Source organism: Saimiri boliviensis, chromosome 12 (genome assembly GCF_048565385.1).
Source record: "Saimiri boliviensis isolate mSaiBol1 chromosome 12, mSaiBol1.pri, whole genome shotgun sequence".
Classification (NCBI taxonomy): Eukaryota; Metazoa; Chordata; class Mammalia; order Primates; family Cebidae; genus Saimiri; species Saimiri boliviensis.
This window is the reverse complement of record NC_133460.1, coordinates 58932711-59218340: the sequence shown is the minus strand read 5'-3', so window position 1 is coordinate 59218340 and position 285630 is coordinate 58932711. Positions and strand designations below refer to the sequence as shown.

General features: G+C 43.7%; 6 protein-coding genes, 1 long non-coding RNA gene and 1 pseudogene across 17 annotated transcripts in view; 4 read left to right on the top strand and 4 right to left on the bottom strand.

Moving 5' to 3' along the window:
- Positions 1-16732, bottom strand: part of PRXL2A (peroxiredoxin like 2A) — a 22377-nt gene extending 5645 nt beyond the window's left edge. Inside the window, exons 1-4 of one of the 4 annotated variants that reach the window (XM_039478429.2) lie at positions 16590-16732; positions 6087-6249; positions 3920-4011; positions 445-585 (exon numbers count right to left, since the gene is read on the bottom strand). In XM_039478429.2, the coding sequence (XP_039334363.1) occupies positions 445-585; positions 3920-4011; positions 6087-6231 (378 nt within the window). In that variant the 5' untranslated portion in view covers positions 6232-6249; positions 16590-16732. Of the gene's footprint in view, positions 1-444; positions 586-3919; positions 4012-6086; positions 6267-12219; positions 15669-16589 lie in introns of those variants that run through there. The other 3 variants (XM_039478428.2, XM_003942551.4, XM_003942553.4) reach the window with 3 other exon arrangements.
- Positions 16733-56551: 39819 nt separating this feature from the next.
- Positions 56552-67603, bottom strand: DYDC2 (DPY30 domain containing 2). 2 transcript variants are annotated; one of them, XM_074382483.1, is made up of 4 exons: positions 67550-67603; positions 62187-62342; positions 61705-61827; positions 56552-58088 (listed from the first exon to the last, which is right to left on the bottom strand). In XM_074382483.1, exons 2-4 carry the CDS (start codon positions 62331-62333, stop codon positions 57825-57827), a joined length of 534 nt encoding a protein of 177 aa, XP_074238584.1. In that variant the 5' UTR covers positions 62334-62342; positions 67550-67603; the 3' UTR covers positions 56552-57824. The 2 variants fall into 2 exon arrangements, with proteins under 2 accessions (XP_074238584.1, XP_003942598.1); XM_003942549.3 differs by lacking the exon at positions 67550-67603 and adding an exon at positions 67329-67413.
- Positions 66664-128912, top strand: DYDC1 (DPY30 domain containing 1). 2 transcript variants are annotated; one of them, XM_010330387.2, is made up of 8 exons: positions 66664-66769; positions 71669-71824; positions 72267-72368; positions 75150-75242; positions 78139-78195; positions 78675-78779; positions 81085-81382; positions 128723-128912. In XM_010330387.2, exons 1-7 carry the CDS (start codon positions 66677-66679, stop codon positions 81112-81114), a joined length of 636 nt encoding a protein of 211 aa, XP_010328689.1. In that variant the 5' UTR covers positions 66664-66676; the 3' UTR covers positions 81115-81382; positions 128723-128912. The 2 variants fall into 2 exon arrangements, with proteins under 2 accessions (XP_010328689.1, XP_003942597.1); XM_003942548.4 differs by lacking the exon at positions 66664-66769 and adding an exon at positions 67339-67736.
- MAT1A (methionine adenosyltransferase 1A) lies at positions 128731-148026 on the top strand. Of its 2 annotated transcripts, XM_003942547.4 has the most exons (9): positions 128733-129071; positions 133093-133170; positions 134652-134774; positions 137811-137923; positions 138286-138429; positions 143243-143461; positions 144657-144839; positions 145202-145335; positions 145971-148026. In XM_003942547.4, the coding sequence occupies exons 1-9, from the start codon at positions 128978-128980 to the stop codon at positions 146071-146073; spliced, it is 1191 nt and encodes a 396-aa protein (XP_003942596.1). In that variant the 5' UTR covers positions 128733-128977; the 3' UTR covers positions 146074-148026. The 2 variants fall into 2 exon arrangements, with proteins under 2 accessions (XP_010328688.1, XP_003942596.1); XM_010330386.3 differs by lacking the exon at positions 134652-134774 and having other exon boundaries at positions 128731-129071.
- Positions 148027-165083: 17057 nt separating this feature from the next.
- Positions 165084-210458, bottom strand: LOC104650013 (cyclin-Y-like protein 2). Of its 3 annotated transcripts, XR_012512867.1 has the most exons (11): positions 209272-210458; positions 206973-207032; positions 204981-205015; positions 198297-198397; positions 194551-194586; positions 191589-191640; positions 190687-190806; positions 189614-189780; positions 179353-179515; positions 172613-178188; positions 165084-165309 (listed from the first exon to the last, which is right to left on the bottom strand). XR_012512867.1 is itself a non-coding variant. In XM_074382481.1 (10 exons), the coding sequence occupies exons 1-10, from the start codon at positions 210065-210067 to the stop codon at positions 178078-178080; spliced, it is 1641 nt and encodes a 546-aa protein (XP_074238582.1). In that variant the 5' UTR covers positions 210068-210458; the 3' UTR covers positions 171973-178077. The 3 variants fall into 3 exon arrangements, 2 of the variants coding, with proteins under 2 accessions (XP_074238582.1, XP_074238583.1); XM_074382481.1 differs by lacking the exon at positions 165084-165309 and having other exon boundaries at positions 171973-178188; XM_074382482.1 differs by lacking the exons at positions 165084-165309; positions 190687-190806 and having other exon boundaries at positions 171973-178188.
- Positions 210459-210478: 20 nt separating this feature from the next.
- Positions 210479-226453, bottom strand: LOC141580604 (uncharacterized). The gene is made up of 3 exons (XR_012512868.1): positions 226365-226453; positions 216798-225467; positions 210479-215621 (listed from the first exon to the last, which is right to left on the bottom strand). It is a non-coding gene; the product is annotated as an uncharacterized LOC141580604 (long non-coding RNA).
- A 13773-nt stretch (positions 226454-240226) lies between these two features.
- On the top strand, positions 240227-240633 carry LOC141580720 (large ribosomal subunit protein eL22 pseudogene; annotated as a pseudogene).
- A 6071-nt stretch (positions 240634-246704) lies between these two features.
- Positions 246705-259430, top strand: LOC141580603 (placenta-specific protein 9). Of its 3 annotated transcripts, XM_074382478.1 has the most exons (5): positions 246705-247043; positions 254701-254820; positions 256717-256814; positions 258663-258786; positions 259293-259430. In XM_074382478.1, the coding sequence occupies exons 1-5, from the start codon at positions 246980-246982 to the stop codon at positions 259301-259303; spliced, it is 417 nt and encodes a 138-aa protein (XP_074238579.1). In that variant the 5' UTR covers positions 246705-246979; the 3' UTR covers positions 259304-259430. The 3 variants fall into 3 exon arrangements, with proteins under 3 accessions (XP_074238579.1, XP_074238580.1, XP_074238581.1); XM_074382480.1 differs by lacking the exon at positions 254701-254820 and having other exon boundaries at positions 246707-247043; XM_074382479.1 differs by lacking the exons at positions 254701-254820; positions 258663-258786; positions 259293-259430 and adding an exon at positions 257846-258323.
- Positions 259431-285630: the final 26200 nt, after the last annotated feature.

Below are 285630 nucleotides of genomic sequence, written 5' to 3'. Positions count from 1 at the left end.
GCTTAGCCTAGACTACCTTAAACATGCTCAGAACATTCTCATTAATTTATAGTTGAGTAAAATCATTTAACACAAGCCTATTTTATAATGAAGTGGTGAATAACTCATGTAGTTTACTGAATATTGAATGTGAAAAACAAAATGGCTATATGGGTTCTTGAAGAAATGTAGGAATTAAATGCCTACCACTTCCACACCATTATAAAGTTGAAAGACCGTAAGTCAAACCATCAGAGGGTCAGGGACTGTCTGTAATTGAGAGGACAGCTTTAAAATGTCTGATCATGCCCTGCTCCGGAGGTTGAAAAATGCCTTGCAAGTTGAGGGCAGCTGAAGGGGAAGCCAGCCTCCAGCTCCAGGCCAGACATACCTGGGCCGCCTGACTCTCCACAGCTGAGCACAATCCCCAGCCGTCTGTGTCTAAAAGGTGCCCAGCACACGCACCTTTTCATCCAGGAAGATTTCTCCTTTGAAATAAGGCTGGAAATCCTTCACTTCAGTCTTGATGTGCTCCTTTACCACTGCATAGAGAGGGACGCCAAGCTCATCCAACTTGGGTTTCAGGGAGGACAGATCCGCAGCTTCCTGTGGATGACATAGGGGTTCAGGGACGTCTGTCCCAGTTGCCTCTGGGCCTCCACACAGAGTGCTGGGTTCCCTCTGCAGCCCAGGCTTCTTGTCTTCTCCAGTGGGAAGCAGAGATGAGCCTCCTGTTATAGCTGTCCTGACCAGAGCTTGGGAGCAGCCATACCCAAACACTCCTGCCCACAATGCTTCCCTCCTACCTCATCTCCCAACCCCTTCCATGCACTAGACCAAACTAACACAAGGGCCCAGCAGACACACGCTCCTTTCGCCATAACCTTCCTTTCTCTCTTCAGCTCAGCCCTACACTCTGGAAAGGTATCCCTGTTCTAGAAAGATATCCCTGGCTAGTCCACCCTGGAGAAAAGCCCTGCTTCTCTGTGCATATCCTTTCTTCCCTGTTCGGTGACATTTTCTGTACTGAGTCTGCCTGTTATCACTAAGTTGAGTGTTGTCTCTTAGATTCCCAAATGTTTCTAATAGTTAGAAACTATGTCTTCCATTTCCTGGAACCCTCAGTGCCTAGAACATGGCTGGATATAAAATAGGTGCTAACTACCAGGTGGGAAGATTTGAAGGGGGACAATGGGGCGAATGCAGCTGAGCTGAGAGACACCCTTGACCCTCAGAAACTGTATGCTAGATGAATGAAGGAAACTGCATGAGTCACGGTGAAGCTCAACATGAAGAACTCAATCCTTTCTTCACATTTGGTGTCAGAATTAAAGAATCAGCAGGAAATCCTTTTAAATGCAGTCTACTCATCTCCAATACAAATAAGGTGTTGCAACTACATTTAATTTTTCATTTATTTTCTAGAGTAAGAAAAAGGACAACTAATGAGGCAGAATTGATTACATTTATCAAGAACTTCAGTGAATGGCAAATTTTGCCCTAGAACAGAAGACTACAGTGTATGATATAATCGAAAACCACCTGCTTGTGACATGAAAGGTCATTTGTCTGTTTTTGAGATGGAGTCTCGCTCTGTTGCCCATGCTGTTCCCCCATGCTAGAGTGCAGTGGCACAATCTCAGCTCACTGCAGCCTCTAACTCCTGGGTTCAAGTGATTCTCATGCCTCAGCCTCCTGAGTAACTGGGATTACAGGTGCATGCCACCATGCCTGGCTAATTTTTTTTTTATTTTCAGTAGAGACAGGGTTTCACCAGGCTGGTCTTGAACTCCTAACCTCAAGTGATCTACCTGCCTTGGCCTCCCAAGGTGCTGGGAATACAGGTGCAAGCCACCGCACCTGGCCTTTTTTTTCTTTTTGAGAGTCTTGCTCTGTCGCCCAGCTACAGTGGCACAATCATAGTTCATTGTAGCCCTAACCTCCTGGGCTCAAGCAATCTTCCTGCCTCAGCCTCCCAAGAAGCTGGGACTATAGGTGCACACCACTATGCCTGGCTTTTTTTTTTTTTTTGTGGAGACAGGGTCTTGCTATGTTGCCTACGATCATCTCAAACTCCTGGACTCAAGTGATCTTCCCACCTCAGCCTCCCAAAGTGCTGGGATTATAGGTGTGAGCCACAGCACCTGGCTGAGATGAAAGGCCCTACGTACTTTTCCCGGCTCTTTATTCCTGGTATGGCACTACACAAAGTCATGACATGTAAACTGAGTCACTGCCTACTATTTGGGCCACTCAAAATAACTCAAGACTATACCATCCACCCATCTTTTTGGAAATGTAAGTTTCCACTAAATGTTCTATGAGAGCACAGACCAGTACAGAGGGAAACAGGTTATAATTAGGGAGAGCTGTTGCTCTTGGAAACTTCTGGGTTTTAATGGACCTGAAAAATCCAGTCAAAACAGGCTTCCATGCTGCTGCTGACTTACCAGCCATTGCTGACTTAAAAACAGAGGAAGGGGCCATAAGCCAATGTACATAGGTGGCCTCTAGCAGCTGAAAAAGGCAAAAGAAATGGATTCTCCCCCACAGCCTTCAGAAGGAATGCAACCAGATTCCGCTTTGGAATTCTGACCTTCAGAACTACAAGACAAATTTGTGCCGGTTAAAGCCATTCAGTTTGAGGTAATTTGTGATGGCAATAGGAAATTAATTAATACATCTCCCCGATCAGTGTGGCTTTGTTACAACCTCTGTACCTGTTCCCTCCTCTGTAGTGAAAATAATAAAATGAAAGTGATACAACAAGCTCTATTTCCGAGGGCTGTGGTGAGGACCCACTGAGATAGCAGCCACACAGTGCCCCGGGGGCAGGGTACTGCAGGCATCACATGCATCCAGCAGCGCAAGAGGGTTCCTCACCAGCCCAACCACACAAGCACAGACCAAGCATGCAGAGATCAGCAAGGCTGAAAGGCAATGCCTCAGGGTCAGGGAGGGGAACCAGGGGAATGAGGATGACAATTTGTACAGGGCCACAGCCACTGCTTGAGATGCAAAGTTGTCTCAAGAGCAGGAGGACTGTCATTCCCAGTTTTCTCCCAGGCAGGGCAGTAATTTCAGAATCTGGGTCTTCTGCCTCTGACTGACTTTGTGACTACAAACAGGCCACTAACCACTCTGGTCCTCAGTTTTCCCACCTACAAAGGGGCAAGGCTAGACCCAAGTATTTGCAATGTTTCTTCTGACACTAGCATTTTGTGTTTCAACAATCACAGATCCTGCCTTCCACGGATAAGCTCCCTCACTTACAAACAGAGGATGATGTCTTCCCTTCGAGAGGCCAACCTGGAGACTACCCAGTCAGTGAGGTCTAACTTTCAACAAACTCTCATGCCAAATGCACTACTAGCATGACTGAAATCTCACTAAGCTACAGATTCAATGCCGAGAACATACAGCAAGGAGGGTCGAGCTAACATTTGTGTGGCTCTCCGCTGTCCACGATGGACTCTAGGGGCTCCCCAAGAAGAGGGAGACAGGCAAGTCTGCTCTAACAGGCAACCTTGAAGTGCTTCCTCAGACATTGCAGCTTTATCACAGGGAGGGGCTGACCACAGCTGAATCAGGTTCAATCCAGGCACCTCCCATGTCTGTGCTGAGCATCAGGAGCAAGGAATTGGACCTGGTTGTTGCCCTTGATTAAATGGGAAGATGGTCCAGGACTCAGAAGGTACAGCACAGGGTGAAAGGCCTGGGAATACTAAGGGAAAGTCAGATGTGTTGCTAACCCCAGTAGGAGACTCTGAGTTGGTTAAAAAAAACAGAAATGGAGCACAAATCAAAAAATACCTAGAGCAAACAGCAGAACAGAACAGTGTGGGTAAAAGGCTAAAGCTGGCCCTTGGATCTGGCTGGAAAGCACTGGCCCCTACTTGCCAGGATCTTTTTCTCTGAATAGATCCTCATCGGCACTCACCTCTCGACAGAGGAAACAGCCTGGCCTCCGCACAGCCATAATCACAGCTCCATTTTTTTCCCATAGTTCCTTTGCTTTCAAAGTCCTTGGTTCTAAGGCAGAAAAAAATGAAATTCAGTATCTCCTCCCAGCCCACTCCTCATCACTAAGCAGCTCATGAACCACACAAAGTCCAGCCGAGGTCAAAAACCAGAGCTAACAGAGGCCCTGGGCAGGCATTTCACATGTGGGAAAAGATACACACAAAACACAGACAAACGGAACAGTCACCTTCCTAAGTTAATCAAGCTTAACAATCCTATTCTATGCCCAGCCGGTCCCTCCCACCATAAACATCCTTTTTCCAACCTGAACATTCAAAAGTGGGACATTTCTGGGAAAAATGGCTATTTCGTCTATTGTCGATGTCATCAGATACTGTAAAATAATCCTTTAGGGCAGAAACATGGCCCGAGCTGAAAAGGTCTCAAATTTTTAACCTAAATATGTTAATATTATGAACAGAGGAGGATAGAAGATGCTTAGCAGTAAAACGCTTTGGGGTAGTACAATACTGTAGTTCAAACCCAGCTCTAAGGTCCGAGTAAGTTTGAATCTAGCTGCGTAACCCTGGGCAAGTTATTTTTGCTCTTTGAATCTCAGCTTCCTCATTTGTAAAATGCAAATATCTCGAAGCTCCACTTTAGGCTACCGGGCATATTGAAAGATGACTATGAAAGTGCTCACCACAGTGTTTGGTAATAGAGTTAGTAAGGGCTCAATAAATATGAGCCCTTAGGCCGGGCGCGGTGGTTCAAGCCTGTAATCCCAGCACTTTGGGAGGCCGAGGCGGGTGGATCACGAGGTCAAGAGATTGAGACCATCCTGGTCAACATGGTGAAACCCCGTCTCTACTAAAAATACAAAAAATTAGCTGGGCATAGTGGTGCGTGCCTGTAATCCCAGCTACTCAGGAGGCTGAGGCAGGAGAATTGCCTGAGCCCGGGAGGCGGAGGTTGCAGTGAGCCGAGATCGCGCCATTGCACTCCAGCCTGGGTAACAAGAGTGAAACTCCGTCTCAAAAAAAAAAAAAAAAAAATGAGCCCTTATTATTTTAGTATTTCCCAGAGGGATCCATGTTCCTGTGGAATGTTATGTGGAAAAAAAAGGTGGGGTCAGGTGGGTGAGAGGGTGGGGAGAAGAGTCTATAATCAAGTAAGACTGGAAAACTGTGAGTTGAACAAAGCTTAACAGAGCTCTCTTAGTATCTTACTAAGGTGACCTACTATGAATCTGCACAATCTCCTGCCTTCCTTTGGCAAGCTGCCTTACTTACTGAACAGATGATGAGGACTTCCACCTAGGGGGGCTGACACAGTGACCACGCCATCAATAAGACCTTCACCACTCAGACTCTCTTGCCACACCACTGGCATGACTGAAATCCCACCAAGCTACAGCTCTAACACTGAGAGCACAGAGCAAGGAAGCAGAACTAACACATGTAAGTGTGTGGCTCTCGGCTGTCTCTGATGCACTCTTGGGGTCCCCCAGCAGAGGGGGACAGGCAGGTCTGCTCTAACAGGTGACCCTGAAGTCCTTGAAGTGCTTCTTCAGACACCCTGGCTTCATCACAGGGAGGGGCCGACCATGCCCAAATCAGCAGCAATCCAGACGCCTCATTCTAATAAGCATCTATCTGTGCCCAGCATCAGGAGAGTGGAATTGGATAAATGGTGTCTCTCACACTTATTCACTCAGGAACTGCTTTTAGTTTGATAATCCCACAAGCCTGAAATTCCTCAGAATATACTCTGGTAGGGCTGGTTCAGCAAAAGATTGTAATTACTACTAAATACTATGGAGCAATTTCTCATTATAGTTATAGAGACAACAACAGAGAATGAAAACTGCTTTTGATAAGAAAAACTAAAATGTAAAATAGCACCTACGCCAAGCACAACTATGTACTAATATGTACCATGGAAAGGAACATGCCAAAATAAAAATAATTACTGTGTTAGGGTAATAGAATTACTGCCAGTTTAAAAAGAGTTATTAAATTTTTCCTAATGTTGTTATATTATCTTTTCAATTAAAAAAGGAGAGAGTTCAGAAAGAAAACAGTAAGTACGCCTGTATCCCAGCTCCTCGAGAAAATACTGAGACCTGAAGGGTCACCACTTACCCTTCTCCAGTGTGTTCAGGTCAATGTCCTCCAGGTACTCCAGTGCCGCTTTCTGGGGCTTGGACAGAAACATGTCTGTGTTGGCCAGCAGCAGTGCCAAGGCAGCAGCCCCCAGGGCTCCCGCACCAATGGACCACATCCCCATGGTGAAGAAACTTGGGTCCTGGAGGAAAGACATTTCTGGAGATTGAGAGGAAGGAAGAAGGCGTTACTGCTCCCACAGGGTAGCTGGAATTTCATCTCCCAGGCAAGGCTCTGGCAGGACAGCCAACCAGGGGTCAGGACAGGGGAGGGGAGCAGCAGCGTCAGAGGCGAGACTGACTGGACAAGGGCTGCTAAGCACCTGCTGCCACCAGAACTTGGGGCTGCAGCACACACATGGAGGTTTCTGCACCACGGAGCTCACCAGGGCTTCAGGAGTGAGGACAAAGGACAGCCTTCGCAAACGCTTCCCTTGCTGCTCTCTCTCCTCATGCTCCAGGTTGCAGCCCCCAGCTCTACAGAGCTGTGCCGGGCTACATTCCCTGTGGGCAGACTACTTCCTCGTTCCCCTTCTCATCAATGCCCGATTCTCCCTCACAATCCAGGTGGCTCAGCTATCGCCTCCCTGGGTAGGGGCGGCTTTCTCTTCTGTGATCAGAGGATACTTAGGACACCAATCACACTGTTCTGTTCCCCTGTCTTCTTTCCTCTTTAGTTTGAGGACCCTCCAGAAATAGGGACCATATCCTACTCATCAAGGCCCCAGCCAGTGCCTAGCAGGGCCTCATTAATGGTAGGCAGGCAGTAATTCCTCCCAACTGAGAAGAGCTTTAGAAACAAAACAGGTTTATAGTAAAAACAAACAAACAAAACACAAATACAGAGAATACATGAAACCACTGTCGATAAGAAAGCAAACATTCTCTGAAGTACCACCTACTGAAGGCCACTGTTAAACACTGGTATGTAATCTGATGTTTTTCTCCCGCGAACAGAACTACACAGATGTCTGCCAGACAAATGCAGGCACTGTATCAGAAAGAGGAGGTCCTATGGCATCTGCCTCAGAGGAGGCTGGGCAAAAGATGGCTGCATAAGGTCCCTGCAACTGAAATGGAGCTCCAGGCAGGTTCTGTCAGAATTCAGCCTTGTTCCCAGCTTCTGTCTGCATGCCTCACTGAGGATCCCTCCAGCTAGGAAGACTTGGGCCTCTGGGTGGGAGCTCCTGGAAGCAGCCCACAAGGTAACCCCTCTAGCCTTCCTTCTCCCACAACCACTTACAGTATATATTTTTCCATTTGGTCCTCACACCATCCTGAGCTCTGGCATATACTGGTGCCTTCCTCCATAAGTACTAGCCTGCTTCTGCATGCTTAGATCACTGGGGATAAGCCAGGCAGTGGGGGAGGTAATTGTGTGGCCCACCACACCCCACTCCATCGAACCTCTGACTCGACTCTCCCCTGTAGGACTTGTGGCCGGGAGAGGATGTCGCCAAAGGATCAGGAAAGGCCCCGGAAATCCGAATGTCACTGCCAAGGGTGGGGGCTGTGAGGGGTGCACTGCATGAGATGGGAATGGGAGTGACCCGGTGGTGACTTTGGGAGGAAAAGGTAGTCCAAACTAGCATTGAAGCCACCTGAAATTCATATTTAAGACATAAAAGAGGCATTCATAAAAAAGAATGAAATCATAGCCTTTGCAGCAACAAGGATGGAGATGGAGACCATTATCCTAAGTGAATTAACCCAGAAACAGAAAATCAGATACCACATGTTCTACTTACAAGTGGGAGCTAATCAATGAGTACAGATGGACATAAAGATGGAAATAACAGACACTGGGGACTCCCGAAGAGGGGAAGGTGGAAGGCAGGGAGGGGAGGGGTGAAAATTACCTATCAGGTATAAGGTTCACTATTTGGATAACGGGTACACCAGAAGCCCAGTCTCCATCACTACACGGTATACCCATGTAACAAATATGAAGATGTACCCCATGAACCTAAAATGTGTTGTTGTTTTTTTTTTAAAGGAGTAAGAGAGAACCTTGGTTGAATGTGGTGGCTCATGCCTGTAATCCGAGCATTATGGGAGGTTGAGGCAGGAGGGCTGCTGGAGCTCAGGAGTTTGAAACAAGCTTGTACAACATGGCACAACCCTGTCTATAAAAAATTACCAGCCAGGCGTGGTGGCTCACTCCTGTAATACCAGCACTTTGGGAGGCTGAGGCAGGTGGATCATCAGGTCAGGAATTCAACACCAACCTGGCCAATACGGTGAAACCCTGTCTCTACTAAAAATACAAAAATTAGCTGGGTGTGGTGGTGGGTGCCCGTAGTCCCAGCTACTCAGGAGGCTGAGGCAGAAGAATGGCTTGAACCCAGGAGGCAGAGGTTGCAGTGAGCCGAGATTGCACCACTGCACTCCAGCATGGATGACAGAGTGAGACTCCATCTCAAAAAAAAAAAAAAAAAAAAATTAGCCAGACATGGTGATACATGCCTGTGGGTCCAGCTACCTGGGAGGCTGAGGTAGGAGGATCACTTTAGCCCAGGACTCCAGCCTAGGTGACAGAGTGAGACCTTGTCTTTTTTTTTTTTTTTTTTAAAGAAGAAGAGAAGTTCCAGGTAAGGGGGGGTAACCAAATAAAAACAACATCTAAGAAAGAGGAATTTGGCATCTTTATACTTGGGAAGGGGAAAATCGGTATGTGTGTGTTGGGGAAGGAGGTGCTGCTACGGTGTGTCTGACATGAGAGAACTGCGCTGAGAGAGAAGTTTCTTATTACCCACTCCTCAAAACGTAACCCATAAAGGGCACCATCTAGAAATGCAGAATCTCAACCCCCACCTTAGAATTAAGGAATCTTACACTGCCTTTTAGTCAGACCGGCAGGCAATTTCATAAGCACATTAAAATGTGAGCAGCATTGTCTTAGAGCAAAGAATTTAGGACTTCCTGCTTGGTCGCCAATCAGCTGCCAGAATAAAGTCAAGTCACGAGGGCAGTCTCGCTTTGGGCAGCTGGGCCCCCCTGCCATGACCCTGAGAACAGCCACATTACAGAAAGGCACACATCTCTACCCCTCTGCCGGCAATATCCTACTTCATTTTGTGCTTCATGACTCAGAGGCAGCTTCCCTGATGTTCTGCCAGCCCCCTACTTCCAGCCTCTCACTTCCACCCCCAAGAGGTGTTGATTCACCCCCTCCTCAGTCCCGCGCCCAAACATCACCCACGATCCTTTTGATGTGCCTGACATACTGGTTTGGACCTGTCAGATTTCTCTCTTTTGGCGACATCCCGAAGTGTATCTCTGAATCTCTCATGCCTAGCTCAATGCACATCTGGTATACAGCAGGCTCACCACCAGTGTATGATGGAATGAATTCAATAAAACTGAATGTCAAAGACAATGGCTTATGGACAGCCAAAGTTCTTGGGACAAGCAGGAAAGAACCTGTCACAGGCCTGCTTCCAATTCTTTAATGTGGCAAAGTTGTGCATTACTGGATTATAGTTCGCAGCACAATTAGGAGGAAAACCACAGCTCTTGTTTGCTTGCCATAAACGAGAGATTCCCCAGAGCCTGGAACAATTTCTGTACCTTAATGTACTTCCAAAATGTTCCTGGATTTATGACTCGTATGACTCAGGAGCACACGGAATGGCCTCTGATCACAGATTTGATGGCATTTCTGCGTCAGGATACAAAAACCAGCTTACATCTACCCCACAAATGGACTCTGGCTCCTGGGACACATCAGTGCATTCAGAAAGTCCAGGGCCCCTCACAGTCAGCTCCACATTCTTCCAACACACCCCTGCTACACTCAGAGGCAAACAGCCTCTACCTTCCCACTGCCCAGTGATGGGTGTTTGACATGTCTGCTCCTGAGCACAACTCAACTAGACTCAACATTTATTTCCAAATATTTATTCAGCACTGACCCGTTCAATAAATGGCGATTTGGGAGGACATGAAATGATACATAGTCCTCAAGAAAATATGAGCCTGGTATACAAATCACAAAAAATCAAGTGAAAAGGTGAGGCAGCCTGGGGAAGGTATGGGCATGAGGCTATGGTGGTGCAGGAATGAGAGCCAATCTGGGTAGCCACAAAAATACCCAGAAAGAAGTGGCTTTGGAGCCAGTGTAGGACACAGGAGGCAGCAAGGACAGGTTAGGCTGGGACGGAGCCAGCTAAGCTGGGAGACAGCAGGCTGACTAGGGCAGGTGTCAGTGTTGAAGTCACCCTGAGAACTCAAACTTCTGGGTTCCAAAGACCCCCATCTCTGTATCTCAAGTTCAAAGGCTGGGTATAAGATCTTGACCTCAAAACCCCCAGAACTGCTGTTCTCTAGCCTCACACTGTGATCCTGAAAGTGTGAGCAGAGAATCAGCCCTCTGGGGCAGTGGACCACATCCTCAGGCACTGAAGCACCATGCTGAGAGTGTTATCAGGACCAGTGGTGAGCGTCAGGCCTCTCCATGGACAGACTGCAGCCAGTGGGCCTGTAGCAGCCCACTCTTGTGCCATAGAAAAATAGAGAAAATTCAGTTCCGGGAGTATCTGGAGAGGACACAGGCCTAGCCTCTTATCCAAGTCCCCTGGGCTACAAAGCAACTCCCATCCTGGCATGTCTTGAAGCTTATGCTACTGTGAGTTGCTGCACTGTGAGCAGACCCTGAATTCTGAAATCACAATTACTCTCACCCACAAAAAAGGACAAAGGAACTTCAACTTCTAAACAGAACAATGCACCTTTTTTTTTTTTTTAAGAGATGTAGTCTCGCTCTGTCGCCCAGGCTAGAGTGCAGTGGCGCCATCTTGACTCACTGTAATCTCCGCCTCCTGGGTTCTAGCAATTCTCCTGCCTCAGCCTCCTGAGTAGCTGGGACTATAGGTGCACACTGCTGTCCCTAGCTAATTTTTTGTATTTTAGTAGAGATAGGGTTTCACCATGTTGCCCAGACTGGTCTTGAACTCCTGAGCTCAGGCAATCCACCTGCCTAGGCCTCCCAAGTGCTAGGATTACAAGCATGAACCACTGCACCCAGCCAGAACAATGCATTTTCACGTGGGCCTCTAAGATTGCAGGGGTATGGAGGCCAGCAATCGTCCATACTTATGCAGTCAGTGGTCTTAGAAGCCAGTCAGTAACGGCCTAATTTTATTCACTGAACAGTTTTGTGATGCAGAGATTTTCCCGTTTAGCCGCTAACACAGGTTCAGAGAAGTTCAGTAACTTCCCCTGTGTCACAGAGCCAGCAGGCAGTGGTATTACAACCCGGATCCGAGTCAACAGGGATAGGACTCCAAAGCTTGAAAGACCAACTTTCCTCCCGACACATTCAGAAGTGGGTTTACATCTGCTGTAATTGTTGATTCACACACACACACACACGCACACACACAGAGAGAGAGAGAGAGAGAGAGAGAGAGAGAGAGAGAGAGAGAGAGAAAGAAGTGGGTCCTGGAGATCCAAGAGTATGATTCCCTTTGTCTGAAAAAGAATGCTTTTTTAATCACCTTATTTTTTTTAGTCATCGTGTACCGTCAAACCATATTTACGCTAAAGGAAATTTACCATACACCAGATGTTCCTTCTCTTTCCTCCCCCTTTCTATCCCCCCACTTCCATTCAGGAAAGGGTCAGTTTTTCTGAAACAGAATAGCAGGGTTGTTTACAGAAGAGCCAGCCCCACCTGACACAGCTACAGCATTCAGTTCCCCACTGCTGGGCTTATCTGATCCACCCTCTCCTACAGAAGGTGAAGCAGGATAAGGCCACAAACAAACAACAGCTGTGGCAGCTCAGAGTGGCAGCTCTGATCTGAACACGAGGGCAAGAGGAAGACCCAGTGGGGGTCCCTAGGCTAAGCTGAGTCAGCTCCTCCCCAGGCCCCATTTTTCTCAACTCCATGAGGAGGTTCCTAATGATCCCCAGTGACATCCGATAAGTCTAACAAAAAGAGGTCACTTTGGAGTCAGAACATTCTAGGTTCCTCAACATTGCCCCCCGCTTCCCCAGTTTCAGTATCCAGCTTTGAGACCCTGCCTCTTCCCTACACAAGGCACCTCCCCTCCTCACATGATCTCTAACCCTAACCTTGGACAGCTCAAACCTGGAAACGAGGCACTCACCATCCACGGTGTCCACACCTCTGCTTCTCCTGACAAAGCAGCATACCCAGGGGCGGGCAGGCGGGCCTGGGCGGGCAGCAGGGGGAGGGCTGGAGGCGGGACTAGGCCCCTAAGTTCAGTCACTCCACAGGCAGGACCAGGCCACCCAGAAACCCTGGGGCTCCTTCAGCTGCCAACAGTCTCCAGAAAACATCTAAATGGAAGGCTGCCAAGGCCCCCTAGCCCTCCAAAAAGTTGAGCAAAGCTTTGAGTCATTTGCAGTCATGCAGATTATAACGTTTCCCAAGTGCCGACAGACTCCTTCTCTGCTATCCAGTGCGGGCTAAAGAAGCAAAGCCCGTAACACAGCCCACATGTCACGTTAGTGGAAATAAAAGAAGACATCCCGTTCCCTGTGGCTCCTTATGCAGCCTGTTCCCTTGACCCATTCCTCGCCCCAGCCCTGGAAAGTCAGCTGGCGCCTGAGGCCCCTCACCTGCTTTCCCTCCCTTTTCTGCCACGTCAGTGGCTTCCCTCAACCCACACTCCCTTCCTGGGTGACTTCTCCTACTTCAGCACTTCACCCACCACTTTGGTAATGACTTCCAAGTCCCTATTGCTGTTCCTGACCCAAAGTTTCCACTTGGGGTTTTTGTAGTATCTCTGTTGTACCATGTCCAAAACTAAAGTTGATTTCTCTGCTGGAGTTCCCTGGCTCAGTGGATGACACAAGCATCCAGTTAACTGCTCAAGCCAGAAACTGGGGGGATGGGGATGTCACATTTGACCCTTCATTTGCCTGGATCTCATCTGTATAGACAAAGGAAGGATCTTGAAATTCTATGAGGTTGTCTCAGCTCTGACATCCAAAGATTCTAAAGAACCATGTGATGGCAACTACAGGGATCTGATGTCCAGAAAGCCATGGGGACCCCTGCCACCACCGTTCTCCTGCTGGGTGCGCACATTCACACAGCCTCCTTCCCAGGGCCTAACTCCCAACTGTTCCAGGAGCTGCCACTGGGCAGGAACTGATGAAGTCTTAATGAAACAAAAGTATCAGCACTGGGTGGGTTAATTCATGTCTGAAACAAGTAGAGACAGCATCATATTCTAACATCAAGGGTACACCTGCCTAGGCCAGCCCCACCCAGGGAATCCTCCCTCTTCTGAATGAGCTGGCCTAAGGCAGAGACAGGCGAGAAGCAAGAAAGGATGCTGAGGGAGACAAAAAACAGTGCACATGAGCTTCCTTGCCTCAGGCCCTCAGTGAACAGGCTTGAACGGAGGCTTCATCTTTCTCCTCTGGTCTCCTCTCCTTCCCTCAAAGCTTTAATTCAGCTCCTCTTTTACTGTGCAAATGAAGAAACTAAGGCTCAGAGAAGAGGCTGGCTAGTCCAAGGTCACATGGGCAGGGCAGGTTGTCAGGGGCTGCACTGGGACTCAGGTCTGGGTCTCCCAACTTCCACTCCATGACTGTCTATCCTGCCTTGGACACTCTGGGTCCTGGGCAGCCAGCCACAGGCCAGTGGCCTCTGATGCTGGAACAGCATGGGAGTCTGGGCTTAGGAAGTACGCCCCTGCAGGTCTTGAAGCCTGTTCACTAGCCTCAGGCAAGCTAGGAGCAAGACTGCGCCTAAACAAGACTGGGAAATCTGCTGCCCGGAGAGAACATCAGCCTCTCCCAAGCCCAATCCTTGGTAAGCAGTTTATAATCTGAAGCCAAATGTCTTCTTAAGAGTCTCATTGCCTAGTCTCAGATGAAAAGCCATTCTGCTCCTCTCCTCCCCATAGTAACAAGACTGTCCATTCTTGTCTAGCAGACTGATGATGCAGGCACACAGGGCCTTATGAGCAACAGATATCCTTCCACCTATCCTTGTCTTCAAACACCGCAAGACTAGTCACTTTCAATGAGCTCTCACCTATCTGCCTCAGTCTCCAACACTCAGCTCTGCTCCTTGGGGTGTGTGTCTGCCTGGTTCTGGCCCAGCCCTATTCTCAAATGCCAGATTCAGAAACCTCTGAATAGATGGTGAAAGCAGAACAAGAGGACACAATCAGCTACTGTGAAACCCTGAGATACAGCCAAGAGTGAGGAATGCGGGGGCTGGAAAGGATCTTTTCCTCTAAGTCATGCTCAAGCTGCAGGGCCTCCCCAAAACACAAGCCATTCTACTCTCATTTGCACAGTCTCCTGTCTGGGCTCAGAACAGCAGCTCCATCAAGTTATACGGGTGTGTGGATAGGAAGACAAGGGCAACACCACAGAAAACCATGGGCTAAAAGCCAAAAGATGCTGTTTTTTTCTCTCTTTGAGAATTCATCTCATCCCTCTGAATCTCAGTGTCTTCTTAAAAACAAGGGCACTTTAAAGAGTTGTCATAAAGAATATACAAGAGCAGCAATGTGCAATGCAGCAACGCACTAGAGAACTGCAAAGCAGCATTACCTATCTCTTCTTTGCAGGGCTCAGATTCACTCACACCCCTATGAAGACAGGCCTTCTGAAGTAGGACGGACACGAATTCTGAACTTCTGCAGCTGTGTCACTGCAGGCCTGCTTTCTGGTGAACGCTTGAGATCTGTTGGGAACACGCTTGTCTCAGCCCCTCTGGCCAGCACTCTACTCCTGCAGCAACCAGCGCTGCCTCCTGCACTAGCAGCACCACAGAAGGCAAAGGTCCAGCTGTAATTTCCCTGTGCCAGAGGTCACTGAGCTCAGAGGTGAGGCTGGCTCCCTGCACAGCACCTCGGGATGGTTCTTGCCACACAAGCCTCAGCAGAAGACGACTTGGAGCTTCTGCTCAACATTTCACAAAGAGGCAAGAACCCAACTAGCAGGATAGATGCCTTATTTCTTAGGAACAGAGCCTGGGGCTTGAGCCACAGAGTTCCAGTCCTATCCAAAGTTTCTGAGCAGCATTTAAATGACACAAAATGATGAGACGATTATCAGAAATGTCTTTTGTACCCCTTCAGGAGTAACATAGAAGGTCTCAACTAAATGGTATGCCCTTATAAAAGAGAGGGACATAGGAAAGACCGCACCAAGAATACCTAAGATGTAACTTTACTTCTTGCAAGCCTTATAAACCTGGACGAGGAACTGTTTCACATCAGTAAAATGGCAATGATTCCTTTATTACCTTCTACAGAGTTGCAAGAATCAAAGGATTAAATGTACAGGAGGTGCCCTGTGAAGTACGGTACAAAAAGTGCAATAAATACAACGTATAATTTTTCCTCATTTCTAGAACAACGATTGCCCTCAAAACGTTATTTGTACACAAAATGGAGAGTTTTCTGATGAATGAGTATGGTAAGGAGTCGGGGTCTGCTGTCGGAATCTCAATTCTCATTCTTCAAAGCTGGGCCCACCACGCAGGAGCACTGGAGACTATTCAAGCTGACTCCTTCACAATGCTTTTCATAACAAATCCTGATTATTTTCTTTTTAAAAAAATCACCTGCCGGGTTCAAAGGAAAATACATTAAAATAAAACGAAAAAACCGAAGCTGAGTTCTGGGTTGTTGGGCTGTAGAGACAGCATGGCGTAGTAAGGAAAAGAGGCGCAAGAGCAGCTGTGAATCCTGGTCCGGCCATGGACTCCCGGGTGCTCCCTTCCCACAGCCCTGGCCCTCCTGAGCGTCAAGTTCCCTTCCTTGGCCTCTAACGATCTCCACCTGCGCCTTCACCGCCCGCTCCAGCAACAACCTTGGGGGCAGCCTGTTCAATGGGTACCTTGCTCATTTCCAGAACTGAGCAGGGCTGTGAAATTTACAACTGGGCTCCACCCAATTTAAAGACGGGCCGTTGTGACCCCTGGGAAAGAGGGGGAACAGGTGCCACCGAGACGCCGAACAAAGCTAGAAAACGCGCCCTCTTAAAAGACACGACCCTAAACGGACACAGGGGCGAGGACGGCCAGGTCCGCACCTCCGGCTAGCCGCTACGCCCCCGGGGCCACGCTCCAGGGCAGAGCCCTCTTCTCCGTTCTTCGTCCCAACAATTCGCGAAGGTTGGAGCCACCTGCGTTACTCAGGCTTGGGGGCGGGGACGAAGAGGACCCTAGCCTGCCGCAGCAGCGCCCCGCCCCGCCCCGCCCCGCCCCCGCCCCCGCCCCCGCCTCGGGTCTCCGAAGTCCGTGCGCGGGGTTTTTCCACCCGCAGCCGCGCGGGGCGGGGGGGCGTCGTCCCCCGAGAGAGCGCCGGCGCCGTGGCGGCTCCTAGGGGACCTGGCGCGGACCCGAGGGGCGCGCCTCACCAGCCCGGCACCCATCCTACCGCGCGCCGCCGGTTCTGCCCTGCCTCAGTTTCCCCACCTACGCCGCAGCAAGCCCCGCCTACGGACATCACGTGCTTCGCGGAGCCGGTAGCGCAGCACCTACCCGCAGTGCCGCCCTCCTGCCGGCCTTCTCCCGCCCCGACGCCCGGGCGCTGAGGGCCAAACCGCTGGGCCCCGAGGGTCCCAGGGGCGGGCGCCGCGCCTGCGCAGCTTCGCGCCTGCGCTTCCTCGCGCGCCGCCACGTGACCTCCCCCCCCCCCGCCTCCGTGGGAGGAGCTCCGGACCGTCCCCGCCTCGCCGACCTCGGGGCCGCGGTCTCCCAGCCTGGGTGGCGCTCGAACGTGTCCCCCACCGACCGTTCTGCGCACAGCGCTCGGTCGGTTCACTCCTCGAGTCCGCGAACCGAGGTCCCGACGCGTTCTTTAAGGCGCTGCGTGGGGCAAAAGAAGGCGCTGGACTCCACTCTTGGAGTCTGGAAGCACCTGCCCTGCCGCCGAGGCGGGCCAGCTTCCCTCCACTCTTCGGACCCACGCACTCCGAAGAGCCCCTTCATGCTGTGTGTACCGATTCAGAATTGCCAGCCTCTATCCTACACCCACGTCCCCTTTCAGAGCCACAAAAATTCTGGCTCTGGGGCAGAGAACGACGAGAGCAGCCTGCGGACTCCGAGCGACGCTGGAGCGAGTTTGTCACACGTCCGCCCGTTCACTTACTGCTCGTTTTGGAAGTGCCCACACTTTCAGGAAAGTAGGAGGTTGGGCCTGGCTTATGCTGTAATCTCAGCACTTTGGGAGGATCGCTTGAGCGTAGGAGTTCAAGACCAGCCTGGGCACCATAGTAAGACTCCATCTCTACAAAAAACAAAAAATAGCCAGGCGTGTTTGCGCACGCCTGTGCTTCCAGCTACTCCGGTGCTGAGGTGGGAGGATCGCTTAAACCCGGGAGGCGGAGGTTGCAGTGAGCGGAGATCGCGCCATTGCACTCAGCCTGGTCGCGCCAAAACAAAACAGAGAGAGGCCCTGTCTCCAAAACAAACAAAAAGTAGGAGGTTGGGAAAACATCCTTTCAGAGACAGCAGAGCTGACTCACAAGACCAATCAGTGGTTCGACGGGTGCGGCGGCTAACACCTGTAATCCCAACACTTTGGGAAGCCAAGGCGGGCTGATCACTTGAAGTCAGGAGTTCGAGACCAGCCTGACTAACGTGGCAAAACCTTATCTCTACTAAAAATACAAAAATTAGCTGGATGTGGTGGTGTGCATCTGTAGTCCCAGCTACTCAAGAGGCTGAGGCAGGAGAATCGCTTCAACCCAGGAGGCAGAGGCTGTAGTAGCCAAAGTGGTGCCACTACACGCCAGCCGATCGTGCCACTACACTCCAGCCTGGGCAATACAGTGAGACTCTGTCTCAAAAAAAAAAAAAATGACATTAGTAGTAACAGTGCAAAGACCAGTCACAGGGCAGCGTAGGGTGAAGTGGCAAAGCAGGCCAACACCTGCTGATCAGAGGTGGCCATTCGCCTGCAAAGCCTTTCCGTCTTCACTTGGAAGCGGCCCACGGGTGTACAAAGTCCAAAGGCTTCCGTGATTTACTTCCCGGACTTACTACTCAGACTCCATGTTCCATGTAAACTTACAGCAACACTTGGAAAGCTTGAGCTACTCAAGGGAGTCTCTCCTTAACCAGACTGAGTTCCTCCACTTGACCTCTGGGACTCCAGAGTCTGGTCCAGGGACAGCGCAGAGATGGACTTAGAAAATGTGAGAAAAAGGGTGGATGTTAAGTTGTGGGGTAAGGGAGATCAGCCTGAGGGCCCATGCAGCTTTCCTGCAGGAGTTAGGCATATGATTTGAAGGCCAGAAAATATTTGGTATACTTTGGTACAGTGTGGGTGTAGTCAAACAAAACAAACAAACAAACAAAGTCAGTTTGTCTCCAGAGGACCTTTATTACTTTGCCTTATTTCTCCTTAGCTTGTGAAGAGGAGGGGGAGAAGGGTCACGCTTTCCATTCCAAAATAGGAAGTTCAAAGGTGAGGAGGGTTAGCAGGGAAGGCCACTTAGAACAAAACAGGAAGTCATTTCCTTGGGACCTGTGCCCTCCCAAACTGACCATTAATGACAGAGCCATTCAGGGGTTTGGGATAGCAGAATTCTGGTGTGGAAGGTCTCCGGAGGCTTTACTGTGATGCAATTACAACCATGTGCAGAAGTCATGATTATATTTACACTTCGGTAACCTCCCAAAGCTCCGGACTTCAAAAGCCGGGCTAAATCTGATAGCTAATTAATAGGCTCCTCACATTCCCACGTTTCTTTTTCTACAAGAAAGCACAGGCTGAACTCATTAAAAAACAGCCGTTATACCAGAAAGATAAGTTACAGGCAAGCAGGCACGGGAAAACGTATTTACAAAGCTCAAGGACGAAAAACCAAAACCAAACCAAACCAAAATCAAAAACCTCAAGAATAAACCAAAAAAAAAACCCACCATCATGCCCAGTTTTTAAGGGAAAAATGATTCAAATGTAAAGATTGTAGAATAGCCTTCGATTTTGAATTTCAGGTGGCAGAAATTAAGCTTGACTAGAAGCTTTGTGACAACTTTGATAACTTTAGATAATGTTATCATCTTGACAGGGGCTGGGAAACTCTTCTGCCCCTCACAAGTCCCATAGCAGAAAACATTGCTGGCAGGAGGCAGATCTGGTGAAGACTAGTGACTCTTTCAGCATCGTAGCACCTCTAGATTTGGCTGGCTTCAGCTTCGTCTGCTACTCAGCAGTGACTCAAGAGTCAGCAGTATAACATGATTAAGCTGATGGCCGTGTGGTGTCTGGGCTCACTGGGAACAGTTCAGGAAGCAACTAGCATCAAGATGAAAACAGAGCAAAAACTGGTGTTTGACTTCAGTATGTGAAGCACAGATTCCCATTCTGTGGATGGGTAAAGGTGAAATCAAGAAAAAGACTTGTATATGAGTCACAAAAATAGATGTGTATAGATGAGCTCCAGATATTTTCTCTACATGCCAATATCCCTGAATTCAGCTTTCTTATTTTTGAAAGGATACAAATCCTGTACTTCTACAGTGTGTCTCAGAGCAAAGCAAAGTCTCTAGGGACCTCTTTCTGAAACCTCCCATAGATGTGGCCAATGGTTTACCAGGTGAACTAATGGCAGGCCAAGGGCTACATGGTGGGATTATTTTGCTCCCAGGTTGAGAAAGCAGGAGTGTCTCAAGTATCCACAACCATCATCACATGCACTACCAACTAACATTAACTGAGCCTTTATTCAGTTACAAAGCTTTGATTTGCAAGTTAACAGAAAACTCAATTCAAATTGCCTTGAGGTAATCTTATGGTTCCATGATGTCATCAACAGTGGAGATTCTCTTGCTTCTCTGCTGTTATCCCTGTGTTGGCTTCATATTAAGGATGATTCTCCCTATGGTCATAGAATGACTTCTAGGATCCAGCATGGGGAAAGGGCAGTTAGACTAAAAAGTGAACAAAGCCCAGAGCCTCATACTGATTGGCCAGTCATTGTGGCCAGGGTACTACTGCACTCTGGTCTACGTCTGAGTTCATTCCCATCTCATATATCGTTGTGTGTACACTTAGAAAGAAAAATATAAGTGAAATGAACATGATAAGGCGTTCCTTAGATATCTTCACATTCAAAGCCTAACTTTTTTCTGATTTCTGAATTTGTCACACAATATTATCCTTGGATCACCAGAAACACTGGCGATACAACATTTCTTTAAAGGTGCTCCGTAGAGTCTTCTGCTCAACATCAGCAGAAGTTTTTGACAAAAAGATGTTTGACGTCTTAATGATAGTCCTTCAAAACAAATGAATTGATGACAATAACCTTTCATTGCTTTGGGATTTCTTTTCTCCATTTCAAGAGATTTGGCAATTTTTCCAGTGCATTGCAATTCTTTTGTGTGTTTCTCAATAGCAAAACATAATAGACTTCATTTGTATGTGTATGTACAGCTTTCCTAGGTTCCAGAAATGTATCTGTTGTTGCTTTGCAAATGAAGTAATTCCTCTAACAAAAGTTGTTTTACTAATATCAAATTTATGTTCCACTGCTTTGATTTTAAGAATTTATACATTTGCAATAACTTTTTCATTTCAGTGTCAAGTCATGGTGTAATATTTTAGAAGATTTTACTTTTTAAAAAAATAGAGATGGAGTCTTGCCATGTTGCCCAGGCTGGTCCCAAACTTCTGGACTCACGTGACCCTCTACTTTTAGCTTCCCAGTATATTGGGATTACAGGCGTGAGCCACTGCACCTGGCCCTAGATGATTTCATAGAGCATTTAAAGTCAACTCATGGCATATAAGCAAAGTCCATAACTCAACTGAAGGGTCAACAGTCTAAGCAGCTATGAGGACATTGACATGTGTAGGCAATCACAACCGTCACATCTGTTACCTACAATAGGAATCACGGGACACCACTAAGTGTAATGCATGACCCAATTTCATACATGATAAAATGTGAAAAAAAAATGTACAACTCAGAAATTATAACGTTGCTATTCTATAATCTCGTAGAATTTTGCCCAGGAATATAAGTGGGTGTCAACATCAGATCTATTAGTCCATATGAACAAAAAACAGGAATAAAACTGCTTATCATATTAATAGATGCTAAAAAGGAATTCAGTAAAAATTTTAGACTTTCCTAATAATAGCCCTAAGTAAAATAGGAATAAAAGCAAATTACTTAAACATGATAAAAATTCTTCATCAAACACTGAAAGCAAATTTCTTACATGGCAAAATGTTAATTTCGATTAAACAAGGAACTAGCCCTTTATCTCCATAGGATTGAAGTATTAAAAATGCAATAAAAATGAAATAAAATAAACATTGATAAAGAAGACTATCACTTTTTGCTAATCATATGATTTATCTTTATTATGATTTTTTGAGACAGGGTTTTGTTCCGCCGCCCAGGCTGGAGTGCAGTGGCACAGTAAGAGCTCATAGCTTACTGCAGCCTTGAACTCCTGGGCTCAAGCAATCCTCCCACCTCAGCCTCCTGAATAGCTGGGACTGTAGACACATGACACTATGCCCCGCTAATTTTTATTTTATTTTCTTGTAGAGACAGGATCTCACTATGTTGCTCAGGGTGATCTCAAACTCCTGGGTTCAAACCACCTTTTTGCCTCAGCCTCCTAAAGTGTTGGGATTAAAGGCATGAGCCACTGAACCTGGCTTTGTTTGTTTTTGTAGAGATGGGGCCTTGCTATGTTGACCAGGCTTGTCTTAAACTCCTGGGCTCAAGCAGTCCTCCCACTTTAGCTTCCCAAAGTGTTGGGGATTATAGGCATAAGCCACCTTCTGGCTAGCTAACCTCAGATATGCTATTAAAATGACTAGAATTAATAATATATTAATATGGAATTAAATGACTGGAATTAATAATATAATAATATATGCCAGAGATTGTTCTAAATCTTCATATATGTTAGTTTATTTAATCATTGTAACAACCTTTAAAAGGGTTATTCTTACACATTTTATGGATGAGGAAACTGAGCACAGAGAGTAACTTGCACAAGTCACACAGCTAGAACATAGTGGAGATGGGATTAAGTCTCTGGCAGTTTGACTCCATATTAAGTACCATGCTGTGTTGTCTCTCATGAGATAATTTAGAAAGATGGCAGGATGCAAGGGATATGTGCAAATACCAGTAGCACCTATAAATGGACACTGGAAAAATGTTCCATTCACAATTGTGACAAATACTCTAAAATACTTGGGCCTTTGGTGAACCAGAGTTGCAGGACTTACATGAAGGAAACTAGAAATGTTATTTAAGTTCTTAAGATGAAAACAAATCGAAAAAAAAATCATGTTCTTGATAAAAATGACCTTGATTGTCATAAAATTATCATGTATCTAAATATATATCTAAATATATATATATATATATATATTTTTTTTTTTTTGAGACAGAGTCTCACTGTTGCTGAGGCTGGAATGCAGTGGCGTGAACTCAGATCACTGCAACCTCCGCCTCCTGGGTTCAAGTGATTCTCGTGCCTCAGCTTCCTGAATAGCTGGGATTACAGGCAATATATAAATTTAATTACACTCAAACCAGAACTCTCAAAGTATTCATTTTGAAAAAACAAAAACAAAAACAAAAACCCTGATGCAGTATTTTTAATGTTAAGGTATGGCAGACCCAATTGTCATTTGCTTCAGACAGACCTGCCATTGGGTTTAGGCATAGGACCGACTTTCTCTGAGAATAGACCTCAGTTGGTCCCTCCCTCAGACAAATGAATTGGTCTCAACCAGTAATTGTAATTCATTTCTATCCCATTTTGCCAGTGATTGGTCCAAGAGGATAGAAACTGATGAACCTGTGACTTAGTTCTGGCCAATGAGATACGAGCAGTCTATTGATGCTTTTTTACTGTTTTTTATACACAGAAAAAAAAGAGAGTCTCATAAGCATAGAGTTTCTGCCTCCTGCCTTTGGATGTGGTTGCTGTGCTCAGTTCTGTGCAGCGTGTCTTGACCATGAGGCACAAAGCAGAACATACTGTCAACAAGCTGAGGTTGGTGAAGCAGAAGGAGGCAGAGTCAGTTTCATGGCTGACACTGTTGCAGGATTGCTCTGATGCCGTCCAGTCTCCCTCTAAGCATCTTGTTAGATGAATAGTAAAAGTTTGTATTGCTTAAAACAGCATTAGTCGATTTTCCTGGCCACATCACAAAATACATAAAGTCATTGTAATTCAAATCACTATGGTATTGGTATAGTCAGATAGCAACTGCATGATTTTGGGTGGACATAAAGCAGTATTAAATTGACCTCCAGAGAAGCCAGAGATGAGGTGGGCCACATAGCAGCCAACCAAGGTTATATGATTGAGCCCTAGTGAAGACTCTAGACACCAAGGTCGGGGTGAGCTTCTCTGGGTGTCAGTGATGTGTGTATTCCCACACACTGATGCCAGGAAAGCAAAACTGTCCAGGGCTCTCCAGAGAGAACACAGGAAGTTCCATGTTTGGAACTTTCCTAGAATCTGCCCTATGCGCCTCTTCCTTTGGATGATTTCAATCTGTATCCTTTCCCTGTAATAAACTATAATCATGAACATAACAGCTGTCAGAGAGTTCTGAATTCCTCTAGTACATTATCAAACCCACGGATCTTAAGTACCCCCAAACTCACAATTGGTGTCAGAAGTGAGGGTCGTGTGGGACCGTGCTGCTTTTAGCTTATTGCTGTCTTTGATCAGTTTGGGGGCATCTGGGTTAAGCTAGCATAGTAAAACTAGTTAAGAACTTTTCTATAGATTCGGTTTATTCAATTGTATTTTTCTGAAACATGGTCCATTTCCACTAAGTTTAAAATGTATTTATTTAAAGTTGTTCCCCAATGATTTTCTAAAAGCTACTTCCCCTGCCATTTGCCACAATACAGATGGACCTGGAGGACATTTTTAAAGTGATATAAACCAGACTCAGGAACATATTGCATTATCTCCCTTTCATGTGGACTCTAAGAAGAAAGGAGTCAAATATACAGAGTTAGAGAATAAACAATAATCCCCAGGGGTGGTGCGGGGACCAAGAGAGAAAATGGGGAGACATAGGTGAGAGGATACAAAGTAGTGGATATGTGGGATGAGTAAGGCTCCCGGTCTAATGCACAACATGAGGATTATAGGAAATAAAATTGTACTATATTTGGGAATCCTGATAAATGAGTGGATTTTAGCTGTTCTTTTTTTTTTGTTTTGTTTTGTTTTGTTTTTTGAGACAGGGTCTTGCTTTGTCACCCAGGCTGGAGTGTGGTGGCATGACCTCAGCTCACTACAACCTCCGATTCCTAAGTTCAAGCAATTCTTGTTCCTCAGCCTCCTGAGTAGCTGGGATTACAGGTGCACGCCACCATGCCTGGCTAATTTTTGTATTTTTAGTAGAGATGAGGATTCGCCATGTTGCCCAGGCTGGTCTGGAACTCCTGGCCTCAAGTGATCTGCCCGCCTTGGCCTCCCTAAGTGCTGGAATTACAGGCGTGAGCCACTGTACCAGGCCTCATTTTAGCGATTCTTGCCACAAAAGCAAACAAATAAAAATAGGTACCCGTGAGATGACGAATGTGTTCATTTGCTTGACTATGGTAACCATTTTACTATATGCATCCCATAGCGTTGTATGGTATACCTTAAATACACACACGAAGTTTTATTTTAAAAATTTAAAACATCTGCCTGTAGTTATCTCCCATTTCTTATCCTAAGATCAATCTCTTTCTCGCTTTTTTGACTTGAATTTGAAACTTTTTTTGTCAGCTTTAGTAAAGTATAATTTTAAAATTTAGGTCTAGTTGAGGTAAAATTTGCCAATTTTAAGTGTATGATTTGAAGACTCGTGACAGATGTACACAGTCATACACCATAAGCACCCTCATCATCACACAGAACATTTCTGTTACCCTCAATAGTTCTCTCATACCTCTTTGTGGTCAATCCCTTCCCTCAGCCTCCTGGCTCCAGGAAACTGCCCATCTGTTTCCTGTCTGCTTCCTAGTCTTGCTTTTTGTAGAATTTCATACAAATGGCATCATGCAGTATGTAGTATATGTAGTATTTTGTATTTGGGTTTGGGTTTATTTTTTATTTTATTTATTTATTTATTTATTTTGAGGCAGAGTCTCACTCTGTTGCCCAGGCTGGAGTGCAGTGGTGTGATCTCGGCTCACTGCAACCTCTGCCTCCCAGGTTCAAGCGATTCTCCGGTCTCAGCCTCCTGAGTAGCTGGGATTACAGGAGCCCACCACCACCCCCAGCTAATTTTTTTGTACTTTTAGTAGAAATGGGGTTTTGCCATGTCGGCCAGGCTGGCCTTGAACTCCTGACTGCAAGTGATCTGTCCATTTCAGCCTCCCAAAATGCAGGATTAGAGGCATGAGCTACTGCAATGGTGTATTTGGCTTTTTTTTTTTTTTAACTTAGAATAATGCTTTTGAGATTCCTTCATATTGTCATGTGCATTAGAACTTCATTTCTTTTTCCTTGTTCATAGATATTCCATTGTATAGATGTGGTCAAATTTGTTTATCCATTCACCTGTTGATGGATATATATGATATAATCAGGTTGTTTCTAGGTTTTGGCAGTTATGAATAAAGCAGCTGGAAACATCTGATTATTACCTTTGTTTGGACATACATTGGATTAATATTTATGAGTGGTCATGTGGTAAGTGTATGTTTAACTTTGTAAAATATAGTTTAACTCTTTTCCAAAGTGACTGTATTATTTTCATTCCCACCAGCAACACACATGCAAGTTGCTACTTGCAGATGGTTTTTTTAGGGAGCGGGGCGGAGACAACAGAAAAAAATAGTCCCAGGCCAGGCACGGTGGCTCACACCTGTAATCCTAGCACTTTGGGAGGTCAAGGTGGGTGGATCACCTGAAGTCAGGGGTTTGAGAGCATCCTGGCCAACATGACAAAAGCCCATCTCTACTAAAAATACAAAAATTAGCCAGACATGGTGGTGCACACCTGTAATCCTAGCTACTCGGGAGGCTGAGGCAGAAGAATTGCAGGAACCCAGGAGGTGGAGGTTGCAGTGTGCCAAGATTGCGCCACTGCACTCCAGTTTGGGTGACAGAGCCAGACTTCATCTCAACAAACAAACAAACAGAAAAAGAGTTCCAGGCTGGGCGCGGTGGCTCATGCCTGTAATCCCAGCACTTTGGGAGGCCGAGGCGGGTGGATCACAAGGTCAAGAGATCGAGACCATCCTGGTCAACATGGTGAAACCCCGTCTCTACTAAAAATACAAAAAATTAGCTGGGCATGGTGGCGTGTGCCTGTAATCCCAGCTACTCGGGAGGCTGAGGCAGGAGAATTGCCTGAACCCAGGAGGCGGAGGTTGCGGTGAGCCGAGATCGTGCCATTGCACTCCAGCCTGGGTAACAAGAGCGAAACTCTGTCTCAAAAAAAAAAAAAAAAAAAAAAAAAAAAGGGTTCCAGTACATCCTTGTTGATACTAAGTGTTGTCAATTGCCCCTGGTGTTTCCTTCACTGGCAGCATCCTAGCTACTAGACCTTTGAAGCCACTCTCAATGCTTTAGTGAATATTTTCCAGTTCCTGCAAAAAGGCTGCAGTGATCCAGGGACAGAGAAGACTCAGACCCTACATCATGTTTGGTACCTCTGATCCCATCTCTTAGTCTTAGAAATCTCAACATCTCCATGAACCCAGCTCTCCAGCCTCTCCTGGTTTCCAAGCATTGCATCGTTTCTTCTTCCCTGTAGGGATGCTCCACGGTGACCCCCCTCAGCTATATGGAAATAGGGAACTTTTACGCCTCACTCCCTTTCCCAAGAGCTTCACTCTTAGCTCCTCAGATCGCCTGTTCAGGGAAGGAACAGAAGGGAACAGCTGACATCAAATGCATCCCTATCCCAGCTCTGAGCCTGTCTTTCTTCTGGCTGTTTCTATGTCTGACTATGAGCTTCCTATTGCATGTGCATAAAACAAGCTCTAGAAGGAAGCTGCAAATCGGTAACAGTGGGTAGGTTCCGGAGAGGGGCCAGTTCACTTTTCAGTTTATAGACTTGTGTGTTGGCATTTTTTAAGCAAAATAATTTTTAAATAGCTACAATATTAATAAATAAAAATTCTTATAGCCCACATCTTGTGTACCCCTGCTCTGTATAGTCCTGCCTAAATTGGCCTATCTCCCATTTAATTATTAATTACTATTAAACCATCTGCATTTTAAATGAGGCTGGAGAGGCATTCAGAGCTCCCAGATGAACAGAAGCCTGTCTGGTGAGACAGCCTGCTCCACTCACTAGAGGGTCTCCCAAGAGATTCTCAGTTTCAGCCTAAAAGTGTTTAGAGGAAAAAAGCATTGTAAAGAGAGTCCAGGTTTGTCTAACATAGTTCAAATTTTTGTCTCTTTTCCTGATGTCTCATTCAGGATAGCATGTGTCCCAGATAGAGTTGGTTAGGACAATGAAAAGCATTGTTTCCCAAACCATTGATAACCTGTTTTGGACCACAGCCTGCTGCCACCAGCCAGTTCTGAGAGAAGACAAACGGCTCTGACTTGCCTCCAGGCACATTACCTGCTGTTCTCTTGCTGATTTCAGAAATGATCAACAGCATCCCCTTATAGGCACATTGTTACGACACCCAGAGAGCTGTGTGGAGCAAGAAGATGCTGCTTCTGCCTAGGTATGTTGGTGAGCCTCACTCAGGTCAGCGGCTGGGACGGCCAGGGCTCCTGCAGGAAGGAGCTGAGAGGTGGACATTCTCCACACTCACCTCAGCCTCAGCAGAGGGGACATCATCTCCAAGCTTTTACCTTGCAGGGTGTCTCTTTTGTGATTTAGAGTCCCTGTCCCCCTGATAGTTGCCATGAAAGTGGCACTTGCGTAGCCTGCAAAGCAATGCCTACTTGCCATCGTTGGCCCCGTGGCTTCTCTCTGATCAGACACTGCGCATACTCAGGGTGGCTAGGAATGGGGACGAATCCACCCAGGGCTGTTAATGAGGATTCTTGCGGGGTACTGTCGCTCTGTTCTAGAGTACTCACATTTCATTAAGAGACCTTCACAAGTCTCGACCTCACATGCCCTCTGCTATTCAGCCACAGTGCCCTTCTGACATGTTTCCAAACACCTAGATGCCTTTGCACACATGCTGTTCTCCCAGCCTCGACTGCCCTTCCTTATGCTTTTCTGCCTATGAAACTCCTCCTCATTCTTCAGTGCCATGTCAAATACTATCTTTGCGAAGCCTTTCTTCTCTTTCTGCCTGCGTTAGTTCCCTTCTTCTGGGCTCCCACAGTTTGGTCCTACTCCTATTAGCACACTCCCTACCTCTCTCTGCCTCCTCCCTGCTCGAGGATCTCAAGGGCAGAGACTGTGCTGTTCATATCCATACTCTCAGGTGAGGATTTGGTGATTGGTGTTGAGAAGAATGGTTTGGCTGTCCTCATCCTGCTCTGGGATGGACATTCAGATTTTGGAAATGAACCCAGAGAGGAAAGTTTTGATGATTCAGCCCAAGTTTTCACTACATTTTTCTCTAAAAAGGATTCTGTGATTAACTGCACCCCAATTAGCAGGCACACCTATCCTAAAATACTAATCCTTTAACCATCACTGAGTCACTATGCTGGGAGGGGCAAGTGGCAGTGATTCCAAACATGTCTGCAAGTCGGATCCTCAGCCAGACCTTTCAACTCTACTACGCAGGAGAGAAAACCAAATGTTTCTTTCAAAGGAGAATGTGTGGATTCTAAATGTTTTCCCTCAGGGGGGTGGTATGCAGGACTGAATACGAAGGATTTTTTTCTGCACACCTGGCATGTAATCTCTGATACTTTCCAACAAGTCAAGGCATGGCTTATCCAGCAGATTACTTACGTTAATAGACACATTATCTCTATCAAAAAGATTTCCTAGATAATGTTGTGACTGAAGTTTATAGTTAGACTGCAGAATGCCAGACCTCTCTGTGCAGGGCCCAAGTCTAGCACTGTTCTAGCTCCTGGTGGTACAGCTTTCGGACTTTACTGAGTGCCAAAAATCATAGCTTGGAGTGTCTAAACTTCCTAAAACGAATGTCTCCTTGCAGCACCTGAAGTGTTAATTTTAATTTGTTCATTCTTTAAAAGGATGGGTGATGTTGTTGTTATTTTTTAGTTTTTATTATTTTTTTTGAGACAGACTCTCACTCTGTCACCCAGGCTGGGGTGCAGTGGCGTGATCTCGGCTTACTGTAACCTCTGCCTCCCGAGTTCAAGCGATTCTCCTGTCTCAGCCTCCCTAGTAGCTTTTTTAGTAGAGGTGGGGTTTTGTTATGTTGGCCAGGCTGGTCTTGAATTCCTGACCTCAGGTGATCTGCACACAAGTGTTGAGAGATTATAGGCATGAGCCACCTCGAGGGGCCCTGTTGTTTTTAACAAGTAGTAGTAAAATATGTAACCAAATTCATTACATCTTATACCTGAAGGGCCAAGTCAGATCTTGGATAGATATTTGCATACCCATGTTCATAGCAGCATTGTTCACAAGAGCCAAGAGGTGACAGCGACTCAAGTGTCCATTAACAGATGAATGGATAAGCAAAATACTACACACACACACACACACACACGCACACACACACACACACACAAAATGGAACATCATTCAGCCTTAAAAAAGAAGGAAATTCTGACACACACTACAATATAGATGAATCATAAGAAACTTATGCTAAATGAAATAAGTCCATCAAAAAAGGGCAAACACGGTATGCTTCCACCTATGGTGGGATCTTATGAGGCACCTGGAGTAGTCAAAATCAGGCCAGGTCTGGTGGCTCACACTTGCAATCCCAGTCCTTTGGGAGGCCAAGGCAGGAGGATTGCTCAAGGCCAGGAAGTTGAGACGAGTCTGGGCAACATAATAAAACCCTATTTCTAAAAAATATTATTTTAATTAGCTGGGTGTTGTGGTGCATGCCTGTAGTCCTAATCACTCAGAGGGCTGAAGCAGGAGATGGCTCGAGCCGAGGAGTTTGAGGCTGCAGTGAACCATGATTGTACCACAGCCCTCCAGCCTGGGTGACAGAGTGAGACCCTGTCTCAAAAAAAAAAAAAAAAAAATAGAGACAGAAAATAGAATGGTGGTTGCCAGGGCTGGGAGGAGGGGAGAAATGGGGAATTGCTGTTTAATGAGTACAGAGTTTCGCTTTTGCAACGTGAAAGACTTAGAGATCTGTTGCACAACAATGAGAACATACCTAACACCACTGAACTGTAACCATTTAAATATGATTAGGAACAATTCTATGTGTTTTCCTTTGTTTTTTTTGAGACAGGATCTCGCTCTGTTACCCAGGCTGAATGAGGGCAGTGGCATGATCATAGTTCAATGCCACCTCGACCTGCTAGGCTCAAGCTCTCCTTTCACCTCTGCCTCTCTGGGTAGCTGGGACTTCAGGAATGTGCCACCATGCCTGGCTACTTGTTAAAGTTTTTGCATGGACAGGGTCTTACTGTGTTATTCAGGCTGGTCTCAAACTTCTGGGCTCAAGTAATCCTTCTGCCTTGCCCTCCCGGAATGTGGGGATTACAGGTGTGAGCCACTGTGCCCAGTCATCATGTGTTTTTTTAACCACAAGAAAACATTTAAACAAACAAACAAACAAAATGCTGAGGGGCCTTCAGGATCACCTGGTTCATCCTTTTATTTTATAGATACCACAGAGACTATAATCTCTAATCTAAAAGGAGATTAGGGTCAGGACAGGTCACCTAATCTATCAAACATCACAACTTAGCCTACACTACCTTAAGCATGTTCAGAATACTTACACTATGGATGATGTCCAAGGTCACCATCCATTTCCTCAAGGTGACTTGACTTATAGCCAAACACTCATCGTGCTCCAGCCGCTGTGGTGAGCTCCCTCACCTCTTCTGCAGGAGAAAGGAGGCACCCAAGGCCCTGGGGTGCTCCCGAACAAAGCCAGGTCAGTGGGAAGAGGCTCCACGAGGCTCTAGATTCTCATCAGTTTCTCTGCCCTCTTTTCCATATCCTCATTTGCCTGCTAAGTTGCTCATTTTTACTGGACACAGATTTTTAAATTTTATTTTATTTTGAGACAAAGTATCGCTCTGCTGCCCAGGCTAGATTGTGGTGGTACGATCTGGGATCACTGCAGCCTCTGTTTCCTAAGCTCAAACAATTCACCTGCCTCAGCCTCTGGAGTAGCTGGGGCTACAGACATGCGCCACCATGCCCAGCTATTTTTTTTGTATTTTTGGTAGAGAGTCTAAGGAGAATGACATTCAATGGAAAAATTCAATGTTTTCATGCTACTCAAAACTTCCTGTTAAAAATAATGACACAAAAACAACCTGCTGTGATTTGTCTGTGATTTCTTATTTTATGGATGAAAAAAATAAGACCCAGGGAGAGCAAGTGACTTCCCCAAAGTCACCAGAAAGCTCCTGCTAGAGCCAGGTTACTGCTCAGGTCTCCTGGCTCCCTGCCCAGAGCTCTAGCCACCGTATCACAGTTGTTTACCTTTAACTCAGTTTGCTTATTTGAGGCAAAGCTAACAGAAGATACCATTTTTCTCCCGCCCCCTTTTCCTTTTTTTCTTTTTCTTTTCTTTCTTTCTTTCTTTCTTTCTTTTTTTTTTTTTGAGATAGCCTTGCTCTGTTGCCAAGGCTGGAGTGCAATGGTGTGATTGCGGCTCACTGCAACCTCACTACTGGGTTCAAGCAATTCTCCTGACTCAGTTTCCCGAATAGCTGGGATTACAGGCAGGCACCACCACGCCCAGCTAATTTTTTTGGATTTTTAGTAGAGACGGGGTTTCACCATGGTGGCCATGATGATCTCGATCTCTTGACCTCGTGATCCACCTGCCTTGGCCTCCCAAAGTGCTGGGATTACAGGCATGAGCCACCACGCCTGGCCAGAAGACACAATTTAAAAGTCTCTGGATATATTTGAGCATTTCCATAGACAGATGGCTCCTCCAGCTTCTCCCTTTGTGTCACAAGTTTGAGGCTGCTTGGGGAAATGAAGACATGAGTGGCTTTGAAGCCATCTGGGCCCTGGTTTAAAGACTTGGTCTTTGACTCTTGGAAAAATCACTTTCTCTCTCTATCCCTAGGACTGTTGTCTATAAAATGGGAACATTACCTGCCTGGCAGGGCTGTTGTGTTCCTGCTTATTTTTGGAGCTCAACTCTAATGTCACTTTCAGTGTTCCCTGACCTTCTACCTAAAGTAGTCTCTCTGGAGGACTTCTGATTTCAGTTCTGACATGTAAAGAGGGTAGAAGTAATCACTTTCATACTTACGAGAAAAATAGGGGAAAATGGGAACTCAATGACCTTTTCTGAATTTATCAGCAAACTGAGTTTGCAGGGCAAATCCCCTTCTGGGTTCTGGAGAGACAGGCTCTTCCAAGAAGTCCAGCTAAGATCTGCTTCCCTGGAGCAGAAGCCAGCTAAGTAACGTCTCAAAATGGATGGTCCCAACTTACAATGGTTCAACTTAAAATTTTTGATTTTATAACGGTGTGAAATGACACACATTGAGTAGAAACCATACGTCGAATATTTATCTTTTCCAGGGCTAGTGATATGTGGTACAATGCTTTCCTGCAGTGCTGGGCTGATGTAAGTGTTTTGAACATGCTTAAGGTAGTGTAGGCTAAATTGTGATGTTTGGTAGATTAGGTGTATAAAGTACATTTTCAGCTTATGATATTTTCAACTGATGATGGGTTTATTGGGATTTAGCAGCATCATAAATAAGTCCAGGAGCATCTGTAGTAATTCTGATAAATTACTGCAGGTAGTGTGTGGATTAGTGTGAGAAGGAGAAACGTCTATGGCTGCAGTCTTAGTGGTGCTCCCACACTTTCATGGACTTTACCTTCAAGAAACACACAGGGTACCCCTGGTGAAGACTTGAGGGATTTCCCCTTATGGTTTAGTTGTTTTTGAAGTGAACAAGAGCAGTAACCCCCATGAAATATGCCCAGAATATTTTGCATAACAGAGATCTAATCTTCAGAGGAAAAGACTATGGCAGAAGCTAATCTCAGTTGGGAAAAGAACATTCATTTCACTCTAGTTTCCTCTAGCCTTTCTGTCTCACTAAAGGGGGAAAACCATAGTCACCAGGAATCAAGGCTTCAGGAAAATAAGCTAGGAATGTTGCAGCCAGGGAAGGGAGTATGGAGAAACACTTGAGAAGGTCATGTCTCAAGACTCACGAGCCCAGTAAAACCTGAGATTTAATTAAAAGATTATAGAATACTCCCTTTCCCCGACTTTATCCTTTCACCAACAGATCTCCAGTGTAATAACAGTGGCTTACAGATGAAAGTCACAGACTCTCTCCAAGAAGAAGTATGTAGGGAAGCCCAAAATCTAGAGGAAAGACAGAAACACTAGATGAATTTGAAGTCTCTGACACCTATAGCTACAGCAAACATTACACGCACATAACTCCTACTGAAATTAATGTAAATCATCATATTAAAGAACTGTTTACCTAAATTCCTGTTATTTGATACATGTTCAGCTTTACACACACACACACACACACACACACACACAAATTACAAGGCCTGCCAAAAAACAAACAAACAATCAAACAAACAAGAAAAAACAAGGACTCAAATGACAAAGCAAGCATCAGGACCAGATTTAGATGTGACACAGATATTAGAATTATCAAACAGGAAATTTAATTTGTGGTTCATATATTAAGAACTCATAATTTAAGGACTCTAATGGAAAAAGCAGATGGCATGCAAGACCTGATGGGTAATAGAAGCAGAGAGAGGTGGAAATTCTAGAGTCACATGAAAATGCTACAAACACAAAAGCCTATAACAGAAATGAAGAATATCTTCAATAATTGAGAACGTTTTAAAATTAATGACAGACAGAAAACCACAGATTCAGGAAGCTCCGAGAATACCATTAGGACGAATACCAACTGATAGAAGTGAAAAGAGAACTAGCCAAATCTATAGTGGAAACGTCATTGTCTCTCTGTCAGTGTGTATACATCAAGTAGGCAGAAAATCAGTAAGGATAGAATGACCTAAGCAGCACTATCAATGAACTGGATTTCACTCACATGTATGGAATACTCTACCCAAAGACTGCAGAATACACATTTCTTTTGAAGCTCACATGGAACATTCACTAAGGTAGGTCACATTCTGGGCTGTAAAACACATCATATCAAGTTTAAAAGAATGGAAATCATTCCAAGTGTGTTCTCATGTGACAGAATTAAACAAGAAATCAACAACAGAAAGTTACCTGGAAAATCCCCAAATATCTGGAAACTCAATAACATACTTCTAAATAACCTATGAGACAAAGAACATTTTAAAATAAATTTTAAAATATTTTGAATTAAATATAAATGAAAATATACCAAATTTTGTGGGATGCAGCCAAAACAGTGCATACAGGAAAATGTATAGCTCTAAAATTCATATATAATACAAAAGAAAGATCTAGATTAAAAAATCCAAGTTTCTACATTAAGAAGCTACAGAAAGAAGAGCAATTTAAGCCCAAATGCAAGCAGAAAAAAGAAATAATTAAAATTAGAGAGGTGATCGAGAAAATTGGAAACAGAAATATTATAGTGAATACCTATCATCTGTCTATCTATTATCTATCTACCTATCTATCAGGCTGATTGTTTGAAAAGAACAACATAATTGATAAACCTAGAGCCAGGCTAATCAAGAAAAAAAGAGAGAAGACACAAATTACCAATATCAGAAATGAAGAAGGAGTAACCACCACTGATCTATCCCATGGATATTCAAAGGATAATAAAGGAATACTATGATCAACTTTATGCCCATACATGTGATAACTTAGATGAAATGGACCAATTCCTTGAAAGGCACAAACTACAGAAATTCATATAGGGAAGCAATAGATAGCCTGAATAATCCCACATATATTAAAGAAATGGCATCAATAATTAATAACCTTTCAAAACACAAAGCACCAATGCTAGATGGTTTCATTGGTGAACTCTAAAAGAAAAACATTTGAGGAAAATATAATACTAAGTATCCAGAGTTTCTTCCAGAAAATAAAAGGAAGACTTCCTAACCCATTCAATAAGACCAAGATTATCTTAATACCCAAACTACATAAATACTTTACAAGAAAGTAAAACTACAGCCCAATATCTCTTATGAACATAGACACAAAAATCCTCAATAAAAAAAGTAACAAATAGAATGAATGCTTTCCCTCTAGTATCTGGATCAAGGCAAGGATGTCCTTCTCATCAATCCTATTCAACATTATACTGAAAGTCCTAGCTACTGCAATAAGAAAGAAAAAGAAAAGAAAATGAATACATATTTAAACTGAAGAGACAAAACTGTCTTTAGGTGCAGATGACATGATTGTCTACAAAAAAAATCTCAAAGAATCTGCCAAAAGCAAAAACAAAAAAATTCCCTGAACTAATAAAGGAGTACAGTAAGGCAAATATACAAAAGATTGCTTTTATATATACCAGCCATGTACAAATGGAATTTGAAATTAAAAATACTATTTATAATTGCACCAAAAATACTTAAGTATAAAAATCTACCAAAATATGTATAGGGTCTACATGTGGAAAAGTACAAAATACTGATGAACTAAGTCAAAGATGGTTTAAATAAATGGAGACCTATTCCCCACTCATGGATTAAAACAATAACAAGCCAGGCACTGTGGCTTATGCCTGCAATCCCAGCACCTCAGGAGTCTGAAGTGGGAGGAATTCTTGAGGCCAGGAGTTTGACACCAGCCTGGGTAATATAGTGAGACCCCATATCTAAGAAATTGAAAAATTAGCTGCGCATGGTGGCTTATGCCTGAAGTCCCAACTATCCATTGAACCTAGGAGTTTGAGGCTGCGGTGAGCTATGATCATACCACAGCACTCCAGCTAGGGCAGCAGAACAAGACCCTGTCTCTAAACCAAGAAAGAAGGCCTGGTGCAATGGCTCATGCCTATAATCCCAACACTTTGGGATGCCAAAGTGGGAGGATTGCTTGAAACCGGGAGTTGGAAACCAAACTGTGAAACAATGTGAGACTCCATCTCTAAAATTTGAAAAATTAGCCAAATATAGTTCCACCTATTCAGAAGGCTGAGGTGGGAGGGTCACTTGAAGTCAAGAGTTCAAGATTTCAGTGAACTATGGTTGCACCACTGCACTCCAGGCTGGACCTTGTATCTAAAGGAAAGAAAGACTCAGTATTACTAAAACATTAATTCTTCCCAACTTGAACTATAGATTCAAAGAAATCCCAATCAGAATCCCAGCAAGCTATTTTGTAGATATCAACAAATAGATTCTAAAGTTTATATGAAAGGCAAAAGACTTCAAATAACCAACACAACACTGAAGAAGAATAAAGTTGAAGTAGTACTACTACCAATTTCAAGACTTACTATGAAGCTACAGTAATCAAGACAGTGTGATATTGGTTAAATAGACATATAGGTCACACAAATATGGTCAACTGATCTTTGACAAATGCACAAAGGCCATTCATTGGAGAAAGGATGAGCTTTTCAACAAATAGTGGTAAACAATTTGATGCACAGATGTAAAAAATGAAACTAGATATACACCTTGCACCTTTCACAAAAATTAACTCAAAATGAATCATAGACCTAATTGTGAAACAATCTGGCTTCTCCCTGTGGCCCTTTATTTTCTTCATAATACTTACCACACTCTGGACTTATTTTCATACAGTACTTCAAATTTATTTGCTCTATTGCTTATTATTTCTCTTTCCAGTGGCTCTGTAAGCTCCAGAGGGATGGCTGTGTCTGGTAAGTGCTCAATAAATAACCATTATTATTTTCAAGTTGCCCCTTGGCTTACTTAGACCTTACTTAGACCTTCTTTGCATAATTATTAAGAAATATGGAGGTTGGGCCGGGTGGGGTGGCTCACGCCTGTAATCCCAGCACTTTGGGAGGCCGAGGCGGGTGGATCACGAGGTCAAGAGATCGAGACCATCCCGGTCAACATGGTGCAACCCTGTCTCTACTAAAAATACAAAAAATTAGCTGGGCATGGTGGTGCGTGCCTGTAATCCCAGCTACTCAGGAGGCTGAGGCAGGAGAATTGCCTGAACCCAGGAGGCGGAGGTCGCAGTGAGCCGAGATCGCGCCATTGCACTCCAGCCTGGGTAACAAGAGCGAAACTCCATCTCAAAAAAAAAAAAAAAAAAAAAAAAAGAAATATGGAGGTCAAAGGAGGGGTGATTTATACAAGATTAAGTGCTAAGTAAACCCCCATAAAAAACACAAAAAGCAAAAATTTCTGCAGGTTATGGAAGATCTGATTGTCTAGGCTGACTCTGTATAAGCAGAAACATGGACCTGACCTCAGAATCCCTGCTGTAAGTTCTGCTGCAATTAATATCTATCCATTTCAAATGGTAGTTACCAGGGGTTGGGATGGGAGTGGAAGTTGGGAAAATGTTGGTCAACAGATAGAAAATTTCAGTTAGATTGGGGGAATAAGTTCAGAGATCTGTTGTACAACATGGTGACTACAGTTAAAAACAATGTATTGTATACTTTAAAATGGTTAACATTTTTCATGTGCATGCCACAAAAAATAAGTATGTTAGGTAATGCATATGTTGATTAAACATGTTGTTTTATATATATATGTGTATATATATATACACATATTCTTTTTATTTTATATGTATATATGTGTAGATATATTTTATATGTGCATATGTTTTTTAAGTAAAATAATATATATATTCTTTTTATTTTATATGGGATTCATAATCTTTATAAAAAACTTTGTGATACAGAAAAGCATGACAAAATACAAATTCAATAGTAATCCTATCACTCAAATGACCATACACACACACACACACACACACACACACACACAGAGTTTTTGGCCGGGGCGATGTCTCATGCCTGTAATCCCAGAACTTTGGGAAGCTGAGGCGAGTGGATCATCTGAGGTCAGGAGTTCGAGACCAACCTGGCCAACGCAGTGAAACCCTCATCTCTACTAAAAATACAGAAATTAGCCAGGCATGGTGGTGGCAGGCACCTGCTACTCAGGAGGTTGAGGCAGGAGAATGGCTTGAACCCAAGAGGTGGAGATTGCGGTAAGCCAAGATCGCGCCATTGTAGTGCAGCCTGGGTGAAAAGAACGAAACTCCAAAACTGCCTTAAAACTAAAACAACAAAACAAAACAAAACGAAACAAAGTGAAAGACCTAGCTATTTCAGATGAAAGTTTGTGAAGTGCTGGTGCCACCACATGGCTGTGGGAGGAAAACCAGCTGGGGCTTTTGTTAATGCAGAGAAAAAAACAGTAGAGGTGGCAGGAAATTGTCCCTTAGCAGCAACAACTACAACATTAAAATTACACAGGACTAGCACAGCAACAATTATGACAGCAGCAGCAGCAACCATTGGGGGTTCCTGTGTCCCAGGCACATTAATTCTATGTGCTCTATGTGAATTTTCTCATTTAAGTGTCACAGGGAGTAGTGGAAGTTGGGGGTGGATGTTGATGGGTGGGATAACCAGAGACTAACTTCATGAGTTTAAGATGCGTGAAGGTCTATTCCTGGAAGGAAAGTCAGAAACTTTTAGCTAATGACAATGGCAATTACAATACTGATCCAGAGGGCAATTTTGTGACAAGAGAACAGTTTCAGTGGGTTCTCCTTGCATTTGAACAGAGTAATAGTTTATTAGGATTATATTCAGATAGATAATCATATAAACTGAAGAATATAGTGGTGTCTCTCATTTTCTTCCAGGAGACTGACTTCCTCACCAAATTGTAGATAGAGAAGTGGCAAATGTGAGCCTCACAAAATACAAGCAGGTTTAAGAGACCAAAGGGAGGGGGAAAAAAAAACCAAAAGTGTAACATATAATACATTTAGTGTGCCCAGCATATGAATGCAACCCCAAGACAAGCAGTCACCTAACAATCTCAACAGAGTGGTCAATTTTCCTCCTAGAGGGAGGACAGGTGGAGAAAACAGCCAGAGTTCCCTCCACTACTCTTCCATCCTGGAGGCTGGCGAGAAAGAATCCCGTTGAAACAAAAACTATTAGATGGGAGTCTAGCACACCATGTAACCGTCACGATGAAAGACAGAGTGACAAATGTACAATTCCTACTTTTAAAAATGAAGAAGTTGAGCTGCCCAGATTCATATTGATAAGTTTTGCCTAAAAAATAATTTTTCCCAAATGAAAAACATCTTTATTTCTTTTTATTTTATATGTGATTCATGATCTTTATTACAAAAACTGTGATACAGAAAAGCATGACAAAATGCAAATTCAATGGTAACCCTATCACTCAAATGACCATCTTTCCAGATAGTTCTAGGTGGATAGACCCACCCATACACACATAAACATACTTACCCTGATGTTATACATTTGTATCTTTCTACATTATTGCTTTTAATGGATACATAATGGCCACAGTGGAACATATCCGTGATGAATCCCAGTAATGTCTTTTGTTCCATCTACCTACCTATCTGATTTGTATAAGAAATTTAATACAGACATATCTCATTTTATTGTGTTTTATAGATATTGCATTTTGTTTAAATATTAAAGATCTGGCTGGGCACGGTGGCTCATGGCTGTAATCCTAGCACTTTGGGAGACTTAGGCAGGCAGATTGCCTGAGCTCAGAAGTTCGAGACCAGCCTGGGCAACATGGCAAAACCCCATCTCTACTAAAAATACAAAAAATTAGCTGGGTGTAGTGGTGCACACCTGTAATCTCAGCTACTCCCCCGGCTGAGGCAGAAGAATCTCTTGAACTTGGGAGGCGGAGACTGCAGTGAGCCGAGATCGTGCCACTGCACTCCAGCCTGGGCGACACAGAGAGACTCTGTCTAAAAAAAAAAAAAAGTAGCCGGTGTGGTGATGCACACGCTTGTAACCCCAGCTACTTGTAGGAGGCTGAGGCACAAGAATCGCTTGAACCTGTGAGGCAGAGGTTGCAGTGAGCCGAGATGGTGCCACTGCATTCAAGCCTGGGTGACAGAGTGAGACTCCACCTCAAATAAATAAATAAATAAATAAATAAATAAATAAATAAATAAATAAATGTATGTTAAAGATCTGTGGCAACCCTGTGCTGTGCAAGTCTATTGATGCCATTTTTTTCCAACAGCGTGTGCTTACTTTGTGTCTCTGTGTCATATTTTGGTAATTCTCACAATATTTCAGACTCGTTCACTATTATTATATCTGTTATAGTGATCTGCAATCAGTGATCTCTGATGTTACTTTGTAGTTATCTACAATTACACCCACTTAAGACAGTGAACTCAATAAATACTGTGTGTGTGATGGTGAACTCAATCAATAAATACTGGGTGTGTTCTCACTGCTCCACCAACACACCATTCCCTCATCTCTCCCTGTCCTCATGCCTTGCTATTCCCCAAGACACACAGTATTGAAATTAGGCCAATTAATAACTGTACAATGGCCTCTAAATGTTCAAGTGAAAAGACAAGTCACATGTCTCTCACTTTAAATCAAGAACTAGTAAGGGGCTGGGCACAGTGGTTCATGCTTGCAATCCTAGCACTTTGAGAGGCTGAGCGGGACAGACCCCTTGAGGCCAGAAGTTTGAGACTAGCCTGACCAACATGGTGAAACCCTGTCACTACTAAACATACAAAAATTAGCTGGACATGGTGGTGTTTGCCTGTAGTCCCAGCTACTCTGAAGGCTGAGGCACAGAATTGCTCAAACCTGGGAGGCAGAGGTTGTAGGGAGTTGAGTTCACACCACTGCATTCTAGCCTGGGCCACAGAGAGAAACTCTGTCTCAAAAAAAAAAAAAAAGTAATGTTTAGGCTTACTGAGGAAGGCATGTCAAAAGCCAAGAGAGGCTGAAAGCTAAGCATCTTGTGCTAAACAGACAAGTTGTGAATGCAAAGGAAAGGTTCTTGAAGTAAATTAAAAGTGTTGCTCCAGTGAACACGCAAATGATAAGAAAGCAAAATAACCTTATTGCTGATATGGAGAAAGTTTTAGTGGTCTGGATAGAAGATCAAATCATTCCCTTAAACCAAAGCCTAATCCAAAGCAAGGCTCTACCTCTCTTCAATTCTATAAAGGCCGAGAGAGATGAAGAAGCTGCAGAAGAAAAGTTTGAAGCTAGCAGAGTCTGGTTTACAGAAAGAGGCCATCTCATAACATAAAAGTGCAGGGTGAAGCAGCAAGTGCTGGGGTAGAAGCTGCAGTCAATCATCCAGAAAATAATTGAAAAGAATTATCCTAGGATACGTGATGATGGTGGCTACACTAAACAGGTTTCCAACGTAGATGAAATAACCTTCTATTGGAAGAATATGCCATCCAAGACTTTCATAGCTCAAGAGGAGAAGTCAATGCCTGGCTTCAAAGCTTCAAAGTACAGGCTGACTCTCTTGTGCATCTCTCTAACGCATCTGGTGACTTTAAGTTGAAGCCAACACTCATTTATTATTCTGAAAATTCTAGAGGCCTTAAGAATTATGCTAGATCTACTCTGCCTGTGCACTATGGAGCAACAAAGCCTGGATGACAGCACATCTGTTTACAGCATGGTTTGCTGAAGATTTTAAGCCCACTGTTTTTTTTTGTTTTTTTTTTTGAAACGGAGTTTCACTCTTGTTACCCAGGCTGGAGTGCAATGGCACAATCTCAGCTCACCACAACCTCCGCCCCCTGGGTTCAAGCAATTCTCCTGCCTCAGCCTCCCGAGTAGCTGGGACTACAGACACGCACCGCCACGCCCAGCTAATTTTTGTATTTTTAGTAGAGACGGGGTGTCACCATGTTGACCAGGGTGGTCTCGATCTCTTGACCTCATGATCCACCGCGCCGGCCTCCCAAAGAAGCCCACTGTTAAAACATACTGCTCAGACAAAAAGATTTCTTTCTTTCTTTTTTTTTTTCTTTTGAAGCGGAGTTTTGCTCTTGTCGCCCAGGCTGGAGTGCAATGGCGCAGTGTTGGCTCATTGCAACCTCTGCCTCCCTGGTTCAAGCGATTCTTCTGCCTCAGCCTCCCAAGTAGCTGGGATTATAGGCATGTGCCACCACGCCAGGCTAATTTTTTTGTATTTTTATTAGAGACGTGGTTTCACCATGTTGGTCAGGCTGGTCTCGAACTCCCAACCTCAGGTGATCCACCCACTTCGGCCTCCCAAAGTGCTGGGATTACAGGCATGAGCCACTGCGCCCAGCCAAAAAGATTTCTTTCAAAATATTACTACTCCTTGACAATGCCTCTCGTCACCAGAGCACTCTGGTGAAAATGTACAAGGAGGTAAATGTTGCTATTATGCTTATTAACACAGTGTCCATTATGTAGCCTGTGGATCAAGGAGTAATTTTGACTTTCAAGTCTTATTGTTTAAGAAATACATATTGTAAGTCTATAGCTTCCATAGATAAGGATTCCTCTAATAGAGCCAAAGTAAATGGAAAACCTCTAAAGCTTTCACTATTCCACGTGCCATCCAGAACATTCACGATTCATGAACCTTGTGAGCATTGTTGAAATGACAACAAAGATTTACACTATTCCACAAACTTAGTCGATAAAGCAGTGGCAGTGTGAAAGGATGGACTCCAGTTCTGAAAGAAGTTCTACTGTGGATGAAATGTGGCAAACTTCACTGTTGTCTTATTTAAGAAATTGCAACAGCCACCCAGCCTTTAGCAACTACTACCATGATCAGTTAGCAATCATCAGCTTTAAGGCAAGACCCACCACCAGCAAAGAGTTATAATTCGGTGAAGGCTCACATGATCGTTAGCATTTTTAGCAAAAAAAGTACTTTAAAATTACATATGCACATTGTTTTTTTTTAAAGACATAAAGCTATTGCACACTTAATAGACTGCAATATAGTATACACGTAATTTTTACATGTACCAGGAAACCAAAAACTGTGTGACTGGCTTTATTGCCGTATTCGCTTCATTGTGGTGAAATTGCAGTACCTCCGAGGTGTGGCTGCACCAAATCAAAATACACTTTTTGTAGTCAGCCCTCAAAATTGTCAGTCCATGTTTGTGTCTTTCTGCTTTTGTTCTGTGAGGTTGTTTTAGGAAATACTCAGATCTTTGTTTTAAGAAAAGGTCAGATGCTAAGCAGATTGGAACCTGGAGTAGAAAACCACACATTCTGCTAGGGATATAAAAGGAAACCCTTAGAGGCAATGTCAGCAGGCAGGGCTTAGGAAAGTTCACTGAACCTGGAGCTCCTCCCCTGCACATCTGCCCCTCCTCTCTCTGATACTCCTCCCTGGCGGTGAGCAACGGTGGTTGAGATTGGTCCCAGCAACCTTCTGGTATGTCAATGTTTTCCTTCTCCCTTAGGTACTTAAAGGGTACTTTAGGCAGGGGCAAATATATCTTTAAAAAGAGAAGCTTGCTTTCTAGTCATGTAGTTGCTGAGTCTAATAAAATAGTTTTTTTTTTTTTTTTTTTTTTTTGAGACAGAGTTTTGCTCTTGTTACCCAGGCTGGAGTGCAATGGCGCGATCTCGGCTCACCGCAACCTCCGCCTCCTGGGTTCAGGCAATTCTCCTGCCTCAGCCTCCCGAGTAGCTGGGATTACAGGCACGTGCCACTATGCCCAGCTAATTTTTTGTATTTTTAGTAGAGACGGGGTTTCACTATGTTGACCGGGATGGTCTCGATCTCTCGACCTCGTGATCCACCCGCCTCGGCCTCCCAAAGTGCTGGGATTACAGGCTTGAGCCACCACGCCCGGCAGTTTTGTTTTTTAACTTTGAATTTTTTTACTTTTTTGAGACAGTCTCGCTCTGTCACTGGGCTGGAGTGCAGTGGCACGATTTTGGCTCACTGCAACCCCTGCTTCCCAGGTTGAAGTGATTCTCCTGCCTCAGCCTCCCGAGTAGCTGGGACTACAGGTGTGCGCCACCACACCCAGCTAATTGTTGTATTTTTTGTAGAGATGGGGTTTCACCATGTTGGCCAGGCTGGTTTCAAACTCCTGGCCTCAGGTGATTCTCCTGCCTTGGCTTCTGAAAGTGCTGGGATTACAAGCGTGAGCCGCTGCACCCAGCGCATCAGTTTTGTGATTCTTGTTTTGTCTCCATTTTTCACGGAGTGAAGGGGCTACACCCTCTCGTTTATCCCGTAGATAGCCTTGTTGTCATCTGCTGTTTTGTCTGGAGTTTCTCAAGTATTTGATGCATATTTAGACCTGACAATTTGTTATATTTTTGAATGACAATCTGTTGAAAAACTGCTCCTTAGATAGTTTTGCCATCATTTTCATGTCTAAAGGATATTATTAGTTAGGTGTGGTGGTGTGCACTTGCAGTCCTCAGCTACTTGGGGGTCTGAGGTGGGAAGATCACTTGAGCCTAAAAGGTCGAGGCTGAAGTAAGCCTTGACCACCCACTGCACTCCAGCCCGTCTCTAAAAAAAATTAAATCTATCAAGAATATCACTTCCCTATAGTGAAAAAATTACAGTTACCTATAGAATAACCACTTTCAGGAAGGATTTTGGTTTAAATTCCAGACAGAGCAACTAAATTTTTATTAACAGCCTCCAGGGCACTTGTTTCTTGTGATGGAACTTGTGAAGTGTGGCCAGATTATTTGATTCCTTCTCCTTGGTACCTGTTCACTGGCTTCAACTCCGACATCTACCTCTCAGAAACACAATTTGGTAAACTTTTTCTCTCAGCTGCCATCTTGTCTCTTAAGGCAGAAATGCTTTGGTAACTTCATTCCTTTTTAAAGGAAAGTCTTTGGGATCAGCCTTGGCTCATCCTGACTGACCTCATTCTTTGATGCTATGGTTTTCATTTTTGTTTGCTGAGATATATCATTTTTGCTAATCTTATTCTGGGGTTATTTTTGTGAAAACTTCTGAAGAGATAATTTTTGAAGCACTAAAGATAAGCAAATTAAACTTGAAGTGGAGGGATGTTGGAGACTTCCTTCAAAAGCTTTAGCTTGGGTGACACTGACTGGAGTTCAAACTTCCAGATGACATCTGTGGGGATACTTGGCCTGGATTTACTTTACCTTGGTTATCTGTTTTTCCCGAAAAGAGATTAATTGCAATAATATAGCTTGCCTCAGGAGAGGTCGTTTCTGTCAGAGAGAAAATGCAGCACTGGTCTTCCTGATGGGCTGCAGGCATGTGGCATTATGAAGTCAGTGTCCGCTCAGCCTTGCTCCAAACTGCCCCTGATTCCAAAGACATTTTGTCTTGGCTGTCTTTCTCTAAAGATTTTCTTCGTTTGGATAGGGTCTGCCAGAGAACTTCACTGAGTTGCATCCTCTGCATAGATTTTCTGACAGCATTTGCTGGGGAGAATTGCCCTGGCTCAAAGTGTTCATTACTTCTTCCTCTCCTAAATGATTGCTTGGAAGATTTTTATACTGATCAATCTTAAACTTGAAACTTTGCATCTCCAGATGGCATTATTTGACTAGATATAGATACTATTATTTTTGGTGACATATGCTGAGAATTTTGTTCTTTATTTAGGAGCTTTACCCATGGCAATGAAGATTCTTTGGACATTTTATTTTGAAGGGATCTGGCAACGGATACCAACATGACTGGAGGCATGTTCTTCGGAATATTATCCTATGGAATCTCTCTGGTAGGCTTGGCTATTCCTGAAGAGTAATCCTAAACTATGCCCTGGGGCTTGCCCTTACACAGTGGTTTAATTCCTACTCATTTCAAGATTTGCTTAGTTTTATCGCTTCTCCTTGAGCCAACATCCTTCAGAATTTGCTTCATTTGAGGTTTTGTTCTGAACATCTTGATCTTTGGGCATTATTTTTCTGCATGAACATCTGCTCTGGCCAATCCAATTCGTAGAAGTTTCTCTTTCTAAGGCCATTTTCTCAGTAACTACGTTCTAAATGTGACAATGGAGATGTTTCTTCCAGACCAGAGTTTTTGCGACTTTTCTCTCTGGATTTCTGTCAATTTGACTCAAATGTTCCGGAAGAGACTAGTAGGGAACCATGTCTTGTTCAACCCCTCCTTTCTACATAGTAATCCCCTGAAGGGGCTGCTTGGGAAATTGGGTCCCAGTCACATTTGGCTATTGATAGGAAATTCACTGATGTCACCTAGGGAAATGTGCCCCAATCATCTTTTTAAAAATGAGCTTTAAGGCCAGGCATGGTGGCTCATGTGTGTAATCTCAGCACTTTGGGAGGCTTAGGTGGGCGGATCCTTTGAGGTCAGGAGGTCAAGACCACCCTGACTAACATAGTGAAACCCTGTCTCTACTACAAATACAAAAAAATAAGCTGGGCATGGTGGCGAATGTCTGTAGTCCAAGCTACTCGGGAGGCTGAGGCAGGAGAATCGCTTCAACCTGGGAGGCAGAGGTTGCAGTGAGCTGAGATCGTGCCATTGTACTCCAGCCTGGGCAACGGGTAGAGACTCCATCTCAAAAGAAATAAATAAAATAAAAATGCTATGTAAAAAAAGCATTTCTTTTTTTTTTTTTTTTTTTTTTTTTGAGACGGAGTTTCGCTCTTGTTGCCCAGACTGGAGTGCAATGGCGCGATCTCGGCTCACCGCAACCTCCGCCTCCTGGGTTCAGGCAATTCTCCTGCCTCAGCCTCCTGAGTAGCTGGGATTACAGGCACACGCCACCATGCCCAGCTAATTTTTAGTATTTTTAATAGAGACGGGGTTTCACCATGTTGACCAGGATGGTCTCGATCTCTCGACCTCGTGATCCACCCGCCTCGGCCTCCCAAAGTGCTGGGATTACAGGCTTGAGCCACCGCGCCCGGCCAAAAAAGCATTTCTTTTTAAAGAGCCTTGTCTTCAATAGCTTTATCCAAGGATTTTAGACTTCCAAGAGACCCTCCTGGGCTAATTATTTTGTGGCCAATTTTATTCATGGAATCTCTTTCTTCAGCAATTTATTTATTTATATTTGGAGACAGAGTCTGGCTCTGTTGGGTGTGATCTCGGCTCACTGCAACCTCCACCTCCTGGGTTCAAGCGATTCTTGTGCCTCAGCCTCAGAGTAGCTGGGATTACAGGTGTGCACCACCATGCCCAGCTAATTTTTGTATTTTAGTAGAGATAGGCTTTTACCATGTTGCCCAGGTTGGTCTCTTGAGCTCAGGCAATCTGCCCACCTTGGTTTCCCGAAGTGCTAGGATTACAGGCATGAGCCACCACTCCCAGCCAGCAATTTATTTTTGAAGGGTTTCATGAACGATAATTTTATGCACTGATTGTGACACTTATCAACACAGAGAAATTTTTCCCTGGCTAACATTTCTTATGAAATTGATTTCAATTCTCTAATAAGAAGTAACTTGGCAAATTAAAAAGAAACGAAAACAAATCTTAATTTTGTTTTTTAAGACAGAGTCTTGCTCTGTTGCCTAGGCTGGAGTACAGTGGCATAATGTCAGCTCACTGAAACCTCTGCCTCCTGGATTCAAGCAGTTCTCTGCCTCAGCCTCCAAAGTAGCTGGAACTATAGGGGCATGCCATCATGCCTGGCTAATTTTTGCATTTTTTGTAGAGACAGGGTTTTGCTATGTTGGCCAGGCTGGTCTCAAACTTTTGACCTCAGGTGATCCACCCACCTCAGCCTTCCAAAGTGCTGGATTACAGGTGTGAGCCACCATGCCTAGCCAAATATCTTAATTTCTATTGGCCATTGCTACGGTCCCCTAAAAATTCATGTGTTGAAACTCAATCCCCAGGGCAATAGTATTAAGAAGTGGGGCCTTTGGGAGGGGATTTAGGCAGGAGGGTTCTGCCTCATGAATGAGATTAGTGCCCCAATTAAAGAGGGTTGAAGGAGGCTGTTTGTCTCTTTCACCATGTGAGAACACACTGAAGACACCATCTGTGAGGAAGGCCCTCATCAGACCCTGAATCTGCTAGCACTTTGATCTTAGACCTCTCAGTCTCCAGAACTGTGAGAAATAAATTTCTGTTTAAAAATTACCCACTCTAAGGTATTCTGTTAGAGCGATCTGAATTGACTGGGATAGCACTCATTATGAGGTTTTTATCTTGGCCAGGCTCACCTACAGAATTTATGTCTTCCGGGATAACATTTGCAAAGTCTCTCTTCAGCTAGTTGTGTCCATGTAGTTAGCTTCTTCAGACACGTGATCTGAAAGTGTTTCATCCTGAACCACTGAGGTCCTGGAATGTGTCCCCATAGTGACTCACTGTTGTTATTGGAATAATCACAGTCTGGATGATAGTAGCCATGGGTTGCCTCATTAGTGGCCATGACTCCTCATCAATTTATCCCTTCTTGGCATTAGAAGTGAACACTTTCTTTCCTGGTACTTCTTGTGGAACGATTTTTTTTTTTGTGCCTCAACAACCCTTGTCTGTCAACTATTTTTCTGCTGATACGTTTTATTGTTTTATTTCACGTTGGATAGATTAACTTATCTACAAGTGAGCCTTTTTTAGACAATGCTACCTCTGCATCCTGTCATTTTATTCCTGGAGTTTTTTTTTTGACAGTGGTGACTGAGAAATGTTTTCCTTTCTAATGATACTTTGGAATCAATATCTTCTGACCATGAGTCTAAAGGACAGCAGACCTAAGACATCTATGAAGTGCCAGCCTGACTTCTGACCACAGCTCCCAGAGTTCTGCTTTCTGGGACCCTTACTGGAACTCTCTTCCCTCTGTGACATTTGGACTTGCCTTTTGTTGAAAGACACGAAGGCAGTTTCTTCTTGACAATTGAAACTCAAACGTGAAAGCAGAAAGACCCAGAGAGCATTGCCTTCACCATTGTGACATGCAGTATGCCTCAGCAGTAAGCCACCCTGAAAAACTGTCAGCCGAGCATCCAACTGTCTTCATACAAATCACAAATTTTAATCCTTCCAGGAAAATTCACCATCAGTTTTTCTCTCCTGACAAACTTCTTATAACCACATTTTTAGTTGATTTAATCTATTTCATTATCTTTTATATTCTGAGAATATCAATTTGTAATATCACAGCTTTTGTATTTGTTCCCCCAAAGTTGTTCTTTTTATTCCTTTTCTTTCTTCTTTCTTTCTTTCTTTTTTTTTTTTTTTTTTTTTTTTTGAGACAGAGTCTTGTTCTGTCACCAGGTGCCAGCAGGCTGGAGTACAGTGGCGCAATCTTGGCTCACTGCAATCTCTGCCTCCCAGGTTCAAGAAATTCTCCTTCCTTAGCCTCCCTAGTAGCTGGGACTATAGGTGCACGCCACCACACCCAGCTAATTTTTGTATTTTTTAGTAGAGACAGGGTTTCACCATGTTGGCCAGGATGGTCTCGATCTCTTGACCTTGTGATCCGCCCGCCTTGGCCTCCCAAAGTGCTGGGATTACAGGCGTAAGCCAGCCCTGGTCTCTTTTTATTCATTTTCTAAAGGTAGAAAGGGGTATTCATTTTTCTCATAGCATATTATTCAACCATTTGAAAATAGATTTGTAATCTGCATAAAAATATAACATGATATCATTCAGTACTAAATAGTCAAAAGGATCTTGTCACAGGGAGATAGTATTCTATCACTGGGAAGAACTTTATGAACTTTATCACATATATTGCTATAACAGTGTGCCTAAAGTATCTAATACAAATTTTTGAAGTTTCTTGTTTGGGACCGTAAATGCTTAGAGAGTTGGTTAATTCTGGCTGGTAATCAAGACAAATACAATATGCATGAGAAAGCCTAAATGCTTCTGGATAACAATGATTATTTGAAAGCTCTGTGAATATTTCGTTTCATCTAAGAGGTAAGAAAAAGGCTGAAATCAACATGCAGCAAAATGCCCCCGAACAGGAAAGACTTCCTTTGTTAGAGTGTGTTAATCAGGACAGCCCAGCAGCCAAGTGTGTGGGCCCCTAACAGGCAGACGTCAGTACCACCTGCTGTTGTCTGCCCTTGGCCCAGCCTTTAATCTCTCTGAACCTTAACTGTTTCCTTATCCATAGCATGAGAATGATAAAAGTGTCCAACTCATGGACTGCTGTGAGAATTAAAGGAGATAATGCAATTAAGCACTTAGCATAGTGCTTGGTACACATTAAACAGCAAATACGTCAGCTACCATTATAGAAAACTAAGATAATCTTTTTCTTTTGAGAGACAGAGTCTTCCTCTGTTGCCCAGACTGGAGCAGTGGTGCAATCACGGCTCACTGCAGCCTCGACCTCCTGGGCTTAAGCCATCCTCTCACTTCAGCCTCCTAAGTAGCTGGGACCACAGGTGCCTGTCACCATGCCCATCTAATTTTTAAATTTTTTATAGAGACAGGATTTCACTATGTTGCCAAGGCTGGTCTTGAACTCCTGGCCTCAAGTGATCCTCTCGCATTGGCTTTTCAGAGTGTTGGGATTACAGGCATGAGCCACCTTCTGGCTTAAAATAATCCTTTTAAATAATGTCTTTTCTTTTCATTTCTTTTCTTTTTGAGACAGAGTCTCTCCCTGTCTTCCAGCCTGGAGTGCAGCAGCACCATCTCAGCTCACTGCAACCTCTGCCTCCCAGGTTCAAGAGATTCTCCTGCCCCAGCCTCCCCAGTAGCTGGGACTACAGGCATACACCACCACACCCAGCTAAGTCTTGTATTTTTAGTGATGGGGTTTCACCATGTTGGCCAGGCTGGTCTCAAACTCTTGACCTTAGATGATCTGCCCACCTTGGCCTTGAAAAGTGCTGGGATTACAGGCACTGCGCCCGGCTAATGTCTGTCTCTTTTCTAAAACACATGCAGAGGAATCAGCTTGTGTGGCAAGAAGGGGAATTTTCACAATCCCTTTAGAAAAGTATGGAACGTCTGATGAACATGCACCCTTTGGGGGAAGATACATTCCACCCAAGACCCTAGCTCTTTGAGAATAGCCTTGATGTTAAACTCATTTCAAAAGCAGCCATTATTTGAGGGCTAGATTTACTTGCTTCTTCAATTTGCCCCTAAACAAATGGAAGCTAGGAGGCATTCTAGACTTCTTCCTCCCCTCACTATGGATTCTGTGTCTCCAGTACCTCTCAAATCCAGCCCTCCCCCTGCACCTGGAGCCTCTGGGGCAGTTTCTCCACACACACCCTGCTTACCCTGCAGTGGAACTTGCTCCTGCTTCCACGCGTCTGCGCACTCTCCTCCCCACGCTGAAATATTCTTTGTGGTGTGTCACCTGCCTTCTTTTAGGTCATCTCTCCCTGCACAGGGCTCTTTCATGGCCACCGAGGGTCTCCCACATGCTCAGCGTTGGGTCTCTTACTTCTCCTGCCCATCACAGCTGCCCTGAAAGGTAGACAGGATTGATGAAGAGGGCTGCCCACCCACAGGAATGAATGGGTGAGGAAGGTAAGATAGTGTCTTTTCAGTTTACCTGGGAGAGCAGTGTAAGCCACGCCAGAGCAGAGGCTCATAATGACACCTTACCAGGAGAGGTGAGAAAGGCTATCGTGGGCATTCATTTCCCTTTAGAAAGAATGTGTCCATCAGAATGGGGCAGTACAAGCATTGCCAGTGACCTCTAAGCACTTCCCAGAGGGGATAGGGGAACTGGGCCATTTTTCTTTGCGCTTTTCAGTCCTCTGGGCAACACTATCCTTTAGTAGAGTTCTTCTGTTACCATCTTGAAATTCTTTATAGGTTTTGAACAAAGGGGCTCTGTATTTTCATACTACACTGGGCCCTACAAATTATTCAACTATCCTTCTTAGGACACAATGCTCAAAAAATGGTTGCTAACAAAAATGATAGCATATGTCCAACAGAACCGAAGGAAGGAGGGCCGGGTGTGGTGGCTCACGCCTGTAATCCCAGCACTTTGGGAGGCTGAGGCAGGCAGATCACCTGAGGTCAGGAGTTTGAGACCAGCCTGGCCAACATGGTGAAGCCCTGCTTCTACTAAAAATACAAAAATTAGTTGGACGTGGTGGTGCACACCTGTAATCCCAGCTACTCGGGAGGCTGAGGCAGAAGAATCACTTGAAACCAGGAGGCTGAGGTTGCAGTGAGCTGAGATCCTGCCATTGCACTGCAGCCTGGGTGACAGAATGAGGCTCTGTCTAAACAAGAACTGAAGGAGGTTATAAGAAGCTAAGGAATATAAGTCCTTGGCTTCTGGCCTTGAGTTGAGAGACATTGAGACAGCTACAAGACTCAACCTTTTGATGTCTGTAAGTGGAAACATTCTAAAATCCAGTCTTTACGGAAGGTACGCTTTTTAAAAAATTTCTTACACAAGTAATTCATGCTCATTGCAAAGATTGAATTAGCAGAAAAATACATGACCGAAAGTCATTGTCTCCCATAATTCCTGCTACTGAGACAGCACTATATATATATGAACTTTTAAGGTCAGGGATGTATGTGCAGGATACGCAGGTTTGTTGTGTAGGTACACCTGTGTCATGGGTACAGATTATTTCATCACCCATGTATTAAGCCTAGTATCCACTAGTTATTTTTCCCGATCCTCTCCCCGCTCCTACCCACCACCCTCCAATGGCCCCTGTGTGTGTTGTTCCCCACCATGAGTCCATGTGTTCTCATCATTTAGCTCTCATTTGTAAGTGAGAACATGTGGTATTTGGTTTTCTGTTCCTACATTAGTTTGCTAAGGATAATGGCCTCCAGCTCCATCCACGTCCCTGTAAAGGACATGATCTAATTCTTTTTTCTGGCTGCATAGTATTCCATGGTATATGTGTACCACATTTTCTTTATCCAGTCTATCATTGTTGAGCATTTAGGTTGATTCCATGACTTTAGTATTGTGAATAGTGCTGCACTGAACATATGCCTGCATGTGTCTTTATGGTAGAAAAATGTATATTCCTTTTGATATATACCTAGTAATGGAATTGCTGGGTCTAATGGTATAATATTACTGTCTTTAAGTCTTTTAGGAATCACGATAGTGTCTTCTACAATGGTTGAACTAATTTACACTCCCATCAACAGTATATAAGTGTTCCTTTTCCTCCACAACCTCACCAGCATCTGTTATTTTTTGACTTTTTAACAATACCCATTTTGGCTAGTGTGAGATGGTATTGCACTGTGGTTTATATTTGCATTTTTCACATGACTGTTGGCGCATGTATGTCTTCTTTTGAGAAGTGTCTATTAATGTCCTTTGTTCCACTTCTTTTGAGAAGTGTCTGTTAATGTCCCACTAATCTATTCTCCATCTCTATAATGGAGACTTTACTTTTTAATGGGGTCGTTTGAGTTTCTTCTTGTAAATTTGTTTAAGTTCCTTATAGATACTGGATATTAAACCTTTGTCAGATGCATAGACAGGAAGCCTGTCCTGCTCTTCCACAAAAGCCTATTGAATAATAAACCTCTTTGTGTGTGGCCCTAAAGTACTCCCTAATAAGTTAATGCCTGAGGCCCACTGAGATTTATTCCTGTAACTCATTCCTGACCTAAAATTTAACACATTTTTACTAGAAACCCAGCAGGTCTAATTTTTTTTGAAATGTGCTTGCATCTTAGGCAGAAAATAAAACAAATTGCTCTTCTATTATCATAATCACACCTGAAGTGAGTTAAAATTTAACCTGAAAGACTGGTTCAGGCCATGAACCAGTTGGGGCCTGAGTTGGGGGAGAAGGGGGAGCGTGTCAGACCTGCCTCGTGATACTTCTCTCGTTAACATCAACACAGACTTTAAGTCGGATAAAAAACTTTTTTTTCTCCATTTAAGAACCACTGTGCTAGAGGAAAGTCAAACCTTCTAACATGGGTTAATTAGAAATCATTTCTTAAATGGAGTCAATTTGTCATCAAAGTAGTGTGACTAACCGTCATGGTCTGCCCAGGACCCTCCTGGTTTTAAAACTGTAAGGTCTTTTAGGCTGACTGATGGCACCATAGATGCTATGACGACCCCCGTGACCCGAACGTACACCTCTGGAGGGCCATCCAGAATTAGAAAACCTGAAGTAGGTGAAAGATCATGAAAAACAGAGCGATCGACCCCTGCAGCACCTAACCTGAGACATTCTTCTATTGTTTCTCATTCCAGCCTCAATTGACAAGGCCATTGAACTTTGTAACCAACCTCAGTCAACCTCATGACTCCAGACCCTGTGAGCCCCTCCCTACTTGCAAACCTACGACCCCCTCCCAGCTTGCAAAAAAATCACCCTAAACTGTAACTTCTGTAACTTACCATTCCTGGTATTAGGTTTCCAGGACAGTCCATTGCAGCCTGTTCAGTCTATAATGTTTGTGAATGATGGTTGGGACTCCTTTAGATCTCTGAGGCTCTGAGGTGAGCTCGTTCCAGTCCCTGACCATGTAGTCTGTGATGGGGTAGCCATCTATACCTATGAGACAAAGAGGGGACACCACAGTAGCAGTGAGTTCCAAAGTTTTGAGTGTTTTCCTTCAGCGTGGCTCATGTCGGGCCCTGCATGTGCCAGCCTTGGATGAATTTCTGTATGAGTGTATCCTGGGGAAGACCAGTGGAAGATGTGGCCTATCTTAGAAAGCACTGGGGTATGAACTTTAATGTACTTAAGTTCTAATGAACTGCCCATCCTAAGGCCTGACTTTATAGTTAGGAAGACTTGCCCTATCACAGATCCTGCAGACGGGAAGCAGTTCTGATTGGAGCAGGGTAGATGTCATGAGTCTGTGACTTGCAGAGTCCCACAGGGCCCATATGAGGAAGGGCAACATTTTAGTCCATTTTCGCTGCTGAAAGGGAATAACTGAGATGGGGTAATTTACAAAGAGAAAAAGTGTATTGGGCTCACAATTCTGCTGACTGGAAGACTGGGCATTTGGTGAAAATCTGAGGCTGACCCACTTACAGCAGAAGGTGAAGGGGGGCTGGTAGGGTGAGAGAGGGAGCAAGAGAGATGGGAGGGAGGCTAGGCTCTTTTTATCAACCAGCTCTTGGCAAACTCTCATGGGAACTAATAGAGTGAGAACTCACTCCCTCCTCTTCCTCCCCCGGGGACAGGACATCGTTAATCTGTTAATGAGGATTCTGCTCCTATGACCCAAATACTTCCATCAGGCTCCACCTTTAACGTTGGTATCAAATTTCAACAAGAGGCTTGGGAGAGACAGACATCCAACTATAGAAGGGGGCGCATTTGGTTTAATGTTCTGCTGTCACCATCTTGAAATACCTAATCATTTTTGAATAAGTCAGGCAGCATTTTCATTTTGCAGTGTTATGTAGCTGGTCTTGGACTGGAGGGAGGGGTGAGCAAGCTAGAATTGCAAACCAATCCTGTGCCAATCAAAACTGGCTAGCTTGCCATTTTTACACCTGTTATGACTTGACAGCCTTGGTATAGGTTCAACTGATTTATTTATTCATTTGGCAAATATTTATTTGGTATCTCCTGTGTACCAGGCACTGTTTTAGGTGCTGGGATTATACATTCCTGCCCTTGTGGAGCTCCCGTTTTAATGAAGGAGAATGACTGGGAAGAGGGCAGGAAAGTTTGTGGATGGCAGTGTCAAGCCTAGATACTGTGACCAAAAAAGGCCTCACTGGAAAGGCAACTTTTGAGTAAAGACCTGAAGGAAGAAAGAATCTGCAGAAATAGGGGAATGTGGGGAGGTGATTTCTGATATGGAACCATGCCTGGTGTGTTTCAAGAACATCAGCATGGCTGGAGTGCAGAGAACAACATGGAGAGTAAAGGTGAGGGGATCAGATCCTAGAGTCTGGTAGGTCATAGCAAGGGCCTTGGCTGTTTCTGCAACAGAGTGGGGAGCCACTTATCACAACTGATCTGGCTTATGTCTTACCAAGACACCCTGGCCTTAGTACTGAGAACAGATAAGAGAAAGTCAAAGATAGGAGAAGACTAGTTAACAGGCTACTGCTATCACCTAAAGAAAGGTGAGCGTGGTTTGGGCATTCAAGTGGTTGAATTCTGGCTTTATTTAAATAGAAAGTCAACAAACCCGATGTAGGGTGATAAAAAAGGGTGGAGTCAAAGGGGACACCAAGAGTTTTGGCCTGAGTACGTGGAAGGATGGAGAGAAACTGCTTCAGAGAAGCTGTCATGGAAAGTCCACTGGGGCAAGTTAAGTCTAAGTGTACATTGGTCCTCCAAGTGGAGACGTCAAGCAGTCAAGCTCAGGGAATTTTGATCAAAGACATAAATCTGAAGTCCTTAGCATACAGATGATATTTGAATGAATGTAGATAGAAAGTAATTTAAAACATTTTTTTCCAAACCTTTAAGGCTTACTGCTATTTAACCTGTTTCAAAATGCCTGTCATCCTTATCAACACAGTGAAAAGGCAACATTTCATTTGTTCACAGCATGGGAGAAAATATTTGCAAATCATATATTTGATAGAGGACTAACATCCAGAATATATGTAAAACTTCTAAAACTCAACAGCAAAAAAACCCCAAAAAGTACAATCAAAACATGGGCAAAGGACTTGAATAGACATTTTTGCAAAAAAAGATATACAAATGGCCAATTAAGTACATACCCAACATCACTAATTATAAGGGAAATGCAAATCAAAACTACAATGAGATACCACCTCACAACCATTAGGATGGTTACTATCAAAACAACAACAAAATAACAAGTGTTGGTGAGGATGTGAAGAAATTGGAACCCTATGCACTGCTGATGGGAGTGCAACATTGTACAGCTGCTGTGGAAAACAGAATGGTGGCTTCCCAAAAAATTAAAAACAGAATTTCCATATGATCCAGCAATTCTACTTCTGGGCATATACTCAAAAGAATTGAAAGCAGCGTCTTCAAGAGATATTTGCAGAGTCATGTTCACAGTAGCATTATTCACAATCACTAAAATGTGAAAGTGTCCATTGATGAATGAATGCCCATTTATGGACAATGAATGAATGGATATGCTAAACGTGGTATAAGCATACAGAAAAATATTATTTTACCTTATAAAGGAAGGAAATTCTGACACATGCTACAATATGAATGAATCTTGAGGACATGACACTAAGTGAAATAAGCCAGTCACAGAAAAGACAAATATTGTATGAATCTATTAATATGACATAATTACGGAGTACTCTAAATCACAGGCACAGAAAGTAGAATGGTGTTTGCCAGGGGCTGGGGAGAGGGAGAAATGGCAAGTTATTGTTTAATGGGTTTAGAGTTTCAGTTCTGCAAGATGAAAGAGTTTTGGATGGCGGTGATGGTGGCACACGAATATGAATCTACTTAATACCACTGACCTGTACACTTAAAAATGGTAAAGATGGTAAGTCTTATGTGTTTTACCACAATTGACATAAATCGGAAAAAAGTACTTTAAAAATTCATAATATATGTTGAAGGAAAATACCTGCTATCAGTGACATAGGTAGACTCTAGGATATGTGTAGAAAATACTCTGAGAGGCTGACTGTGAAGTGAAGCAAAAGCTAAGACATGAACATATGAGATAGATGTGTTTTCACTGTGTAGTCTCCAAGACATTGATAAAACAAGAGGAAAAGTCACACCCATTTAGTTACTGATTTTAAATCATTATTCTGAGTTTATTTTATCCTATAACTAGTTCAAATCCTCACATGATTAAGGGTTTTCAGAACAGCAGTAGGCTGGAGAGTCCCTGTAGAACTCTTCTTTTACAGCTCCTTAAATCTTGGTTCTAGCTGGCCATTTCCTTGGCTTCCAGCTTTGAGAGAAGTAAATCAGAAGCATCTACTTTCTGATAACCTAATAAGGAGATTTGGAGCCAGAAGGCATTTCATGAGCAACTTCATGCTGAAAAGCCTCCTGGTAATTTATGTCTTGTGACATTTTGAAGTTCCAGTCAATCTGGCCAGCAGACTCTGAAGGAGGAACCTGTTGAGGCATTCCTGGAATCATACTGGAAGGCCTTGTATGGAATTCCTGCTTCAAGGCCGCCTTCTCAAGGGAATCTCTGTCCTCCTGCATGAATATGTTCTTCTTCGTGGAAACGGTTTCAGAAGTCAGTTCCTAAACAGAAAACAAAAAAGCAGAAAAGTTATTATTAGAGACCGAAGCACACAAGATGTATGGCAAGAACACAGCATTGCTATTTTCATGCCAGAGACTAAGACCCAAACTGAAATAGAACTGCTTTAACAAAGCATAAAACCAAACCTATAGGATAAGTTGATTCACCAATAATTTAACTGCCTGCCTGAACAAAATCCAACACCTTTTAATGGGAAACAACACAGTCTAGACTCCCTATAAAATGTCCTCTACAATGTCCCGAACACAAGTAATAATTACTAGGCATGTAAAAAAAGTAGAAAAATATGAACTGTAATCTAGAGGAAAAGTATTCAATAGAAAAAGGCCCCAAAATGACACAGATGATGGAATTAACAAACAAGGACTGAAAACAGCCATTATAAATATTTTCACAAATTGAAGGTGGAAAATGGACATAATGTGAAAGTTAAGATGTATCAGCAGAGAAAGTGGAAATTATATTTAAAAAACTAAATAGAAATTCTAGAACTGCAAAGTACGATATCTGAAGTGAAAAATTTCACCGAATTCCCAGATAGGATATTGGGCATTGCAGAAGAAATGGTCAGTAAACATGAAGGTAGATCAGTAGAAATTATCCACACTGAAGCACACAGGGAAAAAACAATGAGAGCCTCAGTGACCCATGAGACAATATCGAGCAGTTTAACATCCATGTCTCTGGCTGAGGTAGGAATCCTTGAAGCTTACTACTGACCCCAATCTTTGCCTGGAAGTTGCACAGGTCCATTTTACGATGAACCCTATGGGGCTCTGCAGGGAGGTTTGTGAAATCCTTGTCCACATGGTCTCTGAGATCCTTCTAAACTTCAAAGTATTGGGTCTATGCAGCAAATATCTGTTGATTCTATAAACATGTATTTCTAAAACATCTGTATAGTTTAGATCTTTATAAACAATAGGAGTTTTCTTCTTACTCAGAAACAAAATTATGGTTTACCTAAAGCTGTGTCTGCTTAATTAAGAGATATCTGTACAAGGATAACCTTTGCCTGATTCAAATTCTATCTCCTCTGTGGATTTTTTTTTATTCTGATAATTGCATATGATCCCTACCATATATAATATTCTGTTTCTATTCCTCTTTTGGCACATCTACTAGATAAGCAGTATTCAATCTGGGGGTACTCAAAGACTTACTAAGGTTTATCCAAGTCAAAAATGTTTTTTTGTTTTTTTTTTAAAGCAATTAAGGAAAAAACTGCAAAACTTCAAGTGTATGCGTATCAGTTCATCAGGTAAACTAGCAGGCCTGCTGAAGTTTTATGCAACCTATCCTGGGTCAGTTTGAAACTGGGTTTCCCAGCACTAGTCACACAAAATGTGAAGGTGGCCAATAGCAAGGAACAGTTTGTAATCCACCTGAGTCAATCAGAAGCCAGGACTTGGAATCTTGTCTTTTTGATATACCTCTGCCTCTCTGCCCTTTATTTAGCCTTGTCAAAGTTTGCTTGGAGAGTAACTCACACCTTAATGTTGTTGCTCTCCCTTGCCAGGTAAACTATTTTTTTTTTTTTTTGAGATGGAGTTTTCGCTCTTGTTACCCAGGCTGGAGTGCAATGGCGCGATCTCGGCTCACCGCAACCTCCGCCTCCTGGGTTCAGGCAATTCTCCTGCCTCAGCCTCCTGAGTAGCTGGGATTACAGGCACGTGCCACCATGCCCAGCTAATTTTTTGTATTTTTAGTAGAGACGGGGTTTCACCATGTTGACCAGGATGGTCTCGATCTCTCGACCTCGTGATCCACCCGCCTCGGCCTCCCAAAGTGCTGGGATTACAGGCTTGAGCCACCGCGCCCGGCTTGCCAGGTAAACTATTAATTTGGCTTCATCTTAGATCACTTTTGGATTCTCTTTATTTCCTTCTGACATAGGGAATCCATTTCCATAACCACAACCTACACATGAACTCTTTCTTAAGACTGAGAACTTGCACATAGTCTAGGCATTGTACTGGCTGTCATTTCCCATCTTCCCTTACAATTGCCTACATCACACACTTGGCAAAAGAATGACATACCATTTGCTAATGTAAATCTTGTTAAGGAATATTGCTGCTGGATGCAAAACCTCCTCAGTGAAACACAAAAGGACAATTCAGAATATTGATGTGAGCAAAGTTTTCCTTAATAAAGATACCATAAAACTAGGGTGGAGTTTTGGGAGTCTTCCTTATATATTTCTTACTGCCTTATATAGTTCTGTTTCTATTAACAGTAAAGCATGGGCTGGGCGCGGTGGCTCAAGCCTGTAATTCCAGCACTTTGGGAGGCCGAGGCGGGTGGATCACGAGGTCGAGAGATCGAGACCAACCTGGTCAACATGGTGAAACCCCGTCTCTACTAAAAATACAAAAAATTAGCTGGGCATGGTGGTGCGTGCCTATAATCCCAGCTACTCAGGAGGCTGAGGCAGGAGAATTGCCTGAACCCAGGAGGCGGAGGTTGCGGTGAGCCGAGATCGCGCCATTGCACTCCAGCCTGGGTAACAAGAGCGAAACTCCGTCTCAAAAAAAAAAAAAAACAAACAAAAAAAAAACAGTAAAGCATGGAGTTACAAATAGATTAGAGGTGGGCAGCAAGGTGATGACACATTTTGCTGAATGATCCTCACCTCTCCCATCTCCAAACAATTGCTTAAAGAATGAATCCTTCCTGAGGGAGAGTTCCCTTAGACTATTGCCAAGCAATAGAATGAAACTATCTTTTGATTTAATTTATTTACAAGACATCCGGCCTTTAAGAAGCAAATATATTGTTTATGAGGATGTTGAGTATATTAGTGTAAGTGTAAGTAAGCTTAATATTTTCATGTCTTCCAAGTCGGCTTTGGAAGCTAGCAAAAGCCAGTGAATTGTAACGGACTGCATTAAAGACTTTAATGCACAGGGTACAGTGACAGTCAAAAAGATGTCAGATACCAAACCCAACACTGCCATTGAGACAACTGTCTATCCAGGTATCTACCACTTTGTAGAAAGCATGGAATGGCATAAGGCATTTTTCAGGAGACGGTGAAAAGAGCTGTGGGAGGTAAGAGATATGCTTGTCAGACTAATGAATGCAGAGTTGTCTCCAACTATTCCAAGTTAACAACTTTCATCTAATATTATACCATCACACAGGAGGCATCTGAGGTTTCATGTAAAAGCAAATAGAATACAATAAACCAAATCCTAAATACTAAGTTTAATATCTGAAGTATGCACTGATAACAACCATATTTGGTTTCTGAAAAATATTGACTACTACTTAAAAAGGGCTCAAAGGAGCTTATATTAAAAAAATTTGCTCCAAGTGAATAGATTTTCTTAAAAGTCAGATTTTTTAAAACCAGTAACACCAGAGTATTTCCTCAAATCTAGACAAATTTGTCTTTTAACATCTCCTTTTTTCCATTAACAAAGGTTGTCAATAACATAGGTTTATATACAAATATGGGAATATGGAGTGAAAAGCAGGCTACAGGGACCCTTACTGTGCCTTACATTGGGGTTGGGCTAACTTGTGGCCTTCCTGGATTCCATCTTTGGGATGTCTGTGGCTACGCAAAGCTGAGTCCCTTCTCCCTACCTTGTGACACTTTTCACACTTCTGTTGAATCTGATACTCCTCTTGTTTCAGCCTTTCTGTCATTTCCATTTCCTTGAGGCTACTGTCATATTCTTCCTGCAGCTGGATCTTCTCTTGCCTATTCTGGGGTGAGGTGACAGGGTCAAATCAGGTCAGCACCTGGAGAAGCCTTATAAATGCCCCCGGCCCACTGGGGACTGACTTGGGTCATGGGCCCCTTGGGTCAGTTGAGTTTCCTCCTGTAACTAGCTTTAGCCTGCTAATAGCTACAAACCCTTCAACCCCACAGCTCCTCTGAGTTGAAGCCCCACTTCTCTGAGTTAGCTTCCAGGATCCCCACATTTAAGGGATATCTGGCCCTAAGAGCAAGTCAAATAAACCAAGGAACTCCCCAGGCCAGCTCCAGAATCCTGCCTTGTGTCTGGTTTTCAAAGTACTCTGGGAAAGCTGGGCCCTCCCTAAATCCCACTGCATATACGCACCTCTTCTTTTGCTTTCACTGTTTTCCCATAATGATAAAGCCAGTGAGCCAGGTATTCTATTGGGTCACTGGGCCGGACCTTTGCCACCTCTGCCAGTGCCTGGGCCAGGCAATTTCCAAAGCACCTCTTTAGGTAGTTAGTTTCCATCCTGGGAGCCTGGAAAACATCAAAACAAAGTCACATTATTTTGCAAACTTAATCTAACATTAAAAATAGATACATTCTAACCAATTCAGATTTATTTCAGGACAAATATGAGATGTTTCTGGATCACATCATTCCCAAAAGAACCAACAAACACTTACTTATCAATAGCTCTTATATTCAAATGGACTTTTTTTCTAAAGCTCACCAGCTGCACTAGGTCAGACAGTGTAGCTTGGGAGGAGTTTGGTACCTTGGTGGTAAGGGTGGCTAAGGCCTCCCCTGACCCACAAATTTCTGCCCTTGAATAGAGAGAAAATAAATGAGCAGGCAGGAGGTCCGGGGGAGGGGCCCTGAGCACCCAGCAAACAGTGCTATTATGAGGCTGGAGGCTATAGTCATCTATGACATAGGTAAGACAGGCTCATTTATTTCACAGGAGACCATGGAAATGCCCTGGGGAGAAGAGGGAGGGAAAATGTTGGCCCTGCAGCTACTGCTTGTCAGGAGCTCTGCCAGCACCTGACATGATATTCCATTCTCTATTACTTAAGGATTTGCTATTCATCATATTTCAAGAGCTGGAGGCAAGGTAGCCCAACTTGGGAGCAGCAGGGAATTGTGGCAGTAGGAATGCACATTAAGATAGACCTAGTTCCAGTCCTGATTCTGCCAGTTATTAGCTGTGTGTTCTTCAGCGAGTCACTCATTCTCCCTCAGCCTTAGTTTCCTCAACTGTAAAACAGAAGTAACAAAAGTATGTAGCTCACAATAATTAGATTAGAGGAGATAATAAACGCACATCAGGCACTTAGCCACGCACAGAGTAAGTGCTTATTACGTTATTCTGTGGAGGATTGTGCCATCAAATGACCTAGCGCCTGGCCTCCTCCTGAGGGATCCCATCTTCCTGAAGTTGATACATTTTAATTCCAAAAGATTCCAGCCAGTAATAAAAGCTCAGATCTAGCATTAACATTTTCTGGAGGCATTTTTCAATTTGCCTCCTCTAATCCCCATTTCGTAGCTTAAGGAAGAAAAAACATGTAGACAGATATCCATATCGATCTTACCTGTTCATATCTATCTTATGGTTATAATAGATAAAATATTTCCTGGCTCTCTCCGCTGCTAGGGCCTAGAAACCAAAACACTTCAGTAGCAATGAGCACACTGAGCACATAAACCTTGCTTGTAAATAGTCTTGGACTCCTCTTAAGAGGAATCAGGGCTCCTTGGAGGAATGTCTGATTCCAAAGGCTGATTCCGAGGAATGGCAGGACAAGCCTAATGAGCCAGGAACATTTTGTTGTGCCAGAAAGTTAGAACATTCTAAAAAAATATAATGGTTGGGGACAGAAGAACTAGCTTAAAGGGGCTCCTATAGTCAAATCTGGGGCAGTTTGACCATTAAAATAAATAGTGACTGTAATGGATTATAACTTATGGAAAAAATAAGAATCCATAAGTCCATATGAGAATATATAAGTAGAATAAGAAGGGAGAAGGCACAGTTCTTTGCTAAAGTAAAATGCCAACTAACAAATGTGGGGAAAATAATGGAGTTTTAAAAAACTGCCATTTCCTCATCACCACAGTATAATTGAATCAAGGCGTGAGTCAATGAGTGCTAAGCTTGGGTGAATATTTGACAAGGAATAAGATACATGTATAGTCTCAAAGTTTCTTCTCACAAATTAAGTATTTATTCCAAAGGAAATACAGAAATTTTACAGTGGCAAAACCTGGCCAACACAACCTGAAACAAGTAATCCAAGTATCACCAATAAAGGGACAAAGTGACATCAAGTGCCTCCTGATGTGATGCACTTCTTACGGTACATAAAACATTTCTGTGGATTTCTGCCTAAAATGCAGTATTTGAATATAATTGAGGAAACATCAAATAAATCCAAAGCAAGAGACAGTCTACAACTACCTTGTACTCTTAAAAATGTTGAGGTTATGAAAAAAAGAGTTAACTGATACAGATCAAAGGAGAGTGAAGAGCTATAATAACTACATGTAACACATGATCCTAAATTGTATCTTGACAAGAAAAAAGAATTTGGCTGGGCATGGTGGTGCATACATGTAATCCCAGCACTTTGGGAGGCTGAGGCAGGAGGATCACTTGAGCTCAGGGTTTGAGACCAGCCTGGGCAACATGGCAAAACCCTGTCTCCACAAAAAATACAAAAATTAGCCAGGCATAACGGCACACACTTGTAGTACTTAGTGGGGCTGTACTTAGCAGGGCTGAGGTGAGAGGATCACTTGAGCTCAGGAGGCTGAGGCTGCAGCGAGTCAAGAACTCACCACTGCACTCCAACCTGGGTGACGGAGTGAGGCACTGTCTGAAAAAAAAAAAAAAAAAAAAAGAAAGAAAGAAGGAAAGAAAAGAAAAAAGAATTCTATAAAGGTCATTGTTAGGAAAATTACATGAATTGACTGTGAATTGTAGATTATGTGATATAATTTATCCAAGTTAAATTTCTTGATTTTGAATAACGGAAATATCAACAAGAGAATGTCCTTGTTCTAGGGCTGAATAATGGCTCCCAAATGTGTCCATGTCTGAATACCTGGAACCTATGAATATTTCACTTTTAATGGTAAAAGGGACTTGTAAATGTGATTAAATTAAGGATCTTGAGGTAGGGGGATTATCTGAGTAGGAACAATGTAATCACAGGTGTCACTATAAGAGGGACACAGTATGGTCAGATAGGGAAGGTGATGACAGAGCCGAGGGAGAAAAGGCGATGTGATTCAGGACCTTGAGCCAAGGATATCCTCTAGAAGCTGGAAAAGGCAAGAAAATAGATTCTCCCCAGAGCCTCCTGAGGAACCAGCTCTGCTGACACTTTGGTTTTAGGCTAGTAAGATTCACTTTGGACTTCTGACTCCAAGATCTCTAAGGGAATAAAACAAAAAAGCTGAGCGGGATAGTGAATGAGGGTGGGGACAGAGGTGGGTGGTGTCTCCTGCCAATCTATGCAGCCCACTTGAACCAATGAACTTGGATAAAAAACCTTCTACGCCCCTCCTCTTATGCAAACCTGGTCTGATGAGATGACCAGCAGCATTCCATCACCTGGGGACTTGTGGAGAGGCAGAATCTCAGGTCCCACCCCACCCCACAGATTCAGAGCCTGCATGTTAATAAAATCCCCAAGTGACTTGTAGTTACCGATCTACTTTGCCTGGATCACTGTAGAACTGTCCTTCCCAGAAGGCAGAATCACCAGCTCTGCATTCTCTGGTCATTGGGTGGCTGCCACACTGCTTACATGCGGCAAGCCATATTGGCATACCCCCACCTACTCTAAATTGCCCATTTTCAACAATGATCTGAATGAAATGTGTTGGTCCAACAGTTACTAAGATGTGGTGCAAAGACAGTAGAGCAAGGATACAATGTGAGGCCTGGTGGGGAAGAAGTCAAGAGAATGCCTTTTATTTATTTATTTATTTATTTTAAATTTTTGAGACAGAGCCTTGCTCTGTCGCCCAGGTTGGTGTGCAGTGGCGCAATCTCTGCTCACTGCATCCTGGGTTCAAGCAATTCCATTGTCTTAGCCTCCGAAGGAGCTGCGATTACAGGTGTGTGCTACTACACCCAGCTAATTTTTGTATTTTTAGTAGAGAAGGGGTTTTGCCACGCTGGCCAGGCTGGTCTCGTCTTCCCGACCTCAGGTGATCCACTCGCCTCGGCCTGCCAAAGTGCTAGGGTAGGGATAAGCCTCCGCGCCTGGAAGCCCACTCAGACCAACTTAGGGTACATTCACCAATAGGGGGAGAGGTTATTTTTCTGTGTTTCCCAGAGCTCCCCTGAGGGTGTGCTTACACTGTTCCTGACCTTGCACTCAGTAGGTAAGGTAATAAGGATAGGGGTTGTCTTTGTTCACTCTATACCGCTGGTGCTTGGCACAGTAGAAGCTCAGTAAATACTTCTTGGCTTATTCATTAGGGTTCTGACGCCTGCGCTCACGCTTCCCTTTGATTTTTCAGCGTCCACTCTGGCACTTACTATCTCAACTAACGTGTAAGACCTCTCTTGCCTGGCACTGCCCCGCCCATAAGCTGAAGGAGAGCACAGGAAAGGCTAGTACATGCACAGACCACTAGGCCAGGGAAGACTGCAAGGGCTTGGACCTGGTGAAGGTTGGACGGCATCCCGGAGGTAGGGGACCCGAGCTGGTTCTGAAAGGAACCCAGCAGAGGCGTCACCAGCAGGAGCAAAGGTGCGCAGTTGTGAAACTGTCAGGCTATTAGCAGCTTGTAGTGACGGTTTTCCGGCAACTCTGGAAGGTCCCCCGCCCTTCTCGGATTGGCTGCCCTTCATGGCACCTCCTCAAAGCCTCCCCACCCCTTCGTCTCTCCCGGAGCTTGCCGACCAGGGTTCCTTGCTCTTTTCTGCACCCCAACTCCTCCAGGTAGATTCTGTGTTGCAAGTCTCCTCGGCTCACCGACCCGCGCGTCGCCACAAACGCCTTTCCTGGACCCTCGCCCGCGCACCCCCCCTCCAGCGTGCCCACTCCTTTCTCCTATGCGCCCAGCTCCTACGAGCCCCCTCCTCCCTGGCCCCCGCCCCCTCGAGCGTGCCGCTTCTGCCGCGCTCCCTTCCTGCATTCCCCCTCCTCTCTGCCTGCTGCCCCGTCGTGGGCGCCCTCTCTCCTGCACACCCACTCTTCTCTGCCGCAGGCCAGTCTCCTGCACGGCCCCTCCTCTCTGCTGCGCGCCCCTCTCCTGAATCATCCTCCTCTCCGGCTCCACCCCCTCGCGCGCGCTCCTGCTTCGCGACCCCTTCTCTCTGCCGCGCGCCCCCACTCCTGCATACCCGCTTCACTCTGCCTCGCCCCCCCGCACGCCTAGTCCACTCTGCCGCGCGCCCCGACTCCTGTTCGCCCCCTCCTCTCTGCAGCGCGACCCCGCAAACCCCCTTCTCTCTGCAGTGCGTGCTCCCTTCTCCGCCCACGCGCGCCCTCCGCTCACCGGTCCGCGCGCCCCTCTCGCTTTGCGGCGCCTGCGAGGGTTCCTGCCGCGCGCGCTCTCGTTGCCTGGCAACGGGACGCGGCTGCCGGGTGGCAAGCAGGCGCGTGCGTCCGGTGCGCAAAAGCACCAACCATTTTTGAGATTTGTTCCTCTGGCTTCGCTGGGTCCGGCGGGCAGAGGCGGTTCTGACTGTTGGGACTTGGGCGTCGAGCAGGACTCACCTGAGGCGGAGAGAGGCAGCTTCGCGCCTGGAGCTCCCGAAAGCGGCCGGCTCTCCTGCTCCTGCTCCTGAGCAGGAAGGGCTGCGGCGCCTGCGGGCTGCGGAAGACCCTTCCACACTCCAGGGTGGGAAAACCGCACTGAGCGCCCCGGGAGGTTCCCAGATACAGTACTGTACTGCGTGCCCAGGTAACTGAATTTCAGATAAACGAACTACTTTTCAGTCCAAATATAGTATCATGCAAAGTTATTCGTTGTTTATCTGAAATTCAGAGTTTCCTGGGCGAGCTGGGTTTTGAGTTGAGAAGTCTAGCATCCCTGCCCAGGTGCCCCTGCCCAGTCAGCTGGCTGGCTCTCTCCTAGGTGTGGATAAGGTAACTCCTTACATTTCTGTGGCACTTTCTTCAGGCTGGAGGCAGCTGTTTCTTTGGGAAAGCGTTTTCTTACGTTGAGCCAAGATGCCTGTTAGTGTGTATGAAAAATAACACTGCTTACAACAGGAGAGATGGGTATTATCTTCGTTTCACAGACAGGAACCATGCGAAACGAGTTGACAGGCCTTGCCTGGGTCCCACTGATATGCCCAGAAATCCGAGACAGAGCCTTCCCTGACTTGGCCTGACTGTTAGGCCAGAAGTTTTCTCTTTAGGGATAATGGTGCCGTTCCCACTTTCCCACATTTTATTTTTCTAGAGCAGCAACAAAAGTCTGTTTCCTTTTTTTTTTTTTTTTTTTTTTTGGAGATAGAGTTTAGTTGTTGTTACCCAGGCTGGAGTGCAATGGTACAATCTCGGCTCACTGCAACCTCCGCCTCCTGGGTTCAAGCAATTCTCCTGCCTCAGCCTCCCAAGCAGCTGGGACTACAGGCGTGCACCACCACGCCCGGCTAATTTTTGTATTTTTAGTAGAGACGGGGTTTCACCTTGTTGACCAAGATGGTCTCGATCTCTTGACCTCGTGATCCACCCGCCTCCCAAAGTGCTGGGATTATAGGCGTGAGCCACCGCGCCCTGCTATTCACTTCAAATGACTTTGAGATGTCTATATAGCATTTTGGTCTTACAAGTCCATTTTACTGAAAAAATACTGTGCAACTGTGTATCAAAGTCATTTGCAGTAATTCTTTTTTCTGTGTGGTTAGGAAACCAATATCAACCTGATTTGGAATTAGGTTCATTTGTGCCAGTTTTCAGTTTTTTGAGTTTTTATGACCATATTTATGTATACACATGTACACATTCCTTTCCCCACTGCTGTTGCTAATACAAAAGATGACAGACCAGATACAATTTCTGTACCTCATTTTCTTTATTCTATGTCTTAGAGATCACTCTCCAGTTTCTTCTTTCTCTTGTACATCTGCATAATAACCCATTGTGTTGCTCTTTCTCATTAATCCCCAATTTGATGAACATTTAGGTGGTGCTTCAGTGTGACTGTTGTAAACAATGCTGCAAATAATCCCTATGCCATTTCATATTTTTTCTTTGAGATAGGATCCAAGAAGCAAGACTGATGAGTCACAGGGTGAATGCATATGTGATTTTCTAGATTTTGCCAAATTCTCCTCCATAGGAGTTATGCCATTTTGCTCTCCTGTCACTGTCATGTGGCATATGCACATGGTTATGTGTACAATTTCAGAGACACTGACATCTTGGGGTCTATCCATGAATAAAGATTGGGGTTATGGATGAGCCCAGGATGTCAGTGCCTCTGAAATTTTATGCAAAATGCTAGGTGCATTTGTCTAGGGAAAACTTTAGACACAGTGGCATTTTATCCCCTGTAATTTGTTCATTCCTATATCAGGGCCTTTCCTCATACCTAGAAGACTCTTCCTTCTCTTCTTTGCCATGTTAATTTTACTGGTTTTTTTTTTTTTTTTTTTTCTGGTTATAAGCTTAGCTCAAATGTCAACCCTCAGAGAAGGTTTTTTTGACTTTCCTGACTTGATCAAACTCTTCAAACTCTTCATCCTGTCTGGTCTTTATATTACTTATTTTAACTTCAATTTCATATTTATTGATTTAAATATGTGGTTAATATTTTTCTTCCCTACTCATCTATAGGCTCCATGAAGGCAGAGACTGTTTTTGCTTTAGTTTGGGCTGCTGTAGCAAATTACCAAGACTGCGTGGCTTAAAAACAATACATATTTATTTCTCACCATTCTGGAGGCTGGAGCATTGGCATTTCTGGTATATGGTGAGGACCCTCTGCCTGGTTTACAGGTGACTGTCTTCTAGTTTTATTCTCAGATGGCAGACAGCAGAGAGTTAAAGCAAGCTCTCTTTTTATAAGGGCAGTAATCCCATGCATGAGGGCTCCACACTCATAATCTAATCACTTCCCAAAGGCTCTGCCTCCTAATACCATCAGATTGGGAGTTAGAATTTCAACATAGGGATTTTTGGGGGACCCAGACATTCAATCCACAATAGTTTTGTATTCCCAGTACTTGTCATGGTGGTATATAAGAGGTATTCTTTTTTTTGGGGGGGGGGGGATGAAGTTTCACTCTTGTTGCCCAGGCTGGAGTGCAATGGCACAATCTCCGCTCACGGCAAACTGCACATCCCGGGTTCAAGTGATTCTCCTGCTTCAGCCTCCCAAGTAGCTGGGATTACAGGTATGTGCCACCATGCCCAGCTAATTTTGTATTTTTAGTAAAGACAGCATTTCACTATTATGGCCAGGCTGGTCTCGAACTCCTGACCTCAGGTTATATACCCGTCTTGGCCTTCCAAAGTGCTACGATTACAGGTATGAGCCATTGTGCCCAACCAATACTCATTACATACCTGTTCAACAAATGATTACATTTCATCAGATCCTTAGAAAAGTCTGATTTCTTAAAATATTAAGAGTAATCTGAGGATGATCATTTTTTCCAAAGCACTGAAAGAGATTGGTTGCTGCATTTTTCCTTTTCTGTTTTAAAAACAATCCAGTCTATGATTATTCCTGTTTATTTTCATAACTGGAAAGAGTAGGACATAATTGGGAGAATGGAGCAATTCATTCCCTTGTTACCATGGAGAGACAGCTGTGTCAGCCCTGTGATTAAAACACTCTTCAAGCAGCTGGAGGAGTTTGTCTTCTCGTGGGAGGACAGAAACACACACACGGAGATACTGTAATTCTCAGGTAGTGTGGCAAATGCTGTGCAAGCTGCTTGGAGCAAGAGGAACTTCTTTGGGTTGCCTGGGAAGCTTAGGGAATGAGAAATGATTCTCTGCCTTGCAGGAGAGGAGATCTTTTCTGAGAGAGAAAGAGTGACAGAGAGTAAAAGGAGAAAAGAGACTGGAGAGAGAGAGAGAGGGAGGGAGGAGAAAGAGAGGAGAGAGAGTGAGGGATCATCATGTACAAGAGTCATGGAGATGGAAATGTGCAAGGCGTGATCATCAGAATGGCAGGATGTCCACGGAGTTAGAGAGAGGCCAGGGTGTGCTGGGACCAGGAGAGATGATGTCTGGAGTTGAACCTCAAAAGAAAATTGGGGCCAAATTGTGAGGCGCTTCATATGTTATTATTTGGAGGTTGAGTTTTTCTTGTTTGGCCTTGGAAAATTTATGGATTTTTTTTTCAAAAGGTGGACTATGTGATGCTTTGTAAAAGTGGCTCTCATGGCTTAGAAGGAACATTTTAGTATAGTCTTTAGGGTTAGGGTTTTGGAATCAAGAGGTGGGTACAAACCCTATCTCCTTCATCTGCCAGCTGTGTGATCCTGAACTGCTCTGACGCTCTTTGTGCATGGGCTTGCTCATCTTCCCAGTGAGATCATGATACCCACTTTTCAGGTATTTTGTGAGGATTAAATGAGACTCACATTACTTGGCATCAAGTAATCCTGAAATCAATAGTAATAATATCTGTTTTCTGACTCTTGGACTTGAGTGTCTTTCAGGATTTTGAAACCATTTTAGTTGTAGTGACTTCTGTGGAGCCCTTTTGGAAACTGTTAGAGGTTTCCTGGGACTAGTTTGCTTTTGGCACCCCCAGTGGGAGGTGTCCATGACTGAGGGCAGGGTGTCATGCTTTGTTCACCTCACTGAACTTTAGTCATATAGTGACTTTATTGAAGATACTGTGGTAATGCAAAAACTCTTAATTTTTAGGAGTTAGAAATGGAGTCAATATATCTTCAAAAGCACCTTGGGACGTGTTTAACTCAAGGTCTTGCAGAAGTGGCAAAAGTTCGCCCAGTGGATCCAATAGAATATTTGGCATTGTGGATTTACAAGTTTAAGGAAAATGTGACCATGGAACAACTGGTAAGCAGGAACCTCTTTCTAGGAAATTAGAAGCGAAAAATAACTGGTCCAACTTGTCTGCTTTTTAAAAAGTTTAATATTTTAATTTTTCTGTTATAAAAATAATGTTTATTGGATGAAAACTTGAACAACATGAAAAGTAGGAAGGAGAAAACAGTACCCAAAGAAGACTTCTATCTAGATTTTTGGGTAATTTCTTTCATGGGAAGTCTTTTTTCTATAGATTTATAGATTTATGTTTATGTACTTGTGATAATAAACAATGTGTAACTTTAATATTGTGCTCATTATTCAGATAAAATATCTCCCCAAATTATTATTTAGTTTTGAAAGGGATGGGCTATAATTTGCTTAACCCTTTCCCTAATTGTCCCTATTAAGTGCTTTCAAGATTGCTTTTCTCTCTAAGAAGTCACTTGCTGTTGTTTTTATACAATGCTAGAGACGAAAGGAAATGGCTGAGCTGGAGCGTGAAAGAGAATTAGCTCTGATGGAGCGGGAAATGGTGGAGAGGCTCAAAGCAGAGGAGCTCTTATTTCAGCAGGTGAGGCAAGTAGGAGAGTTCAGAGGGGACTGGAATTACGATGCCAGCCTCAGCATGTCACAACCCAAATCAATCACTTCAAACTCAACATTGACCCTTTCCATAAACAACAACTGAGCAGTGTCGGGAACATCTGTCTACTTATCAGGAGCCAAGGAAAGCCACTCAGAATCATGTGCCTTGTTTTTAGTTGACTATTGATGTTGCTCCCAGTGTCAACTCTGAGCAGCTGTTCTCACCAAAAGGCTAAAATCTTAGAGAAATTTATTTTTTCCTGGACACATTTTTTTGGCCACTGAAAAACATGTTTTGATTCACTCACCATTGGTGAATATCTTTCCTCATTTGCATAAAAAATGAGCTACTTGGAACCTTTTGTTGCAAACTTATTTTCATTTTTAATTTTTGTAAAGAAACTCTGCTATGATAATTCTGTTTATTTATTTATTTATTTTGTGACAGAGTCTCGCTCTGTCACCCAGGCTGGAGTGCAGTGGCATGATCTTGGCTCACTGCAACTTCTGCTTCCCAGGTTCAAGCAATTCTCTTGCCTCAGCCTCCCAAGTGGCTGAGACTACAGGTATCTGCCACCAAGCCCAGCTAATTTTTCTTTTTTATTTTGTGGAGACGGGGTTTCACCATGTTGGCCAGGCTGGTCTTGAACTCCTGACCTCAGTTGATCCACCTGCCTAGGCCTCCTCCCAACATGCTAGGATTACAGACATGAGCCACCATGCTTGGCCAATTCTGTTTTAAATTTTCTAATTTTTCTGATCTTTGTGCTCACTGAGCTGGGACTATTGTGATGAGTGCTTAGTCTAGTAATGTTGATGTTTATTATTCTTTTAGCACAGTGACACTGTATAGCAAGAAACATATTTTGCCATGTAAAATAATACACACTCTAGTGTGCCTTAAAAGTGAAGCATTCAAAGTTCACTTGTGTTCTTTTTCTTTCTCAAAATTTTGTTTAGAAATGGGAGTCTCGCTATGTTGCCCAGGCTGGTCTTGAACTCCTGGCTTCAAAATCCTCCTGCTTCACTCCTGAGTAGAAGGATTACAGGAATGAGCCCTCCATGCCTGGCTTTCCTGTTTTGACATAATGGATATAATTTTTTAATATGTCACAGTATAGTGATACCATGGCACTCCAAACACTATTATTACAATGATGTTACTGCAGTTTGTAGTGTGCTGAGCAGCCAGGCACAGTGGTGAGTGAACCACATGTGGTCTCTGTTACAATTACTGCACTCTGCTGTGGCAGCACAAAAGCACTAATAGACAATATGTAAGCAAATGAGCATGGCTATGTTTCAATAAAGCTTTCTTTAAGGATGCTGAAATTTAAATTTCATACAATTTTCTTATGTCATGAAATATTATTTCTTTTAAAGTTTTTCCGTTTAAAAGTGTAAAAGCTGGCCGGGCGCGGTGGCTCAAGCCTGTAATCCCAGCACTTTGGGAGGCCGAGGCGGGTGGATCACGAGGTCGAGAGATCGAGACCATCCTGGTCAACATGGTGAAACCCCGTCTCTACTAAAAATACAAAAAATTAGCTGGGCATGGTGGCACGTGCCTGTAATCCCAGCTACTCAGGAGGCTGAGGCAGGAGAATTGCCTGAACCCAGGAGGCGGAGGTTGCGGTGAGCCGAGATCGCGCCGTTGCACTCCAGCCTGGGTAACGAGAGCGAAACTCCGTCTCAAAAAAAAAAAAAAAAAAAAGTGTAAAAGCTATTCATAGTTTGTAGGCTTTAAAAAACAGGAATTGGGCTGGCTTTGTCCCAGAGGCTTTATTGCTGAACTCTATTCTAGTGTCAAAGATATGCTGAGTTGGGACCAAATGTATTGTTGTTTATTTATGATTTGCTAATACTTCTGGGCTGGACTACAATGGCACAATCTTGGCTCACTGCAACCTCCACCTCCTGGGTTCAAGTGATTCTCCTTCCTCAGCCTCTGCAGTAGCTGAGGTTACAGGCATACGAAGCCTGCTTGGCTACTTTTTGTATCTTTTATTTTCTTTTTTGAGACGAAGCCTTTCTCTGTTGCCAGGATGGAACGCAGTGGTGCAGTCTCGGCTCACTGCAACCTCTGTCTCCCGGGTTCAAGCGATTCTTCCGCCTCAGCCTCCCAAGTAGCTGGGACTACAGGCGCATGTCAAACACCCGGCTAATTTTTGTAGTTTTAGTAGAGACGGGGTTTCACCATGTTGGCCAGGATGGTCTCGATCTCTTGACGTCATGATCCACCGGGCTCAGCCTATCAAAGTGCTGGGATAACAGGCGTGAGCCACCGTGCCCGGTCTACTTTTTGTATTTTTAGTAGAGATGAGGTTTCACCATGTTGGCCAGGCTGGTCTCAAACTCCTGACCTCAAGTGATCCGCCCACCTCAGCCTTCCGAAGTTTTGGGATTACAGGCGTGAGCCATCAAATGATATTCTTAAGAGTTTCTCACCCACTCTTCCACAACCGATGTGCGGCTATTTGAAGACCCATCTATCCTTAAAGAATTTATCTGGAAAATGATTGCAATCTCATTTGTTACTTTAAGAAGAAATGAGAAAATGATTTTGTACAAATTGTACTTTCTATAATTTGCAATTAAGGAAGATTAAAATCTTTTTAAAATTTTTTATGCTTCAGAAAACATTTGTAGAAGCTAAAGTGTTCATTGGATATTACCATTTATTATAAGTTTCTGAAATGAAGGTGGGTATAAACTTAATTATCTTGCAATTAATCTAACTGTAATATGACATATATTTTTGAATATTCAGCAACAGCTGGCATTGCAGCTGGAGTTGGAAATGCAAGAAAAAGAGAGGCAGAGGATAGAAGAACTACAGAGAGCTCAAGAACAATTAGACAAGGTAATTTGAAGTTTTACAAATGTCAGTTTTAAATAAAACCCTTTAGAATCTTCAGACTGTTTCTTTCAGAAGGACCATGGGATTTGTAGTCTGAAGACATGCCACATACTAGCTATGTAAGCTAAACAAGTCTCATAACCTTTTTCAGTCTCTTTACCTGTTTAAAAACTAGATCCAGCAGTATAATGCTATTAGCAATATCTCACTGGATTCCTGTACAATCAAACACAATTATTGTGAAACTTCTCTGTGAGCAGTAGAGTTCTCTAGTAGCGATAAACTCAATATTTTAGTCAAGAGCTAGCTATTCCTAGTTATAGTAGCTGATGTTGAATATTGAGGGTATTCTGATCTTGGAGGCAGTAGTGTATGTCTTTACGTTAATGTATTAAAAGCAAGAATTTGCATTTTAAAATATGTTCATACATGGACTTTCATGCCTTCCATTAAAATAAACTATGCAGTAACTTTCTCTCTCTCTTTCTCTCTCTCTCTCTTTCTCTCTTTCTTTTTTTTTTGACACAGTCTCTCTCTGTTGCCCAGGCTGGAGTGTAGTGGCACAGTCTCACTGCAACCTCCACCTCCCAGATTCAAGTGATTCACGTGCCTCAGCCTCCCAAGTAGCTGGGATTATAGGCATGGACCACCACGCCTGGCCTGGCTAAGATTTTGTATTTTTCATAGAGACAGAGTTTTGCCACATCCAGGTTGATCTCGAACTCCTGAGCTCAGGCAATCTGCCTGCCTTGTCCTCCCAAAGTGCTAGGATTACGGACATAAGCCACTGCACCCAACCTGCAGTAACTTATTTCAGAAAAGCCCGTTATTCATTGGTTGTGTGTGCATCATGTTAGGTCTCTAGTTTGACCCATATTTCCTGCATCCCAAAGATATTTGTCATATAGATCAATATTTTAGATGACCAAGTTTATAGCTACTATCTCTTAATCAAATATTGCTCCCCCTTTTTATTTCATAATTAAAATTGAAAAAAGAAGCAGACTTTATAGAATATGTTCATTGTTTATTAATGCTTAGATGAATCATTTATTAAAGCTATATTTAAAAAATATGAATAGTAAGTTAAATTAAAAAGTGAGATTTTTTAAAAAGATTAAAGTCCTATACATAGTTTTAAAAAGTACAGATGCTGATGGTATCTTAGTCTGAGTGTAGTATGAGCACAGGGATATGCCTGTATGCATGCATACACAAGCATCCCGTTTCTCTTTAAGATTCAGAAAGAAATAATGTTTAAGCTGATGGATATCTCAATTACCCTGATTTAATCATTACACATTGTTTGTTTGTATCAAAATATCATGTATACATCATAAACATGTACAACTATTATATATTGGTAAAAATTTAAAGAATTTTTTAAAAAGATTCACAGATCTAAACTGAAAGAGAAAATCCAGGAACATATCAAGAAGACAGTGAGCAAAATAACGGAATTTAAAGTATTTTTTAAATCAAAGTAACCTGATAGCTACATTAAGGTGCTTGAAAGTCTGTAATAAGGACTGGTCTCTGTTTTGTGGCTCCAGAGGGTCACACTCATGTTATTTTACTATCTCCAGGCATCATCAGCTTGCGTGACCAGAGCCACAATAACTTTAATAATTCATATTCCTACTGGCTTATCATCTCTTACCATAGCATAGGTACTCCCCTGCAAAGTACTGTTCCCTTGCCCATTGCTCAGAAATTAATCCATTCATGTCCTTCCCCTGGCCGCCTTCTGGCTGCAGACTCGCAATGTAAACTGTCATGTGCAGAGGGAAATTTGCTGGAAGGATTCTTGGTTTAAGGGTTTAGCACCTAAACTGTGAAGGACTTTGATGTCACTGGGCCTTTCAGACTTTGGGAGCAAGAGAGTCAGATGCTACCAGGTCTCTCACTTCTGCTGTTTCCTGGTTAGTTTCATTCTTTCCCTATGGGCTGCTTTGCTGCACATGGGTGGGGAATATGGCCCTTAATGGCTTCTGAGTCTTAGAATGTTGTGGCTTCTACCATCTAAGAGGAATGGATTCCTTCTTTTGGTTTCAGTTAAGAAAAGAATCTTGGAGAAGGATTCTGACTGGCTTAATTTGTGTCAAATATCCATCCTTGTGGCGGGGGAACATGGTCCTATAAGAATATGAATGTTCCTAGTATAGCCTTGTGGATGCTGGATAAGAAGTTACCAGGAAAATAGTGCCATTTATGTCCCTCTCATTAGGGTAACCATAAAGAAATCACTCATCTTCTAGCAGCCAAAATGAATCAGCACAGGGGCAGTTAGGCCACCCTGCTGCTTTAGAATGAAAAGATGGGTGCCATAGCAAGGTTTGGCAGGCTAGAAGAATGTTTTCACATTCAGAAAGAGGCCTCCCATGTTGGGCAGTACATTCCTACTACAGTGCTACATATTAAAGAGGGCATGACTTAGCTGTTGTGGCAGGACTTGTGCATTGGGCCAGATAATTCCTTTAGAAGATTTACTTCTTTCTCATTGTGTGCAAAACTCTACTTAAGTGTAGTTTCTCTTTAAGATCTCTTGTTCTAAGATTTTATTAGTATTTTTATTTTGTCACTTTTCATATTAGCAGATAATTTGGCTTCAGTTTGAATGTTTCAGTCCATTTCATTTTTTAAAAAGTTTTATTTAATTATGTATAAAACATAGTGGCCTTCTGTTACTATAGAGTATTAAATAAGATTGTGATCTGCAGTTTTGTAACGTGCAATCAGATCAGTCTCTTTCAGAGTGACAGCATTTTTGCTTTAAATTGATTAAAAGCATTGTGTAAATTGATTAAAAGCATTGTGTAAAAATAAAAATGCCAAAAATTAAACATGAAATCAAAATGAAGTATATTCAAAGTATTTTCTTAATTTTTATATATTATAGGAAATGAGAATGAATATGGAAAATTTAGTTAGGAGTGAAGATACTCTACCTTCAGAGGTGAGAAGAAAAAATCATTCTGTGTTATGTGAAATGAACTGAGTATCCTAGAATGTAAAGCTTAATTTTGATACACAAGTAGCTAAATTTTTACCAAGTGTATACGATGATAGACCATATATATTTTCCAGTAATAGCAAGTCACAAATAATGTGCTTTGAAGCAAAATCTCACTGTGGGTAAAAATTGGACATTTGGTTTGTGTTTGCGGCTTAAAAAACTAGACTATCCTGAGATATTGAAGCTACTGATGACATAATTACTTACAATTATTTTAAATTTCTGCCAATATTTTTTAAAATAAGTTTTAGCATTTATTACCAGAATTCTCTTGTCATTAACAGAAATTGGTTAATTCCATTAATTAATAATGTTGAATTTTGATGTTTTAATCAGAAATTTAAAAATCATAATTGAAAGAAAAGTAATGTATTAATTTTGAAATCATTTAAATGTAAAAATGAATTTTATGATTGTAGGAAGCAACACTAGACTCAGGCAAAACACTAGCTGAAATCAGCGATCGTTATGGAGCGCCTAACTTGAGCAGAGTGGAAGAACTGGATGAACCAATGTTTTCTGATGTCAGTATCAGCGTGTTTTTTAAAAAATTATTTTTTGTTCTTTTAGTTTTTTTTACTTAGGCAAAGCCTAGGGAAAATGAGGCTAGGCCAGGATTGGTTGGCAAATGGTCCTTTCTCTGAAGCAAAAGCTTCAGAGAAAGCAAACCAGTTCCCTGGTTGCCAATTATATTCCTAACTGGCATTCTGCCCTTTTGTGAAGTGTGTCAATGGTTTGTCTGTATCTCTGTATTTGTAGCCGTGACCTCAAAACCTCTTCAAAATATTTTAAAAAATCATTTTGTGAAATACATAATCTTTAAACTTGGTGTGGGGGGGCACCATTTTGGTTCTCAGTAGCAAACCCTGGAACCAAATGAGTGTCCTAATGAGAGTGCATGTTTCTCCAGGATGTAAATACATTTGTTTATTTAACAAACATACCACATCTTCCATATGTCAGGCACTGGGGCCGATGCTGTGGTGAATAAGGCAGATGGCTTTGACCTTGTGGAGTTTACTGTCAGGGGAGAAACAGTCAATTAGATGAGCATTTAATAGTCATCGTCACAGGGACCACATAATTTATTGTCCAAACCAGTATGCTTTTGAGAATGACAGTTGTATCAGCACATGTAAGCCAGGACTGTCCTGGCAGAAGGGTACATTTGGTCACTTTAATTGGTGTACACTGAGAATGGGGGGACAGCCAGCACAGTTGAGGAACCTCAGTCAGGGAAGGAAGCTAATGATTTGCTATTCGGTGGTGGCGTGGGAAGCTGAGGATACTGCTCCGGGCAGAGAACACAGAAAGTGTGAAGAAGACCCAGCTAGGAGACAGTGTAGAGAGAGTGAGCAGGAAAGGGTGAGAGATGAGGCCAGGGAGAAAGCAGGGGCCAGACCATGAAAGCACTTGTCATTTCTGCTCGGAGGCTTAGATTTTATCCTGAAGGCAGTGAAGGCTCATATAATGAGAACTGCATTTTGCAAAGACCATCTGGCAACAATATGGGGAAGAAAATGGAGAAGTAGGTGTCAGGAGACGGCTTAGGATGTAGTAATCTAGGGGACAAAATGTCAATGGCCTGAAATAAATGTTATTTTCGAGAGCTGTTCAGAAAGTGGAGATGCACAGACTCAGTGCTAATTGTTTAAAGTTTTATTAAGTGTCAGCTATGATTTGGCACTACGTAGGGAGCTGGAAAATGCCTATGAACAAAATGGATCGGGCTTCTGCCCTTTGGGGACCATGGGTCAATGGGGAAGGTTCTTTGAGGGACAGAGTAGGAAGAGACCTGACCTGGGCTGGACAAGTCTTCCTGAGGAGGAGAAGTTCAAGAAATTAGCCTGAGATGAGCCCAGAAGAAAGAGACAGCAAGATGCTTTCAAGGGACTGAAGTCGTCCAGCTAAGGTGCGTGGAGCTGGGAAAATGGTGTGATTTTAAGCTGGAGAGGTGGATAAAGGCCAGAGCACACAGGGTCCTGTAAGTTCTCTTAGGGATTTTGGACTTAGGTGCAGTGGGAGTCATTGAAAAGACTTAAAGCTTCAATCTGTGTTTTTATAAGGTGGAGAGAGGATTGGAGTAGAGCAGGAGTGGAAAAAGGGAGACCACTTAGGAAGTTGTTGCACTGATCCAGATGTAAGATGACTAGGGTTAGACAGCAGAGATGGAGGGAACTGAGTGAATTTGAGATTGGCTCACAGGATCAGTGTGGAGGGTGGGGCGGGGTCAGGATGAAGCCTAAATGTCTTCCTTGAGCAACTGCGTTAAGAGTGTTACCACTTGATGAGTTGATGAACATAAGAGAAATCAGGTTTTTAAAAAATGATGGCTTTGGTTGCAGAGATGTTGACTTTCAGGTGGCTCTGAGATATGCAGGCGAAAATAGCCAAAGAACAGTTGATGTTAGGAAAGGGGCCCAGGCCGGAGATATCAATTCAGCAGTCATGGGCATATGTGCTGAACGAAGCAAGGGGAGTGAGGAAGGTACTAGGAGAGCGTGCAGTGTGTGAAGGCCTGGGGACTCAGGGAGGGACCATTAGCAATTCCAGCACTTAAGGGATGACCACAGGAAGTGGACCCTACAAGAAGGATGAGAACGCATATTAAGAAGTAGAAGAAATGATGGGACAGTAACTACCCTGAGAACATAATCTATGGTTATATTCTATTTGAATATCATTTGAAATCATCTGAAACTCCCCAAAAGCTTCATTCATGTGACTGCATAGTCACATATAAGTTACCTAAACTTTATTTCTTTGGCTTGTGCCTTTTCACAGTTCTAATTGTATTGAAGCATACTTACTTTTTTGTTTTGCTTTCAGGTTGCATTAAACATGGATCAAGATTTGTAGGATCAACCAACCTAAGAGCAATAAATGTTTTTGTTGGTTTCAAATTTCAAATCATGAGATTCCGAATTTTTTTTTTTTTTTGTATTTCTTTTTCCTTCAAACTTGAACTCTACTTTTTTTTTTTTTCCTTTAAGGACAGCTTATGAATGAGTTTCAAGAGTAGCCTCAAAGTGCTATTTTTGGATCTGTCAATTCAACTGGTTATTTATATGATTCCATTGGGAAAATAGGAGAGTTTGCTGAAGCAACCAAAAGAGGCAAATGTGAGGTAAGCTGAAACATGTGCATCTGTGCAAAAGCAAGACTGCCTGAAAAGAAAGTTGCTGTCTCGGCGTGGTGGCTCATGCCTGTAATCCCTCTCAGCCCTTTGGGAGGCCCAGGCAGGTGGATCACTTGAGGTCAGGAGTTTGAGACTAGCCTGGCCAACATGGTGAAGCCCCATCTCTACTAAAAATACAAAAGAAAATTAGTCAGGTGTGGTGGTGGGCATCTGTAATCCCACCTACTCAGGAGGCTGATGCAGGAGAATTGCTTGAACCTAGGAGGCAGAGGTTGCAGTGAGCTGAGATCATACCACTGCACTACAGCCTGGGCAGCAGAGTGAGACTCCAATCTCAAGAAAAAAAAAAAAAAAAAAGAAAGTTGCTGGTCTGGGAGAAGTGAGCGAGGCTGCCACCGTGCAGGGCTCAGGCAGGTGTGCAACATGCTCTAGATATGACGTCTCCTCCTGGGAGTGAACCGCAGAGCTCTCCCCAGTTTGCCGGGAGCTGATGTTTCATAGAACCACTTATAAGCCACACTTCTATGATGGGTTTGGAATGGGGGAAGGAGTGTTTCATTACTGTCCTGGTGGGGAGTTTCCTCCAGCTTAGCCTGTTCCTCCATACCCGGGAATAGATATGAGGGACTTCCTCTTTCTCACCTCTCTGCCCAGCTTGGTGTCCAGATTCCTGTCTTTCTCTTTGGGATTTATAAAGTCCAGGGATATTGCAGGATGTGTTCACATACAGTGAATTGAATGGGATGAACCAAAGTTCTGGGGTGCAAAGAAGTATTATGTCTGCTGGCTCAGTCAGTGAGCTCAAATATCGGGGCAACTGTTGGTGAGATCTGACTGTATACAGGCCACAAACTCCTGGCCCCTTTGATGTTTCACGTCTATTCTTAGACTCTGGAGAGAACCTTATTTCCTTTACAAAATTCTTGCAAATCTATGATGTGAGTCCTTTCTGTTCTTAAGGACATAGGTGTAAAAACACAAATGCCAAGAGAGACTCCTTTTTGTAAAAAAAATTCTATTTTGGCTTATAATGTACTTTTCCTGAGGTAATGAGTACAGAATGCTCTGTTTGCTTAAATGATGCTGTGGTTTGAATGTGTCCCCCTCCCTTCCAAAATACAACTGTGTTGAGAGGTGAGACCTTTAAGAGGTGATTAGGTCGTGAAGGCTCTGCCACCATAAATGGATGAATGCCATTGCCACATAAGTCGGTTAGTTACGGTAAGAGTGGGCGTGTTATAGTTTGGCCCCCTCTTGCTTTCTTGTATTCTCTTGCCCTTCCACCTTCAGCTATCGGGTGACACAGCAAGAAGGCCCTCACTAGCTGCAGGCCCCTTGACTTGGACTTCCCAACCTCCAAAACTGTAAGAAATCAGTGTATTGCCTTTATTACCATTCTGTTATAGAAATACAAAATGGACTAAGACAAATAGGTAGAGATAAAAAGATACATTATGGGAAAAATATTAGTTTCATTAAATATGTTATTCTATCATACCAGTTCTGTACATTTTTGAGAAAAAAACTTCCAGGTCCCCTGGATAGATGACTTCTGTGTGAATTCAGTTGCCAGACACCATGCCCCCAGCATGGATGCCTGCATTCACATCTACCCAGGCAAGAGTGTCCAAGGGAAACAAGGAGCAGAGTGTCCTTCCAGGCCCTGGTTCATCCCAAAGGGCATCATCATGGAGGCCTGTGAGTAAAAGACAGGCTCAAGGAGTTTTGGGCTCAGCACAGCCTATGACAGTTTCCAGGGGGTGTGGCTTGGAGGTGGATTTGGCAGCAAAAGTCTCTGTGTGTCAGCTAGTCACAGCGTGAAACGCTGTGGTTCTAGGAAGGGTATAGTCTTGTTAAGTACCCCTATCCAGAGCTAGGCACAAGAGGGAGGAGGTAGGAGAGGCTTCTGTCCTTGCAGGGAGATGACTCTCAAATAGAGCTGCTACCCTGAGCTATATCTCAGTCTTAGATGGTCTTGCTGATAGCAGCAGTACTCATTTTAGACCCACCCAGTGGTAGGGATGGAAATGGTTCCTATTTTGACAAACTTTCTGTTGCCGGATGACATCCTAGGCTCAATTGACATTCTAGATTTTACTGCTGAACTGGTCTTGAGGAAGGCAAAGATTCCAAAAGAGGGAATGGATGGAAGCTTGGGGAGATATCAAGCTTGTCAACATAGGTAATTAAGTTTTCTACTCATAAAAGATGAGACCATTAAAATATGTGTGCATCAAACACACATTTTCCTTCAATCTTTTTTTAAATTAATTTTTAATTTTTGAGGATACAAAGTAGGTGTATGTATTTGTGGGTTACATAAGACGTTTTGATACAAGCATGCAATGCATAATAATCACATCAAGGTAAATGAGATATTCATCAGCTCCAGCATTTAACCTTTGTGTTACAAACAATCCAGTTATAATCTTTTAGTTCTTTTAAAATGTATAATGAAATTAATTTTTACTATAGTCACTGTGTTGTGCTATCAAATACTAGGTCTTATTCATTCTTTCTATTTTTTGTACCCATCAACCACTCCCACTTTCCCACCCCCCACTATCCATCCGAGCCTCCAGTAAACATCCATCCTCCCACTCTGTAGTTCCGTAAGTTTATTTTCAATTTTAACTCCCATAAGTAAGTGAGAACATGTGAAGTTTTGTCTTTCTGTGTTTGGATTATTTCATTTAACATATTGACCTCCAGTTCCATCTATGTCGTTGCAAATGACAGAATCTTATTTTTTTATGGCTGAATAGTACTCCATTGTGTATATGTACCACATTTTCTTCATCCATTCATCTGTTGATGGACATTTAGGTTGCTTCCAAATCTTGGCTATTGTGAATAGTGCTCCAGTAAACATGGCAGTGCAGATATTTCCTCAACATACTGATTTCTTTCCTTTTACGTATATATGTAAGGAGTGGGATTCCTGGATTGTATGGTAGCTCTCTTTTTAGTTTTTTGAGGAACCTCCAAATTGTTCTCCGTAGTGGTTGTACTAATTTACATTCCCACCAACAGTATATTGGGGTTCCCTTTTCTCCACATCTTCTCTAGCATTTGTTATTGCCTGTCTTTTGGATAAAAGCCATTTTAACTAGGGTGAGATATCTCATTTAACTAGGGTGAGTTTTGATTTGCATTTCTGTGATGATCAATAATGTTGAACACCTTTTTATATACATGTTTGCCATTTGTATGGCTTCTCTTGAGAAATGACTATTCAGATCTTTATCCAGTTTTTAATTGAATAATTAGTTTCTCCTGTAGAATTGTTTGGGCTCTTTATATATTGTGCTTATTCATCCTTTGTCAAATGAGCAGTTTGCAAATATTTTCTCCCATTCTGTGGGTTGTCTCTTCACTTTGTTAATTGTTTCCTTTGCTGTACAGAAGCTTTTTAACTTTATTTGATCCCATTTGTCCATTTTTGCTTTAGTGCCTCTGCTTGTGGGGTATTACTCAATAAATCTTTGCCCACTCCAATTTTCTAGAGAGTTTCCCCAATGTTTTCTTTTGGTTGTTTCATAGTTTGAGGTTTTAGATTTAAGCTTTTAATCAATTTTGATTTGGTTTTTGTATATGGTGAGAGATAGGGGTCTAGTTTCATTCTTCTGTGTATGGATATCCAGTTTCTACAGCACCATTTATTAAAGAGAATATATGTATGATCTTGGCACCTTTGTCAAAAGTGAACTCACTGTAGATATATGGTTTTATTTCTAGGTTCTCTATTTTGTCCCACTGGTCTATGTGTCTGCTTTCATGCCAGTACCATGCCATTTAGGTTACTATAGCTCTGTAGTATAATTTGAAACCAGGTAATGTAATTCCTTCACTTTTTTTTTTCCTGAGTCTTTTCTGATTCCATAAACATTTTAGGATTGTTTTTCTATTTCTTGAAGAATGTCCTTGGTATTTTCATAGGAATTGGATTGAATATGTAGATTACTTTGGGTAGTGTGGACATTTTAACAATATTGATTCTTTCAATCCATGAACATAGAATAGTTTCCTATTTTTTGGTGTCCTCATCAATTTCTTGCATCAGTGTTTTATAATTTTCATTGTAGAGATCTTCTACTTCTTTAGTTAATTCCTAGGTATTTTATTTTATTTGTAGCTATTGTAAATGGAATTACTTTGTTGATTTCTTTTTCAGTTTGTTCACTGTTGGCATATAGAGATGCTATTGATTTTTATTTGCTGATTTTGCATTCTGCAAGTTTACTGAATTTATGAGTACTAGTAGTTTTTTGTGGCATCTAAGTTTTTCCAAATGTAAGATTATATCATCTGCAAACAAGGATAATTTGACTTCTTTCTTTCCAATTTAGATGCCCTTTATTTCTTTCTCTTGTCAAATTGCTCTAGCTAAAGCGTCCAGTACTATTTGGATAATGGTGGTGAAAGTGGGCATCCTTGTCCTGTTCCAGATCTTAGAGGAAAGGCTTTCAGTGTTTCCTCATTCAGTATGATACCAGCTATGGGTCTATCATATATGGCTTTTATTATTTTGAGATACGGTCTTCTTATACCTAGTTTATTGAGGGTTTTTATTGTGAAAGGATGTTGAATTTTATTGTGTGCTTTTTCAACATCAATTGAAATGATTATATGGTTTTATCTTTCATTCTGTTGATATGATGTATCACATTGATTTATTTGCATATATTGAATTATCCTTGCATCCTTGGCATAAATCTTACTTGGTCATGATGAATGACTTTTTAAAAAATGTATTGCTGAATTCAGTTGGCAAGTTTTCTTGAAGATTTTTGCATCAGTGTTCATTAGAGATATTGGCCTGTTGTTTTCTTTTTCTGATGTGTCTTTTTCTGGTTTTGGTATCCAGGTACTACCGGCTTAGTAGAATGAGTTGGGAAGTATTCCTTCCTCCTCTATTTTTTAGGATAATTTTAGTAGAACCGGTATTAGTTCTTCCTTAAATGTTTGGTAGAATTCAGCATTGGAGCCTTTGGGTCATAGGCTTTTCTTTGCTGGGAGACTTTTTATTATGGGTTCAACCTCATTACTTGTTATTGATCTGTTCAGGTTTTAGATTTCTGCATGGTTCAATCTTGGTAGGCTGCATGTTTCTAGGAATTCATCCATTTCTTCCACATTTTCCAATTTATTGGCATGCAGTTGCTCATAGTAGCCACTAATGATCCTTTGAATTTCTGCAGTATTGGTTGTAATGTACCCTTTGTAATAACTGATTTTATTTATTTGAGTCTTCTCTCCTTTTTCTTAGTCTGGCTAAAGGTTTGTCAATTTTTATCTTGTCAAAAAACCCAACTTTTTAGTTCATTGATCTTTTGTATTTTTTTCCTCATGTCAAATTCATTTATCTCTGCTCTGATGTTTATTATTTACTTTTTTCTATTTCACTAACTTTGGGTTTGCTTTGCTCTTGCTTTTCTAGTCCTTTAAGATGCATAATTAGGTTATTTGAAGTTTTTATTCTTTTTTTGATGTAGGCACTTTTATTTTATTTTTTTTTTTGATGTAGGATAAACTTGCCTCGTAGTACTGCTTTTTCTGTGTACCAGAGGTTTTGGTATGTCATATTTCTATCATCATTTGTTTCAAGATAGTCTTCAGTTCTTCATTGAGCCATTGGTCATTCAGGAACATATTGTTTAATTTCCATGTATTTGTATAGTTTCCAAACTTCCTCTTGTTACGGACTCCTAGTTTTTTGTTTTTTGTTTTTTGTTTTTTATTGTGGTCAAACGTGCTTGATATTATTTCAATGTTTTGAATGTTTTAAGATTTGTTTTGTGAACTAACATATGGTCTATCTTTAAAAATGATCCATGTGCTGAGAAAAAAACATGTATAGTCTGCAGTCATTGGATGAAATGTTCTGTAAGTATCTATTATGTCCATTTGGTCTATAGCGTAGATTAAGTCTGATGTTTCTTTGTTTATTTTCAGTCTGGAAGATCTGTCCAATGCTGAAAGTGGGGTGTTGACATCACCAGCTATTATGATATTGGGTTGTATCTCTTTTTTAAGCTCTAATGATATTTACTTTATATATCTGGGTATGCTAGTGTTGAGTACACACACACACACACACACACACACACACACACACACACTTGTTATATCTGTTTGCAGAACTGGCCCCTTTATTATTATATAATGACTTTCTTTGTCTCTTCTTATAGTTTTTGTCTTGAAATCTATTTTATTTGATATAAGTATGGCTACTCCTACTCTTTTTTAGTTTCCATTGTCATGGAATAACTTTTCCATCCCTTTATTTTCAGACTATGTGTGTCTTTATATGTGAAGAGTGTTTCTTGTAGACAACAGGTCATTGTGTCTTGTTTACTTTTTTAAATATCCATTTCACTGCTCTATGTGAAATATCCATTTTCATCTCTTTTTGTTGGACAGTTTAGTCAATTCACATTCAATGTTATGTTATTATTAATAAGTAATAACATACTCCTTCCATTTTATTACTTGTTTTCTGTTTGTTTTGTGGTCTTCTCATCCTGCTTTCCTATCTTCCTTTTAGTAAAGGTGATTTTCTCTGGTGGTGTGATGTAATTTCTTGCTTTTTATTTCTGTGTGTATTCATTGTATGTTTTTTGTGTATTCATTGTTTTTTGATTTGAGGTTACCATGAGGCCTGCAAATACTATTTTATTATACACTATTTTAAATTGATAACAGCTTAACACTGCTTGCATAAACAAACTAATTGACAAGCAAAAAGAAAATAAAAACTCTATGATTTAGCTTTGTCCTTTCATTTTTTAACTTTTTGTTGTTTCTATTTACATCTTATTATACTATGTTTTGAAAAGTTGTAGTTCTTATTTTGGATTGGTTTAGTCTATTCAAGATAAGAGTATTTTATACAACACAGTTACAGTGTTATAACATTAGGTGTTTTTTTGTATAGTAACTATTGCCAGTGAGTTTTTTACTTTCAAATTATGTCTTATTGCACATTAACATTCTTTTCTTTCTGATTGAAGTACTCCATTTAGCATTTCTTGTAGGATAGGTCTGGTGTTGATGAAATACTTCAGCTTTTATTTATCTGGAAAAGTCTTTATATAACTTTCATGTTTGAAAGATGTTTTCACCAGATATAATATTCTAGGGTAAAAAATATTTTTTTCTTCAGCTCTTTAAATTTGTCAAGCCATTCTCTCTTGCCTGTAAGGTTTCTACTGAAAAGTCTGCTGCCAGACATATTGGAGCTCTATCGTATGTGATTTATTTATTCTATATTGCTGCTTTTAGGATCTTTTATTTTATCATCAACTTTTGGGAGTTTGATTACTAAATGCTTTGAGGTAGTCTTGTCTGGGTTAAATCTGCCTGAATTCTGAATTTCTTCTCTGTGTTATCTTGAATTTCTCTGACTGTCCTTAAAGCAGGTATTTTGAATTACCAGTCTAAAAGATCAGTATCTCTGTTTCTTCAGGATGGGTCCTAGGTGCTTTATTTAGTTTGTTTGGTAAGGTTGTGTTTTCCTGGATGGTCTTGATGCTTGTAGATGTTTGATTGTGTCTGGGCACTGAAGAATTGGGTATTTATTGTAATCTTTGCAACCTGTGCTTGTTTATACCTGTCCTTCTTGGGAAGACTTTATAGGTATTTGAAAGTACTTGTGTGTTGTGATCTATGCCATATCTGCACTAGGGGGCACCACAGGCCCATAACGTTGTGGTTCTTGCAGCTTGATAAACATGCAACCTTGGTAGTCTTGAACAAGATCGGCAAGAATTCTCTGGATTACCAGGCAGAAACACTAGTTCTCTTCCCTTACTGTCTCCCAAACAAATGCAGTGTTTCTCTCTCTGTGTGGTGAGCTACCTGGAGCTGGGGGTGGGGTAACACAAGCACCCCTGTGGCCAGCACTGGGATTGCACTGGATCAGACATGAAGACAGCACAGCACTGGGTCTCGCCCAGGACCCGCTGTAACCATTACCTGGCTACTTCCTATGTTTGCTCAAGCCTAGGGATCTACAATCAGGTGATGAAGCCAGCCAGGCTTGTGTCCTTCCCTTCAGGGCAGCAAGTTACCCCAGGCCATGGGTAGGTCCAGAAATGCTGTCTAGGGACTAGGCACTGTAGTAAAAATTCTTAGAAGTAGACCTGGTATTCTATTCTACTGTGTTTGAGCTGGCACTCAAACGACAAGACGCAGTCCTTCCCACTCTCCTCTCCCCTTTCCACAGTCAGAGGAGCCTCACTCATGGGCACTCCCACCACAGGCCCACAGGGAGTACGGCTATAGATTGAAAAAACATTAAATTAATAAAATAACATGAGTCCATAATAACAATCAATTAAAAGAAATCCAGAAAAGAATCGTCCCTATTAATAGCTACTTTAAAAAATGCCTTACTTTTAACATTGGTAATTAAAGGAAAGAAACATTTATCTGGTTCTTCCAGGAGGAATTATATTTTAGGATATTTTAATAGTTCCCATTGATGATGGTGATTCAGAAGATTGCTAAACATAAAAGTAGAAGGAATACGGAATCAACAAATTATATTTCATAAGCCCTAGTGCAAATTTTGATTCAGGTAAGAATCAGCAACTGTTATTAAAACCATTGGAAATAGACCCTCATGACACCACACAAATTACTCTGGAGTTGCAAGGAGGATAATAGAAGCTTGGAAGGCATAGACTTTTATCATTCTAACTTAATGGTTAATCTTAGCTCTACTAATAGTGGGTCAGATATTGTGCCCTCTAATTTTTTTAAAAGTAGATTAGTGGTTACATAGGGCTTGAGGTAATAGGATAGGTGAGAGTTGCGGGGGAGGGGAATGATATCCTCTGTTCTACAGAAGAGTCTGAAGCACAAAATAAGAAATTTGCCTCATTTCAAATGTTTTATGATGGAACTGACTTGGACTTAACTTTTGCGGGACTCAAATTCTGTTCTTTCTTTCACCTCTGTTGATTCTGAATAAGGACAAGAAAATTAATAATTAAAAACAAAATTAAAAACACATTCAAAGCAATTATATTTTTATAAATCAATGCTCAAAACAATAGACTTTAAAGGGTTTTAAATTGATGTAATTTTTTTACTTCATAATTATACAACATAAAATGCATAACATATAGTTGTGGTAGAATACATATAACAAAATTTACCACTTTAGGCATTTTAGAGTATACAATTCAGTGGTGTTATGTGATGTCACAGTGTTGTGCAGCCATCATCGCTATCTAGTTTCAGAACTTGTAATTACCTCAAATAGAAAATCCACACCCATTAAGCAGCCACTCCTCATTCTTATCTCCACCCAACTCCCGGCAACCACTAGTCAGATGTCTATCTCTATGGATTTAGCTCCTCTGGAAATTTCATGTAAGTGGAATTATATGATATGTGGCCTTTCATGTTTGTCTTCTTTCACTTATCATAATGTTTTCAAAATTCATCCATGTGGTAGCATGTATAAGTACTTTGTTCCTTTTTTGTTGCTGAATAGCATTTCGTTGTATTGGTATACCACATTTTCAAATTCATCTATCTGTTCATGAACACTTGAGTTGGCTATTATGGCTTTTGGCTATTATGAATAATGCTGCTGTGGACATTCACGCACAAGCTTTTGTGTGGACATATGCTTTCAGCTCTTTTGGGTATATACCTAGGTATGGAATTGTTGGGTTATATGTTGATTTTGTATTGCACTTATTGGTGAACTACCAAACTGTTTTCCACAGCAGCTGCTCCATTTTCCATGCCCACCAGTGATGTATGAGTTTTCTAATTTCCCCACATCCTCACCTCTACTTGTGGTTTCCTCCTTCTCCTCTTCTCGTTCCTCCATATGCGACTTTTTAAATGGGCATGAAGTAGCATCTCATTGTGATTTTGATTTGTATTTCTTTAATGACTTTAAGATCTTTTCTTGAGCTTGGTCATTTGAACATCTTCTTAGGAAATATTTCCATTTAAGTTCTTTGTCTATTTGTAAATTTGGTTATCTGCCTTTTTGTTGTTGAGTTGTAATAGTCATTTATATATTCTAGATACTAAACTCTTACCAGTTATATGGTTTTCAAATATTTTCTTCCATTCTGTGATCTGTTGTTTCACTCTCTTGATAGTGTCCTTTGTTTTTCATTTTGTCCAAATGTTTTTCATTTTGATGTCCAAATGTTTTTCATTTTGATGAAGTAAAATTTGTCTATTTTTTTTTTGTTGCTTGTCCTTTTGACATTATTTTAAAGAACTTATTGACAAAGAAGAACAAAGTTTGAGAACTCACACTTCATAATTTCAAAACTTACTACAAAGCTGCAATAGTCAAAACAGTGTGATACTGGCAAAGGGTCAAATATACAGATCAGTGGAACAGAATTGAGGGTCCATAAATAAACCCATACATATATATGGTCAATTGACTTTCAATTAGGATACCAAGACCATTCAATGGAAAAAGAATAGTCTCTCCAACAAATTGTGCTGGGATAATTGAATAGTCATATGATTACTTCACACCAAATATAAAAAATACTTTCCACAATACATAAAAATTAAAAATGGATCAAAGACCTAAATAAAAGAGTGAAAACTATAAAACTCTCTTGAAACAGGTATAAATCTTCATGATCTTGGACCAGTGCTCTTTATCTTTTTATGAAAATCCAAGTTACTGCTTATTGTGTTCTTATTTCAGCCCAAAGGATTCCCTTTAGCATTACCTATAGGGCAAAGCTGTTAACAATGAATTCTATGATTTTGTTTTATCTACGAATGTTATAATTTCTCATTCATTTTTGAAGAATAGTTTTACTGGGTATAGCATTATTGATTGTCATTTTTTTCACCATCTTGAATATGTCATCCCACTGCCTTCTGTCCTCCAAGGTCTTTGATGAGGAATTAGCTATTAATTTTAAAGAGGATCCCTTGTATGTGATGAGCCACTTTTCTGTTGCTGCTCTGAAAATTCACTCTTTTTGTTTTTATCTTTCGACAGACTCATTACGATTTGTCTCATTGTACATCTCTTTGGGTTTATCCTGTTGGAGTTAAACAAACTTCTAAGATGTGTAGATTAATATTTTTTAATCAAATTTAGGCTATTTTCTCAATATTCTTTTTGCTCCTTTTTTTTCTTCTACAACTTTGTTGTGCATATGTTGGTACACTTGATGTCCCACAGGTCTCTGGGGCTCTGTTCTTTTATCTTTATTTATATTTTTGTCTCTCAAAAGAGATATTCTCATTTGACCTAACTTTAAAGTCACTGACACATTCTTCTGCCAGCTCAGATCTGCTGTTGAGTCTCTCTTGTAAAATATTTATTCCAGTTGTTGTACTTTTTAGTTCTAGATATTCTATTTGTTTCTTTATGCTTTCTATTAACTTTTTTTAGAAAAACGTCATTCATATATTTTCCTTTACTTCTTTAGACATAGTTTCATATGCATGTGAAATCTCTGGAGATGTGAAGGATTCTGGCAAAAGAGAGGAGTGGAGAGACTGTTAGGAGTCAGATCATGAAGGATCTGGACACCATCTTTGTGGGGGATCAGAGTGGTAAAAGAAGCTATAGGGAAAGAAGCAGGCCTTTTGAAAGGTCAGAGGCTTTGCAAAGCGTTGGGGGAGAATAAGCTGAAGGCAGCTGTGCTCTTACCCTGAGACAGAGGGTGAGAAGTAGGTCCAGGGAAAAGTAGGAGAGTGTATCTAAATAGGGTTGTTTACTTATGTTGTCCTGAAACTGACCTTTGATCATCCAAGCACACAAGACTGCTCCCTGCAAAGTGGGGAGGCAGGGAGGGCAGCAATGTTAATTACCCACAGATTGTGTTGGCTCCCGGCTTTCAGCATTGTGTCTGTACCAAATAAAAGCAAGCAGCTCCAGCTGATCGACTGCTGCTGACTCTTCCGCAGTCCCGTAGCTGCTCTTTCACTGCGCACCTGTGTCTGAGTACTCCTTTCATCCTTTGCTCGGCCAGGGTCTGTGGGACAGATCCAGCACAGCTTCGCAGGTCTAGACTTCAGTTAAGGCAAGTTGGGTGGCACTGAAGGCTTTTGACCATGAGATCAAATTGATTTTGTAGGAAGACCCAATCTCAGGAAGTGAATAGATGGACAGATGGGTCAGAGACTTAGAAATAGGTTAAAGAGTCTTCTTTATTTTTCCGTCCAACAAAGGACTTTTGAAGTGGCAGTGCAAATGGAAAGGAACAGTCAGATGACATGGTCTTACAAAGGATGGATAGTCAGGATTTGGTGACTCAGTGAGGAGGCCCAGGAAAGCAATCATTGCTGACGTTTAGGCTTGGAAACATGGTGACTTCAAGAAGAGCAAAGACATATTGAGTAAACAAAAAATGTATGGAGTAGTTGCCCCATACCAGGCACTGTGCTTGTCATGGCAAACAAGACAGACATGGTTTGTAAACATATGGCACATATTGTCCAAAGGAAGCAAGTGAACAAAGTACATGGCAATGGAGCAACGAGGGAAATTAAGCAAGGTGCTGAAACAGAGAGTAGTCAGAAGGACTCGTTTTAGATTAAGGATGCCAGTAGAAAATGGGAAGTGAGGTCATGCTTGGGGCTAAAGGTTCAGTTGTAGCTTTACTGTTTGCTGAAGCAGGCTGATGTATGTTTAAAATCATTTCATAGACTGTTGGAAAGGCAGAATGAAACCCAGGAGAAAGTTGAGAATGGATGCAAAAGTTTGGGAGTTGCTGGCATGGATCTCTGAGGGAGATTATGCCCATTTGAATTAGGGGTGGGTGAGGCAGCAACAGGATAAAGAGTAGTGAATGGGACCAGAGAAGGCTCAAGTGGATAGACAGAAGCAGAAGCCCATCTTCACCATCCAGGGTGAGTTTGCAGGAGAATGGCAACTGTTGCGGAGGGAAGGAGATGAGATTGATGTGCAGGAGGATCTGTAATGGCCTTTAAGGATTTTCCCCTGTTTTTACTAAGGATATGGGGGTGAAATTCAGCTCCTTTGGTTAAGGGTGTGAATTTTGGTAGGCAGGAAAGAGGTTGGTGAAGCCACTCTTTGGAGAAGTTTGGTGATGAAGAGAGAGTGACTCAAAGATGTAGCAGGACTGGGGAGGGATTCTCCTGTGGGGAGAAATGAAGTTTTGTTTGTGTTTTGGCATACCAAAGTGGCAAGTTGACTGAAGGTGTAGCTTAGAGAATTAGAGCAGGGTTCCAGAAGAACTGGGGGTGGGACAGATCAGAGGAAGAAAAGTACTTGGGAAGTCACCTTTTCCTCCACTCCAGGAGGGGAAAATATAGAGGCAGACATTTTGAGGCACAGAGGATGCATGTTTGGGAGGAGTTAGGGGTACATTGCAGAATTTGTATTATGTACCTCTGAACCTCTTGGTAAAGAAGGAAAGAAAGGGAGAGGTTGGTCAGGTACGTGGGTGAGGATGAATTTTACAATGTCTTCTGGGGCAATGGAGGAATAAAGTGATTGACGGACAAGGCTGTGGACCCACTTGAAGTTTATCCATTAAAAAAATTTTATGAACACCTGCTCTGCCTCAGCTTCCTCATTTGTATAGTAAGTAAAGTGATACAGTACTGACCTCTTTAGGATTGTGAGAAGGATTAAATGAGTTAATTCATGGAAAGTTTTTACAGCAATGCCTGGCACTTAGTAAGCACTCAACAAGTAGTTACTACTGCTATTACATGCTAGGTGCTGTCCAGTAGCTCATAGCAAACGGAGGTAGAACAGAGTCAGCAAGTAATGGAGGTGCACTGGAACTGAGAATTGAGAGACTGTCACAGGATCATAGGGGTTTAGAGTCAGGTGGCAGCGGCCCTGGAGTGCATGGCTCCCTTGCTTGCTCTCAGGTAGGTGTCGGTACTGTGGCTGAAGGCAAGGAGGTGGTGACCTTGCTCAAAGCAGGTTCCTAGCCAGGAACTGAGCAATGGTGAGAGAGGGGGGAGGTCAAGGTAGCAGAGGAGACAGTGAGGGCCACAGCTCATGGAAAAGGATTTTGTAAGGATTTGGTCCAACCAAGTGATCAGTGTTGAGGAGGGACTGTGATCCTGCCAAAAGGCTTGCCTATAAATTAGAACCAGGGTTGATGCTTATTGTCTAGCTTAGACACATACTATGAGAACTGGGACAAGACAGGCGGGGGCTATGTCTGGGTGGGAAGGGGTCAGGCATGAAGTTGGTAAGAAGAGGGCTAGCATGGAGCACTTACTAATGCAAGCAGTTCCCCTGGTAGTTTATAGAGTTGATATGAGCTTGTGTTTGAAAGTATGGGGAAATGAAGTCTCAAAAAGTAGCATTCAGCATAGTACCATTGAGTGATGATACTGGTCATCACACAGTTATGTTTGACATATAACTACTGAATATATTTGCACATTCCAAGAGCATTAAAAAGTACCTCTCTCTAAAACAGAGTTTATTTTACTTTTCCTAGTAGTTTTTTATTCTCTTGACTTCTTCTATTTTTTTTAAATTTTTTTTTATTTTAAGAGATGGGGTCCTATCATGTTGCCCAGGCTGGTCTTGAACTCTTGGGCTCTAGTCATCCTCCTGAAGTGCTGGGATTACAAATGTGATCCACAATGGCTGGCTTCCTCTTCACTTCTTTATCATAGTAACTGGCCTCCTTATTGTCCGAATGCCCCGTTTATAGTGTGGGAGTCATCCTTAACTTTTCTGTGGTTGCCATGCTTCTAGACCAATACAGTGAGCCTAAAACTTGCTTCTCTTTCTCTTGTGTTCTGAAGCTGCAGGTAATCAGTTTCTTAACTAGCCATTTTCCTGCTGTCAAATTCTTCAGCCCCATGTCAAAATATAAAAGATCAGCTTAACACATTATTTAGAATCACATGGGGCCTTCACAGCCACCTTCCAGATGAAAGGCTTTAAAAGGGGTTATACCGATTGCAATCAATGGCCATCTACTCTTTACTTAGTTTTTCTCATTTCAATACATCTCTTTTAGTTGTTTCCCTTCTGAGGACTTAGCTAGATTCTGAGTGCACAAACTGGTGTGAGAGGCGGTCAGTGTCACTGAGACGTACACATCCCGATGGTGAAGCAAGGGCACAGGAAAGAAGATGAATAGTGATGCAAGGTTCAACAGATCCCTTTGGCAGCCAGTATGATTGACTCTACATGGAGAGAAGTCACATTGAGTTTCAAGGAAGTAAGAGGCTAAACCCAACAAAACACAAAGGCATACAATCGATCGTGGGTGCTCAGGAGAAAAAAACGTGAGCAGAGAAACAAATAATGCTGGGAAAGCCTGTAGGATGCTTGAAGAATAGCTGATCCGTACAGGGATGTAGTGAGGGAGAAGTTTATAAAGTTAATCTGGACTAGTTTTGGAAGCCTATTAAATTCCAAGCTAAGATATTTACATGGTGTCTGCTGACAATGGGGAGAGAGATGGGAATTATACACTGAAGACCCCTATGGGGAGTGGGAGATGAGAAAGTGGTGTGGTGTTGCAGAGATGTTTTAAGATGCTTTATTGGTGGTACTTAGGATTTTTTAGGATTAGGATGTTGTTAAGGTAGTCTAGGCTTAGAGTCATGAAGGTTGTACCTAGGTTGTAGCAGTGGAAATTAATTTAGTGAACACTTAACTGTGTACCTACTATGGATCAAGCATTGTGCTGGGTTCTCATGGGGAACGTATACATAAAACATGGTCTGCTTGCATGTCGTCATTCACAGTCTGTAGGAACTGTATAGGAAACGAGTGATAGGTGTGACACTTTTCATAGGTGGGCTTGGAAGTTGATCAAATGGGGGTGGAGGACAAGGAAAAACCGGAATCCTGAACAATGCCGTGTCCTTGAGAGCTCAGGTCAGGCAGAGGTGCTGGTCTGGCTGCGAGGGACACTTGGCTGGCTGGTGTCTAACGTGTTGTAAAGGAGACGATAAAAGCCTCTTCCATGGCTCTCATTGAGTCAGAGAGGGGGATGGCAGGGGGATACCACCTGTTTCAGGGACACTAGAATTAACATAATTGATACATTTTTTCAGGAAACCATCAGCTGAGCCACCTAATTAATATATACAAGATAATAATAACCTTACTCCAAAGTTTCATCCCCATTAAAAATATTCTGGTATAGAACACTGAAAACAGCAAATAACAAATGCACAAGCTTTTGAAAACTGAATTAAGTTTTTGTGAAAGTCAAACTGAGGAAGGAGACCCAGGCATCTGGGATTCCCTCCCTCTTCCGTGAGCCACAGTGCATCTCAATAGAAGAGCGAGCAGGCCAGCTGGCGCCTCCTGAATCTCCTTCCTGTAGGTGGCAGGTTTGGTCTTGGGGAAACTCTCCGGAAGACACTGTTTTTACTTAAAACAAGATCAAGCCCGACACCTTTTCACATGTGAGTCCTAAAACTGTAAACCAAAATCGTTTCATATGTGATTCCTGAAGCTGTAAACTGAAACCCTTTTCATATGTGATTTCTGAGACTGTTAACCCAAGATTCTTCCACACGTAAAATCTAGAGTATAAGCCTATATAAAGGCGGAAACTTCCTTTGTTAGATGAGCTGAGCTTTGGACAAATTATCGCTCAGGCTCCCGTGCAGAATAAACTTTCCTTCTCCATTTGGTGTTCCAGAGATCGGTTTCCCGAGGCCAGTCCTGCTACAAAATTAAACCAACTGTTTTGAGATCAATACTTCATTGAATCAAGCTTATTTATAATTGTATATTAAATTGTAACTATTTATACTACCACTAGATGTCACAAAGATTCAATTTTAAAAGTCTTTTGAGGTAGACATTTTGAAAGATATTTTTCTCAAACAGAAATAAGGCTTTCTAGTACAGGTATTTGCAAATATAAGGAATAACTTAAATTTTAAAATTGTGAAATAGTCCAAATATACAGAAGAGTACACAGAATAATATAAGCAATGTCTTTTATTCCAACTCAGATTTAACAAATATTATACAATTTTACCATATTTTGGCAGCCTTTTTAACAAACAAAATCTTAGTTGATGTTTTTGCACCCCTCCTTCATATGCCATTCCTCTTATTTCTTGCCCACATATAACCATCATCTTAAAATCAGTGGATATAATTCCCAGTTACACATGTTTGATGTCTTAATACAAATGTATATTTATTCATAAATAAGACAGTTCTTTGGGTGAGATTTTAACTTAATGCTTTTTTCATTCAGCATTATATTTTCAAGATTTACTCCTGGGCTGGGCGCGGTAGTTCACGCCTGTAATCCCAGCACTTTGGGAGGCTGAGGCGGGTGGATCACGAGGTCAAGAGGTTGAGACCATCCTGGCCAACACGGTGAAACCCCATCTCTACTAAAAATACAAAAATCAGACGGGCGTTTGGCACGCGCCTGTAGTCCCAGCTACTTGGGAGGCTGAGGCGGAAGAATCGCTTGAACCCAGGAGGCAGAGGTTGCAGTGAGCCAAGATTGCGCCACTGTGCTCGAGCCTGGTGACGGAGCAAGACTCCATCTCAAAAAAAAAAAAAAAAAAAAAAGATTTACTCCTGCTGATAAATGCATTTTATTTATGCCAGTTCTTCTATTGGTGGGTGTTTGGACTGTTTTAAATGCTTTGCTTTTATACATATACCTATGTATGTATCTCTGTGTATTTGAGGGAATCCCATTGTTGGCACATTGCCCCTAGACTCTCAAGTGATACTGTACTAGTAAAGAAGGTCTGTCAGACTCTTCTTAAAAAATATATCAAGGACCACATTCCTAGTGCATCTCGGACACAATCACCTGTTGGAAGTCAGAACAAATGTGTGAAGTTTCTCTCTTGGTTCTGAAACTTTAGTATCTAAATCTGCTGCAGGGCTTCTTAAAAGGCACTCCCATGTAAGTCACTAAGTCTAGGCTAGGCTGGATAATTTGCATTTCTAACAAGCACCCAGCACTTGAGAAAATGCTACTCTCTGGTGGGTATACAAGGCACCCTTGTGCAATTCCTGGGGCTCGGGTTGTGGCCTTTCTCAAGCTACTAGATATTGCTAGATCGTATTCCAAAGTGGTCACATGAGTTTACGCTCCTACGCACAGGATAGAGTTCCCATTACGATGTATCTTTTCAGATATTTGGTAATCTTACACTTCAACATTTTTTGCCCATGGCAGGAGAACAATGTGGTAGCTTCTTTGTTATTTAATTAGCATTTTCCCTGATTATTAGTGAAGTTACATCCCCTTTTATGTTTATTGGACAATGGATTTGCTCTTCAGGGAACTGCATATTCTCATATTATTTGCTAACATTTGCTATTGATTTGTCTCTTACTGAATTTCTTTGCTGGTTACATGTGTTGGGAAATCTCTCAGGTGAGGTTGGTTGCCTTTTAACTTGGTTTATGGTCTTTATTGTTTGGCAAAAATAAGTTTTATTTAAATGTTGCTTTTTTTTTTTTTTTTTTTTTTTTTTTTTTTTGAGACGGAGTTTTGCTCTTGTTACCCAGGCTGGAGTGCAATGGCGCGATCTCGGCTCACCGCAACCTCCGCTTCCTGGGTTCAGGCAATTCTCCTGCCTCAGCCTCCCGAGTAGCTGGGACTACAGGCACGCACCGCCACGCCCAACTAATTTTGTATTTTTAGTAGAGATGGGCTTTTCACCATGTTGACTAGGATGGTCTCGATATCTTGACCTCGTGATCCACCCGCTTCGGCCTCCCAAAGTGCTGGTATTACAGGCGTGAGCCACCGCGCCCAACCTTAAATGTTTCATTTTTTAATTTTTTTCTATAAACTGTTTCCTAGAAACATTTTTTTAAAATGTTTTGTGCTTTTTGGTCTTTTGTTTAATAAACTAATGAATCATTGTTAATATTGAAACACTCACGTAGTTTAAGGATTATCTTTAAAAATTATTTCACATATTTTCATTTAGATTTTTCAATTTAATCGTCTTCAAGTATAGTCACTAGTCAAGTTGACAATTTAAAAATCAGAGAAAGCACTCTCTTACCAGTTTTATTGAATAATAAGCAGTCTAGCTCATTGCATGTAATTGGTGATACTGCTGAAACGAAATTTTAGCACTTAAGTGCTAAAAATGAGCCTGTCACAGTTTAAACATCTCAACCTACTTATACCCTTGCCATTATTTTTGTTTCTTCAATTTGCTGATTAAGATCTCTAAGGAGAAAGGGAAGCAGCTTTTGAATTAGAGGACTGTCAAGTCTTAAGTTAGTAGAGGAGAATTTGCCAGGTGGGAGGTGTGCAGTGAGTCACCTCCAGTGTAGCTAAGGCTGATGGTGATTGGCAGATGTGATTTTATGACTCAAAAGAAATGCTTCCATGCTCCATGTGGCTGCACTGGTTGGAGGGGCACCAAGTAGATATTTATTTGCGTCAGTACTATTTTAAAATTCATTTATCTCTGATGTTATGGTTTATTCATATAAATGAAAGAGAACACCTACTATGTGCCAGGTCTGGTATACAAGATACTTTAAATTATTTCAATTTCTTATGTAGGATAGAAAACAGCTCAATTTTTTACAGACAAAAGTGTAAGTTCAGAGAGTTATTTAAGCTTTTGAGATTCTCACAGCTGATCATTGAACGAATGGAGATACAAACCCAGATTTTTCTGACTTTAAAACTTTCTCTCCATTTCTCAAACTTCTTTGCTCTTTCTCATAGCATTCCATCAGAACCCACTGTGTTCGTAGGCACTCAGCTATTCATACTTCAGTATAAAATAGCTTTGCCATTTTACACTAAAACTATAAAAGCGGGCTGGACTGGATATACTAGGGAAATGGATGAGCAGGTAGGCTGCTAAAGAGTCTGAATGTGGCCATAATGCCTTCTGAGAGCCTACAGAACCAGTACCCAAGGATGAATGGTGTGGCAAACAGAGAGGAGGAATTTCACTTGCTCTGTCCTTTTTTATATGGTATTGCTTCTCACGTTGTAATTTCTTATAAATTCCTGGGGCATTTTCTTAAAATGTAGATTATAGTTTCCGAGTCTAAGGTGGCTGCATTCCTAACAAGCTCGCAGGTGAGGCTGCAAGTGGAGGAACCACGCTGAATAACAAGAGCCTGGGGTATATTCAGAAGAGGGGAGCAGATGAAATCTGCCCTTGGGGTTGCTGGAGGAGGTTAGGGCAGAGCAGCAGTTCTAAGGAAGATAGTAGAGGGCTGCTTTGGGTGGTGGCACAGTGCCTCTGGCCCGTGCTGCAGGTTCTGAGACTTTATGATGTCTGATGATTCACTGGACTCAGTACTTCGTACAAGTGATCCTTGTAAGAGCAGATAATGCACAGAGCAGTGGAATTAAAGATGTGTTTGCTTCATTGTCCCAGGTTTCTTTGGATATAGCTTTGGAAAAATCAATGTTAAGCTTTCTGCAAATGAGACTGTGCAAGGCTTTTTTCTAAGCTGTGGCAGCCGAGGGCATTAGAGTAGCTGGCAGCAGATAAATAAGCAGCCACAGTTTTTTTGTTTTTTTTTTTTGTTTTTTTTTTTTGTTTTTTTGAGGTGAAGTCTCACTCTGTCAACAGGCTACAGTGCAATGGCACAATCTTGGTTCACTGCAACCTCCACCTCCTGGGTTCAAGCGATTCTCCTGCCTCAGCTTCCTGAGTAGCTGGGACTACAGGTGTGTGCCATCACACCCAGCTAATTTTTGTGTTTTTTTAAGTAGAGACGGGGGTTTCACCATGTTGGCCAGGATGGTCTCGATCTCTTGACCTATGATCCTGATCCACCCGCCTCAGCCTCCCAAAGTGTTGGGATTATAGGCATGAGCCACCACACCCAGCCCAAGCAGGCACAATTTGTAGTAATTACTTACTATCTTGAATTGAGAAAAAATTAAAATGGCTTTAGTAGGCAGTTCAGCATGGGAAAAGGAGAGTACTTGGAGTCAGAAGAGCTGAGTTTGGGTGTTGTGCCACTTACCAGTTGTACAAGCCAAAACAAATCACCTATTCTCTTCGGACCTCAGCTTCCTCCTCTGTTAAATGGGGCCAGCTCTCCCCACATCAGTTATTGTGACAGCGGAATGAGCTGACACTTTTAAGAATGCTTTGTAAACTGCAAGACTCTCCCCATTAATTAACATAGAATATTGGTCTCAGTGAAAGAGTAGAGGTGGGGAGGCTTCCTTCCACATAGAGGTTTTTAAAATTGCTCTCAAATCCCCAAATGAAATAGTTATGTAGACGTTTGCAAACATGAAACACTTGTGGCTAAATTGTGTGTATTTTCGGAATGAAAGCTTCCGTGGCTTAAGTTATCTAAGTAATTATTTTAGTTCCTCCTTTCACTTAAAATACTTAGATTCAAACTGTACTAATCATTTATATCAAAATATTTTTTAGAGTAAATAAGAGAAAGACAAAATATCAAGAGAAAACTAAAGCCAGAGTACTTCATGGCTGAATTTTCTTTCTGTACAATTTTCACTTCAAATGTTCTGACTCACTGTTTTATTGTTTGGGATAGGGATTTGTTTAGTGAAGACATTATATTGGGGGAAAACGGTGACTTGATTCTGTCTCTCCCATAGCCTTTGGCTATATTGTGTGACTTTCAGTCAATGACTTAACCCCATGGAGGAAAGTGTAGACTGAGAGCCCACAGTTCTCCTTTGCCTGTAACTATCCCAGATTTACCACTCCTGGTGTTGAGTTTAGGGTGAGTTGACCTAGAGGGAAGGACGTGATATTTTAAATTTCCATACGTCTAAAAATTTCAGATGAGGCAATCTTCAGTTTTTAAAATAAAAAGGAGTTACACCGACTGGCTGTGGCCATTTTGTTTTTATTTCAAAATGGAAGCTTTGTGTGTATATGTAGGTGTTTCAGGATGCTGACAGATGTCGAATAGAAATCTACCTACATTGTAGCATTGTTCTATGTGAAGAGTTTTTAGAATTGACACAAGATGATAGCTAATTCTCTGAAATAATGTTGAAACCATGCATATTATATTTAATACATTAATATGTTGATTGTTATGAATTAATTCATGGCTTTGGCTCAATATATATTATTTTCTTTTCTTTTTTTTCTGGAGATGGTGTCTCACTCTGTTGCCCAGGCTGGAATGCAGTGGCGGGATCTTGGCTCACTGCAACCTCTGCCTCCCGAGTTCAAACAATTCTTTTGTCTCAGCCCCCGAGTAGCTGGGACTACAGGTGCATGCCACCACACTCGGCTAAGTTTTGTATGTTTAGTAGATTACAGGGCTTTACCACATTGGTCAGGCTGGTCTCAAACTCCTGACCTCGGGTGATCCACGCACCTTGGCCTCCCAAAAAGTGCTGGAATTCCGGCATGAGCTACAGTGCCCAGCCTGTTTTCTACTTTAAAAATATTAAAAGTTGTTCTCCAGCAGAGCTATGATTAGCTGGGCAGAGAATTCCAGAGAGGCACTCATAATTCATGACACTCTGTCTAACAACAGTTATGCTTGTATAATCCTCTTTCCTCCCCTCCCCAAGGTTACCCTTGATTGGGAGATGAACTGGCCAATCACACTCTGCTCTTCCCTTCCACCCATTCCTGCTATTTCCTCTGAAATTACTGGCTAATTCTAAACACACCCACGCTGGTTCCATTTTTACTTCAGCGGGATGTTTATCTTGGTGAGTGTGTTTGCTGATGTAAAAGAGGACTGTTTACTTAATGATACCAACAACCTTCAGAATATTGCTTGTGTGTTTGTGTGTGTGTGTGTGTGTGAGAGAGAGAGAGAGAGAGAGAGAGAGAGAGAGAGAGATATGGAGTCTCACAGTATTGCCCAGGCTGGAGTGAAATGGCAACATCTCGGCTCTTTGTAACCTCCATCTCCCAGGTTCATGCAATTCTCCTGCCTTAGCCTCCCAAGAAGCTGGGATTACAGGTGCACACCACCACACCCAGCTAATTTTTTGTATTTTTAGTAGAGACAGGGTTTCATTATGTTGGCCAGACTGGTCTTGAACTCCTGACCTTGTGATCCACCCTCTCCAGCCTCCCAAAGTGCTGGAATTACAGGCGTGAACCACTGTACCCAGCCCAGAATACTGCTTTTGAATATAGAATCATGTATCGAGGCTCTGTGCCCCAGCCTCACTGCAACAGTTGAAATGTCATGAAGATTTTATGCACACTCTACCTCTTGGGCCGTAGGCCGTGTTCTTCCTGTTGCCTGCGCTACTGTTTCCTAATGCCACCTAGCACACATGTACCCACCCGTCAGGTATCTTTCTTGTAGTTGGCCTATCCTAGTGTGGCACATAGTATGCATTTAATTTGTATTCCGAGAATGAATGAGTGGAATATAAGAATGGGAGGATGGGTAGGTGCATGGACCCCTGTGCAGCTGGAGTGAAGCCTGTCCTGGTACTGTTGCCCAGCTACCTGTCCTGCCTGCACAGACACTGTTCAGGTAGCACTCCAGTAAGGCATGATGCTTCCTCTCTACATTTTGTCCCCCAGCATGGACCTGACATGCAGAGAGTCAACAGCCAACCTGGCTCTCTGATATAACCCTAGACTCAGTAATCGTCCCTGTTAGGGTTGGGAGGCTGGGCTGCCTCCTAGAGATTTCATTATTTGGATCAAGAACTGTCTTTTGCTCCTCTTTAAAAATCCTGCTCCTTGATTTTCAGTTGTCAGATTGTGTGATATTTAACCCAGACCTTTAATGTCTTTAGTCTTTTATAATGACTCAAAAAATAATTTTTAATTTTGAAAAGTGTAAGGGTTATTGCCGAGTTTAAAATGAGGAAACTGAGGCCATCACAAAAAGATTAAATGCCAGTTTATTCAGCTCCTGGGTGAGGTTCCATGGTCCCGGGGAAAGAGGCCAGGGAAGTCACCCCTGACTCTTCTGGGCGTGGGGTTTTATAGGGAGTGAAGGTGTTTGATTGGTTGCGGGGAAACAGGATGTGGTTGGGGCAGGCTGCTATTAGTGGGTAGACAGGATTTTCCAATGGCAGGCTAGGTGCCAAGTGCAGAGAAAGACCCAGTTTGGGTAGATTTTTGGCTAGGCATCCTAGTGGCGACTTGGGGTCTGGGTGAGATTCCTGATTTTTGTAGTTAACTAAGGGTGAGGTGTGGACACTGGAAGGTATTATACCCAACACAAGCAGAAAAACTCTTCCTGGGGGGGTGGCCGAGAGAACCTACAGGCTGTGATGATTATCTACAGGCTAGAGCTATTTGCCACGTGGAAGAATTAGAGGAAGTGAGAAAGAGACAGAACTAGGAAGTGATGCTTTAGCAGTAAAAGAAGAGTAGGAGGAAAAAGGAGAATAGAGCTATTTCTAGAGGCAAGAATTCAGCTGAGGGTGGTAGGGGATGTGTAGTTTCCAGGAGATATTGAGAGACTTGGTGACCAGCTGGACCACCTGAGCTGTAAATGCTGGACCGTTGTCTGACTGGATGTGAAGGTCCCCTGTAGCCAGTGGTCTGTTACCCACTGTAGAATATCTGCTACTTCGAGGCAAGCAGGCCTGGACCACTGTATATCGGCTAGTAGGAGCCTAATGAAGCTAGCGAATTTACAGTAAAGACAGAACCACATATAGGATTAACGGACAAAGGGTGGGTGCCCCCCGAGAGGGAGACCAGTCTGATGCCTTCCCGGCCATGTCCCCAAAGGGATGTTTCAGGGTGTCTTGGCTAAGGTGTACTCGTATAACCCCTGGGCCTGGTCACCTTCAGTTTCCTGAGGTGAATCATCATTATGCCCGTGGAACCGCGGGTTGAGGCCCACACAAGCCCCATAGCCGTCAGGCCATGGGACTACACATAAACTCACTCACTCACTCACTCACTCACTCGGGATAAGAAGAGAAAAACGAAAGTACAGTTACTTCCTAGACCGGAGCTTGTATGCCAAAGGGCTAGTTTGAGATAAACATTTTAGTAGCAAAAGCCCGGGGTTTGGTCCTGCTGTGGGGCAGGGCCCAGGTTTGCAAACGGGGACTTCTGATTTCTCAAACCTTGACCGCTGCTGCGGAGATGGTTGGAAGAGTGGCTCAGCATCCTGGGCTGCACCACCGAACACCGGAGGATATGAGAGGGTTCAGGAAGGTGGGGACGTCTGCCTCAGAATCCTGACCCTGGGAAACCCTCACAGGGAGAAGACAAGAGTGTAGGGATGTCTCCTCTGTGCTCAGGTCCTCAAGATGAGGCCAGGGCCCCAGGCCCACAGTGAGACAGGAAGGAGTCCCTGACGCGGCTGCGATTACAAGCAGGGAGTCCATGGGGCAAGCAGCGGGAAAGGTTGTGGGCAATAGAAGTCTCACCTTGAGGCAGAGCAGTTCCCTGGTCCAGCTTTGGGTGGAGGAGTCAGTTTCCCCCAGGAGGGGTCCTAGAACTCCTCCCGGGTTTCGGTACCACTTGTAAGGGTTATTGCCGAGTTTAAAATGAGGAAGCTGAGGCCAGCACAAAAAGATTAAATGCCAATTTATTCAGCTCCCGGCGAGGTTCTGTGGTCCTGGGGAAAGAGGCCAGGGAAGTCACCCCTGACTCTTCTGGGTGTGGGGTTTTTTTTTTTTTTTTTTTTTTTGAGACTGAGTTTCGCTTTTGTTACCCAGGCTGGAGTGCAATGGCACGATCTTGGCTCACCGCAACCTCTGCCTCCTGGGTTCAGGCAATTCTCCTGCCTCGGCCTCCTGAGTAGCTGGGATTACAGGCACGCACCACAATGCCCAGCTAATTTTTTGTATTTTTAGTAGAGACGGGGTTTCACCATGTTGACCAGGATGGTCTCGATCTCTTGACCTCATGATCCACCCGTCTCGGCCTCCCAAAGTGCTGGGATTACAGGCTTGAGCCACCGCGCCTGGCCCGGGTGTGGGGTTTTATAGGGAGTGAAGGCATTTGATTGTTTGCGTGGAAAGATGGCATGGTCAGGGCAAGCTGCTATTGGTAGGTAGGCGGGATTTTCCAACAGCAGGCTAGGTGCCGAGTGCAGAGCTTAGTGTTGAGTGCAGAGGGGTTTTCCAAGGCAGGCTAGGTGCCGAGTGCAGCGGTTAGTGCTGAGTGCAGAGGGGTTTTCCAAGGCGGGCTAGATGCCAAGTGCAGAAGTGGGCGTGTCCGAGTGCCTGGCAAGGCAACCAGCCTTACAAAAATAGTGACTTATTCCTTCTGTGACTTAACAATCACTTAGTGTTCTTTGTTCCTTTGCCAGTGGACTGTAAGTGCCTTGATACCAAAACCATGTTGGGTTTTGTTTGCTATTTGTATCTCTAGAGACTAGGGCAGTATCTGGGCCATAACAGCTGCTCAGTAAATAATTAAAATCAATGAGTAAATTAATGCAAGGGTGAATGAGCCAAGATAAATATTTAATTTTTAAAATTCAGGACAGTTTTAGATTTACAGAATTATTGCAAAGATAGTATAGAGAGTTTCTATATAACTTATATACCCCCAATTTATCCTATTAACATTTTATATTAATATGATATATCTGTCACAATTAATAAAGTATAATATTCATATATTGTTATTGTCTAAAGTTAATACTTTATTCGGATTTCATCAGTTTTTCCCTAATGTCTTTTTTTATGTTCCAGGAGCTTACATTGAGAAGTTATGCCCCCTCAGGCTCCTCTTGGTTATAACAATGTTTCAGACTTTTCTTGTTTTGATGAGTTTGATAGTTTTGGGGAGTATTAGTCAGGTATGTTGCAGAATGTTTCTCAGTTGGAATTTGCCTGATTATTTCATCATGATTAAAGTGAGGCGATGTGTTCTTGGGAGGAAGGACACAAAAGTAAAGTGCTGTTTTCATTACATAATATCAACAGTACAAACTATTAACAGGATGACTTAACTGTTGATGTCGGTCACCTTGGTCACTTGGCTGAGGTAGTGTTTGTCAGTTTTCTGCACTGTTAAGTTACTTTTTTCCCTCCTTTCCCATGCTGTGCTTTTTGGAAGAAAGTCACTATGTGTACTATGTGCAGCATAGACTTAAGGAGTGGGAGTTATACTCCATTTTTTTTTTTTTTTTTTTTTGAGAATGAGTTTTGCTCTTGTCACCCAGGCTGGAGTGCAGTGGTGCAATCAGGGCTCACTGCAACCTCTGCCTCTTGGGTTCAAGCGATTCTCTTGCCTCAGCTTCCCGAGTAGCTGGGATTACAGGCACTTGCCACTACACCCAGTTAATCATTATAATTTTAGTAGACATGGGGTTTCACCATGTTAGCCAGGCTGGTCATGAACTCCTGACCTCTGATGATCCACCCACCTCAGCCTCCCAAAGAACTGGGATTACAGGCATAAGCCACCACACCCACCTATATTCTACTTTATTAGGGTTAAAATATCAAAATAAATTACCTGAAATTCTTGTGCATGGCAGATTGGTCTATTCGTCTAGATTTATTTATGTATTAAATAACTTCTTTATGTCAGGATGGATGTATGGATTTTTATTTTATATTTCAGGTTATAAATTCTACTTTATTACTCTTTATTTCAGCTTTGGTCACTGGCAGCTCTTTCAGCTGATTCCTATATCCCTTTGATATACTCACATTTTTTTTTTTTTTTAGTTTTTCCTTGCTTTCTGAAACTACAAAGATTCCACAGGTTCATTTCGTATATTTTCTACCCCAGTGCTAGGATCAGCTATTTTTCCAAGAACTTCTTCCTTCTTTAACTGGAGAATGATTGCAGAAGCCAAGATCTGGTTGCTAGCTGCTACAGGTCTGCTGCTTTTAGGCCTTCTCAGCTGATACATGTGTCTATACTAACCCATGTGTATATACATCTATAAATATTTCTCTATGAATCTGTATCTATTTAAGCTAAGCATGAATTCATACTGATGTCTTCCTGAACATTTAATTTTTAAAGTTTTATTGAAAACAGACATAAATCCAGCCATATCAAGAATTGCATTAAATTTGAATGGGATAAAAGACTTCAGCAGACTTCATCAAACTGGGTAAGAAACCAAAATGTAACTATGCATTGTCTACAAGAGACATGGAAAAGTGATACCATCTAAATAAACTTAAAGACAAAAACATTAAAATCAAAGAGTCACATAATAAAATGGTCAGAGTCATCAGGAAGATATAACAATTATAAACATGTACGTGCTTGACAACAGAGTCCCAAAGTGCATAAAGCAAAAAATGATCGAATTGAAAAGAGGAATATGAAATTCAACAATAATATTTGGGAGACTCTAATACCTGACTCTTAGTAACTTACAGAACAACTACACATAAACTCAGCAAGGATATAGAACTTGAACAACGCTGTCAACTCACTTGATCTGACATTTATAGACTACTCCATCCTACAATAGTAGTACATATTGAATATTTTCAGGAAAAACCATTTATGGTAGGTCATAAAACAAGTCTTAATAAATTTTAAAAATCTGAAATCAAACGAAATATGTTCTCCAACTACAGTTGGATTAAATTAACACAAATAAATGTGGAACCTGAGCAGTGATCTGCCCTTTGGTTCACTTTATCAAGCCCTTTGGCATACTGTTCAGGATTAGTTCCATGCATGTGAAACTTTATGCTGGTGTTTTCCTTCGCAACTTCGTCTCCCATTTCTCAGATTTCCCCCCACTGTTTGGATTTCTCCTTTCTTGGTGGGTTTTAGTTACCCAACTCTACCGCGCACCTTCCATGACTGTGCCTGCATCTGAAGCCAAATGGTAGAGGACACACAGACAAGAAAAGCAGCAGGGGTTTGCTCTACTTACTTGGGGCCACAGTTGCTCCAGTCATCAAGTTTTCCCTTAGAGTTTCAGGTTCCTGCAGGCCTCCACTAATCATTTTGTTTTTGTGGAGTTATCTTTGGACTGGGGCTTGGGAAAACAGAACAAAGAAAAGTAAATACAGGCAGTTTCCCCTTACTGTCTCAAAGAGAGTAATTCCCTTTCCTGCATCTGAGTTAGCATTAGAGGACTTCTTCTGGAGTTTTCTGTATGTGTGCCCTTGTGCCCACCTCTGAGTTTTGTGCCTCCCTGGGTCCAAACTGGAGATACAAAAAGGGGAAAAAAGGGAACCTTACTGCCATTTCATTGGTACTTTGAATTCTTGTTTTCTTTCCCTATCTGCCTAATACTGTTTACTTACCAGAGTACTCAAATAGCTGCTGCATGCATTCTGTCCAGGTTTTACAGCTATATTCAGTAGGAGAGACAGGGTGGAGTCTGCCTGCTCCATCTTATCTGGAACTGTAACTCTACATGTTTGTTTGTTTATTTATTTATTTATTGAGATGGAGTCTCACTCTGTTGCCCAGGCTGGAGTGTAGTGGCATGATCTTGGCTTACTGCAACCTCTGCCTCCCAGGTTTGAGTGATTATCCTGCCTCAGCCTCACGAGTAGCTGGGATTACTGGCGCGTGGCATCACACCCAGCTATCTTTTTGTATTTTTAGTAGAGACAGGATTTCGCCATGTTGGCCAGGCTGGACTCGAACTCCCTGACCTCAGGTGATCTGCCCACCTCAGCCTCCCAAAGTGTTCAGATTATGGGCGTGAGCCACCACGCCTGGCCTCTGTGGGGGACTATACCTGTATAGATATGCAGATATGTTTCCTTCAAGAGAAGATATACTAATATATTGATTGTACTTATTGGTAGAACAATCATGGTATTTTTATTTTTTGCATTTTCTTTTTTTTTTTTTTTTTTTTTTGAGACGGAGTTTCACTCTTGTTACCCAGGCTGGAGTGCAATGGCGTGATCTCGGCTCACCGCAACCTCCGCCTCCTGGGTTCAGGCAATTCTCCTGCCTCAGCCTCCTGATTAGCTGGGATTACAGGCATGTGCCACCATGCCCAGCTAATTTTTTTTTTTTTTGTATTTTTAGTAGAGACGGGGTTTCACCATGTTGACCAGGATGGTCTCGATCTCTCAACCTCGTGATCCACCCGCCTCGGCCTCCCAAAGTGCTGGGATTACAGGCTTGAGCCACCACGCCCGGCCCATTTTTTGCATTTTCTAAGTTTTCTCACAGTTACTGTATATTATGCCAAAATAAAACCCAATACATGTTATTTTTTAAAAAAGAACTCAAATGCAAAGAAACAGTTTCAATAATTGGAAGTCCACAGCACCATTTGGTATAGAAAGTATGAAACATTTAGTTTCTATTTCCATGTAGGAAACCAGACTTGAAAAGCCCAGAGATGCTTGGGATGTTGCTTTCTAGGTTGGGAAGATTACTTTCAGCTCCACAAACTGATTCACCTCGACTGGATAACGATCCTGAAGCATGAACCCTTTCTTGTACCCTATATCCTTTTTTTTTTTCTGCTTCTTTTCCAGTGGATGAGGCCTCGAGGCAGCACTGTGGTTACAAGGTCAAACGCAGCACACAAACGCAGCACAGTGCCATTTTTCTCATTTGGTTCCCAGCCTCCTTGATATCTCTGAACTTTACAGAGCTAGGTGATTTTAAACAGTTTTGATTTGGACCTTAACTACATTAAAATTGATAAATCATGGATATAGTTTGGATGTCCCCTCAAAAATCTCATGTTAAGATGCAATACCTAGTGTTGGAGGTGGAGACTGGTAGGAGGTGTTTTGGTCATGGGGGCAGAACCCTCCGGGCTTGGTGCTGTTATCCCCGTGGTGAGTGAAGAAGTCTCGTGATATCTGGTGGTTCAAAAGCGTGTGGCACCTCCCCCCACCTCTTGCTCCAGCTCTCAGCACTGCTGTGCCTGCTCCCGCTGTGACCTCCGCCGCAGGTAAATAAATGCCCCCTGAGGTCTCCCCAGAAGCCGAGTGGATGCCAGTACCAAGCTTCTTGTGCAGCCTGCAGAACTGTGAGCCGATTAAACCTCTTTTCTTTATAAATTACCTAGCCTCAGGTATTTTTTATAGCAATCCAAGGATGGCCCAACACAACCTTAATTCTTGTCTCATGTGCTGTTCTTTAGTCTTTTCATGACTCACTTTGCTTGTTTTTCCGTCTGGAAAATTCTATAATAACAATGTAATAAGCACAAATTAAGGAATAATGGCGATAGAATCTCACGTCCACTACCGCCAACATAAATGGATTCTCGACAGTAACCTTTATATGACCGTAGGCTCCTTCCTAACCCACCCACCGACGTGCTTCCTGCCTGTGATCATTCTCAGTCCTGTGTTTAGCACAGTCTTCTCCTTTCTTCTTTTTTTTAGGTAAAATTCACACAAAAAATGAACCATTTTAAAGTGCATGTTTCAGAGTCATTTGGTACATTCACTATGTTGTGCAACCATTACCTTTATTGATTGATTGATTGATTGATTTTTTGAGACAAAGTCTCCCTCTGTCACCCAGGCTGGAGTGCAGTGGAGCGATCTTGGGTCACTGCAACCTTTGCCTCCTGGGCTTAGGCGATTCTCATGCCTCAGCCTCCCAAGAGCTGGGATCACCAGTGCACACCACCAGGCTTGGATAACTTTTGTATTTTTAGTAGGTATGGGGTTTTGCCATGCTGGCCAGGCACGTCTTGAACTCCTGGTTTCAAGTGATCTGCCTGCCTCAGCTTTCCAAAGTACTGGAATTAAAAGCATGAGTGATAGCACCGGGCCCATTACGTCTATATAATTCCATGACATTTTCATCACTCTTCCCCGAAGAGAACCCCGTATCCATTAAGCAGCCACTCCCACGTCTCCCTTCCCCAGCACATAACGACCGTTAATCTGATTTTTGTCTCTATGGATTTTCCCATTCTAAATATTTCAAATAAATGGAATCATATAATGTATGACCGTTTGTGCCTGTGCGTAATGTTTTTGAGGTTCAACCATGTTGTAGCACTTACCAATACTCATTCCTTTTTGTGGTCGAGTAATACTCCATTGTATGGATATACCACATTTAAAAATTCACTCATTAGTCCATGGATATGTGTGTTGTTTCTACCTTTTGGCCCATGTGAATAGCGCTGCTATGAACATTCATGTGCAAGGTTTTGTTTGAATTCATGTTTTCATTTCTCTTAGGTGTACGCATAAGAGTAGAATTGCTGGGTCATATGGTAATTCTCTGTTTATCTTATTGACGGACTACTAAGTTATTTTCCAGAATGCTTGCACCATTTTATATTTGTGGCAATGCATGAAGGTTCCCGTTTCTCCACATCCTTGCCATTTTTTTTTTTTTTTTTTTTTAATTATTGCCATCCTGTGAGTGGGAATTGATTCTCCTTGTGGTTTTGATCTGCATTTCTCTAATAACTAATGATATGGAGCATTTTTTCATATGCGTGTACCTTCCTTGGAGAAAATCCCATTCAAGCCTTTTGCCCATTTTGTGTGTCAGGGGGAGAAGGGACCCGTGTCTGTGTGTTTGTTTGTTGTTGAAGTGTAAGAGAGTTTTAAAAAATATATTCTGGGTACTACACCCTTAATCAGATAAATGATTTGAGAATATTTTTCTCCCATTCAGTAGGTTGTGTTTTCACTTTCTTGATCATGTTCTATGATGTACAAATGTTTTAAATTTTGATGAAGTTTAATTTATCCATTTTTTCCCTTTGGTTTCTTGTGATTTTGATATTATATCTAAGAATTTATTGACAAATGCAAGGTCATAAGGATTTACCCCTGTTTTCTTCTAAGAGTTTAATAGTTTTAGCTCTTACATAGAGATCTGTGATTTATTTTTAGTTAATTTTTGTATGGGCTGTGAGGTAGGGTTCCAACTTCATTTGGATATCCAGTTGTCTCAGCATTGCTTGTAGAAGAGTTATCCTTTCTCTATTGAATGTTCTTGGCACCCTTGTCAAAAAATCACATATGTATGAATTTATTTCTGGAGTCTCAATATTATCCCATTGTGTGGGGGAGTATATGTGTATGTATATGTATATGTATCCTTATGGCAATGCCACAGTACTTTGATTACCATAGCATTGTAGTGAGTTTTAAAATTGGAAAGTGTGAGTCCTCCAACTTTTTCTTTTACAGGGTTTTCTTTGGCGATTTCTGGGCCTCTTCAATTCATGTGATTTTTAGGGATCAACTGTGTCATTTCTGCAAAATACGTCACTGAGATTTTGCTAGAAATTGCCTTGACCCTGTACATTACTTTTGGAGTATTGACATGTTAATAGTGTTAAGTCTTCCAATCTGTAAGCACTGATATTCTTTCATTTACTAATTTTTTCTTTAATTTCATTTAGTAATATTTTTGTAGTTTTCAGTGTGTTAAGTCTTGGACTCTTTGGTTAAATGTATTCCTATTTTATCCTTTTTGATACTATTATAAGTGGAATTTTCTTCTCAGAAACACAATTTATTTCTGAGTGCTGATCTTGTGTACTGCAATTTGGCTGAATTAATTGATTAGCTCTACTAAGTGTGTGTGTATGTATATTCCTTGTAATTTTCTATATACAAGATCATGTTATCTGCAAATAAAGATAGGTTAACTTCTCCCTTTCGTTTTTTTTATTCTCCGTTTTATTTATTTCTAGGTGTCTTTTACTTCTTTTTCTTCTCTAAATGCTCTGGCTAGAACTTCTAGCAAAATATTAAATGGAGTATGAAAGTAGACATCTTTATCATGATCTTGGGGGGAAAGCTTTCAGTCTTTCACCATTGAATAGAATGTAAGTGGTAGGTTTTTCACAAATGCCTTTTATCATGTTGAGGAATTTCACTTCTGTGCTTAGTTTGTTGCATATTTTTATGATGAATGTCGAATATTGTCAGATTTTTTTTTCTGTGTCAAATGAGATGATCATGTGTTTTTTCCTTTCATTCTATTAATGTGTGACATATTGCATTGAGGTCTTTTTTGTATGTTTAGCTATCCTTGCAGTAAGTCCCACTTGGCTATAATATATAATTTCCATTTTTTTTTTTGAGACAGGGTCTCACCCAGGCTGGAGTGCAGTGGTGCAGCCATGTCTTACTGCAGTCTCAATTTCCTGGGCACAAGTAATCTTCTTGTGTCACCTTCCCAAGTAGCTGGGACCACAGGTGTGTGCCACCATGGCTGGGTATTTTAAAAAATTTTTGTAGAGAAAAGGTCTCACCATGTTGCCCAGGCCAGTCTCAAACTCCTGGGCTCAGGCAATCCTCCTGCTTTGGTCTCCCAGTGTGCTAGGGTTACATTTATAAGCTATCATGCCCAGCCTATAATTTTCTTAATATGCTTCTGGATTTGATTTGCTGGCATTTTACTGATGATTTCTGTATTTTTTCATAGGTATATTGATTATAATCTTTTCTTGTCATGTATTTGTCTGGCTTTGGTATTACTGTAATGTTGGCCTCATAGAATGAGTTAGGCAGTGTTTCTGTCTCATTTTCCATTTTTTTAGAAGAGTTTGGGAAAGTTTGGTGTTAATTCTTCTTTGTATGTTTGGTAAACTTCACCAATGAAGCCATCTGATCCCAGGCTTTTCTTTGTTATGATATTTTAATAACTGTTTCAATCTCCGTACATTGAAAATTTAATAATTTGTTTGATTTTCAATTATTAGTTCTAGTTCTCCTTGAGTCAGTTTTGGTAGTTTGTATAATTCTAGGAATTTGACCATTTCATGTTGGTTATCTTACTGGCATGTAATTTGTTCATAGTATTCTCTCTCTCTCTCTCTCTCTCTCTCTCTCTCTCTCTCTCTCATCATCCTCTTCTCTTTCTACAGGATCTCACTCTACTACCTAGGCTAGAATTGTAAAACAATTATTGACATAAATTCTATTATCAGATATTAGTTTTCCCACCCCAACTGTCTTTAGTTACTATTTGTATCGGATGCCTTTGTCTATCATTTCACTTTCAACCTGTTTATGTCTTTGAATCTAATGTCTCTTGTGGACAGTGTATAATTGGATTTTTTCAACCCATTCTGCCATTTAATTAGACAGTTTAATCTATCTAAATTTAAAGTCCTTCTGCTATTTCACTATTTGCTTTCTGTATGTTGTATGTTTTTATTTCTGTTTCTCCATTATTACCTTTTTGTGATTGAGTTTTCCTACTGTACCATTTTGCTTCACTTATTTCTTTTTCCATGTATTTTAAAGTCTTTTTTTTCTTAGTGGTTGTGCTTGAGATTATACTTAACATCTAAATTCATAGAATACAGTTTGAATTAATACTAATGTAGTTTCAGTAGGGTACAAAGATGATACTCCTTTATTTTTATTTTGTTTTGTTTTATTTAAGATGGGGTCTTGCTCTGTCACTCAGGCTGGAGTGCAGTGGTGCAATCATAGCTCACTGTAACCTTGAACTCTTGGGCTCAAGCAATCCTCCCACCTCAGCCTCCTGAGTAGCTGAGATTACAGTCACACACTACCACACCTGGCTAATTATTTTTTTTTAATTTTTAGTAGATATGAGATCTTGCTCTGTCTCTCTCACTGGTCTCAAACCAAACGTCAGAATATTGGCCTCAAACATCAGAACATTAATGAACTGGCCAGAGTTTTCTCCTTAATGGGCAGTTGGTGAAACTATGTATTTCTGAAACTCATATGAGACAGAAACACAATCTGAGATAGTTTTAGAAATACATAGTTTCACCAGTTATGTCCAGTGATATTCTGAACACCAAACTCAAGCATGACTTACAACATTACTGTAAGTAAAACAAAAAGAGCACCTTTATTTAGATTTTTGTCACATATCTTATATATCAGTGCTCTTAATCTTTTATAGGAGAGTTGATGTGTATAATGCCTACTTAATATAGAAGGCCTCTCATAGGTTGGAGGTAGCAACCGTTGACCATGTGATTTTACAAAAACAGTGGGAATAAAGAAATGAGTAATTTGAATTTAATTACATTAATATTTTCTCACATAATCTCAAATACTGTCATTACAAAAAAGTATACATCGATGGATAGTTAGGTATAATCATACTCAATGTCTTTACTTTTTTTCAAACATACAATTACATTAATTTAAGTACATTAATAGTATTTTCTCATATAATCTCAAATACTATCATTGCAAAAAAGTATACACTGATGAATAATTAAGTATAATCATATTCAATGTCTTTACTTGTTTTCAAACATACAATTAACCTCAGTATTTTGAGTTTGGATTATTCTCTATAATAACCACTCTAACTAAGAGTAATGTCTCAAAGTGTTGTTACCTTAATTCTTTCTAGGGCAATTCCTCTGATTTTAATTTAGACTTTAATTTTTATTAAATACTTTCCCATATTTATTGAGCCTGTAGTTTCTTCCTAGCATAAACTCTGATGTTTTCTGAGGTATATATTTTGGATAAAGGTCCTTTCATATTTATTACATCTGGATGGGTTCTCAGCTATGGAAACTCTCCATCAAGTAAGATTTATACAACAGCTAAAAGCTTTGATAACTGCTTTATATTTGTAAAAATGTTTTTAGCATAATAATGTGGTCATTTAGCATAAATAATGTGGTTTTGAGCAAAGATTTTTTTCAAAATTATGTATTAGACTTCTGTCTAGTATTGATTTTCTAATGTTGAGGAAGGTGTGAGCACTGGTTTTGGGTGTTGGCACGTTCTTTATACTTGCAGGGTTTTTATCCTATGTGAATTACCTGATATCAAGTAAGATTTGAGCACCTATTAAAGGCCTTGCCACAATTTTTACATTTGCAAGGTTTTACTAGTATGAAGTCTCTAATGTTGAGTAAATTATAAGCCCAGTTTAAAACTTTGCCACAGTCTTTACATTTAAAAAGTCTTTCTCCAGTATGGATTTCTCTGATGTTGTACAAAGTGTGCATATTGGTTAAGGCTTTGTGCATTCTTTACATTTGAAGGGTTTCTCTCCAGTATGGATTTTCTGATATCTAAGATTTGAGTCCAAGTTAAAAGCTTTGCCACATTCTTTACATTTCAATGACTTCTCTCCAGTGTTGAGTACCTCTGTCTATTTAGATGTGATGATTGACTAAAGACTATTATACATTTATTACATCTTTGTGAATTCTCTCCAATGCTAATTATTTGCTGTTGAGAAGGTTTTAAGGACTGGCTAGAAGTTTCACCATAGTCATTATAGTTGTCAGGCTTTTCTAGAATATGAATACTCTGATGAAAAATAAATTTTGAGGATCAGTAAAATACTTTCTCATATTCATTATATTTATAATCATTTTCTAGAAAATGAATACTCTAGTGTTTACTAATTTTTGAATCATGGTTAAAATTTTTCTGATTTTCATTGCAAAAGATGAACTTCAAAAATTGATGTTGATACTTACTTACAGAAACACATGATGCCATAGAAGTAGCCAGCATAAACTGAGGCTTCTGAAATATTCTGTTTTTGATCTCCTTTCACAGTTAAATTTTTGTTATGAGTAGTTGTCTGATATTGGCTACATACATTATAAGATTCTTTTTGTCTTCCATCTTCACCCACACTTTCACAGTTTTTCCATAAGTGTAAATTTTTAAGGCCACAGCTCCTATATCTTCCCAGTGTCACTTTTTAGAATGAATCTTCTATGCCTTCCTTGATTGAAAGATTTTGGTTTTAATAAGAATACATAGTCAGGAAGGCCAGATTTCTGTAGTTATCTAACATCACATCCCTATACAAATTTAGCTGGGCAGGGGCCAGGCATTCGCACTCCTCTGGAGAGAATTCTGTGGCCACATCCCAAATGTTGAGTCCCATGTCTCAGAGTCAGGGATGTCCTGGAGTTTTAGCTATAAATCTTTCGATACCAGCAGGTCACAGAGCAATGGAGGCTGTGGAAGAATCACCTAGGCCTCCTGGAACAGAGGATACAGGGCAGTGAAGACCTAACCCCAAGCTCTGGCTGGAGCAAGAGGGGTACTGTGGTCTTTTAAAAACTGTGGCTTAATAACTTAGGCCACATAAGGTAAAGTGTCCTTCCATCCTGATAGCCTCTCTATTAACATTCCTTCTAGGACATGTCTACTAGTGATAGACTTTTTCAGTTTTTATCTATCTAGGAATGTCTTAATTTTTTCTTTATTTTTGGCAAATAGTTTTGTCAGATACAGAATTCATAGTTGACTGTTTTTTCCCCCCAGGACTTTAAATATTTTACCTTACTGCTTTCTAGCCTGCATGAGTTCTGAAAAAAAATTGGCAGTTAATACTTTTGACTGTAATTGTCCTGTTCTTTGACTATTACTACTGTTATATATGATTAGATGCTTTCTCTTTCGGCTTTCAAGATTTTCTTTTTTCTTTGGCTTTCAGCAATTTTACTGTAGTGTGGCTTGATGTGTTTTAAAATTCAACCTTCTTAGAGTTTGTTGATATTCTCGTATATAGGGATTCATGTCTTTCATCAAATTTGGGAAGTTTTTGGCTATTATTTCTTCAAAAATTCTTTCTGTTCTTTTCTCCCTCTCCTGTCCCTCTTGGAATTTCATTATGCATATGTTGGTATAGTTGGTATTGTCCTACTGGTCTCTTAGGCTCTGTTTATGTTTCTCAATTTTTTTTGTTTTTACTCCTCAGATGAAATAATCTCAATTGGCCTGTCTTCATGTAACCAGGTCATGGGACAGGATGGGGCTCAGCTTCCCCCCACTTTGGTGTGCCCGAGGTTCTTGGGCTTCTGTTTCTCCCAAGAATAGGGAACGGGCCTGGCCATCCAGTGAGCTTACAGTTCAATTAAATGTCAGACCCAAAGAGTTTAGCAGAAAGCGATTTATTAGGCAGAGGGCGGGGGGCGGGGGGGGGAGAGAGAGAGAGAGAGAGTGTGAGCGAGAGAGTGCGCCCATGCTGCCATGGGAGGAGAATCCAAAGGGGATATCCGCACAGGTAGAGAGGGAAAAACAGCTCCCACATTGCTGTGGGAAAGGTTCCCAGAGAGGGAAATTCGGGCAGGCAAGGTGCAGTGGAGTTTTAACTTTGAAGTTATTCTTGCCCCATTCATGTTATTGTCCAATGAGAGGAGTTCTTTCAAACTGCCTCTGGAGTGATTGATCTTCGGCTCTGTTGCTGGATTGGCTGTCCAGTCCAGAACAGAGGCCCGGACTCTCAGAGCTCTTCTCAGGCTTTTTTAAGCAAAGGATCACACCCGAAATTTTATCTAGCCCGCCGGCAGGAAAGTTAGACAAAGAACTCTAGGTTCCTGGATGGGCAGGTGGATGGAGGCATGGTGCTGGAAGTTCTTGCCTTTGAAACCACGCCCCTTGTGTAACCAAGAAGACAGGATTTTTCCTTTAAACACAGTCCCTCGTTCAGACATACTGATGCTTCCTTCTGTCTGCCCAAATCTGTTGGCGAACTACTCTAGTGAAATTGCCTTTCTATTATACTTTTTATCTCCAAAATTTCTATTTGGTTCTTTTAAAAAAATAATTTGTAATTATTTTATTGATATTTACTATTGGATGAGACACTGTTCTCCTGATTTCCATTAGCTCTTTTTCTATGGGTTCTTTTAGCCTTTTAACATATTTAAGATAGTTAATTTTAAAGTCTTTTTCTTTCTCTTTCTTTCTTTCTTTCTTTCTCTCTCTCTCTTTCTTTCTTTCTTTCTTTTTTTAAATTTGAGACAGGCCCTCCCTCTGTCACCCAGGCTGGAATGCAGTGGTGTGATCTTGGCTTACTACAACCACTGCCTCCTAGGCTGAAGCGATTCTCCTGCCTCAGCCTTCCAAGTAGTTGGGACTACAGGGGTGAGCCACCATGCCTGGCTAATTAAGGTCTTTTTCTAATATACTCAATGTGTAGGTTTTCTCAGGGAGGTTTCTACTGATTTATTTTTTCCCCTGTGAATGGCCAAACTTTCTTGTTTGTTTGTTTTTTGCGTGTCTCATAACTTTTGTTGTTAACTGGACATTTTGAACATAATAATGTAGTGACACTGGAAATCAGATTCCCCCCACCCCAGTATTGCTGTTGCTTATTTTGGGTTATTGTTATTTGTTTTGCTATTATTTTTCTGAACTATTTTTAAAAACTCTGTATTCTTTGTTACATGCGGTCAGTAAAGTCCATGTTCCATTAGCCTGGTGGTCAGCTAGTGTTGGAGTTTCGTTAAATGCTTTAGACCAAGAAAAGAAGAAAAAGAAAAAGAAAGGAGCCACAATACCCTCCTAGTCTTTGCAGATTGTCTCCAGGTTAGGTTGCTCTTTGATGCTTGACTGGGCCATTTACAATTCTGCCTTAACCTTGTGAAAGGAAAATAAATCTTGGACCCCCAGATCACTAAGCTAAGGGAAAAGTCAAGCTGGGAACTGCTTAGGGCAAACCTGCCTCCCACTGCATTCAAAGTCATCCCTCTGTTCACCAAGATAAATGCGTATTCTGATTGCCTCATTGGGAAAGCTAACCAGAAACTCAAAAGAATGCCACCGTTTGTCTCTTATCTACCTTTGACCTGGAAACCCCCTCCTAACTTCGAGTTGTCCCACCTTTCCAGACTGAATCAGTGTATATCCTACACATATTGATTGATGTCTCATGTCTCCCTAAAATGTAGAAAACCAAGCTGTGTCCCTACCACCTTGGACATATGTTGTCAAGACCTCCTGAGGCTGTATCATGGGTGCACATCCTCAGCCTTGGCAAATAAACTTTCCAAATTAACTGAGACCTGTCTCAGATTTTTGGGGTTCACAGCTTTCACTTCCTACTTGCATAAAACCTGAAAATCTACCAGAAATGAGAGCTTAAGGTCTTCACAGGCCTGTTCAGAGCATGTGTCCAACCCTGGGTGTGTGCCTCATCTCCTTTATCCTCCAGTATACATGGTAGCTTTTAAAATCCCTTATTACCCCAGGCATCTCCTTTCCCAAGCTCTTCTTCCCTAGATTTGGTCTGTTTCTTGCTTGTCCTGAGTGTCATTCATTACCCTAGTCTGCTGCAACCAACACTTTTGCCTTCAAATACTTTCAGCAAGCCACTACTTGGGAAGTTGCTCCAGTCCCAGGAATGCTCTGAATTGGGCAAAACAAAGGCAAGCCCTTGTACCAGTCCTTCAGGGAGCTACCAGACAGCTTGCTTGAAACCTACAACCACAGTTCTTTGAGAATAAGGTTCATGTTTTTCCCTGTGGCATTAGCAACCTGAACTCAGGGTATGGGTTGCCGTCTTCACAGTCATATTGATCTGGAAAGTGGGATATGGCAGGCAGGCAATTTAAATGCCATAGCACTCTATTATGGCAGTTTAGCAGCTTTTTTCTTTATTGGGCTTTTTGTAAATTCTTGACTGGATTCCAGAGTTCTACAAAAGTTGATTTAGATAACTTTGCCTTATTTATGTATTTTGTGGAGAAATGGAGTCCTGGAATTCTCCACCATTTTCAGTAACATCACTCCTTTCTTTACCTTTTTGTATCCTTCACTGTGTTTTTCTTCCTAAAAAACGTTTTAAAAATTGTTTTTATCTTTATAAAAGGATATTATATTGCATATTATTATTTGTCCTTTTTAAAAGCTATTACATAGCCGCAGGTTATTCCTGTCTTTGCATGTGATACTAGCACTTGAATATCAATTTTCTCAGCAAGGCAATTTACTTCTATAGAAGCGTGTGTTGCACAGATGAAGCAACGATGAGTGCATACCTGGACAAGGGAGGGGAAGAAGTTTTTATTCCTGATGCAGGTAGCCCCTACTGCTGTGATGTTCTCCTATTGGCTATGTTGGACTGCACAGTCTAAGCTAATTCCGACTGGCTATTTTAAAGAGAGCAGGTGTACGAGCCGGAGGGACGACAGAGTGGGTAGTTTGGTGGGAGACACAGTTATGGAACAGGTCAGAGCAGGTAACCAGGGGTGACTCAGGTCAAAGCAGGTGACCAGGGAACAGATGTGAACTACTGATTAGAATTGGTGGGAAAGTTGTTTACCAAAACCAGAAGCAAGGGGGTACAGGCAACCAGAAAGTTAAACTTTAAAATGGAGAATTAAAGAATAAGAGAGCTGAACGTACTGACATACTGAATCTTTGAAGAGAAACTTGGAGTTCACTGTATCTAACAATGTTTTGCCTGATGGAGGATATTCTGGAGTTGAAATATTTGTGGGAGATTGATTTGGCCTTCCCTATGTAAATATTGTTTGCATGCCTTAATTCAGGGTGAGTTAGCCTAAGGGATGCTCATCTTTCTAGGTATGAATCAGCAGGCAGTTTTAAAACACCTGGTGTGTACGACATGGTACCAGCCCCTGAAGAGTATGTCGGTGTGGAAAGTTGGACCCACCTGGTGCCTGACTGAAATGTGAGATGATAAGGATGGGTGCAGAGGTAACTATCTGTGGACACAGAAATGGAGGGGAGAATTCTAAGACACTTTTGAAAAAGAATTAACAGACTATGGAAACTTGAATATGATGATAGACAGTCAGGAATTGAAACAGCCTCCCAGGATTTTAAGCCTCAGAAGTTGGGGGAAGAAGTGATTCTGCTAAAAAAAAAATAATCTAGTTTTGAAAAATGACAATGCATAGCTGGTTTTGCATTATATTGCATGAACATCTCAGGGCCTGTTCTTCATTAGGTTATTCCTCAAGGAAGGCAAGAGTCTTAAGTCTTCTCTCTGATTTTGGAGTCTTCCTCCGCAAATCTAGCTTGTATTCTGTCTACACTGTCAGAATGAAATGCATTTCACTGCTTTTCTGCAGAACTACGTACTGCTTGGAGTAAGTAGTGGCTGGTGAAGTTTTCCCTTTCAGAGCCGCTCTGTCTCCCTGTTGCCTTTCTAAGTTCTGTAATTCCTTTGGGACCTAGCTTAGGTCCTGCTTTTTCCATCAAGTCTTTCAACATTTCTTTCTTCCTTTTCAGAATAGGAGTTGTATATGGGGTGTGTAGGGGTGGAAAGGTGTTACACCTTTCCTTACACATCGTAAGGGTCATAGCTGATGCCCTTATAACAAAACATAGTTAACAAGAGAAAAGCATCATAAATTTATTTTATCAAAGTTCTTTTTATTTTGATGTCTACTACAAATGCTTCCATATTTGCTTCACTTGTCTATGCAGATATATTTTGCACATAAGCAAAATTAAGATCTTTCTGTAAAATTTGTTTTGTAAACTGTGTTTTCCTTTCTGTTTTTTTTTTTTTCAACTTTTATTTTAAATTCGGTGGGTACATGTGGAGATGTATTACTAAGCTATATTGCAGTGATGCTGAGGTATGGGGTACGAATGATGCCATCACCCAGGTTTAATCAAAGTTTCAAATGACACAGGAGCCTTCAGAAATGAAGATCCAAGGACCCAGGGAAAACTGTCTACTTTTATGCTCAGGTTTAAAGAATGGAGTCCTTGTAGGAATGTGATTGGATAATGGGTTTGACCTCATGGTAGCAGACTTAGGTGAGGGGTTCTGACCCAGCAAGGCCTGCCTGTTCAGATTCTTCTTGGCCTCTGTGCAGCATTCCTTCTTCCCAGGTATGAAGCAGGACCCTCTGGACTAAAGGACTTCAAGGGAGAAGGGAAGAGTGGTCTTCTACATTTTTTGGCTTGCTCTGGGCTAGAGAAGTTTTAGTTTCTGTGACCTACCTTGGGGAGAGGAATTCTGGTTTCTATGACTTGCTTCAGGGAAGAAAGAGGGGTGGGAAATGGGAGGAGGAGAGAAGGTCAGAATGACCTTGCTTCTGAGGCCCCTTCAGTCCCCTAAACTACTCAGCATACCAAGGTGACAGACTTTGCAACATTGTGTCCTGAGCCCCAACAAGTGCTGATTTGGAATTTTACCCATTGAATGTTACATATTGTTGAAATTACCCAAAATTTCAAAAATGTACAATCTGAATCAATTTCATCTTTCTTTCACAAGTAACATATTCAAGCTTCAGGGTGGCATCTATAGGAAAAGTCTGTGCTTCAATTAGTGAAGCAAAAGAAGTATTTCCACTGAAAATACTTCATGCTGTTATTTACCCATTTATGTCAGAGGAGATTCTAGCTGTAGTTTAGAAATGTTTACACTTAGACAGCACCTGCACACTCCACCTCTGCACCTAGGGTCCTCCCTGTGGGTTTCCCATCAGACATGGCAGTGCAGAGCTAGCAAAGGGCACCATCTGTCAGGGCCTCCCCTCCAGCCCGGCATCCCCATGGTGCTGCATACGGTCAGGTGCCCTCGAAGCTCCATCACTAAACTGTTCAGTCACTAAACTGCTCAGTGGGATTTACAGGCACTTCTTATTGGAAACAGTCTTCCACTGGATGTTTTATATTCAGAGATTCATCAAGGGCAAATCTGACTGAAAGAGAGATTGATTTTGAAAGCCAAGTTTCTCCAGAGGCTTGTCAGTGAAGCTTCAGAGTTGAAGGCTGCAGCATGTCAGTGAGATCAACTGTGTGCCTTTGACGCACTGGACTTAGGTCATTGGTCTAGTGTGGAGTTTTGGGATGGGGGTTGGCATTGGAACAATTCAAGCATAAGAGAGATGGGGACAGGATGTGCGTAAGGGAGGACTCAGTTTGTGTTTATGATGGTAAATTAGGGCCATGAAGTCCTTGTGTGTTTGACTTTCAAGGTAATTACATCTGTGCTAAGATCTGCCAATTCTTTCTGAAGGGGGTATATTGACTACCATTTTAACTCTTTGCTGAAGTGCTGCTGCTTTTATCTAACAGGTAAAATTCATTACACAAATGAAAACTTTTGGCTAGTTCCGCACTGCCAGAGCCTTCCATCATTATCTTTTATAGAAACATGCTCATGAAAAAGGACTTTCACTGCAGCATTATAGTGATGTGAAATAACTGGAGAAGTTGAAAATATTTAACCACTGGGGAATGAATGGTTTAATAATTTATGGTATATCCTTATTGTGGAATACTATTCAAGTATTAAAAAAATAAGGCCTATCTGTATTTAGAGATGTGAAAACAGCACTATGATATATTGTGGACCAAAAAAGTGAGATGCAAAATTATATGTGTACGAAGTATGTGTATATACACACATATACATACTGTAATCTATTTTTGTTCAGAAGAAAATCATATATAGGTAAATAGACTGCTTAATAATATTAACTAATATTTATTAAATTTGTATTGTGTGCTGGCACTATGTCTAATACTCATCATACCTAAATGACCTCATTAGTTCTCATAATAACACTATGAGGTAGGTAATTATTTAACCTGCCTTACAGCAGAAGAAACAGCAGCTTAGAAGAGAAGTTAGGAGGCCTTCTCCAGGCTGCATGGGAGGTTACGGGCAAAAGCTGGGCTCTAGTCCCGAAGCCTGCACTCCTACCCACCATGCTCTGTGTACTGCTTCTTAACGTTTACCTGCTAAAAGAATATAAGGTATCCTAATATTTAGTTGGGAGTCTTAAAGAAAACTCATATTTGAGATGAGTTTCTTTTTTTTTTGAGACAGAGGCTTTTTTTTGTTACCCAGGCTGGAGTGCAGTGGTGCGATCTTGGCTCACCACAACCTCCGTCTCCGGGATTCAAGCACTTCTCCTGCCTCAGCCTCCTGAGTAGCTGGAACTACAGGTGGGCACCACCATGCCCAGCTAATTTTTGTATTTTTAGTAGAGACAAGGTTTCACCATGTTGAACAGGATGGTCTTGACCTCTTGACCTTGTGATCCACCCGCCTCGGCCTCCCAAAGTGCTGGGATTATAGGTGTGAGCCACTGCACCTAGCCTTGAGATGGGTTTTTAAGGAGGTGCCTCTCAGATCCTTTCCTCGCACCCTGAATTGGCATCCAGGCTGCCGAAGCCTCCTGCACACGTATCTATGGCCAGGTCATCACCCCACCCTGATGCCTTCCACCCCATGGAGCTGTTATTTATTATGGAATTCAGAAGGCAGTTACTGCTTTGTTTCCTGTGTTCTTGATAGCTCTAGGAACCTTGATGAGTAACTGCTACTTAAACATCTTGTTCTTAAATTTGTAGCATAATTGTTATGATACAGTTCTAACTGCTAGGGTCATGTAGTTCTACAGTTCAAATTAAATATTAGCTTGTATTGCCTCTAGGTTTAAAATTAATGTACCCAGAAGAAATTTACAAAGGGCTAGCAATGTTGAAATAGCTCAAGCACAAACAGAGGGGTCCGGTGTGCTAGCAATGACGAGGCAACGTTGTCTAAAGTCCCTATTTGATTCCTCATTTGTCCATCCCTTCCCAGTGGCCTTTTCCTCTGAACTTTCAACAGTCTTGTGCCTAAGCACTTGGGTTCCCTCCTTGTTAAATGCCATTGATTCGCTATGCATATGTAACATCCCTTACTTTATTCTAGAAGAGGTCACTTTATTACCGTTTTAATTCCCTGAAGGGGTGATGCTGCCACTGCTCATCAGTTAGCAAAACTCAAGCTTTGGAGCACCATAATGTGTGCCAGAAAAAAATTTTCAAATGCTTGTATAATAAACTCAGAGTGGGGGTTGGTCACCAGAATTGTTAGATGGGTCTATTGCCTCCTAACTTTTGCTTCCTACAGTCTGAACTTTGATGCGCAGGTTACGGTTGATTACTTTTGATTGCATCCTAGTGGGAACTGGTTTCTCCACCCATCCTCATTCTCCGTGGTCTCAACTCCGAATTGTTCCTTGGTTTGGAGGATGCAGCTGGATCTGAGAGTGGGAGATGCTGTCGTTTAGAACATGAACTAGTTAAAGATATAATCCTGTGTTACTACTTTTTGTGGTCAAAGCAAAGACAATGCAAGAGTTATGTGTATATGATGTTTATTGTGTATATAGAACCGAATATGTAGATGTTTATTTTATCATCTGGAAGCTTTGGGAAACTGGACTTCGATAATTTCCCTGTAATGAATCCATTTCTCAAAAGCATTTTTTTCTGGGGGAAAAAAAACCCCACATTGTTCTCTGTAACCTCCCCAGATAGATACTTTTTAAAGATCTTGCTTGTTAAAGTGCCTGCCAGCCTCTTAGAGAAGTTGACAGTGTAGGTGATTTCTGTTAGCTGAAACACGTGGACTCAAAGCTTTTCCTATAAAGTGAATCTGTTGTGTAACATCACAGCTGGCTCAGAATACAGGTGCGTGCTCCTGCTCTCTCTGAGAAGGTAGAAGGGGAAGAGACCAATCCAGATGAGATGCAGGGGAGGAGGGGACACCCAACAGCAAAGACACCTTTGCAATCTTTGCCTAAACCGTATCTCTGAGAAAGAGTTTCTTGTTGCCTGTTTATCTCTGGGTTACCGCGGTCTCCTGCTCTCCAAGGTGGGTTGTGAACTCTGGGGCACTACTGAGATTGGCTGAGAGCTGAAGGACAGTCCCAAAGGAGCTTCAGTTCTGCGGAACCTATACAGCCTTCTTTACCTTACCTTGACCAGGTGCTTCGAGTTTGGAAAGTCAGGGGTAAGAACTGAAATTCCTCGAGGTAAGAAGACTCCCCTCTTAGGAAATGGACTCCTCCTGTTTTCTTACATGATGATTCAGGCACTTTCGCTTTTCCATATATAGGAGTCGCCCAGGAGCAAGCTGTGGCAAGCTGGAGGGAGGGACACATCTGTGTTCCATCCACTCTCTCCCTTCCTACCCGTCCTCACCTGTTCTCACGTGCTCACAGGCATTTAGGCAGAAGTCATCCCCGTGGCTCTGCCAAAGACAAGCCTGTTGGGTTGAAAAAAGAAAAAAAAAAAACAAAACAAAACTCAGGCAAAGTCACAGCCTTAAAATTGTTCCTTGGAAGAAGCTTGAGTGGAGAAGTGTGAGAAGATGAATGGACCTGTGGATGGCTTGTGTGACCATTCTCTAAGTGAAGAAGGAGCCTTCATGTTCACGTCTGAGTCTGTGGGAGAGGGACACCCGGGTAAGTAGGCTGTCCTGGACCGACTAGAAAACTGTCATTCCAAGCCTGTACTGAGGGAGTCGCTTAAAAATGGTTTTAATTGACACATAATCACATAATAATTGTGCATATTTATAGGGTACAGTGTGTGGTTTTGACATATGCATATAACATGTAATGATCAAATTAGGGTAATAGGCATGCCCATTGCCGCAGATATTTATGCCTGAAATCCCAGCACTTTGGAAGGCCGAGGCAGGTGGATCACCTCAGGTCGGGAGTTTGAGACCAGCCTGTCAACCCCGTCTCTACTAAAAATACAAAAACTTAGCCAGTCGTGGTGGTACATGCCTGTAATCCCAACTACTTGGGAGGCAGGAGAATCACTTGAACTCAGGAGGCAGAGGTTGTGGTGAACCGACACGTGTGATTATTATATTCCAGCCTGAGCAACAAGGGCAAGACTCTGTCTCAGAAAAAGAAAGAAAACATTCCAAATTCCCTGTTCTAGCTCTGTAGTCACCTTACTGTGCAATGGAATGCCAGAACTCATTCCTTTTACTCCCTGAGGATAGCTTTGTACCTGAGGGAGTCACTTTCGCTAGAGCTCTTCAGAGCAACGTGTGTGAGTTACTAAAAGGGATGTCTAGAGAAACAGCATAGAGTAATTTTGTAAAACAGTCCTTCGTGAGGAAACCGTACTGTGGCCCACCACCAGCATGCCAGCACAGTGGGCCCAAGACAGGAAGTAATGGCCGGCTAAGAGTATGGCACATGTAAAATGTATGATCAGCTCTTACCTTTTTATATGCATTTTTTTTTAAGTAAAGCTTTAATCTCTTATCAATGGCCAATTTAAGTCAACAGAGAATGTTCCTGAAACCAGACCATGGGTGACTAAATTTTGCATGTAAAGCACGTGCAACTTAGGCATGAAAGCCTGCACCCTGGTCGTTGCTGGGGTAGACCACTAGGTGCTGGAGACTCAGAGACATTCTCTAAGAGCAGAATAGATGACCTTCTTAACAGGCAGAAAATTTAGGCATTGGTTTTGGTCCCTGAAAAGTAGGTGGAATGTAATGTGGGGAAGTGAGAGAAGCTTCCTTGGTGTCGGTGAGGACTATGATCAGACAGTCAGAGCCTCAGGTGGTTCTCAAACTTCAGGGTGCTTCAGAATCCCCTAGAGGGCTTGTCAGGATACTGAGGGCTAGGCCCCACCCCCACAAAGTTTCCGATTCAGCAGGTCTTGGGAGAGGCCTCAAGAATTTGCATTTTTGACAAGTTCCCAGGAGATCCCGATGCTCTGGGGTGAGAACTGCACTGAGAACCACTGCTCTGGGAGACCCCTGGGGGATAGATGTACAGACTTCTGTATTTAAGTACCTCTTCAAAATTCATTTGCGTGTTTACCAACTTATTCCCAAGTCTGCCTTTTTCCCTCTTCCTTGCTCTTGTTTTTTCTCAAAGATATTTATCTTTCCTACCTTGTAAGTTGGCTTTGGATACTTCAATGCACTACTCCTTCCATATAATTTAGCCAGTGGTCCTTGGCTGGAGGCAATTTTGCCCCACACCCCCCAAGAGCATTTTGTATTGTCTGGAGACATTTTCGGTTATCACAACTTTGGGGGTGGGTGGGGTAAGGTGCTATTGGCATCTGTTGGGTAGAGATCAGGCACACTGCTAAGCATCCTACAGTTCAGGACAGCCTCCCAGCGAAGAATTAATTATGTGACCCAAAATGTTAATAGTGCAGCTGTTGCAAAACCTTGAATTGAATTGAGTTTTTTATGTGACTTAGCTCAGTTCAACGTAAATAGCCTCTTTCATTGTGCATAACTGTATAGACAAATTATCTAGGTTTACTGTATATTCAATCTCAGATACATTGCTGACTTGTGACACATTCCAGTCAGCTCCATGGCTTATGAACCTCATGTATAGCTTAGGAGAATGCTTCACTCCACCTGGAGGAAATGGGTTTTTTGGCATGCAGTGGCCAGTGGTCCCAAGAACGGCCCATTGTACTCCACAGCAATGTGCTCAGGGCTGAGAATGAACATGCCAGCCAATCAGTTGATTGTTTTGTGTACGTAATGATAGCCGATCCATTTGTCTGACTGTCCCTTGTACTTGCCATTATAATTGTTGAGGTAAGTCAGTTTCCATGAAGGCTTGGTGACTCTCTGCTGGTCATTCCATTGCTGAATTGCTCTCTACTAGAAAGATAAAGTTTTTGTTTTCCAGTTTTCCAAACAAACAAACAAACAACTACTGGCTATCTTAAACCTACTAAGTGATATTGACAAAAATTCTGAAAGAAAAAAGAGGTTCAGAAATGACCTCCTCGGCTGTGGTCTTGGTGTGTGGTGCTGTCTGGAAGCCCCTGCTGGACTCCAGCTTTGCTCCTCCTCACTGTTGGATTTTCCTAGGCAGAGTGGGAGCCTATAAGCTGTGTCTTTGCATAGGCAGAGATAGCCACAATTAGTGATCAGTCCGTAAGCTTCTAGGAACCCTGATGGGCAGGCATAAGGTGGCCAGCATGTATTTATTTTAGGGTGTTTCAGCAGCGGGAGGCCTTCGCTGGTAGAAGTGTGCAGAGGCTATGGACCCAGACAAACCTAAAGGTACTACCAGGATCTGCCACTGGCAGGAAGCTAAATTAAAAAAAAAAAAAAAAAAAAAGAAACAAACAAAAAGAATCTCAAACATATGTTTAGCAGTAGTTTCTAAAAAGAAGATGAGGGAGTTAATGAGTATCTTTAATTACTGAATTTAATAACTGCTTTTGAGAGCCAAACTGCTTGATTCTAGATCTGGATTCTTAACAGAAACATAATAATCTATTAAAAGCAGACTGTGGGTATTTTTAACATTTAATGAGCTATAATATATGTAAATAGAGATCAGTTTTATTTCTTAATTTGTAGGTATTGACAATTTGCGTAACCCCAAAGCAAGAGTGGATTTTCCTCCAGCACTATTTAGTGCTTTATATTCTAGACCACATGAGTCTTTAAGGCAAATAGTGGAAGCATAAAGTCAAATCCCAGGTCATGTTGAACCCTTGTCAGTTCTACCTTAATCGAAGAAGTCAAGACCAGCTTTAAGGACACCTGGCCTTCAGGAGGCTGAGTGTGTGGGAGGATCTGAGAGCTGCTTATAGAAGTATCCTGCCAAATAACAACAATGTGTGGGGGTTCTCTTGTAGAGTTCTTATGGGTGGAGTCATGTACTTGGGTGTGGTGTTTTATATACGATGCATTGCGTCTTGTGGAACCTGCCATGCATCTGATTTTACCTCTTGGCACCTAACTTTACTGACTTTTCTTAACTATTTTTAAGTTCATTTCCAGGACTTTTCTAGATGTTAGAATTAAAGGGAACATAATGAGGAATGAGAGACTTTTTATTTAGAAAAATGTGTGTGTGTGTTTGTATGTGTGTGTGTGTGTGTATGTGTGTATGTGTGAGCTGCTTTAGACTCCTAGAAGAGCTGATTTTGGCTGGGTGTGGTGGCTAACACCTGTAATGCCAGCACTTTCGGAGGCCGAGGTGGGTGGATCACTTGAGACCAGGAGTTCGAGACCAGCCTAGCCAACATGGTGAAACACCATCTCTACTGAAAATACAAAACAAATTAGCTGGGCCTGGTAGCTCATGCCTGTAATCGTAGCTACTTGGGAAGCTGAGGTGGGAGGATCCCTTGAACCCGGAAGGTGGAGCTTGCAGTGAAATGAGATTGCACCACTGCACTCCAGCCTGGGTGATAGACCGAGACTCCATCTCAAAACAAAACAAAACAAAATGTATGTCTCTTTTAGGCTATTCTATGACATTATATAGTACATGTCATCCAAAATTAGGCAGGAATGGAAAGAAAGAAAAATTTCAAAATATTTCTAATTTCTTATACTTAAAAAAAGTATTTTCCCTCTGGTAGAGTTGATATGTAAACTGAAAAAAGATCTAATTATTTCAACATTTCAATTTGTTATCACTAATGCTTTTATAATTCTGACCCACGTTTGCTCTTGTCCAGATAAGATCTGTGACCAGATCAGTGATGCAGTGCTGGACGCCCATCTCAAGCAAGACCCCAATGCCAAGGTGGCCTGCGGTAAGAAACACCTGGTCCCTTCCTGCTGGAGACCTAAGCGGGCTAGACTGAGAACTTAATCATGGGTATAAGACAAAAGAGCTGTACTCCTTAGTTACAAAATCCATGACCTCTGGTCTGCAGTAGGTTTCTCGATTATGAGACCTCCCCTGTGTCGTAACATGGAGGAAAAATATTTAGAAACAAACAGATCAAACAAATAGATAATTATTTTCAGCAAGGATCTGACATTAAATGTCTTGCCTAGCGAGCCCAGTGCATCCCCATAAATAGCAGAGGGTTGAATCAGCATGTGGCCTTTCTGAAGCTTGATCTCATTGGGAACAAGGAGGTCTTTCAAAGTTTTTAGGTGAATCTTCCAGATGAGATGAAAGAGCTTGAAATACAGGTAGCTGCCTAGACGGTTAAAAGCTATACCCTTGTAGGAGCCTGTGTTGGCTGCACAGACATCTGGCTCCTTCCCTTGTTTTCTTCCCTAGTTTGTGGTATGACTCAGGTTTTAACATAGTTAGTGTCCCCAGTTAATAGCAACTGGAAGGCAGCATCTTCATCATTTTTTTTTTTCAATAAACCAATGGCTTTCCTAAGAGACATTAATGTTAAACTAAAGTACTGAAGCCCTGGTTCCCATCTGCACAGTTGACTGTCTGAAGACTCATGTAGGCTGAAGATCTTCACCTTTATTTGTGGGAAAAGTTGTTTGGCAGGAAAACCTTTGCCTGGATTGAAGCCCTAGGCACAGTGGCAGAGTGAGGGAGCCTGAAAGGCCCCCAGGGTGATCAGGTCCAGCCTGTTCATTTTAGGGATGGGATCACAGTGCCCTCTGCATCAGGGCCTGGCCAAAGCTATGGGGTAGGGGTGCTCCAGGATCAGAGCCCTGCTCTCCTTATTGTCATTGTCATGTCCTGTCCACTGCATGGACCCATCCTGCCCTCCCTGGTTACATCCTTGCCCCTGTATTGAATACTACGGGGACTCATGCCCCTCTGAGGGTAGACTCTACCCTTCCATCTTTGTCAATATCTGGAGAGACAGTTGGCCTGCTTTGATTTTTGGTCCAGATCCCACTCCCTAAAGCCTACAGTGGAGATTTAGCAATGTGGGGGATGGAGGGGGGTCACATGTGTGGACTGCATTCTTTATGATAACTGCATACAACTATTATCTCCCTTTAATTCCTACACCGCAGTCTTATAAATAGCTTTATTAAAGAGCTGAGGGAAGAGAGACTTAGAGAGGTTAAATAAGTTGTCCAGGATCACAACTTATGACTGACTCTTTCCAAGACAACACTGGAAGATGCTCAGTGCTTGGTGCTGGGTTTTTTTTTTTTCTTTTTATTGGCATTTCTATTTTCCTTCTGAAATCCATTCCTTGTAAGGCCTCTTGTGTGTCTTTTTTTGTCTGCACTGTGAGAGGTCTGGGAATGTGAGCTTCTCTTTGCTGGCGCTTGGCTGCTAACTCTCCCTGCTCCCTTTCAGAGACGGTGTGCAAGACGGGCATGGTGCTGCTGTGTGGCGAGATCACCTCAGTGGCCATGGTGGACTACCAGCGGGTGGTGAGGGACACCATTAAGCACATCGGCTACGATGACTCAGCCAAGGGTGAGGGCGGGCCTCCGGTTCCGAAATCCCTGTTGCTGTCTGCTGATAGGGACCCCAAAGCTGAGTCAAACCCATGGCTTTCAGCCTGATGGGAGCGCCAACACTTCCAGAGGGAACACGCTTCTACACTCGTCCGTCAGGTTCCAGGGGTCAAAGGCTCTGGCAGAAGGATGGACAACAGGCGGCTGTGCCTAGCAGGCCCAGCGCATGCCCATCTGTTGTTGGCTGGGCTTGTTTCAGGCCTTACCTTATTGGTGCCGGCAAAGGCTAGAGCCCCCTGCCAGGCACGGGTGATGGTCTCTTGTTTTGTCTTAATCGTTTATGTACTTATACAAATGAGGAAATGGAGGCCTGGAGGGGTAAACAGTCTGTGTGATCTCACTCCTTTGCTTCCACTAAACATACTGCCAATCACAGACGTGGAGCAAGACGCCTCGGTCAAGAACTGGTGCTGACAGCAGGCGAGGCTGGTCCAGGTTAGCACCAGTGCCACACGGTGTGTAAGGCCACCAACCAGGGAAGGGGCATAGGCCTTAGCAGAGCCTTGAAGCAGATTCCAACGTCTGAGACTGAGCAGGCGAGGCAGCGGTATAGCCTGGAGGGCAGCAAAGGACTCAGGGAGCAAGCACCACGTGCCAAGGGACTGTGTGCAGTCACATTCTGCAGAAGCTTCAGGGACCCTTCATCTACACTGGCTTCCTGGGCAGGGCTCTGGCTCTAGTTCTTAGAGTCTCCACATTGGTCTCTGGCATTGGATGTTCAGGCAATTCCAATTTTTAAAGAAAAATTCATTTTGAGTCTCTGTTGGCTCTCTCCCTAATTCTCTGAAATCACCATGAGAGATTTGGTGAGCTCACGCCATGGCAAAAAGACCCTCCTACCTCCAGGCCAACCTGCCTCGATATATACCTGTAATCAACATGCACAGAGAGAAGCATGACTTTAAAGGTATTCATTTCTGCCTGTGTCCCATAGTGGTTGCTTAGGGTGACGTATGCCATCCTGTGGGTCAGGGTATGCAGAGATGCTGGCACCCCACCTTTGTAAATGAGAGAGCCCACTCATGGTGTGATGGTGCAGACTCACAGAGGCTCAGTTCAGTCACGGCCTGGTGCAGCCCAGCGCAAGCATGAGCAATTAATATTGGTTGAGTGCCTGACAGTGATTTTGAGACTCATTGGAAAGTGAAGCAGTGAGAGCCAGTTGATTCTCCTGGTTGGGACCTGAAGGTATTCACAGAGGAAACTCATTATCCCACAGCAGCAGCGTCCTGAGGCGCTGGGAGCCTGTTCTACCAAGAAAAGCCAATTTGTTTATGTACATTTAGACCTTATTCAAGTGCAAACCTTGTTCTGCATTAGACAGCAGGGAAATTTTCCAGGAGGCGATGTTCCCTAAAAAGGGAGAAATGAGCAAGAGCCCAGCCATGGCTGAGTTGGGCTCAGCTGCCTAAGGTTCCCTGTGCCCTAGCTTGTCCATTAGCCTGTGCTCCGTGGGTGACTGGGTGCACCAACAGCTTTAGCAGGGCCTCATGCCAGTGGCTCCTCACTGTTGCTGGCGGCCAAGTTGCTGGGGTCATTGTCCTTTCCAAGCCCTGTACCTCTCCTCTTGGTTCCCCAAGTTATGTTTTTCCCAGTTCCTTGGAGCTCTTGCTTGATTTTTGAGTACTGGGGAGATTGAATATTTAGACAAGCAGTGATTAGGTAAACTGAAATGTTCATTGTAGAACAGGGCAGCCTTGGGCAGTTAACTCTAAAGATTGTTCATTGATTAGTGCATTCAAAACCATTCATTAGGAAACAGGAGGGTGTAAAGGGCAAAGGTGACCTGATATGTATTCCCAGGGTGGCAAGAGCACACCGCCTCAAATGATGCAACATGAGGTGTCCAGGGGTAAGTCCCTGGCATCGTGTGTAATGAACTGCAGGCAGGTCCAGGGACGTGCACTGAGAGTGGACGTAGTTGGCACGTGGGGTGGGAGTGGGAGGAAGAACATTCTAGGCAGGGATGTAGTGGAGATGGAAAAATATATCATGCTTACGGCTAAACCCGAGTTCATGTTGGCTCAAGGAGTCCTGGGAGCAAGGGGTGCGTCCGACTGAAGAGCTTCGGTTTTATTGCTTGACAGTAGATCCCACCTGAAGCTTGGATCTGTGTGTTTTCTCTGTAAGCCCTTTCAGGCTGTGTGGGTAGAATAGACGGGAAAGAGGATGGCTGCGGGGGTTCAGGAAGAGGACAGTGAGTGTGTCACTCTGCTTGACCTTGTGGTAGGGGTGTCCATGTATTCAGCCCCTTATTCTCACAGTCCCCATGGCTGAAGGAGGTAGTTCCTTTGTGGGACTCCTGGGGCTGGGCTGCTGCTAGTCCAGACTTCCCTGAACCAGTGCCCAGTGTGCTAGGGTAGCAGCCCTGCACCCCATGCCTCAGCTTTGCAGACAGGAAAGGGCAGGTGGCTTTTCCATTTGCCCTAGACCCTGTGTACGTACCTATGGGAGTCAGAGGACCCTGGCTCTGGGAGTCTGTCTGAATAGTTCCTGTACCCTCTATTTGTTCAGTATGTTTCATAGTTGGGTCAGGCGCACGGCTGGGCTTCTGAGTGACAGTGTCGAAAGAGCTCTTGATTTTCTCCTAGTGCAGTGATGCTGTGAACTGGGTTCTGGAAGGCACCTGTGGGAGAGCCTAAGGGGCAGGGTGTGAGTCAGCCACTGTCCTCAGCCAGAGGAGCCTTGGGATCACCTTGGTTTAATCTGCAGGTCTCTGTAGTATGTGTGTGTGTGTTAACCAAGGTGTAATTGAGCACAGCAAAATGTACCATGGAGACTATTGGTCGGCCAAAGAGTTCCACAGGATAGGGTGGGAAGGTGCAGGGCCTCCCCTATCCTGGGCCTTAGCTGTGGGCCTAGACGGACCCTAGCTAGCTAGGGATCCCCCAAGCCGACACCACATGGCATGTCAGGAACCCAGCCATCTGTCAGGAAGCCCGTGGCCCCCTCTATGTGACCTGAGCCCCTCTTAGGCTCATTTTCCTCCACCTAGGCTTCGACTTCAAGACCTGCAATGTGCTGGTGGCCTTGGAGCAGCAGTCCCCAGATATCGCCCAGTGCGTCCATCTGGACAGAAACGAGGAGGATGTCGGGGCAGGGGATCAGGTAGCTCAGCACTGCATGTGGGAGCTGTGTGTTGAGCTGGCTGGGGAAGTTCATGAGCAGTGGTTACTCACACTGAGGGGTGGACTCTCATTCTAGTGCAAGAGCCAGGAGTGAGTTGGGCACCCCAGCTTCGTGGCTGTGCTGTGGATGGCTGTGGTCGCTGATGCCGGGTTTGGGCTTGTCTCCCCCTCTTAGAGCGCTGGGGGTCAGGGACGATGTCCTTCCCCTGCACGTGCCAGTGGAAAGCTGCACAGAGGAGGCACCCAGTCAACGTGGACGCATCAGGGAGATTCTGAGCTCTGAGAGCGCTGCGGTCCTCTCCGTCTAGGATGAGCGCCGCTCAGCTTGCTCTCTCGCCACAGGGTCTGATGTTCGGCTACGCCACCGACGAGACAGAGGAGTGCATGCCTCTCACCATCATCCTTGCCCACAAGCTCAATGCCCGCATGGCCGACCTGAGGCGCTCCGGTGTCCTCCCCTGGCTGCGGCCCGACTCTAAGACTCAGGTGAGCGACTGAATCACCCCGGGAGAGCCCTAGACAGAAGCTCTAACACCCCCAAATCCTCTTCATTCTGTCATTTTTAAGATCAAAATATTCAATCTGGGCACTCAAAGAATGGTCAGTTTTGGAAAAGAACTATTTATGTGAAAAATCTTTAGCTAGAGATGCCTTCCACCACATTTTATTTTTAAAAAATTTCAAACATACAGAAAAATGGACAGAATAGTTCTGTTTTTGTTTGCTTGCTTGTTAGCAAACGTTGACCGATGAGTCCCCAGATCCTGCCACAAACATACTTCTTAACTGTCTTCCATATTTCCAGGCCTCTTTGTCCTGAACAGGCTGTCAGTTGTCTGAGTCTCCTGTTTCTGTGCTGTCTGTGCTATTTGTGCTGTGTCTGCACTGTCTGTCTGTACTGTCTGTCTGTCCTGTGCTGTCTGTGCTGTCTGTCTGTCCTGTGCTGTCTGTGTTGTCTGTCTGTGCTGTGTCTGTGCTGTGTCTCTGCTGGCTGTCCTGTGCTGTCTGCCTGTGCTGTGTCTGTGCTCTCTGTCGTCTGTGCTGTCTGTGCAGTGTCGCTGCTGTCTGTGCTGTGTCTCTGCTGTCTGTCTGGGCTGCCTCTGCTGTCTGACTGTGCTGTGTCTGCTGTGTCTGTGCAGTGTCTCTGCTGTCTGTCTATGCTGTGTCTGTGCTGTGTCTCTGCTGTCTGTCTGTGCTGTGTCTTTACTGTGTTTCTGCTATCTGTCTGTGCTGTGTCTGTGCTGTCTGTCTGTGCAGTGTCGCTGCTGTCTGCCTGTGCTGCGTCTGTGCAGTGTTGCTGCTGTCTGCCTGTGCTGCGTCTGTGCAGTGTCACTGTGTCTGCCTGTGCTGTGTCTGTGCTGCGTCTCTGCTGTCTGTCTGTGCTGTCTGTCTGTGCTGTGTCTCTGCTGTCTGTCTGTGCTGTGTCTGTGCTGTGTCTCTGCTGTCTGTGCTGTGTCTCTGCTGTCTGTCTGTGCTCCGTCTGTGCTGTGTCTCTGCTGTCTGTCTGTGCTGTGTCTGTGCTGTGTCTCTGCTGTCTGTCTGTGCTGTGTCTGTGCTGTGTCTCTGCTGTCTGTCTGTGCTCCGTCTGTGCTGTGTTTCTGCTGTCTGTCTGTACTGTGTCTGTGCTGTGTCTCTGCTGTCTGTCTGTGCTGTGTCTGTGCTGTGTCTCTGCTGTCTGTCTGTGCTGTGTCTGTGCTGTGTCTCTGCTGTCTGTGCTGTGTCTCTGCTGTCTGTCTGTGCTCCGTCTGTGCTGTGTTTCTGCTGTCTGTCTGTACTGTGTCTGTGCTGTGTCTCTGCTGTCTGTCTGTACTGTGTCTGTGCTGTCTCTGCTGTCTGTCTGTGCTGTGTCTGTGCTGTGTCTCTGCTGTCTGTTTGTGCTGTGTCTGTGCTGTTTCCATGCTGTCTGTCCCACTGTGGCCCTTTTTTATATCTTTGTTTCTTATGAAAAGGTTTTACCTCTGTTGTTTCCAGCTCCAACCCATGGACCCTGACTTCTCTTCTCCCTGAGTGTTGAAATCAACCAGAGGCCTGTATTTGAAGGCCAGGGTGATGCAAGTGTTATTGGAGACTCAGGCCTCCTGGCACCTCACTCCTGTAACCCCTCCCTGCTTAACCCCAGTGACCCCTCTTGTGACTCTCAAGTTCCTGGCACTTTGTCCTGCACGACCTCTCTCCCTGTGTGGATGCTCATGGACCCCATTGGCACCTTCACATACTCAGCTCCCACATCTCCCACCTGTGGGTTTCTCTGGATCACTAGCCCCATTTCTCCTTCACCCTCCAAGCAGATGGGCCTTGAGAGCCTGCCGTGTGCGCACCCTGCCACCTCCGGCCTCCCCTCCCCAGTCCTGCTCAGCGCCATCTCTCTCCACCGATGTCCCCAGTTTGCCCCACCAAGCATCCCTCTTGCTCCAGTCCAGCCTTCCCCAGGGCTGCCATCATCTCAGCCAGGTGGGGATCAGCACCCCACCCTCCCACACGTTCTACCTGCCTGGAAACTCCAGTTAATTCCCTTTAGGCTTTACTTTTCATTTCCTAGTATCTATTCGGTGTTTCTCAACTTTTGGCTTCCTACAAGGGGAAGGGGGAAATCCACTTGTTATTCTGGCATTCCGAACCTTTTGTGGTCTTCCAACTTCACCTGCCTCTGCCCGTTCCACCCCATCTTTGCATAATCGATATCATTTCACTCATGGTCCCCTTGTTTCTTAGTGCTTTGCTTTACCTGAGCTCTCTCTCTCTGGTCCTCACCTGTCGGCCAGTGAAGTTCTGCCTCTTCTAGGATGCCATCTCTGGCCACCAGCAGACAGCGCCTTCTCTTGTCCGGCACTTGGAAGCACCCATGGCACTATAGCTCAGTGTGGTATGTCTGTCTCCATGTACAACTCCAGCTGCACAGAGATGGAGTTCCTTCTTGTGCAACTGTCAGGCCAGGGACAGGCCAGAGGTTGCATACTGGCTGTACTGGGGCAGGGCAGCGTGCTTGTCTCCAAAGGGAACCCTTCCCTGGGACTTCTGTGTTATCCACATGACCCCCAAGGCGGGGACGGGAATCATCAGCATTCTTTGGGTGTTCTTGGAGGTTGTGGGTTAGGAGAGCTAAGATATGTCGATTATAATGGCACCCAAAGAAAGGATTCCATGGTGTTGGCATGCCCTGGCCTCTCCTGGACTGGAATGCTGCTGTGATGCAGAAGCAGCGTGAAGATTCACAGAAGAGGAAGTCTTAGAACAGGGAGGGGAGGCAGCCAGTGGCACAGACTGTTTTTCTCTCCCTTGTGCAAGAGAGGAACGGAGGGGTCTCCTCCTGGGCCTGCTGAAATGGGTTCATTGTGCTCAGATATGAATGAGAAGGTTTCTGGGTCTAGGAGGGAGGGAGGGTGAGATGGGCCCTTCTAGGGTTTCCCTTCCTTTGAAGCATTGTCTCAAAAGTGCCAATACGGATACCAGAGTCAGCCTCACTCCCCCGCCACAGGCATGACGGCAAACTAGCTCCAGTCGCTGGGGTTGCAGGCTTGCTGTGGGGCTCCAGGAGGCCCCTTGCCTGCCAGCTTCCGAGCAGCCTGGCTTGCTCTCCACACTCCCTGGGCCAGGACCGGCTTGCCTAGGCCCCCTTCCCTACACCCTGTTTGTGAAGGAGTGTCTTCATCCACCCGGAGTGCTGGTGCAAGCAGGATGGGTCTTTCCACCTGAACAAACCCCGGCTGCTGATAGTGCGGCCTGGGTGGCGGTGCAGATGGCTATTTTTGTACCTGGTCAGGGCTGTGTTTTCCATGGTGTGTTTTTCCCCACGTCTTGCTGACATGGTGAGATAAGTGCTGTGCTTGGGGCCCTTTACTCTGCCACTCTGTTCTGCAGTTCTGCAAGGCCGCTGCGTGGAGTCTGCCAGGTGTGGGTGGAGTCACCCAGGGAAGCAGCGAGCACCCTCCCCAGCTGAGCACCCTCCCCGGCTGAGCACTCTCCCCCGCTGAGCACCCTCCCCCAGCTGAGCACCCTCCCCCGCTGAGCACCCTCCCCCGCTGAGCACCATCCCCAGCTGTGCACCTTCTCCTAAGGCTCCATGCAGCAGACCCAGTCCTAGAGTCTGCCACAGACAGTACCTCTCTTCCCAGGAGTCCCCAGGGAGTCCCCAGTCACCCAGGGGAGTAGAAACACTGAATAGATGTTAACAGTCTTCCCGGGAGGCCCCAGTCACCCAGGGGAGCAGTGAACACCCTCCCTGGCAGTGCACCTTCTCCTGAGGCTCCATGCAGCAGACCCAGCCTTAGACTCTGCCACAGACAGTGCTTCTCTTCCCAGGAGTCCCCTACCCCCGATTCCAGCCCCTCTCCCAGGGCCCTGTGTGTGCACAGCCCCGCATGTGAGGGCTGCTCTCAGCCTATGATGTCTGTCTGCATCTGCCCGTCTCATGCAGATCTCACGTGCAGGGCTCTTTCTCCTGTCTCTTCTGGGCCTTCCTTGTTGCTCCTTAGACCAGGCAGAACACAGAGCAGGAGTCTGATACAGACCCAGGGTTTGACAGGTACCTGAGTAGCCTTGGGCAGATAGAGAGCTTGCTGCAGGCACAGGCCCAGGGAGCCACTGTTTGCTGCCTCGGGGTTCTGTCCAGGCCCTGGGATGGGAGCAGTCCTGTACCCACTGAACAGTGTCCCTCCCAGGGCCATTTGGCAGAGCTGTACCCCTGCAGGCACCACATGCCCCCCAAATCTTCTGAGCCGTGCTCTTGTGGGTCCACACTGCTTTCGGCAATATTGGGCCTGGGGCCAGCACAGGGTCTTGAGTGGCATCCAAACTTGTTCTCAGAAGAGCCCTGTCTACCAGCCCATGCAGCTCCAGGGCAGGTCCCAACTCTTCCGGCTGTGTGATCTTGAGCAAGGCATTTACATTCCAGAACGTTAGCTTTCTTATCTGTATCACTGGCAGGAGGAGAGATACCTCCTGAGACATAGGGGGGGTCAAGAAAGGACTTTGGCCATGGGGACATTTGCTGGCACGTGGAAGCCTCTGAGACAGTAGAGACATGTAGCGGGTCATAAGTTGAGAGGAAACTCAAGTCTCCAAGCAGTGCTAATTGTGGTTCCATGTGGGAATAGCTGGGCCTTCCACCCAGTCCTCCCACAGCACCAATCTTCTGAATGTAAGAATGTGTCAGATTAACTCCCCCAATGCCCTTTGAAGACACGAGGCTCCTCTTGGCTCCTGGGAGCCTTTCCCACTTCCTGGGTATCTGTGCCTGGCTACGATGTACGTCCGCTCGGCCTCAGCCTCACAGGGTCTTCCCCACCCTTCTGATGGACAGGTGACAGTTCAGTACGTGCAGGACAATGGCGCAGTCATCCCCGTGCGCATCCACACCATCGTCATCTCCGTGCAACACAACGAAGACATCACGCTGGAGGAGATGCGCAGGGCCCTGAAGGAGCAGGTCATCAAGGCCGTGGTGCCGGCCAAGTACCTGGACGAGGACACCATCTACCACCTGCAGCCTAGTGGGCGGTTTGTCATCGGAGGTCCCCAGGTGCATCCTTGTCTCTGAACGAAGCCTGGTTTGTCTTTGTTACTGAGGTTGCTTATATCTTGGTGCAGGAAAATCGCAAGAGCCAGCTTGGAGTGGCTCAGCTAGCTCTGGCCATGGACTAAATGTAGTCAGTGAATTTTGGCCTCTGTACATTTAGTGTATTCTCTGTGGGGAGGGGGGCTGCTGTGTATCTGGCAATGTGTGAGAAATTGGGGGCATGTACCTAGGATTCCTCCACTTAGTGCCACCAGACCTTCCCACTCCTGCCGTCTCAAGTGGTCACTGACCTTCCCATGGCCGCTGTGCCTCGCCCTGCTCTGACGTTCGTTCCCTGCTGCAGCATTTGCACATGGTCAGCTATTCCCAGGCAGCTATTGCCAGGTCTTTGCCACAGGCTGCCTCTGGCTCTTACGGCCAGCAGGCTGGGGCAGGGTGTTTTAGATGGGGTACCACTGCCCCCACTCCTGTACTGCAGGCTTGAGGAGCTGGAGGTTGCCGAGTACCACTGCGAGGCTGCTGCCCCCCACTCAGGCCCTTAGCTGTACATGCTTTGCCACAGAGCTGAGCCCCATCCCAGGTTCCAGGAGCAAGCGTAGTGTAGAAACACAGGGTAGAAGGAGGTAACACTTACTGTTTTTTCTTGCAGGACTTCTCAAAGCCTAGACATACTAGTGTGAACTGTGGATCTCTAAAAGTGGGGGGCGGGTAGAGTATGCAGACTTCCCCAAATCATTCCACATAGAACTCCCAGCCTTTTAAACACATCACTGTTGATGGGTACTGCCCAGAGCACACCCAGGAAGTGGGCAACGTGGCATTTGCTAGGTGGCACCAGCCAGGCCACAACCCGGGGTTGCATTCATGACAATGCAATTCCCGCCTGCAGTTGCATCTCTCCGTTGTGATGGACTGAGTACTAAAGGCATTAGGGAGTGGCTGGGACCCCAGAGAACAGCTGGCCCGCCTTCTGCACTTTTTAATGAAGCTTTGGCAGGTTACCTGATACCAGTATGTGGTCAGCGACTGAACTGGGTGTGGAGTCCAGAGTTTTTGGGCAAGGGGTCTTAGGAAAACGTCTGTGGGCAGCCCCAGGGCATCCTTCCCGAGTGGCAGTTCAGCGGCCGCACGGTGCTTCAGCCCCTCCAGCATCTAGGGGCTGGCTCTGCTTCTCATCTTGATTTCTTTCCTTCTGCAGGGGGATGCAGGCGTCACTGGCCGTAAGATCATTGTGGACACCTATGGCGGCTGGGGGGCTCATGGTGGTGGGGCCTTCTCTGGGAAGGACTACACCAAGGTAGACCGCTCGGCTGCATATGCTGCCCGCTGGGTGGCCAAGTCTCTGGTGAAAGCAGGGCTCTGCCGGAGAGTGCTTGTCCAGGTAGGCCCCCCCAGCTCCCCACATCATCCTGTTGCAGCAGAGGACCCCTGCCCAGCTCTGCCCTGAGTAAGGGGATGTTGGCCCAGTGGGAAAGCCACATGCTTTGCCAAAGGTTGTGACTGTGTGATTGTGTTGGGCCCTGTGGCCAGGGCTCTGAAAACCTGCGGGAGGGAAAACCAAAATCTTCCAGAAAGGGGCACGTAGAGGAGCTACCCTGGGTGATGAGAGCAGGAAAACTGTGGGGGAGCATGTTGGGCAAGAGATGTGTGGGCCCCGCTGCTCCCCCAGAAGACAGCAGAGCTTCCAAGAGGGGCAGGGCCCGCACACAGGCTTCAGTCCCTGACGCTGCACCTTGCTGGAAGGTTTCCTATGCCATTGGTGTGGCCCAGCCGCTGTCCATTTCCATCTTCACCTACGGAACCTCTCAGAAGACAGAGCGAGAGCTGCTGGATGTGGTGCATAAGAACTTTGACCTCCGGCCAGGAGTCATTGTCAGGTGAAGCGGCACGCACTGCTGTTACGGGGGACCTTGCTCCCCCCTCACCCAGATATTCATTCACCTCACCTGAAAGGGAGGCAGAAAGGAGGATGTTTCCACTTCTCAGCAGTGGGAGGGTCTGTGAGCTCTTGGTCCCGCACAGCGCATCCCCAGTGCAGAAAGCCTGGTTGTCAGGTTGAAGGAGGCTGCTGCAGGTCCCCACTGGCCCAGCCAGCATCAGTGGGCCATCTCTGAGCAGCTGGGAGGGAGGTGGGGATCTTAGGAAAACAATTATTAATATAAGGCCAAATGGCTCAAACGGCTGGGAATCGAGTCGGCAAGTCTATTCCCTGTTTTCCGGAGCTTGGTGGTGTCGAGATTGGCCTGGGGCTGGTCAGTGGAACAGGAGGAGAAAGGTACCCAAAGGTTAGAGTTAGGTCTTGGTCCCTGAACCTCCTCGCATCTGTGGGGTATAAAATGAGACCGTGGTTGGCACAGATAGGATGTGTGTGCCAAACTGCCTGGGGAGGTGAAGTGCCACGTGAGGAGGGCTGTGTTACAGTTCGTTGCTCACTCCTGCCCTTGAAATCCAGAGGAGGAAACCCTGCCCTTGTTCCATTTTTCAATGCCCTTCCTTTCTGCTCGACATGCAGGGATTTGGACTTGAAGAAACCCATCTACCAGAAGACGGCATGCTACGGCCATTTCGGAAGAAGCGAGTTCCCGTGGGAGGTTCCCAAGAAGCTTGTGTTTTAGAGCCGAGGGAGCTGGGCCTGGTCTCGCCCTGGAGGCGCCCAGTGGCCACGCTTCTCTTCCCCAGAGCCCTGGCCACTGACCGCCTTCTTCCCAACCCACCACCCCTTGGGGCAAAGCCAGGTCCCTCTCATTTCGCCTGTCCTGTTACTATCATGGCTGGCCAGAGGCAGGTGCTTCCTGGTGCTGGAAGTTGGATCTTTATGTGAGGATGGGCATGGTGTTCTCCTGCTGCTCCCTCCAACTGGGGCAATGTTAATTTAGTGGAAAAGGCACCCCCGTCAAGAGTGAAGTTCCTCACTCACCTCCCCCCAACAGCTGGACTCTGATCAGCTCCCCCTCCCTCTTCTTGGCTGTGCCAGATAAGGTCAGCACATCTCACAGCCCTCAGGGCTCCTGTGGGCCTGGGCTCCTGGGCCTCCCTTTCACAGGTAGCCAGCACCCTGAGCCAGGGGCTCCAGAAAGCCTCTCCCGGGCCGGGCACACAGCAGGGATTAGAGCAGGGCTGATGTCTCCTAAGCATCTGTGATGTGCGAGGGACCCAGCCAATGACTGATCTCATTTTTTCTTCACTGCACCATGATGAGGCAGTACCTTTTATTATCCCATTTATAGATGGGGGAAACCAAGGCACAGAGGGGGTCTGGATAACTTCCACAGGGTCCCACAACCACGAGTTGAGGCCTAGATGTGTAACTAGGAGCTTTGACTCAGGAGCCTATAACGCACCCCCACCCCACTGTTGTCTCATGCCAGTAACAGGCTTAAACAAGGACAAAGCAGATTCTGAAATGAGGCCATGGACTCTGTCCTAGAGGCGTGAGGTTATTGGAAATTAGGGGATTAACCCCCATCAGCTCTTGTTGAGCTCTGGGCAATTGTCTGCAAAGTGAAGACGGGACCATGGGACGATTTTGTTTGCTTCATGTGTCCCAGAAGATGGTCAAGGGGAGCTGGACACCTGGCCCATCAGGGTGGGCTGGAGTTTGGGATTAACCAGCAGCTTTAGAATCCCAGCCTCCTGACCACTCAGGGACATGCAGACATTGGGGTTTTGGACTTCTGGGACAACTGGTCTAAGTCCAGGCCAGTCCTGTCAGGGCTTCCTGGAGCAGAAGGAGCAACTTGTCCTAGCACAGATGGCCACCCCTTAGACAGAGGCCTTCAAGTCTTTCTCTTTCTCTGGCCCCTTGTATCCTCTGTAGGCTGAGTACATTTGGAGGGAGTGGGTGGGTCCTTCAGATGCCCCATCCGGGGAGGCTGGTCCTAAGGCCTCATGTTAAATAGGTGGGGCTTGCCTTCTGGTGGTGGACAAGCTACTGAGATGTCATGAGGAGATTCTGCCTTTGCCAGGTGACTCTGTGGGGGCAGGTCTGCTCCCAAGGGGCCTGAGCAGTCCCTGGCCTGCCAGGGTCTTGGAATTCACCTGCCTTTCCATCTGTGGCCGGTAGTACCTGCCCTACCCGCCCCACTTGTCCTTAGCCTGGACCTCTGCTAGCAGCATCTCTACCTTCTCCCCAGCTCCTAGGACCACATGCTCAGGCAAAGGCCTCCATGGGCCCCCGGGGAACACTGGGGACTTGGCTTCTTTCTAGGATGCGTGGTGCTTGTTTGGGCTGGAAGAGGCAGCCCAGGAAGTCTCATCTGGGGAGCAGGCAGCCTGCATCTGGGCTTTGGCCTGGAGCACAAAGACCCGGGCTTTCATTTTCTATCAGACAAAAGGAAATTAAGGCAACAAAGGAAGCCCAGCTCCTGGTCACCTAGGAAGCCTCAAATTCCTGCCAGTGGACCGAGGGAGAGGTTTGCAGGTGCCTGAATTCCTCTAACTTGGGTCATACTCGATGTGAAAATTCAGAACTTTATACTTTTCCTTCCTTCTAGAGAAATATGAAACTGAAGCCTTTATTTGTTAATAGTTCCTGCTAGAACAGTGAATAAAAACTCAAGGAGCTACTACCCTATGCTTATTTTTTTTTCTTCACGACACCTGCTCTGTGTAGCATGCCCTGGCTCCCCCACCCAACACCGGTGGGAGTTGGTACCCTCCCCTCGGGGTCACTCCATCCTGTACATGGACTAGGTTTTCCTTGTTACTAGCAACTATGTTAAGCCACACCAGTGCATGTTCATTCCTCACCACACCTCACCGAGGTGGATATTCTTAAGAAGCCCATTTTACATGCGGGCCCTGAGGCCCAAAAAGGGTGAGGACCAAGGACAGCGGTCACCTCTAGATCCTTCCTGAATTCTGTGTGCTCCCCTGACACATTGATGCCCCTGGGCTGCCTGCGCTGCATCCGGTGCCCTTCCTGTATGGTGTCTGCATGAGGCTGGTGCCAGGGCATGCTCAGGCCATGTTCAAGACTGAACTTGAGCAAAGTGAGGGAGTGGAGGGGCTTGGTCTACGGAGAGGGGAGCCAAACCTTTCAGTGGGTGCACATTTCCCTTCACTCATGTTCACTTGTGAGGAGAATGAGCAGATGGCTCTTTTTCATTAGAAGGTCGTCCCTGCCATGCTCCCCGGTGATGTGGTTTTGGGGTTTGATCAGAGCAGGAGGAAGATGGGTCTTGCATGGTTTCCGGCAAGCAGACTGCGTGGACAGGACTCTGCTCTGAGGAATGTCCTGGTGCAGCCTGAGGCAGAGCCTGTGCGGTCCCTCCGTTTCGAGGGCTGACAAGGCTGATCTGGGGTGCCAGGAAGACCCAGAATGTGGCAGGGAGGGGCGAGGATGATGAGGCCAAAGGCCCTCACAGTCCTGTTTGAGACAGAACCTATACCCTGAGAAGACACTAGGTGGGCAATCAATGACACATTACAGAGAGAAGCAGGTTTCTCAAGAATGCATACAAACAGACACACTCATGAAACACACTGGAATATTTGCCTGGGGTAAGGGGAGGGCTCTGTAGGTATAACACGCAAAATAAATAGTGAAAGCAAGGGAAAAAAACCCAACTTCTGAGCCGCAGCACAAAGTGTCACGGTGTTGGAGAAATGTGGAAGGAGCAAAGGAGATTGGCCAGGAGCGGCCAGTGGAGTCGGAGGACGCTCAGGACAGCGGGGTGCCTGGAAGTCAGGTGAGGACTGTTTCTAGAGCCAGGGAGCCACCAACTATGTGGAATGGTTTTGATGGGTTACACGATGTGAGGCCCAGGACTGACCAGTGAATTCAGCCACATGGAGGTTGATGATGTTAGAAATGGCAGAGTCACAATTGAAAGTAAATATGACGCCGTTCCTCACCCCAATTGTCCTTCCCTGGGACATCTCGTGACATTCAGAGCACGTGCCACGTTGCATGGCCCTGCATGCAGTGCCCAGCCCCTGCCCTCATCCAGCACTCTGCTCCCTGCCCCTCTGCACTCCGGAACTCCTGCCTCTTGGCTTGCCCAGACAGGCCAAGCTCGTTCCTGCTCAGAGGCTTTGCACCTGTCGTTCTGTCGTGGGTGTGGGGTGCGCTGCAGGTTTCAGATGTAGTGTCTGTGTTTCCAAAAAGCCTCTTCCTAGATAGCCTCTATTTCTACTCCATTCCATTTCTAGTTTCTTGTTCAGTGTTTAACATGGTGTTCCATGGAGCCCACCCCTTCGCTGGAATTCTTCCACACCCATTCACTCTCTCTTCCTTCTCCACATGGGGCTCCTCCGAATCCCCTCAGTCTCAGCTGACAGCCACCCTTCATAATGCTCCAGTCTCCCAGGAAGATGCTCCCAGCACCCTCCATAAATCACACCCAACGCCATCTCCATCTGGTACCGGGCTATCAACGGTTGGAGTTCTTTAAGTGACTACGTATTTTCATTGTTAATAATGATGTTATGGCAAAAATGCTATGGCTCACACTCTGAAGATGATGTATCAACCCAAAGAAGAAAAGATTTTTCCCCCAGCTTCATTAAGGTATAATTAACAAATAAAAATTGTATGTGTTCAAGGTATACAATGTGATGATTTTGCTATATGTATATACTGTGTAATACCACAAGCAAATTTATGAATATGTCCATCATCACACACAGTTACCCTCAAAGGCCAGAATTCTTCATGGAAGTCAGCGCTTGCTTATTTATACCTGTTGTCCCCATAGGACTTGGGGCTTCCAAGGTCATCTGGCCTTGTCTGCCATCTCTTACCTGTCTTCAGTGCAGGGCTTGGCACAGAGTAGGTGCTTGATGTAGCACGGGTTGCCTCAGAGAATGAATTTGAGGTGTGTCTGTCTCTCCCGCTTCCTGAGCTCCCCTTAGCAAAGATATTCTGCAAGATACAAGGATCCTAACTGGCCTTTGGCTCAGACTCAGGGGCTCAGAGATGTAAATGTCAATCATTCCATAGAGCTGCCTTTTTTTTTTTTTTTTTTTTAAGCACCTGTTAAAAGCATAGCACTGTGACTATAAGGATGTATACAATTGTTCACTTGGCATTTTAGTTATTTCAACTCTAGAAGTAACCATGGCATGACAATGAGGGAGACATACCTCATGTCAGAGGTCCCAGAGAAAGGTAACAACCGATAAGGGGCAGACACATAGGAGGTATGAGTTAGAATTCACTTGGGGTGATTGGCAAAATATTACAGAAAAGATTTAGGGAAAGTTATATAGTCTCAAACCTTTGGGAAGGCTGAAAGGTTTTATTAGGGCAGGCGGAAAGTGACTGGCAGGGAAGAGGCTTTTACCAGTTTAAGTCTGTTTACCCCACATCCCTTTGTCTCTACTTTGTTTACTCATATAACTTTGTGAGGATGGGCCTCTCGGGGAGATCAAAGGGGAATTACCTGTTAATAGTGTTTACTCTGGGCCCCAGAACCTAAAGCTTTTATCATTTGTATAACCACTTTTTTAACCATGTTCATTATCCACAGATGTGTTAACTTAGAACCTCTGTTAGAATAAATGTGTGGATGAACAGGGAGTCTTGGTTGACTGGTTGTGTTTCGCCCTCCGAAAGCAGCCAACAGCCATACCTAGCCCACCTGAAACACTGTAATGGTGTTGAGTGCATTCATTCATCCATCATTGAGTCAGGGTTTGCAGGCCAGACTTCCACAGGTGAGCGACGTTACAGGTGGTGACCCCGAAGTGACCGAGGACACAATGAGTGAGGCTGCGGAAGTGGGAGCTTGGTCTGAAAAGTATAGGAGGTACGGAGTTGGCAGTGGAGGAGTGGGGGATGAGAGGAGAGTCTGGGAAAAAGAATTAGCTCAGCAGGGGTCGGTTGGGATGAAAAGCCTGGGGTGGGAACTAGAGAATAACTTTATGCCTGTGGCAAATTCCCGAGAGTCGGTATGATTCAGACGCAGAGTAAGAGGCAGTGTGACAGACACCTGGTCCCTGGGCTATGATGTCTTCTTCCTTCCTACTGTGATGCCTTTCTTCCTACTGTGAGGAATGTTTGGAGAGAGAAGGAACAGGTACCGTGTTCTGAGTTTGGTTCCTGTCGGCTCAGATGCGGAAAAATGTGGGTAGATGAATAATTCAATGGGAAGCAGAAATCAATCCAAGGGAACAGGAGAGTTTACAACCTCAGCAGTGGACTTGGATGGCCTCTATAATATGGGAGGTTTGTCACACCCTTTGATGTGACTCTCACAGGACAGGAGCCAAATAATTTACTGTCTTAGTCTTTTTAGGCTGCTGTCACAAATGTTTAACTTTCTGAGCTACATGTTGGTTTTGGTGGCTTTTTGATCCAAAATGGCTAATGGGTGGGAGGGGGGGTCGTAACATAGCTATGTGGTGGTTTTCCCTCAATTTTCACTCATTTCTAATTTCATCGACAGGTTATTAATAGAAAACAATCTGTTATTATATCTCTATTTGTACTTGCCAAAAATTTTTTTGAGATTTTCGTTGCAAAATCCAAAATGGTGAATTTTAGTGTTATAGGAGCACCTGATGTTATCAGGATATAGATTTACATTTATTACAATTCGTTAAATATTTAAAATTATATAATAATGTATGTTTTAAATTATGTATTTCAGGTATTCTGTGGACAGGGATTTTGAGCTTTCCTTAGGGAAGCAACTGACAAGAGAGAACAAGGAAGTGTGAATTCTGAAGAAGGGCAAGGGACCGTTTTGGACCTTGTCACTCACTCACTCACTGGCCTCTTCCTTCCTCTGAGTTCCGGGAACACCCAGCTTCCCCCTGGGGCCTGGGGTGAGAAGCCAGTGGTTTTTTGTGGACAGGTGTGCTCCAGGCCAGCAGTGGGAGGAAGCCTCCCAGGCAGACAACAACAGGGTGTGCTCGGGATGAGGGGGATGGTCTGGGGCCACAGGAGTGGGTTCAGCAGAGGGCAGGGTGGAGGGTGCTGTGCCCCCACGCCTCTCCATGATGGTCTGCCCTGTTGCCAGGTGCAGGTGTGGTTCTGGGCGGACTCTGGTCGGTGGTATCAGTGTTTCCGCCCAGCTGCCCATGATGACTGCAGGAGGCTCTACAGCCACCTGGGAAATGAGGGAGAAGCTTCAGCCTTGCAGGAGCCGCTTCATCGGTTAACCCAGCAGACTCCAATGAGCTTGTTGCAGAAGCAGGTGAACCAACGTTTCGCTCAGCCTGGATCACCCTGGGAGGTGGTGAGGGTCTCCTGGTAGGGTTGTGATGACGGTTCTCTTGTTTTTGACAGACTCGTTTAACCAGGGGATGAAAGACATTCTGTGCAGGGACAAGGGATGTGCCGGTGCCGTCCAGCGCTAGTTTAGTGGAATCTAAAACCCTCACCAGGCTTCGCCTTGGCACGGATGAGGACAAAGCCCACAAGTGCCTGCTGCCCTGAGTCCAGCTTGTGATCTGGAGCTACAGACGGTGACCGGAGACTCTTGAAGAAAAGCTGGAGGAACTCTTTCTTCTTCTCAAAGCCAGATTCTGTGACTTGAATGGAAATTCATGATCACTGGTGGAGAGCGTGGGAAGCTGAAAGACACCTCATCATCTGCAGACAAGAGGCACAGACCTGAAAAAACGGACACAGTGATTCCCCGAGTTTCTGCACGTGGATCCTCATGCAGCGGATGACCCAGATGGAGCATGACCGGAGGCATTTGCTCTCTGATCTCCAGGCATGGACGCGGCCTCCTCTGTCACTCCCCTCCCTTCAGACCCCACCCCGGCTACCAGCCTTTCCTCTGCCCTCTTCCCCTCCATTCCCAGAGCCTATATTTCCAGTGAGCTCGAATGTGGAGTTCATGGCAAGGAGACATTCTCTTCTGCCTCCTTTTCCAGGAAGCCTAGGTGAAATCCTGAGCCAGCTTCCATAAAGGGGCTGCTGTCCTCCTTATCCCCACTTGGGGGCTGGATCCCCACCCAGAAAATGGAAAGGAGCTGCCTTCTGGCTTCTCATTGAGCCGCCATATGACCCTGCTTGTCCAAATCCCTAATTACCACCGGGCTCTACATAATTTCTCACTTTTCCCCAAATATGTTTTTGAATTATTTGTGAGGGACTTTAAAAATTTCATGGAAAATGTGTATTACGTGAAAACTATGCATGGATTTCACTTTTTTTACACCAAAATAAACTCACACTAACTTGTTATCTCAATAGGGTCTGGTTTGAGGCACTGAGAAGGATCAGACATTGACTTGATAAGAACCCCTATCAGAGCAACATGAATTCTGTGAAAAATTAAAGTAAAAACAAACATTAAATTCATGGTGAAGTTTGGGTGGGAGAATGCTGAAGTCATAGATGTTTTACCAAAAGTTTATGGGGACAATGCCCCCCCCAAAAAACAAACCTCAACAGTTCACAAATGGATAAAATATTTTAAGACAGGAAGAGATTCGAGACCATGGGAATGGAGGGGAAGAGGGCAGAGGAAAGGCTGGTAGCCGGGGTGGGGTCTGAAGGGAGGGGAGTGACAGAGGAGGTTGTGTCCATGCCTGGAGGTCAGAGAGAAAATGCCCCATGGAGAAACATGGACCAACATGGAGAAATCCAGTCTTTTCTAAAAATACAAAAATTAGCTGAGTGTGGTGGCAGGCACCTGTCATTCTAGCTACTTGGGAGGCTGAGGTAGGAGAATTGCTTGAACCCAGGAGGCAGAGGTTGCAGTGAGCTGAGACAGTGCCACTGCACTCCAGTCTGGGAGACAGAGCAAAACTCTATCTCAAAAAGAAAAAAAAAAAAGTTGATGTGAAAGATGAAGCCCACAGCAGCAAACCATGCATATCAATTTGTGAGGAAAAAATATTCATCTTGTTCACACCCTAACTGAAGAAGACCAATGATTAATAGCAGAAAAAGACCCAACACCATGGACAGATCAGCTGCAGATAGGAGGGGAGATTTAGATGAAAATTTTAAACAAGTGGGATCAAGATCCTGAAGCATTTCTTCAAGGAATTGTAACAGGAGATAGAACTTGGCTCTCCCAGTACAATGCTGAAGAAAAACCACAATCAGAGCAATGGCTACCAAGAGGCAGAGGTGGCCTAGTCGCAGCAAAAGCAGACTGGTGAAGAGCAGAGGTCAGGGCAACAGTTTTCAGTGATGCTCAAGGCATTTTGCTTGTTGACTTTCTGGAGGGCCAAAGAACAGTAACATCTGCTTACTATGAGTGTTTTGAGAGAGCCACAGCTTTAGCAGAAAAATGCCCAAGAAAGCTTCACCAGAGAGTGATCTATCATGACAGTGCCCCTGCTCATTCCTCTCGTCAAACAAAGTCAATATATCAGAGTTTCAATGGGAAAACATTAAGCATCAACCTTACAGTCCTGATTTGGCTCCTTGTGACTTCTTGTTTCCTAATCTTTTTTTTTTTTTTTTTTTTTTTTGAGACGGAGTTTCGCTCTTGTTACCCAGGCTGGAGTGCAATGGCACGATCTCGGCTCACCGCAACCTCCGCCTCCTGGGCTCAGGCAATTCTCCTGCCTCAGCCTCCTGAGTAGCTGGGATTACAGGCATGTGCCACCAAGCCCAGCTAATTTTTTGTATTTTTAGTAGAGACGGGGTTTCACCATGTTGACCAGGATGGTCTCGATCTCTTGACCTCGTGATCCACCCACCTCGGCCTCCCAAAGTGCTGAGATTACAGGCTTGAGCCACCGCGCCCGGCCTGTTTCCTAATCTTAAAAGTTATTTAAAGGGCACATGTTTTTCTCTGTTTAATAGTGTAAAAAAGACTCCCTTGATATGGTTAAATTCCCAGGATCCTCAGTTCTTTGGAGATGGACAAAATGACTGATATCATCACTTACAAAAGTGTCTTGACCTTGATAGAACTTGAATCTCACACTCAAAATTTGTATTTTTTATTCTGGTCTTTTAATTTCATTCTCCCACAAACCTTTAAAAGTGCCCTTGTATTTGTTTTTCGTTTAAAAACCTCCTTTATATGTGCTTTACTTTTCCTCAAACAATACATCAATAGTATCAAACATGCATGAATAAAATTTGGTAACTAATGGTTATTTAAATTATTCTCATTGTAAGTTCTAGGAAACAGAAGGAGGTAATTTTATGATGTAGCCTGTTATTTCCAAAACTATGCTATTATTTCAACCACCAGAAACATGTGAAATATCAGAACACTTTGTCTCTGCCAATGCTCCTGTGCTGCTCAGTAATAAGAGAACAGCGGAGGCTAGCTGTCCGTCTCCATAAATGGAAAAGAATTCTAAAGGGTAGGTGGCTCCTGGTCTGGGCCCAGCAGGGCTGCTGCCCCTTGGTTGTCAGGGTCTTGGCCAGAGCTGGGCTACGCTTTGTTCAAGGCAATTAAAGGTTGGTACAGGCTGGGATTCTGCCTCACCAGGGCCTCTGGCCTACTGGGGCCCTCAGACTCTTCATCTGGGGTAAAAAGCGTGCCCTAGTGTCATCGCCATTTGTACAATGCATGTGTTCAAGGCCTCAGGACGGCCTGATTGAAGTGCTGGGGTATCTGAAGCCTGAGGACTAGGTGGTTGGGATGCCCTGCTGAGCCATGGTCAAGCATGCCCAGGGATAGAGATGCATACCCTATTGGTGAAGAGCAAGGCTAGAGCCTCAGAGTGATACAGTGAGGAGTCCCAGGACCTGAGGTTCAGGTCCACCGTGCACTGTGAAAGGCCAGGCTGAGCCTGACCCGGCAGGGCCTGATTCATGGCTACGGTCATTGTGGACAGAACATGCACTTGCATCTTCAGGGAAACCTGAACAGAGACTCTGGGGTCAGCGGGAACAAGGTTTGAAGTAGGCTCTAGAATCTTCAGGCCATGTGACCTCTGAAAAGCTGTGGAACTTCACTGAGCCCCAGTTTCCCCAACTGTTAGAAGGGAATGAAGATGGATCTGCCTTGCAGTGAGCTTGGAGGGATATGGTAAACAGAAAAGGTCTAGCTAGTGCCTAGGACCTAGCAAATGCTCAGCAATGGATATTGCTTCACATCAGCCTTCTCCAGGGATACAGAACTAGCTGGCCTCTGTAGACAAATAAGGATGAGACAATTAGCCAGAAGAGCCTTGAAAAAAGGTAAAGTATCTGTTCTATCAGACCAGGCCACTGGGGAAGCAGGGGAAGCACGGGACAATTCATGCAGATACAGCCCTGAAGACACAAGAGAATTAAAATTATGCCTCCTGTCCTATCTTGGCATCTGATACAGAGTAGCTCTTGGTGAATGAGGAATGAATGAACAGGGAGAGTGATGTGTGACATTTATTTGCACATCCCTCCGTTGGCTGCAATTTTAAATTCAGCCAGTGGAGGGCAGAGCTGGCTCACACATTCCCTGTGGACAGAGGAGGGGGCTCCTTGGGAGGTCTGTGTGTTCCCATGGGGGATAATAAGCCTCAGGGCTCAGGAATTCCCATCCCTCACCATCCTTCACCATCACTCACCATCCCTCCTCACCAGGAGGCCATTCAGAGCCCCCCGAGAGATCAAGACTTTCCCCAGCTTTCCATCTCTCTAAACAGGACAGGCCATTTGAGATAGATGCTCATCTATCAGTCTGACCAGGTTTCTGGGGGCCCTGGTGTGCCTGTGACCCATCCTGCCCCAGGGACTGCTCTGCCTTTCTCCTTTGTTCAAGGGGGTTAGGGGGCCAGGAGCTTTTTTTTTTGTTGTTGAGACAGAGGCTCGCTCTGCTGCCCAGGCTGGAGTTCAGTGATGCAATCTCAGCTTACTGCAAAGTCTGCCTCCCGATTCAAGCAGTTCTCCTGTCTCAGCCTCCAAGTAGCTGGGATTACATGCACCCACCACCTCTCCTGGCTAATTTTTGTATCTTCAGTGGAGATTGGGTTTTGCCATGTTGCCCAGGTTGATCTCGAACTCCTGATCTCCAGTGATCTGCCCGCTTTGGCCTCCCAAAGAGCTGGGATTACAGGCATGAGCCACCACACCTGACCGTTCGGGGAGCACTTTACTTAGAGGGAAAGGATAATGCATATGAGTGCTTATCCCATGCCGTTCCTGCAACCAATGTCTGTCAGCTGGGAGCTAGCTGTCTAATGCTTGTTTTACAGATGTAAGAACTGAGGTCCATTGCAGAGTCACCGTTATCAATAAGAAGCAGAGCCTAGTTAAGCATGGAGTGAAATTTGGTGTGAATATGCATTCTTTGTCTTTCCTCTGCCCCTTGGCTTGGGTGCTAATGGCTGATTACCTTGATAGGGGAAGGAAAAGGGTGGGTGGCTCCTCCTCCAGTGATAGAGAGAGGGGTAGCTAGCATTAGGCTGTACTGACCCACAAGCAGTTTTGGGGGGCCAAAATGCTCCTCTTTTTGGGAGAGGGTTGTGGGGTTGGATGCTAACCTTTGTGTAGAAGCTTGAAGGGCCATTCTGCTTGAGGACACTAGCCCATGTCCCCCTTGTGGCAAAGACCCCCACCTCCCAGGGTGCTGTAATCCTGTGCTCAAGACTGACCTATGTACTTTGACTACAGTGGACCCGTAGGTGGGTGCAAGCCTCACGACACGTGCAGCAAAGCCACATCATGGTATAGATTGGCTTTCTGCTGCCCTCTTGCTTCCTTCCAGTTCAGTGGTGGGTTTCTGGATTAGTGCACTGCTCCCTTCCTTGGTTCTTTTTTTTTCACTTGGAGTCTTGCTCTGTCACTTAGGCTACAGTGCAGTGACTTGATCTAGGCTCACTGCAACCCCCACCTCCTGGGTTCAAGTGATTCTACTGCCTCAGCCTCCCAAGTAGCTGGGATTACAAGCACATGCTACCACATCCGGCTAATTATTGTATTTTTTGGTAGAGACAATGTTTTGCCATGTTGGTCAGGCTGATCTTGAACCCCTAACCTCAGGTGATCCACCTGCCTTGGCCTCCCAAAGTGCTGGGATTACAGGTGTGAGCTACTGCGCCTGGCCCTCTGGTTCATATTTATTCATAGCATGTGTCCTTGAGTAGCTGTGTGCTACTGGGCCCTACAGGGAAGGGCCAGCTGGCCCTGTCTTACCTTCCACAGGTCATATGGTCTGGGGCTCTTCTTCCTTTTCCTTCTGCGCTCTTGTTGTTCCTAGGACTGAGATGGGTGTTGGTTATGGATTTCATAGAGATTCCTTGTTTGTCCTGTGATGTCTGCAGGACCATGGGCAGACAAAGCCAGGGTAGGGACACAGCCCCAGGAAGAGTGATATTGGGTTATGTGGATGAGGCTTTGTGGTGGGAGCAGACATGGCTGGTGGCCAGTGTCGTCTCCACCGTGGTCACTTGCCGTAGTTGCACTCCAGCAGGCCCTAAGGTCCTCCGTGAAGGTCCCTCCAGGACTGCCTCCTGTCTAATGGCCTCGAGCAGTGTGGGGTCCAAGCCTAGTCCATAACCCTTGGGAATATCCATCCCAAGAGCATATGTATAACACAAAACATGGCAGAAATAAGCCCAAATATTTTTGTTATCCGTATCAATGTAAACTGATTAAACTCACAAATTAGAAGTAGAAACAGCGTTTCACCATGTTGGCCAGGCTGGTCTCAAACTCCTGAACTCAGGTGACCTGCCCACCTTGGCCTCCCCAAGTGGTGAAATTATAGGCTTGAGTCATGGTGTCCGGCCAGTTTTATTCTTTTACTTTTCAGGTGATTGGCCAGGTGTCTGAACACCCTGCATTGAGATGCTTCCTTTGTCCCATTCTCTATTCCCGTATGGATTTCTGTCACTTCTGGACTTGCTTTTCTATTACATGTATCTGTCTGTCCATACACACACATTTACTGCACTGTTTTAATAATTGAAGCTTCATAACCGAATTGCCTTTACTAAATGATACCAGCTTCAATACCGATTAGAGCAGAAAGCGGCCCCTGATTAGGTATTTGAGAGAAAGATGGATGTTCTCAGTGCTCAAGCTGGAGAGTTTCTTCCCCTGTGCCAGGCCGTCCCTTGACTCTTAGAGAAAGGTACCCCCCATTTTATAAATACAGAAAGTGAGGTGAAGTCAAGGAAGGTCAGTCACCAGCTGTGGTGACTGTGCCAGCTCTGAGTTTGCAGGGTTTAGGAACACCCAGCCTCATATGCCCATCATGTGGATAAGAACACTGGGCCAAGATAGAGACATGTGGAGGAGACAGATCTGACAATGCGTTATCACTCAGCCACTCACTCATTCAGCACTTTGCCCCAGCATGGACTGACTGTGTGCTGAGGCCGAGCCCTGCACTGGGGCACAGAGGGGCTGCCCCTTCCCCTGGGATCTCACAGTGGGCTGGAGGGAGAGGTAAGGAAGCACCGAGGGACAGGAGGATGTAACTGTGGTGGAAATAGCGGGAGGAACGGGCTGTGGGCGCCCACAGCGGGGCCTCTTGGTCTTAGCCTGGGCCCCCTCCCATGCTGAAAGTGGGGCCTGTGCCCAGGACTTTGCAACAGGAGGAATATTTGGAAAAGTGAATCCTGGGAGCAGAGTGAGGCTCTGGGAAAGTGAAGGAGAAAGAAGCTAAGTGTATACTGTAGAGATAGCCACACCGAGGGCAACTGAGGCTTAACCCAGTGTGACCTCTAGGATGCATCTAGAAAGTGGATCATGGCTGGGCGCTGGGAGTGCTGGCTCACACTTGTAATCCCAGCACTTTGGGAAGCTGAGGCAGGCAGTTCACCTGAGGTCAGGAGTTTGAGACCCGCCTAACCAATATGGTGAAACCCTGTCTCTCTTAAAACTACAAAAATTAGCCAGGTGTGGCAGCAGGCGCTTGTAATCCCAGCTACTCAGGAGGTTGAGGTGGGAGAATCACTTGAACCCAGGAGGTGGAGGTGACAGTGAGCTGAGGTCAGGCCGCTGCACTCAAGCCTGGGCGACAGAGCAAGACACTGTCTTAAAACTAAAAATAAATAAATAAATTTGCATCAGCTTGGGCATCTCTGTCTCTCAGTGAAAAGGGGACAAGCATTTAACCCGACTTTCCTGTCTCCACTGGCGGAGGGCTGCTCTGTGGGAACTGGGCAGGAGCCCTCCAGGGATTTGTGCATTGGGTGGTGGCCAGCATGCACGGACTGCGTGCCAGGGCTGTAGCTGCAATCTGCAGCCAGGTGAGAACAGTCAAGGCTGGGGACAAGAGGGCCCAGCCTGGTTCCCAGGTGTGGGACTTGATGGCCACCTAGCTGGCCAGGATGGGAAATGCAGCAGGGACCAGGGCAGTGAGGGAGGCTCTGGGTCCCCGCCCCACAGAGGAGGCAACCCTGAGGCAGGGCAGCCCTCTCCCCGGAAGTCCCTGCTTCAGCTGCTTCAGGGACAGACCCAGAGGCTCCGCCCAGCAATCCAGCCACAAGGGAGGCCTGCGTGTCCCCGTGTGATGGGCTTCCATGGAGCTGGGCCCCAAGGAGGTCACAGCCACGGAGTGCAAGAACTCCTCTGGGCTGCTGAGAGGCAGGACTACCTGCCTTTTCTGTCCCCTCCCCTGGGCCATCCGTCCCCTCCTCCTCGCAGGCTCTCCCCTTCGCTCCCCGCTTTCTCTTTCTCGGCCGCTCTCTGCCCGCCTCTTTGCCCCTCCTTTCTCTGTCTCTCTCTGTGACCCTGTCCTCAACGACTCTTCCCTTCCTCTCCTGGGCTGTTTCTCTGTGCCTCTCCGCAGCCCCCTCCCCGCCTCAGTCCTCCCATCTCTCCGGTTTCCTCTGTCCCCTGCTTCTCTCTGCCTTCCCTCGGTGTGTGGTCACTGCCCAGCTCTCCGGACGTCTCCCTCCCTCCGCTCCCTTAGTGCTCACTACAGGGCCTTCTGTCTCTCTCTTCCATCTCTCCTTCTCTCCCCCGGGCCCAAACCAGCTTCTCTCCACGACCCCATCCTCCCATCTCCACCTCTCTCCTCCTTCACCCCCACCTTCTCCCTCTCCCTTCTCTCTCTCTCTGTTGCAACCCCTCTCTCTAGCCTCATCTTTCTTTTTCTCTCTGTTCTTCCCCTCCCTCTCTCATCCCTTCTCTCTGCCTGTCCCCTCCTCGGACTGACCTCACCTCTGCGTTCTCTCCTCCTCTCCAGTCCTGCTCAGTGAGCCTCTCACCACCGCCCTCCGCCTATCCCACAATTTAAAAATCACAGGAGGATGGTGGGGGGCACAGGACTCACTGGGAAATGTCTACTCCCAGAGCTGGTGCTGCTGGGGGCAGCTGGCTCAGGGCGAAAGGGCTCTGACACCCCTGAGCCTCTGCGAGGCTCCTCACTGGCTCCGCGGCCGCTGCTGGGCCCCCTTCTACTGCCTGTCAGGAGACTGGCAGTCACCAGGCACACAGTGACTATTTCTAGAATGAATGAGCACAACAACCTCCACCCACGGCTTGACACAGGACATTCCCCACCCCAGAAGGTGCCCTCAGGCCCTTCCCAGTCAACACCACCCAAAGGGTAGCCCTGCTTCTGTGTCCAGCACGGCAGTATCTGCCTGGGTTTGAACAGTGTATGAGGAGTCACACCTGGTACACCCTGGGGTGTGAACTGGTCCTCCAGGAAGCAGACGCCCAGAGAGGCAGGGCTGTGAATGTTTATTAAGGGAAACGCCATGGAGGTGAGAGAGGAGGTAGCACTGGGCGTGGAGCACAAAATAGCTGGAGACTCTTCCAAGATATCGCGGCCCAGGAGACCCTTCAAATTTCAGAATTATCCTGTAAGGTAAAAAGATTTGGTTTATTTCTAGGAGACCTTCTTTTGCCCAATACACATTTTGTCTTCTATGAAATATCTGTGCCCCTGATGAATACTTCTGTGTGTGGCTGCATCTGTGTCTGGAGAATAATTGTCTGCAGATTACAGACATAAATCTTAGTTTAACTGTGCATGCATTTTTATAATCTCTTGATCCCGTAAGGATCTGAATTCTCATCCTGGAGACAGGTGCTTTCCCTTATGTTTTGAAAGAGAGACTGGAAACCCCAGGGCCCGAGCTGTTATACCCTAAGGTTTATTTAACGAACTTCGATAAAGATCTTTTGCTGTCTTCTGAGTGACGTTTTCATTTAACCAGTGGGAGGGGTGGGGCTCTGCCACCTGCCAGCTGTTTTGCAAGATGCTGTCCTATGGGCTTGATCTCCTTGTCCTCACCATGACCTCATAACCGCATCATTCCCAGCTCATCTGTGAGAAAGCTGGGGCTCGAAACCCCACTGAGACTTGGTGTCTGGGCTCAGGCAGCAAAGACACAGGGAAGGGGGAGGATTTTGCATGCCAAGGGTGGGAGATGCAAAGCTGAGCATCTCGGGTGGGAAGGAGAGGGTGCTGGGGATGAGACGATGCCAGAGCAGCTCAGGACTGGCCTTGAGCTCCCGGCCAGAGTCAGCCTCATTCTGAAGGCTAAGGCCGCAGCTCCACTGAACCAGACCCATCCTCATTGTTAGTCTCCTTGGGCCATAAAAACTCAGGGAGGCAGGGTCCCCTGAAAGAACCAAGTTACATTCTCCAGATCTGTAGACATTCATCTGCTCTGATCCAGAGTCTTCACACACCCAGGGAAAGAATCATCTTTCCTGCAGATAATGGACTAAAGACTGTAGGCAATGGCGAAGCGCTGGGCAGGACGGTTCCCTGTGCACACTGTGCTATCTGCTCTCCACGGCAGTTTTGCGTGGCCTTCACGCAGCCTCCGTGCTCCTGCTCACGCTGCTTGCCCGGCCAGGAGCAGCCTTCCAGCTCCACCTGAGTTCAACAAACCCCCACGTGACACCTCCCCGCTTCATCCTTCTCTTCCACAGCCTCCTGTTCATTCCCAGGAGATTCTGTCACCTCCTTCTGCACCCTGGGTCCCCTCACTTGTGCTTCCATTAGTGATGGCCAGAAGCTCTGTGCCCTTCAGTGTGGGTCTCTCTGCCACAGGCCACAGGACGCCCTGCAAGCCAGGGAGGGGTCTCATCCCTCACAGAGCGGGCCAAAGGGCCCAGGTTCCACACACACCTGCAAACTGGTATTTCTGGCTCCTAGAAACAATGTCTGGTTGGACACGGTGGCTCACGCTCGTAAACTCAGCACTTTGGGAGGCCAAAGTGGGCAGATGGGATGAATCCAGGAGCTTGAGACCAGCCTGAGCAACACGGTGAAATACAGTCTCTACAAAAAGTAAAAAAAGAAAAAAAGAAAGAAAAAAAAAAAAAGCCAAGCGTGGTATTGCACAACTGTAGTCCCAGCTACTCTGGAGGCTGAGGTGGAAGGATCACCTGAGCCCTGGAGGTAGAGGTTGCAGTGAGCCAGGATTGCACCACTGCACTCCAGCCTGCGTGACAGAGTAAAACTCTGTTCCCCCAACCCAAGAATGAAAATCTCTTTTCTCATCTACAGAAGATACCTACTGCCAACGTCATGATGAAGAAATAATGCAACTGACTTGTACTCTCAGAAACATGAGCAAAGTGACCACATCCTCAGCCAGTGCTACTCTTGTATTGCAAAGTCCTGCAGTGCCATCTGTGACATTTCTATTTATTCAAAAAAGGAAAGATGTATCCATTTTGCAAGTCAGTTCATACTGTTCAGATAAACATACCAAGTGGTATATGTGGAGATGGTGGTTGAAGTCCCAGAGGCCACATGGGTAGAGGAGCTTGGCTGAGGTCCCGGAGGAGTCAGTTCAGATAGCAGAGGCCCATCAAGTGGAGGAGGTGGCGGATGTACTGGAAGAGACCCTGGTGGAGGAGATGGCTGAAGTCCCAGAGGCCACAAGTGGAGATTACTGACGTAGCAGAGGAGATTCATGTGAACGTCGTAGTTGATGGGCCTCACAGCACAGAAAGATGGATGAGGTCCCAAAGGAAAAAGAGTTACAAAAGAGGAATGAAGTCCTGGAGGACAGGCACATGTAGAAGGTGAATGAGGTACCAGGGCAGACACATGTAGCAAATGAATGAGGTCCCAGAGGACCAACAGCTGCAGCAGGTGGATGAGGTCCCGGAGGACGGACCCTTGCAGGAGGTGGATGAGGTCCTGGCGGATAGACCCTTGCAGGAGGTGGATGAAGTCCCGGATGACAGACACATGCTGGAGGTGGATGAGGTCCCAGAGGACAGACCCTTGCAGGACGTGGATGAAGTCCCAGATGACAGACACAGGGTGGAGGTGGATGAGGTCCCAGAGGACAGACCCTTGCAGGAGGTGGATGAGGTCCTGGAGGACAGACCCTTGCAGGAGGTGGATGAAGTCCCAGATGACACATATATACATACATACACACATATACATACATACACACACATACACACATACACACACATACATATATACACACAGACACACATACACACACATACGTACATACACACATACGTACATACACACAGACACACACAGACACACACAGACACACACACACACACACACACACACACACACACACACACACACACACTAGCTGCTTGGCCCTGGCAGAGTCAGAATCCAGAATCGGGAGACTTGGGCTTGTTGTGCTTGCTTTACTGTTTCAAAACGCACATCCTGGGTCCCAAGTCTGCAAAGGCTGATCCACAGGTCTGCAGGGATGGCCTGGTAATATGCATTTGCTTCAGGGTCACATTTGGATGTGACTCAGATACAAAGACTCAGATTCAGTCTTCGACACTTTAAGAAGCCCAGACCCAGGATTACCTTAGGCTCATGGGCTTCTTTGCTTAATAAGATATTTTTTAGCAGGGTTCAGCTTTTGGCCTGGAAACATGGATTTTTTTTTTCCGGAATTTTGTTGATAGAGGAAGGTAAGTCTTCTTACCTGTATGATGATGACCTTGGCATCAAACTGTGGCAGGTGATGAAGATCGCACACCCTGCTGAGGTGCAAGGATCGCTTGAGCCCTGGAGGTTAAGGCTGCAGTGAACTGTGATTGCAGCACAGCGTTCCAGCCTGGGCGACACAGAAGGACCCTGTCTCAAAACAACAACAAAACAGATACCTGTATTCATTCATTTAACCAGGAACCATCTATAAGCACTGTGTAAGTTCAGACTCGGGTCAGATTGCGGTGAAAAAGATGGCTAAAATTAGAGGTTTGAGCAACTTGGAAGTTGATTTCTCTGCCATATGACGCATGGAAGACAGCCCAGGGTGGATAGGGTGTCCTGGCGATATCGGGAACTCAAGTGTTTGCATATTTTTGCTCTATCATCCCTGTGCATTTTCCATCTCAACAGACTGAAGCAGCTGCATTAACTCCGGCCATCACATCTGCCTTCCAGCCAGGTATGGAGAAGGAAGGGAAGCAGGAAGGAGAACCTTCTCTTCCTAAAAGAACAGCTTTATTGACAGATAATTCAAACACCATAACATGTACAATTAAATGTTTTGTAGTGTATTTACAGAGTTGTGCAACCACCTCCACAATCGACTTTAGAACATTTTCACCACTCCAAAAGGAAACCCCACACCTATTAGCAGTTTCTGCCCATTTCGGCTCAATGCCCTCAGCACTAAGCGATTACTCATTTACTCTCTGTCCTACGGGTTCGCCTGTTCTGGACATTTCATACCATTTGAAACACTATATGCTCTTCGATGAATGTCTTCTTCCACTTAGCATAAGATTTTAAAGATTTATCCATGTCACAGCATGTATCGGTACTTCAGTCCTTTTTATTGCTGAACAATATTCCATTGTATAGATGTATTACATTTAATTTACCAGTTGATGGACATTTGAGTAGTTTGCACTTTTTGGCTATTTTGAATAATGCTGCTATGAACATTGTGTACAAGGCTTTGTGTAGACATATGTTTTCATTTCCTGTGGGTCTACACTGATAAATGAAATTGCTGAGTCAAATAGGAACTCCATGTTTAACTTTTTTTTTAGACAGAGTCTTCCTTTGTCATCCAGGCTGGAGTGCAGTGGTACGATCTCGGCTCACGGCAACCTCTGTCTCCTAGGTTCAAGTGATTCTCTTGTCTCAGCCTCCTGAGGGTCTGGGATTACAGGCGGATGTCACCACACCTGGCTAATTTTTGCATTTTTAGTAGAGACGGGATTTCACCATGTTAGCCAGGCTGGTCTCAAACTCCTGACGTTAGGTGATCTGCCCACCTCTGCCTGCCAAAGTGCTGGGATTACAAGTGTGAGCCACCACGCCTGGCCGTAACAGGTTTTCTTATGAAATTTGATCATCATTTTAAATCTTATTTGAAAGAGCCAAAAGCCAAGATACTCTTGAAGAGCAAGATAGGTAACTGTACCAGACATCTAGCAGGTAACTAGAGAGCTATAGTAATTAAGACAGACTGGTTCACACACTTACACAATGATGCTTCAAAATATGTATCGAAAACAACCCGGGCCAGGTGTGCTGGTTCATGCTTGTGATCCCAGCAATTTCAGAGGCCAAGGTGGGAGGGTTGCTTGAGTCCCGGAATTTGAGACCAGCCTGAGCAACATAAGGAGACTCTGTATCTACCTAAGAAGATTTCATTTAAAAAATTTTTAAGAAAAGAATCTGTATGTAGGTGCACCCATGTAGTTCAGACTTGTGTTGTTCAGGGGTCACCACTGTACATGTGGTGACTACATGAAACAGATGACAAAAAAGTTAGTCTTATTTCCGCATCTGATCCCATTTTAAAGAGGTGTTTAGGTCTGAGAATTCTCACACGTGTGAGGCTCCACAGTCAGGATGCCGAGGGGTGGCACCCTGCTTGCTGGAGTCCAGCCCTCCCCACCACACCTGCTGACTGGTGCTGCACCTTCCATCCCTGTCACACTGTTGTCTCGGAAGGTCGTGTGAGTGCAGATACGCAGCATGGGATCTTTGTAACTGGTTGCTTTCACTAAGAATCATGTTTTTGAGCTCCATCCCCACTGCTCTGTGTGTCAGTGGCCTGTTCCTTTGGATTGTGGAATGGTGTTTGCCTGCACAGGGAGACACAGGTGGCTACCCCTTCATCCATGGGAGGACGTGTGGTTGTGTCCAGATTTGGACGATTATAGATAGAGTTGCTATAAACATTTGTATAGAGGTTTTCATGTGAACACAATTTTTCCTTTCTCCAGGGAAAATAGCTGTGGGACTGCTGGGCCATGTGATTTAACAGGACTGTCAAACTGCTTTCCGGTGGCACCTCACTACCTCACTATGGTTTGATATGTATTTTCCTAATGACTAGTGTTGATGGTCTCTCATAGGCTTACTGTCCTCCACATAGAGCATCCTCTTTGGTGAGGGTCCAAGTCTTTTACCCATTTTTGTTTGGATGGTTCTCTAACTGTTGATTTTGAGAATTCTTTGTATATGTCAAATACTTTCTTTGTTGGATGTGTGGTTTGCAGATAGTCTTTCCGTCTGTAGCTGTCTTTTCAGTATCTGTTGCTATATTGTTTTATTTTGATCAAGTCTAATTAATGGATTTTTGCTTTTATGTGCACTTGGTGTCTTGTCTAAGAACTCTTTCCCTAATCTCAAGTTATGAAGATTTCTTCCTATGTTTTCTTCCAAAACTTTAAACACACACACACACACACAATGGAATATTATTTAGCCAGATAAATGACATCCTGTCATTCATGGCAACATGAATGAGCCTGGAGGACATTATGTTAAGCAAAATAAGTCAGACACAGAAAGATGTCCTCATTCATATGTGGGAGCTAGAACAATTTTAAACTCATGAAAGTAGAGAGTAGAACTGTGGGCATTAGAGGCTAGAAAGGGTAGGGAGGAGAGAAGGCTGGGAAGAGGCTGGGTAACATACACAATTACAGCTAGATAGGAGGAATGAGCTCTGTTCTGAAACACTGTAGAGTGAATGTGGTTAACAAGAATTTATTGCATATTTTCCAAAAGCTAGGAGAAAGGATTTTGAATGCTCACAAAACAAAGAAATGAAAATGTCTGAGGTGATGGACATGCTAATTACCCTGATTTGATAATTTACACATTGTATACATATATGGAAATATCAACCTGTATCCCATAAACATATACAATTATTACATGCCCACTAAGAATGAAAGAATTAATGATCACAGAGATGAGCCCAGGAGCTCATAAACAACTTTTTGAATTCCTCATCCTGAACTCCTCACATGCCATGATTTCCTTGGTCCTTGCCAGCTCCTAGGAGCTCATCTTTTCAGAGCACCACCCAAGCAAGGGGATTATTTACTTCATTCTACACCTTGCTTGCCGTTACCATGGTGTCAAGCAATAAAAGGATGTAAAGAGTGAAACAGCAATGGAGTATGCCCACCTGCTTAGGCCACCGCTCTACTTATCAGAAATGAGGTGCCAGCGGGTTGCAAAGGACTGAGGCACAAGAAAATGGAGTAAAGAGAAGAGTTTCTTGCACTCTCTCTACATGGTAGGAGACTGTTTCCTGCTCCTCAGCTGGGTCAGGAAGGCTGTCCTGAGCCCTTTTTGCACCCAAGTCCACTTCCAAGCTCAGGCCTCCTTGAAGGCAGACTGAGAGACACCAGAGAAGGGAAATGGTGAAATTCAATGCCGGCTCAGTGTTACTTACAATTCTTTTGAGACAGAATCTCACACTGTCACCCAAGCTGCAGAGCACTGGTGCGATCTGGGCTCACTGCAACCTCCATCTCCCAGGTTCAAGCCATTCTCAAGTCTCAGCCACCTGAGTAGCTGGGATTACAGGCATGTGCCACCATCCTTGGATAATTTTTGTACTTTTAGTTAAGATGGCGTTTCACAATGTTGTCCAGGCGGGTCTCGAAACTCCTGACCTCAAGTGATCCACCAGCCTTGGCCTCCCAAAATGCTGGGATTATAGGCGTGAGCCACCATACTCAAACCCTAGAGCTGTTTTTCTTCTTTTTTACTAAGATGGAGTCTCGCCCAGTCACCAGGCTGGAGTGCAGTGGCATGACCTAAGCTCACTGCAACTCTGCCTCCTGGGTTCAAGTGATTCTCCTGCTTCAGCATCCTGAGTAGCTGGGATAACAGGTGTGCACCACCACGCCCAGCTAATTTTTGTATCTTTAGCAGATATGGGGTTTCACTATGTTGGCCATGATGGTCTCGATTTCTTGGCCTCTTGATCCACCAGCCTCAGCCTCTCAACTTGCTGGGATTACAGGTATGAGCCACTGTGCCTGGTCAAGATTTTACTCTTGCATTATAGATATGGGAATACAACACTGTCTGTGGAGATGTATTCCAGTAAGAAATACAAGACATAGAATAAAATGTATTTGTAGAAATTCTAATAGATTTGATTTTAATTATACTCACCCATAGTTTTAATCAAGATAAAATAGATGGCAGGAGATAATTATTTAGCTTTGTCAATATAAATATAACAGAAAAACTGTCATACTTCTATTTGCTCCATTATATTGGAACATTGGACAATGTTTGATACTCTGTGTCATACTCATTTTCTTAAATTTTATTTAAAACTTTAAACATTATTGTTATTAAACTGGTTTGCAAAATATCTCAACACTATAGCAATTTATCAAATGTATCTCATGTTTCAAAATCCTTGTTTTAGAATCACATCAAAATTATTTAAAATTTAACTTAATATGTGTCACAAAATATGCCAACACAAAGTATTGAATGGTTGACTCGGTAATAAACCTAATAATGAATAATTAAATTACATAACTTTTATCTCTAACTAGTGACTTCAAAAGGAGCAATTTCAATTAAAAATGTTTCAAAAAATTATTTTTAAAAATACAATGAAGACATTAAACTTGAAACTTCTATGTTTAAAAAAAATGTTGACAACTTTCTTCAGACCAGAATATATACTAATTTATTTTTATTTTTATTCTCTCACAATTATTGAGAATCAGGTCAAAAATAAAGTTAGAAATTATTCAAGAATATCAGATCTGGAGAGATCCAAGATGGCTGATCACTAGCAGCTCGGGATTGTAGCTCCCAGTGAAAGCGCAAAGAATGAGAGGACGCCACACCTTCACACGAATTCTTTTTGCTCACGCACCAGGAGATTCCCAGTGGAGGAGCCCCACGGGTCGCCAGCGCGACTCTTGTGACCGGCGAGGCGGTTTTGCCGGCGCCTTGGAGCGACGGTTCTTGGTGCAGAGTCAGAAAAGCACCATCAATCTTAACGCCGCTGATTTGGTCGGTGCAGTGGGTTGCTCAGATTTCGGCGCTGAGAATCAGTAAGTTGGACGTCCACTCAGAAACCTAATTACAAAGACGGTGAATACAAAGACCACAGATGGATAAATTTATAACGAAGGGAGGAAAACGGCCAAAAAAGGCTGAGAATGCCCAAGATCAGAACGCCTCTCACTCAGCGGGGAATCACAGTTCCTCATCAGCAATGGAACAAGGCTTGATGGAGAACGAGTGTGTTCCAATTACAGAAGCAGGCTTCAAAATGTGGATAATGAGAAACCTCTGTGAATTAAAAGAACTTGTTTTAACCCAATCTAAAGTAACTAAGAACTTTGAAAAAAGATTTGACGAAATGTTAACAAGAATACACAATTTAGAGAGGAATATAAGTGAATTGATGGAGCTGAAAAACACAATAGGAGAACTTCGTGAAGTATGCACAAGTTTTAACAGCCGAATTGATCAAGCAGAAGAAAGGATATCAGAGGTCGAAGACCAACTCAATGAAATAAAACAAGAAGACAAGATTAGAGAAAAAAGGATAAAAAGGAACGAGCATAGTCTCCAAGAAATATGGGACTATGTGAAAAGACCTAATCTACGCTTGATAGGTGTACCTGAATGTGACGAAGAGAATGAATCCAAGCTGGAAAATACGCTTCAGGACATTATTCAGGAAAATTTTCCCAGCCTAGTAAGGCAGGATAATATTCAACTCCAGGTAATACAGAGAACACCACAGAGATATTCCTCAAGAAGAGCAATTCCAAGGCACATAATCGTCAGATTCACCAGGGTTGAAATGAAGGAGAAAATACTAAGGGCAGCCAGAGAGAAAGGTCAGGTTACCCACAAAGGGAAGCCTATCAGACTTATAGCAGATCTCTCAGCAGAAACCCTACAAGCCAGAAGAGAGTGGGGGCCAATATTCAACATCCTTAAAGAAAAGAACTTTCAACCCAGAATTTCACATCCAGCCAAACTAAGCTTCACAAGTGAAGGAAAAATAAAGTTTTTTGTGAATAAGCAAGCACTTAGAGATTTCATCACCACCAGGCCTGCTTTACAAGAGCTTCTGAAAGAACCACTACACATAGAAAGGAACAAACAGTATCAGCCTTTCTAAAAAAATTATCAAAAAGAGCATCAATATAATGAAGAATTTACATCAACTAATGGGCAAAATAGCCAGCTAATATTAAATGGCAGTATTAAACTCACATATATTATTATTAATTCTAAATTTAAATTGACTAAATCCCCCAATCCAAAGACAGACAGGCAATTTGAATGAAAAACTAAAACCCATCAGTATAGTTCATCCAGACCCATCTCATATTCAAGGATACACAAAGACTCAAAACAAGGGATGGAGAAAGATTTACCAACCAAACAGAGAGCTAAAATATATAAATAAAAAGCAGAAGTTAACAATTTTTGCCTCTGATAAAATAGTTGTTAAAGCAACAAAATCAAAAGAAGCAAAGAAGGACATTAAATAATGATAAAAGGATCAATGCAACAACAAGAAGAGCTAAAGATCCTAAATATGTACGCACCCAATACAGGAATACCCAGACATACAAGACTAATAAGGAGACTTAGACTCCCACACAATAATAGTGGGAGACTTCAACATTAATATTAGACAGATCAATGAGACAGAAAATTAACAACGATATCCAGGACTTGAACTCAGATCTGGAGCAAGTAAACATAATTAACATTTATAGAACTCTCCGCTTTAAATACACAAAATATACACTCTTATCAGTACCACATCATATCAACTTAGAAGTTTAAACAAAGCGTTGGTTGGCTCCTTGTTTGTTATTCTCTTCCCTCATTTTCTTTTATGTCTCCATTATTAAGGACAATTATAGGCATACCCATATTTAGACTGCATTCTGGCCCGGGCAATAAAGCAATACCCCCATCCTCTCTCCCTCTTCCTCTTTCTCTTTCTTCCTCTTCTTTATTCTTTTTCTTATTAAAAAAAAAAAATACAAAAACTAGCTGGTTGTGGTGGTGCACAACTGTAATCCCAGCTACTTGGGAGGCTGAGGGAGGAGAAAAAACAAACAAACAAACAAACAAACAAACAAACAAAAACTGCGTCTTTCCTGACCTTCCAGTCACCCTCCATGCTCCACGGTGGCGCTCCCCGTTTTCGAGCCTCTCACTCTCACGCTTCAGTTTCCCACGTCCCTTCTGAACAGCCCCACCTCTGTGCTTTCGCTGAAGTTGTGCACGTGTCCTGGAGTGCTCTTTCCTCTGTGTCTGCCTGAGCTGACTTATCACATCCTAGCACCTATGGAGGCATGGGGGAAAGGACAGTGGTATGTGCGTGGGTGTGAGGGAGGTCAGTGAAGAGATTTGGGGCATTGGGGTCAGTTATGTGGCTTCAGGGCAAGTCACCATCTCCCTGAGCCCTGGTAAAAAAAAAAAAAAAAAAAAAAAAGAATGTCAGATCTGCTTCAAGTTTTTTTTATTTGATAGAAACAAATAAAATCTTTGTTTTCATAAAGGGGTTTACACAGGTTTTCTTTAGAGTATAAACAACAAGAAAACGGGAACCATTTTCTACATATGTGCCAAGTAATAAATCATATTAAACGCTCAAATCAATATTTCTTCTATAACAAGCCAGCACTAGTATCAAGTGCTAGAAATAAAAATCATTAAAATTATCTCAATTATTCATCTTGAAGTAAAATTTCAAGAACTATCTTTTTTGTCGTGGTGATTCTTCATTGGGTATGGATGAATGATGAGGCATAAATGACCAACGTAAAACATTCCAGAATAAAGACAGGGTCCTTGTCACACGGTCATGAAATACTAGGCTCACAGACACTTTGAAGGGTGAGAAAAATAAAATGTATTAAGCAAAAAGGATAAAGAGGAACAAGGGACCCTCAGCAGAGTGAGAGTCCTGCTAGCATAGGCTTCCCGCTTCACAGATTGAATTCCAGGTTCCATACAGGAAGGGAAGAGGCCAGGCTCTCCACACTGCAAACAGTGTGAACTTCCCAAGGCTCCACTCCAGTGCTCACTCCTCCCAGTGTGCAGGCCTGATGGAGGTTCTCTGATGACCCCTTTATACTCAGCCGCCTCATTCCTCTCTCTAAATAAGTCCATCCAACTGCTGTTAGAATAAGGATGCTGCTTCCTATTATCAGGGGCAGTTTTGGGAAAACAGCACTCAGAGGCCCCTCAGAGGCCTATTTAAGGGTCCCTGGCAGAAGGGATCATTGTCCGAGGCTCCAGCTGCTTGACCATTCAACCTTGATGGCTGAAGGTGAGACAACACACACCAGATTATTAGAAAGCATGTATCAGAACAAAATGAGCTGGGTAGGTGGCTCACGCCTGTAATCCCAGCACTTTTTGGAGGCTGAGGCAGGTGGGTTGCCTGAGGTCAGGAGCTTGAGACCAGCCTGGCCAACAGAGTGAAAACCTGTCTCTACTAAAAATAGAAAAAATACAAAACACTACATGGGCATGGTGGCAGGTGCCTGTAATCCCAGCTACTAGGGAGCATGAGGCAGGAGAATCTCTTGAACCCGGGAAGTGGAGGTTGGTGAGCCAAGGTCTCACCATTGCACTCCAGCTTGGGCCACAAGAGAGAAACTCTTTCTCAAACAAAACAAAACAAATCAAAGTGAATCAAGATAAGGGGAAGGGTAAGGACCGCTCAAAAGTCCCAAGGCCTTTTACCAGTTTGCACAGGAGAGGGAGGCCAAAAACCCCACTGGGAAAAAGAAACTTGGCCCTTTGGCCAGCATGCTGTGCTTCTGGGCTCCCTTCCCGAGCCCAGTCCTAAGCCAACCAGTTTAAGGTTCGAAAACTTAACTTTTCTCAGTTTGGAGGATACATCTCAGGAAGTGTTCCATAGTATAGAGACAGAATTAGCTCTCTGTGAAGACAGAAGAGGAGAAAAAAAAAAAGATGTTTTTTTCAAAGGAGTCCCAGGGGTTCAGGATGGATTTCAAAGGGGTACAGACGGAAGATGGATGGCTATCCATCTAAAAACAGGGGAGCCGGCACACCTGGTTTCCTTCTCTTCCTAGCAGATATACCCTGGGTATGTGAGGAAGAGAAGGGTGTCCTCTTTCCCTCTTCTGTTCTTGCATCCCTGAGTCCCAGCAACCTTGGCAGGTGCTACCGAGAGCTGCCAAAGCAGCTTGCACTCATGAAGCAGGGAGGGCCTAGAGAATAGCAATTATCCACTCTCACCCATCTCTCTAGCCCACCTACTCTCAGTAGCCTTGGAGTTCCCTAGACCTCATTTATGCCACGGATACTACTCACCCATGAAAAGGAACAATATAATGGATGAAACTGGAGACCATTATTCTAAGTGAAGTAACTGAGGAATAGAAAACCAAACATCTTAGGTTCTCACTCATAAGTGGGAACTAAGCCATGAGGGTGCAAAGGCATAAGAATGATACAATGGATTCTGGGGCTTTGGGGGAAAGGGCAGGAGGTGGGTGAGGGATAAAAGACTACACATTGGGTAGTGTACACTGTTCAGGTGATGAGTGCACCAAAATATCAAAAATCACCACTGCAGAACAAGAAAGCAGAAACCGTTTTCTACATATGTTCCAAATAATATTATCTGCTCAATCTTTCTTCAAAAACAAGCCAGCACTAGTACCAAGTGTTAGAAATAAAAACATTAAAATTATTTCAATTATTCATTTTGAAATAAACTGTAAAGAACTATCTATTTTTTGGTGGTGGTGATTTTGTTGTAGTGTAACCAAACACCTGTTACCCCAAAAACTATTTAAATTTAAAAAAAATGAAAAAATTTAAAAGTCTATGACAGAGAAAGAAAAGAGGTCTCATGAATCTGTAAGTCATATTTCTGACAGCATGCCAAGTAGATTTATGTATTTATTTGTGTACACAATATTTCTCTACTATAGAGAGCTATAATTCATTGGCTTAAAGAAAGATACAAGTACATAAGTCAACCATTTTATCAATAAAAAGACTAGTCAAATACTTTTTTACATTTATGTGACTTCAGTAAAATCTTTTAGAAATAAGCTTGCTTTCAAATTATTGAGAAAGTATTAGAAATGCTGTGAAAGTTTCCAGCATTGTTGTTTGCATTTGTTGATCACGTGATTTCATGCTTATTCCTGCAGAATACAATGAAGATTTGTTATAAGGGTTATAAAACGATACAACCCTGCCCAAGACAGAATGATCTTTGCTTGTGTAATTTTTGATAAAAAAGACATAGACTAATTTGGTTTAATGAAAACATCTACGTTCTGAGGTATTGGTAAAATACCCTTATATTTAACCTTAAGAAAATTACTTAAATAGGCTGGGCATGGTGGCTCATGCCTCTGATTTGGGAGTACTTCGGGAGGCCGAGGGGGAGCTGATCACCTGATGGCAGAAGTTCAAGACCAGCCTGGCCAACATGGTGAAACCCTGTTTCTACTAAAAATACAAAAAAATTAGCCTGTGGGGTGGCAGGCACCTGTAGTCCCAGGTACCTGGGAAGCTGAGGCAGGAGAATCACTTGAATCAAGGAGGCGGAGGTGGCAGTGGGCCCAGATTGCACCACTGCACTCCAGCCTGGGCAATAAAGGCAAAACTATCTTAAACAAACAAACAAAAAAAGAAAAGAAAATTACTTAAACACCTGAAATTCACAGCTATAAAAATGGTTAACAGGGAATTTACTTTAAATAATGACTATCACAGTTTTCATCATCTAGATAAAATATTAAATAATCTTGTAAATGTAATGGAATAAATGACTGTAGACAGACTTGTCATATGATTTGGTATCTAAGGATATTAACAGATATTAAGTAGCTGGGTAATTTCCAACTCAAAAAATGTAGGAAAATACTTTTAAAATGTTATTAAGAGGTCAATATCTTTGTCTAATTCAAAGCTTTTATAAAAGTTATGTATAAAATGAGGTAATAGGAACCAGAAAATAAGAGAAGAAAGTTAAAGATATAAAGAGGTACTTTTGATAAAGGTGAAAAAAAGCAATTTTATATAAGAAGGAATCTTGTGTGGTAAATTTTTTGTCTTAAAATAAAATGACTAGGTTGTTCAAGAAAGAATATTTAGGCAAAACAAAGTCTAAGCATGTTGTGTACGTCTAAGTATCTATGTAAATTGATAATAAGATTAATAAAAACTTCATTTTTTTCGGGGTGGTATAATTTAGTTGGATATGAGTAAGAAGAAAATCCTAATAGTCTTTCCAGAGGTGGGTCTTTTATATTAACAAAATTACACAAATACAAACTATAATTGTTTAAAACAAGACTTTATTTAAAATATTTATTTATTTACTTATGAGCAGAGTCTCACTCTGTCACCCGGGAGTGCACTGGTGCAATCTCGGCTCACCGCAACCTTTGCCTCCTGGGTTCCAGGAATTCCATCACAACTGTGCTTAAGTTTCTCTCCTTCCCCAGCTCCCGGACTCTGCTCTGCCTTCAGTCTGAGCCAACATACAAACCCCGTTTATGCCCCTCCTAAGAGCAGGCTGACTTCTGGGTGAAACATTCCCTAAGCCTGAATCTGATTTTGCCATTCTCCACTCTTCCTCCCACCTTCCTTCTCGTGTTGTTCGCTCCTCCATAAAAAACAGCCCTTTCCTGCCTCTTGTGAGATGCTTGCAGATCTGATGCTTGGAGCTTTCCCCATTGCAATACTCCTTTAAAATAAAGTCATGTCTTAGCTACATCTGAATTTACTTGACAATATCTAGAAACAGCCTCAGGACTATAACAATTATTCCCTCACAGAGGACATCACAACCTGCCTCCTATTCTCAACTCTGATCACGTCTGCCTGTGCATTCTCAGCTTTCCAGCGCTCTGTAGCTTCTCTCAGTATAAAGGCCCCGTCTATGGCTGCTGCGAGCAGGCTGGGACACCTGAAGGGGAGGACCCTCAGGAAGAAAAGACTGTGCTATTCATGAACTCCTTTGACATGTTTTCATACTAATACTGCAATTTGGAGGAAAAGAAAAAATATTTTTTAAAAAAAGTTATCTTTTAAAATCTAAAAAATTTAAACCACTGTTTAAATTTTTAAAAGCCTTACATAGGCCGGGTGCCCCTGTAATCCCAGCTACTTAAAATAAAACATTTAATTAAAGAGGGAGGCTGAGGCAGGAGAACGGCTTGGACCCAGGAGGTGGAAATTGCATTGAGCCGAGATCACACCCCTGCCCCCTAGCCTGGCAACAGAGACTCATCTAACAAAACACAAAAAGGCTGATACAGTTCACGGCTATCAGCCGACACACTAACAAGTATCTGTGAGTGGGCAGAGGAGTCTTCACTTTGGAGTGGTTTCTATGACTCTGTTTACATTCAAAGGGACAGAAGAGTGTAAGACTGTGTTGTTGCCCTGACAAGGTCCCATCCTTTACTATAAAGTGCAATCCTAGTTGTCCTTGAGTTAACTTGAATTGACGTATTTCTTCTTTTTAAAATACAAACTTTTCTAGTTATTTAGCAGGAGAGGTGGTATTTTCCTGCCTTTTTTGGTGAGGGGTTCAGATGTTACATTACCCCTCATTTCTTCTGTTCAGGAGAGGACGGCCTTAGCGCGCTGAAGACGAATTAAGTCATCAGCACTCAAAGCCCCAGTCTTGCGAACAGTATAGAACTCTTCCTCTTGATCTATCTTTGATAAAGCCTAAGAATGTCAAATAGAAAAGAGGCACAATTTTAAAAAGGGTTCCATCCTTTTAACAACCACCACTGAGGAGAAGCCACACATGCAGACTCCTTTAGATAGTTCAGCTACAGCTACTTTGGCTGAGGTTTACACTGCCAACTTCTGGCAGCTTACTTAGGTCATCTCCTTTCGGGGCTAGAATTAGATTACTGGAGCAAAGGGGAGCCTGCTTTATTAAGTTACTTAAAAACTGATCTCCCCAAAATGTCACCGTATTGCGACAGGCTTCTAACAGTATCATCTGTTACCTGTGCACTTGCGCCTTAAAGATAACGAAAGCACACATTGCAAAAAGTTATATTATTAATCTATAAAGTTATTATATACTGAAAGAAAATTGTAACCAGGCAGGCATGTGCTGGATTGTATTGAAATGTCAACAAAGTCTAATGATTCAGCATCAAAAGGCACTACTTTTATGCTTATGGTAGAAAATTGTATTATTTTAAAATATTTCCACGATGCCACAGAACGTGCCTATTTTAAATGTTCATCCTTGTCAGCTGTGAGTAATTTTGCTGTGTAATTACCAAAAGTCACAAACCACAAATATTACTTTGTTCCATAAGAGTTATCATTTCCAGTAAAATCCCAAGTACTTCCTGCAGCCCGTACCTGAGACACGCACACCTCATACTGTCTAAGTGCATGTCTCTCGGCTTAGGCACTCATGGTTTCTCTAACACACCCATGGGACTGACTGCACTGTGGTATACACAGTGGAAAATGACAGAAATTTCCAAACTGAGTAATAAAAAGGAGTCAAGAGCGGTAAATGCATTAATGATGTAGACATCGTTAGAAATACAATGGCAAGAAATCATTTCTGTATGATTATTTGCAAGGGCAAAGGTTCAAAACATTCAAATTCATTAAGATGAATTTAATTAAACATTCTGAATTATGGCCACAAAAGAGATAATATCTATAATTTTTAAAAAACATGAATCCTTATAAAAACCATAAGAGATACAGGAAATAGAATGCTGAAAGGTTAATAAGCTCTTCAGTACGTCAATTTTGAAGCTTTCCGTTTTTCTAATCACTACTTCCTATGACCTAATGATAAATGTTGGCACTGGGGTTTGACTGAAAACCCACTTAGTGACTTTGTATCCTTACCTTCAGATCCCATGCTCTTTCTCTGTCAAGAAGGTAAGATGGCAAACTCAGGCCATGCCTGAATGCCAAGTCACGAAGATAGAAGTAGTGTCTGGTATAAATGCTTAGAGAAACGTTGAAATTATAGTTAATAAGCTCCAAGAAGTATCTTTGCAATTCATTTCTGGGGAAGAGAAACACAACAAAACCAACACAGGACCATGTTAGTTCACTGGGCTATCTTCAAAAACATTATTCTTATGTAAGAAATGTGGTAAAGCTATCATGCGCTCTAGTTTATTAGAATTCATGAAATGACTCACACTGCACAGAACCTGATCTAGTGAAGAAATACAAGAAAGCATGCAACTTTCCCAATTCTCTTTGAAAACTTAGAAAAAAACTTGTACCAGAAAGAAAACATGAATGTACAAAATACACTTGATTTTCCCCTACGCTTTCAAAGACATATTCACGTTTAATATGGAGAAAAATGACATAATCTTAAGAAACATGGTAAAGCCTTCAGCTTTTTTATTTCTTTGAAAACATGAATGGATTCAATGGGAAATTCCTTATAAATAGAAACATGTGGTAAGGTCTTCAGTTGTTCCAGTTCCACATGAAGATAAGAACTCAATTCTGAAATAAAACCTATGAATGTAGAGAATGTAGAAATGCCTTCATTTATATGATATTTTCTCCAAGACCCATAATAATACACACTGGAGATAGACCTTATAAATATAAGAAAGCACATTGGATTGGAACCCTGGTAGATTACCAAATACAGAAAAGACTACAGTTTTAAGAATTTCTTCAACATTGATGTGAAAACTTTCCCTAGAGGGAAATCCTACTAATGTTCATAAATTGAAAAGCCTGATGCAAATTCATTCTTGTATAATCTTCAAAAAGATACACAAGTAAATGTTATCCTACTTCTATTTTGTTTCTCAGTGATTCTTCATTTGAAAGGGTCTCTGTATTACTTCTGCTTCTTTTGCAAGAAAACACTGAGGTTACAATTTTGTAGATACTTTTTAAACAATACTATATGCATTTAATAGGCAGTTGTTTTTGTTAAGTCAGTTAACAAAACTTTTCTCTAGTTATTTAAAAATATCACACTGAGCTACTAGAATGGCCCCAAATTCTGTTTTGAAACACATGCAGGTGGGTTCCTACGCTAATGTCCAAACAGGGCACAGCCGCTTGCAGTACATTCTGAATCCAGCACCCCAAGTTTGGGATGAGGAGAAAGGGGATGGCCTCCTCTGTACTTGTGCAGCTGACTTGGGGCTCATTCTTGAGCGTTCCATTGCACAACTCAGACTTCATGCTCACTCCCAAGACACCACAATAGTGATCAGATGACAGAAATGATGAATGCCATTTATTAGCTGTCACTATTATGGGGCAGGGATACTCTACACCTCCAACGGTGGAAAGATCAGAGAGAGACATCTTGGCTAAACTAAACTCATTTTATGAGATGCCTTCTGGTAGGGTGCTGGCCTTACACACAGTTTCTCTTGAGTTGAGTTAGAAATGAAACACCAAGGTTCTCAGCATCTGTCACTCCTGGCCACAACAGAATGTGGGATGAGTTGAATGCACTGAGAGGGAAACAGGCTGGAAGCAGCCCTCTGCTGCATGATTATTCACCTGTCCTGGCCAAAGGTTTTGTTTTTGTTTTTCTGAGACAGGGTCACCCAGGCTAAAGTGCAGTGGCATGATCCTAGCTCACAGCAGACTCAACCTCTCAGGCTCAAGTAACCCATGCACCTAAGCCTTTCAAGTCTTGGAACTACAGGCTCATGCCACTCAGCTGGGCGATTTCTAAAAATTCTTTTTGTAGAAACAGCGTCTCACTCTTTGCCCAAGCTGGTGTTAAACTCCTGTGATCAAGTGGATACTCCCACCTTGGCCTCCCAAAGTGCTGGTATTACAGACATGAGCCACTGTATCCAGCACTTGGTCAAATGTTTAAATAAATACAAAACTAGAGTAATCTTACCACTCTCATAGTAATCACTGTGAAGACTTAATTGTATAAAAACAATACCTCAACAGCACATTTAGTTTCTTGCTTTTAAAGTTTCAATGTTTTATCCACTGGCTAAGTCAACAAATGCTTGTTTTCTGGTATGGAAAGCAGTTAGGATATAAGCAGATATGTGATTTTCTCATTGGTTTCACTGAAAACCCAGCTGAAACTACTTCTAACATTAATTTCCTATTCATATAACCACAAGGCTATGATGGGAATGTCAATCAGATATGTGAATAATCAGCTGACCAGGACTTAATTTACTATAGGAATGTATGCACTTCATAATCTCTTCTCTGTATTTCCATAAACATGTTAACTGTGTAAAAGATGGTATTTCATAGAATGATCAGTTTATTAATAGTAGTTACTGAAGAAAACAATTCTCCCTACAGGATGTGGATCTTCTTAGTTTTCGTTGTTTTTTAAATGGCTGAATAGCACACCCTTTACAAGCACAGCAAATTTTCGGACTAGAAGCTGCTCAGTTTAACCTACGTGTGTGTGTGTGTGTGTCTGTGTGTGTGTGTGTGTGTGTATGTTTATCAATAATGTTTTTAAATTTTATTTCAATCGTTTTTGAGGAACAGGTGGTTTTGGTTACATGGATAATTTCTTTAGGAGTGACATCAGAGCTTCTGGTTCACCTACCACTTGAGCAGTGTACCCAGTATGTAATCGTTTTCCCATCACCCCCTCCCAACCCTCCCCGCCAGTCCCCAAAGGCCACTGTATCATTTTATGACCTTGCATTCTCATGGAGAATACATGATATTTGGTTTTCCATTCCTGAGTCACTTCACTTAGAATAACGACCTCCAGCTCCATCCAGGTTGCTGTAAAGGCCATTATTTCATTTGTTTTATGGCTCAGCAGTATTCCACGGTATATATATTCCACATTTTCTTTACCCATTAATTGATGGGCATTGAGGCTGGTTCCACATTTTTACAATTGCAAACTGTGCTGCTATCAACATGCATGTGCATTTGTCTTTTTGTATGACTTCTTTTCCTTTGGGTAGATACGCAGTGTGAGACTGCTGGACTGAATGGCAGTGCTGGTTTACATTCCCATCAGCAGTGTAAGTGTTCCCTTTTGACCAAATCCATACCAGCATAGATGAGTTTTTGATTTTTTAATTATGGCCTATTCTTGCAGAAGAAAGGTGGTATTACATTGTGGTTTTAATTTGCATTTCCCTGATAATTAGTGATGTTTCTGAAGAAAGATATATCCTAACAGACTAACAGATGTTGAAAAGTTTGAAGAAAAATCTGATAGTTACTAATTTTTAAAAGGTTCAACTTACAGTCAAAAAGAGACCATTATAAATAATCAATAGCAGAAGGACAAGATAAATGTCCATTAAACACTTTGTTGTAATGTTTTTCAATCTCCAGAGATCGTGAGCATAGCTCCTATTCAGAGCATAGCTCCTGATGCTTCTGTGTTCACAAACGGCACTATGTAGAACTGGTCATCTTGGGGCTGGCCTCTGTCATCACTGCCTCTGGAGCTCATATCTGTGGACACCTGGACATTTCTCTCTGTATTCCCTGACCTTGGAACTAGAGCTAGAGCCCCACCAGATTAGCTGTAGGTCTTGAGATCAATTTAACTGCCACTATAGTGGAGCTAAGTGTTCATCATTACCAATTTTGCTCCCTTCAAGAAACCAGTTTACAAGCTGGGCACAGTGGTTCAGGCCTGTAATCCCAGCACTTTGGGAGGCGAAGATGGGTGGATCATCTGAGGTCAGGAGTTCGAGACCAGTGTGACCCATGGAGAAACAACATGGAGAAACCCCTGAAGAGGGAAATTAAATAATAATAATAATAGTAGTCTGTAATAGCTACATAATAAAAATTTACTCTGTTGTGTTCAATATAAAACCTAACCCCCAGCTCTGCTTGAAATTAACTAACTTCCAATACAGCCAGTGCTCGACTTACACTCACGATTGGTTCCAACAGACCTGTCGTAACACGATTTGTTCGTAAGTTGATTTGGCTATATGTACAGTACAGTACTGTGAAATGATGTTATTAAAATCTTTAAGTCATATTTTATCATAATTTTCTTTCATTGTTATATATCATAATTTTCTTTGTTCATTTTATGCCATTTGTATCATCTCTACACCATTTTGTTTCTTATTTTTACATTCGTCAGGTTTAAGTAAAACACTGCATTACCAGTACAACTGGTTTAATATTTGCAAAACACACAAAATTACAAAATACAGGTGCATACAAAAATATAAAATACAGGTGTAAAAAATACCACAGGAAACATTTTCCCAATTGCAAAACATATCAAGATATATAAACATGTACAAAACATTTTATTGGCCGCTGGTGCTTGGCTGCGGATTGTTGATGTCATCATCTGAGGCAGCAATTTCTCCATTTCGTGGATGGGCCCGCTTCGTTGCTTTGTTATAACTGTTGATTGCATGGGTGCAGAACCTTTCCCAGCTTCACGAATTCTTTATCTTTCAAAATCGTCGACACAGTCGAGTGTGATAACTTCGTATCATGTGCGATCACATTCACTTTCCTCCTTCGTACTGCTTAATTACCTTCATTTTTGTGTTAAGATTGATGGCCTTTCTTTCCTTCTTGGCAGGCTGAGGCATAGACAAAGACAATTTCCTCTTGGTAGACATCTTGGGAGGGGTTTGATGAAAAATATCCAAGACACAAAACACAAATTGCTGTACCGAGTCTGGGATAACAGTTGAAACGGTGCACGCGGAGATGGTAGTGCTGCCGGAAGCTGGTCCACACTGTCGTACGCCCAGCTGGGCAACGTTTGCGCTGCCAGATGTGGAGCAGTTGTGGCTAGCGATTGTGGTCGTAAAGTCGAATGGTCGTAGGTTGCATAGGTCGTTAAGTCGATCAATACCTGTAAAATCTACCTTATCTACTCTCCCTACTTTCTCAGCAAAGTTCCCAGGCATCTCAAGACTCCCGTTTTTCTTGCAGACTAGCTGCAAGGTCACAGGGTAATATAACACCCAAAGAATGTGCAATGTGTTTCTCAAAATGCGATTTTCAAACATAACATATATCACAAGACATGTGGGCGCGGTGGCTCAAGCCTGTAATCCCAGCACTTTGGGAGGCCGAGGCGGGTGGATCACGAGGTCAAGAGATCGAGACCATCCTGGTCAACATGGTGAAACCCCGTCTCTACAAAAAATTAGCTGGGCATGGTGGTGCATGCCTGTAATTCCAGCTACTCAGGAGGCTGAGGCAGGAGAATTGCTTGAACCCAGGAGGCGGAGGTTGCGGTGAGCCGAGATCGCGCCATTGCACTCCAGCCTGGGTAACAAGAGTGAAACTCCGTCTCAAAAAAAAAAAAAAAGACATGTCACAAGTTAACTGTTCTTTCCTCTGGCTTCTGTAAACCTGTTAGTTGCTATGTCATCCTGGCTGTATAACAAATCAAGCCCTGTCTTTATTAGGCTCTCAGCCTTGGGATGTAAATCCGCCGAGCTGGTGGCCACCTTAATAAAATCCTCCTGTTTCACCCATTGGTCTCTCCAGGCTCCTGAATATTATGTAACACCCCATCTCTACTAAAAATAGAAAATTAGCTGGTTGTGGTGGCACATGCCTGTAATCCCAGCTACTCAGGAGGCTGAGGCAAGAGAACTGCTTGGACCCAGGAGGCGGAGGTTGCAGTGAGCCAAGATCATGCCATTGCACATTGTTGCCTAGGTAGCAAAAGCAAAACTCCATCTCTCTCTTTCTCTCTTTCACACACACACACACACACACACACACACACACACACGGAAAAGAAACCAGTTTACAGATTGATCACAGTAGTGATTAAGAGAACTTTAGCTTCTGCAACTTTCAAATGATGTTCATTTTCTGTTAAATCCTTTACTAAAATGGCTACTAGCAATATCACTATGACAACTCGGTTTATACTATGAGCAAATTGGTAACTTAGCAGCCACCAACCATCACTAGTTGGTTGAACAGCAACCAACCATCACTAGTCTCTTCTTGGTTACAAGAAGCCTCATTTCAATTGTAAATATACACTGTGTTAATTCTGAATGAAAGTCTTTAAAATTTTTTGGGGGTACATTGTAGGTGTACATATTTATGGGGTATATAAAATTATTTGATACATGCCTATAATGTCATAATCACAGCAGGGTAAATGGAAAATGCATCGCACCTGAGGCATGTATCTTTTATTTTTATTTTTTTTTTTTACAAATAATTCAATTATACTCTTTTAGTTACTCTAAAATGTACAATAGTTCTTGACTGTTGTCACTCTCTTGTGCTATCAAATACTAGATGTTATTTATTCTTCCTTACCAAATGTGTGCACCTATTAACCATCACCCCTTACTCCTCTCATCCTCCATGCTACCTTTACCAGCAGCTGCAAACAATTCTCCTACTCTATATCTTCATGAGTTAAATTGTTTTAATTTTTAGTTCCCACAAATCAGTGAGAATAGGTGAATTTTGTCTTTTTGTGTCTGGCTTATTTCACTTAACATTTCTATCCATGTTGTTGGATAGAAGATAACAGGATCTTATTCTCCTTTATGGTTGAATAGTGCTCCACTGTGTATATGAACCATTTTCTTTAGCCACTCATCTGTTGATGAATACTCAGAATGCTTCCAAATCTTGGCTGTTGTGAATAGTGCTGCAACATACATGAGAGTGCAGGTATCTCTCTGATATACTGATTTCCTTTCTTTTGGTTTTATACCCAGCAGTGAGATTCCTGGATCATATAGCGGCTCTACTTTTAGTTCTGAGGACCTCCAAACTGTTCTCCATAGTGGCTGTATTTAAATTACATTCCCAATGACAGCGTACAAGGGCTACCTTTGCTCTATATCCTCGCCAGCATTTGTTATTGCCTGTTTTTACAATAAGAGCCATTTTAAGTGTGGTGAGATGATCTCTCATTGTAATTTTGATTTGCATTTATCTGAACATCGACGGTATTAACATTGAGTATCTTTTCATATACCGGTTTGCCATTGGTATGCCTTTCTTTTTTTTTTTTTTTGAGACGGAGTTTTCGCTCTTGTTACCCAGGCTGGAGTGCAATGGTGCGATCTCGGCTCACCGCAACCTCCGCCTCCTGGGTTCAGGCAATTCTCCTGCCTCAGCCTCCTGAGTAGCTGGGATTACAGGCACACGCCACCATGCCCAGCTAATTTTTTGTATTTTTAGTAGAGACGGGGTTTCACCATGTTGACCAGGATGGTCTCGATCTCTTGACCTCGTGATCCACCCGCCTCGGCCTCCCAAAGTGCTGGGATTACAGGCTTGAGCCACCGCGCCCGGCTGGCTGGTATGCCTTTCTTAAGGAGTTTTCAAACAGGTCTCACTTTGTCAATCAGGATGGAGCGCAGTGGTAGAATCACAGCTCACTGCAGCCTTGACCTCCCAGGCTCAGGTAATTTTCACATCTAAGCCTCCTAAGCAGCTGAAATTACAGGCACACGCCACCAAGCCTGCCTTATGTGTCCGCTTTTCAGAAATGTCTATTCAGATATTTTGCCCATTTTAAAAATCAGATGGTTATTCTTTTTTCTATGGAGTTATTTGAGCTCCTTCGTATTCTGGTAATTAATCCCTTGTCAGATAGTTTTCAAATACCTTCCCCCATTCTGTGGGTTTTCACTTCACTTTGTTCACTGTTTCCTTTGTTGTGCAGAAGCTTTTTAACTTGATGTGACCTAATTTGCCCATTTTTGCTTTGGTTGCCTGTGCTTATAAAACATTATGCAAGAAATATTTGCCCAGTCCAATATCGTGGAGAGTTTTCCCACTGTTTTATTTTAGTTTCATATTTGAGGTCTTAGATTTAAATCTATTTTTAGTATTTTAAAAGACAGAGATACTGCATTGCCCAGATAATCTCGAACTCCTGAGACCAAGCCATTCTCCCATCTTGGCCTCCCAAAGTGCTGGGATTACAAGTGTGAGCCACCATACCCAGCTTGGATTTACATCTTTAATCCATTTTGATTTGATTTTTGTATAAGGTAAGAAATAGAAGCCTGGTTTCATTCTTCTGCATGTGGATATCCAGTTTTCCCAGCACCCCTTACCGACTGTCATTACCCCATTGCATGTGCTTGGCACCTTCACAGAGAATGAGTTCACTGCAGATGTATGAATTGGTTTCTGGGTTCCTTTTCTGTTCCATTGGGCTACGTGTCTGTTTTTAATCACAGTGCCATGCTGTTCTGGTTACGACAGGTGTAGAGGGTAATTTGAAATTAGATAATGTAATTCCCCCAGGTTTGTTTTTGCTCAGGTTAGCTTTGGATATTCTGAGTCTTTTGTAGTTGCCTATATATTTTAGGATTCATTTTTTAATTTCTATTTCTGTGAAGAATGTCATTGCTTTTTGCAGGATTGTGGAGGCTCCACATTGGTGGTCTGAGATCAGACCTGAAGGAATTCTCTAGATTAATGGACAGAACTCGCTTCTTCACTCACTTTCCCACAAATGAAGTCTGTCTCTCTGTGCTAAGCTGCCTGGAGCTGGGAGGGGAGTGATACAAGCACCCCTGTGGCCACGACTTCCGGGACAGCACTAGGTCTGTCCAGATGGCACTAGGAGTTGCAGTCCTTGTGACCTAGACAGCCTTTCAGGTTGATTAAGGACTCCAGACTATTTTATCCCATGGCAGCCAGGCTTTCACCACGCAAGTTCCAACCACGGGGATGAATAATTCCACTATGGTTGGGGCTAGTCTAAATGTTTTTTCTGTGAGTGGGCTTTGGGTGGATTCAGCTTTGTATTGCTTTCTGCTATGACGAGGCAGCACTGAGTTCAGGCAAAGTCCCACAGCTGCTTTGCTCTCCCTTCCCCAAGCATGTTGCCTCTCTCCTTGCCACAGGTTCACAGTAGCATCAACAATTCAAGACTGTCTTTTCTATGCCGTTCAGTGCCTCTTTCACTGATATGACGTTAAAACCACATGATATGAACATTTAAATAATTTTCAGTTCTTATTGAGGTGCTTTTTTATTTAGATAGTTGCTAAAGTTGTTATTCCTGTGGGGAGCACAACTGGCAGAGACTTCTATTTGTGACTGCATACATCCTGAATCACAGTCTTAACTGGAGTAACAGGCAAACGTAAAAACAAAGAAACAAACAAACAAACAAAAAACACAAAAAAACAAAAAACAAAAACCTCTTTCCACTGCCTGAGGATCTTCATCTTCATACGCTTCATATGCTTCTATGTCATCAAGAGGTGTTCCTTCAGATTTTCCTAAGTGTCACCCACAAAGCCATTCTCGCTGTCTAGTGGACACTGTGAGAGCCTGTGCTGGAAATGCCTCCCTGGCTCACCCTGCCAACCAGCTCCAAGACCCTTCCCTTTACAGCAGTCATGAGGCCAGACTGAAAGAAAGACCCATGAAGCTCCTGTTTCAGTGTCATGTTGCCGTCTATGGGCAACCCCATGATTCAGCAAGATTTCTCGCATTATCATAGATAACTTGGGGCCCCCCAAGTGGTGCTGTCGTTGCATTAAAGCCCCGGGAACCTCCTAAGTGTGGTGAGCATGGGGTGATGCCCCAGCAATGTTTCTCAGACTGCCTGAGGGGAACGCTGGAACTTCTGACTCATCAGCCCAGTGATGCAGCACTCCTAATGGGAAGAGGACAGGGGCACAGGGAACTGTGGCTATTCTGTATCTCGAGGTTTCTACAAAACGGATCTTCAGAGAAAAGCGGGAGAACACCAGCAAACGCAAATACACAACGTATGGCTCAGGGTGAAGCTCTACTTCACAATGCAGAGGCCCCAGACCTGTCAGTGGGCAAACAATTATTTCAAAGGCCAGATATGCGCTCCTCACAAAGAGACTAGAACTTGCAGACAGCCTGTAAAAGCCTTAAGGGAATTGACTGTACTATCATGTTTCTCATTGTACACTGGTAAGATATTTGCCAAAAACGTTCACCAGAAAAATTCTTTTCCATTTATGAGATTATTACAACGGCAATTTACCAAGACCTACCAATGACTAGTGAAAAATATGAACTGTTCTTCTAAAGCTGGGGAGAAAGAGTATGTGGTATTTATGCCCATTCTTATTACCTGCATAATATAATCTTTAAAAGTATTTCTCAAAATGTTTGTTTATGGCAGCAAATAAAGTATTCAAAAATGGTGAGAAAGTTCACAAAAACCATACAAACTCACATGTCGTCAAGTGTAATTTTCTCGAAGAGCTTGCAGAAGTTGTCATTGCACCGAGCCACATTGTTCCCAACCTTGCTGACAAGAAGAGTGGCTCCGAAGACAATCCGCTTCCAGTTGGCTGGACAAATGTTGATATCGGTACACTCTAGAAGTCTTTTTACGTATACCTGGAAAACAGAGCACTGGCCTTTGATTTAGCTCAGTTTAAGTGCTGTGATAAGAACTCTTATGAAAAACCAGAATACTTCTGGTTTTGACCAGAAAGTAGATGCCTTTTATTCTTATGTTCTACAGAGATTTTGTTTTATCAGGTTAAGTAAGGGGCCATATCACAATCATAGCCCAAATATTTCTGCTACCAACTCTGCCTGGCGGGGGTAGATTAACACATCCAAGAAAAATGAACGGAGGGCAGTAGCTCTCAACACAACATACATGAGAACTGCCTGGGGATACACCCTGGGACTCAGCTTAGACCTACAATGGCACACATTCCTGCCCATGAACCAGATGGTCATGTTAATGCTCTTCATTCCAAGCCCTCCACATGCCCTGGATGTGTGTGCACTGCGTGTGCATGTGTGCACTGAAGTGTGGGGGGAGAAATCAGAAATCCCTCCTGCTGCCTTTAATAGCAACTGTTCTGTAATGAGAAACGCAAGGCAATATTTAAGCCATAATGATGATTCAACTCAAATGTGTGTATTTGCTTTCATAAGTTTCTCTTAAAGTTCTGAGATAATTTAAGAAACCTACTTTCATTTAAAATCAGGAACATACTACCCTGTTTACAAGATCAATTTCTTTTTCTTTTTTTTTTTTTTTTTTGAAATAGAGTCCTGCTCTGTTGCCTAGGCTGAAGTACACTGGCTTGATCTCCGGTCACTGCACTCTGCCTCCTGAGTTCAAGCAATTCTCCTGCCTCAGTCTCCCGAGTGGCTGGGACTATAGGGGCGTGCCACCATGCCTGGCTAATTTTTGTCTTTTTGGTAGAGACAGGGTTTAACCACATTGGCCAGGCCACTCTACAAGACCAATTTCTAAAGATGCTTTATAAATAGAAAATATCTTACCAAACTTATGATTGCTAAGTAAGCATTTAGCTTTTTGGCATTGCACAGAGTACGTATGAATCTAAAAATCGTTTTGTGTGCAGGATCATACATAAAGTGTTCTTCCAGAACCTCTCCTCGCTGAAAGAAGAAAGGATGCAATATAAGTATCCATTGAAGAGAAAACCCGAAGTGCTCTTAGACAGCAGTGTTCACATTTGTGCCCATGTATCATTTACAATCATTTTGATTGGGGAGATGTCTTTCAGTTTTTACAATATGAACAGTGGGATCTTAAAATACCATAATGATTTAATACTCATCGACATTCACTTAAAAATCATAAGAGCTAAAGTTCAGAAAATTTTTGTTCTTTTTTTACTCTTTGCCCCACATAATTCTATCCAAATGTAAGCTACTCTTAGGCTTTAATGTCTTACTGATGGTATCTCATTCTCTGCAATAAACTGAGAAAATACAGTTTCCTATAACCATGAGGCTCTAAGCCTATGCTGTTAAATACAATAGTCGCTAGCCACATGTGGCTATTATGTACTTGAGGAAGTACATTTAAAAATTTTTATAACATGTGGGTTGATTTGAACTTAAATTATTTTTAACTCTCTTCATAAAAGTCATGCTTCTGTGTTGAAAGTATTTACATATACTCACATTGCTTGATGCTACTAATAACTGTCTTTTAAAAGACACATTTTCTGTTATTTTGATAGTAGATTTAGTCATACTAGTTCACTAACTAAACAGAGCTGCAGATCAGTTCTGATTCTAATACATTCTTTTCACAACACCCAAGAGGACTAAATGCAACACGAAATGGGGAGGATTTAAAGACGGCTTTGACTTCAGCATGAAACAAATACAAGTCTATGAGAAAAATACAGCCTCAATAAAAGTGCACTTACGTTAAGTGGAAATATACGTTCATCAAATATTTCCAGAGTTCTATTTCCATCTCTATAAAATAAGAATGTGCATTACTTCAAAAACTGTTAATATCTTAGTATCATACCTGTTTAGTATAATAATGCCTCCTATGTGCTTTGGTGTTTACTTCACCAAAGCAAACAGGTTTTACAAATTCTTCTCCTGGATCCTGCCCTGCAGAATGTTTCCCGACCTCTTCTTCCTCAGTACATCATGTCCTGTACTGTGAAGTCTTTTTCACAATAACCAGTCAGAACTGCCTGTAGGTATTGACCCTCCCTAACAGGCAATGGCAATAAACCAAACATATTTTCTCTCTGCTTAACCACACATTGAAACACAAGAATGTTTTACAAAGCAGTAGTGGTGGGCAATAAAGTCTTTAGGACTTTAATAAATACAAATGTGATTCTGATTTCCTAGCTTCCTTACATTTTAGTCCTCTGTAGTATAGTTTCATGATGAATTTATTTATTTTCTGTTGTTTGAATTAAAAACTCATCTGCCCTTTTATTTTAAAAGAGGTTAGTCTTTGATTAACTTTAAATTTTGTAAAACTAATGCATTGTGCCTGTGTGATAAACCAGTGGTTCTCCAAATGTGCTCTGTGGACCTCTGGGGATCCTGAAGACCCTTTCTGAGAAGGCCTAAGAGGTCAACACTGTTTTGTTTTGTTTTTCTTTGTTTTGTTTGTTTTTGTTTTTCTGAGATGGAGTTTCACTCTCATTGCCCAGGCTGGAGTGCAATGGTGGGAGCTTCGCTCATTGCAGTCTCCATCTCCCAGGTTCAGGTGATTCTCCTGCCTCAGCCTCCCGAGTATCTGGGATTATGGGCGCCTACCACCACACTCAGCTAACTTTTGTATTTTTAGTAGAAATGGGGTTTCATCATGCTGGCAAGGCTGGTCTTGAACTCCTGACCTCAGGTGATTCCATCTGCTTGGCCTCTCAAAGTGCTGGGATTACAGGCCTGAGCCACTGTGTCTGTTGGACACTGTTCTGATAATCATACTAATTCAACCTCAGAAAGTTGATACAAAAAAAAATTTTTTTTAATTAAGAAAGTAATACAAAGACACTGACTACTTTTTCATAGACACTTGCCATAACTGTATAAAAGCAAAAGTGGATAAAACTGCTGGTTTCTCAGCCTAAATCAAGGCAGTGGTACCAATTACACTGGTAGTAATTCTGTTCTTTATTGTCCCTTACAGTTAAAAAGTAGTCTAAAGTACTTAAGAATGTCTTCGTTGAGGTGGTAAAAATCAATGGTGTTACTAAATCTTGACATGTCTCTTTAATATTCTGAATCAGTAGAAAGCTAAGAAGAAGCACTTCTGCTGACTGTAGTATGGTTGTGTTTAAAAAAAAAAATTCATGATTTAATCGTGAGCGGAACAATCACTTTTTTCACAGAACATCATTTTTATTTAAAGGTACTGCTGTGCCGGTGCAATGATTCACACCTCTAAAATCCAAAACCTTTGGGAGACCAAAGCAGCAGATCGCTTGAGCTCCTTTAGAAGTTCGAGTAGCCTGGGAAGCATGGTGAAACTCTGTCTCTGCCAAAAATACACAAAAATCAGCCAGACGTGGTGCCACACCTCTGTGGTCCCAGCTACACAGGAGTCTGAAGTGAGAGAATTGCTTGAGCTGAGATCATGCCAATGTACTACAGCCAAGTGACAGAGTGAGACTCAGTCTAAAAAAAAAGGACAACCATCCTTCTCAAAAATAAATGAACTGACGTTGTCACTTCAAGGAAAATAAGCATGTGTTCCCAATGATAAATTAAGTTTTCCTGAGGACTTTGAAAATCTCGCTCCTTCTAGGCTTGACAGCTTTTCAACACTTAAAGACTTTTAAAATAATATTGGTGGTTAAAAGTCATTTTTGACACAATAAAACATAAACCAATATATTCCAAATAACTAATGCATGAGAGTATAAATGCAAGTATGGGGGTAAAGATCCATTTACCATGCAAGACAGATTAGTGAGGACTGACCAAATAAATTTATTAATATGTGTAATACCACTGCAACTAATTTTAAAAAGTAGCACTTGCCAAGTTTTCACTTATTATTAAATACCCACAGCTGTCTCAAAGCTTTAAAAATGCACCTTTTACCAAGTACATATTTGCATGAGATTAGGGCATGTCATTGCTTCCCTTTTTTGACCACAGGCATGCGCTATCATGCCCAGCTATTTTTTTCTATTTTTAGTAGAGATGAGTTTCACCATGGTGGTCAGGCTGGTCTCAACCTTCTGACCTCAAATGAATCTGCCTGCCTTGGCCTCCCCAAAGTGCTGGGATTGCAGGTGCCTCCCACCACACCTGGCCATCTTATTGCTTCTTAAGGCAAATTGCAAAAAAGACCTAGAGAATCCAGCTGTCTTCTATTAAGTGTGACATTCGAGGTTTTCAATAATATAAATACATGACACACTTTTTACTCAACTTTTTGTTGTAGAAAATCTGTTTTCTCATTAAAAATTTTATGTTAACAATATTGTTCTCAAGGAGTATTTTCTGTTGTCACAACCTGGATCATGGGTTACTACTCATCATGGGTACAGGCCACCAGTTCTGCTAAACTTTCTGCAATGCACAGGACAGTCCTCGTGACAAAGCGTTATCAAGATATCAACAGTAGTAAGGCTGTGAAATCTAAACTAAAAACAGATTTTGAAAAAAATCTCAATTTTATGGTTCTATGACAGTAAATATCAATATCATCAATATAAATACATGCTCTCTGAGATTCCTAATCATTTAAGAATTAAAAGTGTTAAGGACCAAAGAAAACACAAATAATTTGCTTGGATATTTTAGCAGGCCCAATACAGCTCATGATGTCTAGAGCTGTGACCTAAAGAGCTTGATAGCTTGCAAAGTAATTAGCCAGAATAACAAGACAGTTTTTAAAAACCTCACCTTTCCTTGATAAGAAGATATATCTCCAAGGCCATACTGTGGAAGGAAAAACATTCATAACAATAGATGTTATCATTTGTTAGGTCTGAAGACATTTTTTTAAAAGGGTGTGGTGGAAACTCTCCTAGCGGCCCTGAAATTAAAACCTTCTAGTTCAGAACAGTACCATAAGGGCACTTTCTTGTTTTCATTTCTTGGGTTTTAGCAAAAATATGAGAACAAAAATGCAAGGCAATACAATACACTGTTAGAAAACGTATTTCTGTAGATGATTATAATATATAAATAATAATATATTTCCTTGTTATATGTTCTTCTACCCACAAAACCTTTCATCATATATAATTTATTTTATGTATTTATTTATTGTGACCCAGAGTCTTGCTCTGTAGCCCAGAGCAACGTTGGCTCACCACAACCTCTACCTGCCGAGTTCAAGCAATTCTCATGCTTCAGCCTCCCAAGTAGCTGAGACTACAGGTTGGTCCCACTATGTCCGGCTAATTTTTGTATTTTTAGTAGGGATGGGGTTTTGCCATGATGGTCAGGTTGATCTCAAACTCCTGGCCTCAAGTGATCTGCTTGCCTCAGCCTCCCAAAGCGCTGGGATTACAGCTTGAGCCGCCACACCCTGACTCATGCAATTTATATCTATGTGTACATACGTTTAAATTTCAGCCACACAGTAGTGGTTTCTTTTTTAAGATGTTAGGCCCTGCATTTTAGTTTAGTTTACTGTCTCCTACCCACCAATTTTAAAAATTATTTCCCAAAAAATGCATAACATAATGAAAGTGCTTTATAACAAATAAAATTATTTGAAATTGCTTTTGCATAATTACTAGAAAATATATTAGTAAACATAAGCTCACATGACATCAGTGATAGGTACAGCAATCCTAAAATAAGCAGTGCTAACAAGGTAGTGCAGCACGACACAGTGTCATATCAATGGCAGGTATCTTCAGTTAGTTTAACTGAAGTATTTATGAACAGATACAATTCTTCAGATATATGTAACTGTATTTCTATGTTACCCATTGATGCTGTGTATCAGAAAACAAGAGGTTCTCTTACATAAGTTACGTGCTTCCATTTGCCCTCAGCATCTACAATGAGGTTCAAAATAACGGAGGGAAGGCAAATCTCAATTTTAGTAACAGCACTTTTTAAGAAGCCTGTAACATGAGCACTTCAGATGGACATGTCTATACTGCTTCAAGTAGTTTTCATCTCTGAAATAATTTTAAAATCACAGAATTTGAAGTTATATGCTGGAAAGGACCAATTATCTTACAAGACATTTAATCCAACATTCATTTTACAGGTCAGGGAAACAAATCTTAAAACTGACTTGCCCAAGGTCCCAACAAATAGGAGCAGTTTCTTGCCCTAAACTCAAATTAGGCAATGGCTCTGAATTTTGCTGCACATTAAAATCACCTGAGAAGCTTTAATAACGGCCTCACTTTCAATAATTAGCATTGGATATAACTTTGGCCATCAGGGTTGTTGGCAAAAGTTTCCCAGGTGATTTCAATGTGCAGCAAAATTTGAAATGATTGAGTTGGGGTGAAAATCAGAATCTTCTGGGATGCTTTTCTTCACATAAAGATGCTATGTTTTCCTAAAAGGCTTCTCAGTGCCTGGAGATAGAGGGAGTGGAGATTGAAGGATACGTGTATTTGCAGACATCTATTTTGAAGACAAACTTTGTAAAAGTGATCCCAATGAGTTCCACCTATCCCACTGATTACAGTGCACTACTAACTTGTGATGAATATTTTTCAAAATCTTTTCCTGAAGCCAATTTGCCCTATTAATTCGCTCAATAAACCTCTATTTCACCAAGAGTGAACGCACCAAATGATCATTTCTCAAACTTGCTGATGGTAAATTAAAACTTACTTTACTTTTAAAGTAGACTTCTAAAAATTAGAAGAATGAGGAAAAAAGCATGAAATTTGTTTGAACAAAACTATCTTCAAAGCTACTTTGGAATTCTATGCTAACACATAAAAATCGTTTTAATTCAAAAGCAGCCAGGGACTTTAGCCAAAGTAGTTTGTTTGTTTGTTTTTATGCTCAAAGATTTAAGAGACAGCCAGGTGTGGCGGCTCATGACTGTAATCCCAGCACTTTTGGAGGCAGAGGTGGGCAGATCACCTGAGGTTGAGAGTTCGAGACCAGCCTGACTAACACAAAGAAACCTCAACTCTCCCAAAAAAAAAAAGAGCTGGGTGTGGTGGTGCATGACTGTAATCTTAGCTACTTGGGAGGCTGAGGCAGAATTGCTTGAACCTGAGAGGTGGAGGTTGTGGTGAGTCAAGATGGTGCCATTGCACTCCAGTCTGGGCAATAAGACAAGAGCAAAACTCCGTCTCAAAAAAAAAAAAAAGAAAAAAAAAAAAAAAAGAAAAAGGATTGAAGAAACTTGGCTGACCACAGACATTTAGTGATTATTCAATAGGTCCCAAAGCTCAGCACCTAAGACATAATTTGATTCCAATTTTTGCTGAAACACAATTTCATCTCAACTATTGGAGAGAGAAAAGTGATATTATTATGAGTGTAAACCTGCCATTTTTAATTAAAGTAAAAGTTACTGACAATTGAATTAGCTAAAAAAGCTAGTGCATTCAAGGGCCGGGCACGGTGGCTCAAGCCTGTAATCCCAGCACTTTGGGAGGCCGAGGCAGGTGGATCACAAGGTCGAGAGATCAAGGCCATCCTGGTCAACATGGTGAAACCCTGTCTCTACTAAAGATACAAAAAATTAGCTGGGCATGGTGGCACGTGCCTGTAATCCCAGCTACTCAGGAGGCTGAGGCAGGAGAATTGCTTGAACCCAGGAGGCGGAGGTTGCGGTGAGCCGAGATCGCGCCATTGCACTCCAGCCTGGGTAACAAGAGCGAAACTCCGTCTCAAAAAAAAAAAAAAAAAAAAAAAATCTAGTGCATTCAAAACAAAATTGTTTATAAGGTAGCTAGTTATATTTCCAGAATGAAAAGTAAACTTAAATATAAGGACATTAATATTCTAAATTAGCACTTTCTAAAAAAGCTAGTGCATTCAAAACAAAATTGTTTATAAGCTAGCTAGTTATATTTCCAGAATGAAAAGTAAAGTTAAATATAAGGACATTAATATTCTAAATTAGCACTTTCCAAACTGTGCTCTAAAAATCAACACTAATAACCAAGGAGATGATCATAATGGACACTGGACAGCCCCTGTGATGATGGTGTTGGTGGCTGTTCCTTTTATAAAATAAACTTCATCTCAGAGTGCTCTCCAAGTGCATCTTTGTGGACCATGAGGTGCTCATGCACAATGGGAGAAATTCAAATGCAGACACACTGTGGTGCCAGAGGAGAAAAAGCTGTTCCTTCTTCTAAGACTAATGTTCAAAGTAGTACACATTGACTTAGGCCTGCAACGTATTGAGAAACTAATTTTTCACAAAAAAACATTCAATAAAGGGAACCTATCCTTCTTACTGCATTCAACATTCTCTTAAGGTATAAAGGCATCAAATAAATAGCAACACTTTTTCTGAAATTGCTTATTTGCTAAGAGATTTTTCCTTCCACCATGATGTAGAAGATGAAAAGAGAAACTGATATTTAATATTTAGAATCTGGTATCAATATATAGTTGACTCCAATTTCTTAAACGGATTGAAGAGGACAAACAAATGGCTGAAATAATTTTAATCTGTCCCTTGGCAGTAGAGTTGTACTCACGATTTTAGTGTCATTTTAAAATGAGGGCAGCTGGCTGTGCTGTCGTCCAGGAAAATCGTCGAGCACGAGTTGCATTTCAAAGAAAAAAAATACGTATCTATCTAAAGAGGAAGGGAAGGATAAGGTAAACTTATCAAAGCGTGTTTTTTTTTTCTCAGTTAAAATGTCAAATGACAAAGCACTAAGGTATTTCTTACACTCCATGAACTGCCTGAGTGTGATATCACGTGCACTGTATAGAAAAACCAATGGAGGCTCTTAACTTCCAGAGATGATATTGAGATATGGGTTAGAAAATGCTGCTCTTAATATGCTACCTGTCATCAAACCTAACAAGGATTTTATGAATTCTCTTTATATATAATGACAGAAATTTAAAATACAATTTCATTGTTTTTTTATTGCTATAAAGCAGCTGAGAATTTCATTGATATAAAGCAGCTGAGAATTTCTATTAATTTATTACAATAAAATATAATGTATTAAATAATACTGGTATAAGAGAAATTTATTGCAATGAATACAAGACTAATGTATTTACGAACTTACTAATCCTACGTGTATTATTTCAGGCAATATTGTGACAAAACAGGTGTTTCACATTCAGAGGTTCTGTGTGCCAGGGTTGCTAGGCCACCACCAAGGGAGGAAGCCATAGGTTTCTCTAGTCCTGTTTCCTTATGTGGAGGATAAAAGGATTATCACTTAAATATTCTCTCACACCCTGAAAACAGGTAACAACTTAAAAAATTTAACTTTCACTTCATGTATAAATAAGACTGCCATGATATGATTCAAATGAAACTCTCAGAGAATACTTGCCATTCATTTCAAAAGTTGATTAATTTCATTCTGTAAATCATCTGACCTGCACCTAGGCATTTTCCTGCTATACCCTTGCTCTCTGCCTAGAAGACTGTTTTTCTCTCTCCTTGTTTCAGCAAGCTTGATTCCATCTACCTTCTTGAATCTTTTTGCCAGCAGCCACACAAAAAAACCTTTTGTTTTTGTTTTTTTGTACACTAATTAATCAAATTCACCACTGGTTACAAGATAGTAATTCTTGCCCAGTATTTCCCTTATGAGAAAGTATGCCTCTCCATAAGAGTAAGAGAGGGCTCTTACTCTTTCTACCTCCAGCTGCTGAGCACAGAATTTTGAGTAAATCAAAAATTTTGACAAGTATTTAATAAATTAATTCAGTTATAATTTGGAAAATAAGTCTTACTACATTTAATTACACCAAAAACACTCCTAACGGTTTACTGTTTATAGGTATTATTTAAGGTAGTCAACAAAAAAGAAACAAATCATCTAACTGCAGTCAGTATGAATGAAGAGTGTGAAATTTTATCATCTTTAACAAGAAATGGAAGGGGTTACATAGTAGGTTAATAACAAAAACTAGAAGATAATTATACCCAGTAATTGAGTAAGGCAAAACCAAAAGCTTACCATCAAAGGTCCATGTAGAGGTCTTTCACTTCCTTGGATAGGTCTATTCCTAAAAATTTTATTTTATTTTTGCAACTATTATAAAAGGGGCTGAGTTCTTGGTTCGATTCTCAGCATTTGCGGTTAGGGCACAAGAGTTACTGATTTGTGTATACTAATTTTGTCTCCTGAAACTTTGCTAAATTCATTTATCAGTTTCTTGGAGCTTTCTGGTGGAGTCCTTGGGGTTTTCTAAGTATAAAATCATGTCATCAGCAAACAGTGACAGTCTGACTTCCTATGTACTGATCTGGATGCCCTTGACTTCTTTCTCTTGCGTGACTGCTCTGGCTAGGTCTTCCAGTACTACGCTGAATAAAAGCAGTGAGACTGGGGCATCCTTGCCTTGTTCCAGTTCTAAAGGGGAATGCTTTCAACTTTTCCCTCTTCAGTATTATGTTGGCTGTGGGTTTGTCATAGATGGCTTTTATTACATTGAGGTATGACCTCTGTATGCCCATTTTGCTGAGGGTTTTCATGATAAAACGATGCTGCATTTTGTCAAATGCTTTTTCTGTGTCTATTGAGATGATCATGTGATTTTTGTTTCGAAATCTGTTTATGTGATGTACCATATTTATTGACCTGTGTATGTTCAACCATCCCTGGATCCCTGGTATGAAACCCATTTCATCATGGTGCATTATCTTTTTGATATGCTGTTGGGAACCACAAAACATTGCTGAATGAAATGATGGACACAAAGGAAAGACACCTCCTGCTCATGAATGGGTACTATGAATATTGTAAAAATGACCATATTGCCAAAAGCAATCTACAAATTCAATAAAATTCCCATCAAAATACCATCATCCTTCTTCACAAAACTAGAAACAAGTAATACTAAAACTGATATGGTACCAAACAAGACTCCACATAGCAAAATCAAAATTAAGCAAAAACAACAAATCTGGAAGCATCAATCACATTCCCTAATTTCAAACTATACTATAAAGCCCTAGTTACCAAAACAGCATCAAACCGGTATAAACACAGGCATATACACCAATGGAACAGAGGAAAGAACCCAGAAATAAACCTGAATATTTATAGCCAAATGATCTTCAACAAAGCCAACTAAAACATAAAGTGAAGAAAGTAAACCCTATTCAACAAATGATGCTGGGATAACTGGCAAGCCATATGCAGGAGAATAAAACTGGATCCTCAACTATCACCATACACAAAAATCAACTCAAGATGGATCAAGCACATAAATCTATGCCTGAAAACATAAAAATTCTAGAAGACAATCTTGGAAAAACCCTTCTAGACCCTGGCTTAGGCAAAGACTTCATGACCAAGAACCCAAAAGCAAATGCAACAAAAACAAACAGGTAAGACTTAACTGAAGAGCTTCTGCACAGGGAAAGGAACAATCGGCAGAGTAAACAGACAACCCACAGAGTGTGAGAAAGTCTTCACACTCTATGACAAAGGGCTATTACCCAGAATCTACAAGAAACTCAAACAAATTACAATTTACAAATTTCAATTACGAAAATACGGAACCAGCCTAAATGTCCATCAGTCAATGAGGGGCTAAAAAATTGTGATGTACATGTATATATTTTATATACATTATATATATATGAATGATGGAACGCCACTGAGTTACAATAAGGAATAAATTAACAGCATTCCCAGGAACCTCGATGGAACTGGAGACTATTATTCTAAGTAAAGTAACTCAGGCACGGAAAACTAAACATTGTATATTCTCATTCATATGTGGGAGCTAAGCTACGAGGATGCAAAGGCATAAGAATGATACAACGGCCTCTGGGGACTCAGAGGAAAGTGTGGGAAAAGGGTGAGGGATAAAAGACTACAAATCAGGTTTAGTGGATACTGATCAGGTGATGGGTACACCAAAATCTCACAAATCATCACTAAAGAACTTACTCATGTAACCAAATACCACCTGTTCTCCCCAAAATCTACAGAAATAAAACATAGATAAACTACAGCAATCTTCTCAGCAAACATAAATAAAATAAAAACTAAAGTTTACGTTTTTCTCTCTCCTTTTTGTCAGGACAAATTTTAGGCATGTTGTTAAACTAGTAATAACTTTTTTCCTTTTTCTGAGACAAGGTCTGACTTTGTCACCCAGGCTGGAGGGCAGTGGTGCAATGATGGTTAACTGTAGCATCAAACTCCTGAGCTCAAGCAATCCTCTGCCTCAGCTGCCTGAGTAGGTAAAACTAAACGCATATGCCACCATGCCTGGCTAATCTGTTATTTCACCATTTTGTAGAGATGAGGTCTTGCTATGTTGAACAGGCTAAAAATAAACATATCTTAATTAACTTAAATATTTCTAACACTGTAAGCATTCATGAAAACAGCTCCATCTATGTTGTGAAGTAATGGGATAATATGACAGTGTACAAAGTTTGAATAAAAATATCAAACAAGGCCTTAGAAGACAACTGTAACATGCTTATTATAGATACATCACTAAAAAATTGTCTGGGTTAATATCATTAATGATATTGAAATTAAACTTTGATTTACACTTTAATATAGGTCCTAAATTTGGATTAAATATAATAGATTGATCACAAATTTATTTCCTCTCCCTCTAGACATCTCATTAGTCACAAAATAAAGGTGACACACAGTACTAGGAGAGAAGGTTGAAAAGAGGTAATTTTTAATAAATGCTGAGACATAAAAAGTAGATAAAGTAGTAAATAACACAGAAGCACAACTATGATGCCTAAAGAAAGTGACTGGAGGCCAGGTGAGGAGGTTCACGCCTATAATCCTACCACTTTGGGAGGCCAAGGAGTTCAAGACCAGCCTGGCCAAGATGGTGAAACCCCATCTCTACTAAAAATACAAAACTCAGCTGGCTGTGATGGCAGGTGCCTTCAATTCCAGCTACTCAGGAGGCTGAGGCTGAGAATTGCTTGAACCCAGGAGGAAGAGGTTGCAGTGAGCTGAGATCTCACCATTGCACTCCAGCTGAGGTGACAAACCAAGACTCTGTCTCAGAAAAAAAAAAAAAAAAGAGAAAGTGACTGCAACAGAAGCGAGCAGTTTGTCTTGGAGAACTAAAGGTGGGCTGTGAACTTAGAGGCAAACAGCACTTTGAAAAGTAGTACAAAATGTAAAACAAAGCCACCAAGGTCAGCTGAAAATCTGTGGTTAGGGACTCAGGTCCACCTGTTCTCCCATCTGATAAGAAACTTAGATGTGTGTTCCCTGGATATACCAAACCTGAGAATTTCTGGCTCCCAACTACCATAGATTAAACCTGAGATATAAAGAAAACTATACACCAAAAATGGAACTCCAACTTTCTTCCCTAACTCTGCTTTTGGAAAGCAAGTAGCCAGGCAGAAACTTGGGAGAATATTCTCAAGAAACTAAACTGTCTCGAATAAAGATACCCAGATAATACACTGAGGTTTCCCAAAAGAAAAGCTAGTTGCTTCCACAACTTCACACTGAGTGTCATCAGTTAACAGAGTCCTGCTTCCAAATCAACCAAGCCAGCCAGGGACCACTACACATTGGAGAAAAGCCTCCAACAAGAGAGATTGAAACAACACACACAAAATTCATGGGACTGGTCAAAATCAGGAGCAAAACTTATTTAAAATGTTAAAACACTCTAAAAAATACATAAAATTCAATAGATATAGTAGACGATAAACTCACAGCATACCCCAGATGTAGAATAAAAAGACAAACTGAAAAAAACTGAAGGGAAAAAATTGGAAACCAAATCAGGTCTATTGGTCTAAGCAGCCTAGCACCTGAGTAACACTACTCTCAGAAAAAAGGAACAGAGAAAATAAAAAACATTCTCAAAAAGAGAGAGTCTGCAGACTTAGTAGCCTCAGTAAAATGAAAAGATCCCCCACCAAGCTGTTATTATGAAATTTCAGAATCTCAGAGACAGAAAACCTCCGAGAAAGCTTCCAAAATACATAAAACGCAGTTATAAATAACGTGTCACGCAATGGCAATAGATTCAAGAACAACACTGTGATGAGAGCACAATTGCAGAGTATCTTCAGAACCATAAAATTTAGATTCAACCTAGAAGTTTACTCTCTATCAAGGAAGAAGAATTTTAAGACTGGTCAGATCTCTAAACATCTCTGCCCAGGAAAGTGTGCTTAAGTACAACTAGAGAGGATAACAGGACAGAAGGAAACACAGAATCTTGGCGATCCCACACAAGACAGCAGTTATGTGAGAGCCCAAAAGACTTTAAAGAGATAGCACAGATAGACTAAGACATCAAGCATCTCTAGGGAAAGCCTCTCTATACTGAACTAGGATGACAAAAGGCCAAAGAAAGGCTGCCCACCACCCGCCAAAAACAAAGAGGAACAGATATGCTTTAGCAGATGGAAAATATCTTTGAAAGGCATGTGATAAATGCTGCAACACTTGGGGGGGAGGGATCAGCTGTTAGAAAACAGGCAAATGAATATCGTCAGAAAATTAGCTTCATGCTAAAAAATAATGGCTGTGAAATGTAAATTACATGTAAAATATAATTTAACAATAATTATTATTTTTCAATAAAGTGACAGACCATCCAGAGGCTACTTATTGCATTTGGCTGGATGAACCAGCATAGGCTAGGAAAAAAAAGATGATCCAGAAGAAGTGCAGAAGTGCTCAGATTTCAGAACTGTTTCAGAGAAAGGATGAAGGAATATGTAACGAAGAGACACCGTGAAAACAACATATAACTCAGCAGTGAATAATATTTGGATAGTCATAATCATGTCAATATTACTGATTGAATTAAAAAGTGTGCTACAGTTGAAAGAAACAGAGGGAGAAAAATAAGGTCATGGTTAGCAAGGAAGATATGCTTTCACCTGCTGTGACAGAGGGTCAATAGTCCATACTGACAATTAACTGAGCTCTTCTATTTTTGTTATTTCATTAAAAATTAGATTATATATTTAAAATAGATCTTTATACCACAACCAACTATTAAAATTTAACTTGAGTGTCAGCAATCCTTAAAAGGTGGGCACACTAAGCTGAAGACTTTTCAGGATAAATTTGATAGGAAAGTAGAAAAGATTCAGAAAATCCATGAAACGAGGTCCATCCTATACCACTGGGTCCCCATTATAATTTAAAGGAATCAAGAGAGACATACTTTTACATCAAAGTATCAATTTCTCGACTATTTGACTATTTACTTACATGGTTTGTATCGCTGTTTTCTCCTATTTCTTGTGCTAAGAATGAAAGAAAAAAACCCGGTCACTTCTGACACAAACAATATAAAATAAAAGTAGTTGTTAACATCTTACTGACTACTCCCATGTGCAATCAGAGAAAATTCCATTTAAAAAATTAATTTCAACAATTTATAATTTAAACTCACTGTCATGATAAATCTCATAAAGTAAAATGTAAAAACTTAGATTTTTGACATAGTTTACTTTCCGTTTTTATTACATACGAGTGAAATAATACTCATGTACAAAAGGGCACAAAAATTAGGCCAGATGAAACATTTAGCTAATAAAAAAATTTAATTGTTGCATATATGAGCCCTGATCCGTTAGTATTCTCCCATTCTGCATTCACACATAGCTTAATTACTGGAATCTAAGAGCTAACAGCTCTAAGAACTACTTCCTGGCCAGGCACCCATCTCTAGATGCACCAGAATCCCTGTAAGCCTCTCCAACCACAATCAGTGGTCATCTACTAATACGTTGCTACAAACAAAACAAAGAAAAACAGGGTCTTCACACAACTGAAAAGTAACCTATCTTAAATTTAATCTTTTGTTTGTTTGTTTGTTCTTTTTTGTTTTTTGATACGGAGGAGTCTCGCTCTGTCACCCAGGCTGGAGTGCAATGGTGTGACCTTGGCTTACTGCAACCTCTGCCTTCAGGGTTCAAACAATTCTCCTGCCTCAGCCTCTGAGTAACTGGGATTAGAGGTGCACCCCACCATGCCCGGCTAGTTTTTGTTTTAATAGAGACGGGGTTTCAACATTTTGGTCAGGCTGGTCTCGAACTCCTGACCTCATGATGAACCCACCTCCACCTCCCAAAGTGCTGGGACTACAGGCATGAGCCACTGCACCCGGCCAAGAGGGACTTGGGCCATGCTTTGTTTCCTATACTGCCTCCACCTTTAATGCTGGAAGGGCCTTGTAGGCAAACATTCCTATCACTGAAGTGTGACGGACATGGAATCGCTCTTCTTTTTTTGGCTTTCATGCTCTCCAGGTGTGAGAAGCCCATGTCTCTGGAAGGAACTGGGAAATACACCTCTGATATGGTTTGGATATGTCTCCCTCTCCAAATCTCATGATTAAAATGGAACCCTTATGAGAACAGGGCCTAGTGAGAAGTGTTTGGGTAATAGCGGAGCATTCCTTATGAATGGTTTGGTGCCATTCCCATGGTAAGAAGCAAATTCTCATTCTGGTAATAAACTAATATGAGTTTTTCTTTTTGTTTGTTTATTTGCAGAAAAGTGATTTATTGAGAGAGAGAGAGAGAGAGAGAGAGAGAGAGAGAGAGAGAGAGAGAGAGAAACAGAGAAGAGAGAAAGCTTCCCCGAGAGAGTGTGTGGAAGCGGGACCCCAGAGGGGAAATCCAGGAGGGGAAAGAGACCTCCCACTGTGTCAGATAATAGGAGTTTTTCTAAATACTTTTTACAATACATCTGATCAAACAAGATTTTTCACTCTTTTTCTTGGCGGAAAAAACAATGTTGTCTCACTATCTGTTTGGGATTTCCTTGCTTCACAAGGGTTGGACTCTAATGCCATATCTATACAGAGAGAAAAGAAAAAATATGTAATCACTTATAACAATTTATCAACTCATTTATTTGACAAGGAAGCCATTTCACTACCTATACTTCTATCCTTATCCATTGGGAAGAGGGACAAAGAATTAAACATAAAGATAAATCTAAGACTCCTCCATTACATAACAAATTGTGCTGATACAAAGATGGGAAAATGTATAAACAAAAAGTTGACATGTTTTCACTAGCATGATAACAACTAAAGGAAAGTATATCACATGTTAAAATAACACAAGTGAATATGTGAAAAATTTAAAAATTTAAACCAATATGAGCTTTGCTAAACACTTTCTATTATACACCTCATCAAACAAGAGTTTTCACTCTTTTTCTTGGTGGAAAAAAACAATGTTGTCTCACCATCTGCTTGAGATTTCTTTGCTCCTGGATGATCAGAAGGGTCAGACTCCAAAGCCCTATCTATACAGAGAGAAAAGAAAAAAGATGTCATCATTATAACAATTTATCAGCTCATTTATTCTACAAGGAGGCCATTTTAATACCTCTACTTTATTTTTATCCATTGAAATGAATGTGTAGAGGAGGCCAGACAAGGTGGTGCATGAAATTACTCCCAGCTACTCAGGAGGATGAGATAAGAAAATCCCTCGAATCCAAGTCAGGAATTTAGGCCAGCATGAGTAACATATTGAGATTCTTTTTTATTTAAAAAAAAGAAAGAGGTAAATGTTCCCTTTGAGTTGTGTAAAATCAACTTTGCATAAAATAAATCAAGATGGCAATACATTTCAAAAGACAGGCCTATTTTATAGACAAAATATAAGATGTATTCTGGAGTTTAAAAATTTTTTTAAAAGTAAATTCAGTATATTTGTCACTTCCATGTCATTCTGAAGACACAGAACCTTAGTTCCGTTGAGCAGCTGTCTTCCATAGTCATGTGAGATCTCTGTCTTCATTTCTTCATTAGGAATACATAAGGAGAACACACACAAGGCTTCTTTGTATTGGAAGGGGCCAAAAGAGACATACATGAACTGTACGGTAATCCTAAAGAATCGCAATAAAGAGCCTCTTTTGTTCTCTAATCCAACACCACCCATCTATGAACCGTTGTGTAAAATCACTCACAGGCTTTCCTTACACCAGCAACCAGAGTATAAGTTTACACAAGTATTTACACATTCTGTGTATAAAGGTATAATCAATTCACATAATATATGTTTATTCAAAATTCTTAAACGTCTTGAAGAGTGAGTATTGTACTCCAAGTTACAAAGTCACATTCATCATGAGTCTTAATTATTCTACCTCTGGAAAAAACTAAGAGCCCAATCAATGTTTTGTTTTGTTTTGTTTTGTTTACTTTAAGTTCTGAGATACACGTGCAGAACGTGCAGCTTTGCTACATAAGTATACATGTGCCCTGGTGGTTTGCTGCACCTATAAATGCATCATCGAGGTTTTAAACCCCACATGCATTAGGTATTTGTCCTAATGTTCTCCGTCCCCTTACACCCCACCCCACAATGAACCCCCCAGTGTGTGATGTTCCCCTCCCTGTGTCCATTTGTTCTAGTTATTCAACTACCACGTATGAGACAGAATATGTGGGGTTTGGTTTTTGTTCCTGTGTTAGTTTGCTGAGAATGATGGCTTCCAGCTTCTTACGCTTTACTTTCTTATCTTTACACAAGATGCTATTGTCAGGTGGGAGAAGGACAAAGGGAGAGCCATGGCAGCAAACACTCTCCACAGTTTTAACATTCAATCTTTATGTTACATGTTAAAAGTCTACATTGACATTCCATGTCTTTTCAAAGTTTTGACCACGAACCATCCCTACCTCTCTTTTAGAACACGGAGGTACATAAAGTCTGTTAAGTCACCAGAATAAATCTAGAGACACATTTTGTGTTAAAGTAAGAATTTTAAAGTCATCAGAGCCTCATAGGTAAACTCCTTTGGGGAAAAACAAACACCCATTTTTCTGCAGCCCTGGCCATGACATTTCATACCTTTCACAATTACTTTAAGCACCCTCCCATTTTCTTTCCTTTTGTGTTCAAATTACAGTAAAAAAAAAAAAAAATAAGCACCTATCAAGGTGACTTAAAGCAACCCATTAAGAATATCCTCTCATCTCTCCCACGGCAACCTTCATTCTGATTTCAAAGAACTCCCCAAATATTTCAGTATGAATTGTCCTGAGATTTAGCTACTTTAATGAAAGAAATAATTAGGCACTTACCTGGTTCCTTCACTTAGGTACCATCTGGATAGGTACAAAAAAAGAATGAGATGGGTACTGGAAAGTTGGGGTATTTGAGTTTTTATTGGAAAAAGGAAGAGAATATTCCAAAAAAGCCTCAACAAAATCCCACAGAATAATAAACAGAGCTACAGACAAGAAGAGCCATAAATAAATGGTCCCAGGTCAGCCTGAGAGAATGAGATGAGGGAGCAAGAACTGGGTGTTTGGGAAGGGAGGAGAAAAGAAATTGACTGGACTCCGTGGAGAAAGACTAAGCGGTGGAAAAAGGAACGCAAGGCAGAGCCAGCCTCTGTTTCTGACCAGCCCTGGAAAAGCTGGCTACAGGCAAAAAGGAGCCTGAGGTAGGGGATGACACCCAGGGCACCTTGAAGACACCAGCACCCAGAGGAGTGGCCAGGGCAGATGGCAGTGTCACCTCCTTACCTTCAGGCATCTCCCCATCACAGATGTCATGCACAGGACGGTCCTCACCAGCTTCAACAGTCAACTCGGCAGGTTCTACAGCAGCAGCCGTGGGCGCTGGGGCTGCCGTGTCCTGAGCTGCTGTCGGGTCCTCAGCTGCTGCCGTGTCCTCAGCTTCTGTCGTGTCCTCAGCTGCTGCCGTGTCCTCAGCTGCTGTCGTGTCCTCAGCCTCTGTCATGTCCTCAGCCTCTGCCGTGTCCTCAGCTGCTGCCGTGTCCTCAGCCTCTGTCGTGTCCTCAGCTGCTGTGGTGTCCTCAGCTCCTGTCAGGTCCTCAGCTGTCGTGTCCTCAGCTTCTGCCGTGTCCTCAGCTTCTGTCGTGTCCTCAGCTGCTGCGGTGTCCTCAGCTTCTGTCGTGTCCTCAGCTGCTGCGGTGTCCTCAGCTGCTGCCGTGTCCTCAGCTGCTGCGGTGTCCTCAGCTGCTGCGGTGTCCTCAGCTGCTGCGGTGTCCTCAGCTGCTGCCGTGTCCTCAGCTGCTGCCGTGTCCTCAGCTGCTGCCGTGTCCTCAGCTGCTGCGGTGTCCTCAGCTGCTGCGGTGTCCTCAGCTGCTGCCGTGTCCTCAGCTGCTGCCGTGTCCTCAGCTGCTGCCGTGTCCTCAGCTGCTGCGGTGTCCTCAGCTGCTGCCGTGTCCTCAGCTGCTGCCGTGTCCTCAGCTGCTGCCTCACAGATTTTAGACTCAGGAGGACACCCTGACCCCTCATCCTGGTCCGACTCTTGGCAGACCTTGGGGCATACACAGCAGCTCAGTATGTTCCCCATGGGGCGCCTCTACTCCTGTCTGCTGCCACCTGTGCCTCCGCTCACAGTGATGGCCAGGCACTCCTGCTGCCCTAGGCCGAGGCTATGCCGCACTTTCAGAGATGGTCTTGCCGGCGGCTCACCTGGCCACCCCACAGCCCGGCCCCAGCCGGGGCTCGGGCCAAGGCCCGCACCCTGCTGCCTCTCCTGAGTTGACTTGTCTGGGAGGGTCAAAAACAGATGGCTAATTTAATAGGTTGGGAAACCCAACAAGCGCTGAGAGATACAACTACCTGAAGAGAGCACAAAAGGAGCTGCTCCTCCTTCTGCAGTCACTACAGACTGAAGCCCACTGGCCCAGGTGGAAGCCCAGGCACATGACTCACCATGCCCCGCCCCAAACCTCACAATGCCCCGCCCTGGCTGCTGCCCCTCCCCCACTGCCTGGGCTACCCCACCCTGTGGCTTATGATGCCCCTGCTCTCCTGGCCCCTCCTTCAGTGCCAGTGGAACTAAGGTTTTCATTCATCACCCACCAGCTTCCTGAGCTTTTTAGTCCTAAAAACAGGGCAGTTCATTACTGGAAGCCATCTTCCTCTAGGAGTTCTATACAAAGTGGCAGTTAGCAGAGTGGGTCCCATTAGCAACCAAGTTGAACTTTTATTTGTTGACTCAATGTAGATACACCTGAAATATTCCTCTCCTGTCTTCCAATGAGTAGTAGTTTTTGTCTGCAACTTGACCACAGCAATCCCTGGGGCCCTAGCTCTACTCTCACTGAAGAGTTACGGCTGTGTGTCTTGAATGACACCTTAGAACCCATCCTGCCTCCACCTCCTTCTCCATAAAATAGAAACCTAACTTGTCCCCGCAAGCTCTAAAGTGCTGAAACTTACCAACTTCCCTTTCTCCCCTGTTTCTTTCTTTGATGGCAGGGACTTTCAGATTTTCTCTCTTTTACTAACAAAGCACTAAGCATGACTTTGTTATACAGAATCAAGAGCCATAAAGTGAGTTACCACAGTCCTAACTCAATAAAAATGAATACTGAACACCTAGCAAGCAGTATGTGCCTGATAGTGCTCCAAGTGGGCTATGCTCATTTAGCCCTCAGAAACAATCTCACCAGTTTTAGAGAAGACATTAAGATGGAGAAGGTAAGTTATCTCCCCAAGGTCACATGACTGCCCAGGCTGGGGCCAGTATTTGATCTCAGGTACTATGAATTCCCCAATTCCTCAAGCGTGATTATCAGAAAATAAATTTTCACACTGCTATAAAGAAATACCTGAGGTTGGGGAATTTATAAAGGAAAGAAGTTTAATTGACTCACATTCCACATGGCTGTGGAGGCCTAAGAAAACCTACAATCACAGCAGAAGGGGAAGCAGTTACTTCTTACATGGCGGCAGGCCAAAGAGTGTGAGCATGTGAAGAAGCAACTGTCAAACACATATAAAACAATCAGATCTCATGAGAACTCACTCACTATCACAAGAACAGCATGGGGGAAACTGCTCCTATGTTCCAATTATCTCCCACCGGGTTCCTCCCACAACATGTGGGGATTATGGGGATTACAATTCAAGATGAGATTTGGGTGGGGACATGACCAAACCACATCAGAAAGTACAGGTAGAAGTCAAGCTTGGGGGGGAAGTGACATTATAGACTGACATATTTTATAGATATATATATATTTTTTTAATGTGAATTTTAAAATGCCTCCTGTTCATTCAGCATTGATGAAGTCCCTTCTACATGCCAGACACCGTATGTGTGAAACAGTCCCAATCTCAATGAGGGTAGGCAGATACACAAAGGCTTAATAAGTTCAGTTTTGTGAGACCACATTACTCAACAGTGTATGAACCTGAGATACAAACCCACCTCTACTTGGACCCAGGTTTGACGCAGGGGTAGTTTTAATTTTATTCTGAAAATCTGAGTCATTGAACCATACAAAGATGAGGAGTCTCTGTCAGATGTGTGTGTAGTGGTCTGTATAAGGAAGGACTGAAGGAAGCAACAAGACCAATTAAAAGACTATCTAAAGGAAGACTGATGCTAAAGACAGTGGCAGTGAAAAAAGTGGAGGAAAAATGTTATGATTATTGGGGAGACAGAATAGGAAGTACTTGGTCATGAGATGTGAAAGCAGGGAAGTAGAGGAAAAAACAGGGCTACTCGGGCTCTGCTGGGGAATACTGGGTACAGAGTTGTACCTTTCTCCTGTCAGAGAATGTAGGAAGAGAAATTGCTAAGGAGGAAAAGACAGTATTTTACGCTCAGTGTCACATTAAAATGGAACTCTCTGGTCAAAGTTGAATATAAATCACTGTAGGCTAAGTCCATTTGTGACATCCAAACATATGTCTTCAAAAATAGCACAAATACTAAATCCAACCATTAAGAGTAACTGGGGAAATTTCCTAAAATTTACATGCCAAGAATATCACCATTTTTTATTTATTACTTTCATGGAGTAACTCTGAATCTATGGTTACAGCAAATGAGGAATCTGACATAAAATAAAGCTAACATTTTAAATTTAAAATTCTATTGTCTTCAGAGAATAGAGAATGCAACTGAAGCCAGGGGCATGGAAGTGATTGACTTGAGAACTTGTGTATAGTATGGAGAATTGGAAAGAAAGAAGACCTGGAGAATAGAGTGATTTACACCACATTAAGTAAAGCTTGCAAAAGTGAGCACTGGGAGTCAAGAGACCTGCTTAGGAATCAGGAATGGCTGCTCCTATGAGTCATTAGAAAGGAGATGATGTCTGATTTCATTTCTGTAACAGCAGCACCTAGCACAGTGCCTGGTCAATAGCTACTCAGTAAGTAATATCCCAATGCACAGAGTCAAATTTTGCTAGGAGGGCATGAAAGCTACAAATCAGCTATGGCAACTTAGTGATTGGGCTTGTGCATGTGTGAGAGTGAGCTACATGTCAGGCAGTGGGTAAAGCAGTGAACTGGAGGTGAGAAAACAACACAAACTAAGGGCTTCTCTCCCCAAGTATTTGGCTGAGAAGAGAGATGTAGGAGTAGTTAAATGGAGATACGTGCTACAGAAAGCCTTTTATTTCAAGATTCAACAAAAGCATGAGTAAACTTCTATGTTAAAGGGGAAGAGCCAACAGAGAAAACACATTTTTGAGGTTAGAAGAGAAGAAAGAACGAGTGCGCTAGAGCCCCCAAAAGGCACAGATGCATGCAATCTGGATCAGGAAGAGATCAGCTTTGGAGTTCTACAAAAGCAAGAAGGAAGAAAGAGCCATGTGACTCCAGAGATATTTCTGGTAGAGGAAAGTTTTAGGAAGGTATCTTTTGATGACCTTTATATTAACAGACTTTTCAAAAAAAACAAAAAAACAAAAACAAAAACAAACTTGATACACTAATAGCTTCCCTAAAAGTGGGTAACTTGAAATGCAATTTGAGCAAAAATCAGAGTTCAATTATAAATAAGCATATCCAGAAAGTGAAAGATGGGCTTAATTTTTCCCACAAACAGTTAAGAAAAATAACAACAACTTTAGGGAAAGAGGAAAAAATAATTAAGAAGAAAATTATATGCAATTGCAAAATGTATGAATATTTACGAACTCTAACATAAGTAATTACAAAAAGGACCAGAAGAATCATTATTATAGGAAGCAAAGGGTCATTTCAAAAACATAGGAGGGATGATTCCTCTTTAATTCCACTGAAAATATTTCAGTGTAGTTTGAGGACAAAAATAGGCGATATGCTGAAATGCGAAAAACCACAGTGGAAGGAAAAAGAATTCAAGAAAGCTCAGTTTCAGTAACCAATGTCAAGTACAATCCTCAGGACCTAGTGGCTACAATCTGCATGAATAGTGTCTGAAAACCTAGAAAGGTCTTTAGATCCCACTTTGGATAATTCTTGTAGACTTGAGATGACGTCTATTTAAAATTACAAAACAGTTCCTGCACTTAACAACAGACACAATAAAAAAGATATCCATGACTTTAAAAATGGAAGAATTTTGAACTTTCTAAACAGGAAGTTACTGGGAAGCACTGTTATAAAAACAGATTTTAAAACATTTTGATTTAATGCAATATTGAAGTAAATTAAGAAAAACTCCTATCCGCCCATGACATTGGCAAGTCTGAGAGAGCAAAGAGAAACAAATTAAATCAGTGTGATTTGAATTAATCGGGAGTTTGATTAATGAAATGAGCTCAGACCTTGTTTACTTATGACTCCAGAGTAAACCAATTAATACATCTATTCATTCAATACCCATTTAATACCTAAGCCCTCGGCAAACATGCTGCACACTGTGTGTAAGTGCTGGGATATTGCTTGGACTAACGTAAGGTTCTTGGTCTTGTGAAATTTGTCTTCCAGTAAGGGATTTAAAAGACCGTGCTGCCCATCACCCCTGCCTGCATTACATAGGATGACTACTGACCTCCAGCTATTGGATCTTCACTCCAGACTACTGTAATGAAAATGAGGGAGAAAAGAAGAAGGTTTTTTAGAAGGTACTCCTAGCACACTGCTTACAAATTATTTGCTTAAAATTTAGTGACATGGCCACACCTAACTGCAGGAGAGGTTCAAAAGACAGAATCCTATAGCTAGGGTAATAAATACAGAAGAAACAATTGAATATGGAAAGGAAATAGCATGCTATTCCACAATTGCTAAAGAAAGATTAGAAAAGTTTCAGCTTAAAGCACGAATAATTGCAATAAAATTTTACAACCCTCTGCAAGCATATATGAAAAACACACAAAAAGTTTGCAATGATCTTTTTTGTTGTTGTTGTTGGTTTTTTTTGTTTGTTTGTTTGTTTGTTTGTTTTTAGATGGAGTTTCACTCTATCACCCATGCTGGAGTACACCATCTTGGCTCACTGCAACCTCCACCTCCTGGGTTCAAGCGATTCTCCTGCCTCAACCTCCCCAGTAGCTGGGATTACAGGCATCTGCCACCACACCCAGCTAGTTCTGGTATTTTTAGTAGAGACAGGGTTCCACCATGTTGGTCAGGCTGGTCTCGAACTCCTGACCTCAGGTGATCTACCTGCCTCAGCCTCACAAAATTCTGGGATTACAGGCGTGAGCCACCGCACTCGGCCTGCAATGATCTTTTCTTAAGCTAAGAGGACGGGAAAAATAAAAAAAATTAAATTATAAAATGAAACTTCGGTTTAGAGGTAAGAAACATTTTATGACAGCCAAGAGATCAGGGTTGTACTCTATATTATGTGAATGTTGTAGCATAACTTGACATTTTGTAAAAGTTGTTTTTCATGTGAATTTTTTTCAGGTGACTTACAAGGTCCCATCAGAAGTGAATAATAATCTTCCATATTCTTGAGAAATCTTAATGGTGTCATCTACAGTCTTCCATTGTTCAGTTTGGGTTCAGTAAACCTGGAAATCACGTTTGGGTATTGTCTCATCCAACTTCTGTTACCCCTTCCCCATTATAAGTTAGAGAGATCTTGTATATTTTTGCTCTAGCAATTAGTTCATCATGAATCCTGGAGTTCTTTGCTATTCCAGTCATTGGTCCTCCTTTGCCTCCTGTAAGCATAACAAATTCACCACCATTAACCCCTAAACCATATGTAATTTGTATATCTGATTTTACCTCATGAGCAAAAGTTCTATGTATATCCTGTAATTTTTGCCGAGTATAAAACTTATTTTCAGTAGAGACTGTATTTCTGCACTCATGTACCTATGTAACTTTCACTGTTATTGCTGGTTGGGCTTTCCAGGGGTCATCATAACCTCCTGGGTTCTCTGGAAGAGGTACATATTTTTCAGGATGACACTTAGCTAAAATTCTTTATCTATCTAAATCGATTGATAGTTCCTAATGTCTTGAGTAACAAGGCTGGTACTTTCTATTTTTCTTAACTCTGTGAGTTAATGTGACCAATGCCTGAGGCTGGATAGCCAGGCCAGTGCCAGATTCTACCAGAACATTTTTCCTTATACATTTTTCTATTGCTTTCCATGGATCACTGGGTGTTAATATGAGTTCTGGAATTGCAATTTTAAAAACTGTTTTGTGAATGACTAGCAACATAGTTGCCAGAACATTTAATACATTTCTCTATTGCTTTCTATGAGTCACTGGATGTTAATGTGGGTTCTGGAATTGCAATTTTAAAAACTGTTTCGTGAATGACTAGCAAATAGTAATTTACTCTAATTTCAAATATAATTTGCAAGTGAAATGTGTAGGACTCCAATAAGGCACAATCACCAAGATCCTAAGTATGATGCCCTTCGAAGAGGCAAATAGTGACTTGAGCAAGTGCACTCATGTCTGCTCACACCAGTCACTTTTGAACTGCTCAATGGCAGGCAAGGGGAATGACCTCTGGTTGGCAGATGTCCACTCAGTATGACCCTGGATTAGACATACAGTTACCGTCTGTCAGGCCAGCTATGTGTTGTTGGACTATTCCTTGGAGATATACTCATCAGTGACTGTTAAAGTACCTGAGTCATTAGGTGCCTGTAGATGATGCCCACTGATATGAGCATTGGGTACAAGCTGCCTAGCTGTGCTGACACTGACTGGAGCTGTGAGGTTTCACAGTAACATGGCAGCCAATTATATATACTCAGATTTACATTTGTCAAGAGGTATTCATTCACATTATCAATTAGGCAATTATCATTCTACACACAGGCAGGAATAAAGTAAATAAAAAACCACAGTGATGGCTCAAGAGACCAATGTACCTCCAGAGGAATCCAGTGGGTCCAGAAGCCCTTTGGATGCTGGTCAGATGTTCCTTTGGGGCAGAGATCATAGCAGCAGCCACCAGGTGTGAATAAGTCCTTGCAGTTCTCATGGACAAAGCTTCTGAACACATCTTAGACAAGATCTTGTCTCTGCTGGTTTTATGATCCTCTGCAGATGGGTCCATTCTCTGGTTCTCAGCCACCTTTCACTTCCTATCAGTTCACTTCAGGTCTCTCATGATCTCAGGCAGCAATAATTGTTATCACCTCAGCCCATTCATGTGTTCATCTCTTTGGGGATGAGGGGACAACCCCTCACTGTAGACTTAATTCTACTGGAGATAAGTGACTCCATTTTAAGACATGAGGATCACAAATTATTATCACATATCATCAGGGCAGAGAACAGCTACCACCTGGGGCTGAAAGCAGATAACTCAATTTATTCTGAAAACATTCTGTCTTGATTATGGTGCCGGTTACTGTGAGGGACTTCCTTTTCTCTACCTGTTTTTTACAAAGTTTGAGTCTGGACTGCTAACATTCTACTGATTTCCAGGTGAAGGGACTGACTACACCATCCCAGCCTGTCAGAGCACTTGCCCCAGTACTTCCACTTTAAGAGTTTTCCACCTTGTCCAGGACTGCAGTCCATTTAATCCCCCCATTTTCTCTCTCAGGAGAATGAACAACACATCTCACGTACATACCCACACACCTCTTCCCCCAAATACCAAACACAAAAATCCAATCTGTCTCTTTCCACCTACACAATTTTAACAGTCACTTTCTAATAATTGCCTTAAGCTCCCTGACTTGCTGCTCGTCCTTTCTCTGGCAAAATCTCATCCCTGGATGAGCCCCACTTTGTGTTGGCTCAGTGACACCACTCAGCTGAACCAGAAAAATATCAAAAAACGGTCACAGGTATCATCACAAATTCAAATTTCTTACACAACAAATTGGCCCTAAATTTTCCAAAAATCAATAAAAGGTTTCTGTCTCCAACGACATCTTTTCTATGTTCTTCTAACTTTTTGACCAATCTTTTCCATGTTCTTCCTTTATTCAACTTCTCTCTTCTGATATCTTGCCAAATCAGTTAAGGAGAAAAGATATCCCATTAGGTAACAGCCGATCATCTTCCCACCCCCTGAGAAATTAATATGCACAGAATGCACCCACCTCATCTTTCTCTCCCTCATCATGTCAGAAAAATCATCCCTCCTTTTCTCACAAGGCAAATCTGAGATAAAAGATTTAGATGGCCTGTAATTCTGGCAACTGGGGAGGCCAATGCAGGCAGATTATTTGAGCCCAGGACTTTGAAACAAGCCTAAGCAACTGAGAGAAACCCCACCTCTAAAACAAATATAGATACATAATTAGGTGAGCATGGTGGTGTGGTGGCACATGCCTGTAGTCCCAGCTACTGAAGGTGGGGAGCACTGAGGTGGGACGATCACCTGAGCCTGGAAGGTTGAGCCTGTAGTGAGCCGTGATCATACCACTGCACTCGAGGCAGGGCAACGGATATTTTTAAAAGGGTCTCCTCTGTGAAAAAAATAATCAGATAAACAGGTGGCCATGAGGCTCAGGATGGCTCCAGTGCAGTGCACTCAGTTCCTCCTTAAAAAAAAAACAAAACTTGACTCAGTGTAAATAAAAGGAAACTTAAGCTTAGCCAGTCAGAAACCATCAACTAACATCTACCTAGAAACTTTCACTGTAATGAGCCAAATGAGACCACTGCTGCACTTTACCAGATCAAGCATTTTCTTTTTCTTCTACAATAACAATGTAAGTCTTCCCCCACCCTCCCGAGCCCTCTCTGTTGGAGCTCTGAGCTGCTTGTAGACTGGGGCTGCCTGGTTTTAAATTTCTGAACGCTCAAATCTACCTCCTAATGTTTCAGAGTGCCTAATCGTAATCTTTTAACAGCTCTCATGGTTACATCATTCTTTCTAGATCCTCAAGTTCTATCTCCTTCAGTGGACTGATTCTTCAGTATGTTAACATGTTCTCCTCTACCATCATAAAGCCTCTCCTAATATGGGCAATTTCTTACAAAACTACACATACTCTTACTATGTGATCCAGCAGTTGCACTCCCTAGGTCTTTATTCAAATGACCAGAAAGCTGATGTCCACACAAAAACCTGAACACAGATGTTTATAGCAGTTTCTAAAATAGCTACCAAAATGTAGGAAGAACTAAGTTGTCCTTCAGTAGCTTAACTAACAGATAATAACAGATAAATAACACTGTGGTATATTTAGAAAATGAAATACTAATCACTTCTAAAAAGAAATGAGGTATTGAGCCATCAGAAGACACTGAGGAACATTAAATGCACATTACTAACTGAAAGAAGCCAATCTGGAAAGCTATCTGCTCTATGATTCCAAGAACACAATGTCCAGAAAAATGCAAAACTATGGAGACTGAAAAGATAAGTGGTTTGCGGTGGTTAGGAAAAGAGAGGATAAATAAGTAGAGCACAAGATACTTACCATAGTGAAAATATACTGCAGGATATCGTAACAGCTATGATAATACATTCATTATACATGTACTCGCTATACATTCCTCCAAACCCTCAGAATGTGCGTCACCAAGGGTATCACTCTGGGTGGTGATGACATGTCAGTATAAGTTCATGACTATAGCAAATATTCTACTCTGGTAGAGGAGGTTGTTAGTGGAGTGACCCAGGAGTGCACAGGAACTGAGGGCACATGGGAACTTTGGACTCTGTACTCCATTTGGCTGCACATTTGAAACTACTCTAATAAATGTCTATCCCATAGCCCTTTTCAGGTCTCCAACTGGTCTGAGCCAGTTCTATTAAAGCTCAAAAAGCACTGGTTAATAAGCTAGATCTGACCCAACTGGCAAGAAAAGGCAGGAAAGACCCAGGCCAAGAAAGTATATTTCACACGCATATACGAGGAAACTGGAGGAAGCTTGGAGGCCCTTTAGCCTGTTCCTGAGCCCGTTGAAACTGCAGATGCAGGCACAGATGCCAGGGGCACCAATGTGAATCTGCCAACATCCAAGGTCACATGAACACGAATTTGTAGAATCTCCTCTGCAATCGGTAGCTAAGGATGTTAGGCCATGATAGGACTAGGATGGGAGATGAACTGAGAATAGACTCTGTGGGCTTTTGTTGCCTCTTCCCAGCCCCAAGCATTTCACTCTCTGCTCTTGCCACAGGCAGCAGGGAGGCTTCCTAAAAGCTGAGTACGTTACTTTTTGTGACTAAAAAATAGATTCAGAAAGAAGAATGAGAGTTCAGAGCAATGAATCCTGTCTCACTGATGCCCCAAAACTGTGGCTGCCACCAAGGTCAACACTGTCTTTGTCATACAGCACACCCCCAACTCCAGAAAGAGGTGCATAAACCAGTTTCTCCTTCTCATTTAAACAGAACTTCTGTTGTTCAGGAAGACACAAGGGTCTGGGAGGAAACTGACATCACTCACGGCGAAGTCTCCTACCCCTAGAAGACAGGCCCCTTTTAAAAAGCCAGCTTCCGCTGACAAAAGTCAGTAAGTATCTACTGTTGACAGTGGGGGTAAAAATGATCCACAGTTCAAGGGCTTGAAACATTTCACTAAAGAAGGGCACTGCACCAAACCGGAACAGTGCCCCTCTAGCTACAGGAGAAGACAGACTTGATAGCACGGTTGCAGGCCTACACATCGCTGGGTTACTTTTAAAACCTCCAGCAAGGCCATCTTCCCTTGTTTGGTCATATTTCAGTTTTCCTGAGAAATCAAGCCATCCCAAGAATCCTATGTGTAATTCTAACATGTTCTAATAACAAGACAATACCTGGCATGTGAATCTGCCTTTTATTTTTTAAGTGTGCTCTTCTTTACCATAAAGTGACACCTTCTGGTCACATTTGATGTTTGTTTGTATATCCTCTCAGTTTCTCAAATCTTCCACCCGAGAAAAACAAATTCCGTCATAAAGTAGAAATGAATGTCAAAAGTTCCTATACCTCCTTTCATCTGTCAATGACTCACCACACTCTTGTCCACTAAACATGTCATTCAGAAAACTAGAAAATACAGAAATAAGGAAGCACCATTCACCACCCACCAGAGGAAAAGGGGCAGACATACCACGGTAGGCTAAAAGTGACATTCATTCCATAAGACACCAGACAGGGAGATGATATCCACCTGGGGTCAGGGAAGAGTGAAAAACATATTCAGAAAATCCCTTTCTGGAAGAGGGCAAGCCTGTACTCTGGGATTTTTACTGTGATGTGGCTTCTGGCAGGTGGAAAAGGGTATTCCAGGCTGAGAAAACCACATGAGGAAGAGCACAAAGGAAGGAAACTGAGGGCACACATGAAGAACTCAAGCACATGGACACAAGGCAGCATCACTGAAAACTGATGCTGAACACAGGACGGGGCCACATCCTGTAGCCTTAAGTGCTTCCAAGTCCTCCCATTTTCCTAAATACTTCATAATTAATTTACTCCCAAAGGCATAGCATCTTGGAGCAATAGATATTTTCCATCAACTACACTTCTACCCCCGCTATTCAAATAGGCAAAACACAAATTCTATCACTGTTCTTTTTCTAGCCTTTTTAGCTTTGAAATATATGACCCATGAATAAAAGTTTACAATCACTTTTTTTTTTTTTTTTTTTTTTTTTTTTTTGTTTTTTGTTTTTTCTGAGACGGAGTTTCGCTCTTGTTACCCAGGCTGGAGTGCAATGGCGCGATCTCGGCTCACGGCAACCTCCGCCTCCTGGGTTCAGGCAATTCTCCTGCCTCAGCCTCCCGAGTAGCTGGGATTACAGGCATGCGCCACCATGCCCAGCTAATTTTTTGTATATTTAGTAGAGACGGGGTTTCACCATGTTGACCAGGATGGTCTCGATCTCTTGACCTCGTGATCCACCCGCCTTGGCCTCCCAAAGTGCTGGAATTACAGGCTTGAGCCACCGCGCCCGGCCCTACAATCACTTTTTAACTGTCTGCCAGGATATAAGGGTGAGAAGTTTGCCATGTGAGAGGCCTAAACTTCATAAGCGTAATAAAACAGCCCAGACTGTCAATTTCCTCGTTTTGATATTCTCCATGCACCACTCCAGAAAGGTAGAACAGCTTGGCACTCTAGACATTAAGGGAAAACTAAAAATTATATTTCAATTAAATTCTAGTCAACACTGCAGCAAAATAAAAGCTCTCAACAAGAAGCAATCCTAAGAAGGGAGATTTACAGCAAAGTCCTGAGGCTTCCAGAGCCTTGCTGGCTTCTTTCAGGACTTAAAGCCCCACAGAGGCAGACTGCTCTGCAGCCAAGCAGAGGTATCCATCTAAGAATGGTGAGGAGACAGAGATGAGGCTTCTGAGCACAGAAATGGTTCTGGACCAGCTCAAAGGACAGATGGAATATCTTCACACCACATCTGATGACACAGAGTGCCAAGGGGCAAGCAGCTGGTTGTAGGGTCAGGAAGAATAGGGAGCAAACAGTCCCTCAGCTGCCAATTTTTGTCATCTAAGCCAGTGTTACACCCCTAATCCACACATGCACCTACACACCTAAATCCACATATTTTGTGTGCCTCTGCATTCTCAGTAAGCTTTGACAACCCAGAGCAGAGCAATCAACATAAGCTAGGCTAAATAAATTATGGTGCATCCATAGGATGGATTAATAAGGAGGCAGAACTACAGTACTTACTGATTATATACCTCCAAGATGTATTACATGAAAAAAGCAAAGCACAAAACTGTATAGAATAAGCTACCATCTGTGTTTCTAAAGGGTGGCAAGTGTGTTTACATGCATCTAGAAGGATCCTGCCCTGCAGGGATCTGAGAGATCAGCAGTTAGAGCAGAGAAAAAGAAGATGCGCATTGTGTGTATCCTGCATTACAGTTAGAGCACTTTACCAAATATGTGTCTTCCTTTTGAAAATCTTAAAATGATTTACATAATAGGCATCTCTCTCCATAACGGCTAAGAGACTGGGAAGGGTAGCAGGGAGGGAAGGACAAAGAGGGACAGGTTAACAGGTACAAAAATACAGTTAAATAGAATAAATTCTCGTGTCCAAGAGCACAATAGGGTGACTGTCATTTATTATATAATTCAGAATAACTAAAAGAATGAAATCAAAATGTTCCTTATGTACAACTATTATGTATCCATAATAATTAAAAATTAAAAAAACGTAATGGCATCTTTTAAAATGTACGTCTTCAAAATTAGAAACTTGCTACATTTTAAATAAAAGAGACAAATGACTCCTATAAACTATTTAAATCATTTCAAGTACACAAGATTTAGTAAGCTTACACGACATTAATAATAACACTTACTTGTACTAATAGTAGCATTACATGTTCAAAATTTAAATGTTATTTAGCTTCTTAACATTACAATGGCACAACTTTAAAATCTGTATTACTTTTTACTTTATATTTTAGGAGTCTTCCTGGGCCAAATTTGTAACTCTTTGTCACAAAATGGCTCTCCAGTAAAAACTAAATAAAAATGAAACTCCCAAGGCATTTGTTACCCCACACTTCCTAATCAACATGGCTTATTTTTTTCTCATTTATATCTTATTTTTGCTAATTTAAAAAATAGTTTATTAATAGAGTATCAGAAACCGTGAACATTACCATTTCCATAATCAAAAGTGCGTGTACATTTTACATACATTCAGTAACGTCTAGATTTTCTATTGATAAACTCTGACCACTTCTGCAGGGCAATTCATGTACTTACTTTCACATTAAGGATGAAGGTTCTGGAACCATTAGGAACAAGGGTCCCACCTTCACACAAGTTACTTAACTGCTGGGAGGCTCTGTTTCATCTTATGTAAATTACAGATAATACTGAACTCACCTGTGTTTATTAAAGGTTTTCTCCATCCTGTGATTTGCTTTTAGATTTTGGAATATATTTCATTGTGTACATTCCATTTTTATTATTAATGTAAAAACATTTACTATTATTGTTATCATCAATTCAGTCACATGTGCTGTATCCCTGATGATGACCATGATTCCTTTAATAATCATAAAATACTCTTCCCTTTATCACGGGGTAAATAACCTATCACACGCTGTAAGTCTCCATCAGCACCCCAGGCCGCCCCTGCTAAGTTACCAGATCTGCTACTTTAGCCAGATCAATAATCATGTTAATGTCACACCCACATTCAATAATGGTGAGTCTGTGCTTTTAACCTATAAGTAAAAAGATGAAAATTTTACTTTAAAAAGACTCTGGAGAAACCCTAACCATCAAATCTCATTTTCATTTTTTTAATTGCATCTGCTAATCACCATATATGTTTACAGGAGTGTATCAGAAGTTCATTATTATGGGCAAAAACTAGTAACATAAAATAAATTCCATCCTGTTTTTCTTGCTGTGTTCTAAACTAAAATAATATAAAAAGTCTACCCAGGTGAATCAAAGTGCTCAAACAGAAAATCCTGACAGGACAGACTCCGTGATAACCATGATCCTGCTGTTTAGCTGCAGGCCAATGTCTTCAACTCTAACAAAACTTCCTGTATTCCTACTATAGCCAAAAATATCCTCAAATGTAATACAACAGAATATTCATAACAATAATTATTTCTAAATTAATGTAAAAGGAAAACAGTCAAAAAAATATGGGTTGGGCACAATGGCTCATCCCTGTAGTCCCAGCACCTTGGGAAGCCAATGCAGGCGGATCCCTTGAGCCCAGGAGTTTTGAGACCAGCCTGGGACACATGGGGAAACCCCAACTCTACAGGTTGGCAGAGAAAGGAAGAAAAATTAGCCAGGTGTGGTGACATACACTACTCAGGAGGCAGGACTGCCTGAGCCTAGGAGGTTGAGGCTGCAGTGGGCTGTAATCACACCACTGCACTCCAGCCTGTGCCACAGAGTAGGACTCTGTCTCAAAAAAAGGAAAAGAAAATACGGATGCTCCAAAGATAAAGAAAAACCCCAATCCAACTATATTATTGCAATAACAAGAGATTCAGATTGTACATTGCCATTCTACCACTGGAAGCTTGTTTCCTTTTCCCTCAAACTTGGAAAGGTCACCATCTCCCAATGCAAATTCTTATAGGAAAAAGAGAAAACTCTCACTTCCACCAGAATGTGGCTTCATCAGGGCAAGCGTGGCACATACGAGGTACGTGCTATCTGTTAAATGATGTCTTCACGGTGACCAGGCCTGCTAGGCCCTTCCAAGGAACATACTTGGCAAAGCCATAAGCCAGTTAGGATAAGATATTTATCACATCCTTATCTCTGGGAACTTACACGTTTTTGAAGCCATACCCAACTTAGTAAAAGCATAAGAGAGGTAGCATGATATGACAATATTTAACATATTCCACTCAAGAAAACAACAAATACATGCATGTCCCTCAGATGACAACAGCCCCATCAACTGTGTCTGTGGCAGCATCTCCTACCTGACTGGACCGTCACAGGGCCTCAGATCTTGGTCAACTCCTGCCGGGTGAAATTCCAATGAGGCACTGTATCAAAGTGCTCTTTCCAACTTTTGAAGGCCCCAACATCATCGCCACTATTGCTGGAGACTCTAGCAGAGTTCGATCAACCACTGGAATATGATGCTTCTTTGTCTTTAAATCCTGAGTCCTATTCATGAAAAAAAAAAAAAAAATTAAACTTACTTTCAAAATAGAATAAAAGGTATCAACCATATAAGTAGACTTTTTTTTAGTATACTTATAGAGAGTACTTTAATATATTAATTAGAGAGTATAACAGACATTATATACATGTATTGACTATTCAATTATTAGCTTGATAACTTCTGGTCCCCATCTAAATAACTGCTGTTCAATAAGATGTAACAAGATGACTTCAATAGTATAGAGAATTGAAAATTAAACACTCCTTAAATCTGACTGTTTTATAAGTGATTTTAATAGTTTTTTAAAAAAACCAAAAGGTAACTACCAAGGCAGTGCATCATAACGGACAAGAGCAGAAGCTGTAGAGTAAATCTGACTCTCCTATTTATTGGTTATATGATTGGAGGTAACTTGTTTTCTTCACCTCAGTTTTCTTATCCATAAAATGAGGGCAAGAATAATTCCTACTCTGGTAAGGCTGCTGGAAGCCTTTAGTTGAAAAATGTTTAAAGCACATTGCGAGGCATATCACGAGGACTCACTAAATAAAGTCTTTAGTATTAAATATTGTAATTTTTTGTATTTTATGCTACAACTATGTAAAACATATCTAGAGGGAAAAAGCACACATCACCATAGAAACAGTGTAAAGCTTAGGAATAAACAGATTCCATGAATTATTTTATCTTGAGCAAGAAACACCAACCAGTGTGCAGACACCGGAGGCAAGGCAGCTTCTATGGGGAAGGTTTCCCACGTTTTCGTGAAAGCCACACAGCATGCATCTCTATGTCCTTTGGAGCTGGACTAGACTTGTGAATGAAAATGTCACCTGTGAGAGGCTCCTTCTATTTAGAAAGAATCAATGAAAGAACCACCAGACTGCAGCTAAACATACCAGTGAAAGGACCAAGCCATCTGCACAGTAGACTGAACTGCAAAAGCTTTGAGTTTTCTCTTCCAGGCATCTTCTTTGTCTCTTAGTTGGAGATCCCGCAGATGCCACTTCTTTTTCTTTTCAGCTTTGGGCCCACTGTTTTTCTTTCTGTGTTTCTTCTGGTCCTTAGCCTCCATCGTGGCTATTTACCAATAACAAGTTACTCTAACCTACAAGGAAGAAGGTTGAAGTAAGGACTGGGAAAAGCATTTTACAATCCGGGCAATACCCAGAGAAAAACAGTAAATTTCATTTATTTCTTTATGAAGAGATAATGTATTTGTTCACTGAACAAGGGTAGAAACTGCTTAACCATCCCCAATTTCATTTCTCTCTGTCATGCTATAAATTAGATGAGTTATCTCTGCTAAGGTTATATTTTATGGTTAAGTTACTTTTTATTCATCTTAAGGGTCAACATCAGCAGTATCTATTTCTGCAAGGATGGAAATATTCTACATCTGTACCTTTCAGCCATTTAGCCATTAGCCACATGTGGTTATTTAAAATGTACTTAGGGAAAATAAAAAGAGGAATTTTTCATTAATTTCATTCTAACTCTTTAAGTAGTCACTTGTGGCTACCACACTGGACAGCTCAGACCTAGACAACTGGACTAATGAAGTGATTTCCTAACTTAAACTTAAATTTCAATAAAAAATGTAAAACGTTTTACGAACCTCCAATACGATCGTAGTATTACTTTTAGTACCTGTTGACTCTGTAAAAGCTCCTAAAGCACAACTCATCTATGTACATTTGAAAAACAGCAGCATCTCTACGTGTGAGAAATGACTGGTTCTAGATGATGGCTGGAGACCCCATGGACTTAACAGAGACCCTTCTAGTAATTTTTGAGCTACCTGGCAATCTATGGCCAATAAATTGGTAATCACTGAATTAGTGAGGTTTATAGGAAATTGGGGTACATAAAATCTGACAGCTTGATTTTTATAAAGAGGAACAGGGTGCCATTTCATTCAATTAAAGTATTGCATTAATTCCGTTTAATAAATATTTGTGTCTGTCTACGATGTGCTAGGCACTATCTGACTTGCAGAGGGAAATCAAACCGGTATCTTCCGTACCATGGAGGATACATGTGTCTTGGGGTCATTGGAAGAATGACTGGATGCGAAGGGAAGGTGGCAGGGAGACTTCGTTTCCTGTAGACGGGGTCCCAGCAGACGACGTAGACTTGAGTTGGATCTGTTGACCCCAAATTGTGCTTTTCCCACTAAGAAGAAAAGCTTCTGTAGCTTCCGTGCCAGAAGCTACACTGGAAGGCTGCACTGGAGCATGGAGGTGAGTCAGCGCTTCCCACAGGCACACACACCAGTGGAAAAAGAAAGCCTTTTTTTTTTTCTTTTTCTTTTTGGAGATGAAGTCTCTCTCTGCCGCCAGGCTGGAGTGCAGTGGCGCGAGCTCGGCTCTCTGCAACCTCCACCCACCGGGTTCAAGCGACCGATTCTCCTGCCTCAGTCTGCTGAGTAGCTGGGACTACAGGGGCGCGACACCACACCCACTAATTTTTTGTATTTTTAGTGGAGACAGGTTTCACCAAATTGACCAGGATGGTGTCAACCTGTTGATCTCGTGATCCAGCCCCCTCGGCCTCCCAAAGTACTGGGATTACAGGCATGAGCCACCAGGCACGGCCCAGAAAGTCTTTCCCACCAGAAAGTCAAGGAACACCGGCCGGGAGTTAGCAGAGCTGGGCACTAGGAACACTTTGAAACGGAACAGCTGTGTGATTTTAGAGATTATGTTTCTTCTCTACTACATTTTAGTTCCAAACTTGTACTAACGTTTCTCTTTCTTCTTGGTGGGAAAAGCACAATTTGGGGTCAACAGATCCAACTCAGGTCTACGTCGTCGGCTGGGACCCCGTCTACAGGAAACGAAGTCTCCCTGCACCTTCCCTCCGCGTCCAGTCGTTCTCCCAACGACCACAAGACACTTTCCGCAGATGCGAAATATGCCGTTCCTCGGGAGCAAAGATTACTGGGATGACCGGGGGACGACCTTCCCAAATCGTGCAGCGCACGAGTCAGGATCCCCCCAGTGCCTCAGACGCAGGGTCCCCACCGCCCCCTACCACAGCCTGCGGCACTGACCCAGCTCACAGTTTGAACTGCCGAGGTCGGAACAGAAACCACCGGAAACGGAAATTCGCTGTTGCGCGGACTCCCGGAGGGAAACAAGAAGAGGAAAGCAGGAGAAGGCCGGGGGACGGCTGTCAGGAGAAAGGCGAGAAAGACTCGCGAACAGCTGAGTGTGGGCGCAGGCGCCGTCCTCGAAGTGCGTTCCACAGGTCCACATCTCTGCCAGTTCCTCCCCAGCCCGCCCTTGGAATCCGAGGCCTCAGCTCCCGCGGTGGGACTCCCCAGCAGCGAGCACCACGTTTGCCCGAGTCCTCCCCGAAGGCCAGGGCGGCTGTGCGACCTGACAGTGCGGTACAAAGGAAGGAGACACATTTGGTCCCGGCTGCCCAGGAGTCACCATGCCCGGGAGTAATGGACTGCCGCTCGGGTGGGAGTCCACTTCCTTCTCTTTAAAGATGACAGATGACGGGCAACTCGCTTCTGGGGTGCCCTAAAGCCGTCTTTTGGCCGGGCGCGGTGGCTCACGCCTGTAATCCCAACACTTTGGGAGACCGAGGCGGGAGGATCGCTTGAGCGTAGGAGTTCCAGACCAGCCTGGGCAACATAGGGAGACCCAGGTCCCAGGTCTTGCGAGAGGGAAAAAAAAAAAAAAAAAAAAGCCAGCGTCGCAGTGGGCGCCTGTGGTCCCAGCTACTCTGCAGGCTGAGGGTGGGGATCGCTTGAGCCCAGGAGGCGGAGCTGCAGGGAGCTAAGGTGGAGCCACTGCACTCCAGCCTGGGCGACAGAGCAAAACACTGTCTCAAAGAAAAAATAAATAAATAAATAAAATAAGGCCCTCTATTGCCAGGACCAACAGACTGAGGGCAGGGACAAACTGACGCAGCCTAAACTGCCTCGCCTTCCCTGCTCCTGGGAAAGGGGCTTTCCCTGAGGAAACGAGCAAGTTCCCATTTTCTCCCCGCACAGCTTTGCCTTCCCAGGGCTCCGCCCATTCACGCCTGAGGAAATGCCTTGAAGTCCATCTAACCCCCAGCCCAGCTACTTGGGAGGCTAGGTCCTGACTTTAGGGAGTTGGGAAGACAAAGGAGATGGAGACAGGCGTGGACCAAACGCCACTCAGAGCTGACATCCTGGAAAGGAAGCCAGGCTAAGACAGAAGGCAAAGAGATAGACACTGGCAAGAATCAAGCCAGAGCAGGGCAGGGACTGGGGACAGAGCCCGCCCCCATGAGAAGCTGTCACATTGCCGGTCCGGTGGTCTGTGACAGCAGCGCCACCTCCAGTCGGAGCCTCCCGCCTCTGGATCCCGTCACTGTAATTTTGCTTTGCTACTTAGGCAGACAGCAGTGGTAACAGGCAGGGAAGATGACGCCCAGGACGGCTGGCCGTGCCATTCCAGCCAGGCTGCCAACCCAGCCCTCACTGCCCATTTCATCACCTGGGGAGTCCAGATGAAACCAGCTATCAGCCTAGCTGCCCTTGCCTCCTAGGGTCACAATGGAGACCAGCGTAGCAACTGGCCTTCCTCTCCAAGGGGTGGGCAGGTTATCCAGACCTCCCCCGGATCCCTGAAGCCCACAGCTGAGCTTGGGGAGAACAAGCCGTCTCAGATGCTGGTTCCTGTCTCTAATAGTGACTAGGAGTCTCTGCTCCCAGGCACTATTAGAGACAGGAACCAGCATGTGAGAGGGCCCGGGAAGTCGGGGACGGGGGCCCTCGGCGCGGAAGCGAGGCGGCCTGGAGCCGCTTTAAACCGCCGTCCAGAGCCGCCTCTGTTCCCCGCCGGGGAGGGCGCCGGCGTCCCCCGAAGCCGCAGGTCCTCGGCCTCCCGCCCGCGCGCCCCGCTACGGAGGCCGGGGAGGACCCGCCGCGCTGCGCTGCCCCCTGGCGGCTCCGGCGTCCGCTGCAGGCGGGAGCGGCGGCTGCGAGGCTTCCGGGAGCCCAGGCCCGGCCACTGAGGAAGAAGGCTGGTGGCTTCGAGGTCGCGGCTTCCAGAAATCCGGTTACAGAGCGGAGTTGGGGGTCAGGTTCCAAAGGGACAGAGCCCCGTCGTGCTCACCACCCAGCCCGCCGCTTCCGAAGCCTCAAGTCTAGGGTGAAGCTGTTGGGTGGACTCAGCGGGTGAGGCTGGCGAGCGAGTTTGAGTCCGCAGGAGTTCAAGACCAGGCTGGACAACACGGCGAAACCCCATCTCTACTAAAAATACCAAAAAAAAAAAAACCTGGCAGTGGTGATGGACACCTGTAATCCCAGCTACTGGGGAAGCTGAGGCAGGAGAATCAAGTTCAAGACCTGGGAGGCAAGGCAGACGTTGCAGTGAGCCAAGATCACGCCATGGTACTCCAGCTTCGACAAGAGCAAAATTCTGTCTCAAAAAAAAAAAAAAAAAAAAAAAAAAAAAAAAAATATATATATATATATATATATATATATATATATATATATAGTCAATCCAGAGGCAGCTTCCATTCAGAAGCAGGTTTAAGCCAAGTCCTCAAGACTAAAAGCATGAAGCAGGGGAGGGGTTTTGAACGCTTATGGACAAAAGACCGTGGCCATGGATAGCTGAGTCCAGGGATCAGCATCTTAATTTGTTGAGAAGGAGGCTGTGCTGTGCTGCCAGTTATTATTATTTTATTTTTAAAGACGGGGTTTCACCTTGTTGGTCAGGCTGGTCTGGCACTCCCGACCTCAGGCGATCCGCCCGCCTTGCCCTCCAAAGTGCTTGGATTACAGGCATGAGCCACCATGCCCGGCGCTGCCAGTTATTAATGGGTTTAATTGGGTGATACACGGCCCTACTAATGGCCTAACCAGTAGCTCGGGACCTGGAAGGATCTGCAGGACATGTCAGAATTTGCTTGCATTTCCTTCCACTTGGCATGAGGAGACACCAGCAGCCTGATTCGGTCACGGTGGGATGGAGCCCACCGAGGTGGGAGCGCTGAGCTGATCACGCCACCAGCCATAGAGTAGGGGCCTTTCCTGCTCCTTTAACCACAGCTAACATCGAAAGCACTGGTATGGGATGTCTATCTGAGCTGAAACCCAAGTTTATCTTTGTCTGCAATTAAGATTCTTCTGGGTAGATTTTGCCAGTTCATTATCCAGCCCTCTGGAATCAGGCCTGCCAAATTTATCAGGGCTTGGGAGGACCCCAGAGAGTGGTTTATAGGGGCTGGCTGGTGAAACTGCTCTTTCCGTTCCATTCTAAGGGTGTGATGGTGTTTGAGGACTGTGGGGCTATGGTCCAGGAGCACCTCACATGTGCAAAGATGAAGAAAGCACTCACCTACACATTTAGGCTCAGAACATTGATTGAAACATTTTAAATAATAAAAAATAAAATGTTATTTTTAAAGCTTTTCTTTGAGATTTTACTTAAGTTTTGGGAGATACTCTTTTTTTTTTTTTTTTTTTTAAGAATGAGGTATGCAGACCAGTAGAAGATAAGCAAGGTGAAGAGGGCTTAACTGAGTGACAGAATAGCTCAGAGGAAGCCCTGGAGTGGGTAGCTCCTCTCTGAAGCTGGTCATCACATTGAGTGTTCAGCTCTCAAGAGAGAGGAGGCCCTGGATTGGGTGGCTCCTCTCTGTACCTGGTTGTCATGATGTCTGCTCAGCTCTGGCTGAGCCTGGTGCTTTTACGGCCTCAGAGGGAAGGAAGTGCCACCCTGACTGGTCCATGGGTGGCCATGGGTGGGCTGGAAAATGCACCACAAGTTCCCACTATGGTCCACGGGACTGCCAGACTGGCCACCAGCGTTCAGGCCTTCCCTGGCCTGAAGATGGGGCCTCACTGGGGACCCACCCCCTTCTACCATGTACTCTGTCTGCTTCCTCCTGCAGCCTTTCATGGTGCCCAGGCTGTAGGGGCCAAGGGGTGCCTACAGGCCAGTGCCAAGCTGCCCTCAGGCCCCTGTCAGCTTCCCTTCTATGTTCATCAGGGCCCAAAGTCTGGAGGGCCCTCGGGCAGCAGGAAGCTGGCATGTCAGCACTTTCCCAAGCATGTGCACACACAGTTGGGCTGTGACAGCACCCAGGCTTAGCTGGGCTTTGCCCCAAGATTGGAGGGAGTGCCAATAGCAGGGAGAAGCCAGACAATAGGAGCAGGCATTTTTAAGCCTGCGAGGGTGTCAGCAGCGCCTTCCCAGGGCTGCACACTCTGTAGAGCCAGCAGAAGCTGGGGACAGGTGGGAGCCTCGGTTATTCAGAGTTGGTGGGGCGAGAGCTTTCTGGGTGCAGTTGCAGCTGCTCAAGTCTTGGCTATGGGCCCGAGGCTCCTGCTCCATGGAGCAAGCAAGAGCCCCACCCACTCTGGGCACAGCCCTGGCTGCACCTCCTTGCTGCAGCCAGTGTGATGTCAGCAGCCACTCCAGACAGGCCACCACTGCCATCAATAAGATGTCTACAGGGTCCTGGTTTCCAGGGGCCCTGGCTGCTATGAACATGGTACCCATCTGGTTCATCTTGGAGACATGGTTTTGTCCATAACTGTGGCTTGCCAAATCCTTCTGCATGACACAAGAGCCAGTAAGAGCCACTCCTTGGATATAACAGAAAGCAGCTTAATGCTGCTTGCAGGACAGTTCTCTGGGTGGCTTGGACAATGCAGTTCTCCCTCTTTTTTTTTTTTTGAGTTGGAGTCTCACTCTGTCAGCCAGGCTGGAGTGCAGTGGCACGATCTCAGCTCATTGCAACCTCCATCCACAGGGTTCTAGCAGTTCTCCTACCTCAGCCTCCTGAGTAGCTGGGATTACAGGTCCTCGCCACCACTCCTGGCTAGTTTTTTGTATTTAAATAGAGACAGAGTTTTGCCATGTTGGCCAGGCTGGTCTCAAACTTTCTGACCTCAGGTGATCCACCTGCCTCAACCTCCCAAAGTACTGAGATTACAGGTGTGAGCCACCGTGCCTGGCCCCCACTTTTTTACTTATTGTTCTCAAGAATAACTCTAGGATGTGTGGAAAATGCAACATCCTAAGTAGGAATTGACCCAAGCAGCCCAGGTTCTGTTCTCGTTGCCCCTAGAAACAGAGCGTTCTTCAACGCTTTAGCCCAGCAATTCCCACTACCCAGGAGTATACCTATCCCCGCTTCTGGTTTGGGTAGGCCAGATCTCAGCAATGAATGAAAACCCTGGCTGTCTTATCAAATAGCAGCAGTCTCGTTTTGTTTAATAGTGCTGGAAATTAGTTTTTCAGGCACTGATCTTGACAGGCCAGCTGTCAAAAGTGGGTGTCTGAGGCCTTAAATTCATCCATCCTGCAAACACAATGTCTGCAAAATACAAGGGGAAGTCAGAGTAGACACACTACTGTACAAGTGAAACGGTCTGGAGCTGTATGACTAAGTGTCGGGACTTCTTTGGGTAAAAGAAGTCTTCTGGCTTTCCAATTATCAAGCCTGTCAGCTGCATTTGGCTTTTATTGACTGAAACATTTTCCTGAGCATTCGGAGTGGGGAGCGCCAGGCACCTTCGCGATGGGGGTGGGATGCCAGTCTCTCCTAATCTTGGTTGACTACAAGGCTGGTGATCCATTTAAAGCCTTCATTTACTTAAAAAAAAATCCTCTGGATTATTTCATGTGAACTGTGCTTTTCTATGTTCTGGCCTTATATTTTGGATCTCAGATGGATGGCCTCGCCCAGAAATGGCAGAGGTTTACTACTCTCGTCTTCAGATTTGGGCAAGAGCACAGGGTTCTGTGGAAATGGGGAGATTCACTCAGCCTGGAGCACTTGCCTTCTGTCTGATGTGAGGGAATAATAAAGTTTCCTACCCAATATGAAGGATCCTGAATCCTGGAACATAGTTGCACTTTGATGTGTTTGAAAGGCAGAATTTTGATTTTTTGCTTTGAAGTATTTTTTCCTTACTCTGCCAGGGTACAGGATACCTAGAGCCCAGGGAGAGAGAAGTCTGTATTAAAGCAAAACAAAACAAAAATACTTTTAAGTCCTAACCACTTTTAGATGAAGAGATAAGCATGATAATGGCCTTGGAAGGATTTTTTTCCTCCATGAAATTCCGTTTTAATTTACGTGGCCTTCTCGTATTAAGGTTGTCTGAATATTAACTAAGGTTATTTGGAGCTGCTCCTCTTTCTCAGTGGAGAAAGATCACTTGGATTGCTTATGGTCTTGGATCTGGGCCTCAGCTGTGGCCACTTCCTATCTCCCAGCCCAACAGTTTAGAGCTCCCACCATCTTGGAGAGGGCCTAGAATATGAGATGCTGTGCTGGTCAAACTAGCCATGTATCCCTTCTAGGAGATCAGGCACCCCTAGACCAAAATTCCTCAGAGTCAAAGCACTGATTTATTGGGTTCTGACTCTCAGACTGGCCTTGACATACTGACAGATAATTTGACTCCAATTGCTCCCTCATCAATCAGTTTTCAGTCGTACAAGTGCATGTGATAGGATATAGCTCAATCATCTCTGCTACTTATTTTCATCAAAAGCTTATTTTACTTCCTACTAGAGTAGTGAAAATCCTGTTAAAATCAGGACGAGGATAAAGAAGGTAATAATGATTAGCTATAATTTCACCGCCTGTATGTAATACATATATCCACATATCACATTTTAACGTCTCTTCTCCCATTTTTACCACTGCTTTATTATTATTATTATTATACTTTAAGATACGTGTGCAGAATGTGTACATTTGTCACATAGGTATACCCGCGCCATGGTGGTTTGCTTCATCCATCAACCCCGTCATCTGCATTATGTACTTCTCCCAATGCTATCCCTCCCCTAGCCTCCCCACCTACCCATAGGTCTCGGTGTGTGATATTCCCTTTTCTGTGTCTATGTGCTCTCATCGTTCAGCTCCCACTTATGAGTGAGAACATGCAGTGCTTGGTTTTCTGTTCTTGTGTTAGTTGAGGTCATACTGTAAACAGTTTTATATCCTGGTTCTTTTTGATTTTTAATTAAGCTATTTTAAAATAGACTATTTCAAAGTTATTTTCTTCTTTGAACAGCCCCTCAATTTGGTAGGCAAGGAAGATTTTTATTTTCCATTTCATAAATAAGAAAATGGAATTGTCTGGGCCCAGTGGCTCATGCCTGTAATCCCAGCACTTTGGGAGGCTGAGGCCAGTGGGTCCCCTGAGCCCAGGAGTTTGAGATCAGCCTGGGCAACATGGCAAAACCCCATGTCTATGAAAAATACAGAAAAATTAGCAGGATGATGTGGTGCACTCCTGTACTCCCAGCTACTCGAGATGCTGAGGTGAGAGGATCACTTGAGCCCAGGAGTTGGAGGATGCAGTGAGCCATGATTGCACCACTGAATCCTATCCTGGACAAAAGAGTGAGATCCCATCTAAAAAAAAAAAAAAAGACAGAACAGAAAAGAAAATGGAATCTCAGCGAAGTTTACTTTATTGAAATAATATTTCTAAATTTCAAGCACTGTGCTGTCCAATGCTGTCTGAGGTCACTCAGGTGAGTGGTGAGAACAATTAGAACATAGGTCTACTGACTCATGAATGTCTGCTAAGTGCACACCTCCAAGTTCCTGTCTTCTTTGCCAGTTATAGAAGTTGACGTTGGAGAGGAGAGCCTGGAATTTGAGACAAGCTTTGAGATCCTGAGATGGGAATGAGAAAGGCCAGATCCAGCCCAAGAGCCTGAGGCTCTGGACAGCTTATGAGGACACAGTTTTGACCCCAGAGAACATAGCAAGAAACCCCGATGTTACAGCTTAGGGGTTTACTCACAGACTTAGGCCAAGAGTAGAAGGAACTGGAGATCATTTCTATTGCAGGTTGACAATTGATTCAGTTTAATCTAAAGACCTGGGATTAACAGAAAGGAATGTCTGGGTTAAGAAAAAGGATTGTGGAGGTCCACATTCTTATTTGCAGAGGAAGCCTTAGGTAATAGGTTTCAGGGAGAATGGGTTGTATTTTTATCAGACTTGAAGTCTGTATTGACATTAGTGTCAGAGACGTATAATGAGGCATGTCTCACTGCCACTTCCCATCACAGTCTGAAACAGTCTCTCAGGTTAAATTTTTTAAAAGCCATGGCTGAGGAGGAGGTACATTCAGATGGTTGGAGGGCCTTAGAATTGAAGCCATCAAGTCTTTATTTTGTCCCATAGCATTGCCAGAGTGGCATGGCTGCCTGACCCCATCCATCCTGCCCTTTGGTGGGACTTCCTGTGGATAAAGGCCTTAAGAGTCAAAAGACTTATAGCCAATTAATTGTTCTAAGACAGGCAGGAATGGATGTGGACAGGTATTCATTACCTCTTAAATTATTATTTTAAGGCTGGGCACAATGGCTCACACCTGTAATCCCAACACTTTGGGAGACTGAGGCGGGCGGATCACAGGTCAGGAATTTGAGACCATCCTGGCTAACAGGGTGAAACCCCGTCTCCACTAAAAATACAAAAAGTTAGCTGGCACGGTGGTGCACACCTCGAGGCAGGAGAATCGCTTGAACCTGGGAGGTGGAGGTTACAGTGAGCTGTGATCACACTATTGCATTCCAGCCCACGTGACAGTGTGAGACTCTGTCTCAAAAAAAAAAAAAAAAAGAAAAGAAAAAGAAAAAAGAAAAATCCTTTATGATTGGGTGGATGCAAAGTGATATAAAATAGTTTAGAAGGCAAAGTTCCTTGTTTTACCAGCTGTTTAGGCATCTTTGTATCCCTCACTGATTTGGAGGGTTTGACCTTGACCTAATTTTATCCCTCACAACTGGCTCTTACAATCTCATGCACCCAACTCTTCCACAACCCTGGGCCTAGAGGGAGGGTGCTTGTATAGTTTTAGCAGCAGGCCATTTGCAAAGAAAAACACATCATGGCCCAGTGGAAGGCCAAATGAGGGAGATTCACATCTCTGGTCTTCAGAATATCATGATTTTGGTTTCCTTGGAAGTGAAACAAGGAGAGATAAATAACATTTCTAGTTTTACAATCAAAAGAGTAGTTGTGTGTCAGAACAGAAAAAGAAACTTATTCCATTAGGGCACCAACTAAAAATATGAAGAAAAATTACCATCTGGTACTCTCTAGAGAATTATTGTAGCCAAGAAATAATAAATCAATCTGCACTCAAAAAAAAAAAAAACACAAAAGTTAGGCCTGAAATCTATTATTAACTGTTACCTTTTTCCTTTGAAACAATTTCTCTAGCCTCGTTTTTTCTATTAAGGAGAATTTATAGTATGATCAAATTTGTGTGTAAAGTAAGTTTTAGGCTTATTATATTTGGCCCGATTATTTGTATAAAATGCAGCAATAATTGGCCACTATAGGCTCCTTTTAAGTTGGAGTTGCTGGAGCTTTACTTAAAAACATGCTACTTTATAGTTAAAGTCTTGGTAAAATAACCAGTGTCTTCAATTTTTCCTTTTTAAAAGACTTACTGAACTTATCCAAATAACTCTATTGTAACAAATTTTGGAGAACTTAGATAGAAAGATAAATTTGCTTACAAAAATGTATTTCATGGATGAGCTGGACATGGTAGCTCACATTTGTAATCCCAGCATTTTGGGAGGCTGAGGTGGGAGGATCGCTTGAGTCCAGCCTAGGCAACATGGCATCTCTACAAAACATACAAAAATCATGCTCGGCATGGTGGCTCATTCCTTTAGTCCCAGCACTTTGGGAGGCCGAGGCAGGTGAATCATCTGAGGTCAGGAGTTCGAGACCAGCCTGACAAACATGGTGAAACCCCATCTCTACTAAAAACACAAAATTAGCCGGGTAAGGTGGTATATACCAGTAATCCCAGCTACTCTGGAGGCTGAGGCAGGAGAATCTCTTGAGCCTGGGAGGCAGAGGTTGCAGTGAGCCAAGATCACACCACTACACTCCAGGCTGGGTGACAGAGTGAAACCCTGTCTCAAAAGAAGAAGAAGAAAAAAAAGAACTTATCCATGTAACTGAAAACCACCTATTTCAAAAACTATTGAGATAGATACAGTTACAATGAATAGGATCTACTATTTGAACAAAACAGGGTGATTATAGTCAACAGTAATTTATTGTACATTTTTTTCTTTACAAGGTGCTGTTAAATATTGTACATTTTTTGTTTGTTCTTTCTATTTTTACTGTAACTTTCCTATGTACATTTACAAGTAACTAAAAGACTACAATTGGAATGTTTGTAAGACAAAGAAACGATACGTTTGAGGTGATAGATACCCCATTTACCCTGATGTAATTATTACACATTGTATGCCTGCATCAAAACATCTCAAGTGCTCCATAAAGTTATATATCTACTATGTACCCATAACAATAAAAAATTAAAGGTATTTTAATCAGAAAAAAAATAAATCTATAATAAAATTTTTACAAATTAAAAACACCAGACTATGTAGCACTTCACTCTGGGTTGGACGTGAAGTCAAAATCATGAATGTTAGCTGTTAGGACTCTAACTATTGGTATTATAACTGTTAATAATATTATTATTTTTGAGATGGATTCTGGCTCTTTCAGACAGACTGGAGTGCAGTGGCATGATCTCAGCTCCCAGGATTGAATCGATTGGACCTCTGATTCCCGGGTTCAATCAATTCTTCTGTCTCTGCCTTCTGAGTAGCTGGGATGACAGGTGTGTGCCACCACATGTGGCTAATTTTTAAAAATATTTTTGGTAGAGTCAGGGTTTCACCATGTTGGTCAGGTTGGTCAACCTCAGGCAATCCACCCTCCTCGGCCTCCCAAAGTGATGGGATTACAAATTAAGCCACTGTGCCACGCCAATAGTATTATTTTTATTTGAGACAATCTTGCTCTGTCACCCAGGTTGGTGTGCAGTGGTGCAATCTCAGCTCACTGCAACCTCCTTTTCTTGGGTTCAAGCAATTCTTATGCCTCTGCCTCCTGAGTAGCTGGGATTACAAGTGTGTGGCACCATGCCTGGCTAATTTTTTTTTTTTTTTTTTTTTTTTTTTTTTTTTTTAGTAGATATGGGGTTTCACCATGTTGGCCAGGTTGGTCTCAAACTCCTGACCTCAGGGAATCCACCTGCCTTGGCCTCCTGAAGTGCTGGAATTACTGGTGTAAGCCACCATGCCCAGCCATAATTGTTAATATTAAACCTCTACCCTCACTCTACACTTGACTTCTCCCTGTACCAAGCAGACCTTCCCGTCTTCCTATGTCTTCTCCTACCTGGAAGGATTTGGGGCCACATGTAAGAAAGGAGGTAGATTAAAGGGGTATGTTTATTGCAGCACAATTCATAATTGCCAAGATACAGAACCACCGTAAGTGCCTATTGACCAATGAGTGGATTAAAAAAATGTGGTACATATACACCATGGACTAGTACTCAGCCATAAAAAGGAACAAAATAATGTCTTTTGCCGCAACTTGGATGGAGGTGGAGACTATTATTCTAAGTGAAGTAACTCAGGAATGGAAAACCAAATACCATATATTCTCACTTGTAAGTGAGAGCTAAGCTACGAGGACATAGGGACATGCACAGTGATGTAATGGACTCTGCAAACTCAGAAGTGAGCGTGGGTGGGGATGTGGGATAAAAACTACACACTGGGTAGGATGCACACTCCTTGGGTGGTGTGTGCACTAAAATCTCAGAATTCACCATTATGCAATTCATTCATGTAACTTAATATAATTGGTGCCCCCAAAGCTACCGAAATTGTATAACATGAATAACAATTTAAAAAGAAACATCTCCCTTTCTGCCTCCACTGCTGCCATGGCACCCATGAAAAAGATTATGGTGAAGCGGGGCAAAAAAAAAAAAAAAAAAATCAGATTCTGAAGATCACTCTGGACTGCACCCCCCCCAATAGAAGATGGAAACATGGGTGTTGCCAATTTTGAGCAGTGTTTGCAAGAGAGGGTCAGAGTGAACGGAAAGGCTGGGAAACCTGGTCGGGGGTGTGGTGACCATCGAAAGGAGCAAGAGCAAGATCACCGTGACACCCGGGGTGACTTTTTCCAAAAGGTATACGAAATATCACACTAAAAATGATTTGAAGAAGAGTCTACGTGATTGGTTGTGCATCACTGCTAACAGCAAAGAGAGTTATGAATTACGTTACTTCCAAATGAACAAGGACAAAGAGGAAGAGGAAGATGAGGATTAAATTTCATTTATCTGGAATATTTTGTATGAGTTCTTGAATGAAACTTGAGAATGAAAAACAAAAAAACCTCTTTTCTTTTTTCTTTTTTTCAGACAGGGTCTCTTGCTCTGTCACCCAGGCTGGCACACAGGGGTGTAATCACAGCTTACTACAGCCTCGACTTTCTGGGCTCCTACCATCCTTCCACCTCAGCCTCCAGAGTAGCTGGGACTACAGGTGTGTACCACCACACCCGGCTAATTTTTTATTTTTTTTGTAGAGACAGGGTCTTGGTATGTTGTCCAGGCTGGTCTTGAACTCCTGAACTCAAGCCATCCCCCCACCTCAGCCTCCTAAAGTGCTAGGATTACAGGGGTGAGCCACTATGTTCAACCTCAAAAGGACAATCTCAACCCATCGAGTTGCCCCCTCCTTTTCCTTCCCCCAACAGAGACATCCATCCACATTCACACTTCACTGGCTCACTCTCTCCGGCTCTAACTTCTGTGCCTTGCGTAGTAGCCCCTATCCGTCTGTGCAGAGTAGCTAGCCTTGCCCAGCGCTCACTGAGAGCTCTCCCGGCGTGGGTCTTCCTGCTACCTCTGGAAATCCTCTCTTGTGCCAAAGGGAGAAGACAAGGAGGCTTTGTACAGCTCAGGCCCTTCCAGCCACTGAAGCTCTTTTAAACGGGCTGTCTTTGACCTCATCTCTCTCCCCAGAGAGATGACCAGTCCCTATTCCTGTTTCCTTTGGCCCCTTGCCTCTGGGCCTGGGTCGGGAGAGCAAGCCCCTGCCAGATTCCCCACCACTTGTGCCCCGGCCCAGCCAGGCTGGGAGGACCGTGCGCATCTGTAGCATTGCCTGTGGAGGCAACACAGGTATCTGTGAGGCAAATCCCCAAATTCCTAACTAGTCGCTTTATGCCCTGGGCCATGTCCTAACTTCTCCAAGCCTCACATTCTGTATGCTCCCGTGACCCTGGCAGGTACCATCACAATCTGCGTGGATTGTGAGGCTACCTGCCAGGGTCACGGGAGTATTAAGTGAAAGAGAAATGGGTGCACATGTAGGCACTTCATTCATGCAGGTGGTTATGAGCGTTCTCCCCTAACTGCACAGGGCTTGGCCTTCTGAGCCCCCATATCCCATTTGTCCCTTTCTCACCTCCTCTCTTCTCCAGATTCTCTATTTAGTGTCTTTCCTGGGACTTGAGAGTCAAGAGGCCTGATAATGCTGAGGACTGTACTTTTGGAATCGGATCTACCTAACTTCCAGAGTGGGATATGCCACCCTCTAACCTTGAATCAAATATATTTAATAGATCTTTTTAATTTTTTAATGGGAATAGGGTATCTACTTGATAGGTTTACTGATGCAAGGACTAAATAGGCTAATGCATAGGCAGCCTTAGCACAAAACCAGGTTCAGAGAAATTTAGCAAAAAATAGAATAATAATAGGCCGGGCACTGTGGCTCATGCAGGTGATACCAGCACTTTGGGAGGCAGAGGCAGGCAGATCATCAGAGGTCAGGAGTTCAAACCGGCCTGGCAAACATGGCAAAACCCTGCCTCTACTAAAAATGAAAAATTGGCTGGTCATGGTGGCATGGGCCTGTAATCCCAGCTACTCAGGAGGCTGAGGCAGGAGAATCGCTTGAATCCAGGAGGCAGAAGTTGCAGTGAGCTGAGATCGAGCCACTGCACTGCAGCCTGAGCAACAGAGCAAGACTCTGTCTCAAAATAAATAAAGAAATAAGTAAAAATAGAATAGTAATAAATAGTGAGAGGTATCATTAGATCCAGCTGGCCCGGCATATGGTTGGCATATGTCTCTAGTTTCTGCCACTGATGCCAGTCTCCCCTATCGTTAATTTCACGGGTCACTTTAGAGAACACTGGAAGTAGGAGGTTTGTTAACTGGGTCCACTGGCTCCATATTACCATTCTGCCCAGGAGTTTCTCTTTACATGTTTGGGCTGGTTTCTGTTGGTATAAGGAAATAAGTTGATTTCTATCTTCATTTTATTATATTTTTTGAGATAAAGTCTCACTCTATCACCCAGGATGGAGTATAGTGACACCATCTTGGCTCACTGAAACCTCCGACACCTGGTTCAAGCAATTCTCCTGCCTCAGCCTCCCTAGTAGCTAGGATTACAGGCATGTGGTGCCACGCCCATCTAAGTTTTCTATTTTTAATGGAGACAGGGTTTTGCCATGTTGGCCAGGTTGGTCTTGAACTCCTGACCTCAAGTGATCTGCCTGTCTCTGCCTCCCAAAGTGCTGGGATTAATGGCGTGAGCCATCATGCCCAGCCAAACAGTTGTTGATAGTGGCATCTTTTTAAATTTTGTAATTTAATTATTTATTTACTTTTTGGAACAGTGTCTTACTCTGTCATCTAGGCTGGGGTACAGCGGTATGATCATAGCTCACTGCAGCCTCAAACTCCTTGGCTTAAGTGATCTTCCTGCCTCAGCCTCCCCAGTAATAAGCACATGCCACAACTCCTGGCTAATGTTTTTTCTTAAAAAAATTTATTTTCTTTTTTAATTTTTGGTAGAGATGGAGTTATGCTGTGTTGCCCAGGCTGGTTTCGAACTCCTGGGCTCAAGTGATTCTCCCACCTGGGCCTCCCAAAGTGCCGGGTTTATAGGCATGAGCCACCATGCCTGGCCAATAATGGCATCCTTACCTCAATCCTAGTTTAACAAAGAATTCATTTCTCCTTTCTCTTGTATGTACATGTAAACTATTTATGATAAAAAGTAGTTGACTGGGCATGGTGGCTCATTCCTGTAATCCCAGCACTTTGGGAGGCAGAGGCAGGAGGATCACTTGAGCCCAGGTGTTCGAGACTAGCCTGGGCAACACAGCAAGAGCCCACCCCCCTGCTTCTCTATTTAAAAATTTTTTTAATTTGAAAAATTATCAATACAAAAATTAAAAGGTAGTTATCTTGTTAATAAAAATGTCTTACTTCCTTTGTTTTAATCTTAAGTTTGTTGTTATTACTGTTTTTAAGTTAGCTAGGGCTGTTTAATTTCATTAAATATGGTTTCAGTATTTATTGAAATAATAAGTCTATTTTGCATTTTCGTTTCCTTGACCTTGTGACAGACATGAAGTATAGAGATTTTCCCAGAGCTCCCCTTGGAAATGAGTAGCTAGCAAGCTACTTTATGTTCAAAGTAGTGGCAAAAGGATTGGACCATGCCATAAGGAACATGAGGACATTGAGATATCCATTCAGGGAAAAATTTAAGTTTGATTCCTCCCTTGCAACCACATAACAATTCTAAGTGGCTTAGACATTAGACCTTGAGAAAACCTTAAAACCATTTGAAGAAAATGTAGAAAAACATCTTTGCAGCCTTGATTCGAGGAATCATAATCAAGTTGTAAACTCTATAAGTCATAAAAGAAAATATTGAGAGATCTGGTTACCTAATATTTAAAACTTGTGAATGATGAAAGACTCCACCAAGAAAGTTAAAGACAATGGAAGGCTGGGAGAAGATATTGCCAACATGTATGACAGACATTACATTAATAATCAGATTACAGAAAGGAAAGGGAGAAAAACAGAAAAAAGTAATTGAAGAGGCAAATAAAGATTAACTTCACTTATAATAAATAGTTGGTAAATAAAATAACAACAAGGTAACATTTTCCATCATCAAGCTGTCAAATTTTTAAATGATAAATATCCGGTGCTGGAGAACGCAGGTGACTGCTGGGTTTACACTTCAGGTAACTCCAATCCAGAAGTATTTATGTAAATGGCGCCCCCTGCAGCCCAATTCTACCAAGACCAACATGTACTCCAGTTCACGCTGGAACAGCGCTCAAAGACTCCTGTCCCTCCTGTGGGCTTAGTGACAATTTGAGGAACAGTTTTTGACCTACCTGGCAAAACGTAAAATGCCCTTTGACACATGATTCCTCTTCCAGCCTTTCAGAAATACATGAACTATGTACATAAAGATATATGCAAAAGTATGTTGATTAAAGCATATTTTATATCAGAGGAAAAAAGGAAGCAATCTACATGCACATCAATAGGGGGCTGTTTGGACAAATAATGCCGCTTGCATCTAATTCAATGGGATATTTTGTAATTCTTAAAAGGAATGAAGTGGAATTATCTGTACTCACATAGAATGATCAAGTTTTTTGTTTGTTTGTTTTTGTTTTTGTTTTATAAGACAAAGTTTTGCTCTGTTGCTCAGACTGGAGTGCAGTGGTGCAATCTTGGTTCTGCCACCTCTGCCTCCTGGGTTCAACCGATTCTCCTGCATCAGCCTCCTGAGTAGCTGGGACTACAGGCACCCAACACCACACTCTGCTAGTATTTTGTATTTTCAGCAGAGATGGAGTGTCACCGTATTGGCCAGGCTGGTCTCAAACTCCTGACCTCAGGTGATCCACCCACCTCGGTCTACCAAATAGCTGGGATTACAGGCGTGAGCCACTGCACCCAGCCAAGATTTAATGTTATGAATGAGACAAACACGAATGAAAGCCAGTCTTCAAAATATCTCTTATTTGATCTCATGTATATACATTTGTGTCTAATTATACATTAGACAGACAGGGATGCATGGAACTGGAACGGGCACAGCCTACCAAGCTGAGGGGACTGGACCCGAATCGTTGGATAGAGGGAATTCACAACAGAAAAGGCTTTCATGTTTACTCTGTATACTTAATTACTTTATGCTCTCCCACAACAAGAATGTATTGCATATGGTTTGTTTTTCTTCTTAATCTTAAATTCAGAATATAAGGTAGCCCACTGGCTCTGAGCTACAAGAATCCTTATGGGTTTGGCAGCTCTATGACAACTTTGCACCTGGCTAAACTATCAAGGAACGTCCTACTACCAAGCCTGAGACATTCTTGGCATTCCTGAAATAAATTCTTCTGAGGCCAGCTCATGTGGGCATCATAATCTCCTTGAAAGCTTTTGAAAGATCTAGACCTGGGGCCAGGCCCAGTGGCTCATGCCTGTAGTTCCAGAACTTTAGGAGGCTGAGGAGGGCGGATCACAACGTCAGGAGTTCGAGACCAGCCTGGCCAACATAGTGAAACTGCGTCTCTACTAAAAACACAAAAATTAGCTGGGTGTGGTGGCAGGTGCCTGTAATCCCAGCTACTCAGGAGGCACTGAGGCAAGTGAATTGCTTGAACCTGGGAGGCAGAGGTTGCAGTGAGCTGAGATTGTGCCACTGCCCTGCAGCCTGGGTGACAGAGCAAGACTTTGTCTTGATGATGATAATAAAATAAATAAATAAATAATAAATAATTTAGATTTGAGTCTGCCTCAGATTCTCGGGCTCAGAACCAGAATTTCTGCGTCTGAGGCTCTTATGTCGCTCTCAGGGAGGAAGAACTGGATCACTGGAACACAGAAGGCAGAGGGGCAGCCTTGATCTGCAAGGGCTCCAGTTAACCCCAATGGGGACCCTTGATGGACAAAGGCATTCTCCCAGGCTTGCTGATGAAAGCGTTCTACTTACAGCCAGGCAAGGCACTCAGGGCTCTGCAGCAGAGAAGTCAGAGCTGCAGCTTTTTTGCTTTGTGTTTTCACTAAACCTTAATTTGTTGTTGCACTTTGTTGAATGGGTGTGTCCCATAGGGGAAGTTTCCACTACTGTGTTCCAAACTTTGGACTGCTTGTGGAGTCTTACTTGTTACCTCATTAATAATGAATTAAATAAAACCTTTAGAATATGCTAATTTCATATCTTTACGAGTGTCACAATTTTACCCTTTTTTTTTTTAAGTACCAGTACCTTTTCATGTTGCTATCAGTCCCTTACCAGAGCAGCGAGTTTCTGGGTCTCCTTCATAGGGTCAGACACTGTTCCATGTCATTAGAATCAATTTCTTGTTCGTAAGTAGGCAAACAAAAGCTTCCACACTCCCAGGAGACAGGGATTCATATCCTGTGCCATGGCTGAGGGTAATGCCCAGGAAGGCACTTCTCTCCGAGCCTCAGTCTGCCCGCCTCTGAAATGGGCTCATAACGAACCCCTGACCCCAGGCTCCGCCGCCTAGAGCCAACGCCCTCACCCAATCCCTCCCCTTTCCTCCCGGGCTCCCAGGAGGCGCGGGGACTCCGGAGGAGGCCCTTTCCTTGGGAGGCGCCCGCCTGGCACGGTCAGCGCCTCAGCTCCCGGGATCTCTGGGCTCCGCGCTGCCCAAGGGGTGCAGAGGGGCCTCTGGAGGGGGCGGGTTCGCTCCAGCCAGAAAGCCCGGAGCCGCCCAGGAATTTTGGCTCGGACTAAGAGCATTTCCTCCCAGGCCGGCCGGGCGCGATCCGGGGAGGGCGGCTGCGGGCAGACGCGGCGCTGCGCTCGCCCGGGCCGGCAACATGCGGACCCTGCTCTGCGCGCTGGCCGGGCTGGCTCTGCTCCGCGCCGCGGGCGCTTCGGCTGGTGAGTGGGGCGCCGGGCGCGGCAGGGGACCCGCAGATCGCGAGGAAGGAATGGGCAAGAGAGAGACAGAGAGAGCCTGACACTACAGCGGGATGGAGAGAGAGGCGGACGCAGGGAGGGAGCGATGGAGAGAAAGACGGTGAGAGGAAACACGCAGAAAAAGGCAGAGAAGTAGAGCAACGGAGAGATAAAGAAGAGAGGGAAGAATAAATCGTGAAAAGGGAAAAGCAGAGGCCGAGACACAAAGACGCTTTGTAGATGAACAGAGATGAACTAAGACAGAAAGAAAAAGGAGTTAAAGAGACCAAAGGGAAGGAAAGAGAAAGAGTGACTGAAATGGCAAGGGGTGGAGGGAGAGAGGATATTGAAGCGAAGAGAAAGATTTGAGAGAGACCGCAAAGGAGAGAGAGGGAAGCTCAATGAGGGGAGTAGAGCTGGCAAGAGAGGAGCCAGGATCTGGGGTGGGAGGTCACAGCTGCTGGGCAGGGCAACCCGGGAGGCCAGCTGCATCTCAGAGGGCCAGTGGAGGCTCAGGCCTGACTTTATAGGACATTGTCTAAGAAGCCAGACTCCAAAGGGTGAGTGACCCAGGCCAGCTCAGCACAGCCTCAAGGAGCCAGGCAGGCGGGCCCAGGAGAAAGGCCACTGCTTCACCTGCCAGGTGGCCTCAGGTGGTTTTGCAGTTGGTGAGGAAGTCAGCCTCTCGGTTTCCAGGGAGCTTCTCTGGGGGACTGAGCTGTTTTGGGTGGAGGCGGGGCACTGGGTGGAGGTGGAGGGCTGTTAGGGAGGCAGAGGCTCTCCGGGTACTCCAGCAGCTGGGTTCCTGGCCTTTGACTCTCCCTTTTCTTTCCCCCAGCTCTCCCCTCAGCTTAATGTTGCCCCTTCACAGGTGAGGCTCAGGGTGACTCAGGTCAAGTGACTTACTAGACTGTAGTCTTGACTGTACACAGATGCTCATTCCACCACCCTGCACATTGCACAGGACTTTACAGTTTACAAGCCATGACCCCATTTAGTCAGGGACGGCTATGGCTCATTTTAGTTGTCCAGGTGAGGGGCAAGCTCAGATCTCACAGTGGTGCCAAGGCAGGGCCCTCACAAAACATCCAGGCCTCCTGCCCCCTCAGTCCTTGCCCCCGCCCAGGCAGAAGTGCCCTGTGCTAAGATAGAAGCCCCCATCCGCTTTCAGGGCCCAGTGAGCTGTGGGAGTGAGCACTTGGGGAAAGGATCCAGGCCAGCCCGCGTGATCCCTTACCTTGGCTGAGTCCTCTCCTTTCTCTGGGGCTGTTTCTTCCTCTGTCAATCAGGGAGAATGACACCCCCCCACACACACACAGGCCTGGCCTCAGGGATTAGATGAGAGAGGAAGTGCCCAGCAGGGAACATGCATCAACACACATTCTCTCAGATGACTCCGCTGATTTCTCTGAGCCTCACTTTCCCCACCTGTTAAAGATAACCACCAATGGCTTCCTCACAAGCTGTATGAGGAGCAGCTGGGACTCTGCCCAGCATAGAGTAGGGCCCCGTACACACCCTCTCATCCCCCTCTCCTTCACCCCCTCCCAGCTCAGCCCCAGGCTCCGGGAGCTGAGGGCACAAAGCAGCGCTTGTGCTTCTCCCAGAGGGAGGAGGGACTGTCCTGTCCACAAGTGGCTACTTTGGTGCCCCTTTTAGCCACAACTTGTATAGAGGACTTAAACTCACTTTTAAACGTTGTTTTTCTTTCTGATTATGCATGTTCATTGCTACAGATTAAGAAGAGAAGGATTTCGGGAGGCCGAAGCAGGCAGATCACAAGGTCAGGAGTTTGAGACCATCCTGGCTAACACAGTTAAATCCCGTCTCTACTAAAAATACAAAAAAATTAACCGGGCAAGGTGGCACATGCCTGTAGTCCCAGCTACTCTGGAGGCTGAGGCAGGAGAATCGCTTGAACCCAGAATGCAGAGGTTGCAGTGAGCAGAGATGGTACCCCTGCACTCCAGCCTGGGTGACAGAGCGAGACTCCATCTCAAAAAAAAAAAAAAAAAAAAAAAAAAAAAAAAAAAAAAGAGAGAAGAAGAAAAGGAGGAAAGTATTCATGATTAATGTAATTTCACACTGACTTCATACATTTTTGTGCATAATCTTTCAGATTTCAGATATCTCTTAACTTTTGATTATGAAAACTGTTGGATAAAAAAAGTACAAAATAATAGTATAGGAAAGAATCACATAATGTACTCAGCAACGCTGCTTCAACAAGTTTCAGTTCATGGGCAGTTTTATCTCATCTGCAGTCCTCAACCCCTCCCCTCCCTGGATTATGAAATCCAGGCATTGTATTTTCTTTCTTTCTTTCTTTCCTTCTTTTTTGCAACAGGATCTCATTCTGTCACCCATACTAGAATGCAGTGCCGCAATCTCAGTTCACTGCAACCTACACCCCGCCAGGTTCAAGTGATTCTCCTGCCTCAGCCTCCCAAGTAGCTGGGACTACAGGCATCCACCACCACACCTGACTGATTTTTGTATTTTGTAGAGACAGGGTTTCACCATGTTGGCCAGGCTGGTCTCGAACTCCTAGGCTCAAGTGATCCACCTGCCCTGGCTTCCCAAAGTGCTGGCAGGTGTGAGCCACTATGCCTGGCCTGACATCATGTATTTTCTTTTCTTTTTTCTTTCTTTTCTTCTTCTTCTTCTTCTTCTTTTTTTTTTTAAGACAGGGTTTCACCATGTTGTTCAGGCTGATCTTGAACTCCTGACCTTACGATCCACCTTCGTCGGCCTCCCAAAGTGCTGGGATTACAGGTGTGAGCCACTGTGCCCAGCCCATAGATTTTCATCTATAAATGTTTCCTTGTGTATCTCTAAGAGATAAGCACTCTTTTAATAAACATAACTGCAATGCCACGATCACAATCCAAAAAGAGTGTGTGATTGAACATCATTAAATATTCAATCACTGTTCAACTGTCTTTGATTGTGTCATATCTTTTTACAATTCATTTGTTTGATCCAAATAAGGTTACATATACTGCATTTGGGCAATATGTCTGTTAGATCTCTTTAAATATATAAGTTTTCCCACCCCTGCCCCCCTTTTTTTTCTTTAGATGAAGTCTTACTCTGTCTGGAGTGCTGTGGCTCAATCTCAGCTCACTGTAACCTCAGCCTCCCGGGTTCAAGTGATTCTCCTGCCTCAGCCTCTTGAGTAGCTGGGACTACAGGTGCACACACCCCTGATACCCAGCTAACTTTTGTATTTTTAGTAGAGACAGAGTTTTGCCATGTTGACCAGAATGGTCTTGATCTCCCGACCTCGGGATCCACCCACGTCGGCATCCAAAAGTGCTGGGATTACAGGTGTGAGCCACCATGCCCAGCTTTTTTTTTTTTTTTTTTTTTTTTTTTTTTTTTTTTTTTTTTTTTACTTAATTGTTTTGTTGTTGAAGAAACTAAGTTTGTTCTGTAAAGTTTTCCACATTTAGATTTTGCTAATTGCATCCCTTTGATGTCATTTAAATACTTCCATCTCTTATATTTTCTGTAAATTGAGATCTATCTCTTGCTTGTTCGACTTTCAACTTGGTTTATTTTATTTTTGAGACAGTCTCATTCTGTCACCCAGGCTGCAGTGCAGTGGTGCAATCTCGGCTCACCACAACCTCTGCCTCCCAGGTTCAAGCAATTCTCGTGCCTCAGCCTCCTGAATAGCTGGAATTATAGATGCCGTACCAGCATGCCCAGCTAACTTTTGCTTTTTTTAGTAGAAATGGGGGCGGGTGTGGAGGTGGATTTCACCATGTTGGCCAGGCTGGTATCGAACTCCTGACATCAAGGGATCGGTCAGCCTCTGCCTCCCAAAGTACAGGGATCACAGGTTGTTAGCCACCACGCCCGGCCCCAATCTTGGTTTCTTTCAGCAGCACTCAGAGAAACCTTTATTCCCTGATGGCCTTTTAGACCATCAGCCATTACGCCCGGCCCACATTTTGGAGTTTTTTATAGAATCATCTGAAGAATAGTGTTCTGCTGCTTTCAAAAATAATCAAAACCCATGGATGGTTTTGAATGAATCGTACATCTTTTTACAAGTATTGGATGTGGTAAAGTTTATTATTCTATTACATTGAATGTGTCCAGGGTTGCTTTTCAAAGCAGACCCTTCAAAGAGTGTGACTTTGATAATTCAGAAGATACAGCAACACCTTTCAGAGACGCCACTGAGAAAACATTTCTCATTGCCCAGCATGCAGAAATCATCTGCCTTGTAGCACTTTCTTACTGTTTGGGTTCAGATACAAAAGGTCTCCCCATAAGGCCCGGAAGTAGAGGGAGCAGTACTTCAGCCTCAGAGGATGGCACCCAGGGGCCACGTCTCTTTAACTGGGGCAGCCAGCCCAGCCCAGCCCTCCCCTGGGGCCTCCGGACTCCACAGCAGCCTGTTCTCACCAGCACAGGATGCCCCACCCATGGCCACCATCCAGGGTGCGCTTCAGGCCCTGAGCAGGAGCCAGGCCAGAGAAAACAACGCAGCATCCAAGGAGGTCCATTTCCCAACTGGCAGGGCCCAGGAGGGCGGGAGGAAAGGAAGGAAGGGAGCCCTGTGGGGCCACAGCCTTGGCTGCTCAGGGTTAATGATCAGAATCCTTCAGCCTTTTCCACTCCCCTTGTCTGAGCCGCTGACAGCCCCATGGGTGCACGTGTGTGTCTACTAATTTTTTTTTTTTTTTTTTTTTTTTACAAGACAGGGTCTTTGTTGCCCAGGCTAGAGAGCAGTGGTGCAGTCGTAGCTGACTGTAGTCTCAAACTTCTGGGCTCAAGTGATTCTCCTGCTTCAGCTTCCCAAATACCTGGGACTACAAGCATATGCCACCAATCCTGTCTAATTTTTTTTTTTTTTTCCTTAGAGAGAGAGTCCCACTATGTTGCCCAGTACGGTCTCTAACTCCTGGCTTTAAGTGGTCCTCCTGCCTTGGCCTCCCAAAGCTCCGGGATTACAGGTGTGAACCACTGAGCTCAGCTCTCGTAGCCCATTTTTGAGGCCTCTCTGCGGCCTCCAAATGACATCGAAGAATTAAGGATGAGCTACATGGGGAAGTGAGGGCCTCAGGCCCACCCCATCCTATTTTATGGAGGAGGCAGCAGAGGCTCAGGGAGGATAAGAGACTCTCACAATCCCACAATCATCAGTGGCTGAACCAGGCTGAGGACAGGGGTCTCCAGCGTGTTTGCTGACATGATGCGTTCAAGTCAGCTCCGTGGGGAGGATCTGGTGGGGACGGAGCAGGCGGTCCAATGTCAGGCCCTGCTCCAAGCTTGCTCTCTCAGATGTGCTCCGTGGAGGCCCCGATGAGCTCACGGACAGTTGCTCCAGGGGGCACAGAGCACAGTTTTGTCCAGATGTGAAGGATTAGCGCTGAGCCACGTGGGGAGCGACCTCAGCCCAGCCTTTTCCCTGGAGGGGATTTGGAGCCAAGTTAGACCTCATTACAGACTCTAGAGAACAGGGTGTTTTAGGCCAGTGGAGAGGAGCAGGCTCTGGTTGTTCTTGACTTCCAGCGCAGCCTGACTCCCACTTGGCTGGCAGGGTCACACTGTGCCCTTCTGGCCTGAGCCTGGGAGAAGTGTGTGAGGGGAGAGTGGCTGGGGTCTGGGGGAGGGCAGGTGAGGCTCAGGGGAAAGGCCTGGCCAAAGGCCTCTGGACAGAGCTAGCAGACGGTGTGTGTATCCACAGACTCATGACGACAGGCCCTCCCCAGGATGGCCACTCTGTGGGTGAGAACAGCTCTTCCGACCCGCTCAGAGCTTTTCCTCTCCAAGCTGATCAGCCCAGTTTCAGCTGAAACAGAGTTAAAATTTGGAGTCCCAGTCTGGGTGCGATGCCTCACACATATAATTCCAGCACTTTGGGAGGCCAAGGAAGGTAGATCACTTAAGCCCAGAAGTTTGAGCTTAGACTGGACAACGTGGTGAAACCCCATCTCTACAAAAAATACAGTTTAGCCAGGCATGGTAATGTGTGCCTGTAGTCCTAGCTACTCTGGAGGCTGAGGTGGGAGAGTTGCTTGAACCCGGGAAGCAGAGGTTGCAGTGAGCCATGATCATGCCTCTGCACTTCATCCTGGGTGACAGACTGAGACTCTGTTAAAAACAAAACAAAACAAAAAAAACAAGAGTCATAGCCTCCTCTAGACCTGCTCCTGCCTCTTAGGTGCCTTCTCAGGATGTGGGGCCAGGATGGAGCATAGCCCCCAGGTGGGGCCTCTCTCTCTGAATATTTTACATGGATGCCTGCAGCCCACGATGGCTACTGCTTTCTACTGACAACCCCATCAGACAGCTGGCGTTTATTATGGAGCGTTTCAAACCACACCCACAACAGTAGAGAGAAAAGCTGAATGTACCCCTGGGTGCTCATCACCCAGCTCCAACAATTAGCAGCTCTCAGCCCATCTTGTTTGCTCCAAACATCCACGCAGGCCTCCCCCGCATCCCCACCCAGGCCTGGATTATTTGGAAGTAAATCCAAGACAGCATAACATTTCATCTGTAAATATTTCAGTATGGGTCTTTAAAAGACTTGCCTTAAAAAAATAACCAAGACACCATTATCATGTCCTCCTGCCTCCCCACATTCAGGAATAACACCATTATCTTTTGAAGAGTCTTTTCTAAGTTTAGTGGAGGGAAATAATGAAAAGGAAAATTCGCAAAACAGATTGTTCTCCACAAAAGATGCTCGGATTGGAAGGACGTTTTGTCCCTGGTCTTGTTCTTATCCCTGAGTGGAAGAGCTGAGAGCTAGATAGAGTTGGAATCAGAAAATCACAAGGCAGGGGGCCCCACTTTGATGAGTTGAAGCCAGGAGGTCAGGGTGCCTGAGGTCCAGGCATTTGCTGATGGTGTGAGCTTGGGCAAATCACTTGGCCTCTCAGAGTTACACGTCCATCATCAGCTCTGTGCTATCTCAAGACCTGCCCCGCTTCTAGACAAGTGCAGATGGCCCCTTGGCCAACCCATCCAACACCAAGGTCTTAAGCTACAAGCATGGCATCTAGAGAGCTCAAGTTCCATAACTGTCCCCACACTGAGCTTTGGATGCCCACATCCAGGGCCACAGCCTTGATATTGTCACTATCTGAAGCCGCTCTAGCTGTAAAAGCTAAAATTGCAATATTCTTTACCTCCTGTTCCTCCTGTAATTCCTAAGACCTCCAGTCTCTTCAGCCCCTGACTTCTCCCAGTTTATTGGCCCTCTCCTTGGCCTCATTTCCTTCCTTATCCCAGCTGGATTCCAGGGCTCCTCTCCTAAACCCCTGGCTGGTCAAATCTCAGCTCGTTGGCCCCTTGCCTCCACCACATCCACCCTGCAGACTCCATCCAGCCGTGTGGCTTTGCTGTGGAGCACTGCTGCGGGAGGACTCGCACTTCCAGGATTCCTTGTTGAAGCCGGCTCATTCTGCATGGTCCTCCTACCCTGCCTTTCTCATTCTGCACATCCCCTTTTGAAGCCCTCTCTTTATTCAAGTCCCTTACCTGGTGGTGCACTGATGGACTGGCTCTCAAAAAGAAAAACAGGGGCGCGGGGTTGGTGATTTCTGGGGTGTAAATGTTCTCATCATGGCCACCATTTTTTTTTCTTTTTACTTAAAAGTTTTTTTCTTTTAAGGGATGGGGTCTCAGTGTGTTGATCAGGCTGGTCTCAGACTCTTGGCCTCAAGTGATCCTCCCACTCAGCCTCCCAAAGTGCTAGGATTAAAGGCACAAGCCACCATTTCCAGCCCCCGTGGTCAGTATTTTAACGTCTGTGTTTAGTAACCTACTCATAGAATTCTTGAAATTTTAACAGCTAGCTCTCTTCCCTACGTGTTCTGTGTCTTACTGCACAGAGTAACAGAGCCCATCAGGCAGGAGCTCACTCCACTTTCTGGCCCTCTAGTTAGATGGTTTACCTTTGCCCATTTTTGTGCGTTCCCGGTCTCCTTCCAGATGTGTTCCCACCCTCTCTGGATCCTGGGCCTCCCATCAATTCAGGAAGGGCATTCCTTTGCTTCTTCTGTCTCCCTTTGTCCCTCAGGCTGTAAACATCATTGTGTTTTCCAATGCTTAAAACACACACACACACACACACACACACACACACACACACACCCATAAATACTTCTCTAGACCTTGTGATCCAATCTCCTTTCCTTCACAGCCAAGCTTTGTGAAATTGTCCACAATCCAAGTTTCTATCCCCAGCCTCACCTTCCCTTCGCATCTCACCATAATGCAAACTCTGCTTTTCCTCCACCACTCCTAAAAGTGCTGGGGCGACATCTAACAAGGGCCTTTCCTGTGCTCTTTTTCCAGTCCTTATCTCGCTAGACCTCCTCACTGCTTTCGGCCATGCTGACCTTTTTTTCTGCAGCGTCTGTAAAGCTTGGCTGCTCTTGACTTCTGGGGCAGCACTCTCCTTCTTGAGTGTCAGCGTTCCCCAAGCTTCCAGCCGACTCTGATGCCTGACAGGCGTCTCGGGGTTACCAACTCTGAAACCTCAGCTTGGAATCAGGGCTCTTAGACTCCTGCCTGAGGGTTGATGCTGCCTGGAAGAGCTGACTCGAGGAGAACAGTGGAATGGCGGATCCTCTGCTTATGAGTAGTGACTTTGGACACACACTTTCACCCCTCTATGCATCAGTTTTCTTACGTGTAGGTTGGGCGTAACAACAGGTTGTTGGAGAGGTTAACTTAGCACCCTACGTGGTGCATGGTAAGCACTCATCACATGCCAGCCGTTACTAACGGGTCCCAGTGTCAGTGCTGCTGTTGAAATACCTCCTCTCATTTTCATCCTCATATTCCTACAGCTACTGCCTCTGCTCATCACTTCCCCTTCATCCCTCTTACCCTGATGCTGCAGTAACTTCCTGCCTTCAAAGGCATCTCCCTCCAGTCTATTCCCTATATCTTAAAAATTCATGTTTGACTCCGTGACTCTTCTGTGAAAATAAACCCCCTTGGCTCGGCGTGGTGGCTCACGCCTGTAATTCCAGCACTCTGGGAGCCTGAAGCGGGAGGATCACCTGAGGTCAGGAGTTTGAGACCAGCCTGACCAACATGGTGAAACCCCATCTCTACTAAAAATACAAACATTAGCCAGGCATGGTAGCAGGCCCTTGTAATCCCAGCTACTCGGGAGGCTGAGACAGAAGAATCACTCGAACCTGGGAGGCGGAGGTTGCAGTGAGCCCGGATTGCCCCCCAAACATGCATCAGACCCGATTTATTAAAGCCTCTGGGCTAAAGCTCTGCCCCCTTGGTTTGATTTCCAGGCTTTCCCTCTCCAGTCTCTCTCCCGACCACCCTGTATCCCCAGCCACTGCAGGCTCCCTGCAGGGTTTGCACACTGAGCCATGCCCTTTCGGGCCTCTCCGTCATTGCGGTTGCCATTCTCCCTGGCTGGAGCCCGTCCTCCCTTCCTCCCTGGGCTTCACCTCCCTGAGGAAGTCCATGTGGGCCTGCAGGTGACCGGCGGGATTGAGATGGCTGGCACTCACACACTGACCCCCACCAGGGCCTTCCTCTGCTTGCTCTTGCCTTGGCTTTGGGGACCGACCTCACTTGAGCCCAGTGTTTACAGGAGTCTCTGGCATGATGGCAAAGCAAGGGCCCCGCAGTGACAAGACTTGTTTCCCCACAGCTGCAGAACCCTTTAGCCCTCCCCGAGGAGACGCAGCTCAGAGCACAGCGTGTGACAGACACATGGCTGTGCAACGCCGTCTGGATGTCATGGAGGAGGTAACAGGGTGGTTTGGAAGGACATGTGGGGTCAGGACCACCTTCTAAGATGGTTTTTTGTTTGTTTGTTTGTTTGTTTTGAGAAGGAGCTTTGCTTTTGTTGTCCATGCTGGAGTTCAATGGCACGATCTCGGCTCACCACAGCCTCCTCCTCCCGGGTTCAAGAGGTTCTCCTGCCTCATCCCCGCAAGTAGCTGGGATTGCAGGCATACGCCACCGCGCACAGCTGATTTTATATTTTTAGTAGAGATGAGGTTTCTCCATGTTGGTCAGGCTGGTCTCAGACTCCCGACTTCAGGTGATCCGCCCACCTCCTCCCCCGAAAGTGCCGGGATTACAGGCGTGAGCCACCAGGCCTGGCCTAGGAGGGTGTTTTTATGGGCAGATGCAAGCTTGCTTTGGAATGTCAGGCCATACAGGCCAGTCTTGCACTGTGGCTGCCTTGTCCAACATCACCCTCCCATCTAGGCTGTCAGGCCGGCCAGCCCCCAGTGGACTCTGCTTCCCCCAAGGCCGTATTTGCCCACACACAGATATTTCTGCATCAATACTGGATGGGAGGTGGAAATTCAGTCACTGTTTTGTTACTTAGCCATGATTCCTAACCTGTGTGGAAAAAAGCTTACATTTGTATTGTTGCAAGACTTTAACTGAAATTGAGCATTCCTGTTCATCATAAATACAGACAGCAAGCAGTGGTATTAACAGTACTATAACTTTGTCATCAACAGAAATCCAGATAATTTCATCTTGTTCTTGTTATGAATACCTCAACACATCATTTATACCCTTCCTATGTCAACATTTCTGTTGTGATTAGGCCTGATGTTAAATTGTGTGATTTAGTGAGTTAATAAATTTTTTTTTTTTGGTAGAGATGAGGTTTTGCTATGTTTCCCAGGCTGTCCTTGAACTCCTGAGCTTAAGCCATCCACCCACCTCAGCTTCCCAAAGTACTGGGATTACAAGCATGAATCACTATGCCGGTCAATACATATGTTATATCCAAAGTTTAAATTTTTATTTTACAGAGTCCTGCTCTGTTACCCAGGTGGAATTCATGGTTCAGTCTCAGCTCACTGCAACCTCTGCCTCCAGGGTTCCAGCGATTCTCATGCCTCAACCTCCCGAGTAGCTGGGACTACAGACATGCACCACCATGCCCGGCTAATTTTTTGTATTTTTGGTAGACATGGGATTTCTCCATGTTGGCCCGACTGGTCTCAAACTCCTGACCTCAAGTGATCTGCCCGCCTCGGCCTCCCAAAATTCTGAGATTGCACGTGTGAGCCACTGTGCTGGGCCAAAAAGTTTAATTTTTAATAATGAATAATTCAGTGCAATTGATGCCCTTGGTGATTCTATACGCTTTATTTTTGTCATTTAAGGCATTATTCTGAGAAGAAGTCTGTAGGCTTCACCACACTGCCAGTGGGGTCCATGGCATACACAGGGGAAAAAATAACTATTGAGAACCCTGAGTAAATTTCAAAATCCCAAATCTGTCATTCGGCAGAGCCACCACCAGGGGGCGGAGCAACAAAAGAAATGTGAGCGCCAGGCTGCAGAGTCCCAAAAGGGAGAAGGTATTCTAAAGGCGTTTCATCCAACCCCGTGACTGAGTGCCAAAAAGGAAGGAGCCTTAGAGAGCGAGCCCCCTAGGATATTGTCATCTGGGGAAACTGAGGCAGGTAGGGGCAGAGCCTGAGTGAGGAAAACCCAGGCCCCGCAGCGCCCAGCCCTTTCCCACCGCACCCGCTGGGCCGCTGGCTGCTCCTTAGGGCCTTAGCTGATGAAGCAGAGTGCGGCACCACTCCTGTCCTCGACTTTGCCCCCTTCCCGCAATAGATGGTAGAGAAGACCGTGGAGCACCTGGCGACAGAGATGAAAGGCCTGCTGGGCCTGCTGGAGGGGCTGGCCTGGAACCTGCCCCCGGGACCCTCGAGCCCCGCCCCCGACCTCCTCGGAGAAGGTGAGCAGTAAAGGTGGCAGAGGACAAGCTCTGGACTGCTGTCATCGGGGGCTGGGCAGGCGAGACGGAGGGGCTGCTCCACCGCACAGGTGTGGGCTGGACGGCAGGGAGGGCCCCAGCGCCCCCGGGGACGGAAGCGGGACGGCATCACCCTCCTCCCCAACCCACACCCGGTCGCTGCCGCCCAGTGTCAGACGAAATTCTGGAAGAGCCGGCGCTACATGCCATCTCAGCACAGCCCAGAGAGGAGAAGCTGCGTCCTTCATTGGCCTTCGCCGGACTAAAGCTCCTCAGCCCCTTTCATTTCCCCCTGAGACGCCACTCCTGTCCCACCCCAAAACCCTCCCAGGGAAGACGGCACCCCACTGATCAGGCAGGGATGGAGGTGCACTTTGCTCTCTCCTTGATCCCCGTGTCCCGAGGGGCTGGGGAAGGGAGGGTAGAAACTGTTGAGCAGCACCGGCCGCACCCCAGCTTGCTCACTGGAGGCCGCCGCTTTCTTTCAGATGGCTTCTGAGCCCCGGAGCTGGAGCCCAGCAGCTGGAGGTGGTGCACCTGCCAGGCAGCACCCTCTGAGAGCCAGCCCTGTCCGCTCGCCTTCCTTCCGCAGCTTCGTGTGAAATAAAAGCTACTCCTTCCGTCTCCTCTGTGTCTGCTGACGGAGTAACCCGTTCAACTACAGCCCCCTCTCCCTCCACTTCCATGCCTGGAGGAGGCCTGCGACCCCCTCCAGGCTCAGACCTGGGGACACCCCCGTTCCCGCCATCTGTGCTTTAGCCCTCTTTATTTACAGGAGCGGATGAGCAGAGGTTGATTCACCGAGGTGGGGGCCCTTCGCGTGGCGTTGCTTCTCAAAATGTGGCCATAGATGAAAAGCAAGGGGACCAGGGTCTCAGGCCCCACCCAGACTTCTTAATCCAAATCTGCATTGCAGTGAGACCCCCAGGGAATGTATGTGTCCATTAAAGTGGTTTGTTGTTTTTTTAAAAAAAATTCCTAGGAAGTGAAATTCAATGTAAAATTCATCATTTTAACCATTTAAAATTGTACAAGGCTGGGGACAGTGGTTTACGCCTATAATCCTAGCACTTTGGGAGGCCAAGGTGGGAGGCTCACTTGAGCCCAGGAGTATGAGGCCACCCTGGGCAATATGGTGAAACCCTATCCCTGCAAAAAATACAAAATATAGCCTGGCATGGTGGCATGTGCCTGTAGTCCCAGCTACTCAGGAGGTTGTTGTGGAAGGATCACCTGAGCCCAGGAGGTCAAGGCTGTGCTTAGCCATGATGGTGCCACTGCACTTCAGCCTGGGTGACAGAGTGATGGCCTGGGTGACCTTGTCTCAAAAAGAAAAAATCATACAAGTGCAGTGGCTTCTAGTATATTCACAAGTTGTCAGTCATCACCACCAGTTCCAGAACATTATTCTTATTCTCACTCTAGAAAGAAACTCTGTACCTATTAAGCAGACACATCCCATTCCCAATCTCCCAACCCCCTGGAAACCACTGATCTCTGTCGCCATGAACTTGCCTATTCTGGACATTTTAAATACAGTACTCCCGCTTTACCTGTGGTTTCACTTTCCATCGTTTCAGTCACCTGCAGTCAACCACAGTCCTAAAATATTAAACCCCAGAAATAAACAACATATGAGTTTTCAATTGTGCATCATTCTAAGTGGCGTGATGAAATCTCTTGCCATCCCCCTTCATCCCACCCCGGACATGAATGCTTCCTTTATCCACCATGGTCCACGCTGCCTACACTTCCTGCCTGTTAGTCACTTAGCAGCCTTCTCAGTTACCAAATCAATGGCCACACGATCACAGCGCTTGTGTTCCAGCAACATTTCTTTTACTTAATCAAGACCCAAAGTGCAAGAGCAGTGTTGCTGGCATATGGTGGTTGGTTTTCATGCAACTTTCCCTTCACAGAGGCTGGCATATTGTTCTAATTGTTCTCTTTTATTCTTAGCTATTGTTGCTAATCTCTTACAGTGTCTATTTTATAAACCTTATCGTAGATATGCATGCATCAGAAAAAAAATAGTATAATAGGATTAGATACTATTGTGGTTTCAGGCATCCACTAGAGGTGTTGAAATGTATCCCCTGAAGGTAAGGGGTGCTACTGTAAATAGAATCAGATGATACCTAGCCTAGCTGTATCTGGCTTCTTTCTCTGATCATGTTTTGTGTGTGTGTGTGTGTGTGTGTGTGTGTGTGTGTGTGTGTTTTGAGACGGAGTTTCGCTCTTGTTACCCAGGCTGGAGTGCAATGGCGTGATCTCGGCTCACCACAACCTCCGCCTCCTGCGTTCAGGCAATTCTCCTGCCTCAGCTTCCTGAGTAGCTGGGATTACAGGCACACACCACCATGCCCAGCTAACTTTTTGTATTTTTAGTAGAGACGGGGTTTCATCTTGTTGACCAGGATGGTCTCAATCTCTTGACCTCGTGATTCACCCGGCTCGGCCTCCCAAAAGTGCTGGGATTACAGGCGTGAGCCACCGCGCCCGGCTTGTTTTTGTTTTTAAGACGGGGTTTCACCATGTTGGTAAGGCTGGTCTTGAACTCCCGACCTCAGGTGATCTGCCCGCCTTGGCCTCCAAGGTGCTTGGATTACAGGCGTGAGCCACCGCGCCCGGCCCCTGATCATAATGTCTTCAAGGGCTGTCCGTATTGTAGCATGTATCAGTGCTTCATTCCTTCTTATGGATGACTAATGTTCTCTTGTATGAATATACCACATTTTATTCATTTATTCATCAATTCATGGATATTTGGGTTGTCCGTACTTTTGGCTATTATGAGTAATGTTGCTATGAACATCCGTATACGAGTTTTTGTGTCAATATTTGCTTTTTTATTTGTTTGGGGTCTATATGCAGGAATGAAGTTGCTGAGCCATATGGTAAGTCTGATGTTTAACTTTCTGAAGAACCACCAAGGGCTTGTTTCGCAGCTGTACTGTTCTATATTCCCACCAGCAATATTCACTGTGGGTTTTTCCCCTTTAGCAGGTTGAGACATTTTCCTTCTATTCTCAGTTTGTTAAGTGTTATTTTTCTGCATCAATTGAAATGATCATGTGATTTTTTCCCCTTTCATTTTATTAATTACATGCATTAAATTTTTTTTTGTGTGTGACAGTCTTGCTCTGTTGCCCAGGCTGAAGTCCAGTGGCAAGATCTCGGATCATTGCAACCTCCATCTTTGGGTTCAAGCAATTCTCCTGTCTCAGCCTCCCGAGTAGCTGGGCTTACAGGCTGCCCACGACCACACCCGGCTAATTTTTGTATTTTTAGTAGAGACGGGGTTTCGCCATGTTGGTCAGGCTGGCCTTGAACTTCAGACCTCAGGTGATCCACCTGCCTCTGCCTCCCAAAGTGCTGGGATTACAGGCTTTGAGCCACTGTGCCAGACCTGATTTTTGCATATTAAATGACCCATACATTCCTAGGATAAACTTCACTTGGTCATGGTGTATAATGCTTTTAATATGCTGCTGGATTTAGTCTGCTAGCATGTTGTTCAGGAGTTTTGCACCTATATTCATAAGACTTATTGGTCTGTAGGGTATTTTTTCTTGTAATGTCTTTGTTTGCCTTTGGTACTAGGCTAATACTGGCCTCATAGAAAGAGTTAGGAAGTGTTTCCTCCCTTGCTTGCTTATTTATTTATTTAGGTAAGAGTTTGAGAAGGATTGGTGTTACTTCCTTAAATGTTTGCTATAATTTACCAGTGAAGGCCCTGGCCTTTTCTTTGTTGGTAGGTTTTTGATCACAGATTTCATCTCTTTACTTTCTATAGATCTATTCAGATTTTTTATTTTTCCTTGAGTCAACTTTGGTAATTTGTGAGTTTCTAGGAATTTGTCTATTTTTATCCAGATTATCTAATATGTTGGTATACAATTGTTTATAGTATTTTTTGTAATCCTTTATTTTTTCTTAGTAAGGTTTTTAGTGATGCATCTGCTTTCATTTCTGATTTTAGTAACCGAGTCTTGAGTCTTGTATCTCATTCATTCACTGTCTCTCTCTGTGTGAGACAGAGTCTGGCTGAAGGTTCGCCAATTTTGTTGATCGTTTCAAAGAACCATTTTGCTTTTGTTCTATTGATTCTATTGCTTTTCTATTCTCCATTTTCTTTATCTGCACTCCAACCTTTATTATTTCTATCCCTCTGGTTGCTTTTGGTTTAGCTTGCTCTTTGTTTTCTAATTCCATAATACAGAAGCCTGGATTGTCTATTTCCTTTTTTTCTTTTTTCTTTTTGGCAGACTCTTGCTTTGTTACTCAGGCTGGAGTACGGTGGCATGATCCCAGCTCACTGCAACCTCCACCTCCCTGGCTCAAACAGTCCTCCCACCTCAGCCTCCCAAGTAGCTGGGACAAGAGGGGGGTGCCACCATGCCTGGCTGCTTTGTGTATGTTTTGTAGAGACTGGGTTTCATCATGTTGCCCAGGCTTCTTTTGGTTGTTTTTAAATGTACAATTACTAGAGTCACCCTGTTTTCTTACTCATTCTTTTTGACCAATGTTTTTGTACCTATTAACCATGCTCGCCTCTCCCCAACCTGCCCCTGCCCATTAACCTTCCTAGACTCTGGTGACAATCTTTCTGCTCTCTATGTCCATCAGTTCAATTGTTTTGATTTTTTAGGTCCCACAAATAAGTGAGAACACATGATGTTGTCTTTCTGTGCCTGGCTCATTTCATTTAATTTAATGGCCTCCAGTTCTATCCATGTTGTTGTAAATGACAGACTCTCATCCTTTTTTATGGCTGAATAGTACTCCATTGTAGATAGGTATTGCATTTGCTTCATCCATTCATCTGCTGAGGGACACTTAGGCTGCTTCCAAATCTTGGCTATTGTGTACAGCGCTGCAACAAACGTGGGAGTGCAGGTATTTCTTTGATATTCTCATTTCCTTTCTTTTGGGTCTATACCCAGCAGTGGGATTCCGGGATCATATGCTAGTTCTACTTTTATCCATTGAATTTTATCAAATGCTTTTTCAACATTACTTGAAATGATCACATGGTTTTTGTCGTTCATTCCGTTGATATGATATATCACATTGATTGGTTTACAGATGTTGAACCATCTTTCATCCCAGGAATAAATCCACCTGGTCATAATAAATGATCTTTTTAATGTATTGTTGAATTCAGTTTGCTGGCATTTTGTTGAAGATTTTTGCATGAATATTCACAAGGGCTATTGGCCTATAGTTTCCTTTTCTTGATGAGTCTTTGTCTGGTTTTGTTATCAGGGTAATACTGGCCTTGTAGAATGAGTTTGGAAATACTCCGTCCTCCTCTATTTTCAGAATAGTTTGAGTAGGACTGGTATTAGTTCTTTAAATGTTCGGTAGGGTTCAGCAGTGAAGTCATTGGGTCCTGGGGTTTTCTTTTCTGGGAGGTTTTTTATTATGGCTTCAATCTTGTTACTTGTTATTGGTCTGTTCAGGTTTTGGGCTTCTTCATGGTTCAGTCTTGGTTAGTTGTAGGAGTCCAGGAATTTATTCATTTCTTCTACATTTTCCATTTATTGACATATAGTTGCTCATAGTAGCCACTAAGGATCCTTTGAATTTCTGTGGTATCTGTTGTAATATCTCCTTTTTCACCTCTGACTTTATTTCTTTGGGCCTTCTTTCTTGTTTCCTTTGTCAGTCTGCCTAAAGGTTTATCAAATTTGTCTAACTTCAAAAAACCACCTTTTTGTTTCGTTGATCTTTTGTATTGTTTTCTTCGTTTCAATTTCACTTATTTCTGCTCTGATCTTTCTTTCTTTCTTTTTTGAGACAGAGTTTTGCTCTTGTTGCTTAAGCTGGAAATACAGTGGTGCAATCTTGGCTCACTGCAGCTTCTGCCTCCCAGGTTCAAGCGAGTCTCCTGCCTCAGCCTCCTGAGTAGCTGGAATTACAGGTGTCTGCCACTATGCCCAGCTAATTTTTTGTATTTTTAGTAGAGATGAGGTTTCACGATGTTGGCCACGCTGGTCTCTAACTCCCGACCTCAGGTGATCGACCTGTCTCAGCCTCCCAAAGTGCTGGGATTACAGGTGTGAGCCACTGCACCTGGCTGTACTATTTCTCTTCTACTAATTTGGGATTGATTTCCTCTTGCTTTTCTAGATGTATCATTAGATTGTTAATTTGAAGTTTTCCCTCTTTTTTGATGTAGGTACGTGTAGCTGCAAACTTCTCTTAGCACTGCTTGTGCTGTGTTGCACAGGTTTTGGGATGTTGTGCTTTCCTTATCATCTGTTTCAAGAAAATTTTCAATTTCCTTCTTAATTTCTTCATTGACCATGGGTCATTCAGGAGCATATTATTTAATTTCCATGTATTTGTACAGAGTCCAAAATTTTTTCTGTTATTAATTTCTAGTTTTATTCCATTGTGATCAGAGAAGATGCTTGATACTATTCCAACTTTTTGAATGTTTTAAGACTTGTTTTGTGACCTAATATATGACATATCCTTGAGAATGATCCATGTACTGAAGAATGAGGTGTATTCTGTAGCCATTGGATGAAATGCTCTATAAATATCTATTAGATCCATTTGGTTTATAATGCATATTAAGTTTGATGTTTCTTCATTGAATTTCTGTCTGGATGATCTGTCCAATGCTGAAAGTGAAGTGTTGAAGTCTCCAGCTATGATTGCATTGAGGCCTGACTCTTTAACTCTAATAATATTTGCTTTATCTATCTTGGTACTTCACTTTGGGTGCATATATAGCCTCTGGGTAAATTGACCTATTTATCATTATCTAGTGACCTTGTCTATTATAGTTTTTTTTTAAGCCTATTTTGTCCGATATAAATATAGCTAGCTACTCCTGCTTTTTAGTTTCCATTGGCATGAAATATCTTTTTTTTTTTTTTTTTTTGAGATGGATTCTTGCTCTATCTCCCAGGCTGGAGTACAGTGGCACGACCTTGGCTCACTGCAACCTCCGCTTCCCAGGTTCAAGCAATTCTCCTGCCTCAGCCTCCTGAGTAGCTGGGACTACAGGTGCGTGCCACCACACCCAGCTAATTTTTTTTGTATTTTTAGTAGACATGGGGTTTCACCATGTTGGCCAGGATGGTCTCGATCTCTTGACCTTATGATCCGCCCGCCTTGGCCTCCCAAAGTGTTTTTTTTTTTTTTTTTGAGATAGGGTCTCACTTTGTTTCTCAGACTGGAGTGCAGTGGTGTGATCTCAGCTCACTGCAGCCTGAACCTCCTGGGTTCAAGCAATTCTACTGCCTCAGTCCCCCAGGTATGTGGGACTACAGGTGCATGCTACCACACCCAACTAATTTTTGTATTTATTTTTTATAGACAGAGGGATTTGCCATGATGCTCAGGTTGCTCTCAAACTCCTGAGCTCAAGCCATCTGCCCATCTTGGCCTCCCAAAGTGCTAGGATTACAGGTGCAAGTCACCGCACCTGGCCTCCTTTAGCATTTCTTGTAGGACAGGTCTCGTGTTCGTGATGAAATCCCTCAGCTTTTGTCTGGGAAAGTCTTTATTTGTCCTTCATGTCTGAAGGATATTTTTGCCAGATATACTATTCCAGGGTAAAAAGGTTTTTTGTTTTTCTTCCTTCAGCACTTTATTTTTTATTATTGTTATTTTGTATTGAGATGAAATCTTGCTCTTGTTGCCCAGGCTGGAGTGCAACGGCAAAATCTTGGGCTCACTGCAACCTCTGCCTCCTGGATTCAAGCAATTCTCCTGCCTCAGCTTCTCTGGTAGCTGGGATAATAGGCTATTTTTAAATTTTTTATGCATGTTTTTTGGAGATGGAGTCTCACTCTGTTGCCCAGCCTGGAGTGCAGTGGCACAATCTCATCTCACTGCAACTTCCACCTCCCGGGTTCAAGCAATTCTCCTGCCTCAGCCTCCTGAGTAGCTGGGACCACAGGTGTGCACCACCATGCTTGGCTAAATTTTGTATTTTTAGTAGAGAAGGGGTTTCACTTTGTTGGCCAGGCTGGTCTCGAACCCCTGACCTCAGATGATCTGACCACCGTGGCCTCCTAAAATGCTGAGACTGCAGGCATAAGCCACTGCGCCCGGCCTCCTTCAGCACTTTAAATACATCATGCAGCTCTCTGCTGGCCTCTAAGAGTTCCATTAAAAAGTCTGCTGCCAGATGTATTAGAGCTTCATTGTATGTTGTTTCTTTCCTCTTGTTGCTTTGAGGATTCTCTCTTTATCCTTGACGTTGGGAGTCTGAGTATTACATGCTTTTGAGGTAGTTTTGGGTTTAATCAGCTTGGTGTTCTATAGCTTTCTTGTACTTGAATACTGATATATTTCTATAGGTTTGGGAAGTTCTCTGTTATTATGTCTTTGAATAAATTTTCTACCCCTCACTCTTTCTCTACCTCCTCTTTAAAGCCAAGCATTCTTAGATTTGTTCTTTCCAGGCGATTTTCTATCTCTTGTAGGCACGCTTCATTCTTTTTTATTATTTCTTGTCTCCTCTGTGTATTTTCCAATAGCCTGTCTTCAAGCTCACTAATTCTTCTGCTTAATCAATTCTGCTATTAGAAGATTCTGATGTATTCTTCAGGATGTCACTTGCATTTTTCACCTCCAGAATTCCTGCTTGATTCTTTTTTTTTTTTTAGACGGAGTTTCGCTCTTGTTACCCAGGCTGGAGTGCAATGGCATGATCTCGGCTCACCGCAACCTCCGCCTCCTGGGTTCAGGCAATTCTCCCGCCTCAGCCTCCCGAGTAGCTGGGACTACAGGCGTGCGCCACCATGCCCAGCTAATTTTTGTATTTTTAGTAGAGACGGGGTTTCACCATGTTGACCAAGATGGTCTCGATATCTTGACCTCATGATCCACCTGCCTCGGCCTCCCAAAGTGCTGGGATTATAGGCCTGAGCCACCACACCTGGCCTCTGCTTGATTCTTAATTATTTCAATCTCTTTGTTAAATTTATATGATAAAATTCTGAATTCCTTCTCTGTTATCAATTTCTTCGAGTTTCCTCAAAACAGCTTTTTGGGGGTCGGGGGAACAAAGACTCGTTCTGTTGCCCAGGCTGGAGTGCAGTGCCATTATCTTGGTTTACTGCAACTTCTGTCTCCTGGGTTCAAGTGATTCTCATGTCTTCGCTGTAGCTGGGAGAGGAGAGAAGAGTGGGGAAGACTTGGTCTTGTACCTTAGATACCAGCTCAGACACAGCAGGATAGGGCTCCGGTCAGTCATGAGGCCGCTTTTCCAGATCCTAGCTCCTGGACATTTCTAGGCACACCCTGGGCTGGAAGGGAACCCACTGCCTTGAAAGAAAGGACTCAGTCCCGGCTGCTGGCTGCATTCATTGCCTGTTAACTTTAGAACCTTGGTTCCTGAATAACCAGCAGAGACACCCAGGTACTATGTTGAGGGCCTTGGGTGAGACTCTGAGTGTTGCTGGTTTCAGGTTCAGATTCAGCCAGCACATTCCCAGCTGTGGTGGCTACAGGGCAAGACTCCTGCTTAAGAAAAGTGGAGGGAAAAGTAACGTGGGCTTTGTTTTATACCTTAGGTAGCATGCTGCTCAGCCACAGGAGCTGAATGGATTTTTGGGACTGCCAATTCCAGGACTTGGTTCTTGGATGGCATTTATGGACTTACCCTGGGCCAGAGGGGAGCCCCCTGCCCTGAAGGGTGAGTCCCATGCCAGGCAGCATGTACCACGAGCTTGTTGAAGACTCCTTGGGCCTTAAGTGAACATCGGCAGTAGTCGGCAGGACTCGCTGTGGGCCTGTGGCGGCAGTGGCCGTGGAGGGAGGCACCTCTGCCTTGGGAAAGGGGAAGGAGGAGAGTGAAGGACTGCATCTTGTCAATTCCATGCCAGGTAGCCTCCATCTTCAAAGCCAACCCTGGCCAGGCACAGCGACTCACTCACTACCTATAATCCCAGCACTTTAGAAGGCCAAGGGTGGGCATATCACTTCAGGTCAGGAGTTCAACACCAGCCTAGCCAGCATGGCAAAACCCTGTCTCTATTAAAGAGAAAATACAAAAATTACCCGGGCATGATGGCATGTGCCCGTAGTTCCAGCTACTCGGGAGGCAGACGCGCGAGAATTGCTTGAACCCAAGAGGCAGAGGTTGCAGTGAGTGGAGATTGCACCAGTGCATGCCAGCCCTGGTGACAGAGCAAGACCTGTCTCAAAATAAATAAATAAAAGCCATCCAGATTTGCTTGCCCAGTTTTTCCTGCACTTTGAAACTCTGAAGTTTTCTGTCTCTGGTCTCTAGACCCCAGATCGAAGGGACCATGTGATGAAGCTGAGCCCACCTAGATAATCTCCCTCTTGATCCACTCACATGCAACCAATTAGTAATGATATCCTGCTGTATTCACAGGTTCTGTCTGCTCTTCAGGGGGCATCATAGAAGGGTGAGGGTCGTGAGAATTCTGCCTGCCACAATTACATTATAATTAATAGCTTCTGTTCTTCAAATGACACTATAAGAAAGTGAAAGGGGGCCAGGTGCAGTGGCTCACACCTGTAATCCCAGTACTTTGGGAGGCCAAGGCAGGTGGACCACTTAAGGTCAGGAGTTCGAGATCAGCCTGGCCAACATGGTGAAATCTCATATCTACTATAAATACAAAAATTAAGTGGGTGGAGTGGTGCACACCTGTAGTCCCAGCTACTCGGGAGCCTGAGGCATGAGAATCACTTGAACCCGGGATGCGGAGGTTGCAGTAAACTGAGATTACGCCACTGCACTCCAGCCTGGGCAACAGAGCAAGACCTCGTCTCAAAAAAAAAAAAAAAAGAAAAAAGAAAAAAGAAAGAAAGAAAGGAAAGTGAAGAAAGCGAAAGGGCAAGCTACAGAATGGGATATAAGGCTTACAATACACATAGTGATAAAGGAGTTGTTTCTAGAATACATATTTTATTTATTTATTTAGAGACGATGTCTCACTCTGTCACCCATGCTGGACTGCAGTAGTGCATTCATGGCTCACTGTGGCTTTGACCTCCTAGGCTCATGATCCTCCAACCTCAGCCTCCCAAGTAGCTGGGACTACAGGCACATGACACCATGCTCAGCTAATTTGTATATTTTTGTAGAAACAGGGGTCCCACTGTGATGCCCAGGGCTGGTCTCAAACTTTTGGGTTCAAACGATCCTCTTACTTCAGCCTCCCAAAATGCTGGGATTACAGGTATGAGCCATTGCATCTGGCCAAGAATATATATTTTAAATCTTACATATTAATAAGAAAAAAGGCAAAACAATAGAAAAAGAGACAAATGAAATAAACATATCTTCCCAGAAGAAACTAAAAGTATCAACTAATGTATGAACACATGTGTTTTTTAATTGTGAAAACATTCGGTGTCCAGTGCTTGGTCTCCTCTGCTCTGGGAGACCCAGGTGACTCTGCCGTGGCCTTTGTTGCTCTGTGACCTGTGGGTGCTGGGAGATCCACAGGGAAGACATGGGGACATCCCAGAAGCTGGGAAATGAAGAGTGAAGAATGCAACCACACATGGACGGACGGTCTTTTCCATAACATAATGCCTGCCTCTCAGGCTCAAATTCCAAAGAGAATCATATACAAGTTAATTTCTGTCTCCCTGGTTGATCATTCTCCCTAATCACCACTTGCTGCCCCCTCAAAGGAATTGTCCACATTCCCTATCTCCTCCTTACCCTATGAAAGAGTGTATATCAGCTTCTGTGCCCCAGCAGGAGGTTGGGAAATCACTGATTCTCCCCTGCTTATACATTAATAACTTTGTATGCCTTTTTTTCTATTAAAAATAAATGAAAACTCAGTAAGACAACATTTTATCCCACTCTAACAGCAAATCTTTAAAAATCTGACAATATCAAGCCTTTCCAGGGAATCATAGTGTTACCAGTGGCGAATCTTCATGGGGTTGCAGCAACCTCTGTTCTTACCTCCTCAGAAGAAAGAATTTGACCAGGGGCATAGTAAGGCAGAGTGAGAGACCGAAGCACGTTTTAGGGCGGGAGTGAACGTTTATTTAAAAACTTTAGAGCGGGAACGAAAGGCAGTAAAGTACGCTTGGAAGAGGGCCAGGTGGGCGATTTCACAGATCAAGCGCACTGTTTGACCTTTGACTTGGGTTTTTATATGTTGACATCGCTCCGGGGTTTTACATCCCTTCTCCCCGGATTCTTCCCTGGGGCTGGGCTGTACGCATGTGCAGCGGCCGCTGGCAGCTGGGAGGTGAGCACGCAGTGTTTCCTGGAGTTGTGTGCATGCTCACTTGAGGCATTCTTCCCCCACTAGCTGGGTGTCCGTGGGAGTTCAGCTCCACCGTTTTGCCTCTTAGTGTGCATGCTTGAGCTCACTCTCCCAACTCCTGAGATCTTACTGGGAAGCTGCTGATCACGTTTCAAGTTTTTTCTATCTATTGGGAGACTGCCTTTCCCTGTCGCAGGCTGCAACCAGTTATTAAATATGGTTTAACAAGCACCTGATGGTTGCCGGACACTCCCGGTGGGGGTTGGGTGGGGGTGGATCCTTCTCCTGTCCTGCCCATGTCTGACTAGTTACCTGTAACAATCGGAACTCACATACTTGTGGCGTGAGTTTAAATTGGTGCAACCTCTTTGGGTAACAAATTGGGATGATCTATAAAGTTGGAAATATACACCCTCTACCACCCAAGAGTTTCATCCCTGGGTATGTAATTGACAGAAATGAGTGCATGGCTGGTTACAGTGGCTCACACCTGTAATCTCAGAACTTTGGGAGTCCATGGCTGGAGGATTGCTTGATCCCAGGAGTTCAAAACCACCCTGGGGAACATGGCAAAATCTCACCTCTATAAAAATATACAAAAATGAGTCGGGAGTGATGATAAATGCCTGTAGTCTCAGCTACTCAAGAGGCTGAGGTGGGAGAAGCAATTGAACCCAGGAGATCTGATGACAGAGTGAGACTATGTCTCAAAAAGAAAGACAAGAAAGAAGGAGGAGAAGGAAGAGGAGAAGGAGGAGGAGGAGGAGGAGGAGGAGGAGGAGGAGGAGGAGGAGGAGGAGGAAGAATCCATGCACATGGATGCCCAAACCAGAAAAACAAACCTGGAGACAATGGCAAATAATTTAAATGTCCACAAACCGTAGGATTTTTTTTTAAAAGTTACATAATAATGTGTAATAAATTATAGAATACTTTAAAGGTAATGACATGGTTCTATTTCTTAAAGTTGGTGGAAACTATGACACAGGTGTTTGTTTCACTCTTCCTTCAAGAAGTCTTTCCAACTACTCAGTCCCTTCCCCTGACCGTAAGTCAGAGGCAGACAGGCGCTTAAAGATCAGGAACTCAGCCCTCGGCTTCACCAACAAGGGGATGAGGGAAGGAGACACATGTCAGGGCTTCCCTTGAAACCCTCCTCTGTCTGCATAGGATGCCCTCCTCTTTGCCTCCTCATACCCATCTGCCAGCATCCTCTTCATCGTTTAATGCCCTTCCTCTGATCCTTAGAGACCACACTGGTTCATCTACCTGTTGAGAAAACTCAAGTTCAGAGAGGCTGAAGGATGAGCTCAAGGCATGCAGTCATTAAGACGCAGCCTTGGCTCTCTGGAATCTATGTTCTCTTTAACAGCAGCATCCAGAGCTCATGTATGTCTGTACCTGTAGCGCTTTTGAAGACAGTTCCTTATAAACAGGAGGTGCTCAGTAAATGCCATCTCCTCCTTCCTGATCTTTACCGAGTTTAAAAAATAGCTTTGTAAAACTATGGCTATTTTGATGTTGCTAACATAGAAATGACCGGAAGATGGCAGCATTTAGCTTTCCCAACTCTTTAAGTTTGCAATTGGCAGTTTAAGGCCAGAGAAGTTGATTTTTTTCTTTCTCCAAACTCTGCTGTTGTCAGAGCCTGCCAACTGCCCACTGCTCCCACTGAAAGCCTTATCCTACTACCCCTTTGCTGAAAAAACATCTTGAGCATCTGCAGAAGCTCCGGTTTGATACCTGGTGGCAAGAGGGGGCACAATGATATGTAATGAGAACGTGAAAGCTTTTTTTCCTTTTTTTTTTTTTTTTTTTTGAGACAGAGTCTCACTCTGAAGCCAAGGCTAGAGTGCAGTGGTGTAGTCTTGGCTCGCTGCAACCTCCACCTCCTGAATTTAAGCAATCTCCTGCCTCAGCCTCCCAAGTAGCTAAGATTACAGGTGTGTGCCACCACACTTGGCCAATTTTTTGTGTTTTCAGTAGAGGTGAGGCTTCAGCATGTTGGCCAGGCTGGTCTCCAACTCCTGACCTCAGGTGATCCACCCATCTCGGTCTCCCAGCATGCTAGGATTACAGGCATGAGCCACTGTGCCCGCTTGAACATGACAGATTTTCCCCTCCACAGAGCTCAATGAAATGCTGGTTCTCACAAAAGCCCTGAAATATCATGGGCAGCAAAGGCAGCACAGGTGTCTTAGGGTTCTGCCATTCAGCTGGGTAGACAGACTCCAAGAGGCAAAATGATGAGCTCAAAATTCACAGCAAGTTCAGATTTTCTGACTTGCAATCCCATGTACTTGCCTGTGTTAGTTTTCAAAGGTGAAATCCACCCTGAAGCTATGTCAGCCTGTATGTACAGAAAGGAGACCAGAAAGTTTTTTTAAAAATCAAAATAATCAAGGAACAGCAGAGAAAAGAGTGCTGGGGCTCAGAGGAGCAGACGGCACCATTTTCAGGGTTGGGAAGGGTGAGAAATTATGGCGTCAGAAAAGAGTTGTTGAAAACAGGGGCGCTCTCACCCTTAAAAACAGTCAAGACATGCGTAAGAAAGGGAGCAATGGTGGAAATTCTAGATCAGGATGGCAAACGTATGGCTTGGGGCTGCTACTCTCTTTCACCCTCCCTTGTCCCCTGGCCCCCATGCCCATGACAGACATCAGTAATCAATTATGGGATTCTTTTCAGCTAAGGGTCTGCTCAGAACCCATTGTGCACAGTGTGCCAGGCTCCCTCTACCAGAGGGAGGTGGCACCAGAGGAAGCTTGCCGCTCCCCCTCACCCTGCCCTATTGTCCCTCTCGTGGCCACAATTTATTGTGCACTTACTGTGTGCTGAGCCCTTTACACACACCTTCCATTTAATCAACTTACCACATTCTCAGGAATTAGGCATCCTTCCAGTTTTACCTATAGGGAAGAGTGGGTACGGAGGTGTTAAAAGCCTCATAATGGCACAGCCCATCTGCCTCCAAAGCCCAGGCTCAGAAACTGCTAGATAGGTGAGCTAAGCCAGTATGGAAGAAGGTCTGTGGTCTGCATCTGGTTTAGGCCTGAAGGTCAAGACCAGCTAGGCTGCAGCGGAGCCTGACGTCCGGAGAATGGAGGACAGTAAAGATGCTTTCGTTTGCTCATTCATTCCTCAACACATGTTGGTTAAGTCCCTGCTACATGCCAGCCACCTTGTAGATGCTGGGGGTATAGTGGTCAAACAAGTGAGACAAAACACCCCACCCTCAATCAGGGGAGACTAACAAATAAGTCAGTCAGATGTATTACATGTCGGGACGTATGTGCTAAGGGGAACAATAAAGGCTGGGAGTGGTGGAGAGAGCCACATGGAGCTATATGGGGCTTAGGCCTAGGTGATAAGGGAAGGATGACTCAGGAGCCTGAGCTTCTTGGAGTGACTGATGCATATAGAGATAAAGGCATAAGGAGATGGGTCCTGATGCTCTCAGAGCAAATAATGATGGTGGGGTGTCCATGGTGGGGGAGGAAGAAGGGATTGCAGGAACACATGGAGTTCCAGGGGCCTTCTTCACTCTGACAGCGACAGTGTGGCTGAGGGAGGGGTAATTTTACCCAGAATACCCCCAGCTCCTGGGCTCCCTCCTTACTCTGGCAGATGTGGGATGGAGGCAGAAAGTCCCACTCATGCGTCATACATATTTTGAGCATCCAATAAAATAAATTTCACCAGGTGCAGTGACCCACACCTGTAATCCCAGCACTTTGGGAGGCTGAGGCAGGTGGGTCACCTGAGGTCAGGAGTTTGAGACCAGCCTGGCCAATATGGTGAAACCCTGTCTCTACCAAAAATACAAAAATTATCGGGCGTGGTGGCGTGTGCCTGTAGTCCTGGCTACTTGGGAGACTGAGGCAGGAAAATCGCTTGAATCTGGGGGCAGAGGTTTCAGTGAGCTGAGATCATGCCACTGTACTCCAGCCTGGGCAACAGAGTGAGACTTTGTCTCAAGTAAAATAAAATAAAATAAAATAAAATAAAATAAAATAAATAAAATAGTAAACGCATGACATATTTGACCAAAAAAAAAAAAAAAAAAAAATGAGCCAGGCATGATGGCTCACACCTGTAATCCCAGCACTTTGGGAGGCCAAGTTGGGTGGTGTAAGAGTTATTGCTGAGTTTAAAATGAGGAAACTGAGGCCAGTATAAGAAAATTAAATGCCTATTTATTCAGTTTCTGGCGAGGTTCTCTGGTCAGGGGAAAAGGGGCCAGAGAAGTCACCCTGACTTCTTGGGGAGGGGGGTTTTATGGCTAGGAGGAACTAGCAACAGCTGGGTGCTCTGATTGGGTCCAGGGGAGCAGGATTGAGACGGGGCAGGCCACTATTCATTGGTGGGTTGATGGGCAGGTTTTCCAGTGTGAGAGCTGGCCAGGGTTGCATTAGCTGGAGCCTTCTAGGGTAGCCATGCTGCAGAGCTAGGTGCTGAGTGCAGAGCCTGGTGCCTGGTGCAGAGGTGGGTGTGTCCGGCCTCCCGGTGAGGCAACTGGCCTTACAGGTGGATTCCCTGAGGTCAGGAGTTCGAGACCAGACTGACCTAGACAGTAAAACCCCATCTCTACTAAAAACACAAAAATTAGCTGGGCATGGTGGCAGGTGCCTGTAATCCCAGCTAGTCAGGAGGCTGAGGTAGGAGAATTGCTTGAACCCAGGAGGCAGAGGTTGCAGTGAGCCGAGATCATACCACTGCACTCCAGCCTAGGTGACAAGAGCAAAACCCCATCTCAAAAATAAATAAATAAGGCTAGGCGTGGTGGCTCACCTGTAATCCCAGCACTTTGGGAGGTCAAGGTGGGTGGATCACCTGAGGTCAGGAGTTCAAGACCAGCCTGACTAACATGGAGAAACCCCGTCTCTAGTAAAAAATACAAAATTAGCTGGGTGTGGTGGTGGATGCCTGTAATCCCAGCTACTCAGGAGGCTGAGGCAGGAGATTCGCTTGAACCCAGGAGGCAGAGGTTGCAGAGAGCTGATTTCCGGCTATTGCACTCCAGCCTTGGCAACAAGAATGAAACTCCATCTCAAAAAATATATAAATAAATAAAAATAAATTTCATTCTTCTGACCACTGCCAGTATCCAGCCCCACTGAGGTGGGAGGCAAGTGTTCAGCACCTGGGCCCTTAATTCCAGCAGGGCCATGTACAGGGACTTTTTGTGCCAGGAACAGTAGAAAATATGGCAACTATGTTCGTCACTATCAGGGAGGAACTTGGAGTTTCACTGAAGGAGCAAAACTGTAACTGCCCAAGGGGTTCACCGTGCCCTCTACCTAGACAGACCTAATTGATCAAGACAGGGGAATTGCAACAGAGAAAGAGTAGTTCACACAGAGCCGGCTATGCGGGAGACAGGAGGTTTGTCATCACTCAAATCAGTCTCCTCGAGAATTCAGGGAGCAGAATTTTTAAGGATAACTTGGTGGGTGGGGGGAAGCCAGTGAGCCAGGAGCACTGATTGGTCAGGGATGACATCATAGGGAGTCGAAGCTGCCTTCTTGTGCTGAGTCAGTTTCTGGGTGGGGCCACAAGCTCCGAAGAGCCAGTTTTCCCATCTGAGTGGTTCCAGCTGATCCATCAAGTGCAGGTTCTGGAAAGTATCCCAAGCACTGATCTAGGAGCAGTTCAGGGAGGGTCAGAATCTTGTAGCCTCCAGCTGCATGGCACCTAAACCATAATTTCTAATTCTGTGGCTAATGTTGGTCTAGTCCCCAGGCAAGAAGAAGTTCTGCCTTGGGAAAGGCTGTTACCATCTTTGTTTAAACTACAAAGTTTCTCCCAAAGTTAGTTCAGCCCATGCCCGGGAATGAACAAAGACAGCTTGGCGGTTAGAAGCAAGATGGAGTCAGTTAAATTAGCTCTCTTTCACTGTCTCAGTCATAATTTTGCAAAGGAAGTTTCAGAATGACTATCTGTGAGTTTGTAAAATAACCCAAGATGACTGTCTTCATAGCACATAACCTACTGTGTGCCCAAGTTGATCAATCAACTAGATGGAAATGCCAAAAGAAAATGGCCTTGCCCTGCTAGAGTCTTCAGGTCTCCCTTTGGGTACATGAGTAACGTGGAAGGGAATGGGGGAGGAGGAGAAAGAAAAGACACCCTCCATAATTGGGACAGAGTTTGGAACTCTTGAGGCCAATTCTTCCATGCTGCCTGGCCCCACCACCCCCAGAGACTTCTGGTGCTTTATGTAGGCTTCCTTGTGGCTGCCCTGGAGCTATGAATGGGCCTGCCTTGAATAAATTTCCCTCTAGGTGTTCTATCTGGGGTGTGTGAAGTAGTATCCACCCTAGAAGTAGTATCCACCATGAATTGGGTGAATAATTACATGTGTGTACATGTGCGAATATATGGACCCACGCATATGTGTTCACAGCTTTCTTCAAATGCCCCGGTGATATGTATGCCAGTTACCAACTTATTACTTCTCAGCTCTGTATATACCCACCAATACCTGCTCTGTGATAATGGACAGGATCCCCATGAGCATTTCTCCTCTACAGTGAGCATGATGTGAAGCTTTCTCAGTGGAGGGTGCTGAGAGAACAGTGCAGGTAGAAGGAACTTCTCTTCCTGAGTCTGGCTGGTGTGAGGACATCCAGTGGTGCTCAGCCCCAGTCATGTGCCCGGAAAGTCCCAGGCAGTCAGCCTGGCATGTTGATCACCTTCTTAGTACCCTCCCAGCACAGGCACCACGCGATCCATGCCTCCTGCCCATACTGGAGACCCAATCCTTCTACATGCCCATACTCTCAATCCAGCAATGTGGCTTGCATGGGCTGTGGAGGTTTGTTTCCTGCTTGTCCAGTAACTGCAACCAGCTCTGGCCCGTGAAACCCAGCAGATCTCTCTGCCACCTCTCTGCAATGGTACTTTTTCCAACAATGTCTGATCTCCAGCTTGGAGAGATGCCCCATTCAAAGACTGTTCTTCTTGGGTACTCTTCCCCAGCTGTAGGGAGAATAGCACTATAGGGTTCTCTTTACATCACATAGTTGCTCTTTTATCATAGCTGAATAATTCTTTATATTAAACTTCCGTTGCATAAACCACTTGTGGTTTCTATCTCTTGATTGGACCTAGGCTGATACAGTACTTGTGGCCCCCAAAGTATTAAGATCCACCATACCTAGTCCCAGATAAGACAAAAATATGAAAACTCTCAGCTCCTTGCCCAGTACACAGAACACAATCCATCCAAGTAGCTGTTACTACCATGTGTTGGAGACGGAGGCCCGTTGCTGCAGAGCGCTGGCAGCTCTGCAGAATTGCCTGAGATGTTCCCTCCCACCTGTTTAGCCTGAGCTGCATTCGCTCTGGAATAGCAGTAAAATAACAAGTAGCTAAAGCAACCACTCATGGAGCACACACTTCATCTCAAGCAGCGGGCCATGAGTTTCGTATGCACTATTTGCCCCATTTTGCAGATGGAAAAGCTGAGGATTAATGAAGTTGAAAACTTGCCGGAGTTTTCACAGCTGACCCTGGAAGAGCTGGACTTTGAACCCAGGTACATCCAATTCCAAAGACCAAAGTCTTCACCACCACAATATAATTCTTTCTAGCATTTATTGCTGTGTCAAGTTCTGTGCTAAATGGTTCATAGTGGTTATGTAATATGTTTCCTGTGATGAGTGTGTTTGGTAAGCATTGTTTTTGTTTCTGTTTTATAGATGAAGAGACTAAATGTCTCACCCAAGGCCTCTCCATTAGTGAGAGGCGCAGGTGGGATTTGAAACTGGCCCCCTGAATCCAGACCCGTGGCTCACCTGATAGAAGTGAACCTCAGGGTGAGAATATATCTACACCTGGGACCCTGATGGGTGAAACAATGGAAAGCACGTAGCATTTGACTCACATACAGTTCCTGCTGCTCCCAACAATGCCATCCATGTGTCTTAATAAAGGCTAGAGAGCTGGCAAGGAGAAGGGTATAGGTGTAGGACCAGGTGGGCTGTGTCACACCCCAACATACCTAACCCTAACCCCCACCCTAACCCTCAGGGGCAGGGATGGTCTGCAGGCACCTGGATTAGGCTGGTTCAAAGGATCCATGTTCAACACCAACCCTCTCCTAGGGAGGGGGGTTCCCTGACACTCAACATCTGGATCTGCCGGGATCGAGCCACTACGGAATCTTGCCTAGACCCCAGGCTCTGATTCCACCTCATCCATCGTGCCAACTGGAGTGATCAGTCCTCTTTGTGTGGCTCATGGTTGTTCACTGATTTGGCTCTAGGACCCTAGACACTGGTGGGGGAAAGGAAATATGACACATTATGAGACCCAGAATATTTGCAAGTTGCTAAGAAAAAGCACGACTATTCCAGATACTGAGGACAAAAGAGCATATTCTCCTCTAGGTCTTCATGGAGAAGCCACATCCTCAACAATATCCCTGCAACAGATAGGGATCAATGTTCAAAACCATGCTTTGTATAATGTGTATCATGTCCCTCAACCAAAGCACAAAGCATTAAAACTCATTCTTCAAGGAGTCAGTGGGAAGCAGTCAAGCTCTCAAGTCCGTGGCTCTGGCTAAATTGGTAATAGATTTAAGAATATGTGTCTAGAGATCAAATACAACATGTACTCTGCAGGCACTTATCCACGAGTAGCATTTCTCTTAGCCAAGCTTTAGAAAAGTACAATATGGCTCCGAGGTTAAAATTTTACTTGGAATATTAGACCTTTCCATTACCAGTTAAGAGACAAGCCATATATCTTAATAACAAACTGAGCTGGGGCTTGGAATAGATCCTCTTATGAAAACTCAAGTGCCAGAAAGAACATTCCTCTTTTTCCCTGCTGCTGCCAAATCATGCAGAGGCGGAGGCTCAGGGACATGCAAGATTGGGCTTCACCTGTAACCCACCACCATGGCCTACGAAGGCATTGCTGCTGGAGGTGTAATGGATGTTAATACTGCTTCACAAGAGGTACTGAAGACCACCCTCATCCACCATGGCTTAGCATGTGGAATTCGAGAAGCTGCTAAAGCCTTAGACAAGTGCCAAGCCCACCTTTGTGTTTTCACATCCAACTGTGATGAACCTATGTATGCCAAGTTGGTGGAGGCCCTTTGTGCTGAGCACCAAATCAACCTAATTGAGGGTGATGACAAGAAACTAGGGGAATGGGAAGGCCTCTGTAAAACTGACAGAGAGGGAAATCTGGTAAAGTGGTTGGTGGCAGCTATGTAGTGTTTAAGGACTATGGTGAGGAGTCTCAGGCCAAGGCTGCACTTGAACTCCTGGGCTCAAGTGATTCTCCCACCTCAGCCTCCTAAAATGCTGAGATTATGGGCATGAGCCACTGCACCCAGCCTGTGTCACTTTCTTTTTCTTTTTTTTTTTAATTAAAAATAAAATTTTTTTATTTCATTTAGGTTTGGGGGTACATGTGAATAAAATGCAAGCTAGTTGCATAGGTACACACACGACAGTGTGATTTGCTGCCTTCCTCCCCTTCACCTATATCTGGCATTTCTCCCCATGCTATTTCTCCCCAACTCCCCACCTGCCACTGTCCCTCCACTATTTTCCCCCAAAAGACCCCAGTGTGTAGTGCTCCCCTCCCTGTGTCCATGTGTTCTCATTGTTCAACACCCTCCTATGAGTGAGAACATGTGGTGTCACTCATGTTTGATTTTCTGCTCTTGTGTCAGTTTGCTGAGAATGATAGTTTCCAGGTTCATCAATGTCCCTACAAAGGACACAAACTCATCGTTTTTGATGGCGGCATAATATTCCATGGTATATGTGTGCCACATTTTCTCTGTCCAGTCTATCATCGATGGGCATTTGGGTTGGTTCCAGGTCTTTGCTATTGTAAACAGTGCTGCAATGAACATTCGTGTGCATGTGTCCTTATAGTAGAATGATTTATAATCCCTTTGGATATATACCCAGTAATGGGATTGCTGGGTCAAATGGAATTTCTATTTCTAGGTCCTTGAGGAATCGCCACACTGTCTTTCACAATGGTTGAACTAATTTACACTCCCACTAATAGTATAAAAGTATTCCTGTTTCATCCTCTCCTGCATCTGTTGTCTCTAGATTTTTTAATGATCGCCATTTGAACTGGCGTGAGATAGTATCTCAATGTAGTTTTGATTTGCATTTCTCTGTTGACCAGTGATGATGAGCATTTTTTCATATGTTTGTTGGCCTCATGTATGTCTTCTTTTGTAAAGTGTCTGTTCTTATCCTTTGCCCACTTTTGAATGGGCTTGTTTGTTTTTTTCTTGTAAATCTGTTTTAGTTCTTTGCAAATTCTGGGTATCAGCTCTTTGTCAGATGGGTAGACTGCAAAAATTTTTTCCCATTCTGTTGGTTGCCAATTCACTCTAATGACTGTTTCTTTTGCTGTGCAGAAGCTGTGGAGTTTGATTAGGTCCCATTTGTCTATTTTGGCTTTTGTTGCCAATACTTTTGGTGTTTTGGTCATGAAGTCCTTGCCTACGCCTATGTCCTGAATGGTTTTGCCTAGATTTTCTTCTAGGGTGTTTATGGTGTTAGGTCTTATGTTTAAGTCTTTAATCCAACTGGAGTTAATTTTAGTGTAAGGTGTCAGGAAGGGGTCCAGTTTCTGCTTTCTGCACATGGCTAGCCAGTTGTCCCAACACCATTTATTAAACAGGGAATCCTTTCCCCTTGCTTGTTTTTGTCAGGTTTGTCAAAGATCAGATGGTTGTAGATATGTTGTGTTGCCTCTGAGGCCTCTGTTCTGTTCCATTGGTCAAGCATTCCTACACACCAATAACAGACTGAAAGAGAGCCAAATCAAGAACGAACTGCCATTCACAATTGCTACAAAGAGAATAAAATACCTAGGAATACAACTAACAAGGAACGTAAAGGACCTCTTCAAGGAGAACTACAAGCCACTGCTCAAGGAAATAAGAGAGGACACAAACAGATCGAGAAACATTCCATGCTCATGGTTAGGAAGAATCAATATCGTGAAAATGGCCATACTGCCCAAAGTAATTTACAGATTCAATGCTATCCCCATCAAGCTACCAATGACCTTCTTCACAGAACTGGAAAAAAACACCTTAAACTTCATATGGAACCAAAAGAGAGCCTGCATAGCCAAGTCAATTCTAAGCAAAAAGAACAAAGCAGGAGGCAACACACTACCGGACTTCAAACTATACTACAAGGCTACAGTAACCAGCGTGTGTCACTTCCTTACACCATCAGAGGCTCTCCAGAATCAAGTTCAGCCCCTTAGCCTGATACCTAAGACCCTCACGCCCTCCTCTCCTGTGCAATGCTTGCCGCTCTTGAAACGTCACATTGCTCGTATCCCCTCACCCTACCCTGCCGTCTCCTCTCTGCACACCTTCGCTCAGGCCTCTCCCCACCCACAATGACATTTGCTCTTCTTTTCACTTTGACCGCTCCTATTCATCCTCCAAGATTCTGTCCAATTCTTATCTTTTCTATAAATTCTCTGACTTCCTTTAGACAAGTACACCCGTGGAAGGAGCTAGATGGATTGACTGAGCACATGCTGCCATCTCTCTAACCAGGCCCATCCTCCAAAAATGACAGGGAAGAAAAAACATGAGTGTTCTCAAAAAGATAACAGGAAACGTGCAGAGAAGCAGAAGCACTGACACGTTTCTGAGGAGCCGCAAGCAGACAGGATCGGATTTGACACTGCAGCCCAGCTCATGAGCAGCGGCCAAGGACATCCTACATGTATCCTTGTGTCTACATATTACAGTATATACTGCAAATGTGGGAGCAGCAGCAAGGCACTCCACGCCCAGAGATGGTGAATGCCTGGAACAAGATGGGACCAATGGGCTATTGACAGAGGGTTAGACAAGTACACCCGTGGAAGGAGCTAGACGGATTGACCCTGAATATTTCCCTCAACCCCACCCCGGCAGACAAGATGACCAGGACGGCAGTGTCTGTCTCCTGGTAGGAGCTGTGTTAGGGAATGAGAGACAGGACACGGCCCCACACGACTGGCAAAGCCAAGGAAGAGTAAGTAGCAGCCACACCCCAAAGACCAGCTGTGAGAGCACGGCCATCCACCTGGTGGTGCTGCCTGGTCCGCACTCTCCTGGAAAGCAACACGGAGCACAGGCTCCTCCAGTGATTTCCAGAGCAAGACTCTGCCTCAAAACAAACAAACAAACAAACAAACAAACAAACAAACAAAAAAAACACCCAAAATATTAATAACTAAGAGATAACAAAAGCATGGCATATTAAAACTTGTGATATTCAGCTCAAGCAGACTTTTGAGGGAAATGATAGTCCCATGTACTTAATAGAAAATAACAGAAGAGGTGGGCACAGTGGCTCATGCCTGTAATCCCAGCACTTTGGGAGGCTGAGGCAGGCAGATCACCTTAGGTCAGGAGTTCAAGACCAGCCTGTCCAACATGGCGAAACACTCTCTCTACTAAGAGTACAAACATTAGCCAGTTATGGTGGCAGGTGCCTGTAATCCCAGCTACTGGGGAGGCCGAGGCAGGAGAATTGCTTGAACCCTGGAGGCAGAGGTTGCAGTGAGCCAAGATAGCACCATTGCACTCCAGCCTGAGCAACAAGAGTGAGACACTGTCTCAAAAATAAAATAAAATAAAATAAAATAAGAAAGAAAACAACAAAATATTTTGAAAATACATGACTCTAGTGTTCAACTCTAGAAACCAGAAAAAACAAGAGAGTTTTCACTTGTCTCTCTATTGGGCACCAAGCACATGACCAGTCACAGTGGCTGTACTCAACCGTTGTTTGTTGAAGGAGGCAATGTTAGAAAGATTACTACACCTTATGTACCCACAAAAATTTTTAAAAGCTTTTTTTTTGAGATGAGGTTTCACTCTTGTTGCTCAGGCTGGAGTGCAATGGTTTGATCTCAGCTCACTGCAGCCTTCGCCTCCCAGGTTCAAGTGATTCTCCTGCCTCAGCCTCCCAAGTCGCTGGGATTACAGGCTCCTGCCACCACGACCGCCTATTATTTTGTATTTTTAGTAGAGATGGGGTTTCACCATGTTGGCCATGCTGGTCTTGAACTCCTGACCTCAAGTGATCCACCCGCCTCTGCCTCTCGAAGTGTTGGGATTACAACTGCAAGCCACCGTGCCTGGCCCTAAAAATAAAACTTTTTAAAAAGGAAGCTTATACACCATACTATTCAGAGCTATATAGCACGTCATCATTTTTTACAAGGCACTCACTTTCTCTTACCTCTTGTCATGTTTCTATGAGCCCTGGGAAACAATGAAGCAGGGATGTTTTATGGATTTGTATAGGTCTCATTGAAGATTTTATACGTGAGAAAGCCGAGGCTTAGAGGATGTATGACTTGCAAGTGTCAGAATCAGAACTGTAATAGATCTCAGACATTTGAACACCGAGTACGGCGTCTTTTCCTTCACACCGCGTTTTCTGGGGGTGACTGCGTGGTGACCTCTGCCATTGGTCTTGAGGATTAGGACATCAGCTCGGGCCCTCTGCAGAGCCTCCTCAGTCCCTAGCACCTTGCTGGCACCTAGCTGGGGCTCACTGCAGGATTGTTTGAAAATTATAGAAGGGTAAGCACAGGGGTAGATTCACTATTCTGGGTTTGACACAGAAAGAATTCCTGCTGGATGTATACACCTTTCTGGTCTGACACAGAAAGCATTCGCTCAACCACGGAGAAAAGTGGGCCGTTCAAGGAAGCTGGCCTTCGTGGGCGCTGTGCGGCTGCAGGGCGGGCGCGGGCGTCCAGGCACGGGGCTGGGTCGGTGCCAGGTGACCTTCCTCGACTAATCCCCGGGCCGAGAGAGAGAGAGCCTGGAGACATTACTTGCCCAGGAACGTCGCACTGGTTTCGTGGGGGCTTCACACCCGTGCCCCGAGTCCCGCCGTCTCTTGCGCCGCAGCGGGCGCCCCCACCAGGGTAATAACCCACTCTGAGAGTCTTTCTGGTACCTCTGACCCTCTGCTCTTCGGCTCCCGGCGGCGTTTTCTCCGAGCTGCTCTGGAGCCTGTGGCCTGAATTTCACCCTCACTCACCCACTCATGTCCAAAAAATGTGGTTCAGCCCCGAAGGAGAGCCGCGCCTGTTGGTGGGGGACGGGAGTGTTGGAGCGGCCACGGGTTATGACTGAGCGCCCAGGGCCCTTCGTGAGGCCAAGGCCAGGCTGCCCCAGGGCGCGGTTTCTGCCCGGCACCCGCACACCTGACCGGGCAGGAAGAAGGTCAGAGCCTCCCCTTCAGTCCAGGACCTGACTACCTCACTCAGTCCTTCCCGCTTTTATTGTTCAGAACTACTTTAAAATGCAAATCAGGCTGGGCGCGGCGACCGGTGCCTGTAATCCCAGCACTTTGGGAGGCTGAGGCGGGCAGATCACTTGAGCCCAGGAGTTCCAGAGCAGTCGGGCCAACATAGCAAAACCCCGTCTCTACAGGCTCAGCGCCTGTAGTCCCACCTACAGGAGAATTGCTTGAACACGGGAGCGGGAGGTTGCAGTGAGCTGAGATCGCGCCACTGCTTTCCAGCCTGGGCGACAAAGCAAGACCCGTCTCAAAAAAAAAAA

Excerpts from the sequence above, each read along its gene's own strand:
- MAT1A (XM_003942547.4), top strand. The coding sequence starts at position 128,978 with ATGAATGGACCTGTGGATGGCTTGTGTGACCATTCTCTAAGTGAAGAA. Across the intron at positions 129,072-133,092 it reads TGTGGGAGAGGGACACCCGG|ATAAGATCTGTGACCAGATC; the intron begins GTAAGTAGGCTG and ends GCTCTTGTCCAG. Across the intron at positions 144,840-145,201 it reads GCCGGAGAGTGCTTGTCCAG|GTTTCCTATGCCATTGGTGT; the intron begins GTAGGCCCCCCC and ends CCTTGCTGGAAG.
- DYDC1 (XM_010330387.2), top strand. The coding sequence starts at position 66,677 with ATGGCACCTCCTCAAAGCCTCCCCACCCCTTCGTCTCTCCCGGAGCTT. Across the intron at positions 75,243-78,138 it reads CTCAAGAACAATTAGACAAG|GAAATGAGAATGAATATGGA; the intron begins GTAATTTGAAGT and ends TATATATTATAG. Across the intron at positions 78,196-78,674 it reads AAGATACTCTACCTTCAGAG|GAAGCAACACTAGACTCAGG; the intron begins GTGAGAAGAAAA and ends TTATGATTGTAG.
- LOC104650013 (XM_074382481.1), bottom strand. The coding sequence starts at position 210,067 with ATGGGGAACATACTGAGCTGCTGTGTATGCCCCAAGGTCTGCCAAGAG. Across the intron at positions 198,398-204,980 it reads AAAACAGCGATACAAACCAT|ATAGATACGTATTTTTTTTC; the intron begins GTAAGTAAATAG and ends CTTCCTCTTTAG. Across the intron at positions 191,641-194,550 it reads TATCTTCTTATCAAGGAAAG|AGATGGAAATAGAACTCTGG; the intron begins GTGAGGTTTTTA and ends CTTATTTTATAG.
- DYDC2 (XM_074382483.1), bottom strand. The coding sequence starts at position 62,333 with ATGGAAACTAACTACCTAAAGAGGTGCTTTGGAAATTGCCTGGCCCAG. Across the intron at positions 61,828-62,186 it reads CAGTGAAAGCAAAAGAAGAG|AATAGGCAAGAGAAGATCCA; the intron begins GTGCGTATATGC and ends ACCTCACCCCAG. Across the intron at positions 58,089-61,704 it reads AGTGTGAAAAGTGTCACAAG|GAACTGACTTCTGAAACCGT; the intron begins GTAGGGAGAAGG and ends TTTTCTGTTTAG.
- LOC141580603 (XM_074382478.1), top strand. The coding sequence starts at position 246,980 with ATGCGGACCCTGCTCTGCGCGCTGGCCGGGCTGGCTCTGCTCCGCGCC. Across the intron at positions 247,044-254,700 it reads CGCCGCGGGCGCTTCGGCTG|GGATGGGGTCTCAGTGTGTT; the intron begins GTGAGTGGGGCG and ends TTTTCTTTTAAG. Across the intron at positions 256,815-258,662 it reads GTCTGGATGTCATGGAGGAG|ATGGTAGAGAAGACCGTGGA; the intron begins GTAACAGGGTGG and ends TTCCCGCAATAG.